The sequence below is a fragment of the Leptinotarsa decemlineata genome, unplaced genomic scaffold (assembly GCF_025532065.1).
Source record: "Leptinotarsa decemlineata unplaced genomic scaffold, Ldec_3_MD MMD2_tig00026314_RagTag_RagTag, whole genome shotgun sequence".
NCBI classification, from domain to species: Eukaryota; Metazoa; Arthropoda; class Insecta; order Coleoptera; family Chrysomelidae; genus Leptinotarsa; species Leptinotarsa decemlineata.
In genome coordinates this window covers 1703355-1937636 of record NW_027412684.1, presented here as the reverse complement: position 1 = coordinate 1937636, position 234282 = coordinate 1703355, and the positions used below count along the sequence as shown (strand labels likewise).

Here is a 234282-nt window from a genome sequence, read left to right as displayed (position 1 = left end):
AGTACACACTACTTTCGTTTTCTTAAACCTTAAACAGGTGCATTATAGTAGTGCAAGAGCCATGAATTGTTTTTCCACAAATCCGGACCTTTTTTTTCAGATTACTTCACGCAAATTATCAGCGACTTCTCTGATTCTGATTCGGCCGTTGTTCAAAACAATTTTTTTCACATTTTGCACGTTTTCATCGATGCTGAGGTATCCACAGCATTCTTCATCTTCAACGTCTTTGGGGTCATCTTAGAAACGTTTATATCAATCGTGAACCATAGGCCTTTGTCTATTGCACACATTTTGTTATACTTTATTTGATTTTCAAGTAAAATTTTATATAAATTATTCTATACATTTGTTTTAACTAACGAAAATCGCAGAGCTCTTAAAAACATTTTCAACCTTAGCATCTACTACGGACAAAGTAAACAATGAATACAGCTGAAAATTATACTTCAAGAGTATGCATACCAACATAATAAGATAAAATTTTCACGGTCGGACTCTCCAAACCCGTGAAATTTAAATATTCCCGTTACTTTCTGAACCTCGTAGCAAATACGCCCTGTGGATTCATCTAGTATATTTTAAAAGTGATCTTAAAAATTTTAATTTTACCATGGGTTACCATCTTACCTCGTGAGAATCTCAATAGTAATTCATCTTCAAATTGATTCAAATAAACTACTTGAAAGACCTACAATTTCTCGGAATAAAATGAAATAAAACATTAAAGAGATCATAAAACATCTATTTCAAAACTGAATTTTTTATATATTTTTTCCATAAACAGAACTGTTTTACTTAAATAATAATACTGTTGAATTATAAATTGCAGAATTGGACCATTGACATTTTCGTTATAACTATTGAAAATTTATTTCAAATACATTTTGGAATGGTTATGTTAGTAGTATTGTTATTGGTGGGTTCAACGAATACCTAAATCAGGCAATCTTCAAAGTCCTCAGATAAAGCTTCGATTTTGATGACTGGTTTTACAATGTTCTGCTTTTTTAAATTATTTGAAATGAAAAAATTTTGAAGCGGGGACAGAATTATTCATATTGTTCGAACAATATGTATATTTTCATAAAGAATCCAGTGTTGCAGTTATTTTAAATTGTTTTTTATCATTGACTACAATAACGTACAATACGTAAATACTTTTGTAATAACTATGCCATCAATCATTGAAGTTGCTTTTAATGAATATAATAATGATAACATAAGCACCTGGGAGGAATCGTAGATATATATATATACGTTATTTATTTTCAGAAAACATCTGCCAACCTCATTATATATTTTTCTATTGCAAGTTAACTCTTTTAATACGTTATTTTGCTGCTTCCTTTGACAGAGGTAACTAATCGACTTGTAGTGTTTTCAGAGATATACCAAATTGACAATAATTCTGTATGACAAAACCAGCAGATATGTAATAGACAGGGATTGAACTGAATTCAATGTAAATGCCTGTGTCTTTGTAGATGAATAAAATAAGACTTTGCAAATGGTTATAAGGCATTATTTTTGAGCGGTTGAAAATATTTCTTCATAATTAAGTGATAAAGCCATCAATACCACTAAACAGATCAATATTGTCTGTCACAACAACTACATCATGGAATATACTATCTAGAGCTGATTGTACAATTGATTGATCTGCATCTCTTTCTGCTTGACTCCAATCAATATTATTTTTGGCCAGTTTTTACAGAAAAAGCTCAAACTTTTTTATTTCTGCTTTCTCCTAAAAAATTTTTTTGTTGTATCCAATGGGCATGTATTTTTCAATTAAATTATTGATTGGAGTATAACTTATATATCTACGATTTCTCAGTCTTATCATTATTATATCCATTAATAGCAATTTCAACATTGGATCCATAGTATTACATAAATATCTAATGTAAAAGCCAGGCCAAACTGATTTTTTCTGTATAAATATCAAACACATTGTTTAAACAATTTAAATAATTGTCTTTGAATTATTTCTGATTTCAAATAATTGATGAAAAAAATTTAAGGAATCGGAGTTGTTTCCGAAGACTTTTGAGGAAAAGAATTCGTTGATTCGACAATAATTGATACAAGATACAAACTATTGTAAAAAAAGGAATTATTCATGTCGTTACCTTTTAGAATTCTCTCCAAAAATTTTCATAATTGCAAAAAATTCCATGTGAAATCTTGATTTCATGTTATTTTCAATGCAAATACTGTTATAAAATTTGTGTCTGATACTAGTTTGAAAATGAATTTCATATTTCAGGAACTTTTTTTTCTAATAGAAGATATCCAAAAGGTAATCATAATGAATGAATTCGGTATATTACAGGTTTGAATACAAAGTGGACAATCTGTGGAGAAATCGTCATTGAAAATAATAAGATACTGAACTAGAGCTAATCTGAAAAAGATATTTTATAATGTTTCACATCAACACATGAACATATTCTATACACAAATTATATTTATATATGGTAACATATATTCTTAACAAATATAATTCTAGTAAATCCACATACTTTTGTAAATGCAAATCAGTTGAAGAATAGTAAATGCCTAATATTGATTCCGAAGTTCAATTTTGGTGGAACCATTCTTTTTGTGAAATGACCACCTCTTAGAAGACTAATAAATTATAAAATTTAAAAAATATAATACAGTATTTGTGGTGAAATTATTTTTTACAATACAAACAAAAACAAGTTTGGCTACCTAGTTTGGCAAATACTTCAGTTTGTTTCCTCGGAAACAATAATTGTTATTGCTGTTGAAGCACTTGACATGATTTTAAGAAATTCACACCAAACTTGTTGAGGACAATGTACACAAAAATTCTTAACATTCCCACAATAAATCTGGTAAAGAATTTAAACACAATACAACATCTATAATATATCTAGTAAAGTTAAATGACAATATAACAGTAATATAAAATATATCTTAAAAATTGTATAAATAAAATTTATAAAATATGGATAAGTAGTTTCTGGACAGTGATCTGAAAGCACATAATTTTAAAACTCAAGGACAGTTTTAGGATAAGATTCAGTGAGATCAAACGCCCTATTGTTATTAATTGAAAGTTTCAGGAAGGATTAGTAAATAGTGGGAATGTAATTGAGTAGACTAGACACATATTATATTAAAAAAAATCTTGGAAACCAAAAAAAATACTGAAGGTATACCTGATTTGTTTTTTAATATAAAATGAGAAACTATCAAATTTTGAATCATTCTGGCTCTATAAGTGAATAAATTTAATTCATTATAGCATATGAAAATGAAACCATATTTTGTTCTCTCCTGTGGATCAAAAAAAATGTTTAAGGATATTTATGATTGTCTCTTTTATATAAAAGAACAAACAGAAAGATAAAACGTTCAGTTTGAGTAGAGCCATGAAGAAGATCGAAAGCACTTACATATAATAATTAGAAGTTATTAAAGCTTCAAACCTTTTTTGTAAACAAGTATTAATATTAAAACATTGAAAATAAATGAAAACTGCTTAGTGAAAATCTCACAAAGTGTTTCATAAATACAAAAATAAAAAGTTGATATGAATAATAAATAATTGTCACAAAGAGAAGTGTCAAACAGTTGTATGCGCCATTATTTTTGAGACTCTTCTGTCAAAAATCGGAAAAATTATTATATAACATGTTCCTAAAACTGTCCTTGATTTTGAGGCACAAGTATTGGAAGGCAATGATTATTTCTGAGGAATTTCCTCGCAAAAGTGAATTTGACAAATTTATTATCCCTGTAATGAAAAATATAAGAGAATAAATATTTTTTAAGGTTACAATAAAGCTAATAAACACATTTAAATTCCACTTTCTCTGGAACAGAACCTTTTGTTCAAAGTATCTTCCAGGTCGAATATTAACACTTTTTCATATTTTTGGACATAGGTCAATTCAAAAAATTATTTAATTATTTTCAATGTGAAATACACAAGAATTTGTACATTTAAGTAAAGAAAAAAACTACTATAAAGTAGAAAATTTTATTGTTTGATAGAGATAGCCATAAGATTTTTTTTATATTTTATGCTTTGTACAAATTCAGTGTGATCTGTATTCAGAATTCATTAATAAATTTATGCCTAGGAAATCCTCAAGTATGATCCTGATCAAAAATGAACAAATTCCTTAATATTGACATGGATTCACAATAGTTACATATAGTGTGGTTGAATATGCAGGAAAGACGGAGCTGTTGAAGAGAAAATTACCTGTTACTCTCAAAGAAAATCTCTCCACAAATGAAAGGTAAAACTGGCACCTCTGGAATGCCCGTCGAGAAGAGAGTTGCATTTCTAGTGTTTGGAAGCAGTGGTTGTTTTGAACGTTATAAAGCATTATCATAAAAATTGTTTATGTTATCGAGAGGAGGGTAATATCAACTGCAGTTCAGGAACTTTTTTGTAGAAAATTTCATGATGAACAATAAATGTAACTTATAGAAGTTGTGTTAGTTTCCAGGATATTTCAATTTCTATATAAAAAGCGTCAATCAAGTAGTAGTAAAATATGATAATAGGATTAATAAAAATAGGATAATAAAAAATCTGCTATTATAAATAGACAAACTACTCCTAGTTTTTAGTTTTGTTTCAATAGCATGGACTCCTAAGACGATTAACCATAATTATCAAATATTAAAGATTTTTTGCTTGTGATAGTTCAGTAAAGCTCACGTGTCTATATTTTGTTACCAACTTCCATTTTTGTAGTAAAAGTTTTTATTGCACACTTGGTTTTTTGTGGTATTCTAAACATCTCTTCTGTTTAAAAATCTGTTTAAAATCTGTTTTTCCGTCAGCTGTCGCCCCCATACGAAGGACACAGAAGTTGAGAAACTTGTGCGAGCTAAGGACTAACGAGGTCTTACCTTTTAACATGTGATTCCACGGTTGCAAAATCATCCCAGCTTCAACCAGATAAATTATCTCAAGAAAAATATCTGGTCTCACGGTCTTCCGATCGTGAGTCGGGCACACTATCTCTTAATTCCAAAAAATAAATTTTGAATCAAACATGTTTCAGAAGACCGATACAAGATTAATTCAGAAAAAACTAAATATTTTCGTGGCTTCATAATTGATTTTAAGGAAATTTGGGGTGTTCATTAAGATGATCTGAAAAACAACCCTTTGCCTTTGAATTTTACTGAGAATTTCATATCAATTAAAGTATTTTTCGAATTGGCTTCTATTCAAAAAATAACGAAGGCAGTGTTATTCAACCTGAGACACTACATGTTAAGTACAGATTCTGGAATTTATTATTTAAAAAAAAAGATAAAACACAATGAATACAAAAAATATTGTATCATTTTGAGCACCAAGATCATCAATACCTATACTGTTTACTTCCCAGATTCCATAAAAAACTATGAATAATTAATGATCGTAATGATTTGTGAAATTCTTTAAAGATTTTTTTCTAATTTCATCAGAGACATTGTAAGATTTTCTTAAAATACAAATATAAAAAAATTGTACACTAGTTTGAATTTTTAAAAATCGGAGGCAATTGAAAAACCCTGTTATATTCCTCTTAATTCACTTAAATTGGTTAATAGTTATTTATAAATGAAAACATTTTTGCAAAAACAAAAATAACAATATGAAGTATTCAGGATTTATGATGTTGATGCTCAAACAATGACACTGCAGTAAAATGCACATTTTTTTTATTTTATTCATTATCTGATAAAATTTTGGTATATTCGCAATCAATAGTTTATTTGTTGAAAAATACCTACATTTCTACTCAAATTATGAGTATTTGTATTGTTTCAAGTAAATCTGAGCATATGAAAGTTTTACTTTTGCTTTCAATTAAATATTTAATCAAAGGGCATGATTGAAATGGACTATTTAAAAAAGTTCTTAACACAACTTTTCAAGTCCAAAGTGAAGTAGGCATCATCCCTTCAACTGAACTTACTGCTGGGGTTAATATTTCCTTCGACAGGAAATGTAATGGTAGGAGAACCAGATGGCCCTGTAAAAATGATAAAAACATGGTCACAAATGAATAAAGAGAAAACATCTAGATCAGACCAAAGATCAGTTTAACCTACAAACATATCTGAACCAGTGAATATGGTAGTGTTATTAGTGAATAGGGGAGTGTTATAACATTCGTAAAGTTGATCATATGTTTGAGGAATCAAAATACAACAAAAACTGGTAAAAAAATCTTTGGCTTTCTACTTCTTCGTCTTCATACATTTTTTTATATAAAGATGGAGAAGTAGAAAGCCGAAACCTTTCTATCCCAAAAAATAATCTCCCAAAAATATAAATAAAAAAAAATACTACATATGTCGTGTCTAATCAAAATAAACTCAGCTAGTTACCTTATATACATAAAGGGTCAGATATACATATTTGCAAAACAAGATTCAGCTTTAGGTAAACAGTACCGATACATAAGAGTGCAGTATTTCAAAAATCATTTTTATACAGTGTGTCTCACTTCTCATGGAAACACCCCCGTATCTTCCGTAATATTCGAGGTAGAACGATGAAACTCTCAGGACTGATGGAAATACTCAAAATGCACCTACCACCTGAATGGGGTTGGCCAAAGTGATATACACTGTCCGCCACTCGCGATGGAACACCTTTTTTTTACGGTAAAACATATTAGGGGGCAAAATAGGCTCAAAATTCCTTCAGATTCGTGATCAGGACTACCAACTTACTAAGATTACACATTTTACCTGAAAAAAAAAATATCAGTCCTGAAAAATCGGAATTTGTTTCACTTCTCATGGAAACACCCCCGTATCTTCCGTAATAATTGAAGTAGATTTTTTTTTGGTTTTGACATCAAAACATGAACGAAATTATTTAAGAGAAACTCGACTTTTGTTTTCACATAAACAATTTATTTTTTATTTTGTTGTCAGGAAAGTTATTCCTTCTCAATAAGAGAGAAAATGGTAATTTTGTAAGAGGAAAGGAAACATGTAATCAGTGAGGTTTTAGGATGGTTAATGTTAGTTCATATTCTCATTTTCCCATTATTTAAAAAAAAACAAGGATATTTTGTAGCGAAAAATGTTATATAGTTCAAAATTCTTTCGAAGTACTACTTTCAAAATCACATTTTCAATTAAAAAACAAAACAATCAATTTTCAGGAAAAAAGTGTATTCGTAATAAGTTGGTAGTCCTAATCACGAATCTGAAGGAATTTTGCCCCCTAATATGTTTTACCGTACAAATGGGGTGTTCCATCGCGAGTGGCGGACAGTGTATATCACTTTGGCCAACCCCATTCAAGTGGTAGGTGCATTTTGAGCATTTCCATCAGTCCTGTGAGTTTCATCGTTCCACCTCGAATATTACGGAAGATACGGGGGTGTTTCCATAATAGTGAGACAAATTCGGATTTTTCAGGACTGAAATTTTTTCAGAAAAAAAGGGTATTCGTGGTTAGTTGGTAGTCCTGATCACGAATCTGAAGGAATTTTGAACCTATTTTGCCCCTTAAAATATTTTACCGTAAAAATGGGGTGTTCCATCGCGAGTGGCGGACAGTGTATATCACTTTGGCCAACCCCATTCAGGTGGTAGGTGCATTTTGAGCATTTACATCAGTCCTGAGAGTTTCATCATTCTACCTCGATTACGGAAGATACGGGGGTGTTTCCATGAGAAGTGAGACACACTGTATAATACTGCTGATAATAATAAAAGTCTTCCTTATTCAATTGAAAGCGCTCAGTCAATCCACTCGTCAAATCCACAGTCAATACTCGTCAAATTCCATCTATGTGGACCGCGAACTTTGAAGTGATTCTCGTTTTTATTTTCAATTTCTTTTGTAACTTTGTGCTGCGTAACTTTTACATTTGAGTTGTTTTTTTAATGAATAGCCGTTAATGCAACGAAAGACAGAGGGCGAATCTCATCGGCAGTCAATGTCAAAGCTTGGTTTCAACTGACCGCTTGGGGGAGCTTTGTTTATCTTTGATATCCGAGCAGTTATCTGTCGATCCCATAGATGGCGTCATCGCCATCTATGGAATGTGTTGTACACTGAGGAGTTATGGGTTCCTTCCGATGTTGATTTATTGTTCTTGAAAAATGAAGACACGTTATTGTTATCATTTTATATTCTATAATGTTTATATCATCATATTGGAATCAAAAGAAAACTCAAAATCCACTCATCTTAGGTGAATGTTATAGTTACGTTCAAAATTGGGGTATACAATTCATGAATACATTTTAAAACGAAGTGATAAAACTATGATACAAAAGACAAATGACAACACATAATAATAAAGCACACAAAAATATGTTCATTGGAAACACACAAACTACAACAAGCTCTAATAGATAACTTTAAAATCTATCACAAAACAAACAACTTATGATCAAATAATCATATATCATATATATTTTCAAGTACTAGAATTATATTATCTCCATTGCTAATAATTCAATAGATTGATAATACTTTGAGAAGAAGAAAAAGATACACGAAAGTCCTAACGGAAGTCTGCTTTGTCAATCAGAAATCGCTTTCTGTCTTCCTGTGCAGTTTTCACCGCAATTGAAAAACTGTACCCTCATTGAAAAAAAAAAATCATTTTGTTTATAGAACTACATTTAGATATCAAATTTGCACTTTTCTGTTGAAGGCCGAAATTCTATCTCACAATATTGTTGAAACATTAAGAGCAGCAAATGAACATTCATGTACAATGTGGCACCAAATTACAAAAATTAATTTGTACTTTCAAAGATCACAAGTTAAATCTTTAGCACACATAGAAAGAGGGATTTTTTTCACCTACCTGTATACTATCTAACATTTTCTCTGCTCTGGAGAACTCATCAACCCAAAGAGGTTTTTCATCATGGTTTTTCCTTAAGTCTGCAAATGTCTGTACACTGTCTGTTGGTAAACAATGAAATACTTTTTCATAGAATTCAGTATTCAAGCTTGCTGTTTTGTACCAAATATCTCTGTAGAAATAATTGGAAATCGGATCTGTAATATCAAAGTTGAAAGCGTCATTTTGTTGATCAAGAGTACCCAAGTGTTCTTTGAAAAGGTATTTTCTAAGACTACCAGCGAATTTTCCAGAAGGAAAGGCTTTGCCGTCCATTAGGCCATCCTCGAAAGTTTCATCCTGGATAGAATAATAATAATAATAATAATAATTCTTTATTGCCACAAAGTACAGTGCAAGCAAGATCATGAAGTAAAAATAACAGTTCTTTCTGATTGAGAATATACTTCTGAATGATAGTTTCGCGAAATAGCAGGAGAACCAAAAAAAATCGAACTGATATTCCGTGAAAAATAAAATAGTACCATTATCTTTTCTAATGGCGGTAAAGGTTTTCAATGGTCCAAAACTGGTTAATCTACAAATTCTCCTAGTCTTGATATTTAATAAATTTCATTACTTTCAAGTTTCAATATCGTTTGTATCAAAATTTTCCAAAATATATTTGTGAAACTCTATAATTCATAGTTTTAAAGTTATTATGGTTTTTTTAATTCATAAAAAAAAATTGAAGTGAAAAATTTTATTTTCCATTTCAAGTAGGTAGATAAAACTTTCTTACTAAGGTTTAAAATTTATGTTAATTGAATGTGGAGAAAATCAGAAAACACTGAAATTTGTCTGCTGCTATTAAAATAATTCATCAAAACGTTGAATAATTAATTAAGAGTCATTTTTGCAATGATGTTTTCGAAAACTGAATCAATTATATTCTGAAGGTTTTTTGTTATATGTTTGTGTATTTGATGTGTGTAATAATATTTTTCTATACTTCATAATATTGTTCTGTCAAAAAAAAATATTCTTTGAAGGAAAAAGTACATTTTGAATAGAACCTATAAACAGAAATTCAGTTACCTCAATCAGAACCGCAACTTCAGAATCCCTCTTGCCGATCATGGATCTGTCATTAATGTTGGCAGAACCACAAATTACAATTTTGTCATCAACAATCATTAGTTTAGAGTGAACATAAATCAATTCGGTGATGGGTTCTGAATTCATTGTAGAATGATTTCTCAAACCATAAAACGTGATATATTCTGAAGGGTCTTCAATGCCTGCTTCTTTCAACCTATTCAAAATGGCGTCCTTGCCTCTGAAAATATAAATGAGGTCAAAAAAACTAATGCAAAAGTAATATAAGGGGAATAAAAGAGGAATATCAATTGTGTAGATAGAGATTTATTATAGTTAGAAATGAATATATCTGTCCAAACAACTTACTGGGATATTGAAACATAATTCCAGTGAGTGATGGCATGTAAAGATGTTCCTGAGGCACCCCCAACTTCTCCTTCGAACCCTGGTAGAAGTGGCATGATTACAAATACTCGAAAGACTGCTTTGGCTCTATTATATCATAGAAAAAATTATTTCCTGAATAGCAGTTATTTGTACATAATACAATTATTAAAATTTATACAGGATCAAGATAAGAGATTTTTGGCCTTTATATCACTAAAAACTACTAAAAACCCTGTATAGTTGTATAATGAAAGATAATCTGACTACAAAAAGGTACATTCAGATGATTTTTTACACTTTTTTGTATTCATAATGAACCTAAACATCAAAACTTTTTTTTGCTATAGTTGAATCACGAATAGCATTTGAATTTGGTGGTCATTTTGTTGTAAATAATTTTGTTCCATGTATCATTCATTTAAACAAAGTTTATAAATTTTGTAGAAGTAATTTGAAAAAAAAATAACTCTCAAACAAAATTTCATATCCAAAACAAGCATTTTTCCCCATCACATTTCATATATAACATGATATACACATCTAAGATATCGAGCGGAAATTTTTTCGTGAAGGAACACAGGTTGCTTGGAATGGGACCCTTGTCACTGTTTATAGCTCTCATGCAACACTTCGCTATTTCCATATTTTGGAAAGCATCGAAAAATCTAGTGTACATGTACTCAACAATTTCAGACATTTTTCATTTATTCTACAACTGTTCTTCTAGGCGTTTTAAGTGACACTAGATTTATCTGGTCATTGAAATGGGATATGCGCTGGGTGTTCTTTGAAACGAGTTTTGATGGCTCGCTTAGTTCGACCTATTAATTTTTTGTCACAGTCCTCACAGTTTATTTCATATATCTCCAACTTTTCATTTTTTAACATCTTTTCTTTAGGATAACCTGACATTTGTTGAAGTAACCCCTTAGAGACCGGCCATAGAATGAATGAAAGCTGCCTGAAATTGTTGAGATCGGTACATGACACTAGATTTTTGGATGCTTTTGAAAGTCTGGAAATACCTAAGTGTAGCATGAGGACTATGAACACTGACATAGGTCTCATTACAAGTCCATTCTATTCCTTTTTATGAATAACTTTATTAAAATTTGAGGAAACTTTCACGAGAAAATTCACTCACACTCTGTTGAAATTTGTGGGAACTTTTACTATAAAATTTACGGCTGATCTCCACCCGAAATCATTGGTTTGTATCGGAAAGTGAAAGTGTTTTATTAGAGTTCAGAATTAGTCTTTTTCATCTCCTGAAGACGCCAACTTGTTAAATTGTTTGGGGTGAAACGCGCGCCAAGAAGAGTATTGCATTTCTGGTGATTGGGAAAAGTGCTTGTTTTGGATTTTTCTACAATAGAGATTCCAGTTTTACCTTTCATTAAAGTTTTATAGAGAAAAAGTGACATATGAAGCAGGTTGCTCAGTTGTCATCTCTAGGGCGTATTGGCGCACAAAGATTTAAATTATTCAAACTACTGAAATGACGATTTTTCAAAAACCGAAAATTTCGAAAGGCCTAAATTCCCGGTTGTAACAGAACCTCGCCTCCGCATAAAATGAATCTCCGCATCTGCCTCAGCAAGTTATTTAACGGAGTTTTAATGGAGTTATATTTATGAAAAACCTGCAAAACTGTTGTTTCTAAATTACAATTCACCTTTGAGGTTGCCAATGCTTCTTGATATTTTTTGGTTTTTTAACCTTCTAAAATATGAAAAATGAATAAATCTATATCAATTTAAGAGAAACACGACGTGTTTCTCTTAAATTTAAACAAATGGAATATATCAGAGAAAGTTTGAGGTCAGCTGAGAACCCCATAAAATATTTAGCAACATCCGGGGAATACCAGATTCTCTATAGCTGCGGGTTGGAATCACGAAAATAAGTATAGATATCCGTCTCTCTGAACACAAGAGAAATTGACTCTTCGGACAAACTGACGAATCAGTTGTTGCCGAACATGGTTTAAGCTTTCTACTTCTCCATCATGATACAAAACAATGTGGGAATCTTCCAAAGAAGGGTAGAAAGCAATTTTAAAATAAACTCTACTGAGATGTGTTGATCATGCAAAGAAGTAACTTTCAGACTAAAATCCTTTCTTTCCCAAAAATGTATCTTTCAGCATACTGAGTACTCACTACCTTTGAACAAAGTTTCAGCTTGTTTGGACAAAAATCGTGTTTCTATAAGAGATGTGTTGCATCCTTCGTATAATTTAATTATCAGACAACAATTTTAAAAAGTTATGGAGGAGTTATTCTCAGATGATACAGAAAAAAACTTGTCCTCAAACTGAGAATACATAATATCTCATTCAGCTCTTCAATTCAATAAATACTTTGATAAATTATTATTGATAACTGAATTCAATTACCACAATCTCTTTTTCAAAGGCATTATTTGATTTTAAGAGTCTGGCCTTCACTTCTTCACTTCAATGAGGTATTGGGATTTCATATCCCAGCTGTTACTTTTCAGTAATAACAATTGGGTTTTCATCTGTTTCACTAGAAACATTGAATATAAAAATATTGAATGACAAAAATGTACCTTTGTAGTCAGACTTTTTCGACTTTGATGAAAAGTATTTAAAAAAATCAATAAATTAAAATAATTATTATGAATATTTTTATAAAGAAATAAGTACCAAAGAGTATATTGAAAAATATACTTACTTATAGGCTCTCACTATTCTCTTATACAAAGCCTCGCCTATTTGATTTTTGGTGAAAGGATTGTTACAGGAGAGAGAAATGAAAAACTGGTTTTCGATGTAAATATAGTGTTGAGCTCTGGTTATTGCATCAATATAAGCTTCGTGAATACTTTGTTCAACAGTATCTGGTTCAAAAAATCCACATGACCAACAACTTACACTTCGAAGTACCTGCAAAAATTATGCAAATCAATTGTTGCTACGATGCAGGATTGCTTGAACAGTATTTGAGTAGATAAATAATATAAGTATAATAAGTTGACAAGTTAACGATGAACCAGCTGAAGAATATAAAATCCAGTGATCTAGAACAGTAAAGGTTATCAAATATGTGATTCCAACAATAACTGAAGTTCTAGACTTGTAAATCAGTCTGTATTGGAGAGTCTTTCCTGAAGTTTTTAAAACTTTCAAGATCGTACCCATTCATAAAAAGAGTTCACATGATGATACTAAAAATTATCGACAGATTACATTACAAACTTATGGAAAAAATTGTATTAACTAGAATCACTGATTATAAAAATGTAAGATTCATCAACAATATTTTAGAGAATCTAGATCAACTGAAACAGCTACAGCCAGTTTGAGTTTATCTACAAAGAAATTGATAAGTTCAAAGATGTAGTATCAATTTTATTTGACCTGGCTAAAACATTTAATTCTGTGAGTAATGATATAATGGTTGGTAATTATATATTGTTGGCATTAGAGGATTTTTCCTTGTTTGGATTCAACCATTTATGTCTGATAGGAAGATGACAGGTACTCAGATGATACTACCATAACAGTTTCCGGTTAGAGTTGGAAGATAACATTATTTCGGCCGTGGGTGATACGAGCAAAACAGTCGTTGAGAAAGGCATTGAAACTATAACATTCAACTATATGTTGATCATGTTTGAAAAAAACTCGATCAAGCGATATTTGCAGTGCATCAGATTAAAACAGTACTTAGCTTAGATGGTGTTAAAGCTGTGTACAGCTTGTCAAAACTAGGAAAAAACTTGAGAATTATAAGTCTCTCTCTCGCAGTCTCCTTCTCTGGAAAATGTCGATTCATCTAAATAATTTTATTAAAAAAATGGATCTTCTTGAATGTGTATCAACATTTCACATAATTCAACTCTCTGTTGAGGGTCTTGAGGCTTCATTGCTTGAATTTTGGTGAATTTATTATCATACATTTTGTCTTCGCAAGATTCTTTGAACCGATGAATACTTTATACCCAAATATTCTTCAGTACTTCTTATAGATGACCCAGGAAATGCGTGAGAACATGCTAAGACATTAATCTGGTTGTCTTCAGAAGTTACGGGTCGAGGCAAGTTTTTTGATCCTTTTAAAGACGATCCAAATGCATAGAAATTGTTCTGAATTCGTATAAATTTCTTGAGGTTCATTTGCGGTAGATTCGGATACCTTTCATTGAACTTTCTACATATCCTTCTGATAATTTTATCACACTGTCCAAAAATAATAAACACAGTCATGAGAACTTTGTTTGAATAGTTTTGTTCCATCGTTTTGAAACTTCTGAAGTGACGGAAATATCAATGATATTAGTAGAATGTCACAACGTTACTGTCAAATAGTAATCATGGCCTGTTTACAAAATACCGAGTGGGAATACCGTTCTGAAGGGACAGTTTCCCAAATGAATGCTCGCATAAGTTCGAAACTTGACTAGTTAGGTATACACATTTCAAATAATCAACTTTCAGTCACATTTTCAAATTAACGAAAACACACTGTATTGAAGGTAATGAAAAATAAAAATATCTTGATAAAACTTAGTTTCCATTAAAACTTCAACAACACTTGATTGGTCCTCAATTTCAGTACATCGATGTATTCGGGATTGATTTCCCTTCAAAATGATGTATCACAAATATAGTAGTGCCATTGAAACTTCTGAAGTAAGGGGTGCTGAGGATGAGAGGGTTGACAAGAAAATAATAATGTATTTGGTTAGTGTTACCCCTTGAAATAAAAATCGACGGGTCTGAGAGTTTTTCAATTTTTTTCGCGAGTTCACAGATTAGGGGAGTGACAAGTTTTAGCTGGGACACATTGTATACACTGTGTCCAAGATAAGAATGAACAGCATGGGGATATCGGAAACAGTAAGTGATACGGGGTCGATTGAATTAGAGAAAAGTAGCGCATTTATGTGTCTAATAATAAGCCTTTTAGAAAGTTTCAATATTCCGAGTAGTTTTGGAGATATCCGAGAAAAACCGAAATTTGTGAATTTCGTTTTGTCTTTTAGAAAACATCTACTTTTTATTTTTATATGGGCCGAAACTAAAGTATACCCTGTATACCACTCCATTTTTCATTGTGAATACAACAATGTTCCACACAATATAATTTCATAACCATTTCTCACGCAAAATAAAAAGTGATTACTTAACATGCTTTTCTGCATATTTTGATACATAAAGCAAATTGATTAGTCTCATTTATAATGAATTTTAACTTACCACTTGCCGGAATTTTTGCGTTGTTGAATACAAAGATGAGTCGCAATATCAAAATTTCAGTTTTTCTTTTCTCTAATTCAATCGTCCCCGTATCACTTACCGTTTCTGATATCCCCATGCTGTTCATTCTTATCTTGGACACAGGTATATACTGAACCTTAGACAGGAATCACTTGATCACAATTATGCAATAAGAAGCAGGAAATGATTTGTTTTACCATTTTACCAATTTAGGTATTAGGCATCGCAGTTTTTCTATGATATAGGAAATGTGATGGTCCTATTTCGAATACTTATCTACCATTACACCTATATATTTGATACTCGTTTTCAAAAGTTATTATTTCACTATTAGTTTTTTTTCGTTTCTTTCATTTCTCTTTCGTGATATAAAGATTTTTTGAATTATGATAGTTTATAGAAGCTCAAGTGTTAATTTTTTGGCAATTAAGTATAGATTGATTTTGAAACAAGTTCATCATAACAATTTATATTAATTGAGATAATATCTTAATTTGCCTTCAGATCACTGCAAAATAGAAACTCACCTGACAGGTAACTTTATGTGTCTTATTTGGAAAATTGATAGGAAGAGTCTTATACCCTCCATAACTCTTGGGTAACAAATATGGAATCTGATCGTTATTTTTGGCTTTATCCACCTTGGTGGCATTCCACCTCTGAATGAAATGTCGAGACACATCACGGGCTGCATCACCCAGTACACATGTGGCGATATCATGCCAAGGCATCCGTGGAGTGGTAACCCTGTAAAAAATATATGAACTTCAAACAATGTAAAGCTTGTCAAAACTAGGAAGAGACTTGAGAATTCCATCCCTCTTTATCTGTCTCACACAGCCTCCTAACGCACGTGCATCTCAGGGGAGGTCCTAAGCCGAGACTTTGAAGTCGCTTCATAGATTTGACAAGCTTTATGTGTTCAGTAAAACGTTCCTGTACAAGTTAATGAGTTTTTCCGACTCCCAATTATATATCTTTAATGTGTTATTCATATGTATATATTTAATATGATTAACATTTCATTTTTATTGCAATTTTTTTCAAGCACTGTGACCTACCATAAATGTATTTATACTGAACATGGTTAATTAAATAGAATTCTTCTCTATTCTACTCGTCTATACGTTGCCTTCCTTATTTTCAGATAGTTGCAGTGCTGTCACTTTTCTCATTAAATATTACTAATATTACAGTTTTCAAATATAAGTCAATATTTGAATAAATTTGTCGAAATTGAAAAAATACAAAACAAGCATATCTCTCAATCAACAGAACTGCAATACTCTTCTTGATGCGCGTTCCACCAACTAAGTTCGCTGGGAGGTATGTGATGGAAATGGTTGATAACTTATTCAATTAACACTTTATTGTGAGATTTCCCCTAGACAGTTTAAAAAACTGTAACACGTGTTTTGCCACACGATAGCTTTATCAAGCATTTTCATAGAAACTAAATTCTACTTAATCTATGCTTCAAGTAATAACAATGACCTTCTACCTAGATAATGACTAACAATTTAACCTCTGGCCTGGAGGGCAATGAGTCTGCTGACTCCCTTGCAAAGGAGGATGCTGCAAGCAGCTTCATCGGACCAGAACCTGTCATTGGATCCGCTTTAGGCTTTGCCAAACAAAGATTGAACACCTGGATGGCAAGAAGAATTATGGATTTCTGGCAGAATCTTCCAGGACTGGCTCACTCCAAGGCGTTTATTCACCCTTCGAAGCTTGATACCAAACAGTTGTTGGACTACAGTAGGGTAGAACTACGATGTCTAACAGGCCTTCTTACAGGTCACTATCATTTAAATCATAATATGCAGAGACTCGGACTGTCGGAAGATAGTGTGTCGCCTCTGTTTGGAAAATGATGAAATAGCAGAGCACATACTTTGTGCCTGCTCTGCTGGGAATCGAATCAGGTTTTTAGAGTTTGGCAGAGCCGTAGTCTTACCATATGACCTGAAATACCACTCATCATACAAACTAATCGGTTTCGTTAAGAAGCTGAGTTAATTTGAACGAGTGTAGGTGTGGGCCACAATGAACCCTAGCGGGTTGCGGTGGAAGATCGAATAGACCCACTCACTTTGGACCTAACCTAACAACTTAACCTGCGTTTAGAAAAAAACTAATTGAAATTTTTTAAACTCATAACAAAAAATTATTCCAACTCATTCAAGAGACATGTACAATAAGATAACAATTTGAATATGGCTACTTAATTACTAATAATAACTGATAATGACTAATAATAAATGTGAAGACCGACTCCACATTTGGAAACCATCTTTTGACAGAGGAGCATGAGTTCAACCACGACTATGAAGTACATATTACATTTGGAAGAGAAAAGTTTGAAACTCAATCTTTTGAAGTACTTAGAAATTAATAGATTTGAGAAATGCACTGAATGACCAAACAGAATCGAACCCGTCTCCTCTTCTGAATTTGTTTTCTAATGTGGAAATTGTTAGTTAGTTTTTTACATGTTCATTTGAATTTTCAATCAGTTTTTACCCAAACTCAGGTTTAGGTCTGTCTACCCAAAGATGTTGCAGGTCATGTATTTCCAGTTAAATTACTCAACAAGAATGCACTCGATGGACACAAGTAGTGACTGGTTACTTCTTTAGAAAAAGATATTTCCAAATTATCAGACTAAATTGCTTTACAGCTAGAAATTCACGAAAGAAACTTTAGAAAAATTCATAAATCAAAACAATGAATTCGCAAAATAATTACTTTTATAAAATCCAACCTCAGTGTCAGTAACTTAACACTTGCTGTCACTATATGACAGAGTTTTGATAATTTCTTCAATTTAACCAGATATTCAGGTTGAGTCAACAACTGTTGAATTTTATTTCTATAGACATCGATTTAGATTTTCTTTTGAAATCATTATTTTAGATAATGGGTGAATAGGATAAGCGTATCCAACCAAAGTTATGATTTTTTGAATATTACACCCATTATATAAATACACCATTCGTTTCCACACTTTTTAAGCTTTCTGGGGATTTTTTATTTTTGAATGTCCGTTGCGGCATTCCAAAAAAAAATTGCAGACTATTCAAAAAAAAAAACTCCCGTACACCTACAGCAATTCGGCGAAAACTTTTGAAAATATTTAGTCAGAATCAATATCACCATTGCTGGTATCTTGAGTTTTGTAAACGATATATGGGTTACTTGATAAAACCTCTCGTTTTAAGCTTTTCCAACATAATAATAATAATTCATCCTTTTGAACAAAATACTTGTCTTATCATCTCATATAATTATGAAGTGCTGTTATTATAGTTATTCTAATTCTTCTTTTCTTTAGAAATTTTCCTATTTCAATTTAAATGACAACCCTGATTTTATCTTTGAACTACCCAGTTTTGACATATTTTATGACAAATAATAAATTGATTTTTTCAAGTCAACTTCATACACATTTTGAATTTTTTTCTTGAGATACTGAATTTACGAAATTCTGGAACGTTTCTCCAAGAATATTATATATTTTTTTCTCAACAGGGATGATGTAACATTTTCACAAAAAAAAAAACGATCGGATACTACATTTTTGATCTCTTTATGATGTTTTGTTGAGAAAAAGTATTCTTCGATGATTTCAGTGAAAAAATTGTGATTGTTTTAATGCTTTCAGGGTGTTTTGAAGATTTCCTGGAAGCTTCAGCATGGCCAAATGGAAGCCAGTTGGTTAGCGAATGAATGTTGGTTCGATCCCAACTCTGGGATGATGGCAGTTCCCTTGCTAAGAATCGAATGTTAATGTTAATCATCAACTAACACAAGTATTTTTTACATTTATCACATACCCCATCATACTTCAAATTTTTGTCATATTAAAAATTATCGTAATGCTTAGAAAAATTTAATTATTTTTAGACTTTTTATAGATTTAACTTTAATGATACAATTCCGACAAACAAAGCAGAGAAAACAAGATTTTTTAAGATAAGAGTTAGTTTAACCTTTTTATTTTCATATTTCATAAAAATATGCCTTTTTGTTGAAATCACTGCTTTTCATCGATTACTAATTACACTTTTAAACAAATATCGAAACCATATCAGTTAAAAAACGAAGTTAAACTTTTTTTTTTTTTTTTTTAATATACTTTATTGTCTGAAGAATAAATTCTTATTGACAAAGCCTTGTGCGAAATATAAATAACATATACATGAAATCACAAAAGTAAAATCACTAAAAGTAGGTTATAACATGAACTGAAAAGAGACATGTAAATAATAACAAACGTTCAGGATATAAGAACATGGTCAACAAAATGTAAATAAATCAATTTAAACTAAATTGAATGAAATGAAATCAATAAAATACCGTAGATATTACAGTTAGCCTTCTCAATTAAAATTATCATCATAGAATTCTGCTAAGCTATAATAAGGTCTCCCAGAGAGCAAGTCTTTCAACTCTTTCTTAAGAGCTCTAAGGTCATTTATGGTTCTTATAGCTTGAGGAAGGTGATTGAACATTTTAAGACCGTTGTAAATAATGGAATCTTTAACTAACGACGAAGAAGAAACAATTAGAATACCTGTCAATAAAATCGTCAAACGGGGAATCCAGATTGGTGAAATCCTTAACGATAAAGTTGACATAATCCTTACCGATCCATAATTTGGCCGACCCATCAAGGCTTTCTATAATCTGATCAGGAGTTTGCAAATCCTGTTGCTTGATTTCCTCTTCAGGGGTTTGATTTTCGACAGCATCTACCTATTGATGAATTCTTTTGTAGTAATAATATAAATGAGCATATAATTTGACCATTAGAACTCAAAGGATCTTTCATTACAATTAATGTTAACAATATAATAGTATTTTACCTAGATAAACATCTAAATTCACAATATCAAGTTATGTTAGCCCAACAGCACAGAATTTTGAACTTGAATTAGACAATACTTCTTAGAATAACAATTGACACATTTACTTTGATTTCAATGATTATTCAAACGATTTTTAGAGTTTCTTCTAACCATTAAACATGATTTTAATGATGAATAAGTTCAAACAAAACCTTCAATCATTTTTTAAACGTGTGCTCGCCTGAATATAGTTAAAGGTGAATTTATTGATATGTTACATGGATGTCAGGGAGTTAATAACACAGGTTAATGATCATAGTTTTCGATGCCGAAGACACCGAAAAATTTTCATATTACTTTCATCAACTATTTTTTTAATAATTTTTGATGAACATGTATTTCCAAAACAAAACATGGACACATGGTTTATTTTTTTGACGTACTTCACTCAATATTCAGATATGACCCTGACAGACTTTTGAACAAAAAGACATTTGCCAACCAGCAATAATCAAAATAAAATTAGGTCAAAATTAAAGCAGTGTTAGGTTGTATTGCAAAACTTTTCAGATAGCTTCTGAGATGAAAATGTTCTGAAAGTTCGTTTCCTTCTGAACTCTTTCACTTTCTTTTGTTTTACCTCTAAGATTTTTTTTTCATACATTTTTGAAAGGTATGTGTCATACAGGAATAACACCTAGACATTAGTCCTTCAGACTAGGATCTGACTATTAGGGATTGACTCAACTGGCAACTAATGAACCCCTTTAATTTTTTTTTCAATTTTTTGTTTATATTCCTCAACTCCTATGTTCATTTTCAGGAAAGTAGCTCAATAATATCCGAAAAATGTAAGAAACTAACATTGTTTCAGTCATTTTGGCACCAAGAACTCCGGTAGAGTTATTCAAGCTGCCTCTCTTTCAATTTCAACAGACTGGTGCCTGATGTCACACAGGACTAGTACGAATTTAATTCATTTCCTCGTTTGTTGAATAAAATAAACTAAAGGTAAACACCGAAACAAATGAACAAATCATAAGTCATATAATAATATGTGTGATTAATAACTTGTTTACTTTATGGTAATTCATGATCACTTAAATGAAATTAATAAAAACGCTTTTTGTCTAAGTACCACTAGTAAATTTTATTTATACGACCGGTTTCGGGTTTGACCCCATTATCAAGTATAAAACTGAAATCTGAATTTTGAAATATCGATTTCATTAGAATTTTCAGGTTTGCTGCAAGGACAGGTATTTGAGAGACAGGTTGCAAACTTAAAATACCACCCTGAAAATTTTAGGGGTTATTAAACTCATAAATTCAAGAGAGGAGACCTACATATATCAGGTTGCTCGTTTAGGGGTATATGTTTCTGGTTTTTAATTGATTTGTTAATTTCCATGGCCTCCAATAGATTCATTTTTCTCCCTTTATTACATATATGTAGGATTTTGAGGTTATCTTCATTTATCTTGTGGTTTGATTCTGCAATGTACGAACATCTTCAAGAATCATACCACAAGATAAATGAAGATAACCTCAAAATCCTACATATATTTAATAAAGGCAGAAAAATGAATCTGTTGGAGGCCATGGAAATTAACAAATCAATTAAAAACCAAAAACATATACCCCTAAACGAACAACTTGATTTATGTATGTCTCCTCTCTTGAATTTATGAGTTTAACAACCCCTAGAATTTTCAGGGTGGTATTTTAAGTTGGCATCCTGTCTCTCAAATACCTGTCCTTGCAGCATACCTGAAAATTCTAATAAAATCGATGTTTCAAAATTCAGATTTCAGTTTTATACTTAATAATGGAGTCAAACCCGGAACCGGTCGTGTAAAATTTACCAGTGATATTTAGACAAAAAGTGTTTTTATTCATTTGATTTAAATAAGTCATATAGATTTTTTCTTACTGTTATTTCTATTACTAACAGTTGTTAATTATTGAGTAGACTTTGAGACATCTGGCGTTAAATAAATATATTAACACTCTTTCCTCATCAGAACAAAAATACTGTCTCTCAGACACGAGTTTTGCTAACGAAGTCAACCTAATTAGGAGATGAATAAGTCATCTTAGTCTTTTTTCGATGATGCTATCGTCATTAGCGACACACCCATCAAGATACAGCCAGAACAAAAATACTTTCTCGGTGTTTTAGTCATATTAGTGAGGGAAAAGTGTTTTCAATAGTCCATAATTATTATATAGAACTATCAACCTTACAAATTTTATGAAAATTTTACAGTTGTCAATGAGTACCTCGTCTTCATGAGGATTATAAACCAGATTCATCAATTCCTTTCCCTTGTTCTTGATAGTATCGAAAATCAAGTGTTTCCTTTCTGTTTCTGGAGTATTTAATTTAGCTTTTCCCCGTTTGCAAGGCATAAGTAAATGATCCCCTGGTTCTAGTTGTGGCAATGGATCACAATTCACGGTCTCAACTGGTTCTGGTTCTTGTATACTTGGCTTTGGAGTTTTTTTATAGTAGGGTATTGGAATTGGATATATTGCATCACCAGCTGGTACACTAGATGTCTTCTTTCTAAGTGTTGACGTATCTATATTTGGAGTTATACTTCCTAGATCCGTTAATCTACAAAAGGTAATGATGCAGTAATAGTTGTGAATTTGTCCATGATAATAAATAAACAATTCTACAGGCGTTTAGCTAACAAGGTAGCTTCATCTGTAGTAATACATAATATATACATATAGCAATACTTAATATATACAACAGTAAGTTACCTCACTTAATTAGTTAATAGTAAATGAGCAAGTAAATGAACATTTACTATTAACCAATCAAGTGAGATAACTTACTGCAGTATATATGAATTGTAGTCCAGTGTGTACTATTTATTACTACATTCATCATCACAAACTTTCACATTTGTATTATTATAGATTAGTTTTTGAGAAACAAACTTTTTGGTTTTCTACTTCTCCATCTTTAATTACAAAATGTGGAAAACTTCTGAAAGAAGAAAGATAACAATTAAATTCAAAATAAACTCTTCATGAACATATGTAGATCACGTGTAAAAGTTACTTTCAGAAGTTTCTCACATTTTTTGTATGACAATGGATTCAAGAAACACTTTACTGTGAAATTTTCACAAAACAGTTTTACAAAAACGCAACACGTGTTTCGCTATGCAATAGCTTCTTTAGTCATGTCAATACATACAGTATAGACACGCCTGAAAAAAAAAATCTGTTTAAAATCTGTTTTTCCGTTAACCAGCTGTCGCACCCCTACGAACGACAACCCTCAGAAGTCGAAACTTGTGCGAGCTGAGGATTAACGAGGTCTTAGCTTTTAACGTGTGATTCCTAACACAGGTTGGACGGTAGCAAGTGAAGATCGATCGTTCAGACTAGGGCTTGAACCACCGACCAACACGGCAGTCAATTCGAGTGAGTGAACAAAGCACCCACGCCGAACCGCTTGGCTACCGACTGACCAAGAAACTATTGTTGCGTTTTTGTAAAACTGTTTAGTGAAAATATCACAATGAAGTGTTTCTTATATTCTTTATGGGTTCTCATCAAGTATCGGCCGATTGAATCACATATAAGAAGATGAAGTAGTAGGTATTTGATAAACTATCTTAATTAATTGATGGATGTAGCCGTTACTACGTGGTAGGAAATCATAATGAAGAAAAGAGAAATGAAACTTTCTATGTTTTTTAGCACTTTTATTTGTATAAGTTTATTGTATAAGTTTGAAAATGTCCGTATAGGACAGTGTTTCTCAAAGTGTGCGCCGCGGCGCCCTGGGGCGCCGTAGGCCACGGTACAACGTTTTACAACATAGATAACTGAGAGTAAAGGTAATACGTCGGTACCTATTAATAAAAATCCTCTGATAATATCGGTAATTGCAAAATGCAACCCGTTCAGACAGCCACCTATCTACTTTTATTAATTAAATATCTAATAGGAATCACACGTTAAAAGGTAAGACCTCGTTAGTCCTTAGCTCGCACAAGTTTCTCAACTTCTGAGAGTTGTCGTTCGTATGGGGGCGGCAGCTGATTAACGGAAAAACAGAAAACAGACAGAACAGATTTTAAACAGAATATAGTCTTTACGTTCGGGGCGCCGCGATAACCTTCAAAAAACATAAGGGAGCCGTGAATTCGAAAAGTTTGAGAAACTGCAGTAACGTTAATTACAAATAAAAGTGGTAAAAAACATAGAAAGTTTCATTTCTCTTTTCTTCATTAAACTATCTTAATTTCAATATTCAAAATTGTGCTTGAATCATATGTATTTTAAATTTACTATGTTTATGTTTACTACATAGCACTTTCTGACTTGTAAGTAGACACAAAAGTGTGTAGCATCAATAAATTTATTTTCTTCCTTTGTCCTGGAAATTAATATGTTTTGTTTCATTGTTAAACATGTAGTGTAAGGTGCTATCAGATTACTTTCTCTCAGAACACATTAATCAAAGTTTTACTTATATTCAACTTCAATTCAATTTATTCATTGGTTTTACAGATTACAGTGAAAGTAATATAAAACAAGTCACAAATTACATATAGGTAGACATTTCACATTTGAAACTGACAATTTTAAAAATAGAGTAAGTAAATTAAAATATATTATTGAATGAAAGTATCCAATTAGCTGGAATATAATTCTTCAATATTATAAAACATTTTCGACGACAGAAAAGTTTTGAGATGCTTTCTGAATTTGAAGTCAGTAGTTTCCTTTTTAATTGATTCCGGGAACTTATTGTAAATTCTTACACCATCTCGGAGATAGGTCCCCTGAGAGTTACATTCAAATTATTTCGAGGTGTTTTCAGATGGTGGTTAAATCTAGTTGAATAACTGTGATCATTACTATGAGTGCTAATTCTTTTTTTATTTTTGAAAATGTAGCAAGATATTTCTAGAATATACAAGCAAGAGAGAGAAAGTATTTTCAGATATACAAATAATGGTCTGCATGATTCTCTCTGATTTTTATTCAATATAGTTCTAAGGCATTTTTTCTGGGGTATAAATAATTTCTGAGCTGCTGATGATGAACCCTATAATAAGATTCCATATGTGAGTCGTGACTGAATTTCAGCATAATACAAATTTTTTAGTACGGACAAGTTGATAACTCTTCGTAGGCATTTCAGTTGGTATATTTTGCTATTTATTTTGGATATTGTTTCTCTGATATGGAATTCCCAATCTAACGTGTCATTCAGAATTATACCTTAAAATTTTATGTTTTTGCATGTTTTAGTTTTACTTCTCCCATTTTAATTTCTATGTTTTCAATCTTCTTTTGTCTAGAGTGGAATATTGAGAAATTTGTTTTACCAAAATTGACATATAATTTTTTTGTTGAGAACCAAAGTATAATTCTTGTCATTAAATTATTGCAGTTTTGTTGGATGGCTTCTCAGGAGTCCTCTGCTACTAGGATTGACAGATCATCTGACTAAAGTGTTAGTTTGTATTCATCCAGGTATTTAACAATAGGTTTGTTCTAGCAGTGATTTCAAACGATACGGAATCGTACGAAGCATGCGCATACGAATATAGGCGTTCTAGCAAAGCAAATCCAGGATTCGAACTAATAGTCGCATGTTCTAGCAAAGACGAAATCCAGTTTGCAAACCGTATGAGAACTGTCGAAGTAGTCCAGAGGAATTCGTAAGGATTTTCAGTTTGTGACATGCGCAAATATTCGGAGTGATCGAGTGATCCGATATCACGTTTGTTATGATTTTGGAATATGGATTTGTTGGTTATGTTATGTACTAAAGAAATGAGAAACCAAAATAGAAATATTTAGTGGCCTGATAATTGGTTTAAAAATTTTGTTTTTTATAGAACGGCAATCCTCAAAACTGTAAATTTTTTCATATTTGCGTTTGGAAATTCAGGTGAGTAAAATGATTTTATGTTTTTGAATGAAAATCAAGCAAGAATTTGGTGATTTTCAACTATGCATCAACTATTCAACTCCATTATTACAGGTAGGATTAGCCGAAATGTCATCAGAGTCATCAAGCTCTGAATCAAATTGGGGAAATAATTCTGAATCATCCAATGATGAGGAACTTGTCGAAATGCTGTTTCATCACCATGAGGAAGAGGATGAAGATAATCACATCAATAGAGATGCTGCAGACCACAGAAATTTTGTAGCTTGACAAGTTTTAAGATAGCAATAAAATTGTAATATTTCTATTTGTTGATGTTCATTTCATTGTTTGGCATAAGTTAAATAAACATCCATTCAGGTAAAATAAGAATGATTTTTAAAACAGTATAAAAATATAATTTGCTCAAGGGTGGGTACTTTACGACCGGATTAAGAGTCAATTAAAGTAATCGGTGCTGAGAATGACACCACATCCTGTCATTTGCTAGAGAGACAGCACAGCCCTAGCACTGATTATTTTAACGGGCTGTTAATCAGGTCGTAAAGTACTCGTCCTAACACATAAACTAATAACTTTTTTCTATATAATATCACATAACAGGAACCCTATGTATGACATAAGATATCAAACTAAATCCCTCATACTAACATTGAATTCAGAATATTCATCAACATCTGAATTCTTATTTTTGCTCATTTGTCTGAGCAAATTATTTCTTGTTTCTAATAATTCATTTCTCTTCTTTCTTATTTATAACTTTTCTTTTTCCAATTTCAACATTTCTTCTATTTTGAATTTTTCCATTTTGACCAAGCCGATGACTATTCAAGCCAATTCAATATGTTCATTTTTATCGGTTTTCACCTTCACTTTTCGCTGCAAAAAATATAAATTTCAAATTTCCAACTAATAAGTCAGTTTGAATGACAATTGACATTTATCAACACAAATAAGCGTTCTAGCAGGACATGAATCCCAAACTATTTGCAACCAGTCTCACGGCATACATGCGCAGTTGGCCAGTCCATAACACCAGCTTCAAACCATCCGAAATTTCTTGCTAGAACAAACCTAATATCTGCTATATACAGGCCTATTCAAATTCGTTTCTGTACATGGGGATCTCGTAAACGATAAGAGATAGAGTGTCGGTTAAATTGTGGCAAAGTTGCGTATTTTAGAGACCTATTCAATGATGAGAAAAAATCGAATATAGCTCTTTTGGTTCTGGAGATATACAGGAAAAATCAAAAAATCCCAAATTATTTTTTTGCCTGTATCTTCTTTATTCCCAGACATATTGAAAATCTATCCATATTTTGCTATTGGCACTTGATGTGGGCTACCAGAATATGTCCATGAATCTTTTTTACAGGGTGTCATCTGACTTGGGCCACCCCCATCTTTGAATTTTCAAATACGGACCTATATTTTTTGTTATAGTTTTTGGATTGTCGACGTTCACTTGATACTAAGAAATTGAATTTTATTTTATATTTCGGGATGTTTCGGTAATATTTTATTATAATTGGGTGAATTATTCCCTTTTAAACTACGGCCCTGGAAATTGGTTGACTAAGTTAAATAAAAACAGCAACTTTCACGTCTCCATATGAACCGTAGAGTTTTTTCATTTTTAGGTACCTACCTATTCATATTTTTTCACATTTTCATCGCTCTGACCGTTTCCTAGAATGAACTTCGAATAAGAAAACCTTTTATGATCATCTGAAACATATCTACAACAAAAATATATTATATATGTTTTATTAAGCAGAAAAGGAAATGGTAGCAATAATAAAATCCGAAACGAACACTATAATTGTAATGAAAATTGAAATGAAGTAATTTATATACACAAAAAAAAATGGCACAATAAATGTTCGAATTGGAGTCCTTCCATTTCGAAAAATTTTTGAACTCGTTTTTTCATATAATTTATTTCCCTCAATACACTTTTTTGCTGCATTGTTGCGAAAGCATTCAAAATCCTCAATTTGAAGTCTTCCACATTTTCACACTCTGCCAGCATAAATCCTATTTTTCAATGTCCCCCATAGCAAATAATGGACCAATAAGATGGTTTGCAAGATCACCAGATCTTAATATTATTGATTATTTTCTATGGGTGACATTGAAAAATAGGATTTACGCTGGAAGAGAGATATCAAATATGAAAGACTTAAGAAACAGGATTTTGAATGCTTTCGCAACAATGCAACAAAGAAGTGTATTGAGGGTAATAAATAATATGAAAAACGAGTTCAAAAATGTCTCGAAATGGAAGGACACCAATTCGAACATTTATTGCGCCATTAATTTTTTTTTGTGTATATAAATTACCTCATTTCAATTTTCATTACAATTATATAATCTATTTATTGTAGATATGTTTCAGATAATCATAAAAAGTATTCTTATTCGAAGTTCATTGTAGAAAACGGTCAGAGCAATGAAAATGTGAAAAAATATGAATAGGTACCTGAAGATGAAAAAAAAAACTCTACGGTACATGAGGGAGACGTGAAACTTGCTATTGTATTTTTATTCAACTCAGTCAACCAATTTCCAGGGCCGTAATTTAAAAGGGAATAATTCACCCAAATATAATAAAATAATACGGAAACATCCCGAAATATAAAATTCAATTTCTCAGTATGAAGTGAACGTCGACAATCCAAAAACTACAGGTCCGTATTTAAAAATTCAAAGATGGGGGTGGCCCAACTCAGATGACATCCTATATAACAGATTCATGGACATATTTTGATAGCCCACATCAAGTGCCAATAGCAAAATGTGGACATATTTTCAATATATCTGCGAATAAAGAAGATACAGGCAAAAAATAATTTGGGATTTTTTGGTTTTTCCTGTATATCCCCAGAACCAAAAGAGTTATATTCGATTTTTTTATAATTGAATAGGTCTCTGAAATACGTAACTTTGTCACAATTTAACCGACACTCTATCTCTTATCGTTTACGAGATCCCCATATACAGAAACGAATTTGAATAGCCCTGTATAAAAGAGCAAGGACACTTCCCTGCGGTACCCCTACACTTTTAGGAGAGTTTGGGTTGAAAATGTTCAAGAAATGATCTAAGAAATGTACAAACTTTTCACACAACCATCTGTCACTAATTATACTTCTCATGAGTACCAAGACATGTAAACAGATGTCATTCAGAAGTTGACGTATTTGGAACATTACAGTAATTTAAAGATTGATTGTTTGAATTGGAATAATCCAGAACATAATATGACTACGACTACAAATTATAAAATGTAACAACCCTAGAAATTAAGTTCTTGCCACGGGGTGTCATTCTAGAATGCTGCCAGAAAGTAAGTTTTCACTTTTTTCATTGATGGCACACGGTCCTATTTTCCCAATATTACATATTTTTTTTTAAATGTCATTTCTTTCAATTGGTTTTCACCCAAAAACATCAACAAAATTTATTGAAAACTTATAGAGCAAGTATTTTAGAATCGCTTATTACACTGGATTGGCGTAAGATAGGAGGCTATTTAACTAGGGCAATACTAAGAAACCACAGAAACTTACCTGTGTTTATCATCATCCCACCGACCATAGCACAAATCAATCCCTCCCACAAATGCATAGGTCTGATCAATAACGACAATCTTTTCATGATGCGCCCAAAGAAATACTCCCGCTTTAGCGTGATCGGGGTGCCTGAGGACCTTGATATTTTTCGAGGACTCCACTAATTTTTGCTTACTATAATAGCTGTTCAAGCCAAGAGCCATTTCCACCTCTTTGTAAAGTAACACATAGATTTTTACACCACTATTCTGAAACGAAATACAAATATGAAAAATGCATCTTAAACAAAAATAAGTTTTGAGCCCCACATCAAATTTGAATTTATTTTTTGATGGTTTAAAAAACAGTGTTTGTGGAAAAAGGAGTATTTTCAGAAGAGATAATTTTTTTGTCTTTCTACTTCTTTAATTAACTAATTTCAGAAACCTGTGTGAATTTTTTTCATACACTGATATTTCCACTGTGAAAGGAGTTTTCAAAGACCAACAAACATTCAGTATATCTGAATTTTGAAATGACACCAAATGGGGAATATATTGATAATTTAAAAAAATAAACAGGCCAAAAATAATATTTCAAAACCTAAAAGAAAAATCCTCTCAGGTATCTCAAAGGTGCATGGTTTCCTTCTTTTCATGAAACGTCTCCACTCAAAGGCGTATGAATCATTGTATTCGTGTCACGTGCCGGTGTAGGGATGTCTGCAGTATGTTGTGTAATGTTCGCTGTTAGTAGACCCAATATGATTCGAAAGTGCATATAGATTATAACGACAACGAGTCGTATTGTCTGCGACATAATTGTTCATATCTATTCCATCTAGAGGAAATTAGATGGCAACATTCAACTCGCCTCTAAATATTTCCGTTAGAGATAATCTTTAAAAATAAATTAATAAAATACGGGGAAACTTATGGATTGGTAAAGACTTATATCTGAATCGAGGAGGTGATGGTTTTCGGAAAAAAACAAAAATCTGTAGTTTTCGGTTCAAGGTTACTATTCATTTGTTTTACATTTTTACTTTCATTATATTTACATATCATTATACTGTCGAATATTATTATTATTATTATTGTCTCAAAATTGGAAACTTATAGTGAATTGAAGTGTTCCCCCAAAATCGAAAAAAAAAAAAACAAAAATTTTTCGCTAGATTTTTTTACCACAGACATCAAAATATAGGTATACAGCATACAGAAAAAGTGTCAGGTGAGGTGTCACCCGTGGAGGTAGGAATGCTCCAAATGACGTATGTGTTCGTGTCGAATGAATATATGACTTTGAGCCCACTCAGAATCACTAACTGAACCTTCGAGATACTGGGCCCCCCTGAAAAAAGTGTTGTCACAGTAATGCGGGGCTCTGCCACCATGCACCTTCTTTATCTTGCTACTCGCGAGACTCCTTATGGTCCATGAAGTAACCATAAACCCGAACCTGAGTCTATAGATAAGACAGACGACAACTAAACGACTCCAACTGTCCTCCCTATAACAAACGATTAAGAGAAAAAGCTTCTCAGTCCCTCGGCTTTTCATCTAGGTTTACAGAGTTGATTGAGGTTGATCAAATGATATCAACTGTCATCCCCGTAACATCGGATCAATAGCAGGAGCTCCTCAGTTCTCCAACACTTGCACCAATCTATGAGACTATGTGGTTGGAGACAAGAAGTGACTTATCGCCTTCTCAAGGGTAGGATATTTTATGAATCTGCTTTTCACCAAATTTTTGAGCAGCAGAAGCAGATTCCGCATCGAGAGGAGATGAAATAGTCTGAGCTGGTCCTGCAAATAACCTGGGACAAACGAGGAGATGGCAGTCGATTAAACGAACCCAACTATTCTACCTGTAACAAAACAAAAGGGTCAAGAGAAAGGGCTTCTCAATTCTCCAGCTATTGAACTGAGTCCACAGAGGAGATGGAGATTGATCAGGTGACCCTAACTGTCATCCCTGTCGAGAACAGGAGCTTCTCAGTTCTTCAACAAACCTAGGAGACTAGGTGGTGCAGCCAGGAAGCAATTAACCGCCTTCTCAAGAGCATAAAATAATGTCTATAGAGGAAGTGGATGTCGACTAAACAACCCCAACTGTCATCCCTGTAACAAAATGTCAAAAACGAGAGTTTTTCAGGTTTCTAGCTTTCAGACTGAGTTTCCAGAGGAGATGAAGGTTAATTAAACGACCCCAACTGTTTTTTCTGTATCTTCAAAACAAAAGTGGAAGCTTCTCAGTTCTCCAGCTTTCGAACAAATCTAGGAGGTTCTAACTAGAGAAAAATGTACCAAAGACTTCACTAGGAAATTCAAGCCATGGTAGCAGATCAAGTAATATGTGCCTGCCTCGCCGCGAAACGGATCAGGTGTTCAGGTGGCAGAGTCCCAATCTTGCTAGCTGACCTGAAAAATCACTCACCAAATAAACTAAACGGCTTCATTAGGAAGCCGGATTTATTTGGACGAGTTTGAATAGATATGAACCAAAATGAACCCTAGCGAATAACAGTGGACTGTCGAATAATCCCTCTCAAATAGAAAAAATAAAGGAAAACCCATCTGAAATAACAACTTTTCATTATGAACATCACTTTCTCTTTCTTACTTTATACACCAAATCACAGAGTAGAGAAATACACAGAAGACTGAATAAAGAGAAAAAAATTAGGTAGTGATGAATTCATACATCAATTTAAATCCCACTAGATGCACAATTGCACACTTATTGGCTGATTGAATCTAATCGAGGTTGCAACTTTATTACTTTCATACTAGTTCTACTAGTGTTACTTTCCCAAATGAAAGAAAAAATCTAAAACAAGTACTTTCATGAAGACTAAACTGCACAAAACTAATTTTTTTCCCGCAATTTGTACACCATTGATATTTTTTAAAAAGCCAAAAAGTTTTTTGAGAGCTGTGCTGATTTGATTAGTACAAAATCATATAAATATGTAAATATACTAATGTGATTTCAAACATTCGCAAGATATTCATAAATACTACAAAAACATCAACCCATGAAAAATATTTTAAAGGTGAAGATCTCAAAAACTTAATTCATATGTGGAATAGATTGTTATCATATAGTGAGTACTCATAAATTCTCTTAATTAATATATTGAACCCGTAAAACTCATTCAGAATTCCAATTCTATTGTTGTTATGTAACTGAACTTACCGCTTTTCTCTGCAACAATTTATTTAGTTGCCAGTAGTCCCCAACAAGAGCTGGTCTTTTCAAATAAATTTCGGGGCTCAACCACCAATCTGTGATGAAGATTTCCTCTTTTGCATTATCTATCGCATCAGCTACAGTCGACATATATGACGCACCATCGACAAACCATGAAGCAGTGATGTTTATTCTTATTGGAGCAAATGAGTGGTTTTTATTTGGTTGAACAAATTCTCTAGCTAAAATGACAAAATCCAATTTATAGGCACGATCATCTTGTGGAAACTTGTTTTGAGAACAATAAGTAAAAATGAACAAAAAATTATTCCGTTGATTAATAATTATCTAAGCAAGACATAACCTGTTGTAGCGGCAACTTCCTTCAGCATTCCTGTCCACTCTTTGTTCTTTCTTCTGGTCCAACATTTGAAACTCATTTGTCTACTCAACGTTTGAATTTGAAACCCTTTTTTTAAACCAATTGAATACATTCCAGCTGCTACTTCAAAACCCTGATCAAACAATATAACAGACCTTATTTGACCATTGTCAGGGTTCATGTAACCAAAGAAGGTATCTTTTATGAAAAACCATCGTTTTACCCACCTCGAACAAATTATGTCGTTACATATGTGTTGGCATCTAAAAACATTAAAATTTTAGAAAAACCTACAATTATTCATAAGGAATTCAATATAAATATTATAAACAAATATTATAACTTGATAAATATTATAAGTTATTATATATATATATATATATATATATATATAATTATATATATATATATATATATATATATATATATATATATATATAATTATATAAGAAAATAGCTCAAATGGGTTCAAATCTCTCACTAACTCAACTTCTACGCTCTTATTTGGATCAGAGAACCAATGTTGTTTTTTTATAATGGATTTGCGTCTGCACCATAATTATCACCATAAGGTGTGCCACAAGGCTCCAATCTGGGACCTCTGCTTTTCCTCATCTTCATAAATGATCTCACCTCCGAGCTTTTGTGTGGCAACTTACTTTTTGCAGACGAATTGAAGATGTTTTCATCTATCACAAGTTTAGAGAGCTGATCTTATCTCCAGTCTCAATTAGACCTGATAGATAACTGGTGACAAATCAATAAATTGGCAACGAATTTTAAAAAGTGCAATGTTTGCTCCTTTACATGTGATGCCAATATTATAGAGTATTTTTATACTTTCGAAGATGAAATACGAAGAAGCTGTCAAAGATCTAGCGGTGACGTTCAACAGCAGGTTGACATTTGTTGGCCACACCAATACTGTCGCGGCATCGGCTAGAAAAATTGCTTGGCTTTGTTATGCACAACTGTAAATCATTTACCAATATTAACGCCTTAACCATCTCTAGTTCGCTCTAAGTTAGAGTAAGCTACTTTGATTTGGAGCAACGTAGAGTTTCATGAAGTATTGTTATGTTATAAAAATTTTTGCATTGTTGCACCCTCGTTACTAGAACAAATCAACTTCAAAGTACCTCAACCTACTACACCTAGACAGATCACTTTCTATACCCCTTTTACTAGATCCATCCTTGGAAAAATGTCTCCTATAAATTTGAAGTGTGATAATTATAACACCCACTGCAGTCAATGAGATATTATTTTCGATCCACTGAAGACCATATTAACCAAAATTGAAGAAACATCATCTAGCTTACTGTCTTTTTTTTTTTAATTCGATCATATATGTGAATTTATTTCTTAATTTGTCAAATCTTCTGTTATATATTTAGTTTAAGTAGTTTTTATTTATACTGTATTATTAAATCATATATTGTCCTGTGAATGGATTCATCTGTTGGGCAATAAATTTTGTTTTTCTTTTCTTTTTCATAAGTGGAGAGAAGAACAAAAACACGGTTCTAGCTCAAGTGACCTTCTTAATATCAATCACAAAAATATGTTCCTGTCGTAACAAACTGTTTTAAACTGTCAACCACAAAAATTCATTTATAGCCCAGCCAATTGTCTCAAATTGTCAACCACAAGAATACAATCCTGACTCAGGCTATCTCAAATTTATAACCACAAAAATAAGAATCAGAAAAAAAAATCTCAGTTAACAACTCTGACTTTTCGAGAAATCAAGATTTTTTTTTCAACGGGAGTTTATTCTTCGAGTTTTCAGTAATTGAGTAATTTTCAAATTCATATTCGATACTAAGAAAAAATATTTAATGTGGCGATGTTTACATGGCTATTTTCGGCTTCAAATTAAAAATAAATGGAGATAGAATTTCGGAATTTTGGACTTTTTCCTATTTTTACACGATATTTTTTCCACATTTTTGATAGTTATTGAGTTTTTAACGAAAATTGAATGCCTTTTTCTCCAAACACCAGAACTGTAACACTCTCCTCAACACGCGTTTCACCTACCAAGGTAAGTAGACTACATCTTCTCAGACGCCATCTTGGATGGTGAAATGCGCATCTAGAGGAATGTTCCAGTTCTGGTGTTTGGTGTCGTCTTGAGAAAACCAATTAATAAAAATAAATTTTCTCAATTTTAAAGTTTATTCAGAGGCAAAGTTTATAAATAAGACAAGTTACAAACTAATTAGACATTACAAAAGTAATTCCTCAGTTTGTCCTTTATTTCACTTGTTTTTTGGGTTAGAAACCTATTATTGAAACCATACAAGCAGGATCTAATTGTTGTACTTCCAGTTTCGCAACTAATGACCTGTGGGCAATTTATATTCAAGGTAAATGAATTTTATATCGTAATTATGTTCCGCATATTGAAATAACAAAATTGCCAGATATAGAAATTGAAAAATGAATTATGAAACATTTCTAATTGTCCCAAAATTGTAATATGGGGTTTTTACTATTAGTGAATTTAAGAAATGAAAGCGATTCTTCATTAAAGGTTAGGCTGTTTCAACTTCCTTCTGGAATTCAATCAATAATTTTCTAGTTGGAAAAACCAAACTCTACCAAATACTCCAAACTACATTTGCTGAACTCTCAAATGTAAAAGTCTGGCTGAAATATCACTTGACTGATATATTTGGAGGTGAGATGAAATAGTGTTGACTCAACGCTAATAAGTTTCAAACTTTAATTTTTTTTTCTTACCAAACGCACATTGACATCAAAAGGTATCACAAGATCTTGATTAAACGGTGTTAATAACTTCAAGAGTTTACTTAATGAGCCACCAATTTGTAGATTATTGAGCTATTCAGTTTGTGAAAACCCCAGTATCCTTGATAATAATTATAAAATTTTCACAATACATTTTATTCAAAACGTGTTTTGCTTTACCATAGCTTCATCAGTTACTGGTACATGAAACTATTTTACAATATCTTTTATATAACAATAGATAATGACAAAAATTATTGGATAAATGATCAAATCTGGTGAATTAGGCAGATTATAAAAAAAACAATTAGGTACAATACAATATTACTTTTAAGAAAACAGGTAAAATATTGGCAATCTATGTCAAAACTTAATTAGATCAATGATGAATTCTTGCAAAACAGGTAGATTAAGAAAGCAAAATTAATACAATATTATTTCTAGGAAAACAGTAAATATGTTAGTTATTGATGACATTTTATGAGAAGAAGTGAATGAGTAACTCCCTGTTGGTCGTTTAAAGGAGATTGGAATATTTGCGTTTATCAATTTCCAGAGATTCTAGAAGGTTTAATTTTTGCCCTTCAATTTATGTATGTTATATGTCTTGGTCCATGTTGAAATCGTGGTTATTTTCTAAAAGGTGGCTAGCATAGGTGGAATCAGTTTTCTTCAGCTTAAATCTTCTTTTAAGAAAAAATACTAACTCCACCGATGCTTTCCACCTTTTAGAGAATAACCACTAGCACTTCCCAAAAGCGAAAGCCCACCAAAAAAGACCATGGTTACTGGATGGTGGTCAGCGGCTGGTGTGTTTCACTATAACTTTCTGCAACCGGGCAAAACCATCATAGCAGAGGCCTACTGTGAAAAAATCGACAAAATATACCAAAAATTGCGTCAGTAACAGACGGCACTGGTCAACAGAAGAGGCCCGATCCTGCTTCATTACAACGCCCGTCTGTACGTTTCACAAATCACGGTCTGAAAAGTAAACAAACTAAGTGTCGAAGTTCTGCCTCATCCATCATACTCCCCAGACCGCTCGCAGGACCAGGCAAAACGGTCTTAGCCGACTTCATCGAGTCCCGATCACTCAATTTTTATGCTGTTATTAATTGACTTGTGTTACGTTGGCAAAAGTGCAAATAGCGCTTGTTTTGATTAAATTGAATAAGTATTCACTGAGATATTACAGTTTGAAGTAGACTCTTAATAAATATAGTTTATATAACTAAAAAGTTAAAAATAATTTTTTTTTAAATAAGCTTAAAACAATAACGCTGATAAAAGCGTGATAAATAATTAAAACGAACAAAACTATTTAAACAACCTAATACTTTGCACGCTGTTCATGACTTTTGAGCTGTCTTTACAACAACAGAAGTATTTTAACGTGACAGATATGGGTATTTCTTTTTTTTTACCTGACACAACAAAAACAATGTAATAATCCAAAACAAGTGCATCCTGACTGACCATAATGAGTACTTCCAGTTTTTTTCCTGATCATTCCTTCTTTTCCTTTGAATCCAAGTCCTTCTATGAATGATAAATGAGATACTTCCAAAAATTCTATCTAAAACAAGTGTAACTAATAAGTCCTTCACTATTAAACAAATTTTGACAAGAATAATGATGAAAAAAACCATGTGATGAAAATCATACAAAATAACTCGAAATATAATTCATCATCTACCCCACAAATCAAGGAATATAAACTTTCACGGTCGGAGATAACTGTGTGAAAGCTATTTTCCGTTTTTTTTGGCCTGAGCTCTCTGAACACAAGAGAAACTGTAGACTCGGATAAACCGACAAAACAGCTGTAGCCAAACATGCTCTCAACAAAGAAGGCACATTATCTCATTCGGAGATATAGTAGTACTCGATAAAACTCGAAATTAATTTCTAAGAATATATACAGAGGCAATAGAAATTCAAAAACACAGAGATAATTTCAATAGAAAATAAGAAACATTAACTATCAATCAACTCTGGCTACCTGTTCTTAGAAGTACACAAATAAGATCAGGTAATGCAATTAAGAGAAGTCATGCCACGACCAATAATAATAATAATATAAAACCAGAGTCAAATACCAGCATCGTTGTGAATGCATTTGAACCAACGGGAGCACCCACTTGGACACTGCAACCGTTACCACATCGCCTTTGATAATGTCTACCTCAGTAATAGAGGAAACTTCAGGCATAAAATCCTGTAGACCATGGCCAACAAACCCGTAAAATAGTTCTCACAGAGTTACCCCACAAATATTCATCACGCCTGAAATAATCAGATGAAAGGTTTTGTTTTATCATCAGCAGTAAATAAATAGATACATTTACAATGAAATCACTGTTGATCATGAGTTTCATTGAGTGTACCAATTTTCAAATGAAATTAAATCAATTTGATTTTATAATGGGCACTAAATAAATACATTTATTCACCAAACCGAAGTCTATTATTTTCATTTTGAGTTTTTTTAAAGCGGTACCTTCCAACGACAATATTTGATTCTTATAGGTTTTTCTTCCAGTTTGTGTCTGAAAGTTACTTCTTTGCATGATCTACACATCTTCCTATAGAGTTCATTTTTTGAAATTAATTCCTTCCGTCCTTTCTTTTTTGTATCAAGATGAAGGAGTAGAAAGCCAAAACCTTTCCCGAAAATTCATTCCATCATTTCAAATGTCTAATCTAAGCTCGGTGTGGAATACTGTGGTTATGTGTTGTGACCGTAATTACATGGCAACGTTATTTTTGCAGCTACAAAATTGTTTAAAATAGAAAACTACTATCGGTTTCTACAGTCATTAAGTAGTACAATGCAAAACATATTTTTCATCAGGAAAATTAGTCATGGCAAATGGAAATTTTTAGGTTATGTCAAAAAATAAATACAAAAGTTGTAGTTTTTTTCATTTTCTACAACTCTTACGCGCAATTTTTATTAATAAAATGCATAAATTTGCCGAAATAAATAACAAATTATTTTTTATGCTTTACACCCCTAAAACTTAACACTCTATATCCCCTTTAATAATAGGTAGTCTATGTTTTCCAAATTACATACAATATTTTCTACCCTTTCTGACTGTTTCTAAATAATTTCCTATTATTTATGCATTTTGAGGAAGTATCTGCCTCGCCCTATAAGATACAATAAACAAAAAACAAGTAGTACCATTTTGACTTTTTTCTAATGAGGAACCATTTATGTAACATTTTTTTTATTGATGAAACACGATATGACAATTGTATGTATACGATATTTTTTTATTTAAAATAAGAGAGTTAGGTGGAGTGAATGAAAGGGAAACATTAACTGTATTTTTTGTAACAAAATGGCTGATGTTTTCCCTGTAGACGTTCAAAAACGGCTCTCCATTCATCAATTCACTTTTGAACAACTTCAAAGGATGTAGCTGAACACCATAAAAATAGTTTTTTTTTGCTGATAAACATACTCACTGTGGCAGGATGATTTCGATAAATTGTTATAGAGAGCAAATTATTGAGAAAATTTTCTAATTGCTTCATTCTATTTCCTAACTTATCATAAGAAACCAAGACTTCTGGTTTGCTTGGAAACCTGAAACAAAATAATGCATACAATATTTTCAAATACTTCAGTTCGTGTATATGTTGAAAAAATCTGTTGAAATCAGTTTTCCCGTTAACCATCTGTCATCCTTCCGCGAGCTAAGGATTAACGAGGTCTTACCTTTTAACGTGGATTTCTAACACGGTTCTTGTTATGAATCAATTTATTTTCATTTTGTGATTGTGAAGTGTAATTTCAAAACAAAATTATGAAATTTTGTTTCTAAAAAAAGAACTCTGTTTTATGAACATTCATCTGCAAGATTTATAACCCCTCAAGAAAGGCACACTTAAAATATCTCCATATATTTATGAATCAACTAAAAGATTACAAGGCTTTCCTAGAAAGTATACCTCTCCTTGTGAGCTCTAAATATACATAGGCAGATAGATAATTTATTTGTTCGATATAATGAAGTAAAAATGAACTTGCCAGCATAGAGCAAAATATATATATATATATATATATATATATATATATATATATATATATATATATATATATATATATATATATATATATATATATATATATAACATTTCTCAATGACACTGGACACGTCCAGTGAATATTTCTTGCAGATTTGAGAATCCAATAGCTTTTGTCAATAAGAACTATATTCCTTAGACAACTGACGGATATTGATACACAGACAGATGTATATAACCATACCTTTAGAATAGTATATGTTTTTGCAGCACTCTATCTCTGCAAAAGACAATATAAAAGATAGATGAAACGACTAATACCTGAAATAGAGCGTTAGTGGTGGAATATAACTGCACCTACTACATTGGATCTTTTTGTGATAATATTGTTAATTTATACTGTGCAATATAGTTTTTATAACATAATATTCTTATTGTAACGAATTAAAGAATTAACTATCTTAAACAAATTTATTTTTAACAATATTTCACAATCACAACTAATTTATATTCCACACTTAGCAACTAACGCTTAATTTATCTTCACTGTTCGAACTCTTTATTTAAACGCACGATTCGCTTTCTGAATACAGACTGCTGCTCGGGACGGAAATCGGCCTTTTCATATCGGCAACGATCTCTCTAGAGGTTTCGGCACTCATCTATACCTTTCGCGATGAGTCATGTGTTTGCTGGCTGAGATATCGGTCAGGGCCGGCTTCAGATTCGCTACATTGCCCCCTTCTTAAAGACGTTTCGCCCCGAAATGTCATCCTTGGCGTGTGTCGATACCTGCAGGACTCCCCATATCTGCACTGTGAATTTCGATGGAAGTAACACTCCACAGTCTTCATGCTAGGTCGTGGAAGATGGTTACCGCACACCAAAATATGGATGCCGCTGGATCTGAAGATCGTTTCCAACATGCTTCTCACAATTCGCCAGTCCAGCCTGTCGAGCCCTGGACTAATTTCAGGATTGCCAAGTCCACGAAATTCTGGTCGAGCATCGTGTCCTTCAGTCTAGTAAGACTCCTCCAGACATCTTCATAGGACGGTTTGTCTCGAGAATGCTTTTTGGTCACCAAGTTTCTCTGACCCTTCTTCAACTGTAGCACTCCTCCGACTTCTGGATTCTGTTCTCGTAATGTTTGGAGCTGACCGAATTTCTTGTTGAATACCACAGCGATACCCTTGGACATTTGAAGATCCTCTGCCACGCAGTGAGCTAGTGCGTAATCATCTGGAACCATGAAAAGGTCATGTGGCCCTTCTCGAGTTACCCCGTGTACGACCTTCTGTCCGTTCAAGTATAACGTCTGGAACTGGAACGTCAACTGGAACGTCATTTCATCCTCTGGTGGTTTGAGGGCACGAACTTGGTCGTGATTTCCAGCATAAGGAGCCAATCTATTGAAATGGACGACCCTAGGCTTTCCTCGAGGTGGCTTATGGATTCGGTAGACAATGTCATTAATCTTTTTCATGATTTTGTACGGACTCTCCCACGAGTTCCGTAACTTCGGTGATAAACCACGGCGTCGCTTAGGATTGTACAGCCAAACTAGGTCACCGGTTTCGAATCCTCCAGCATTCGCCTTGATGTCATAGGCCTTCTTCATCCTATCGCTGGCACTTCGACGTTAGATGTTCAGACGGACTAGTTCATGGATGTCGTCCATTCTCTACCGAAGCTTGCTGACATAGTCTTCCCCCGCAGTGTCTTGTTTTGGCGGCGTCCCAAATTTCAGGTCGTAAGGAAGCCGCAGCTCTCGGCCCATTATAATACTGGCAGGGGTTTGGCAGGTTGACTCGTGTACTGCCGAAAGATAAGCCAGCAGGAACAGGTGGAGGTATTGGTCCCAGTCTCTTTGATGGTTATGGACTACCTTGGACAAGTGGCGGTTTATGGTCTTATTCATTCGTTCCACCATTCCATCAGACTGTGGATGTGAGGCTGTGGTTCTGGTCTTTCGAATGTCCAACAGTAAACATATTTTTTGGAACAGGTTGGACTCGAAATTTCTGCCCTAGTCCAAATGCAGCTCCAATGGGACACCGAATCGACATATCCATTCCTTTACCAGGACGTCAGCGACGGTAAAGACTTCTTGGTTGCGCAGGGCATAGGCTTCCGCCCACTTACTGAAGTAGTCCATGGCTACTAGGATGTATTTGTTCCCATGGTCGGACTCTGGGAACGGGCCGGCGATGTCGATGGCGATTCTCTCAAAAGGACTGCCCACGTTATACTGGCGCATTGGAGCTTTCGGTCGTATCCGAGGTCCGTTACTGGCAACAAATCCCATGTTGCTGGCGTCCGTATCTAAAATGAACGTTCCGTCAGGTAGGGGATAGCTCAAAACAGGAGCGTTGATCAAAGCTCTATTCAACTTCTTGAATGAGTCTTGGCATTCCTCAGATCACAGGAACTGAATCTGCCCTTCTGTGAGTCGGGTCAATGGTTTGGCGATGTTGGCAAACCCCAGCACGTACCTGTAGCAGTAGGTGGATAAACCAAGGAAGCTCCGAAGCTGATGTATGTCTTTTGAAATGGGCAAATCCTTAACTGCTTTGATCTTTTGTTCGTTCACTGCCACTCCTTCCCCAGAGACAACGTGGCCAAGGTAACGAACTTTTTTCTGGAACAGATGGCATTTCTTGGGACTAAGTTTCAATCCAGAACTCCTCAGGTGCATGAATACCTCCTCCAGATTTTTTAAGTGATCGTCGAACGATTTTCCGACCAGGATTATATCGTCGGGATATCATCCTAGACACGTCTTCCATGAGAGCCCCTTGAGAACCGTCTCCATCAATCTCTCGAAGGTCGCTGGAGCATTACAAACCCCGAATGGCATAACCGTGAACTGCCAAAATCCTGAGCCGATGGTGAAAGCAGTCTTTTCTCGATCTTCTGGGGCCAATTTAACTTGCCAATATCCACTCTTCAAATCCAAAGTCGAGAAAATTGTGGAGCCGGCTAGCGTGTCTAGGGTGTCGTCGATTCTTGGAAGAGGGTAGCTGTCACGTGATTTAGTTGGCGATAATCCACGCAGAACCTTGTCGAGCCGTCCTTCTTCTTCACTAATACGACTGGGGAAGACCGGGGGCTGTTAGAAGGTTCGATGACTCCTTCTTTTCCCATATCGCTGACTATCTTGTCTGCCTCTTCTCTCTTGGCAAGAGGGAGTCTTCTAGCTGATTGCCGGATTGTTCGGGCATTCCCAGTGTCGATTCTGTGCTGAACCTCATTCGTTCTGCCGCCTTTTCCTTCTCCAATATCGATGATTTCCTGGTGCTTCTTGACTAACTTCCTCAATTTTGATCAGTGAGTTAATGGTATGTCAATCAACTTCTACAACTCTTTAGGCAAGTTGTTAGTTTGGCTAACCAAACTGCGTACCCTCCGTATCACAAAGAAATAGACGAACAGTGCCCCAGCATTGTTCCTTTCTTCAAGGTCACGGGAAAGTAGTTGACATTCATGACCCTGACCGGCACAACTTTATCAACACGCAACAGGGTCTTCCCCAGTGCGATTCCTCATCCAATTTTCTCATCGTGTATCTTGGGCTCGAACATTACCACCTTGCCGCTGCTCGCACTTCCGCCCAAGCGAGCCTCCAGGATGGTTTCAGCCCTTTCAGGTACGCACACGTCTTCAGTCAACAGGACCCTGATCGTCTCTTCGTTTCTTCCATGAAGCACCAGCTCTTCTCCGCCGACACGTAGGACGCCGTCTTGAAAATTCAGCTTGAACCCTCTGGAATTCATTATGTCCATTCCAATGATCGCATCGTCCTCGATGTCCGCCGCCAATGTTTGATGGTGAAATTTAGTGCTGCCCAACGTCAATTCGATTGATAGTTCTCCAAGTACAGTGGCTGGCTCCCCTGTTGCGTTGCGTAGCTTCCAGCTTGACGGTTCAATTCTTGCCGGTGTTTTGGCAAAGGTTGGCCCAAGAATGGTTCTCGTCGCACCTGTATCTAGCAGCATGGTGCACGGCTCGTTGTTGATGAGGCCGTCTACGAAAACACCTTTGTCTTGTCGTTGGAGAACGGCAACATATGCGTTTTTTACGGGGGCTTGCTGGGTACAGGCCGACGATTGCCCCTTCTCATCGACCCCCTCTAGTTTTCCTGATTTGGTGTCGATTCTTTGAAAGCTGCACAGTTCCACAGTTCCAGCATCTTATTTGTTTTTTCTCAGGCAACACTTCTTTCATTACTTTTCTGATGGTGGCCTCAATATCAGCAGGCACTTGTCCATCTTCCTTGATAGCTCGAACTTTGCTCTGTCTCTTCCAGGATTGTTTTGCAGCCTCAAACTCCAGAGCGCTTGCCAGTGCATACACGAGATGTTTGGGAAGAGCTAGCGTCAAGTCCTGCCTCGTTTCTTGGTCGCGAAGTCCATCTAAGAATGCCTGAACTGCTAACCGCTCCATTACATTTTCCGGTGTAACAGAATATGTTAGACGAACCAATCAAGCTATGTCGGCTTCAAACTTCTGTAGGGATTCTCCTGATTTCTGGCAGCGGTTCTTCAGCTGTGAATGGTAAAGGTGCTCTAGGTGGGCCTGTCCATACCGCAGCTCAAGATGCTTTACAAGTTGGTCATAGTCTTCCTGTTCCTGGGCCGTGGGGGTTTGCAAAATATTTGTTGCAACGCCAATGTTAATGCTACCGCTTTTTCTCCTGCATTCCATCCATTCGATCTGGCCGCAGCTTCAAATTGTCGGCGGTAATTTGCCCAAGGAGTTTTTCCGTCGAACTGGGGCGGCTTCATGGAGAGCTTTCCTGGTTCATAACTGACTTTGACATCTTTCAGTTCCGGAATTGAGTTTTCGGTAACCGTTTCTGTGGGGTGGGCAGAATTAACGATTTGGTTTTGCAACTTGCTAATTGTTTCTTTTATCTCGCTGATTTCTGCCTGAACTCCGCCTTTGATTTCCTTTACTTCTGTGTTCATTTCCTTCCTGATTTTGTCTATCTCTATCTCGATGGTTTCTATCCTTTCTTCGAGTAGGCTCGCCACACTACAAAGCTCTTTCTTCAAGCCTTCTGCATTTTTTAGAAGTTCTTCCTTCAAACTATTCGAATTCTCTAGAAATTTATCTTCCAAAATTTTCGAATTTTCCAGAAGCTTGTCTTCCAAACATTTCGAATTTTGCAGATGCTTCTCCTCCAGACACTTCGAATTTTGATGAAGTTCATCTTTTAAACTCTTGGAATTTTCCAGAAGTTTCTCCTCCATACTTACCGAATTTTGTTGAAGTTCATCTTTCAGCGATTTGGTATTCTCATCGAGTTTGCTCATTATTGAACCCAAATCACCCCCAGAAACTTCGAATAAATATGTTTCGGGATCTTCTCCTGATTCCGTCAAGTTATCCCACAGTCTCTTCTGGAGTACTGATTTCTTTCCAGAACAATCTAGCTCTCTCTCCTCCAATTCTTGCTTCAATTCGGCGACTTTCAAGTCCACTAGGCGCACTTTCCTCGAACACATTTTGTCTCTTATTGTCTATTTTCCACAAAACTGAATACGTCCACTTATTTTAATCGAGTCCGAAACACTTATTTATTTTCACAAATCTATTTTTCGCGAGAAAGGTCTATCAGTTTATGTTTCCGTAGTCCGATACTGTCTACTTCGCGAAACACAACCAGCGAAAGTTTTATAGTCAATTTCACCGTAAACCAAGATTTTCCACCAAGCGTTCAAAAATTCATTTTAAAAATCCACCAAAATCCATCTGATCACCAATTGTAACGAATTAAAGAATTAACTGTCTTAAACAAATTTATTTTTATTTTACACAACTAATATATATTCCACACTTAGCAACTAACGCTTAATTTATCTTCACTGTTCGAACTCTTTATTTAAACGCACGATTCGCTTTCTGAATACAGACTGCTGCTTGGGATGGAAAGCGCCCTTTTTATATCGGCAACGATCGCTCCAGATCTCTCTAGGGGTTTCGGCACTCATCTATACCTTTCGCGGTGGTTCGCGATGAGTCATGTTCAGATAAACTTCATCTAATAACTATTTGTATATTAGGATGTTCCTATTGGAAATTAATAAATGATTGTCCCAGGCATTATTCAAGTAAGAACATGTTCGTAGGTATATAATTCCAAAAGAGCTAAATGTTCTGATTGTCCATACAGGCAATGCCGATTATAATAAAGAGACCCGCTTTTTCTATTCAAAAGAAGGAATTCGTATTATCACTTGCAACAAATAATATGGTAGGAAATCCGTATATTGTAAAGAACAACAGCAAAAAATTATATTAAATATATAACTATTATTTTTAGACTCTGTCGACAGGTTTATGTGGTGTTTGATAAATATACTTTGAGATAATTAATTTTACCAATTAAGTTCAAGTCACCTTACCTGGGCAAAGCACTTTTTCGCTTTCCTTTGGGCACTTTTCCTGCATTTTCTTTGAAAGTTCTCCTTTTATTTTTGTGGGTCTTACTGGGAAAAGGAATATTTAAACTTGTTCTGAACAGAACCAGTTGTTGATGTAAATGTTGGATCTGTTTATACCTTTTCTTTATCTGCCATGAATAACTGCCGTGTACCAAAGAAATTGTATACCTGAAAATACAGTTACTTCTCAGCAGAAATACACGGGTTTAAAAACCATGAAAACAAAGTTTTTTAATGCAACTAACTCAATATACAAAATTTCTAAACTATTTCATAAACACAATTGAATTATTTTTATACACCCAATAACAAATATCCTTTTTAGGACACAAATCTACATTCGAATATAAGAGCTATTCGAACATAATGATTATAGTAATTCCGAGAGGAAAAATCTGAGGGACTTGCATATCACCATGTAGCCTATTATTTAAGTCATCTATAATGGTCAATTTCAGGTCAAGTATTGATACAAAGTTATGATGTGAAATTTTCAGTGAGATTAGGTAAAAATCGAAAATATAAGTATGAATAGTTTTATTAGCTATGTTATATGTTCAATATGTAATGACGTGGGTATATTTCTATATAAGTGGAGTGCCTCGTATCAGGATTATTGGCCGTGGTCGGCAGGTTTTTGCCTGATGTCTCGTCTACGACTGGAGTAGACATTATCAAAGGCGACTAGACAACAGACGAAGTATTCCGGTTGTACTACAGTACAATTGTTGGTTTGGGTCACTTGGGTTACCAAGGCATCTCCACATGAGTTTATAAATAGAAAAGTTTTCCTTCCCTATGTGAAGATTGTTATGGACCGGATCGAGAAAGTTCTCGAAAAACACAATTAGAAATTGATATTCAAAGTAACTAAAACCATCAGAGAGAGCCTAAGATCAGTTAAGGTCTCCAGAGGGCTTTTAGCAACACTGAGGGAAACCGGATACTTTGTAGCTGTGTTACCGAATCCCTTGTAGCGTTAGAATCACAAAGAGAAGTTTACGTTCCCGGCTCTCTGACCACAAATAAATCAGTAACTGTAGTTTATTGTCTAAGAAATATATCTTACTGACAAAGCACAAAATAAAATTACATATAGAAATAAAATGAAAATCATTAATGTCAATGTAAAATAAAAATAAAATTATGAAAATGAACATTCAAGTGGAAATATGTTGATGGAATTGCAAAGGATGCTTCTCAAAAGCTTGGGACACTGTTCTGAACCAGAAAACCTCAGCAACTTTTGATGCTTTATGAAGCTCAGATCAGTCCTTCTTTGGAAAGAGCCATTTGCCTAATTGAAGAAGCGAACATCACTTGCAAACTTGCTAGTCTGGAACATCGAAGAAAGGTTGGAGATTTGTCTACTTTCACGGGAAGTGTTCAAGTGACTGCGCACAGTTGCACCAAAAGCTGTACATATCAGAAATACGCAACGGACTGTGGCTAATCAAATCAAATCAAAATATGCTTTATTACCCAAGATATGAACATCTTATTGACAAAGTCTAGTAAAGTAAAACATCTATATGGGACAATTAACAAATATAAACTATAAAATAATGCTTAGAGACAAGAGCAGAGTATATGGACAGAACAGGCTACTCATTGCTTTGAGGTTCAACTCAGGGCACCTCAAACTGTTGAGAACTCTTAATGTGGAATAAACTTCTTGAAAACGTATTTTCAAGTGGATTTGATCTCCAGTGATTCAAATCCAATGTGTATCGCTACTTTCGCACAGACACCGCTCTTAGAGCGCCTTAAGGATTTTTCTGTTGTGTGTGGTTTGTCCTTAAAATCTGATACAGAAGCATATTTCAAAACCTGACCACAAAATATTCTGCCAGGCTGTGATAATTTTTTAGTATAAAAGATCTTTTACACGTCAGAAATGTTTTACAAAATGCCTATACTTGTAAATGTAAATGATTTAAAAATTTTCGACTTTCAAATAACACAGAATATATCCTGAATTTTACGTGTGAAGGTAGTATTTTCATGTCTGCAGAGTTATATTCCTTTGAATATGTTAGATTTAGATAGGTTGTTGCCTGGAAACAGGGAGTTAGAGCTGTTGTCAATAGAAATGAGAGATGAGATCGTGGCAGAGTGTATGTTATTAATCATACATAGTAAAGTGTTTTTCTGGAGCTTCAAAATTTCTTGTGAGCAGAAGCTAAGAAATATAACTATGTAATATGATAAAATTAGAAATTTATTCTGAACAAATGGGTTAGTAATTTATTAAAAGCAGAAGCAGAATATGCATGTTGGAATGTCAACATACTGTGAAAAAAAGTTTAGATAATTGTCATTGCACAATGCACTTAAAGAAGGTACACAAATAATCGGGGTTGAAGAGACCCAAATGATTGATACTATCCAAAACTACATAGGGAGGCGATAGAAATTCAGAATCGCCGTTAAGGAGCTTACCGCATACCTAAACATGTCAGTTTCCAGAGTATTTTTGATGATGAACATTGTAGCAAATGCTACATTGTGCCTTCGTGACTTCTTGTGTCAAGATCGTGTGCAGTTTGGTGGGCGAGTAAACGAAAAAATGAATGAAATCACAAGGTCTGTACTGGTTTTCAGTTTTTACTATTTCCGATCTTACAAAATTAGTAAGTTAACTACAGAGACATATTTTCACGAGACCAAGGATTGGTAATAAGAGGCAAGCCGTGAGGTCACTTAATTGAGTCATCTGACCAACCAATACACTTGAACCTGAACCGATTGCTTTCCAGTGGAGCTCACGAACAGTACTGAAGAAATAAGTAATAACCAATATTGGGATTGTTCTTGAATAAATTTTAACCAACAGATACGAATTTCTCATAATTTATTTTCTGACAGCTCACTCAACTATAGTCACCAAGAAACCCTAGAACCTAGACCATGTTGATGGCTATAAGTTTCCTTCAATTCCTAAACTATAGTAAACCAAACACATTCGCTGTTACCTGTCTATATTTCCTTTCTCGAGAGAACTCAACTTCTGTACAAGAGTTCGCATAAAGTACTGCCAAAGACGAAACCAGTTAGCATTCCACTTGGTGGACTTGTGCAGCTAAATGTCTCTTTGATCCTTTCAGATGGGTCTGGGATCTATTCCTTATAAGTATCTTTGAAAGATTACTGTGGTATTCATCGAACCCAGAGACTTTTTAAACATAGGTTCTTGGTATAAATATAAAATCTCTTCATTAATCAATTGCATTGAAAATAGAAGGAAATAATCAAATTTGATACTTCGAATCAACTCGTCTAATGACGATCACTGTATTAGACATATAGAGGATATTTCACTTGGAAAAATTAAAATAAACATTGACGAAAGATCAGTATGTTTATAATAAAATTGTGCAAAAACTACCTATATATTAATAAGTAAATCAATATCTGATGACATACAAAAGTGTACTTTTTCATTAAATTTGTTTTAATTTTATATATCGAATGTCATTCCACTGAAAAATTTTATTGTGTCAACTATTACATGTTTTATAGTTTTTATTTGATTTTATGACGATAAAATCTGCTGGTATGTAAAATTTGAAGAGATTAAAAGTAGGAATTTCACAGTATATAAATAAATTTTTGTTTGGAAGGTACAAGCAATCATGTTGTTGTACCTACCATACAGTCCAGATTTTTCCTTCACAACTTCAGTTCATTCTAGTAAAAAGTGTATTAGACCAAGAAGACTCAAAAAAGATCATTTATATTTCATTTGGAAAAATAAATGACTATTTTTTCTGTGAAGCGTTACTATTTGAGCAGCCCTTATATGATCCATATGTTTCCAAAGCAGCCCTTGAAAAATATACTCACAAGTTTGGATTCAGCATGTGTGATGTCAAATTTCTCTCGTAATCTGTGATAGCAGCTGTAATATCCACTCCAGGTATGAAAACATCACGATTGTATGACGTGAATTTTTTATAATTATGGATAGTACTGTAGGATAATCCATCGACCTGATCATCTAAATAAGAAAAGCAATTAAAAAAATATTTGAAATCATACTATTGAAAAATTTGTAAACAGAAAAAAAAATATGGGACCGATAAACTCGGTTCGAATTGTGAAGGAAAATATTGATATAAAAAAAATTAAAAACCAAATAGCAAAGCTATTTTGTTGATAAAACAGATGATTTGTCAAAGTTTATAAATTACTGATGAACTGATGAATGTACACTAAAATGAAAATAAAATTAATTATGAAACTGAATCTGTAATCTCTATTGAGAAGTTCGAATTATGAGTTTGATATCGATAGTATCCAAAAAATAAAAATGTGGCCCTTCTACAACTGAAATTTCATAATAAAAAAACTATACCATAAAAAACGTATTCAAAGAACACTTTTTTGTGAGATTTTCAGTAAACAGTTTTACAAAAACATAACAAATGTTTCGCCATACAATGGCTTTTTTGTAAAATTGTTCAAGTATTTATTCTTGTAAAATTGTTCAAGTATATACCATAAAAATACTCGATTTTTTTATTTCAAGGTTTTATGGATGTAGTAGAGCTGACCTACAAATTTTAATTCATATTTTAATTTAATTTTAAACACATTACCAAAAATTTTGAAAAAAAATGGTTTTAGAAATATATTTATATATTATTTTAAATAAGTCGACACAAAAAAACCAAAACCCTACAAGTCTAAGCGATTGCATATTTTAAAAAGCAGCATATTTGAAAGAGAAATTATTTCACTTTAATAATAACTAATTGATTTACATGTACTAACATAAGTAAGTTACTTTTATCAATTTTTACTAAAAAAAACAGATGTACACTTTACACCATAATTTAAAATGTTGAAGTAGGTTAGCAGACGATCTTTTACTTATGATACTTTTATTAAGTACTACATCCCCCCATGGTCTGAAGAAGCGATGAAATGTAAAACCAACCATGTTAACGAACTCAGAAGATGACCCAATATCTTTTTAATCATCTGCTAGTAATGGTAGTTGTGGTTGGTAAAATGAGAGATGCCCCAGTGTTCACACCGTTCATTCTCCGTCTGTCCCTCCTGTCTCTCACATTCCAGTGTTTCTATATATACAAACATAGATAGTTTTTTTAAATACTTGAATCAAATGAATGGTTTCTCGGGATTATTGATTCATGTTGTCCAGATTAGTGCTAAAGAGGCAATGAAGCAAGTGCCTTATTCCAAAACATCGGAAGTCCACCAATGAGGACGACAATGTTCCATGTAAGAGAAATTTCACCTCTTTCATAAACTATATTGTGTTGCAATCATGTGAATGATATTCTGACTCAATTATAAAACAAATGGAATACAAATTGAATAGAAAAAAGTGTTTTTTGTATAATTCAATGTTCATATGAGATTAGTTATTTCAAAAGTATTTTTCTTTTGTGTAATTCAATGTTTATATAAGAGTAATTGTTTTGAGAGGGCTTTTTATTTCAGTTGGTATCTGGAAGTTACTTCTTTGCATGATCTACACATCTTTCTATAGAGTTCTGAATATGTTTTTCCGTTAACCAGTTGTTAACCAAATGGATTGCTTTCTTCCTTTCTTTGGAAGATTCCCACATTTTTTTGTATAAAGATGGAGAAGTAGAAAGCCAAAACCTTTCTTTCCCAAAAAGAAAATGTGTTTTTGTTGTGTTCAATACTTAGGCAAACTTACGGAAAGCAACATTTCGCCTAGAGATCTCCAGGCTACTTCAAGGTATTCATAAGTGATAATTACAAAAAAATACACACCATCAAACACATTTTTGGAAATTATTAATACGATGATACAAAAAAAATTACAAGTAATAATGATAAAAATGAGCAGAAGGGGACGGTTTTCCCATATTTTCTTCTTCCAAAACATAATGCATCCATGACAGTTGGCTCTGCCGTTTCAAGCTACCCCCAACCGCTGCGACATGGCAGCCCAGGTCTCAGGTTATACCAGCGAGATATACTGGGAAGTCGTCATGTTTGGTTATCAGCTGGATGTCCTTCCAAGTCAAAGTTATTGTCTCATACCTAAGTCCGTCCTGTATCTCATTTCCTTTGCTACTCTTCCCTGATTCTTTTTTATTCCTCATTTATTATCTTAAGACCCTTCATATCCCAGATAATTTCATCTCTAACCTTTTCTTTCCTGCAATTCTCATGTGCCTTTTTTTCGTCTTCCCACCGGCTCGGAGACTTTCCCACTAATTACCTTCTTTTCACCCATGTAGTATTCACCTCTAGTATTCTCATGAGCTTCATACATCTTCCAGTTTCAAGGAGACAGTAGATTTGTACTGGACTATCAAAGCAGTTTTAAATACTTGTGCAAGGATTAAGTTTTGAGGGAAAAATGAAGAAAATGGTATTATAATCAGTCAGTCTTTATTTTATTATCTTTAAATCAACGTTATAAAGTCTTCAACATTTTTACTTATTGAAAATCAACAAATCAACATAACAACCCCTTGTGATGCACTGTTTGGAACCTTTGGTGTAGTAATGAATATTACTGGAGTTTTTTCCCAACACCAAACCGTTATTTTAACACCTCGACACGTGTTTCGATCACCAATAATAATTGCACCTTAAAAATACTTAAAATAGGTGAGGTGTTTATTTGAGTAGGTGTTGATTTTTCTTTTGAATATCATTAATGGTTTTTCAAATATATTAAACATAAAATTACTTATTTAAGTTGTTATCTTATCTATATCACAATAGGTACTTAATATTTATGTAATGAACAAAGTAAATCACAAAGTAAGTCACGATATGATTAGGCACGTGGATGCGGTAAAATTTATTCATCGCTTGTATTAAATTCAGCGCGCCGAACATGACCGATCACAGCACGAGAACTCCCGAATGCAGTTTCGGTTTCGGTCGCAGTTTCGGAAGGTTTACCGCTGAAACCGAAACTAAACTGAAATCAGTTTTTTTGCCGAAACTCGACCGAAACCGAATTTTGAATGGAAACTCATGCAAAGATTTGAGTCTGATGAATATTTTGAAATATCTAATATTATTATTAATACTGAACATGTCAATAGTATCAGTTAACTGTTTAGTGAAAATCTCACATAAAATATCATCAATACCAACATATCTTCGTAGAGTGAAAAAAGTGTGCTATTCAATCATATGTTTTCAGCAGAAAAATTATCGTAATGTTGGAAAGCACACATTCTAATTAACTTGCCTTGAAAAAGTTTGGACATAAATGTTGGACAGGTTCAAACTATTATTTGTATATAAAAGGAAATGGTGAATATTTGAGAGACTATTCATCAGAATGACTGATAGATGGCAGGCGGTTAAAATTATGTATTAATAGATGTTTAAATGTTGCAGGAGGTATTAGCAAAAAAAGTAATGACACTCCTACTGTATACGAAGTGTAATAAGTGTTTATTTAAGCTAGTCCTTCAACTTTTTTTAATGTCGTGCCTTTGAAAATACAACACATAAAATTTATTATTTTTTTTTATAGGTACTTAATTTCAGTAAAGTGTAATTCAAATGGTTGCATTTGGAACACTGGAATTTGGCTGATGATAAATGAGATAATTGACTTACTTAACCATGATTCATACCTTAAAAATTTGATTGGAGAAGATAAGCAAAGTCAGTAATACATCGTGTTTACTTGAAAAGTGCACTTTTTAAAAAATTATTTAAAATACGGAGGAATTTTATTTCAAAGGCGAACTTTTTTTGCTAAATGTTTTTATTATTTTTAGCTGCTCAGTTCTGTAGACAAAATACAAACATGGTGGCATTGCCATTAGATAGATAGATACTTTATCAATCTTTCTTTATCAAGATAAAATACATGGAATGAAATATATTAAAAGCTATTTAAAAGTTAATTACTCATATTAAAAGCTAATTACATAATAGTAAGATTAGCCAGAGTTATTGATATAATCACCTAAGGAATAAAATGCTCCTCTGATCAAGCTATTTTTTCTGTGAAAATTTCTGAGTACTGAATTTTGTGATATATTTTCACAATATTTGAATACTTTTATTAAAAGTGTATACAGAACTTGTATAGAGGATGCCCATGGATTTTTAACAATTGAAATGTATGGAAATAAACATCAGTTATTACACAACAGTCTGAACATACTTCGTACTTCTGAGATTATATGTTAATAGAGCATGTGAATGAATTAATTTCAAAATACAAGTTTTACTAACTTTCCAGCTCCTCATCAGAATTTTCTATTGCCACTGGTCCATCGCCCATGTCAACAACTTTTATTGACTCAGGGATCCCCAATTCATCATCATAATCTCCATCTGAGCCCAAACTTGGTCTTGTCATAGATACTTCATTATAGTCACCACTTTCTTCGGTATCAGTGTAACCAGCATTGTTTGCTTCCTCATTTTCCATATTGCTTAGCGAATATAGCTGAAAAAAAAACAAAATGTTTATCTGTTTGACTGTTTATCCACTCATCTATGCGCTTTAGAAATTCTTCTAGACCTTCCCCTCTCCACACATTCCTAGTGAGAGACAGGCTAGATGGACAGCATACAGAATCGTGCATATTGCCAATTGCATAAAACAGGCTTATGAGGAGTCTAGCAGACTACTTGTTGGCAATGCAAGTGACAGCATTCTGGGAAAGACATCCAACTGTCAACTACGAACTGTCTTATTGCATTGAACAGCAACAGCTAGAAAACATAACTCCATACGGTTTGGTTTGCGAAAACTCTTTCGAACATAATCCCTCATTTTTTTTTCATCTTGAATACCCGTTTTGATCTAATTGCTTTTGTTTTTCTTGAGAGCTTAAAACTCATCTGCAATGGCTTCTTTCCACTTCTCTGATTCAGGGCGGTGCATACCTTTTTATAGGTATTCAGAATATCGGTTTCTATCAGATGAAGTTCAAAATCATTATATCTTGACAGTAGATGAATATGTTTTGTGATCATACATAATGTCATACAGCATTGTACGATCATTCAGTTTCAGTAAATGTTCACATTTATTTATTGTATCATTCTGGGAATAAAGACGTATTATTATTATTATTATTATTATTATTATCATTATTCAGTTTGTAATCAAGTTTTGAGATTTCTGCTGCTGTACTCCGTTTTCGATATACATCAATGATTTCAAGTAACAATTTGCGGGAAATCTTCTCGTGAAAGTTCCCGCATTCAAAAGCATTGAAAACCTGGTTTTATGTACCAATCTTGACAATTTCAGAGAGTGTTCATTTATTCTATGGCCGTTCTCCAAAGCGTGGTGAACGACAATAGATTTTTTTTGGTCTTCAAAGCCTAATATGTGCTGCGTTTTCTTTGAAACAAGTTTTAATGACTCACTTAGTCTGACCGATATATTGTTGTCGTAGTCCTCACAGCTTATCTAGGATTAAGTTCTCTGTCAAACCCATAGATGGCGTCTTCATAAGGAGATATGTCATCACTCTTACTTAGAATAAGCAATTCAATATTTGGGACTATAACTCGTTCAGTTGACTTCCAATTAAAAAAAAGTTACTATTATTGGAATTTCATACTTAATGAATGATTTACATGAGTCGCAAGTTGTTGCCCACACATGTAGGTACCGATTTGCCTCTTTTTATAGGATTAGAGTGGCCTACATGTGTATTTAGAGTTTTTGAGTCAAATAAAAAATACATTAGTTGGTCAAGACACAACATACATATTGAAGTATTTGAATTTGAATGATTTTAAATTTCTATTGTGGCATTTTTATAAACTTGTTTTTCTGAAGATCAATACACAGTGTTAGTATGACATCCCAGAAATTGAAGAGAATTCCTCAAGAATGGTTCCATATAAGACAAAAATGAATAATCTTTCCATGAAAAATTACCCCAAAAATAAGAAAACTCAAAGCTTGTTAGTACATTGAAACCAACTATTAATCTTTTCAATCTCTCATCAAATCATCACCTAAACAAAACATTGCAGATGGTGGTATGAATCATTATTTCAAAATTCAGAGAAAAATTAATAATGGCAAATTCTTAAAATATATTGAATGCATTTCAAAAAAAGCGTACCTACCTTATATGCATTTATTGACAGTCACGTTTGTGTTATTGCACCAAAAACAAGAAATAACAGAAAAAATCAAAGTAAAACTAAAAAGTGGTTACTAAAATAATATCAGCCAATACTATTAATACCACCACCACAACTACACTACTCCTGATTTATTGACATTGACTACTGTCAAAAAACGGAAAGTCAAAACAAATAAACATCACAAAGGGAGACAGGGGACCACAGAACTTTAACTAACTTAACTAAGTTATAGTTCTGTGCAGGGAACCACCGACATCAGATAATTTTCATCACGTGTGAAGTTAGCTGCTAAAGATCGTTTCTAAAAAGTCATTGGCGTTATTATTTCAATTTTTAAAAGGTATTTCTTAACTATATACTTGTTTGAAGATCACCAGAATCTTAAAAATCATTTTTTTGAATTACCTCTACGAGAATACTTTCTATTTACCATCAAAACAGTCTCTACACCCTTGTATTTTATGAAACAAAATTTTGAACTAAAGTTGGAGGAGATTGATCACTTTTTTCTCAAAGTACACATATTACCTATATATAATCTGAAAAACAAAATTGCTTACATAAGTAAATTTATGAAACCTCGAAACTCCCAAAAATTTACACTCCCTAATACAAGAGCTAAGAATGTCTTTTGAATTGTTTAAAAAATGTATATTTTTATTGAAAAACAGACAAATACATAACACTGGAAAATTTTCAGTTAGATGTGAAATGATAAAATGTATTTAAATACTTTTTTTTTGTTAATCAGCTGTCGCCCTTATTATTATTACAAACCAAAACCCTCATAAGTCGAAACTTATGCCAACTGAGGAATAACGAGATCTTATACGAAACGCAATGAAATAATTTTATTGAAAAATCTCAATCTTCACTGCATTCTTCGTGATTTTATTTCTAAAAATTAAAACAATTCTGTAGAGTGTAGCAGTATTCGAAAGATACTTATGATACTAATTCGTTTGTGGAACCATTTCAAAAGATCGATTTCAGTAAATCGACAGTGTGTACTGTAAAATATTGAATACAATTATCTGCCGCCCTTCAGATGTGACCGACAAACTTCGTATCACCTATGTATATTTATATAAACCTTTGTTGATACCTTTGTGAATTTATATACAAAGGTATCACCTTAAAATGAAGGCAATCACGAGAATTCTTGCCGCGAGAGGGCGGTGTATGGAAACCAGTATTTTTTTTATTATGCGACGAAAAGTTGAGAAATATTTCAAAGAAGATCAACGATACTAGCTATGTATATAGACTAACCTAGTAGAATAATCTTATGAAAATTATATTTGACAGAAAAGGAGACTGTTACTAGATGGCGTTACTGAAAAAGGAGACTCGCGTTTGAATTTCATCTCCCCGCCATCAATAGAGTCGAAAATTGCTTGTCATGAAGATTTTTACCTAGAACATCCTAGGCAGATCCGTATTAGGGTCATTGTGTACGAGTTTACAATATTTATGTAGCATTGTATAAAGAAGGGATCAGGTAGATTACTGGTATGTACCGGATGTACTGAATTAACAACTAGATAATATCCTTTGTGTTCAATTATAATTAGAGAATTAGAATAATTGAGAATTTGGTAATAGTGGCATTTGCTATCAATATTTCATTTGTGTCAATATTTCATTTGTGTACTGTGTGATTTTTTGGAGAGGCTAAACCCGTTTGTATTTGGGATACATTTGTAAATAGTAAGTATTCTGCCAGTTTCAACTAAAGTTAAACTTATTTTTTTAAAACATCGGAAACATCTTATTAAAAAAAGAGTTAAATGATTTTTTTCAGTTGAAATTTGCAATATCAACAGTTATTGTTATTTTTTTAGATGTCTGGAAATAAGTTTCAATTTTATAAAGGTGGTCAAACCGCCAGGACTGACAAATCTTTGAGGTTCTATAGATTTCCAGTGAAGGACCCTGAAAGGTGCAAACAATGGATATTGCATTCTGGTAAGTTTTTAGCTACAGGGTATAAAATAGGTTATAAATATAATTTCAAAATGTGATTTATTGTCATATTTTGTTAGTATGAAGGCTTGTGAAAAGCCTTGTTGTATCAATATGTAGTTTTACTCTCATTTTGTAGTAGGTAACAAAATAGATACATTTTATAATTGAAAACGTTGAGTTCTCAAATAATAAGTTAGATTAGATGTGCACAATTTCAGAAATGCTCCTGCACGGACTCGGAAATTTGAAACTCTGGATGTTATGGTCAATGACTTCAGGTTTTGCAAGCGTTTTAGTAGGATTTTTAAAAGGAACAGTTGTTTTGCACAGTAAACATCAAAAATTATGTTTTACAAAAAAGAAATGTCTAGTGAAAAATAGAATACCTACAGATTGCTCATTGAAAATTATGCATTATCAGTTATACATTAGAACTTGAATAGATATACTACATTTCACTAATGAATTGTTCATTAGAGATTCACAAATTGAGTATACATACAACATATAACGAAAAATCTCTGTTTTTTTGTACCATTACAAAATGTGACCGAAGTTGGAAAATAAAAAAAGTTCAGGGTATGACGAAATTTCGGTATATCCTCGCCATTGGGATCTCAGTAACTATATGAGAGATACGAAAATAGTTGAATGGCGACACAAGTTTAAATACATTCCCGATGTCCTAACACTGTTTTTATCGTATTTGTAATACATTTGCATCATATCTCTTTTTTCTTCATTCGTGAAAGCCATTTTTCGCCAAAAATTCAATGACTGTCTCATCATTAATGCTCCACTCAAAACTGTAGTTTTCCCTTCAAATCTCAAAGTTGCAGTAATACAACCATGTTATAAAAAAGGAAACCCCGAATCATTCGAAAACTACAAACCAATCAGCCTTCTCAGCTCATGTTCAAAATTTGTTCAATTACGAGTATGTGTAGGACAATTTTTTTTTTAACGTTTTATAGGTTAAAAGGGGCATAATTAATATAAATGTTGAAGTTCTGAGAAATGTATTTTGTAGTGGGTGACCAAACACAATATTCTAAAATTGGTTGAACCAGAGAATGCTATCAAAAATCTTTTTCCTTGTGTGTTGAAAGTTAGGAAAAACATTTTTTCTTGAACATGCCTACCTTTGTAGTGAAATAAATGAATATATTTTGTACAATGACGCTTCAATGTGTAAATGGCACCTCTATTTTTCAACTTCATATCTCCCGTAACCCTTTGTATCTGTTTGGAGGTGGCTACAGTGTCACTTTATAACGTCAACATTTTTGAGGTTTCGAGAAAAAATATGTTCAGTCTTATATTTTTATGCAGGGTGTTCCCTAACTACGGTACGAAATTTCAAAGGGTGATTCGTTAGGTCGTTTTGAGGAAAACATTTCTTATGAACATATGTCCGGAGTTGCTTCGTTTCTGAGATACCTATACAAGGCTTATATATATATATATATACATAAGGCGCTCACATAACTATATATATATATATACATATATATATATATATATATATATATATATATATATATATATATATATATATATATATATATATATATATATATATATATATTTAAATACATACTTCAATACCCTGTATCCCAGAAACGAAGCAACTCCGGACATATGTTCATAGGTAAGAACTTTTTTTTAAACGACCCTTTGAAGTTTCTTACCGCAGTTAAGAAACACCCTGTATATTTACATTATATGAAAACAACAATTTCTTGTAAGTAAAACCTTTTAATTGTTATTATAGGTAATGGCAGATTGGCAGATTTTAGTCCAAAGGCTTTGCGGAAGAATTTTTTATGCAGTAACCATTTTTCTGCTGATCAAGTGGCTGCAAGAACCTTGCTAGTAGATGCTGTTCCGGAAAAGTTTGTTTCAGACAGTAGCTGTGTGGAAAATAGCCCGCCTTCATTAGATGTGGCTTGGTGTTCAAAATGTTATGTAGGCATTAACAGAAGACTTTTTGAAGACAATATCATTGAGAGTAGCTCTAGTAGCAGTGATTTCCAAGGATTTCAAATGCTCCAACAAATTTATCCAAAACATTATTGAATATGCAACTGAGACATATCCTTATATTATAAGAGTCCTTCAGCATACAACTATATATGAGACAAAAAGGCATAATCCTTCCAGCAATTTTCACAATAAAAAAATGGTTGGGAAATTTCAGATGTGAACCAGGATTCAACAGAAATGTTTTCACACAATTGTCTTTGAAAGCTGGAACTATGAAACCGTCAGAACAAGTATGTTTGCTAATTTTTGACGAAATGGCTCTAAAAATGAAAGTAGATTACAATGAGAAAACAGATTTAATCGAAGGACTGGTAGATTTAGGAAATGAACTGGGAAGAAGACCTGTACCGGCAAATCTCGCTCTAGTTATCATGATTCGTGGAATTTATTCAAATTGGAAAATGTCCCTTGCATATTTTGTAACTGATGATGGAGTAAATGCAAGAGATCTCCAGGCAATAATCTCAACTTGCTTGAATAAACTCGTATGCGCAAAACATATTTTACATTTCACGATACCCCACATTTGTTAAAGTGCTTGAGAAATAATTTTTTGAATAATTATTTCATTTTTGAAGATAAATGAATATATAACATTTTCTGATGTCACGAAGGTTTACGAAATCGATAAAAGTAGCAAAACTGATAGATGCCTTTTGAAACTAACTGATAAACATTTTTCTCCAAATGCATTCGAGAAGATGAATGTTAGATTGGCTGCTCAACTTTTGAGTCATAGCGTCAGCTGCCATCAAAGTAGCAGTGAGAAGTGGGGAACTTGTTTCCTCAACTGCAGAAAACACAGCATTTTTCATAAATACTATTTGTTTAATGCACTGAATAGTACTCATTTTAAAAGTGCTAATCCATATAATCGTGTTATGTGTGAGAAAAATCCTCAAGTAATGGAAGCACTCAATGCTGGTTGTTTTATTGCAAAAATTATACAAAATTAATAAAAAAAATCAAATATGTAGGCCACCTTCTTTTGATGGATTTTTACAAACCATCAATGTAGTAAAAATGTTTTCGAAAAACAAAAAAGTATAGGATTCACATTATTGTTTACAGGCAGGTTGATACAGGATCCTCTTGAAAATCAATTTTCAATTTATAGACAGAAAGGTGGTTATAATAGAAATCCCACAGTGAAAACATTTCGGGCAGGATACAAAATGAGCATTGTGACTAATTTAATAAGGCCCTCACAAGTACCAATTGTGGATCAAATATTGATCATGATCGAAACATTCTTGATAATTAAAACTTAATAGATTCTGTTGATTCCACAACTGAAGAAAATACTCTTGAGACAATAGACTCAGATGATTCATTATGTGAAAGTTCAAATGGAAATCAATCTAAACAATATTCTGCTTTCTTTGAAGAATTTAATTTAGAAAATTGTTCAATAGTATAATATTTTGCGGGATACATGGTGACAAAATGTATGAAAAAATTTAACTGTCATTATTGTCAAGATGAAGGAGATGAAGACGTTGATAATGTTGACGAGTTATTAATTTTTTATAAAAATTATAATTTACAATAAGAAAATTCACTCAAGACACCAACAAATTTGGTGCAAACCTTTGCTATAATTTGTATGACAGTCTTCAGTGAAACTATCAGAAATTTTTAATCGACAAAAATCATTCAAAATCTATCATTTATGATAGTTTGAAACAAAAACATTTGGGAATGGACCCAAATTCAATTGATACAATAATTCTTGTGCAGACATTCAATGCGGTTACATGATTTTTTCAAAAAATGTCAAACAGCCGAATTATTTCTAAAATCACCAGTTGGAATACAATGGTTCAATCAACTGGAATATGAAGGAGAAATTGTCCAGCAATCAACTTTTTGGTATAAACTTTATGATCTACCTCTCTTAAAATAAATGTGATTTTGTATATTACTAATTAACCTTTCATTTGAGTTGTTTGTTCTTTATTATATGAATTGACGTTCTCCTTGCAATTTATAATGAACTCTTTTTCAACATGAATGTATTTTTTTATATAGGTATACATAGGTAAGTTCTATCCAAACATCAACTTACTTTTGTTACTCCAATCTTTTTATTCTTTATTAGTAATACGTTCACAGGGTAGCTGGTGATTATTATATAAGAAAAATACTAAAAATACAAATTGTTCACTTTAAAACATTTATTTGTGTCTCCAAATTATTATTTTATTGTTCCTTCTTTTTTTTGAATTTTTTTCTGAGATTTGAAATTCCTATTTATATATTTTAATGTATAAAATAATCTTACTCTACTATATAACTTAAAAAAGTGAGATATTGGTAAATTTTTACATATATGGTTAAAATTGAATTGTTCAAACAATGATACAAATCCTGCAATTTGTTCCTACAATAAGATTATTAAAATTGTTTTGGAAGTTTACTTCCAAGGAGGAAATAAAATGAACAAATTCATTTTTGGGCATTCTTAAGTTACCGAATGTGTCAAGAGTTCAATTTTGAAATGCTCTGAAATAACAGTAAGAGATTCATTATTTAATTCACAATTTGTTTTGGAATAACTCACACAAATGTTACAACTATGAATTTTCAGTAATTTATTTATCAAGTGGTCCTTCGGAAACATGAAAAAACTTATTTTGGATTTTGAACTGTTACTTTTACAACTATTTACAGCACAAACGTGTCCACCACCTATTAGTTTTTCCATTAAGTTAAAATTCACGATACGCACATAACACATGTAACATATACGTCTTAACATGAGCAAAACCAAAAGCAGAATGAGAAACGTGGCTGTTTTGTGATGAGAAAGTCTGTCCCGGACTCATCAACGCGACAGATATGCGCGAACTTCTCCCACCAAGCGAAGTGACATTGCTGATTGTTACCAATGCCACAGTATACTTATATATATATATATATATATATATATATATATATATATATATATATATATATACAGAGTGACCCATTTGAAAGCGGGCCACCTCTCTAAAACTGTTATTTATTATCCGATTCAGAAGTTTTTTTTTTCAATAGATAGAGCGTCAATAGTTCTATTAGAGTGCTGTGAAGTCGAAATATAAATAAAATTTTCAAGGCCTACTTCGAATTTTTTTCAAGGTCAAAAATCCAAAAAACATACTAGCGATTTTTTTATATGAAATTTGACGACGCCACTGGATTTGTGATGCTTTCAAATGGTTGTGACTGAAATTTCAAGATGAAATATGTTTTTTTAACAGAAATATAGCATAAGTAAAATTTTTATCACTTTATCTAAATATTTCGAATTGTCGTCATATTAAATCACAATATTATTAATAATATCGTTTAAAATGCTCTTTCACGTCGTTAGCAGTCGAGCTTGTAAACAGCAGTTATTCAAAATGGTGTCAAATTATGTTTCTTTCAAACAGAACTCCATAAAGTATAGAAGATAGTTATGTCCATCAAAACACTGCAGTTTTTTTGTCATCAGAGAAATGAAATATACATCTTTACATCAAATAGTAATCAATATTCAATAATCAATAATAACCAATACTGATGAAATAAATGAACTACAACAAAAAAATGGATTGAGATGAGAGTGCCCAGACATTAATTTCCGTACTTTGTAACTAATTTCCGATTTAATTCGATACGTTTATTCTACCATTTTCTAATGCTAACTAATCATAAGATTCGATCAAAATTCGATCATTGGTTTGGGGTAACATTTATGCAAGCCTGGTCTTATTCTTTCACGCAGTTCCTCTTTGGTGGTTGTCAGTTATTCCGAATATCTACATATCTTGGTTTCATTCAAACATGTTTGGGATGCCACATTTCGAAAATATTATTTTTATTAGAAGGCTTTGAAAGTTAAGTTGCCGTGGAGATGACAAGTCATTAAAATAAAAGACGAAAAGACACAAATTTGTCAGTATTAATAGTGAAGTTTATAACTCTTCAAGTACCTACACTAATAAAGAAGTATGGCAGATAATTTGACTTTGCAGGAGAAAATTGAAATAGTAAAACTTCGTGGTAACAACGACAGATCCGAAAGGGAAGTATGTAGAATTTTCAATAACATGCATCCGGAGCGTCGAAATATTAGCAGAGCTACAGTTGGAAGAGTAAACAAAATTTTCAATCAGTATGGAGCTGTTAGTAAACATATCCTGAAGAATATTAATACTGTACAAAGGCAGAGACGAAATAATTCTGAACGAATTCGAAATTATTTTAATAATAATCCGAAAACAAGTGTGAGAATTGCAAGTTTGGACATCAACTTACCGCGTGAAACAATAAGGAGAAATCTTAGGAAATATAATAATATGAAGCCCTTTAAACCAAAGTTTCTTCACACCTTAGAAGAAGGCGATAATGAAAAGAGGATGGAGTATAGTTTATGGGCTCAAGGAGAATATCTAAATAACAGGAATTTTCTGAAAAAAATTTTGTTCAGTGACGAGGCAACATTCACAACCAATGGAACAGTTAATTCTCAAAATTCAAGGTACTGGACGGAAGAAAATCCACATTGGATAATAAATTGCAGAAGACAGTACTCCCAAAAAATAAATGTTTGGTGCGGAATATTACATACCAGAATAATTGGCCCCTTTTTTTTTGAAAACAATTTGAATGGTCAAATTTTTTTGAATTTTTTGAAAAACGAGTTTTCCAACGCTATGGATGAACTTCCACTAGCAGAAGAGGCCCATATTCTATTTCAATTAGATGGCTGTTCCATCCACAATAGCAGGATTGTTAGAGATTGGCTGGAAGAAAATTTTCCTAATCGGTGGATAGGGCGAAATAGTTCACTGATTGAGTTTCCCCCCAGATCCCCGGACTTGACTCCACTTGATTTTTTTTTATGGGGCACCGTTAAGGAAAAAGTATACAAAACTCGCCCAACGAGCAAAGAGGAACTGCGTGAAAGAATAAGACAGGCTTGCAGAGATATCACCCCAAATCAATTATTGAATGTTTTGGTTAACATTAGAAAACGATATGATAAATGTATCGAATTGAATGGAGATTTGGTGGAACAGTCCAAAATTTAATGTGTGGGCATTGTCATGTTAATACATTCTTTTGTAGTGGTTCATTTATGGTTTTAATATTGATAATTATATTATGATATAAAGATGTGTATTTCTATTCTTTGACAACAAACTGCAGTGTGCTAATAAAGATAACTATATCGCACATAAAGTTGTTATGTTCTGAAGAAGTATTTCAAACCATATTATTTACAAAATTGTTATTTAATATACAACTATTTGAATTATTTTGACAGTGATTGGTATATTTTACTTATGCCATATTTCTGTTAAAAAACATTATTTTATCTTGAAATTTCAGTCACAACCATTTGAAAGCATCACAAATCCAGTGGCGTCGTCAAATTTCATATAAAAAAATCGCTAGTATGTTTTTTGGATTTTTGACCTTGAAAAAAATTCGAAGTAGGCCTTGAAAATTTTATTTATATTTCGACTTCACAGCACTCTAATAGAACTATTGACGCTCTATCTATTGAAAAAAAAACTTCTGAATCGGATAATAAATAACAGTTTTAGAGAGGTGGCCCGCTTTCAAATGGGTCACTCTGTATATATATATATATATATATATATATATATATATATATATATATATATATATATATATATATATATATATATATATATATATATATATATATATATATATATATATATATATATATACAGGGTGTCCCTGTATATATATATATATATATATATATATATATATATATATATATATATATATATATATATATATATATATATATATATATATATATATATACAGGGTGTCCCTGTATATATATATATAGGTACTGTACTTTTTGTTTACGACTTCATTTTAGCATACTTTGTATTATTCCTGTTATAAATGTTGTTGAATTAACGTTATCATTATTATTTCTGCTTTGATAATTATTCATTTCAAATAATGGTGGACGAGCGGGTTTGATGTCGTCGAGTAGAACTACATTTTTATCAAGACTCGTTGCTTCGATCGACTTTCCACACGAGTACTTTTATTCATAAAATTGTCCAAGTAACCTTATTTTGTTGAAAAATATCTGTCATTTCAAAGTTTTGGGGTGTGGACCATCGGGGTAGTCCATTCCTGACTTTGTAGCAAAACAACTGACTCCTGCATGAAAGCTCATCGAAGGAATTCATTTGTTTAGTCTATTACCAAAATTTGGATGATTTTGAATATCACTTGAAAAGTTATCAAAGAAAAACATTTTTCATTTTGTAGCTTCGAGGGCCCGTTATTTGGTAACGAAGGATTTTAGGAAAAAAAGTTATATGAAGTACTGGTGATATTTTGACCCCATCTATACATTCCCGAGAGGAAAAGAGGAAGTCCAGGGACACCCTGTATATAGTATACTGTGCCTATGCTGTGATACCGTTCTTCAAATACCGATCCATCTCTATCGTCAACCACATTCAGCGGTAACCAGTAAAGTAGCTTTAACTACTGGAAGCTGATGGACGCAAGCATTTTGTTTCTAGTTTTAACACAATTTACTGTAGTTTTGACATTTCCAATTATTAGTTACTTATGCCACAGATTGCAGTTTTGTATTATACTTGAAACACATTTGACAGTTTTATCCGAGAATACCTACCGCAGAGAAGCGACAAAGACGGCCATTTTGTGTTCCTTTTTCGTAGACGCTTGCGTCGACTTGGTTGTCCACGTCATTCTCGGGATTAGTTGTCTCCATTAGTCTGTGAGCACTGAGCAAACATAATGAGGTAGGTAGTTAATTACAAAAGGTACCTACCTAGCTCTGTATACATTAAAATTATGCTATTTAAGGCAGAGTTTTCAGGAGATAATTAGTTTTGAAGAATCCATCGTGAGAGAAACAGTAGTTGTGTGTTTTTGAATCGACACTAGTGACAATCTTCGAGTGAGATTCTACGAGTTAAACTAATATCAACATAAAACTAGATTTTGTATGTATTTATAAGAAGTGAAAATCGAAATGCCTGGTTACTATTGTGTTTTCCGCGGTTGTTCAGCTAGAACCGGTAAAGGAACGAGTATTTTCAGATTTCCCCAAGACTGTGAAAGGTAAATATTTTTATACATCTTGGGAAATATATTTGGGAAATGTATATCTGAACTGATAGTAATGAGAAATAATTAAATTTGCTATATTTTGAAAGTAAATTACTGACTATTTTCAAAGTTCGATTTTCGAAATATGTGACGATGAATGGGAATCTTGAATATACTTTCAATTAAATAAAAAAATCTTTCCTTTCTCCAGTATTCAAAAGTGGAAACAGAAATGACATTCAGAATTACAGGGGTATCTCGAAAATTTCTTGTATTCCCAAAGTATTTGAATCTTTAATTACGGATGAAATATTCAATAATTTCAAACACGTCATAATAGATGAACAACATGGATTCTACAAAGGAAGGTCTACTGCCACCAATTTGGCTGTCTATCAAAACTTCATCACAAATAAGCTTGAGCAAGGGTTCCAAGTTGATGTTATCTGCACGGACCTTGCATTAATTACTACTATTAATTTTAAAACTTAATAATCTTGGAATAACGGGCAGATACTTGAAATTTATTGAATCCTACCTTTCCGGTAGATCGCAGAATGTGAGGATAGCTGACAGTGTGTCAGAAACAATTCATGTAACTTCAGGAGTTCCGCAAGGTTCGCACATTGGTCCTATATTATTTCTACTCTTTATTAATGATGTTAAATCAGTGTTTAAACACTGTAATATCTCTCTGTATGCGGACGACCTTAAATTTTTCAAAACAGTGCAATCTACCAATGATATTGAATGTATACAGAATGACCTAGATAGCTTTTGTACCTACTGTAATACTAATTGTCTAAAAGTTAACATTAAGAAATGTAATGTGTTGAGATTTTATAGAATGAGACATCCTATCATTGGAAACTACTCCATTAATGATGCAACTCTTCAAACTATCAAAAGCTTATGCGATTTGGGAATTACTTTCGATAAAGATCTAAGCTTTATTGATCATATCAATAATATCTGTAATAAAGCATTCAGAATGCTCGGATTCATCAAAAGGAATACCCGGCATATTACAGAATATGATGCTATAAAGACATTATACTTTTCACTGGTTCGGAGTATTTTGGAATATAATAGTGTAATTTGGTGTCCTCTTTATTCTTGTCACAAAGAGAGGCTTGAAAAAGTGCAAAATCGCTTTTCTAAATATATAATTTGGAAACTTGGCCTACCCTACTATGGATTTACCTCGCAAATGAGGCTGTCGGTATTAGATTTATTATCACTTGAGGACAGACGTAAACTTGCAATGGTTCTATTCCTTCATAAAATAATAAACTTCCACTACAATTGTTCAGCTATTTTAGATGACCTTTGCCTTTCTGTTAACTCAAGATCTTTAAGAAGCAATCGCATTTTTTCATTTGGGTTGCGATTTCACAGGACTAACTATGGCTCAATGGCAATAAGTTGTAGGCTTCAAAAAAATTTCAATACATACTTTTCAGAACTTGATCTTTTTCATTTGTCATATTTAAAATTCAAAAAAATGGCAATTAGACGACTTCATCAAGAGATTGTTTATTAAACTTCTGAATATTCGTTTATTATTTCTTTTAATAATCATAACTTATTCTAGTATTCGTACATGTCTTTTTTTTGAATTTGAACTTAATGCACTATTTGACAAATGAAAATGCATACCTTTATTTAATATGAAGTAATAACTTGACTCTAGGGTTTGTTTGCACATTGATGTAATATTTGGGACTTTGTTACAATTCTGTAATGTACTTGACATAGTTACGTTTTAGTTTTATAATTAAATTATTCATTAGTGTTGAATGTCTTTAAGCTTATTTTTGTCTTTTTAATATTTTTTTTTATGTTCCATTTGGTATTTTATTAATAGTTTGTGGTGTATAGGACTGATAAAAAATAGATAGGTTTATTTATTTTTAAGCAATTATAATAGTTATATTATGGATTTTACTTGTTGGGTTCATAACTGAACTCTAATGCTTGACTGGTTTCAACAATTGAAACTTTCTTGACGTACCATTTGGGATTTTATAATAATTCTGTAGTGTACTTGACCGATAAATAAATAAATAAATAATTAAAATTAAATAGATATGTTTATAAATGAAAAATACAAAAAAACAACTTCAATACTGATATATTATTTCTTCCTACAGGGCAAAAGTTTGGTTGGAAGCTTGCAGAAGGCACGATTTACTACCAAAAATCGATTCACTTCACAAAAACTACAGAATTTGTGAGCGTCATTTTGAAAGTAGGTACATATCAAAGGGAACTGTGAAAAATACATTATACCTGTAGCAGTACCGACAATATTTCCACCCATTTTAAAAACCGGAAAAGACCAATCTCAAGTACCTAATGGATTTATTATGGAAATTGAGACTTAATCCTTTTTTCAGATATCACAATTGTTCCACCCTCAAAGTGTTCTTTTGTGAAAAACGCAAATGATGAAATGCCTTCATTCTACTTGACCGTAGATGGTAAGTTTATTTTTAATTTTAGTAAGTGGTTACACCATTTGAATTTCATATTTTTAGATATTATGTAAATTACACCTTGTAATGAGCACTCTCTTATTCAGGTTTCTTTCTTGACCAAAAATTCGATTTTTCTGAGTAGATAAGCAGATTTTTTTTTTGTTAAAGGTCCAAGTACTTTTCGAGAAGTTGGTTTGCAGAATGTTTCAACCTGCAGTGTAAATGTGGAATGAGAAGAAAGAATTTCACCACCTCTACTTTCGCCATCTACTTTCACTCAAACTGAGTTGAAATTAAGCAGCAATACTCCACGAAAACGAAGATTGCGAAGTAAATTGAAAATTTTACGGTGGGAGAAAATCAAAAAGGAATCTAAGGCGACAACCGGTTTATCAGTGAATACGTTTTTAAAAGGGTGTGATGCGTTTCTTGAGAATCCTTTATCGGAAGTGATAAAATCGCATGTTGTACAAAAGAACAAGAAACCTATATCTCACAGATGTTCTTCAGAAGTGAAGCAGTTTGCTTTGATCAACTACTTTTCAAGTTCTAGGAATTATAGACATCTTAGCAAGTTATTGACTCTTCCAACAAAACGATGTTTGCAAAGGATGACCCAAAAAATATCAAGTAGGCCGGGCTTGCAAAATTCAGCAATATTCAAGGCACTTGAAATTAAAATTAAAACAATGCTCGAATAGGATAAGCGATGTATGATATCTATAGATGAGATGGCTTTAAAATCCAATCTTTTTTTTGATACAGGATGTAATGAAATTATTGGTTTCGAAGATATTGGAGAGGCAAATAAGAGGAATTTCATATGTAGAAATGTTCTCGTTATTATGGCTAGAGGACTTTATTCTCCCTGGAAGCAACTGATTGCTTTTTTTTTCATTGAATCACAGCTACCAGCAAAAAATCTACGTGATATTTTGGATAAGTGCATTTCTAAATTATTCAATATAGGTCGTGAGTGACATAGGCTCTAACTTTTATGAATTGTCAAAGTTATTCGGGGTCACTTTAGAAGAATCTAAATTTGAGCTCGGTGGTAAAAAACTTGTTTATATTTTTGATCCAAGTCATTTGATAAAAGCCACCAGAAACAATTTTTTGAAACATTCATTTCATTATGAAGGTGAAAGTACATCTTAGTTTTTTGTGCGCTCTTTTTATGAGCAAGACATAGGGCAATTTTATAGATTTGCACCAAATCTTACCAAATCACATATCACTCCAAACAATTTTGAAAAAATGAAAGTGAGTCTAGCAACACAAGTTCTAAGCCGTACAGTTGCCAGTGAAATGAATGCATTCTTGGCAATGAACTTACTTCCTGCTTCTTCTTTTGGTACAATTCAAGTAATAGAGACATTCAATAATCTTTTTGATTTGTTGAATTCCTGTTCTTTACGACATCCCTATAAATACAAAAACGTTTTTGAAGCTGCGAAATTCCAATTAGATTTTTTTGAAGAGGCTCTAACGTTTTTGAAAAATCTTGAAATTTTCAATTCAGAGGACAAAAATGTCACAAATCGAGTCAAATTTAGAAAATGCTGGATTATTTCCATTAATAGTGTAATTAAAAACGAGACGACTTAATTCAGATTGTCTTGAACATTTTTTTTAGTGCTGTAAGACAACAATGCAGAAATAATGTTAATCCGACCCCCATACAATAACAAAGGGCATTCCGGAAGTTGTTTTGCCAAAAATATTTTCATTCCAATCATATGAATTGTAAGAATGATTTAGATGATTTATTAATCAGTATACAATCCACAAACGTAAATGATATATTTATATTAGATGAGAATCACTTTTCTCCAGCCCTTGCCCTTCCGGATTAAAATTATAAAAATGAAGATGTATGTACTCAGAATTCATTATTTACGTTTGTGGATACATTTAAAAAAAAGCTCTTCAAGTTCATACATGTTATGTGTGTCACTCTTTCAGCACAAAGTGCAGGACTTTGGATGTAAATCGTCTGTTAAGCTATTTTCAAGCTTATACTACGGAAAAAAACATGTTTGGAAATTTACACTCACCAGCAGATTAATTCATTAATTTTATATATCAGATGGAATGTTTATTTAACAATCGATTTACAGAAATTTATACTGGGGGAGCAGTTTCGAATATATTATTCAACCTAATGAAGGATGTAGATTTTCTTCATCTCTGTGAAAATTTTTCAAAAATATACATAATTAGGCTATTCATAAGAATTAAAATTTTTTATAGTATCAAATATACTAATAGAGATATTAATAATACCAAAGGTAAAACTGTAAAAAGAAAACTTAAGATTCTGTCAGGTTTTTAAATTAAAAGGTTTTGATAAAATATCTTGTTTCATTATTTTTTCATTTGGAACCTTACTTAATTAGAACCCTCAGATTGTATTGATGTTGTTAATGAAAGTTTAAGTTAAGATTATATGAAATAACAAAAGTCACTTCTATTAATTTCATCCTTAGTGGACTTATTTATTTCAGAGGATATAAAATGATTATACAATATAAGCATTATTCTATTATCGTAACTTTATTTTAATTTTCTATCTAATGAATTGGATTTACAAAATAAAGTAATTTAATTTATTTCTTAAAAGCCAATTCATCATAAATAATAATAAATTGGTCACATAGTTGAATATTCTCTATTATTACTGCGAAAGTTGTTCAATTGGCAATAAATTGAATGGAGTAAGATGCCCTTCACACTAAAATTTTATATTTCACAGTGAGCCCACGTACTATACTAGAACTTAAGAGTATGTATTTTTATTAGTGTATATCGCTGAGAGGTCATTTTTCTCGGTGAACCAGGTTGTCTATCACTCAAAATCTTCGGTTCGGAGTTGGGACACCAAACATCAAAGGATCCGACGTTAATGTCGCTTCTCTGTGGTAGGTATTCTCGGGTTTTATTTTCATTCTCAAAACAAAATGGTGGTGTAGTTAGAAAGCTAAAACTCCCGCGTTCTGTATAGATTTATTGAATATCTCAATTGTTACTTCCAAAATAGGAATACAAATGGTAAAATGGAATTGGTGAAAGGATTGTGTTTTTTGTGTAATGATAAAAAACTGATTTTGAATCGTTCTTCTGAAAGAATTCAGAAAATATTCCAGAATCTCTACACAGAAACAGTATTAAATATTCAGGAAGTAAGTCTATCATTACACTTTTAATTTATTCCTCTAAAATTATACCAACATTTTGTATTTCAGCTCCAGAGTATCACTCCTTCACTGAAATTTTGCCCGGTCTGTCACCATAAACTGATTTTATTGGAAGAAATTCTCAAACATATACAATCAAATCAAAATGAGAATGATGAGAATTGCACCTTGTGTAAAAAAGGCGAATTTATATTCAAAATTACAAAATGGAGTTATTTCAAAGTTATATCTGATGATTTTCCTGTCCTATCTGACAAAAATAAATATAATGTATGCTCACAGTGTTGCTTCTATTTGGATAGTCGATACAATCTAAAAAAAAGATTATTTTTAAAATATGTAAGTATTCTACAATATTTTGTTGATGTCCATTAATAATATAGTGTAAAAATTTGAATATGGAAAGTAATGGCAATCAGAATGTGGATAGGTATTGACTGAAAAAAAATCCAAGTAGTCCTTACAAATTTCATAAAACCTGTAATTACACAGGTCTATAACGTAAAGAAAAGTTCTAACTATTGGCAGTTACAATGTTTCACATGTAACATATTGGATTATGGGTAGGCAAAAAGTCTCATCCCTCCAATCTTTTGAATGGAACAAGATATAAACGTCAAACAAAACTACATAAAAATACATTAATTTTAGTACTTTTCAATAAGAAAAATAATAGTACAAAACAGTTTTATATTCTTTTTGAAAATCTGCAAATGAATTTCAATAAACAAAATTATTGAATACTCACTTCTTTATCCTAATAAATGTTCACCATTTGCTTCCTGACAATAATGAAGCCTGTTTACAAATTCACCCATCAAAATATTTTTATTAGACTAATTAGTTTTTGATTGAAGGTAAATAAGGAATACAAAGGAAAGTAATGAAAGAATCAACATTTTATTTTGTTGTTTCAGGACAATAATAGAATTTGACCAACCCCAACTTTGTGGAGTTATGACTTATTGTTAGCATCAGTAATATATTTTTACTTTTTTACAGATAATGCTACTCGAAATTAAAACATTATTCAAAGCTCTGGGATTGCAATGAATATTAATTTACAAAACAATAGTTCTTGAATTTTCATGTCTTGTAAAACTCCGATCTCTTTGAAAAGTAGGTGAAACCATTTCTGGCATCTTTCAATTGAAACATTGAAGCAAGACATATATTTTCAATCAGGGTTTGCAAATGATACTAAAATGAAATTATATTGAAATTGATGTGGTTGACAATTATAATAATTTTCGAATAATAGTCTCCATGATATATTTTGAGTTTGCAGTAGTAGATTGAAGTTATGAGGTGTCAACATAAGTTGTTAAGATGTACTTCATGATGTGTTTTTTATGTGTAGGTACATTAATAATGTTCACATACATATTTGTTAATTATTTTTAATCAAAATAAGTCTGTATTGAAAAAACTTTTCCCTCACTAGAACAAAAATACTGTCTCTCAACATGCGTTTCGCTAACCAAATTAACATTGTCAGGAGATGATTGAGGATACTACTTCTTATGACTATACTAATCATCATTTTATATAAAGAGGGGGTCATCAAATTAACAGAGGTCTGTTAGGAATAGAGTATTTGTCATAGTTCATAGAATTCATTCCCATTTTACGATTTATAAACTTCTTTGGCCGTTCTCTGTGGCACGTTGGGCTACACTGGACTTCATGTCTATGAAACCGAATATGTGAAACATATTTCTTGTAGCATAGTTTGACCAACATACTTTTTATCGATATTGAGTAAAATGTTATTAGGGAAATAGCTAAAAGCAATGGGTATTCTTTAGATATGGAAGATAAGTTAATTAGGAAATGTAAATTCAGGTAGAATCTTTGTAAATTGATTTTTCAAAAAGACATGGATTAGAATTTTAATGGCCTTCCATATGAACCAAGATACGCTGACGGATTAGATCATATTTTTGAAAAGTTTAGTTTAAAAGTAGTGAAACTTCTTGCACACTTCAACAAATGTTAGGTAACTCTAAAGAAAAGATGTTAGAAAATGAAAAATATATGAAATAAGCTGCCTTTTGTTCAAAGAACAAAAGGCAGCACATATTATTTTAGAGACCAGAAATGAACGACCATAGAGTGAATGAAAACTGTCTGAAATTGTTGAGATCGGTACATGACACTTGACTTTTGGCTGCTTTCAAAAGTCTGGAAATAGCAAAATTAAGCATGAGAACTATGAACAGTGACAAAAGGTCCCATTCCAAACAGCCCATTGTTTACCTTTTTATGGCATTTACATTGCAGTAATATGTGCAAGTAGTGTTTGTATTATTACTTATTACTTCATTATTTTCAGCCTCAACTCAGAATTGTACCAAAATTGAAACTGAAGTTTGGATCAGAAATCATCTCGCATTCAACACCTTTCAAAACCCAAAAAGATCGTTCACTAAGGCATAGGATATGTTCCACTGAAGTCGTATATATTTCAGACACTGAAGAGTCCCCAAAAGATGTAAAAAGTTTGGATTTATCATCAATCAAGTCATTCAAAGCACTGAGGCATAACAAATCACTAAGAAGATCAAAAATGGTTAGTGAAGACCCAAAACTATTGAACCAAATTCTTTACGTCAAAGTGACCAAAAATAACTTATCATTTGATAAACAAATTCTGCCAAGTACGGATGATCAAGTAGAAAAGGACCTGGAAAGGTTGGCACAAATTGTTTCTAAAAAATCTTCGTTGAAAAGGAAAAATTCTGATGATCTATCAGATAGAAGTTCTTGTGAAAAGGTTGAGGTATCTGATTCAAATGAAAATAAGGAAGCACTTGAAGGTTTAACTTATTCTAAAAATGATACTGATAGGTCACATGTGAAAAAGTCAGCATATTTCAAAATTAAATTGAAAAAACCAACTTCAAAATCAAAGAAAATAGTTACGGAACATCATGATGACAAAAAACATATTGCAATGGCAACTGACTTCAGGAAAAGTTTAGTGATTAACTTGGAAAGAGGGGCCATACCACTTGGAACTATCGATCCAAAAAGTGAAAAACATATAGAAAACGGTAAAGATGTTAGCATAGAAGTTATCGAGTCTGAAGAGCGAAGCCAAACAATTACAGACAGTTTGAGAATGGAAGTCGATACTCCAGATGAATCAAAAATTGGTAATCCGACTGAAGAACAAATTTCACCCATGATAACAGAAGATCAGGAGAATAGGGAAAAAGTATTGGAAAGTAAAGAAAAATCCTCCATTTCTGATAGTGAAGAGGGGGATCGTGAGAGTACTGAAGAGAATGAAAATAGCAAAAACACAGTACCAAACAGTCCTTCAAATATAAGTGAACAAGAAAGCCATGAACCTGCCAACCATAATGTTGAAAAAGTGAATTTGGATGGAGAAGAGTCAAGTGAAGATCCTGAAGTCAGAGAAGAACCGTCAGTGGAAAATATAACAACCAAAATGAAATCAACATGCCATAATAACGAAGAGAAAAGGTACCAAGCTTCTGATGATGAATCGCCAACATCTGGAGCACCAGAAAATGAAGAGGAAAGTTGCAATAGAAAATCTGACCAAGACCAGGAAGACACCGATCATAAGCCAAAGGCAGACAGTGTCCCAGAAAAAATAATGGGTGATGAAGAATTGTCCAGTAAGAAAGAAGGAAGAGATGAAAAAGAAATAGAAACAGGGGAAAAATCTGGAAATGAAGAAGCTGGAGAAGAAGAAACAACAAACAAAGATAGAAGTGATGTCATTAAAAATGATGATGAAAAAGATAATGATGACAAAAATGAAAACAGTGATAAAGAAATTGAAATCAATGATGAGGACAGAAAAAACATTGATTTAATTCTAACTGGGTTAGAAACTGATCCTTCCAAGTCGAGTCAGGAAGATTCTGAGGAAAAAGAATTATCAGAAAATAATATAAAAGATACTGATGAAGAAAGTGAAAAATCAGCAGGTTGCAAACGCAAACGTGCTGACAGCCCCGATTTGAGTAACTGCCCTGAAAAAAAGAAAAAAAAAGTCACTTTTAGTGAGGATGTTTTAGACGCTGGTGAATAGACAATGCCAGTGGAGGAAATATGGAACTCGAAATAAAAACAATTTTGTAAAATTATTCGATTGATTTTAAGATGCGACAGTAAAATTGAGTGTTACTTATTATTTATTTCAATTTTAATACTTTTTGGGGTAGTAATAAAAGTTTTTTATGACGTGTATAACTGTGACAAATTAAATTTATTGACCACTTTTTTCATAAACTGAACGTTGAATAACAAATCTATCATCATTCTTATGTTCACTTGCTATATGAAATAAAATCCGAAAGATTGTTCTTCAGTTAATTTATTATGGGTTTCTCAAAGATGCTGTTCCCATAATATTGTAATGTTAACTTATTCTCCAAGGTCAAGTGGTTTAAGGTATATCCAGATCAATGTTTTGAAATTGTTTTGAATGCCATTTCTAGAGAAATATGTTGGTTCTATCCCAAATATTAGGTACTTCTAGAGAAATGTGTTCTTTTCCAAATATTACATATTATACTGTTTTCTAATAGTAGAGAGTGAAAAATGATCATTATAAATGCAAAATGCTAACAGAGTGAACAAACAAAATTTTGTGATTTCGTTTATGATATGTCACAGCTGATACAGACGGCTCTTTTATACCTAAACAAGATCCACTCTATCTTTGTATCCCAAATAGGTCACAAACAAAAGATTTTATGAACCTTCAAGTCGTTTTATACCTGCAGTGGCGTGCATTTGGGTATTTAATCAAAAATACTTGTTGAAACTATGTTTTTTATTTATGTATGATTTATATTGTTATAGCACTTGAATTTGAAATATTTACATAATAAATAGTTATAAGAAAAAATTACGGTGCGTTATCATCAGATAAATCCAATGAATCTTCGTTGAATGTTATGATTGAAGGTTCTAAAATTTCCTCAACTAAATGGTTTTATTATTACAGGTTGTTTTCTTCTTTTATAACATGTTTGAAATATTTTTGCGTTTTTTGGAATCAACATTTTTTTAAGGACTCCTTGAGGAGTATTTTGACATTTTTTATTTTGAATGTCGTGTTTCTTCTTGTATTGAAACCCTTTACTTGAGCCCAATGGGATTAAGCTTGCAATAATAAGAGGGCAGATGCAGAACAATATTATTTCATTTCTGTGCCATATTGGAACAATAGTACTTTTTTAACCATACTTCCATTGAATGGTATTTTTTTTTTTTGTCGAAGCCACTCATTGATATCCTGCTTTTCACTATGCAATAGTTTGTATTCTTGAAACTTTTTTGGAATGATAACTTGCATTATCCATCACAATCACAGAGTTAGATTAGCTTCAAACACATGGCCATTCATGTTTTCATGGAATCGCCAGAATGCTTTGACTCAAACATCAATAAACCACCCTCGACAAAACATTCAACACTTACGATTTGGGTTATAATCAGTCACTTTCCGTTTCCAGAAAGTGACTTTAATCTGGTAGATTGTAGGCACAGTTTTTATACATAAAGATGGTTTTTGTTGATTCCACAGTTTCATTTTTTATCTCATTCTTGAATTTATATATCGATGATTTTGAAACTCCTGTCATTCGCGACACATTTCCACCAGAGTTCAACGGTAAAGAAAGGATTTTGGTGTATGAGGGCGTCATATACATTAGGAATAATAATATTTGAGGAATTGAATAGAAACAATATCTGTTTTTTTTCCAACGACATCCTATTGGCAAAACAAAACTTTTTGCGCCCATCATAACACAGTTGGTACCTTGCCAAGTTTCCAATCATAAATTTCAATTTGGTTTGTGTGTTTTACCCATAGTATTATTTTTGATAATATGCTTTCAAAAAGAGCTAATATTTATATGATTTCTATAAGCTATAATTTCATCGAGATTCGATGAAGGGCGTTTTTGCCGGATCATGATTGGTGAAGGTTCTACCGGTGAGAAATTTATCGAAGTGATTGAAAAAATTATACTCTGTTGGCGAGAGGTCAGGGGTGTATGGTGGGTGATGCAGAAAGTCGACGCTCAATTCGTTTGTGATGGGTTAGTTTCCACCATGATCCCCAAATCCTTGTCCTGGATGTGAGTCGAGGCTCACCTTCGAGCCTAAAATCTGGACGTAATTTCGAAAATCAGCGTAGAACAGAGCGTTCATTAACACTATCATTGCCAAATGCCTGGTTGATTTTTCGGTCTTATTGCAGCGCTTTGGTTCAGTTTGAATTTGTAGAGAAAAACTTGGCCTTTAATCACTTGATGACATCATATAGTAATAAGCTGAAAAGAGTCACCGATGATGTTTGCCGCAATAGCAGACTAAAAATTTGGTACTACAAGTTTAATTTGACTGGCTTACCAGTCCGGATTCTGTTACATCTAACCATGACTCCGGTCGCAAAAGCTTATGTTCTTATTTGGTATCGTTTATAGTACTCTTTTGTAAGAAAGTTCTGCATCATTTGACACTAAAAGGGCGCTATCAGTCTTTTTTCTCAAATAAATTGAAAAATGTTCAATATCTCATTTAATAGGTATTTCAATTCATTATCCAATTGATATTTTCTCGTTGGAAATCGGGTTAGCCATAACTTCAGAAAAAAGTAATGAAAACTATTCACGTCATCCCGATAAATATTCAAAATGTTCTTCATTTAGAAAGTTTAAAGAAGTATTTTTTTACATTGAATGTTTCTGAGGTTACGAGCAGCACCTCTTATTCTATCCATGATCTCCGGACTAGACTAGTTATTCAATGTATACTTAAGATTTCACGAATGCCCACAAAAATCTAAGGGCGCGTAATCAGGTAATTTAGCGGACTATTCTTAGGGATCATAGCTAATATTTGTATTTTTGTTTCCAATAGTGTATAATGACGGTTTTAGTATTTGGTTCAGTGTAGGGGGTGCACAGAAATTTGGTTTTTCCTAACTTAAGGAACTTTCAAAAACAAGCAGAAACAAGGAACTATTTTTGATATGTGAACTGTATGTTTAAAGCCCAATAGTAAAACAGTGCCGCACTAGACATATTTTCTAGAAATATTTTTTGATCTGTTATACAGTGTCATCCCCAAAGTATGCACCATATGAGAAACTTATTTATTAAGGGTTTTTCGACAAAAAGTTATTCCTGATAAAAGTTTGTGCATCCCCAAAACTAAACATGCACCAACCAAATACAGTAAAACACACGTAATATACGAGGAGCCTTCAAATATTTGATTTTGAGACAATAGTAATGTACTCTTATTTTGAAAAATCTCGGGAAATGTTATTTAGAAAAGTTGTTCAGTATTAAAAAATACATCTAGATTTAAAGTCATGGCCACCTAAGTGAAGTGAAGTTTAATTTTTTTTACCAATTTTTTTTAAATGGGGACTACGAAAAGAAAAATTTGCTAAAACGATAAATAGACAGCATCCTGTATACGACGTTTCATTTTAAAAGCCTGTAATATTACGAATTACACAACTATGGTGTTAACCACGGTCAATTTTTTTGAAGAGTATACCTATATAATAATTTTCAAAGTTTTTGGTGCAAAGTTATTTTTATTTTTTGTTAACACCAAAAATTACTCAAAATTATACAGTACTGTAACAAGAACTTAATATTCAATAATATCAAATCACAAAACATCAAAATAAAATAGGTATTTTGGAACAAACTTCTCTCCAGAAAATCAATGAGTTTATTCTAAAATACCTATTTTATTTTGATGTTTTGATATTATTGAATATTAAGTTCTTGAACCAATTCTGTATCTGATCTGTAAAATACACCATACATAGAAAATTGCTGATTTGCATAGTTTGTTTATTCATGAATTAGCAAAAATTTCCTGCAAGGATCAAAATCGTTTTAATTTATTTCTTTCACTATCCAAATCTTATACGGATGGAACTTTTTTAAATATCCTTCCAGCACTTATACGACTTTCGCCCGTCACTATGACCAATTTTTTTGGTAATCGAAGTATCCATTGCAATTTACCTCAATACTGCTACTTCTATAGCTTATTGTATTGTTGATGCGCGCAAAGCCAATAGAATACGGAAAGAAAGGCGCTGAAGAATCTAAATGACGACAAACATAGAGCTACCGGACTGAGTCATGACCGGTGGGAGAAATCGTACATAAATCTATACTTATTATATTGAGGGAGGGGTTTCTTACCGGCCATGACTCAGTGCGGCAGCTGTACACTAATCTTGCCTGCTGATAAAGGAAACGTCACTGATGAACACCAGGGAATACAAAGAGAAAATCTGAACCTTACTTGATCCAGGGACGTATAGAAAAAACTGAATTGAGATTCCGACTACCGGTATTTTGAGTAGAACCAATCGTTCAAGAAGTAAATTGATGAATGTAGTCATTACTACGTGGTAGACATTCACGTTTATGAGGTCTTGACGGTAATACGAAAAGATGAGAGATATGAGGTTAGGTTCCGGAGACACTAGAAAAAATACGAACAATATGCTTCAGAGCGAAAGCTCTTTGAAGCTTTATTGGGAGGTGGAACCATATTGTTGGCTGCTTTACGTTGAAGATACGTTCATGGTATGGCGACCTGTGAAGAGCAACCAAACGAATTTCTTTTGCATCTGAACTTCCTCAACCCAAAAATTCTATTCACAATGAAACGGGAAACTCAAGGTATCATCCATTCTTGGATATACTAGTGAACAGGGACATTTGAGTCATAACGCGTACAGAAAACCAACGCACACATATTAAACAAGAACTCCAAACACGAGCGAACCATGGCAAAGAAGGAAGGCAATTAAAACTTTAGTTGGCAGGATCCGAGGCATCTATGAATTTGAGAGAAGGAACTTCATTTGAAAAATGCTTTCAAAGGAAACGGGTATCGCAAAGTCAATTTCAGGCGGCAATGCGATCCAGAAGATAGAGTGCCATTCCACGAAAGGAAGTGTACGTATCCGGCTCTCTGAACACAATAGAAATTGTCGCCTAGGGCATATCGACAAATCAGAAGTAGCGGAACATGCACCAGAAGAAGGTATCCACTTTATTGTGTTTGGAGGCACCTGAGAATCACTATTCAAGCCTATATATAGGGGCGTTAGAAATTTATAAACACAATTTCCACAGGAAAGAAGATGGAAAATAACATGAAATTTGGCTAGTTGAGCTCTGCTATCAGAACCAATATTAACGAAATCTCGCCCACTTCTCATCGAGTCAATCGCAAGACTTGAAACATTTCTATAGAATCTGCCTTGAGGACAACCAGAACACTTTGTTCGTTGCTTCATTCAAGTTCGTTGCTTTAGTAATTTTAAAAACCTGCAGACTGATTTGAACAAACCCGGAAAATAGCTTTGACGCAATTTTGATTAGATTTTTGCAAAACGATTTTCTTTCAGCACTTTGTATTGATTGATATACTCATTGACACTAAATAATATTTTTATTTACATATTACAATTGTGAGGCCACCTAGGAAATGGGATTACATCTTTTATATTTTTCAGTCCAGTAATAAATAACAAATATCTTTCAAATCCTAGACCGTAGCCACCTGTAGGAACTCCTCCATATTTTCTTAAATCAAAATACCAATCCAATTGAGAATTGTTGTGGGTTAAAGAATCTCTGATTTTTTCACAGTCAGTTTCACGCAAACTTCCACCAACTATTTCACCAATTCCTGGAACCAATAGGTCTACTGCTTGTACCTGAAAGAATCATGGTCAAGAAATTGTTTGAGTAACTGGTGCATATAGTCATTAAACGTGCCATAAGGGTGAAAGGGCCAAATAACTGTTTCTTGGTTTTGTATCTCAAACCAAAAAGCAATAAATTCTTGGAAAGGTAGATTTTTATATTTTAATTGTCATTCAGGCATATCATTTTTAACCTTTCTTTACCCTTAACGGCTTTAAAATTGGTATCTATATCTAACAGGCTACACTTTCACTTTCCATCGATGATTTCGAAAGTATACAAAAAATCTAGTGTCATTTACCGATTTCAATAATTTCAAACAGTTTTGATTCATTCTAGGCCGTTCATCAAGGCTTGTTATGCTACAATAGATTTCTCTGGTATCTTAAATATAGTGCGTGTTTTTTGAGATGAGTTATAAAGGCTCACTTTGTCTGACCGATATATTTTTTGTCACAGTCTCCACAGTTCATTTCGTATATCCCCAACTTTTCAGTTTCTAACATCTTGTCTTCAGGGTTACCCAACATATGTTGAAGTGCGCAGGAAGTTTTGTAGGCTACATTTATGTTCACCTGTTTAAAACTTCGATCTAACCTGTTAGTATATCTTTAATTATACATATACATGTCTTTTTGAAAAGTCGAATAATTTCAAATATCATCTCGGAATTTACCTTTCTTTAGTAACTTATCTGCTATATTCAAAGAATTGCTATTGCTTTCAGATATGTCCCTGATACCATTTTTCTCAATAACGTATATTTTTTTACTCAAGGGTAATCTAACGGCCTATGAACAAGAATGTTCAAATCTGCCATTTCGGGTTGTGGACACTGGTCTGAGCTATCAGGAATATATTTAAAAGTACTGGTACTCTTCCCATAAACACCAATGTCAAGACCCTGGATACTTATAATCACTAAGATTAATTAGTCACAAAACACATGGTGATTTTGTTTGACCCAAGATCGGTTAACTGGGTTTTCACTGTACCTACATTACGAAAATATGTCAAAACTATTTTCGGGGATTTTGGGCAGTGGTCTGTAGGTTTTTATGCCTGGCATTTCGTCTACTAGTGCGGTAGATTGTATCAAACAGTCATAGTTCTCGAGTTGTTCTCAAAGCAGAATGTTGGAATTTGTCTCCGGTTTTATATCATCATTAGTAGGTGTGGTTTTGTTTGTCTTTATTGGATTGAATGACCTTATTTGTGTACAATTAAGGACAGTTAATCAGATTTTACTAATGTTCATTGCCTCTTCCTTTCTATTGAAATTATCCCTGTTTCTGAATTTCTATTGCCTCTCTATATATTCTTGGTTAGTAATCGAGGTTATTCGAGTATTTGTGTGACTTCGAATGAGATAATGTGATTTCCTTATTTAAGAGTATGTACGAATACAGCTGATTTGTCGGTTTGTCCGAGGCGAAAATTTCTCTTGTGTTCAGAGAAACGGGCACCTATATTTATTTTCGTGGTTCCAATGTAGATAGATCCGCAGCTACAAGGGATCCAGTATACCCCGGGTATTGCTAAAAGCTGATATTTTTTGTAGGCCTGAATATTAGTTCATGTTGTCTTTCTCTAAAATTGTCCCAATCCGGTCTGTAATCTTTTTAACATAGAAGAAGAAAACTTTTCCCCTAACGGGCCTAGCTGGGGTTACCTGGCATTCTCCTTCTTGAGTCATATAGCCCTCTCGAATTCTATTTCGATGTACCCATTCTATTTGAACATATTTTTCAGGTGATTGAATTCCTCAGGGAGATTCTCAGGTTCACAGATGTGTTGGGCCCTCACAACCAACGTAATAATTACCTCTCTCTTTTGTCATGGCTGTTGGTTAGAGTTTTTATTCAGGTACCTGTTGGTGTGTATTGGTTTCCTGTACACTCTATGGCCCAATGTCCCATTTTCACGTCTGTTCAAAAGAAAAACCAAGAACTATTCTCTTGTGTTTTTCGTTACATTGTGAATTAGATTTTTGGGTTGGGAGAGTTTGGAAAATCATTCATTGCCTCTTCACATCTTGCCATACCACGAAAGTATCATCAACATAACACAGCCAACAATATGCCATTTGTTCCAAGTTTTCCATGTAAAAGTTTGCCACCACCGGACTTACTGGTCTGCCCATTGTGTTACCATCTGTATATTTGTAAAAAACCTTCCCACTGGAAATATGTGGATTACAAACAATCCTTAATTGTACACAAACAAGGTCATGTAATCCAATTAAGAGAAATAAAGCCACACCCAGCAATGATGATATAAAACCAGAGGCCTTTTAGTTTCTGCTTTAAGAAAAACTCAAGCACTTCAACTGTTACCACATCGCCTATGACAATGTCTACCACAGTAGTAGACAAAACATCAGATATAAAAACCCAGAAAATAGCTTCAATACAGTAATCTCCAGGTGCTAAAGGTCACTATCTTTGACTACAAAATGTTAGCAAAATAGAGTAATTGATCATGCTTGTTTCTACAAAAGACTAGAATATTTTACATCAAACATGTTTGATGGCAACACCATCTTTACTTCAGAGTCCAAAGCAAAATGTTCTGTTACCTTGGTTCTATCATCCTGGCATTCTCTCATGTAAAAGGGTTTGATGTTTTTAGGCCAATTTATAATGAATACTGGAACATTTCCACAATGTTTCACTAAAAATAATTCATGCTCTTTTGAAATACCTTCTTCTGGCTTATATCCCTCTGAAAATACTGGTTGGTTATCCTTCAAAATATTGACAGACTCGTCATAAGTCAATATAGGAAAATTTTTGTTCAGCCAATTGAAGTCAGGCTTTTCTTCTTGACAAGAATTTATATCATTTTCACATCTATCCAACATTAATTTAGTCACATTTTTCAACAAATTTTCGATGACAGATAATAATTTTTGCATATCTTCTAGAAAAGCAACTTCGGCTTCAAGCATATAAAACTCTGCTAGGTGAAGTCTACTCCTAGAGTTTTCTGCTCTGAAGGTGGGGCCAAAACTGTACACTTTGTTTAAACCATGAGCAGCTGCTTCAAGATGTAATTGTCCTGACACAGTCAAAAATGTCTTTGTATTGAAAAAGGCTTCATCAATTGATTCTCCTTCCTTGACCATTGATTTAAGTAGATCTTTACTTTCTGGAATTACTCTGAAAATTTCTCCTGCACCTTCACAGTCATTAGAGGTTAAAATAGGAGTGTGGACATTTATGTATCCTTCAGATTGTAAATACTCATGTATAACAAAAGTTGCGGTGCTCCTTGTTCTCATCAAGGATGCAAATCTGTTGATCCTTGGTCTCAAATGGAGATACTGTCTTATATATTCTGGTGCATACCACTTCTTCGGAGAAAACGGATAACCATCCGCAATTACACATTCTCCATATATTTTGATTTCATTGGCATTTAATTCAATTTGTCCCTTCGGTGATGATTTCAATAAGCCACTAGCACTTATAGAAGCACCTGGACTTACATTTTTGGGAAATAAATTTTGAGGTATAATAACTTGTAACTTTTGTCCAGTTGACCCATCGTTGAGGTCTATGAAGACATTTTCCTTTTGTTTCCTCAACGATTTAACCCATCCCTAGACGATAAAAAAGTTCAGTTTTAAGAAATATAAAGAATACAATAGAAATACTTTGGAACCTTTATATTAACTTCATCACCAACGGCTGAATTTTTCAAGACATTTAAAATACTTTCTGGAACTTCTCGACAATAATTTCGTTTTCGAGAGGAGTTAAAAAAAGAAGGGAATCGTTTCAAACTACAGGAATACATATTTGTTTACTTTATGAGAAGAGGTTAGTTCACAGAAATTATTCTGTGGTTAAGTGTTGTTTCTGTCTATTTTGGATGGTCGTTGCTTCCTATCTTCAGGCGCATACATCGGTGTCGGTGGGCGCATATGACCAATATGCTCCTCCTGTTACGTAGCTGACTATCACGAAAGCTTCGTCAGGGGACACTTGCAGCTTGCAAGCCTGTGTCCGAAGGATGTATACAGATGTATTGGTGTTAGGCTATGTTCCGTTTTCCAATTTGGTTAACCGAGCAGTTCATTATTAAAATGAGTAAAAAAAAATATGTTAAACGGTTTCATTAAAAAAAAAAGATAATAATGTAGATAATGTACTGAAAGATAAAAAAGAATTCGGAAGGTCCTAGATATTAGTCATCATACCACTTTGCTGAGCAATCTACGGTATTGATCAGATAAAAAAATAATAAAATCGTTGGGAGTAGTATTTACCTACATATTTATTCAGGTTACGCTACGCCCAACGATTTTTTGTATCAATACCGTAGATTGCTGAGAAGAGTGGTGTGATTACTGCTACACCTAGGACCTTCCGAATCCTTTTTTAGTACATTATCTATATCATTACAATTTTTTTTCAATAAAACCGTTCAATTTATTTTTTTTACTTATTGAATTTTTAATTTTGTTACTCAATCTTCTCATTCTGTTTGGTTCATTTAGTGCCTCAGTATTATAAGGTGTAGTACCTAACAATTTGTTGCAATCTAACCCCTCAATACATTTTGTAGCTGTGGTCATCTTGAATTTGCATCTTTTTCATAGTGTACTAACTAGGCGAGCCCTTTTATTTGATACCCATATTGGTGTAGTTGTGAAAAAATATCTAATCCACCATTTTGTAGCTGCGGTCATCTTGTATTTACAATTATACAAAATTTATTAAATTGTATTGTCATCAAAACTAAATTCGTATACCAAATATCAGATCAATCTGTTAACAGGAAGGGAGTTAACTTCAATTACTAAATTTGACCCAAACAAATAGGGGAAGGTAAATAAAATTGTTTTTTCACTACTAACCTGAAAAATTGCTAATATTTACTCCATTCCCATAACGAGAATTAATATTTCTTACCCTTGGTAAATAATGATAATAAAAAACACCTAGGTGAATAATGAGAACAATTCTATAATTTTAACTTAAGGCGGGGTACACATCATCTCTAAATCATTGTTACTTGAATTTTCACCCATTTTTCAATTAATTATATTGACGTTTTACTTATATAGATCTTTTAATTTCTTCAAAATGACATCTAAATTTGAATTAAAACCGCATTTGGCAAACTGACAGCAATAATAATCATTGTACAGTGTTTGGTTATCATGTAAACGCCGGCAAACGTTTTCATGGCCTAAGAAGATGTTGCGCGCTTATTATCGACATCGCGTACTCAACATGGAAACTGTACCGTTTCAATTTGACATGCAACAATTCATAGATGCCTTGGGTTATCATATAACCAAGGAAATTTTTCTCTCACTATAATGCAGAATTGAGAAATTCTAAGTTCTGAACATACAGAAGCGATGAGAGAAGTGGAACATTGAAATATATCAAAAATGCAATGAGATATTTCCTAGATTCATATCAAAATTTGACACATGCCAAATTTTTACATAAATAAAGCTAATCTGATTAGAAACACGCTCCACTCTACTTGATATTCCGGTATATTCAACACATTTTCATATAATATAACATAAATCTCACATAACTAATTCATTATAACATTAAAAACAACAGTACAAAAATAACATTTCCAAACGCTCAAAGGTACGAACTTGTTTCCTCGTTTTCATAAAAGAGGATGTATACATCTCCACTCACAAGCGATTTTGGTGAAAATGGTGACACGTGTGAATCATTGTATTCGTGCCACGTGCCAGTATAAGGATGTCTGCGGAATGCTGTATAATGTCCGCTGTAGGTAGATCCACTGTGATTCGAAAGTGCATATAGATTATAACGACAAGGAGTCACATTTTCTGCTGCATAATTGTTCATGTCTAATCCATCTAGAGGAAATTCGATAGCAACATTTAACTTGCCTCTAAATCTTTCTGTTTGAGAAAATCTTTTAAAGTGAATGACTAGAATACGGGGAAACTTATGGATCGATAGAGACTTTGTGCATTTTCTCCTTTCCTTGCAACTTGAACACGTCGGTTTTTCACGTCCATCCAAAGTTTCCTCTTTTGTGAAAAAATCCAAGCAGTGTGATAAATTCAATTGGTCAGTTCTTTGTGGTATTGGGAGTGACAAATCCCAGAAAGGATCGAAGGTTACAGATGAGTCTCCGCAAATGTGTGCACTTCATCGTGGATTTTAATTGACCAACGAAATTATCTACAATCTTAGAGTTATCAAATTGTTAGAAAATTACTAATGCCAAAATTAAAATTGTTAATATATCAATGTTAGTAGTGAAAAAAATTCTATATATACCTCGGCTGAGAAAGCTATTATTTACCTCGCACATTATATGCCTCGGCGCTACGCGCCTCAGGATATAAAAATGCTCGGTAAACGATAGCTCACTTCTCACCCTAGGTATATAATATACTATTAATATGCGCCTCAATGGAAGCAACATCCATTAACATAAAGAGAGAGAAAAAAATAGAGGAGTTCGGTTGACAGATGCGCTTGAAAATTCGATTAATATACAGATCAACTGACAGAAGTGGCAAATCTTGCTATCTTAAATTTGAAACCTAATTCAAATAATAACAATTTCTAGAATGCCGTCTGCATATAATGGTAATGATATTAATTAATAAGTGTAGGTATGTTAATATTTACCATATGGAAAATTTGTATTATAAAAATTGGTAAAAACCAGACTTCAGTGGCTACATCTCTGACCAGAATAACTTGACAGCAAATTGTGAAGGAAGCATGGTCTTAGAGACACTGGTCTTAGTGAGGCTGTAGCAGGGTTCCTATATCCAAAAGCCAGACATCACCAGAAGATGGCAAATGAGACTTTGCCGAAACGTCGTGAAAATGATCCTTGTGAGGATTGAAAACACAGAACACGAAATGAAACCCGAAAAAGCACCCATCATATAAATATATATATATTCAAATTTAGCGCTATTTTCCTTCAGTGTCATTACTAAAGTGGCGGCTAAAATCTGTATCATTCTGTGCCATGATTGTAAACAAATAAATTTGTTGGAAAAATATATTAGTTTACGTGTTCACTAATCAGTTCCATGAATCATCAATTTGCAAAGCTCTACGTGTCAAGTTTCCATTCAATATCTCCATAAAGTTTGTTGAAAATGCCCTCTGCTAAAAAAATTATGTGCCTGTTCGATGTGGATGGCACTTTAACCAAACCAAGGATAGCGATTGAAGATGATTTTTACAATTTTTTGTTGAACAAAGTTAAACCCTTGTGTACACTTGGTCTTGTAGGCGGCTCGGACTTCAAAAAAATCGCTGAACAGATGAAAGGCGAAGATGTGGTGAACAAATTCGAATATGTTTTTGCTGAGAATGGGTTGGTTCAATTCAAGCAAGGAAAAGAAATTGGAAGGCAGAGCATCCAAAACTTTTTAGGGGAAGAAGCTTTGCAAACATTCATCAACTTTGTTCTGAAGTATTTGTCAACAATAAAGTTGCCTGTTAAGAGAGGAAATTTTGTGGAATTCAGGAGTGGAATGTTGAATATTTCTCCAGTTGGCAGGTCCTGCTCTCAAGAAGAGAGGGAGGCTTTTTTGAAATATGATAACGAACATAACATCCGAAAAACTATGATTGAAAGTTTGAAGAAAGAATTTCCTGATATGGGTGTGACATATAGTATTGGTGGTCAAATCAGTTTTGATGTGTTTCCAAGCGGGTGGGATAAAACGTTCTGTTTACGTCATTTGGAAAATGAGGGTTTTGACGAGATACATTTCTTTGGTGACAAAACTGATCAAGGAGGAAACGATTATGAAATATTCAATGACAAACGGGTGATTGGTCACAAAGTTGTGGATCCTTCAGATACCAAAAAACAATTACAAAACATATTTAAATTATAATATTATTTAAATTTGTATATCAAGTATTGAGGATAGAAATGATCAAGATAAATAATAAAAAGGGCAAAATAATTGAAAAATGAAGGAATTAAGATTTTGAAGTGAGCTATATCATGAGGTTTTGATTGTTTTTTTCCAAATAATACAATCAGGATAACTGCAAAAAAATAAAATATTTCAAACAGAATTGCTTTAGGACATTTCGATGGTGGATACTAACAATCGAAATGTCGTAAGGTAACTTGGTTGAAATCTTTAATTTTTCATTGTTTCCACATTTTTATTATTTGTTGATTACTTTATTTTTCATTCCATTTTAGTTTGTTTATATTTGACATTGTGGATACTAATAATAGAGATTTCATGAAGTAACTTGGTTTGAAATTTTAAATTTAACTTTTTTGCATTTTTTTGTTATTTATTTTGGTTTTTGAACATATATTTGACATTTTGTATATTGTTGAGCCATAATTCAATATCATATTTGATCACAATAATTTGTTTACTTCAAAAATTATATTATAGTGGTTTTCATTTTTTTAAAATTTTTATACTCGTTGATTATTCTTTTTTGTTAAAATATTTTATATCTATTATTTCTGTTTCAACTAACTCATCTGAATACTTTGGTCCAATAATTTTAATTTATTCGTTCTTTCGTAGATTTCAAATCTGCTAACGTCCTTTTAGACAATGGAAGTTGGAATTTTCATCAAGCAACATTGTCAACCATTTTGAAACGATAAAAACATTACTTGCATGTAAGAACCAACCTTAAAAGTACACTCCCTTCTCAACCACTTTAACAAAGTAAATATTTCAAAGTTGATGTGCGAAAATATTTCATGAATTTTTGAATAGATAATTTCGTGAGTTGAGAATTTTAACTTAAAATGCTATCAAAATGGATACCTAGCAATTTTATAGCAGAACTTTGTTCTAGTTGCTTACCATGTTTATATGGTTTTTGATAATTATGTAATGATGATTAGTGTATAGCTAGCATAATGTTTATACTGAATTTACATTATGGCACTAGCGATTTTCAAGGTTTTTTTTCAGTGCATCTTAGCACCAAATGATAAGGTCTTTAGCCTTCTGTTCTGGGTAGGTATGTTAACAATTCTTCGAGGCGCCTATGGTGTATCATGGTTATTAACAGTTGACCTAACTTCAACTAGATGAATTCTCACAAATATCTGTATTGGTATTTTAACACGGTTATAGTTTGCTTCGTAGGAACACATTGACAATTACTCATTATTTCGAAACATCAACTCTATTCATGAAAAAAAAATCACAATAGAACTAGAAACCAATAAATCGATACACTTTTAGACCTCATAATTGCAAAAATCATCATCATTTCGCAATTTACCAAGAACTAACTCATACAGACACAACTATCAATAACCATTCTAATCAACCTCATCAACATGAATTATCAGCTTGATCCACAGACTCATGACTTTCTCAATGTTCACCGATAATTTTAATAAGGAATTTAATTTGATGAAACAAATTGAGATGATAACTTCAACACGAACACGAGATTCATCATATTTTTGTCAAAAACTTTGCTAACAGGCCAATAACCAAGTATACCTTGACATTAAAAATATCACTAACACCTACAAAACACACATCTACAGGAAAATCACCAGATTATATAAAAATGACTACCGACATCAACATAGCATATAAGACTGGTAACTCTTTAGCTAGGCATATAAATAACAAGTCAAAGATAAATCGATGGTCTTCACACTAGCATGTGGATTCAAGAAATTTCAAACTGAAGAAAAACGAATTCCACTTATGCTAGTCATCTGTTAGAAAACTGCTATAATTTCAACATAAACTATTACATACAAAAAATAAAGGACAAAAATAAAACCCGTTAGAATCTCTGAAAATCAATAAAAACAAACGCCCAACATGTCTTCATAAAATGTCCATAATTAAAATATTCATAAATTACCTGTTTTTTTAGAAGTAATATTGTACCTAGTGTTAAATGAAAGACACTAAGAATAGTTTGATGTACTAGTCCAAATGATGAAGTCAGCATGTAGCAAAACACTTCTTGAATGAAAATTGTATAATTATCATGGAATTTTCATAAAAATGTTTTCCAATATTTAAATAAAAAATCCTCAAGACAATGAAGATTGATTATTTATTTCTAAAATAATCAGAAGTCTAAATGATGTCCCATCTATTACAGACAACAATTTGAAAATTTGAGTGATCCAATAAATATTAAACAATAATTAGTTTCACCAACTTCATGAAATCTATCAATTACATCGTCAACCTTCTGATACAATGGGCAGTGAGAAAAAAATGAAAACCATCATCCTTCTTTAATATCAGAATGCTTACAAATATTTATGTATATAAACCAATAAATAAAATATATAAAGAACTGATTCCATACTACATACAACTAGTTGGTAAAAATGTGAAAAAATTGTTGATCTACAAAAGCTGTTTCTAATTTTAGTTTATACTTCCTCCATAGTTTCATTTTATTCAGAAATATTACTTTATATAGCTACATCTAAAGTTATCACATATATCCTTTAAACTGCACCTACTTGCAGTACTGGTACCAAAAGCTGAAAGGCATCTTGTATGTAAGAGGTACTATTAGCGGCCTGTGAAAATATCCAATGTCAAAAAAGGGGAGATATAAAATAAAATTTGAAATAAGTTACCTCAAAAAACACATTGGTAATCAATTCATTGATGTTTGCTACGTTTTCATGTCCTGCTGCCTTCTCATTCAATTTATCAGAAAATTTTCCTGCTACAACTCCAATAACAGAAGTCAGTGCTACAGTTATTCTGAAATAAAAAGTATATTGTATCACTCAAAGGTATATTCGATTTTTAAAACTTTTCTGGAAATAAAATTGAGTTCCATTTTCAATTGGAACACTTTTGAGCCATTTATTGCAAAATTATTAGTATATTGTAGAAAGATACAAAAAAGCAAAAAGTCAATTTAATGAGAAAAAAAAAGTTTACTGTCCATTGAATCCAAAATATTGTTCTTCCACCAACTGAATAGCATCACTGAAAGACTGGCCAGATCTATGATTATGCTATTTTGTGAGATATATCATAACATTTTCTTGTATCCAAAAAAATTCTATTCAATATCCGAATTTTTCAAAATTTCCTCCACTAGGCTCACCAATTATGACCAATTCAGAATAAAAACAAAGGCATATATACTACAAAACTGTTTCTATTATATAGATGAGTTTCTTTCAAAGAAATTTAAGCACTGAATCATTTTACCAAGAAAATAATTCATTTTTGAACAACTGTCAAAAAAACTTTTTGCATCTCAATAGAGATTCTCTATTGATGCGTAAATGTTTCTTTTTTTTCACGGTCATAATAATTCAGAAAAAACGTAGGATGTCTTATAATCTTGATTTTTCCTCAAAACGGCATATAAGCACATTTTCAGAAACCTTTTTTTTTTACATGTTTCTTGACGCACTTGCCTTTGCCTGCTCAGATATATCTAATGAGGTATCACTACCACTATTATAATCAACATCCATCTTTTTGAAAATAACTTGAAATTGAAGCAACTACGAGCAAACATAGTGAAGCACGTGGCGTGCCAACAAATCTTTCTATAGTAATGATACAGAAAGACCACTGGATGCTGTGAAATTATATTAGAAGTATCGATAACATCGAGGATGGAATGTGTGGAAAAGAGAAGTATTATTTAGCTACAGCTGGTTAAGGGAAAAACAGATTTATGGGCAAGCCCCTTTTAAAGCATAAATTACAATGTTAAATTATAATTGAAAAAAAAGTTGTACAAATAATATTGTTTTTATTTCGTGTATAAATTCGTGTTTTCATGGCATATTCAAGAGAATTTTAACACTCTCATGTGCCATTAAAAACACTCATTTTACACACTTAATACAAAAATAACTATTTACGTTGCAACCTTGCTTGGTCAGTCGGTAGCCAAGCGGTTCGGTGTGGGTGCTTTGTTCACTCACTCGAATTGACTGCCGTGCTGGTCGGTGGTTCAAGCCCTAGTCTGAACGATCGATCTTCACTTGCTACCGACAACCCGTGTTAGGAATCACACGTTAAAAGGTAAGACCTCGTTAATCCTTGGCTCGCACAAGTTTCGACTTCTGAGGGTTGTCGTTCGTAGGGGTGCGACAGCTGGTTAACGGAAAAACAGATTTTTTTTTTGTTTTTTTTTTATCAATGCCATTGACTGCAATATCAGTAGCCTTGTGCTCTGGGTAGGCAATATTTTTATCTCTCCAAGCCACCTAGGGAGCATCATAGCTATTCCCAGTTCGTCAGTGATGTAAAGTTTCAGAATCATCCTAACTTCTACTAGATAAATTATCTTAATGCCTATACTGCAAAGAGTCCTATGTAATATATTATTTTTATTTTATGTGTTTTTTCTGTATGTTATTGCAATGTATGTTATCAAGTTTAAATTTTAGATATTTTTTGTCCATATTCAGAAAATCGTATCCTCTGGAATACCATCAAACTTTTTTCAAATACTGATCTGGATATTTCATTATAACTTGCTAAATATACTGGAAGAAAAATATTTGATTTATTACCCATAACATTATGAATGTATTTCAACCATGAATTCTAACTAAACTGAAATTAACGTTACTAAAAAGTTCCAGAAATTTGCAAAATATGTTATGGTGATTGATAACATTTTTCATTTATAATTTGGTAATGTCTTGCCTCATATGACAATTGGTTATTGACTTTAATTTCCTATTTGAAATATGCATTTTTGTTTTATATTAGATGTACTGCCGATACATAAATAATTGAAGAAATCTCGCCTGAAGGAGTACAAAATTATGGATAAAAAAAGGTATCTTACTGTACTAGACTGTCTGCCTCATCTGCTGTACTGCGATGTTCCTTAATCAACAACAATTCCCCTGCTTTATGAAACTGTTCAACAGCCAGAGCTGTTAATCGTGCCAAAGACTGTAAAGCCTCTTGGTGTATTTCTGTTTCATCACAAAAATTTAATTTCAAATTATTCAACCAGCCTTCTGTTTCCTTCCAAGTACAGAATAATTTGTCATACGAAATTTTTATGTCGATTTCTTGCACAGCAGAACATATCCTTTCTTCTATGTCTCCTAAACTTGGTTGGTCCTCATCATCTTCATCTGGCAACTCACACAACTCTTTTATTTGGTCTAAAGTCTCCAATATATCTGTTAACTCATTTCCTGTACAACCGTCCTTCAAAGTTTGCAACTTGATGTCACACTGTTTTGAGAGCATTTCGAGAGCTTCCAAGTGCACCAAGCCATGATAGTCGTCAAATAAACTTTCATAGTTCAGTTTTTTGGCGATATTTTTTTGTTGAAGAACTTTATTCTCCTGTTCAGCCTTCTCTTTGGCTTCCCTCAGAACCTGTGAGAGGACAGGCTTATCTTTGTCTAACTTTAAGAAAGCTCTTTTATTTTTTAAACCTGGGTCACCTTCTTGCAGAACTTCCATTGTTTTTTTACCTAAAAAACAAGAATTACCTACTTCATCATTTCTCTTCATTAGTTCAGGTTTATATAAGTTGATTGAATTTTCACAACTTAGCATTAATGCAAGCATGCTCAAGACAAGGCATTGATTTTATTTATTGAAGAGGTACTACCACAATATGAAGAATATGGTTGTAAAAATATGTATAAATAACTTGAAATTTGAAGCAGCATTCTGTAAATCTATCTGTGATACTTATTGTTTGCTTGCTTTCATTTTATATGTGTGAACATTTTTTTTAGTGAATGTTAATTGTGACAGCTTCTGCATTAACATATTTCATTAGCAAAATAAGTTAATATAAAGGTGGTGTTCTGAATAACATCTAATAATATAAATGTCTGCAATAAAAAATCCTCAAGAATGAGATACTACATTGTAGTAAACTATTTAAGAGGAACGGTAGGAGAACATCAGTCAAGTCATGCTTTTTTACATAGATGCCACCGAGTCGTCACACGCTTTTCACAATTGCCCATAAAATCAATTTGAAAAAATTTCAGATTGTCATCAGGCATTGGCATCAATATCTCGAGTTTATGGTACACCTGGCCTTGTATTTTGAATATAATTTCAAAATTATGTCCATTAGATGCGAGATCGCAAGTTTTAGTTGCCCCAAATCACGTCATTTGGAAGCAATAATTAAATTTGCGTATCTTATACGCAAAAATTATTTTGAATCATCTGAATCGCCAGCAAGAAGGGATAATAAAGGTTCCGGCGGATGCGCAGCACATGCCGGCTATTTCATTCCTTAATTTCAATGCCTGACAATAGAGAGAGAGAGAGAGAACTTTATTTATTTAAGACATGTCCTAATATAAAAATAAAAAATAGCTATATAAACATGTTCCTAGACTAATAGTTATATAATAAAAAGAAAATAAAATAATGCACTCAAAGTATATAAATAAATTCGTGTGAACAAGATTGATTATATTGTAATACATTCTGGTGATTTATAGTGACTGGATATGTTTACTGATCCTCATTTTAAATACATAAATGGTATTAGATTGCTTGATGTCTTGTGGTAGCTTATTGAACTCATCGAGTCCCTTATAGAATAGCGATTTCATTGAGTTTGCCATTTTCCAATTAGGGAGATGAAACATATTATTTCCTCTAGTAGTATTGTTATATTGATTTGTTCATCTTTTTATTAGTTTGCCTTATTTATTGAAAATACGACCCCGAAAAAAAAAAAAAACTACGAAATCGGTTTATTGTGGAAAACCGATAATATACAGCTACCTGAAAGTAAATTCATGGCACTCCAAAGACTAAAATGTGTCGAAAGAAAATGTCGTCTGAACGAAAAATTTGGAAAGGATTATTGCAAGAAAATTATGGAATATGAAGAGAAAGGATATATAAAGAAGTTGACCTTAGAGGAAGAGAAAATTGACAATCCTCATCTTTGGTATCTACCTCATTTCGCTGTAGAAAATCCCAACAAACCGAATAAAATCAGGCTAGTCTTTGATGCTGCAGCAAAATCAAGAGGTATGAGCTTGAATGATGCTCTACTCTCTGGTCCAGATTTGTTGCAGTCATTGGTTGCAATTTTATGGAAATTTCGACAAAGGCGATTCGGTTTTTGTGGAGATATTCGAGAGATGTTCCATAGAGTAGGAATACAAGAACGAGATAGATGTGCTCAACGATTCCTTTGGCGAAATTTGGAAAGCGACAGACCTCCTGATATTTATGAAATGTTGGTCATGACTTTTGGAGCAACCTGTTCGCCCGTATGTGCTCAATTCGTAAAAAACCCGAATGCTGAAGAATTTTCTACGAATCCAGACATCCGAACAGCTATTATCAAAAAATTCTATGTAGATGACTATTTGGATTCAAAAGACACTGAAGAAGAAGCGCTAGAAACGATAATAGAAGTATGCAAAGTCCAGAAGGTTGCGGGATTTGAAGTAGTCAACTGGATGACAAACTCCCAACTGATTCGAGATAAGCTATCTGATGATATGTTACTGGCGGCTACAAAAAATATCGATGACACTTCCTTACATCGAATATTAGGCTTATGGTGGGATCCCAGAAACGACGAGTTTTCCTTCAGACTGACTTCAGAAAACTTAGTGGCGGAACAACCTACGAAGAGGAAGGTTTTGCAAGCTTTGATGTCGGTATACGACCCGCTAGGTTTGATCTCTACTTTCACGGTGAGAGGTAAAATTCTGATGCAAGATATTTGGCGAGTAGGAATCGATTGGGATGATTTGTTACCTGAAGAACCTCTCATCGCTTGGAAAGATTGGTTAAGTGACATGGAGAAAATTGTACTGATCAAAATTCCAAGATGCTATAGTCTATTGATTCCATCAACATTACGAATCGAAATTCACACATTTTGTGATAGTAGTGAGAAAGCATTCTCAGCAGTTAGCTTTCTTCGCGTCATTGGAGAAAACAGAACTGATGTTTGTCTTATCTCGGCGAAAACGAGAGTTTCTCCTCTGAAACCTCTTTCCATCCCTAGGCTTGAACTCCAGGCGGCAGTGATGGCCAGTCGGCTGGCTCAAGTGATAAGGAATGAACTCGAGTTCCCCATAGATGAAATGTTTTATTGGTCCGACTCATCATGTGTCTTGAATTGGATACGAGGAGACGGAAGAAACTACAAACCGTTCGTATCACATCGAATCGGTGAAATTCAAGAATTGACACGTATAGCGGAATGGCGATGGGTCCCAACTGAACTTAATATCGCGGATGAAGCTACACGCAGGAAAAAAATCAACGGAGTAATTTCAAATGAATGGTTTTCTGGTCCTTATTTTCTCAAAAATTCAGAAGAATCATGGCCAATCGAAAATAAAAGATCTTCCTATTTGAATGAAAATGACGTAGAGCTGAGAAATCAGAAAATTAAAACATGTTTTGTCATTTTTCAAAAATATGAAGAATGCCTCCCAGACATACGACGATTTTCGAAGTGGAATAGACTGATCAGGACTACCGGATGGTGTTTGAGATTTTTTGAAATTGTAAGGAACAAAGAAAAATTTCCTCCAAACCTAACAGTAGAGGAAATCCTGAAAGCTGAGAAGATATGGCTGAAACATGTTCAACAGGAGTGTTTTCCAGAAGAAATAGAAAAACTCAAAACTGGGAAATCTCTGAGTGGTCAAAGCAAACTAGCCTGTTTATTCCCAGAAATGAAAGATGGAATTATGGTACTGAGTGGACGAACGAATTTTACAGAATTTATGGCGGAGAGCACACGACAACCCATCATTCTGAGTCCAAAACATGAATTCACCAAATTGTTGATACAAAATTATCACGAAAAATTTCATCATAGAGTAGTAGAATTAGTCATAAATGAAATCAGACAGAAATACTGGGTGATAAACTGTCGAGCTGCAGTCAAATCAGCATTCTCAAGCTGTTTGAAATGTAGGATTGAGAAAAGCAAACCTTCACCACCTCTAATGGGTCAACTACCTGAAGCACGATTAAAGAGAGGTGTTAGAGCTTTTATTAACACTGGAATGGACTATTTCGGCCCAATTATGGTGAAGATTGGTAGGAGATGCGAAAAAAGATGGGGTGTGCTATTCACATGCTTGGCAGTTAGAGCTATCCATCTAGAAATTGCACATAGTCTGAGTAGCGATTCCACGATTCAAGCCATACTAAGAATGTCGGCTAGAAGAGGACAACCTCAGGTCATATTTTGCGACAATGGAACAAATCTGAGAGGTGCTGCACACGAAATTCGCCAAGCCATGGAAGAAATAGATCGAACAGCGATTATTGATTCTTTGTCGTCAAGAGGTATTAGCTTTCAATTCATTCCACCGTCTGCTCCCCACATGGGAGGAATATGGGAGAGGTTAATAGGTTCAGTGAAAAGTGTCATCGGCAAAGTACTCTACGACTCATCCCTGAAAGAAGAAACTTTACAAACCTTTTTTGCGGAAGCGGAGAAAATCGTTAATTCCCGACCATTGACAAAAGTTTCAGTGGATTCAGCTGACGCAGAAGCACTCACTCCTAATCATTTTTTGATTGGCTCTTCCAACGGAGAAGGTGATTTGGTACCAATCAATCCAGATGCGAATACTCTGAGAAGAGAATGGAAAATTTCTCGAGTGCTAATTAATTCGTTTTGGACTCGCTGGACAAAAGAATATCTGCCAACCTTGTCGAAGCGAAGTAAATGGACTAATGACTGCAAACCAATAGCACTCAATGACATGGTCATCCTGGTCGACGATCAAGCACCACGCTATAAGTGGAAATTTGGTAGAATAACGGCTGTTCATCCAGGAGTAGATGGCAGAATTCGAGTCGTCGACGTAAAAACCTCAACTTCGGAATATAGGCGCCCAGTCACGAAAATTTGCAGATTGGAGCTAGAGGAAAAGTAATTCCTCCAGCGGGGGGAGAATGTTATATTGATTTGTTCATCTTTTTATTAGTTTGCCTTATTTATTGAAAATACGACCCTGTAGATAAAAAAACAAAATGTTTTAGATAGTTACTGATAATTTGTCAAAGGAAAAGTCATTAAAAGTTTATCCCGACTAAAAGTAGGATTTATTGGGCATTTCCAAGTTTGATAGTTATCAAGGAAACAACACTAGGGATAATCATATTTTTATTGCTATATTTTTTATCACAACCACCTTTATATATATATTATATATATATTATATGTTATATTGATTTGTTCATCTTTTTATTAGTTTGCCTTATTTATTGAAAATACGACCCTGTAGATAAAAAAACAAAATGTTTTAGATAGTTACTGATAATTTGTCAAAGGAAAAGTCATTAAAAGTTTATCCCGACTAAAAGTAGGATTTATTGGGCATTTCCAAGTTTGATAGTTATCAAGGAAACAACATTTGGTGACCCCGACGTGATCACGATATGGAGAAACGTACGTCCAAGCGAGAAGGTGCAGGTCTGAATCAAAGTCTGTCATCGGACTACGTATGGCCAAACGGATTTGGAAGTCGTGAGAAACCAGAATCCAGTCTAGACAAACTACCTGAAAAAGTCGTTGAAGATAAATCCGGCGAGTCAACTTCCTTGATACATGAGGTTCACTCAAAGCAGTCTGTTCATTCGAGAGCCTCAAGGGATACCGGATTATCTCGGCGAAGTAGTTTGGATTTGAAAAAGAAAAGAATAGCTCTAAAAATAGAAAGACAAAGACGGGAGCTACAAAGAAAATCCAGAGAGCTAGAACTGGAAGAACAACAACTAGAAGAAAAGAACCGTAGAGAGTTGAAGAAGAAGGAAATAGCTGATAGTTTACACCTTCTTCAACTCGAAGAAGAATTGCATGAAGCCGAGATAGATGCCCAAGAAGAAGGCAGCAGTTACGTTCAATCAGAAGCAAGAAGCGAAAATATCAGGAGAGAATTAATTGAAGAACAAGAACAAAGAAACAGAGTGTCTCAATGGGTAGATTACACATCTGAACAATTTCATTACGATAGACAAGAAAATCTGTCACGTATTCCTGAAAAAACTGAGAAACCCAATGATGACATACCCAAGGTCGAAGGACAATTTTCCGAAGAGAAACCAGGAAATATCACATCACAAGACATACAACAGCTTTGCGGAACTGTTGCAAACGTTCTCAGAACGTTTTCTCTCCCAGCTTCAACAACTCAAAACCCAACGTCACTTGAAGTAATGAATCCAGATAAATTTCACATGCGAAAAATGTTAGAGAAGGATTTTCCACAGTTTGATGGCAGTCCCCAAGATTGGCCCCTGTTCCATAAGTCTTTCAAGAATCTTCGCAAGTTTTGTGACTACAGCAATGAAGAGATCATGCTAAAGCTGCAGAGATTTCTGAAAGGGGAAGCAAAGACAACAGTTGCAGGAATGATGTTAACTGCCGATAACGTAGATCTTGTGATTGAAACTTTAGAGAAACGATTCGGAAGACCTGAATACATCATAGATATTTTGATGAACAGAATCAGCATCCTTCCTTCCATAAGAGAAAATAACTTTGAAAAGCTGATTCATTATTCTGCAGAGGTGAGCAACATGGTTTCGATCATGAAGAGTCTAGGAAGTAAACGTTATCTCGAAAATACTCAATTTATTCGTGAATTACTGACGAAAATTCCGGATTCAATGAAATTATCCTGGGGTGAAAAGTTGGAAATGAAAAAGGGTGATATCAATTTGGAAGATTTCTCTTTGTGGTTGAACGAGAAAGCAAGCTTTGCGTGTAATGTAAGTACCCCACGCAATGAAACATTCTCACAGAAATTCACAAATCAAATGAAGAGAAATGAAAGAGTATACAATATTCACACCCAAAACACTCACAAGACATGTGGTTACTGTGACAAAATACATCAAGAAAGCATTTGTCCGCAGATGAATCATGATGACCTGAATAAGAGATGGGAAACGGTAACCGGAAAAAAACTATGTTTCAGTTGCCTTCAAAAGAATCATCAAAAATTCAAATGTAAAAAGAGGAAGATTTGTGGAAAGAACGGCTGTAAACTTCATCATCATCCTCTATTACACAAAGAATTAGAAGTCAATAGCAATCAGGCAGCGATAGGAAGATATACTAATGATGATAATCGAGGAAGAGTATGCTCTGTCAACAAACCTTTCACTACGATTCTTCTGAGAGTGATTCGTATAAAATTATACGGTCCACGAGGTGTTGTCCCTATTCTTGCTCTTTGTGATGAGGCGTCTACGGTGACATTATTAGATGCAGAAGTAGCAGAGACACTTGGGCTAACTGGAACGAAGGAATCACTTTGTCTACAATGGACAAACGAAAATGTCATGGTTGAGGAAAATTCCGTTCGTTTAGACGTGACTGTTTCCAAAATTAATGACAGCAGAATGTTCACTATGAAAAGAGTCCGAACTGTCACTCATATGTCGTTACCAGAACAACACATCAACATATCCGATTGGAAAAAGTTTTCACATCTAAAAGGTGTTCCAATAAAAGATATCGATCACGAAAAACCTTCACTGCTTATTGGACAAGATAACATACATCTGATACTTGCGAGACAGATAAGAACCGGCCCAGAAAATCTTCCTGTAGCCAGTAAATGTAAGTTAGGTTGGGCTGTACACGGACCAAGTCCAAATAGCGGGGAAAACTCTTTCAAAGCCCATACTTTACACATTTGTGAAAAAGAGACGACTGATGAAGAACTGCAGAAGATGGTAGAGAAATCTTATCTGACCGAAACATTTGGTACTTTGATCGCAGCCGACCAACCATCTTGTGAAAGTTCACGAGCATTAGAACTGATGAGAAACACCTTAAAGTATACCGGAGAAAATCGTTAATTTCCGACCATTGACAAAAGTTTCAGTGGATTCAGCTGACGCAGAAGCACTCACTCCTAATCATTTTTTGATTGGCTCTTCCAACGGAGAAGGTGATTTGGTACCAATCAATCCAGATGCGAATACTCTGAGAAGAGAATGGAAAATTTCTCGAGTGCTAATTAATTCGTTTTGGACTCGCTGGACAAAAGAATATCTGCCAACCTTGTCGAAGCGAAGTAAATGGACTAATGACTGCAAACCAATAGCACTCAATGACATGGTCATCCTGGTCGACGATCAAGCACCACGCTATAAGTGGAAATTTGGTAGAATAACGGCTGTTCATCCAGGAGTAGATGGCAGAATTCGAGTCGTCGACGTAAAAACCTCAACTTCGGAATATAGGCGCCCAGTCACGAAAATTTGCAGATTGGAGCTAGAGGAAAAGTAATTCCTCCAGCGGGGGGAGAATGTTATATTGATTTGTTCATCTTTTTATTAGTTTGCCTTATTTATTGAAAATACGACCCTGTAGATAAAAAAACAAAATGTTTTAGATAGTTACTGATAATTTGTCAAAGGAAAAGTCATTAAAAGTTTATCCCGACTAAAAGTAGGATTTATTGGGCATTTCCAAGTTTGATAGTTATCAAGGAAACAACAAGTATAGTTATGTATTTGGTAGTTAATCATAGTAAATTCACTTAGATTGAGTTGGTTTAAGTTGACGTTTTTGTATTTAAAGGGTGTGATTAGGATTATTGCCTCACATTTTTCACATTAAGTTTCATTTTGTTAATATTGAAATATACTTGTAGTTTTGATAGGGAATCGTTCATCTTGTTGATAGTACCATACAGATCATTGCCAGAGATTGACAGTAACGTGTCATCTGCGAATAAATTAAGAAAATCACAGTCATGATAGTATTGTATATCATTGATATAGCATAGGAATAATAAAGGACCCAAGACACTTCCCTGTGGTACACCGAAGTTATTGGTGATGGGAGTCGAGAATACATTTTCCACTTTGGTGATCTGTTTGCGATCTGTTAGGTAGTCCCTGATCCAGTTCAATACAGTACCTTGTATGCCTATAGCTTTCAACTTATCAATCAGTATTTGGTGATCAATCGTTTCAAAAGCTCCCTTCAAGTCCAAGAAAACTGCAACTACATAATCACCACTATCAATTGATTTTTTCCATTTTGTTATGGTTAACTGTAGTGATGCTTCACATGAATGATTCTGTCTAAAGCCTGATTGATAAGTCATTAACAAATTATTTTGATTCAGATAATCAAGTAGTTGTTGGTAAACAACTATCTCCAGCACTTTTTCTATACCAGGTAATGTATTGACTGGTCTGAACTCCCATGCTTTGTTAGTGTTTGCCACCTTCTGAATAGGGGTTAAAATACTTGTTTTCAGCTGACTTGGAAATGTGCCATAAAATAGTGAGATATTGATAAAGTGTAATAATATATGACTCCAAAGGTCTGTTTTATGAATTTAATGTCAATGATTTCACTAGCAGTCTTATTCTCCAGGTCATGTATAATTGTGGAAAGCTCGGGTAATCGAATTTGTTTGAATTCAGAAAAGTGACTGTTAACAGTATTAAGGCTATTCCATAGCATAACAGTAGTAAGAAGCCTTTTCAATTGAGTTCAATGTTTCTGCAATACTTTTAACGAAATACGTATTGAATAACTCAACAATTTCCTGTGCTCGTACTATTTTTACCACACCATGGCACTCAACTTGTATTCCACTATCAAAACAAGGGACTTTAGTTTTTGTATCAGCCATTTCACCCATAGCAATTTTTGAATGCGCAGAGTAGTTAATATCAGGTGCATATTCAAAAGCAAGACGAACAAATGATGTACGTGTTAATGAGAGGTTGGTCTGCTGTCGTTCTTGTACTCGTGCTGTAGCTATGTTTCGCTCTCGTGCCGCTCTTGTTCTCGTAATAGTCTGTCGCAGACGTTCATCACGCTGTTCTTGAGATTCTTGTTCACGACTTTCTACTGTCCTGATTCTTTGAGCTGTATTTCTTGTTGCGATTTGTTCTGCCGACTGATGAGCTCTTTCTACACGTTTGCGTCGTGCCTCTCTGCTCCTCGCGTTGTTGAGGTTAGATTTTTTTGGTGGCATTTGACTGAAAATAATAATTTAAACGTTCAAATCTTAGAAAAAAAAACTGAAAAACATGCTACTATAGCACATTGAAATGAGAAGTGCAAAATAATTTTTAATAGAGGTTAAATAAAAATAAAAAAAAAAAAATTGTACAATTATTGCAAAAGTGTGGGGAGCTTTGTACCATTTTCTCATAGATATGTTAATTGACTTTTATAACTATGTGATAATACTTACATGTATATATTTTCATTAAAGAGTTTTGAACAATGAAGCTCAAATAATTAAAAAGCAGGAATAATTTCACTGTATTACCTTCACTATAATATGAATTTAATTTACACTTCAGTCTAAGCAACGCGTGGCCGGCTATGCTAACACAAAAAATTTAAAAAGTAAAAACAACTGAATTTCACGGTATTTCGTTTACTACAAAATAAATTAAACTTATACTTTAACCTCAACAAAACACGTGGTGGTTATGTTATTGAATTGTAGCTTGTATGACACGTATTTAGGTTTTACATAGCAGCGCCATCTATTGATTACTTACTCAATCCAGTCAACAGATATCGCCATCTGTTAAAATCGTTTGGAGCTAACAGATATAATTGTGAATGTCAAATAATAGACAAATAATTTGCAATAAAATAATATTGCGACTATAAATTAATATGTAAGCCATCCTATCTTTCAAGTTGGATCAAACTGCATATGCAAATTGGATTGAAATCGGTTAAGTAGTAGGAGTCCATCGCGGACAAACAACGTGACACATAATTTATATATATTATAAGAAAAATTAAACCCAATTGTGTGAAATAATCACAGAATTATTTCAATTTTTTTACTAAATAGTATCGACAAAATTATTTTTTAAAAGGTAAACATTTCCTTGACTACCTACAAAATTTCAATAATATCGGTGACAACACAAATAAATTTCGTCATATATCACTAGAGAATTATTAGGTCGTTTCAAAAGTTTTGTTTGTTTTTATGAGTCTACTTCAAACTCTAATATCTCAGTGAATACTTATTCAATTTAATCAAAATAAACGCCATTTGAATCAGTGCACTTTTGTCAACATAACACAAATAGTTCAATTCCGTTGGCATAAAAATTGTGTACTTGAGATTCGATGAAGTTGACAAAGGCCGTTTTTGCCTGGTCCTGATTGACGAAGCTTCTACCGGTGAGAAAGTTATTGAAGTGCTTGAAAAAATAGTAGTCGGTTGGCAAGAGATCTGGAAAGTATGGTTGATGAGGCAGAATTTCGCTCAATTCGTTTAATTTTAGGGCTTTGTCGTGGACCAGGGCCGGACCTCCTCTGCTGCTGACGCAATTTCCGGTACATTTCGTCGATTTCCTCACAATAGAACTCTACTGTGTGTGGTGGTTTGCCCCGGTTGTAAAAGATTACAGAGAATCACACCAGCTGCTGACCACCATACAGTAACAATGTTTTGTTTGGTGGCTTTTCGCCTTTGGGAAATATCTGGGTGGCTCATCGGTGTCCACCCATTGTCCTGAACGTCTTATGTCGTCTTAGAGGATCTACTTTTCATCATACGTGACGATCCGATCCAAAAAAGGATCGTTTTGGTTGCGCAAAAACAAAGAAGATGAGACCTCAAAAGGTGACAATTGCTGTTGATCGTTCAAATTGTGGGACACACACTTTTTGAGCTTCCTGACCTTTCCCATACGTTTTAAACCATTGAAATCTGTACGGGAACTGACGTTCCACCAGGGTCCTCAAATCCTCGTCCTGGATCACTCTACGTCGACCATTTCGGCGCTGATTTTCGAGGCTGAAATCACCAGGACGAAATTTTGCAAACCAACGTTGAACAGAGAGTTCATTTACACTACATTGCCAAATGCCTGGTTACTTTTTGGGCTGTTTCAGTAGTGCTTTTGTACAATTTGAGTTCGTAGAGAATAATTGTCTGAAAATCGCTCAACGACATCATATAGTAGAAACGGTAGAATACATATTTATTGAGATATGGAACTACAAAAACACATGACATTAAAATGGACAAAACTTTCGAAACGACCTAATACCTTCTAGTATTGTACCATTGTCAATTTATTTTGTTAGAATAATAAGTTCCATAAGATAATAATAGAATGAGTGACCCCAATGTAGAAATCGGTAATTTTTTCATCACATGTCCATCAAATGAGTTGGTTACATTTCTTTCAATTATTAGTTCATCTCCTGAAGACGCCAACTTGGTTGGTGAAACATGCATCGAGCAGAGTATTGCAGTCCTGGTGTTTGGGAAAAGTACTTATTTTGGATTTATTCTAAGCCAGAGGTTGCAGTTTATTATTTTATTGTCTGTTTCTACAGACAGCTATTGGGAGAGGAAATGAGAAACCAAATTTTTTCTTTTGTGATTAATCTGTTCATGAACAGATTTGAGCAAGAGATTCATAGATTAATTTTCTTGGACTTGATCCAACATGCATATGATATGTTTGCTATTGCTATCTCAAGGAAAAGTAAGTTAGAAAAATTTGAGTAGATATTTAATGACTTGTGTATCCAAATATTAGATTTAATGTTTAATAGGTTTTATTCACTATCTAATTACATTTTACTGTAAAGAGATATATTCATTAAACCCTCATACACTGGAAAGTCAAATAAACCCACTCACTTTGGACATACCTCCTTAGAAATTAATATATTACAATTTATATATTATGTAGAAGAAAGATACTTAACGATTTTTATTTATATCAATTCATTGTACTCTCCAACCATTTTTCAATCAACTGAAAATTTGTTTAGGTCATGAGTGTCATATTATCCCAACTGCCTGTTGTATAAGCTATCACCTTGTCATCAGTGAAACTGAGAACTGTTCCTCTTATATTAATTGATAATAAACTGATTAATACTGGTACTAACACATTACTATCATCTCTTCATTGTTTGGTGGAAACAAATATATTGTGTAATTCAAAATAGAAATTCTGTTGTGAACAATATTCACTATAATTAAAACTTCTAACAATAGTCTTACCAATAGTTTCCAAGGTGTCCAAACCTCCAGTGATAACTTTCGTTCCAGTGTGTTCCACAAATTTGGTTAAATTAGACACTCCAGAAACTAAATTAGACAAGTTTCCGAAACCGAAAGTAGAAAAATTTTGACCAGAAGTTTCCGGTCCTACTGACCCGGACTTCTGCTCCACAGATTCAGATTTTAGTTCCAAACTTTCTTCCTCTTTGTGTAATTTTGCAAGCTCTTCAGCATCTGGGATACCCATACTAGTTTCCAAAACTGTAGAAAATCCTTGGGACACTTGATTTGTTAAAGTGGAAACGCTTTGAGAGGCTGTGTTGAGTATTGAGGAAACCCCCAATTACCCCAACTGCCCCAGCTCTGATTTTCTTGGTTAGAGGTTTTATCGGTGTTAGGCTGACATTTTTCCCTTCCTACCTCCACAGTCTCCCATTTGTCATTTTCCCACATATCCTCATCATTATCCTGACTTCCAGTATTTTCATGTAGTTTAATAATTTCACCATTGTCAGTATCTAACACAGGTTCCCAATCATCGTTGTCCCACATGTTTTCATCTGATGAATCAACTAATACCTCTTTAGATTCTGACCTTATATTTCTCTTATCAAATTCTTCTACTAAATTATCAACAAGTGTTAAGACATTCGGTCTGTCTTCACTCCAAAGGGCTATATTCTCAGAAATATTGGTTTTTGTTGAAACAGTGTCTGGCTTAGCAACCTCTTCTTCCTCTATATTTTGTGGTAAAATGTTTTCTTCATTTACATCATCATTTTGATTGTCATTGTTTTTTTTGCAACTTGTAATTTTAGATTGTTCACAATCACAGACTATACCAGAGTCAACATTTGGTATTATTTGACTTAGGACTTTATTCTTCTCTTCATCATGATCATCATCTAAATATTCCTTCAAATTCAATTTTTTTAGGCCAACCTCCACTTTCAACGTATCAACAGATTTATATTCAGAAACAGATTTAATGGACTGTTTTTCATTCTCATTATCAGAATGAAGATCTTCATCTGCACTTTCAAAGTGCTCGCTATCAGAAGTATCCATTACTACCTTCACCAGTTCATCTAGAATTAACTCTTTTGCTTTAATCTTGAATCTCTCTCTCTCTCTCTTCTTTATTGGCCGTTTAATCTTGAATCTTATATTCTAAATAATGACAATTTCTCCGTATTGCTTTCAAAATACAGAGATAGTAGTGGCATAGAGTGACACAAACCACTTTGGCACAAAATACTATTCTATATACAACGCAATTATATTATTCTGTGCTAGTTGTAGTGTCACTTTCAGGAAGTCGACATCTTTCGGAAATATTAGAACTAAACAAAGCAGGTTTGACGTTTTCACAAATCTTTGTAGTTTCTTGTGCTGCCCGTTAGCGAAAATAATTTATTCCACGTAATAAGGAGTCTCATGTCTATAATAATCGTACCAAAAACATTACTCCCACAACTTCACAATAAAACAACTCAAAACAATTATCACATTTTGATCAGCCGTTTATCGTTTTGAATAGCGCCATCATCGGTGAAATTATTTCCTTCATGGAGTTGACGCTGCGAGTCAGATAATGGTGTGTTCAGTTTTATAAATTAGGAGCCGAGCGAGGATAAAGGTAGCGAAAACGGTAACCTTCAGGATCTTCATGAAACTTGCACAGATGATTCAAAACAGGAAAAAAATACTGTAGCAAGCGAAATTTTTTTGTGGAAAATAAAACTGGAAAATATGCTCTTTTTTAGTTGAAAAAAAAAGGTTTTAGGAAATGTCACTCTAGCAATCTGTACAACACTATAAACTCTCTTTTTTGTAGCCAACACACCGACTGCATCTTTATCCACCTATTTAGTGCTGTTTTTTGCAAAATTCATAAAATCACAGATATTTTTATTATAAACCCATAGGTATGTTATGTGGTTTTTTCTAATATAACAAGAATATGAACAAATGTCAAAGTTGTCAAACTTTAACCACTCGCACAGTGTTGCCAGTTGATTAGGCAAATTTGACAGATCATTTCAGGTGGTCATTTATTCACCAATTTATCGCTATTTTTTTCCATATTGGCTCGTCAGTTTCGAAATAACGTTGTTCTGCATATATTCATCAGTTTTTTCAAATATTTCCATTTTTAACGTATTTTCCTGCTCTGCCAACCCAATAAAAAAAATACAGGAAGGGTAAAGAGATTTCGAAACTGTGGAGTTGGCCATATCCTTAAATTGCAAATCTAAATGATTGAGAAAAACAATTGCTATTCAGTTTTGATAGTTCGTTGCATTCGTACTGATAATAGGAATATTGTCAAAATTTATAAAATTTGTGATAATAAGCATGATTTACTTTCATGATGCACTTGAGAAACTGGCAGCTAATACGGAAAGAAGGTGAATATTTATGTTTCAAATGTGATGGACCTTCCAGCCTCATTGACAAAGTATCAAGGCGAGATATTCTTTAGTTTTTTTTGTGGAGGCTTCAGGTCCGTGGCGGGCTTCACGTACATTTCATTCACAGTCTCATTTACAGCGACCATCATTCATACCTAACTCTACATCAACAGTCATTGTTTGCAATCCGATTTAGTAATGAACACAAGTTTGTTTTAAACTTTCGATAGGTTCTGAATTTTCCAAAGCAATACAGCAATTATAATATATGGGAAGCTTTGCAAAAACTTACTTAAAAAGCAAGTCTACGACTATTTTAAGTATGCGCGGCTTATAATTATTCTAAGGTGAAGCCGGAATTACATTATTATGTTGTGGTGTGTTGTGATGCTCTCTGACGTGACGGCGAGTGTACAGGCTATTCTGTCATGTCGGGTCGGGCTCTTAAGTTATTTCGACCCAATACAGTGGTGGCCTATGGAGTAAACGCATGCGAGCATCTACAGTGCTTTCCTCCGATTCGGATTCCGGAAAACCTTGCGTGCCTGCTAATGTAGAATTTACTTAAAAAGAAAAGCAAAAGGAGAAAATATTGGGTTCATCCAGTAAATGATCTGAGAGGTAGTCGAAGCGAATATCATTTACTAGTGATGAAAAAAGATTTCATCAATATTTCAGGATGTCAAAAAATCAATTTGAGTAGAGTATGATAGAAAATGATATTAAAAACATGCATACCCGTATTTTCTTACAAGTTCAATAAGTTCGTCCGACATATTGTGCACAAATAAATGCAAATGACTATTCTCTAGCTAGTTAACGAGTCAAATAGAAATATACTAGTGCGTGGAGTGTTCTGACGCGTCAGATCCCCATCCCCACCATCGTTCTGACGCCGATTGGGAATCGACCGATCGCTGTCACGACAGATCGCGTCATCGCGTCCCGACACACTGGACTTCAGTAATATAATTGTAAACATACTAAATGTATGGATACGATATACTTGTGGCGCGTCACGACACACCACGACACAATAATATAATTCCGGCTTAAGGCGTTTTCTGATGCTCATGTATTCGAAACGTATTCGTATGTTATTCAAATATATTTGTTCTGCCGTTGAAACGATGACGTCACATCAACTATGATTTGAAACGTATTCATTATGATTCAAAACTAGCGTGAGGTTGGTTTTGAAACGGAATTTGACGTTATGTTACGTCAGTTGTCAGTTTCTGCTTCGTTAGGTTGGGTCTTGGGTCGAGTTAGGTTAGGTTAGATCAGGTTAAGTTAGATTCAGGTCAGGTTAGTTCAGGTTGGGATAGGTCAGATCAGGTTAGGTTCGGTCAATTTGGGTTAGATAAATTCAACAAATGACTTCAGATGAATTTCCTCTTTTTTTAACCATTTACTCACCAACTGCTATTTTTTCCATATTGGGACATCAGTTTCGAAATAACGTTGTTCTGCATACATTCATCAGTTTTTTTCAAATATTTCCATTTCTAAAGTATTTTCCTTCTCTGTATCGAACTATGACAAAGGCGGCTTTTTTAATCATTGGTTCCTTGCGTTTTGTTTGCTCTGTTTTTTTTTCTGGAACTACTGAAAGAGTTTCCCATTCTATACAAATGTAGAAGAGGTCCGGTTAGGTTAGGTTAGGTCAGGTCAGGTCATTATAGGTTAGGTCAGATTGGGTTAGCTCTTGTCAAATTGGGTCAGGTTAGGTTAGTTTGGGTCGGGATAGGTTAGGTTTGGTCGGGTAAGGTTAGGTTGGGTCAGGTTAGGTTATGTTAGGATGGGTCAGGTTAGATTAGGTTGTGTTTGATCAGGTCAGGTCAGGTTAGATTAGGTCAGGTCAGGTTAGGTTAAGTCAGGTCAGTAACAAATTGGATGCTGGAAAACCTGCTGGAAATAGCCCCTCAAAAAACTAAAGCAGTGCTACTGACAAGCAAAAGGAAAATATCCCCCATCCATTTCGATGTCGAAAACGTGTCGATAACAACGAGTAGGGCTGTAAAGTATTTAGGAATATGGGCAGACACAAAACTCACTTTTGCGGAACATGTTAAAAAAACCATAGAGAAAGCGGAAAAAACAATGACTGCCCTCTCTTGTCTCCTACCAAATGTGGGGGGACACCGAAGAGGAAACTATATGCACGTGTAGTTCACTCAATGCTGCTATACGGCGCGGCGCTCCAGTGTGGGAAAGAGTCGTTGAAAATAAAAAGCTGACACAAAAACTAGCAAGAATCCAACGAACAACTTTAATCAAGGTCTGTAGTGCCTACCGGACGATATCCAAAGATGGTGTTACTGTAATAACAGGGTTTCCCCCGATAGAATTGCTAGTAAGAGAAAGAAACCTTGGAGCCCGCGGTGCTATGAAGGTTTCCCCTCCAAGCCAAATGCCAGCTATCCCTGAAGCAATGTCTAACGACGGTACCAGGGAATAGCACAGGAAGCGGCTAAGGAAAAAAAAGGTCAGGTTAGGTTATGTGGGGTCAAGTCAGGTTAGGTCAGACTAGGTTTGGTTAGGTCAAGTTAGGTCAGGTCAGGTTGAGCTGTGTCATCTCAAGTCAGATTGGGTTAGGCCAGGTTAGGTCAAGTCAGATTAGCATTGGTCAGGTAAGGTTAGGTTAGGTGGGGTTAGGTCAGGTTATGTTAGGTTAGGTCAGGTTAGGTTAGATTAGGTCAGGTTAGGTTAGGTCTGATTGGGTCAGGTCAGATGGTGGGAGATGGGTGTGCACCAATATGGTATCTGTTCGAAAACAGAAAAAACGCAAATGATCATATGCATGAGAATTTCGACATGGAACATTTTTTTCCAAATCCTAATTAACCATTTTTCAAATATTGGGATTTGTCAATCTTTAGGTGTCGAATGAAAATTTGACATCAATAATGGAGCAATTGGAAATTTACAACTCTGCTGCTGTGGATTTGAAGGGAAGTGGTTTTTGATGCGTTTTTCACCAAACTAGAAAAACTAGGAGGTCCCGGTATCATTGTGGAAATTGATGAGAATAAATTTGGAAAACGCAAGTATCATCGAGGCCATAGAGTTGAAGAACAATGGGTTTCCGTCGGTTTTGAGCATGGTACGGAAAGAGTGTTCATAGTAGCAGTCGAAAGGCGAGACACAAATAGCCTTCCACCGGCAATAAAGAACTGGCTTGAGAAAGGTTCAATGATCCATTCGAATTGTTGGAAAACATATGATTGCCTCTCTCGTGAAGGCTACAACAACTTGAAAGTGAACCAATCAATAACTTTCAAGGACCCTGAAACGGGTGTACAACCAATGCCGTCGAGTCTTCTTGGAGGCATGCAAAGGCGGTCGTCACAATTTGGAATGGACGTAAAAGAGCGCACATTTCTGGAAATCTTGCTCGCTATATGTTTCATAAAAGATGTGCTTAACTCAACTTAAACAGAACAGGAATTTTTCAGATTGGCAGGAAAACTTTACACCGCTAAAAATTCCTCTGAAGAGTCGAATGACGTTCATGTTACTGAAGAAGATGAATATTCCGACTCAGAAACCGGCTCATAAATTTCACAAATCTCTATTATACCTACAGATGTGCCATTTCATTTAAAAATGTGCAATTTCCAAAAAGATGCGAATAGTCATTGCAAATGGCAACAGAATAAGGATCAAAACCCGAAAAAACAGTTCATCATAATTTATCCGTGAGAAGCTTAGAGTTGTCAATATAAATCTTTACGGGAAGAAAAGGTCAAACGGGAAGAAGAAACTCAGGTGAACATTTACAACCATACCAATCTAGTAAGAACTAGATTCGAGTAAGGTCAGACTGATTCCGAACACCATAGGAACATCACCAGTGAAAGGCAAATGAGACTTTGCCAAAACGTCGTGAAACAAATATTTAAATTCAAAAGGTGAAGTTATTTGGAAAAGCATTCAAGAAAAAATGTTGGCAAACCGCGAACACGTGTTAATGGCTATTGACCTCATCAGCGCGGTGTAGCCAAGTGCACAGATGAGCAACACCGAAATAAACGGGAAGACAGCTCAAACGAACGGAGTCACGTGTCAGCGGTTTGCCATCAATTTTTCTTGAGTGTTTTTTCAAATAATCTTCACCTTTTAAATTTAATCATAGACACTCAATAACTCCCCTATTTTAGATTTATATCCTGAACTCGGAAGTCACGCAGGTAGCTGTAGTTGCCTTCGTGGTAATGTTAGGATATCCTAGGAATTCTAGGTCTCCTAACTAAAATCACAAATGTGCGGCAGCCCCTGTTATTGTTATCGTTTGTGATATCTTCCCGTTTTCGGCAACCAAGTGTTGCTCATCTTCAGTGGCGACTCGTCAGAGGAGGCAAGGGAGGCTTAGCCTCCCGATAAAATTTGAGGCTATTTATCACAATAAATTAAAAATATTGACAAATAATTATGATTATTTTTTTAGAAAAATGCTTGGGTATCATTACTTTACCATTAATTTTTAATATAAATACATAATATGCCCGACAAAACACTATCACTCACTACGTAGTACGTACCACACTGTATCCTGCATCAACAAAATCAAACGCTCCGCCCATGAACGAATAACGAATAAACTATCAACCAGAAATAATAAATGCCATACTTTGCAAGGGAGCCAAGCCTCCGACCGCTTTAAAAAACACAGGCTCCACGAGACAGATCCAACCAGCGACATACGTCCTGATTTGTAATATCAGTTGCAGAAATTAGGTTGCCTGGCTTGCCTCCAGTTGATCTCCGTTAGTGCATGAATGCCTTTGTTTTTTATTTAATTATTAAAACGGGATACCGTGACGGACCGGGACTAAAAAATATTCCGGTAAATCGTTCGTGTTTCTTGATAATATTTGTTATTTGTGCAGTATTATATTACACCAGTGCTTTTTGGTAATATTTTTAATGTGTTTTTAAAGTGTTTTCTTTCAATTTCAAGGTGTTTTCAGGTTTTCTCTTTTTGGTACGTTTTTTTTTTCATTTATTATGGATAAGTTGGATGAAATTGAAAAATCTGACGATATAGTCGATTCGTCGATTGGTTGCTGACAAATTTAAAGTTTTTATCTTATGATAATAAATTTTACATTATTAAAACTCTGGGAAGGCCCCAACCAAATTTGATTTCAATTAAATCGTCAGATAATCGACAAATCGAGAATTTAATATTAGTTGGTACGATAAATGCGATTGGTTAACCGGCTCCATTAAACGAGAAAAACTTTTTTGTTGGCCCTGTGTTTTATTTTCCATACAAATCGAATACCAAACGTGGTCTAAAATAGGATACTCCGATTTAAAAAATTCACCTCGTGTTATGGGGCAAATATGATTCACAATTTGGCACTTTTTCAAACGGTAGCGTTTTTTCAGGCACCTCAAAAACCATCCAAAATGAGCTTATTATAGATAGTGTGGCATACATTATTAAGGAAAATATAAGCAAGGAGATTGAAAGCGTTTCTTTTTTGCATGGGAAATTGATGAAACTACATACCTGTACATCACAACTTTGAATCGTTTTTAGATATGTCAAAGATGGTAATGTGGTAGAACGTTTTATGGGTTTTCATGTTTCATCTGGGAGCACAGCTGACGATTTGTTTAATTTTTTAATTCGTACGTGTGACACCTATAATTTTAGACAAAAGTTAATTGCGCAAACCTATGATGGGGCTGCGGTCATGGCCAGCCATTTAAATGGTTTACAAACTAAAATAATGTCCATAGCTCCTCATGAACTTTTTACACATTGTCATGCCCATGTCCTAACTTTAGTATTAAGCAAAGCGTGCAACAACATAAACATTTTCGCGCCTCCGGCGGGCTTTTCTGTGTGTATATAGTCTATATGACTTAAGCCTCCCCTGTTCTCCAATGCACGAGCCGTCACTGCTCATGTTTACATTTGGCTACACTAAGCTGATGAAGCCAATAACCATCAATTTTTCTTGAGTGCTTTCCCGAATAATGACAGTCGCGTTTTCAAAATATTTCATGAAATGATATTTTTTTAAATAGAACACTCTATATTTTACCATGCAATTCGATTCGTAAAAATATTATCAACACAAGCCTCATATCACCTGTCTTCCTAAAGTTTGAAAATGAGCGACTTATGTGGAAATATTTATTTATTTCACTGGTATAAAAAAATCTTTGTTTTGGCAAATAAAATTTCATCCAATTTTGGTACTTAAACGAATGACAATATTTTGTTACTAACAGCAAAAAGAAAAATTGCGCTGGGATTTGAACTCGTGAAACCTGTGATCATCATGTCGTTCCACTCACTTGACGCCACTGAACTATTTGGTATTAATTCAAAAAATGGATAATTTCCATCTCAAAGCCATTTCACTATATTTATTTTGTGAATCAAAATATGTCTGCTATAATGATAACATTCAAGCTTGGTTTTTAAAAAGTAAATATGATCATCTCTTATGCTGAATTCTGAGAGTATCACAACTTTTCATCTGTGTATTGAAACTGATAATGTTTCTGCAAATAATATTATGATCAGATTAAGTAGTTATTATAAAATTTAATATGTAAATTTAAGAGTTCATTTCTTGAATTAATGCTAAAGTATAAGAAATAAACAAATCTTATAAGATTATTAAGAACACTTCAAAATTTTCTCAAAGACAAATATTTATTCGACAGTTGCATAATTCTTAGTGAAAATAAAAAAAAGTGTTGCGTGAATATTGAGAATATGAGAGTTAACCACATCGTCCTATTGCACCTCCGAAAAAATGTTTTCAGAAGGTGTACAACAATTAACTTTTCGAGTTGAGTATTGCTGACTGTTGAATTAGTATCCAATTCATCTCAGTTATAGTGAACAAGACCAAGTAATGTGTTCATTAATGGCCCAAATACACCGGCCTTCTTTTTTCCTTGAACGCCTCCAAGCCCTCTGTCCTATCTTTCGTAGGAATCAGCTGTGAATAACAAGCTTCCTCGATAGCTAGTCCCGTGGAAAAGTCCACTTCAACTCCTTTGTTAATCGCCTGTTTAGCCATCTTGATCCCCAAAGGTCCGTTCGGAAGAATTTCCTCGGCGATTTCCAGTGACTTCAGGTAAGCGGCATCACCATTTTTGTTTTGCTCGACCACGTGATTGACCAAACCAAGCTCTTTCGCCTGCTTTCCATTAAGGATTTTCGCAGTAAATATTAGTTCTTTTGCCACGGAGGGATTGAGTAGTCTTGGTAGAAGTTGGGTGCCACCAGCGCCGGGCATTATGGCTAATTTCGTTTCCACTAGTCCCAATTTGGTATTAGTTGTAGCGACCCTGATGTCGGTAGCTAAAGCGATTTCTAAACCACCTCCTGAAAGTATGAGAAACTTTGTGAGTTTCGTGTGAAAAATGTACGCTATAACCAGTACCAGATTTTAAAAAATGGTGTATGATATACAGTGAATTGGTTTGAAGTTGCTCTTTCCCAAAATTTCAAAACGAATCAAGTGGTAATTATTATACTGTGACGCCCGTCACGTCACACAACATCGGATGTCCTGTAAAAATTAAATTTATGTCCAATTTATGTTGTACCTAATATTTCTGGATTTGAAATAGAACTCCCTAGATGGATATTCTCAATGGAATTTGAATCGATATTCTCTAAAATATATTCTATGGACATCTATAAGTCCATTCACACATGTTAAGTTACTGTATGGAGTTGGCTGAATACTATAATTACTCTGGGATACTTATGTTACATACAATTGAACATTCTTGTGCGCACGACAACACAACATTCCTTTGGAACTGGACGTACCTATATCTAGAAAAAAAAAGTCCAGAAGGCTTTTTCTTGAAATGATCCAAATCAATAAAAACCCAAATATAGTATCAACAAATTTCACAAACTTCACCTAACGATTCACAAACTTTATTTTCGAAAAATATAGGTATCACATGTTTCACATTAGCTGTTTCGTAGTGAAGTTAAGTTAATTGTATTATATACTCTATTTTTATACAGGGTGTAACTAAATAAGTGTAAAACATTGAAGGAGGTGATTCCTTATAGAAAAAAAGATAGGATCTTTCATATAAAGAAATTTCATTGGAGCATCCCTTGTTAAGATACAGCCCCTTAAAGGGGGTACATAAAATTTGTATAACATTTTTTTTCACAAACACTAAAAAAGTTACAATGTTGAAATACACCTGACGTTTTGTACTACCAAAAAACACTTAGCCAGAAATTTATTTGGTTTACCCCATGGTTGTAAGGGGTGGAAAACGCAACCCCTAAAATTAATTTCCAATTTAACTTTTTGTGTTATCATTTGCTTACCATTTAAAAATTTATTTTCGATAGCATGTTTCTTTATAAACAAAAAATGTCTCTTGGGTTTTTTTACCCTAAATAAACCAGTTCGCAGCAAAAAATTATTTTATGAACAACTACAGAGATACATCGTCATAAAAGCGAAAACACGAAACTAATCTATCTAGTAGGTCGCTATTAGCGATACTGACAATTAAATTGGTATTACGCTATCAGTTGGTGAATTTTCAAAATTGAATTAATACTAATTGTGTGTTGTTCTGTTCTTAATTTGTTTCTTTAATAATTCACTTGTTATCAAAATGGCATACGCAAATGAGGAAATAGCTGATATGCATTACGTTTGCGGTCTGTCGCAGGGAAATGGGTTAGAAGCTTCTAGAAGATATGCTGGAATGTATCCTCGACGGCAGCATCCTTCACATAGAATATTTGCTCGACTTCATCAACGATTACGAGAATATGGTTCATTCGACAAAAGAACGCAGGATTGTGGTCGCCATTGAGAAGTACGAACACCACAGCTTGAGAAAGCAGTACTTAATTTGATTGAAGAACAACCTACTACCAGTACTAGAAAGATTGATTTATAGCTGAATGTTGATCATATGACAGTAGGTATTTCGAATTTTAAAGGAACAACTCTTATACCCTCACCATCTGCAACTGTTACCGCGAGACTTTCCAATTGGATGTTGGAAATGATTTAAAGAAATTGTGACTTTCTGAAGACGATAGAACTCACAGACGAATGTAGTTTTTGTCGGGACAAGATTATTAATTTTCATAATTACCACATATGGGCTGATGAAAACCCTCACGCTATTGTCGAAATTACCCATCAAGAACAGTTTTCACTGTTCACACGTTCACTTGACGTGTGGCTCGGAGTCATTGGGGATGATTTAATTGGGCCCCATTTTCTACCTCCTCGATTAAATGGTGAGGCATACGTTCAATTTTTAAGAGAAGTGCATCCAGTACTGCTGGAGGAAGTTCCTTTGGGCGTCAGAAGAGATATGTTTTTTATGCATGATGGGGCTCCCGCCCATTTTAGTCAAGTAGCACGTCAGTATTTAACTGAAACATATGCAAATCAGTGGATAGGTCGAGGAGGACCACATAACTGGCCCGCTCGATCCCCGAATCTCAATCCTCTCGATTTCTCTATAACAATAAATCCAGTTCGCATTTATGACGATGTATCTCTGTAGTTGTTCGTAAAATAATTTTTTGCTGCGAACTGGTTTATTTTGGGCAAAAAACCCAAGAGACATATATTTTTAAATGGTAAACAAATAATAAGATAAAAAGCTACATTGGAAATAAATTTTAGGGGTTGCGTTTTCCACCCCTTACAACCATGGGGTAAATCAAATAAATTATTGGCTAAGTGTCTTTTTGGTAGTACAAAACGTCAGGTTAATTTCAATATTGTAACTTTTTCAGTACTTGTGAAAAAAATTGTTATACAAATTTTATGTACCCCCTTTAAGGGGCTGTATCTTAACAAAGGATGATCCAATGAAGTTTCTTTATATGAAATATCCTATGTTTTTTCGATGAGGAATCACCTCCTTAAATGTTTTACACTTATTCAGTTACACCCTGTATACCCGACGTAATCATAAGTGAGAGATACCTACTTAGGTACTTCTTCGATCATAATTACCTAAAGCACCTAATCAACTTTTATACCTAAAGTACATCCTCCAATTATGATTACCTGTGTATATTATATCAATGAAACAATGTCGTTTCTAAGAAAACAAGTTCAGTAATGGTGATCTATTGAAATCCAATTGGTCATTCAGTAGAATGTTTGAATTTTTAAGTTTATTAATTTTCATTGATTCCAAATAATTAAGCTTCAAACCTTTATTTTCTGTGTAAAATTTCAAAATCGCCATTAAAGATGATTTGAGTATGTTGAAAATAGCTCATGTGATGCTCTAGGATGCGATTCCTAAATGTTATGCCAGTTTGAGGTAATTATGATCGAAAAAGTACCTAAGAAGGTATCTCTCAATTATGATTCCGTGGGGTGTATACGAACTAGAGTAGATATATAATAGACATGGTAAATTGAATAAAATTGAATACTTATTAAGATATGGAGCTACAAGAAACATGGTATTGAAACGGACAAATCTTTCGAGACCATCTAATATAGATAGATATTTACTTTCTTCATAACTGAGTTTAAAATAATGTATACGCTGTATAAATGATTCATTAGATGATTAATGAAAAGGAATATTTTTTACTATCAATGTCACTTCTGTCATTACAGATAACTTTGAACATGACATTATATACTAATGACTAATGTAAGATATTCTGAAAGCTGGATACCATGACCATCAATGTTTAAATTTTTTAAATTCTCCACATGATTCTTCTACAGGCTTTCTACATAGAAACTATCGAGTAAATTTCGTTGTGTGACTTCAGTTTCCACCAGGAACTGAACAAATGCCTGAAATTCTTCTCTAATGAAGTTTTTCTTTGAAGTGATTGAATAATTGGAAAAAAATGCCAAATTGTCAATGCACAATCTTTGAAAATAAGGATCGGTCTTGAAACGCCTCTTGTTAATCTTCAGTAGTTCATACAGAGTAGGCTTGTTGTGGTGTGATGTCAACGATAATCTCTCCTCATCTGAGAAGTGAAGTTAATTTTTCTTCATTGCGTAGAATACCTTCCTTTCTATTGATCTGTTGGGATTTCGTATGATATTCTACTGAAGATTCTCACGGCTGATATTGGCTCAGAATTAAATGTTGAAATTCAAAGTCTGCTAGTAGAATTATTCTGGCATCTAACGTACTAATTTAGAATATTTTGAAAATGAATAATAGTCCTAACCTAATGCAACCCCATCCAAAGCTGTTAACACAGGAAAAGGGACATTGACCATTTTATTCACAAAACTTCTGATGTTTCTCACAGCATTTTGAACTTCTTTGGGAGTCATTACCGCCCTTTCTTTCAAATCAGCTCCTGAAAAAATTATATAGCATATTACTACAAAACTGCAATGAACCTACAGCAAGTCAAATTTAGAAACATCAAAGTGAAAGCGTATTATGATAAGAATATTTTTTCAGTATCTCCAATTTTTTGAAAAAGAATGATAACTTATGATACATTATTGAAAAGGTAAAATATGGTTCTGTTCAAAACAGAAAGAACCCAATAAAAAAAATAAAGTTGGTGATGGTGGCCGGAAGACGAAACGTCGGATAGCAAATCTGAAAACACCATTATGTAGCAGGGAAAAAGTGGCAACGTGAATGTGCAATTTATTTTCGAATCATTCGAAAAATAAAGCCAGAAAAAAATGAAAACCATTTTTGGAAATTTCTGTTTTTTTTTCGGATATCTACGGATATACTGTATAATTTAAACTTGATATACTATTGCGTATGCGAAAAGTGGGCAGATGCGTTCCTATCCATCGACGGAGAGCATGTTACCTATTGGGCTGGAATCAAAAATAAGATTTTTCCTTATGAATGACAACACTTAGTAGTTAAAACTTGTGCGAACAGACGATTAACGAGGTCTTATCTTTTGACATGCGATTTCTGGCACGGGACAGACGAAACGAAGTTAACGGCCATTGTGTCAGTGTATGAATTGAACATTCATAATAGTTGTGGTTTTATGAATGGAAATCCCAAACAATTAGTTAACGAAAGTCATCAAATCAAATGCGATAGCGTAAGCAAGGGAAAGCGAAGAAAACTAATGAAATAATTGTAGTAGTCACTTATTGAAGTGATTTGAAATATAGTTGTTGTTAAGTTATATATTTGTATTGTTGAATATAGTCATTGTTTCGTTAGAGTGATTGAGAGCGTGTGAGTGACCATGTGGCAATTTTAGTAAGCTAATAGGTATCCAGAAAAAAGTAAGATGCAGAAAATAACAGAAAGTATACGAAGGAAAATGCAAAGAAACAGGTAAAACCAGAAAAAAACCAATAAAAAACAGAAAGAAAATGATGAAAGACAAGAGATAAAAAAAAAGATGTCAAGAGCTGTTGCAAAAATAATTCGAACAAAAAACAAACAAAAAAAGAATAATTGGAAAAACGAAACCGAACAAGAAAAAATGAGTTGCTAAAACTTCTATCGCAGCAAGAGGCACAAAGGTGCGACCAAGAGGAATAATAGAAACGATTATACCTGGCAACTGAACGAAATTAGCCAATCCCTTCGGAGGAAAATTACAGAAAAACTGAAATGGATACGAGATGAATTATTCAATGTTCAAGGTTCGTAGTCAGGAATCTTACGGCCGGCATTCATCAGTGCAGTAAGATGTGTACCAAAACGAGTTAGGCAAGATCAGCTAACAGGTAGTGAAAAAAATTAAAGAAATGAACAAGAAAATGAATGAATAGGTAACAAACTCAAAGACCAATTTGAGTAAAGTCGATATCAATTTGGTTACGAAACGCGCGTTGAGAAACAGAAATTTTGTTCTGGCGAGGGAAAAGGTTCATTTCACGCCAGAGGTTCCAAATTCTACTTTTCAACTCAGTTTAGCTTAACAATATACAAAATTTATCATTTGAACTTTAGTGTACTATCTATTTTCAGTAAGAATGATTATTTCAACTAATTTTTCACTGTGTTTTTGAACATTCTACCTATAGCTCTCAATATATTATTTTTCCACGTTCTATAAGCAAGTGTTGATATCAGTACTCATTTAAAACTAATTTTTGGTTCGAAGTATTTGATAGTTTTACGTTTGTTTGAAAGTGGTTGACAATGTTTCATGGTAAATTTTACTAGTTCAGACTTCTATTGTGTGATAGTATTTGAAATCTATAAAAGAACAAATAAAATTGAAATGAATAGTTGAAGTATCAATATTAAGCAAAAAAAAAAACGTGAATTACAATAAAACAAATAAAGTAGTCAACTTAAAAGATGAAAAATGACCACATAGTAAAAAGAAATAAAAATAAGCAAAAAAATTAAAATGATTGTTAGTACCTAAAATCGTCTTCGAGTGATGACTGGACTAAATATCAAATGATCTTCATTTGAATCAGGTACTATAATAATCAAGCGTCTTCAGTTCATTTAGGTTGGAGCCCAGCTCCCTTACCCTTATAGCTGATTTTAGTCAGAAAGACAAATGGGTTCATGACTAAGGAAATGTTGGCTGTATGAAAAGTCCTCAGACATCGGTACTGTAACGAATTGAAGAATTACCTGTCAAACAAATTTATTTTCAACAATATTTCACTATCACAACTAATTTATATACAACACTAAGCAACTAACCCTCAATTTATCTTCACGGTTAGAATTCTTTCTTTAAACGCACGATTCACTTTCTAGGTACAGACTGCCCTCTCGGGATGAGAAGCCGGCTTATATATTGGCAACGACCGTGCTAGATTTCTCTTTCGGTAGTGGCCTAGACTGTTCGCGGCGACTTGTCAAGATCATTCCTTTCGCGATGAGTTATATGTTTGGTGTCTGAAATAATGGTCAGGACCGGATTCAGATTCATTACAGTACCGCCCTTCACGGGGTACCCCTACTGGCTGGGGTGGGATGGATGAAAAATTTGTTCATCCTTTAACGGGGGACATGAGGGCCGCCTCATTCGACAGAGTGTCGGTGCCTTCTATACCGGTAGGAGTCGTCTACAGCATAATCTGTAGCTTCCCTAACTAAGATTTTCGTGAGTTTTCGCACTATCAAAAACTCGCCGATTCCTCGACTGAATGGACTGCTGAATGGAAGACGGCTGCAAATCTCTGCGGATGGCTTCATTCCGCACGAACCAGGGAGCATTCAAAATCATCCGTATCAACTTATTTTGTAATTTCTCCAGAATGGAGATGTTAGACAGAGCCGCTTGTCCCCAGACGCCATCGTGTTGTAGGTGGTAATTTTGTTTTTAAGACTCATTTTTGGTTTCCTGTTGATCAGAGGGTACAGACTAACTATCCGACCCTCGATCTTTGATTTAACGCACATATACCAGGTACCATTCCTCCGAGAGATGACTATAGGTAATTCGAACGCTGTCACCTATCCCCTCTTCCCTCTCTCCGCTTCACCGGTTTAGCGGGAGTTGACAGTTTTTCCGCTTGATTACAGGTTTCTATATGTTGCGTTTCTCTACCCTAGCTTGTCAGAATGCGTCGCTAGGCAACATATATGCAGCTCCTTTTGAACTTCCTCTTGAATCAGTGTTCTTCCCTGTGGATGATCTCAGCTTGGGACCACTTGATGTTATGTTGAAGAGTCCAAACATGCTCTGCTATTCCCGATTTGGTTTCTCCTCGCTGTGTGTTTCTCTTGTGATCGGCAATGCGGACTTTCAATGGCCTCTTTGTTTAACCGATATAGGATTTGCCACACTCACAGGGTATCCAGTAAAACAATTCTTAGAATCGCAGTCTGCGTTACAAAAGTCTGTTTAAAATCTGTTTTTCCGTTAACGACAACTCTCAAAAGCCAAAACTTGTGCGAGATAAGGACTAACGAGGCCTCATTTTTTAACGTGTGATTCCTAGCACGGGTTGGAACAGGAAGTGAAAATCGATCGTTCGGCCTTGCGGTTCAAACCACCGGTTCACACAGAGGTCGATTGAGTGAGTAAAGCAAACCACCTACGTCAACCCAACCGGCTACCGTCCCAGGCTACTGTTTGTTGGCCTGGTTTCCATGAGGCTACTACAGATGGTATTTCCGGATCTGAAGCAGGTTCTGATGTTATACTTGATCCAATTTTTCTTATCCTTTTCGAAAATTCTCTGACGTAGGGAAGGGTAAGAAATAGTTGTGACAGCTTCTCTTCCTCATGAGGCTCTTGCTGTCTTTTAGCCGAAGTCTGTTCCACCATCACTTCAGAGTAAGCACTCCGTTGAAGTTTTTTTAAGACGCCTAGTTCCTTCTCGAGACCCTCTTTCGTATTACAAAGCCCGATAGCACGATCATCAAGACTCTAGTCTCTAGTGGCTCGTGCTTTCGGGCGCTGTAATACGGAGGAAGGTCTCGAGAAGGAACTAGGCATCATCAACAATTATCTTCAACGGGATGGTTATACCAAAGTGATGGTGGATTATACTTTAGCTAGAAGACAGCAAGAGCCTCACAAGGAAGAGGTGCTGTGACAACCCGTGCCTGCCCTTTCCTATTGTCGGAAATGATAGAAAGAATGGGATCAAGTACATCAGAACCTGCTTGAGAACCGGAAACAACATCCGTAGTAGCCTCACAAAAACCAGGCCACCAAACGCTGACTGTGATTCTAAGAATTGAATTTACCGGACAAATTGTGAGTGTGGCAAATCCTATATTGGTGAAACTAAGAGGCTATTGAAAATCCGCATTGCCGAGCACAAGACAAACACACACATAACAATGACAACGGAAAATAAGGGAAGTGTTTCATCTCGTACTGTCATTTATACCTATCCTATTATTCTTCTTCTTTATTCTACATTGCTAACACTTCATTCACACCACATGTTAACTACAAAACTGTCGACATCTACCAATCATACGCATAAACTAAAATACGAGAAAATCATTGCATTCAATTAATTTATCTCAACAGTATTCAGGAGAACCTGTCGTGTCGTTTGTACTAAACCTGAAAACGGCATTTTGGAATGTAGTCGATTATTTTCTTTTGTGATATTTAATCAGCCACCAAATTTCATTTTCAGTCATATTATTACTTGAAATTCATAACAGTTTTCCTCATTGAATTGAAATTCGACCATTTGTTATTATTTTTAAATCACGATTTCGCAACACATCTGCTCATTTTTTTGCCATTCAAATTTTCTTTCAAATTAGTTTCCAAATAATGAAAATTGACATAAAAAACTAACCCGTTTACGAAGAATTCTAAATGAATAATAAATTTTTTTTTAAATAATTGAAAAAACTTGTGCTAACTTGATAAAATTTGGTAGAGGGTCATAAAATTGCAACGGAAACAACTTTTTCAAATGACTTTTTTCCAAATTCAATTTCATGAGTGATCACGAAAGAAAAAATAGAAAACGTCATGTCCTATTTGCCATCATTTAGAGAAGAAATTTGTATATGACATTCTATATTAGATTCTCAACATGAAAGCAAACTATACTCAATACTCACCTGCACAGAAAGATCCAGGAACGAAACTCCGTAGAACTAATACGCGAGCTACATTTTCAAAAATTAATTTATCAACTGCTTTATTGAGGTCTTCTAGCAATCGAATGCTAAGAGCGTTTTTCTGTTCGGGCCGATTCATTCCAATGACTGCAATCCCGACATGATCACCTTTCAAATATTCCACAACTAATTCGTAATCTTTTGCATTTTGCGAATACCTCCTGGCCAGTTTACCCAACAAATTCAATGTTGGCCTGTTCAACATTTTGGTAGAAACAGTTGACGAATATGTAATAGTTTTGTGTTAAAAATAATGAACGAACTGCTAGCATACAACGAACAGATCAAAGGTTACGTTTAATATGTGATACGAAGATGGCGATAAGGTATGTAATAAATAATAATGAATTTATGTCAGTAGAAGTTATATCAGTAAAGCTACAGCGTTGCCGTTCAGACAATTTTTAGTAATTTTTCTGGGTTTCAGGTGGACCTATGAAGAGGGAAAATTGGTTTATTGTTATGATGATATTGTCATGAACATGAAACTAGTACTTTGTAGTAAGTCGTCATGTTTTCTCAGGGCCAGCTCTATCGTGATTTACTCGTCGGTCGATATTCATCTCCCGTATCTTGAAGGGTTTTGTGAAACGCCATAAAATCTATTATACTACAAGAGAAAAATGAGAAAAAATGTTCTGCTATGTTTGTGTCGAGTTGCAAAAATGGGATTAAAAGAATTATTGCTGGCGCTGACCCTACAAGCGTCAGCATAATTTCTTTACTCGGAGATTCGATTGAAAGCTGTGGAGGACACATGGTCGTCGTCAGTGACTTCTGCAAGTGGTCAGAGTCCTTCTATCTACCATCAATTTACATGGAAATAGAGCTTGGCAACTGCAGTTACTACTGGACTCAATAACAATTTCAAATCGATTTTGGCAACATCAGGTTTGTTAATGCCAATAACAAATGCAAATTGAGAATAGAAGAGATGGAAAACTACCCAATAAGATTTTTGCCAGTCCATAATTCCATCACTCACACTCGAATAATACATTAGTAGTGAAACCCATATGAAAACCAAATTTACTTGGGACCAATTTGCAACCTACTCCACAACTGACTTTCGAACAAACACCAACTGTTTCCACAGTACAATCCGCCCTTCCGAGAAATTCTTTTTCGAAAGCGTATAATTGAACGGATTTTATAATCAACATAAAGAAAACTTCTAATTCTGATGAAATACTTGTCATGATACTTTAAAAAGCTAAGCTTCTGTTGAAGAAATCACTTGACATCAACCCGGACTCAAAAGAAACAGAAGAATATTCCAAATAACTATATCCCTGTTACACAATTAATTCGAAACTCATGGAGAAAGAGGTAAATCGTTATATGTATGACAACCAGCTATCGCACCTTACGAACTAAAACCATTAGAAGTCGAAACTTGTGCGAGCTAAGGACCAAAGAGATATTAACGTGTGATTCCTAGCATACACAAGGAAAATCGAAAATCCCCCAGTTGACATCGAATCAACGTTTACACAGCCGTTGATTGGATGAGTAGAGCGAACCATTCACGCTAGTCAGTTATCATCCCACCATATTCCTAAATATTAAGGTGTATGGACCATAAGCAAAAATCAACAGGTGCCACCCATCTTTGAAGTTATATACTTTGATGTTACATCGATGGTTCTTTTTCGAATATCGAATATCTTCATCGTTAAGACTGGTACTCCCGTGTGATCCGTAATGTCTCCAATCCTCTTTCTATTGCACATTAACGGGTCCAAGGAAGATCCAGAAATCCAATACATTACTTCCATGATATCAGCACACTTTTTTCGTCTTACCACATCTTCATCTTCAACAAGAATTTATATCTTAATAAAGACATATAAAAAAATATAGCTTGTGGTGACAGTAACCATATAGAAGTCAAAAAAGAGCTATATGTCAGTTTTCTCCATATAGGGGAATTCGTCAGGAGATATGATTTCATAATTCCTATAAGATAATTATTTTAAAACAGTTGACCGATATTCATTTCAAATGCTAGGTACTCATCCATATTTCAAGTCGTTACATTGTCAGTACCAACTGATAGAAAATGATGTTTAAAGTCAGGAGTAGATACGGTTCAATAAACAAAAATGTGGATTTTGGTGGTCAATATCTGCGACACTTCATGACCTCTTCGAAAATAGGTATTTTTGATATAGCATTCATCGCAACGTCTAGATTTTAGTAAAGAGCTAGGATACCGGCTAGTGATTAGATAACGAATTGTTCAATAAGGACTTTTTATGGAATGGTCTGGATACAGTGTCATCCCCAAAGTATGGACCATATGGGAAACTTATTTATTAAGGGTTTTTCGACAAAAAGTTATTCTTGATGAAAGTTTGTGCATCCGCTAAAACCAAACATGCACCAACAAAATACAGTAAAACACACGTAATATACGAGGAACCTTCAAATATTTGATTTTGTGACAAAAGTAAAGTACTCTTATTTTGAAAAATCTCGGCAAATGTTACTTAAAAAAGTTGTTCAGTATTGAAAAATACATCTGGATTAAAAGTCATGGCCATCTAAGTGAAGTTTTATTTTTTACCCATTTTTTCAAATGGGGACTGCGACGGTTAATTTTAAAAGCCTGTAATATTACAAATTACACAACTATGGTGTTAACCACGGGCAATTGTTTTGAAAAGTAAATCAATTTTCAAAGTTTTTGGTGCAAAGTTATTTTTATTTTTTGTCATCACCGAAAATTACTCAAAATTATATATTATTGTAACAAATATTTAATATTCAATAATATCAAATCACAAAACATCAAAATAAAATAGGTATTTCGCAACAAACTCATTGATTTTCTGGAGATTCAACTTAAAACACTTATTTTGGACAAGAAAATCTCTAGGAAATCAATGAATTTGTTCAAAAATACCTATTTTATTTTGATGTTTTGTGATTTGATATTATTGAATATTGAATTTTTGTTACGATACTGTATAATTTTGAGTGATAACATGATAACAAAAAATAAAAATAACTTTGCACCAAGAACTTTAAATTAATTCACTTTTCGAAAAAATTGACCATGGTTAACACAACAGTTGTGTAATTTGTAATCTTACAGGCTTTCAAAATGAACTATCGTTTACAGAATGCTGTCTATTTATCGTTTTAGCAAAAATGTTTTTCAAAGTCTCCATTAAAAAAATTGGTAAAAAAATTAAACTTCATTTAGATGGCCATGACTTCAAATCTAGATGTATTTTTCAATGCTAAACAACTTTTCTAAATAACATTTCCCGAGATTTTTCGAAATAAGAGTACTTTACTCTTGTTACAAAATCAAATACTTGAAGACTCCTCGTATATTACGTGTGTTGTACTGTATTTTGTTGGTGCATATTTAGTTTTAGGGGGTGCACAAACTTTTATCAAGAATAACTTTTTGTCGAAAAACTCTTAATAAATAAGTTTCCCGTGTGGTGCATACTTTGGGGATGTCACTGTATAAACATATGGCTGGAGTAGCAAAGACGGCTTCTTAGAAACATTGAACACTATTTCGAACTAGGAAGTTGTACACACCTTAGCAATTTATAATGCGTTATATTTATCAATCTGCCCTATCGGTGATCTGAACACTCGCCATCTCCATTGACAGGTTGAGGATTTGTCTCTCTTTCGTCTATTCTCTCAGATGTAAGCATTGAACTACAATTGCCTATCGCTTCGATGATTAACTCAATTGTTACACATCGAACTACACTTTTAAAACGGTTTTATTTAGTTTGCCATGTTTGTTTGTTTGAGTCAAATTTAGTAATTGAAGTTTAACCCCTTTGACAGATTGCTTTTAAATTTGCTACACGCATTTAGTTTTGAAGACAATAAAATTGAATAAGTTTTGTATCATTGTAAATCCAAGATGGCCTCAGCTACAAAATGGCGGATAACATATTGATTCACAACTACCTCAATACGGATATCAAATGACAGGGCTTGACTGGTAGAATAGTAGTACACTTCAAAAAATATGCAAATTCAAGAAAGCCGCAGCTACGAAATGGCGGATTACATATTTTTCCACAACTTCCCTAAAATGGATATCAAATGACAAGATTTGGCTAGTTGAATGATGCTACACTTTGGAAAAGATGCAAATTCAAGATGGCCGCAGCGAGAAAATGGCGGATTACATATTATCTTGAAATACTGAGGCACTAAATGAACTAAACATAACGAGAAGAATTGAGTGAGTAACAATATTAGAAACTAGAAAATAAAATGAGTAAAAAATATATTGAACGGTTTAGTTGAAAAAAAAAAGATAATAATGGTGTAGATACCTAATGTACTAAAAACTGAAAAATAATTCGGAAGGTCCTAGGTAGCAGTCATCACACCACTCTCCTCAGCAATCTACGGTATCTATCAGATAAAAAAGTAATAAAATCGTTCGGTGTACTATTGCCATATTTACTCATGTTAAACAACGCCCAACGATTTTAATTTTTTTATCTGATCGATACCATAGATTTCTGAGGAGGGTGGTGTGATGACTGTTACCTAGGATCATCCGAATTATTTTTTCAGTCATTATTTTTTTACATCATTATTATTATTTTTTTAATAAAACCGTTTGAGATATTTTTTTTACTTATTTTATTTTAAAATGCTTTCATTTAGAGGTTTCCTTTTGGAAAGGGCACCAAGGGCAACTATTCTTATAAAATGTTCGTTTTCACTTTTTTATCCCAGTAAAGTAAAAGAGATTAAGAAGTACCTACTTGTGAAAAAAATAGTAGAACAATAAATCAAACCCAAGTAGCCCCACACCAATAATTCTTATGAAACACAGTAATTTAATTATCATGTACACCTCGTATATGCACTTTGAATTCAAATCACCATTTATAAACAGGTCGAAAACTTACTCTCAAGCTCATATGATTTGTAAGTTATCTCAATCTTTTGTCCTCTCACTTTGTTTTCTGCTCATCTCCATTGTTTTGAACTATTTGGCTATAGAAGTGCATTCTGATTATACGCATCAAAGTTTTAGATTAACGATAACTGTGAATCTCTTTAAGTCAGTACGATATAGCCGCATTCTTTCCTCGAGGCTGAACGCACTCCATTGGTAGAATTTCATGACGTTACTATCGCGAGCGTGAATGCGGCGTTGACAAGTCGACAAGAAATTTTTGAATTCAAAAATTTCGGAAGTCTGAAACGTTTGGACGATGTACAAGCGCTACTTACTTACTTACCATAGTTTTCGACATCGTTAATACAATGACTGAGTAGGTATTTGAAAAACTAAATTATTGTCTCGTCTGATATGGAGAAAATGCCAAGTAACTATCAAAAAATCTTCTGCTTGAACTATTTTCAGTTGAAGTACTTTGATATTACCGGGTTATATGCCGATTAATTATTGCACAATGACAGTTTCAGTTTGACAGTTTGAAGCGGGAGTACAATGATGTCAAACTGAAATGATTGGTTATTTTGAAGAACGTTTGAGGTATATAATCTAGTGAATGTCGACGTACGCATTGTCTTCGATAAGAGTGGATATGACGATATTTAGGTTCCAGGTTTCCAAAGCCAAATTCATAAAAGATACTGCTGTATTAGAATTTGTTCGATTTCATCCCCTATTCTCAAGCGGAAAGTACATGGAAGTTCAGTGACCGGACCGTTCTCCAGATATGAATCCTTCACAATATAATGTAAGGGAAAATGTAGGGTTCAGGCTTCTCAGTTGATCCTAAGTTTTTCTGGAGATAACATCTTCGTTTTTTCATCTCTGTTAAATGTGTGGTAATGGCCTGAATCCACAGAGGTGCCAATGTGGAATATAACCGCGTATGGCGTAGCAGTAGTAGGGAACTTGCATAAAAATTTATTCACGAAAATCACATTAGAATCAAAATATATCATTGTAATGAAGCCTTTATTACCAAAAAAAAACTATTTTTTAAATGCTAATCGTTTGGTCACCTGACCAAAAACGCCCAGCCATTGGATGTGACGTCATACTGTATTTCGCCAGTCGCCATTCCATTTATGTTTAACTGTTTGCGTTTGCTGGTTCGAAGTTTTTGTTGTTTATTGTGATATTTTTGTTCAAATCTGTGGTTTTTACCACGGATTTACGAAAGATCGATCCGATAATCTGCCATCAGTTGTTGATATATTTATGGTAGCGAAATTCATTAAAGAAGCTGTACATGTTTCTCTTGGTGAAGTAGGCGGAGTTGAATAGACAAGTAAGTACAATTATTATTTGTTGTAAGTTTAATCACCACGTATGAATTCTATATTTTAACAAACTGATCCTCACATTCAAAATGGTCTTCACATATATGAAGAGCATTGCTCTTATGTGAAATATCATTTTTATTCCTTCTGCATGCATTTAACCATTTTGTTCGACGATTACGATCATCTTCAGGTACTCTTATGAATATTTTATTGGGTGATTTAATGGAAGTATTTGTGCACAAAGGCACAATGCAATATTTGTAATATTGTTTGTGTTCCATTGCCTGTGAAATTGAAAGTCCTTGTTAGATTTATACATTCAACAACACACAAACAAAGCGTTTCGCTGCAGCTGCTTAAATAAATAGGTTTGAATGGCAGTCACAGTCTGCGCAGCGCCATATGCGTGCGTCCGGATTGATACAGTATGACGTCATGACAGTTGGCGCCTTTAAACGCTTGTTTCAATTGGTTTTTCAACGCAAGAAACTCATAATATTTCTTATAAAGTGACTATTGATATTTCACTGTTCATATTATGTAATAGTTAATAGTTATCATAGCAGAACACATTTACGATGTAAAACAATCTGCAAGGTCCCTATTGTCTGCGATGAATGTTCGTTCAATGTTGCAAAAGTCTTCGAAGGATGCTGCATGTTCTACTGGAAACACTTCAAGGTATTCAGTATTTGTCGCAATGTTGGCCCTGTTGCATTCTCCAGTTGAGGAGGTGATTCAAAAGAGTTTGAAGGCGTAATTAGTTAACGAAATTGACAAGGGTATATTTTTAGGAGAGTTCAGTTTTTTTGGGAAAGAAGAACTGGAAGGATGAATCAACCAAACGATTATTTAAAAATATTGCGAAGAGACCAAACTTATTATTTTCCACGCAGGAGAAGACATCAAGGAATTATCATTCAGAAATGAATTCTGAAAATCATGGTAAATGGTTACAAGAAAAGTTGATCCCAAATTTATCTGTGAACTCGGTAGTAGTGACCGATAATACTCCATATCATAATATCCAAATTAATCCAGCTCCCAACGCAAATTCTAGGAAGGCTGACATGGTGAAGTGATTGTACGAAAAAAGCATTATGTTTACCCTACCATGTTCAAACCCGAATTATACGACTTGATTAAGGTAAATAAAAAGCATCATAATTAGATACAAATTTGATTAGGGTATGCTTGAACACGGACATAACGTTTTGCGACTTCCACCCTACCATCCGGATTTGAATCCCATTGAATTCGTTTGGGCTACTGTCAAAAACAATGTATCCCAAAAGAATGTAACTCTCAAGTTGGAAGATGTGAGGAAACTGGCGGAGCATGAGTTTGATCAAATCACTTCCGAGAAATGACAAAATCGTTGCCGACATGTAGTAAATATATGTAGAGCGGAAACATTGAGAAAATGAAACATTCACAAGCGTTCAAACAGGGGTAAATCCAGTGATTATAAATTTAAATGACGATAGCAGCACAAGCAGCAGTGAAGATGAAGAAAATTTGTATTCAGATAGTGACTGATTAAATTTTTTGATGACTGTATCATTATATAACATTTTAATGAACTATCTATAGTATTAAATAAACTATGAAAAGAAATTACAAAGAAGTCATGTTCCATTTGTTACCCTAATTAAAACTAATTATAGGTATGATACTGGCCGGCAAAGGGCTTATCGTAATCAATTGTAATTTAGTTGGGAGAGTCTATACCTGCGCGACCCCTCGCGATCACGTTTGGCGCTTGTTGTACCAAATTGTCTTTTGGTTAGAGTTTGTAAACGTAGTGTAGTAGAAAGCAAAGCCTCTTAAGTTTTAACGGCATTATTTTAATCCCTGTTGAATATCTATCTGCTGGTTTCATCGGTAATGATCAATTCGGTATATATCTGAAAACACAGGAAGTCAATTATCTATTGATCATTTTCATACAGTATCTTAAAGGATTTATTACAATTGATGTCACTGATACCAATGTTAATGTCTGGACAAACAACAGTTTCATTGAAGGTGATGACATCTTCTACTACGAAGACGCCATCTATGGGACCGACAAAAGACTCAATCCTCGAATATCCAAAATAAACGAGGCTCCGAAGGCGATTATTTGCAAAGCCAAGCTTTGACATCGACCGCCGAACGAGATTCGTCTTCTGTCTCCAACTGCAGCTTGACTTTGTAATACTGTAAAAGTATTTATGTTGATCAATTGGACAAGATCAACTGTACCTGCGAGTTTTCCAGGGAGATTGAAGTAGTAGAAATATTTTCCAGGCCCTCTGAGGGAATGAAAACGGGATATGAATTACAAAAAATCGTATCATGAAAAGTTAAATTCGTACAATATTGAGATATGTTATTCATGGTTATCGATTCAACAAGATAAACATTACTTTTGTGATGGTCATCTAAGGGAGTGGAAATTGAGTGAGTTGAATTTGTACAGCTACAAAATTGCATATATTTGAAGCAAATTTCATCTTATTCAATTTATCAACAGGAAACATTTATCTGAATCTCGTGGTCAATTTTTTGTGTTACGATTTTTTTTCTCAGTGTACTTTGTGGATAAGGCTAACTACACACTCGTCTTTAATATACTTAAGGTCTTTTAATAGGCGCTTTCCATCTCTAAATTTGAATAGAACAAAGTGTGTGTGACATTTGAAAGACCTATTGACCTATTGACGCCGTTATGTGTGGAATATAACATCGTTTAAATATCCGCCACGCTTCTCTTGGTAGAGCGCATCCGAAACGTCCAATTTTCCATGACTTTGGCGCATAAATCATGCTGAATTTGACCGATGGCATGGGTTATGGTGGCTCTGAGAACCGCTGTGGTTTGTGGATTTCCGACAGCCATCTTTGTTTAATCAGGTTGGAGCCTGGCTCCCTTACCCTTTCGACTGGTGTTCGTCAGAAGGACAAACGGGTCATAACTGATCATGGGATGGCGGCATGAATGTCCTCAGACATCAGTACCGCCCTTTACAGTGGACCCCTGCCTGGCTGGGGTGAATGGATGAGGAAATTGTTCATCTGTTAACGGGGGACATGAGTGCTTCATTCGACAGAGTGTCGGGGCCTTCTATATCGGGAGGGGTCGTCTACAGCATAGTCTATAGCTTCCCTAAGGGATTATCGTGAGTTTCCACATAATCGAGAACTCGCTGATTCCTCGACTGAATGGATTGCTGAATAGAAGGCAGCTGCAAATCTCTGCGGATGGCTTCGTTCTGCACGAACCACGGAACATTCACAATCATTCTTATTAACTTATTTTTTAGTCTCTCTGGAATGGAGATATTAGCCGCTTGTCCCCAGACACCTGAAGCATACATGATGACAGGCTTGAACATCATGTTATAGATCGTAATTTTATTCTTAAGGCTCAATTTGGATCGTTTGTTGATTAGAGGGTAAATACTTTTGATCCGACCCTCGATCTTTGCCTTCACGGTTATGATGTCCGGGTTCCAGGTGAGCCTACGGTCTATTAGAAGACCGAATTACTTTACCCGCGCTTGCCAGTCGATTTCCCTTCCAGAGATCCTCACTTTTCTGGCTGGAGAAGATATCGTTCTTCCCATGGTCATCGCCTGAGTCCATGGTGATTTGGCAAAACAGACTGAATGAATGACAACAAATTTGACAGATGTAGCTTCAACAAGATGACCGTTATCAATTGTCATAGTTTGGAAGTCCCTGTTGGAAGACCCTATATAAGGGATAATGTTAACTGTGAAAGGTGTCGATGGTTGTTGAGGGTATTGTTCACTACTGTGAACTTATCCCGCCCCTAAGAAAGCATAAGCTTATAACAGGGGCGCCACGAACAAAACTACTAAAAACATGAACTTTGTCACGGCGTTGACACGCCTGAAGAACCCATTGTATGGCGAAACACGTTGCGATTTTGTAAAACTGTAGTGAAATTCTAACAATATAGTGTTTTTTGAATATGTTATGGATTTTCGTCAATTATCGGCCGATTCCATCAAATATCTTTGTCACAAAATCAATCAATAAATGAAAAATGAGAAATGAAACTTTCTGTTTTTACCACTTTCATTTGTAACTATCGTTAAATAAAAATGGTAGTAATGGCTACATCAATCAATTTAATAATCCTTAAAGTTTCCCATTCAATCATTGATATTTTTCTGTTAGCTTCAGATATTTCTTATCTGAATTAGCCTTAAAAATAACAATAGGCAATATTAGGTTGTTTTAAAAGGTTTTACATTTTTATGTCATGTGTTTTTTTGCAGCTCCATATATAATAATAATTAATTCCACCATGTCGTGGTGATACAAAGAATTTCGTACTCTATACCAGTGGTTCCCAAACTATGGGAAGCAGTTTGGGTGGGTCGCGGAAACAGATTAAAATACTTAATACTTTTGAATTGTTTTTTTCATTTTATATAAAGGCTAGGGGAGAGTATCCAGTTCTTTCTAACATAGCCTTAAAAAAGCTGATGGGGTTTTCAACCACATATTTGTGTGAAAGGGCATTCTCCGCTTTGGTATATTTGAAAAATAAATATAAAAATAGGCTTTGTGTGGAAAGTGACCTTCGTTTAAAGCTTTCAACTTTTAACCCAGATATAGAATCTCTTGTAAATCGTAAGCACTAGCTCCACAAGTCACATCAATCACATAAGTCACATTCTTTGTAAGTGTTCAGTTTTAAGATTCTAAATTGAAATTTTTTTTTCGTCCTGTATTTTATCTTCAATTATATCATCTTCACCATTTTCTTTTAGAGGTGTATTCCTCAATATTGAATTTTCACGATAATAATAATAAAAATATTATTAGTAATAATTATTATTTAATATGTGGGTCGCGAAAAAAATGAAGGTGGGTCCCCAGGCAAAAAATTTTGGGAAACGCTGCTCTATACATTGATGCTGTTAATTTTTTTTCCAAATTTAATTTTTTTTTTTTTACAGCTTATTATTATATGATGTTAAGCGATTTTTGGCCAAATTACTCCTTGCAAGTCTTTCACCTCTGACTGACATTTTTGTAACTTGTAACAGCACTATAGATATTTCTAAATATTTTAAACTGCGAGTTTTTTTGAAACCTCAATCAGATAGTTACTAGTGCCAAAAAATCCGGGGTACTAAAGAAGTCACAAATTCAGTTATGTATCTACAAAGGTAAGAATTTCAAAATTGATACATTTTTAAATTTATTATTCAAGTGAAAAAACACTTTTTTAGGTAGTTTTAATTTTTGGCATAGCGGAAGCATGTAGGAGTGATGAACTATACCTATATACCGAATGGAAAAAGATCAAATTGGAGATATGAGAAAAATTATTCTTTGCTCATTCTGGCACGAAAATAAAATATTGTGTTCATTTATTGTAGTGGAACATTTAAACTTCTACAGAAAATATTAAGATTGTAGACCATCAAGTTGGGTTATCTATTATATGAAAATACACTGATGATAAGGCATACAAACAATGGCTTAGTATCTATAAATTTGGAAAAATACCTGAAGAAATTGCGAAATTTTTAAAATCGCCAAAGTCAAAAAAGGCATGGGGGTTGGAGATTATCAACAATATATGTTCAAATACATAAATTGTATGATAAAATATCATGTTATCAAAGTAATCACCTTATTTTACCATACAATTTGTGTATGTGGACATATGTTTTTAACCAATTTTATTTTTGACATTAAAAATATGGGGATCCTCTTCGTTATATTTCTGCTAACTTCATTTTCTTGAGTAGTAACATGTTCTTTGCACCATTTTTTAAAAGTACATTAATAATTGTAGAGTTTCCGACGAAGAAACGATAAAAGCCTTGAGACCTCGAACAGAAAAAAGAGTGCATTTCATTTGTTCGGACTTCCATTGTCTAATATGATAAACATTGATTTCAAATTTCTCGTAGAATCTGTGAAAAATGAAAAAGATCAGCTAAAAATAACAATTATATTAAGCAAAAAAACTGAAATTACAATAAAATAAAATAAAAGCATCAACCAAGAAATAAAAAAAAGAACTCTCAATACTAGATGAAATTTAAAAAATTATCATCAAGAAATGAAAATTAAAAGATTCCAAACCAAGTTACTTCAAGACGTTTCGATTGTTAGTATCCACAATCGTCTTCGGGTGATAACTATGGAATTATTCTTCCGAGATCTGACTTCCTTATTTTATTCCTACATATATTAACATATATTTTAATGACTTCTCATGTGCCCTAAGCAAGTGCAGTGACAGCCAAGAATGACAGCCTTCTGCATTTGTCCGGCTAAAATTTTGGCCTGCTAAAATTTTGTCCTTACTGCGCCAAGCCGGCATGCTCTTGAGATTCGCTAATAGAGAGGGAATTATTCCACCAAGGACTCTAATAGTCAAAGAAAACTATTATTTTCATTATTATTACTTGTTCTTGTAACTAACTTTTCGTCCTATAAGGACATTTTGAAAGTAATACAAAAAACGTTACAAACGTTACAAATACAAATGGCAAACAAAATAGTACTGCAATAAAGTGCTTACTGCAGTTTCATCCTATAAAGGTATTTTCAAACTTATACAATAAACGTTACAAACATTAGTTACAAATACAAGTCTTAAAAACATGAGAGAAGTTTTAATTCTCATTTTTTCATGATGATCTCCTACCATGTTACGGCTATATTCATTAATCAATTTATTATTGACAATATTTCCGAAAAATTCATTTTCGCTTTTAAGTAGAATAGATACTACAACCCGCATATTTTTCGCAGTTTAAGTCCAGAAATTAAATCCCTTGGCGCTAATGCATGATCACACTGTATGGAGTTTCACATTTATTCAAGTACACCTTGTTTTTACTGATAAGTCAACAGAAACTCATATATAATTAATATTGATGCTTCTCATTTACCCGTATGAAAACTACACTATATTCTGGCACCCACACTCGGGACATGGGTACGGTAACCCCGCTAATTTCTGTTTACTAAATTCGAAAAGTGAAAACGACTCCAAGAATTTCTTCTCTAGGAATTTCGTAAGCCACAGTCTGGCAACGCTGTCCCAGTTGATAATGTGGTATTCAACATGGCCGTGTAGTTAGTGTTGTGTGTGCTAGTTCTTACAGACTGAATGGATTAATTCGTGAAATATGCCCAGAAAACGAAACGGTGAGATCCCACTGCCCGAAGGATGGGATTTCGGTCGGGACTACGATGGAAAAGTGTATTTTATAGACCATATTACGAAAAAAACGACGTGGATTGACCCGAGAGACAGGTAGGACTAAGCGCATTCCTCACTATCTCTTTGCTATTAAAAAGTTGAATGACATCTTTCGAACTGAATTTCCAAAGGAATTTGATTGAACGGTCCTTATTTCCATTTAGGGTTAGATTTTGTCCTCCTCCCGTGTATGGTTTTATTAAAAAATTTGATGACACGAATGTTTACTGGTACTATTTAATTGTCAATTAACATTCCATTCTTATCTAGGTATTGCTCCTCGCATGTTAAAGGCCTATTTATGACCGTATTACGGAAACTGGCATTAATAAGTTATTTCTCAACAGTGAACAATTTGCCCTTAACCTAGAGTGACCTGATTGACTTCTTATCAGCATCAAACATTCCTCAGTACCACTGAAAACATAGAAATATCTTACCCAAGAAATTTTAGATTCAAAAACACGAGCGGTAGTGCTGCCACCGTTATGAAAATATGCGCAAATTGAAAGATAAATATTAGATTGTTGAATTGTTGTGTCTAAAAATATTTACAATCTTTCCGTGAATACGTTTTACGTCACCCAATGAAATGCAAATTGAGAATCTTGTGAAATTTTCAGACTCGGTACGTTTTATGTCCTAAATGGAATGAATACATTGATTCCACATTCCATTGGTTTAGGCGGAACCTACCTCCTCTCTATCCGATATTTATTCATCACACCCTTATCAGGAATTTTATTTGTTACATGTCTACGGTGGAATCTGCGGAATGTGGCATTCCACAGTAACTGACGATTCAGCAATATGTTTAATATTAAATATTAACATGTTTATTAATTTATGCGGTTATTTTGGCCTCAACATTCTATCAAATGCATCATTTGAGACGGTAATATACAGGGTAACCTCCGATTGAGTTCCAAAATGGGTTTTGTTATTTGTTTATTTACGCTCGTATTTACGTTTGTCGATTGGTAGCAGGTGGCTTGTGAGTTCTGCACATAAAATCACTGCTATGTTGGACATAGGTTCGATCCCTGCTTATTTCCTAAGATTTTAAAATGGTTGGAGTTTGGGATTCGATAGGTGAATTATAACATCCTTATGAGTACACCAAGTTTAATCAATTGAAATGTGTGCAAATAAATAATTTTCGAAATTTTGCTAAGCATATGACCGATTATATTATAATTTGATGAAATCCCGAGACCGTATACAAGTTCACAGTGCCATTTCTCCCATTTACAATTTGAGCCTAGTTGGGCTAACAAATACTTAGTTTGAAAAATATAAACAATTAAATTGAAAATCAGGATGGGTGGGTTTTCGACGAATATCTTGCAAACTCTTACAGATATTCCAAATTTGAAAAAAGACTCTCAAAAAGGGAAAGTATTTCTCAAAAAAGGTTATACTTTCGATAGTTGTAACACTATTATTTATAATTTCAGTTGAGCGTTAAACACACGGGTACAAAAGGTGATTCTGACGCTTCAACAAAAAAATATTTATAATCACTTTTGAATTTTTCTATTTTTGTATTTTATTAATGAGTTTTATTAATGAGTAGTAATGAGTTTTTTGCAGTTGTTAACTGGGTCTAGTATACCTCCATCTGAGGATACTTGACCCAACCCGTGAGGTATTTGACGCCAGAAATTTCGTTTCGGACCTGTATTGTAATACATAGCTGAATTTATTATTACATTGGCTACAGAAAACGATGAAAAACTAAAGGTGTGTATTTGAAAAAATGAAGTTGATAACTAGTTTTCTCTTTCAGCTAAGGCATCTTAAGCTACTTGTTTAGAGTCTACCCAAATTCAAGATGCGATAATGTCAGTTATAGGATATTGTCATATTTGGGTGAACTAACCAATAATATTGCCCGTTTTTTGAAGAAAGAATGCGTTAACGTAGCTTACAGAACGATTAATAGTCTAAGTAAATTTATTAAAAACAATAAAGACAAAACTTCGGTGTCGGATAGATCAGGAGTATATAAGCTGACGTGTGGCTCTTGCCCAAAACTGTAACAGGAAGAACATTTTCCCAAAGAATTAAAGAGCATAGTAGTAGTTTTGTAAGTAGAAAGACCAATTCCACTTTTGCAAACCACCTTTTAGCAGAAGGATATAAGTTCAATCATGAATACTATGTGTTACATTTAGAAGAGAAGAGTTTGAAACTCAATCTTCTGGAATGTGTAGAAATAAATAGATTCAGGAATTCGGGTAATTTACTGAATGATCAATTGTAATTGAATAACTCCCCGTTACTGAATATTTTTTCAAATGTGGAAATTGACATAAGCTCAGGTTATTTAATTCATAACAAGCTCAGGTGAAAATCAGGTACTTGAAATAGAGGTACTTCAAATTATGAAATAAGGTATATTAAGCAATGCATATGTAGAATTAGTTAGTAAAGACACGCCCGAAGAAGCCATTGTATGGCGACACACGTGTTGCGTTTTTGTAAAATCGTTTAGTGAAAGTCTCACAATGAAGTGTTTTTTGAATATGTTAGTTACGGATTTTCATCAGGTATCGGCCAATTCCATCATATATTAGAGTTTTTTGAGCAATGACCTTGATGCATTTCTGAACAGTTGTAACATCTTTCTCATCAAATAATTGTCTTGTCAGCACAATATTCAAATTCTGCATCTTGAAACTTGTAGCTCGAGAAAAGCTTGTTGCTTCTGGCATACCAAGGGACAATTACGAATGCTATTTCAAGAAACCTCTCAACCAGTACCAAGCAGTGTATTTATTTTTCATTTTTGAGTCCCATAACGGCAAATCTAGGTTCAACAAAGATTGCGACAACAGCCATAGAAAAAGCAAGTCTACTAGCTGAACAATTTGCGTCCCACTCCACAGTCGATTTTCTGGGAAAGGCACTATTCCCACACTAGAATCCATAATGCCGAAATTACTTTTCGACAGCGTCTAGTCAGGCGAATTTTGAAACAGCTCAATATCAACAAGGCGTCTGGTCCAGATTAAGTGCCCGCCATAGTACTTGAAAAGTGCGCAAATGAACTCGCACCAGTATTTTGCAGACTTTTCAAACTGTCTCACAAGAAAGGGTTTTTTTCTTTTTGTTGGAAGATTGATTGCTCGCATTCAGCCTATTTCCAAAAAGGGCAAGAAACATCTTTCAAATGACTATAGACCGTCTTGAGCGATTGTTAATGTGGTTTTCGGAAACAAAGATCAACAGGCGACCTTCTATCGTGTCACCCATATTTGTAAAAATGCAATCGAGAAACATGGAGGGTCAAGAGCTGTTGCGCTTGATATTTGTAAAGGCCTTTGACCGTGTGTGGCATGAGAGTTTGCTAGCCAAACTTTGATGTTATGGCTTGTCGGTTCATTTTTGTGTATGGCGATCCAGCTTCCTGAATGAACGTTCCCTGCAAGTGGCCGTCGATGGATATCTCTCGAATACTTTTACCATCAAGGCTGGTGTTTCCTAGGAATCTATATTGTCTCTAACCCTCTTATTAAAAAAAACAATCCAATATATTGTTCTGCTGACGGACAGCACAGTTGTCTCGTCATTCCATTTGGATTCCAGGACATCAGCTGCGGATGCACATCTTCACCGGCAGCAGTAGGTTCATAATACAGGGTGTAACTAAATAAGTATAAAACTTTTAAGAAGGTGATTCCTCATCGAAAAAAAGATAGGATCTTTCATATAAAGAAATTTCATTAGAGCATCCCTTGTTAAGATACAGCCCCTTAAAGGGGGTTCATAAAATTTGTATAACAATTTTTTTCACAAGCACTAAAAAAGTTACAATATTGAAATTAACCTGACGTTTTGTACTACCAAAAAGACACTTAGCCAGAAATTTATTTGGTTTACCCATTGTTGTAAGGAGTGGAAAACGCAACCCCTAAAATGTATTTCCAATGAAACTTTTTGTCTTATTATTTGTTTACCATTTGAATATTTATTTCCGATAGCCTGTTTCATTCTAAACAAAAAATGTCTCTTGGGTTTTTTGTCCAAAATAAACCACTTCGCAGCAAAAAATTATTTTAGGAACAACTACAGAGATACATCGTCATAAATGCGAAAATACGAAACTAATCTATCTAGTATGTTGCTATTAGCGATAGTGACAATTAAATTGGTATGACGATGTCAGTTTGTGAATTTTCGAAATTGAATTAATACTAACTGTGTGTTGTTGTTCTGTTCTTAATTTGTTTCTTTAATAATTCACTTGTTATTAAAATGGCATACACAAATGAGGAAATAGCTGATATGCATTACGTTTACGGTCTGTCGCAGGGGAATGGGTTAGAAGCTTCTAGAAGATATGCTGAAATGTATCCTCAACGGCAGCATCCCTCACATAGAATATTTGCTCGACTTCATCAACGATTACGAGAATATGATTCATTCTACAAAAGAACGCAGGATTCGCCATCGAGAAGTACGAACACCACAGCTTGAGGAAGCAGTACTTAATTTGATTGAAGAACAACCTACTACTAGTACTAGAAAGATTGCTTTCCAGCTAAATGTTGATCATATGACGGTATTTCGAATTTTAAAGGAACAACTCTTATACCCTTACCATCTGCAACGAGTACAGGCACTGTTACCGCGAGACTTTCCGAAACATCTTGAATTTTGCAATTGAATGCTGGAAATGATTAGAAGAAATTGTGACTTTCTGAAGACGATAGAATTCACAGACGAAGGTAGTTTTTCTGCGAATTGATTTATTTTGGGCAAAAAACCCAAGAGACATTTTTTGTTTAGAATGAAACGGGCTATCGGAAATAAATGGTAAACAAATAATAAGACAAAAAGTCACATTGAAAATAAATTTTAGGGGTTGCGTTTTCCACCCCATACAACCATGGGGTAAACCAAATAAATTACTGGCTAAGTGTCTTTTTGGTAGTACAAAACGTCAGGTTAATTTCAATATTGTAACTTTTTCAGTGCTTGTGAAAAAAATTTTAAGTACCCCCTTTAAGGGACTGTATCTTAACAAGGGATGCTCCAATGAAGTTTCTTTATATGAAAAATCCTTTTTTTCGATGAGGAATCACCTCCTTAAATGTTTTACACTTATTCAGTTACACCCTTTATAATGATGTCAGGACAGACAATCCTCTTTCTGCTTCGATTAGTTTGTTGGTGGTGAAAATGAACACCAATCTTGGCAGAATCATGTCGCTGAAATTGCAAAGGTTTCTTCTCAAAAGCTTGAAACGCTGTTCTGAACTAGAAAACTTTCAGATCAGGCCTTCTTTGGAGTATTGTTCTCATGTATGGTGCTCCACCCCTAAGCATACCCTGAAGCTGCTGGATTTCATCCAGAAAACAGTCATCCACCTGATTGGAGACGCAAACATCACTTGTAACCTTGACAGTCTGGAACATCGAAGAAAGGCTGGAGATTTATCTCTCTTCTATGGATACTTTCACGGGCAGTGTTTAAGTGACTTGGCACATTTGATTCCACCAGAAACTGTACATATCAGAATTACGCGACGGACTGTGGCTGATCATCGTTTTGAGGTTCAACTCAGTACACCCCGAACTTCACTGTTCAAGAACTCTTTCATTTGGAGAACTGCACTCAAGTGGAATAGATTTCCTGAGAACGTTTTTCCAAATGGATTTAATCTCCAACGATTCAAATCCAATATGAATCGCCACTTTCGCACAGGCTCTGCTCTTAGAGTGTCTTAAGGATTTTCCAGTACTGCTTGTGTTTTGTCCTTGAAAAAAAAGGTAAGTATCCTCAGTTTTCACTACTGGATAGTTGAATGGACAAATAATCCACTGACTAAAAAAATGTCGCAATTTTCCTCTTGAGTAATTGAGTATGTTTTCAATAATTATCTACAATTGGAGAGTTTCTTTTGAAAGCTTTAGAAAATATTCTCACGGGAAAATATTGATTTTCCATTTTTTCATGAACAATCAAAGACCATTGATTTTTTTTTCAAATATTTTGATTTTGTTTTCTATTTGAAGAAGTTACATGAATATGGGAAAGAAAGGTTTTCCACTTGTATAGAAAAAATGTGGGAATCTTTCAAAAAAAGGAAGGAAGCAATCAATTTCAAAAAATTAACTATACAAAGCTATACAAAGCTCTATAAACAGCTATTTTAATAAACATTGAATTACACGAAAGGAAAATACTTCCGAAACAAATATTTATATATGATAATAAATAATTTGTCTCCTTCTTATTTCATGAATATGGTCAACTACAATTATGAAATACATGAACACTATACTCGCAATAACTGCAATCTACATATTGTCAGAACAAATTTTAAAAGTAGTATGAATTCAGTATTTTTTAAAGGCTTCATTAAATTTAATGACCTACCAACTGACGTAAAAGACTGTTTATCAATAAATGTCTTCAAAAGACATTTGTTAAAATATATAAAAGAAACATAACTTACATTTGGATAAAGTTGTAAATCTATGTTTTATATGTTAGTTTTGATTGTGAAATATTTGAATTGTTTCGGTATAAATCTTCTAATGTTACCTATATAACTAGTATTAATAAGTAGAAATAATGAATATTATTTGTAAAATAATAGCACAGAGCGATAGAACTATTTATTGTTACTTGTAATAGTTTTAAAATTACTGAATAGCATATATTAGTTACTTTTTCTGTTCTATCTTTTCCTATTTTTTTTATTGTATATTAGGGAAATCTATTTCTGAAATAAAGAAAAAAATATTATTATGAACACTAGATTTGAATCAGATGTTATTCACAGGATTGCTACATAATATACACTGTCATCCTCACTGGTGGACATCCGATGTTTCGTCGTAAGACAATTGTCTTATCGCCTCTTCAGCACCAAATATGTATAACGTTATACGAAGAAACACTCAATTTATTCATAAAATTACGACTTTATGTTGTCACGATGACAGAACGTAATGACATTCATTCGCATATTTGATAAGTCCCAGCCAAATGAATCTTGTTTAAATTGAGAGGGGTATATGTTTAGAAGAGATTATTTTTTGGTTAACTAGTTTAGTGATCCAATAATGTTTCTGAAAAAACAGGGGTTTGTTGGGTAATAGGATCAATTTTTTCTTAAAAAAACAATTGTATTCTTGCCGACGTTTCGAATTTCATTAAATTCTTCTTCAGGGCTCGAAAAGTAGTTTTTTCGTGTTGATGATATTACTATTTTAAAAATCATCAGACACATTAGATACGTATTTGAAAAATAAAAAACAAATTGCAAACAGCAAATTTTCGAGACAACACCAACACAAAACGACATGAAACAAACGAATACGAAATAAGAAAAGTTTTGGTTTTCTACTTATCCATCTTTATACAAAAAAATGTGGAGCTTTTCTTTTAGTTTGTGTCTGAAAGTTAATTCTTTGCATGATCTTTCCCAAATATTTATCTCTCTTAAAAATATACACCTTTCAATTCTACATGAATATTTTTTTTTCAATTATTAATTCTTATTGTTTACAAAATTGTTATAAAAATTAATAAACTGCTTGAAAACGCATTTTTTAATCATTATTTTTACTGCTTTTTCGTATTGCGGAAAAATATCATTTTTCACTTGTTTATTCAATAAACAATTTGTGATAAACAGATAATATTTTGTCGTAAGTTTTTTGAATGCTCAAGACATGAATAAAAATAACCTTATAAGTAATATTATCTGCAATAGGGTTTGAGACATTCGCAGAAAACGAACACTTTTTCAAATTTGCCTCAAATAGTAAATTACTTGTGGTAAAATTACCAATCGAATAATAACTCAAATCATGATTTTTTGTGAAGGCAAACGTTAGATTAGTAGTTCGAGGGATTTCATCTTGAATTTTTATGTACAAAATCGTTTACTGAATTTTTTTTTAGAAAATTGCGGGATGCATGCATTTTGGGCATGTGAGCTTGGTATAAAAGAGATATATGATTATTTCCAGAAAAATAAAATGAAGATATGAACTCAAAAAATAATCTAAATGTCAAGCTTTCAGTATGTGATATCTATCAACATTATTAAGTCCAGAAAATGATAATTATCTGTTAGAAATATTGATGATCGTAAAAATTGTTTTCTTCATATAGTATATTCAAACACATGAGGTGTATAAAATGTACAGTGAGTTTCAAAATGTTACCTAAAAATGAAAAAAAAATTGTGAGGCGATTTGCCAGAAAATTTTATTTTTTAGAAAAAGTTCTACATTATCTGAAACCAAATTCCAAAAAAAAACTTTCACCATACACTGGATTAAAAAATTTGCAATTGATGCAGGAATAAATTAACCAATAAATTACCTTCAAATTTCGAGTTGAGTACAGAAACATGTTGGTTCAATGAATTTTCAACATTTGTGTAAAAACTTTGGGTAATCGACGATATTTTTCGTATAGTAGGAAAATTTGTGATAGTGGATTACGGTTAATGTAACAAAAGATTTTCATGGAAATACTCAATGTGTTATTTCCCTATCGACCTAACAATATTTCATCATCGCGTTCACGGTTTATAGAAAAAAATCTCTGAAAGTCTGAAGTAGATGAAGGTGTGAATGAAGGTCCACAGTATGTCTTTGATTTTTCTTTAGTGTTCTGAATGACCCCCTGACACAACTGTTTTGAATATTCATATGTGCAAATCAAATTTTTACCTCAGATTCGTGATCAGCGGACAAAAATACTAGGATAAAAGAGAAGAGAATGCGATGTTGCCAACTGATATCATAAAATCATATATTTTATTATCTGAACCCCGCATAAATAAATTAGCTTTCACTTTTACCGTATGTGTATTTTACGAATTTCATTCCACTTATATGGAATTTCAAGTCAAAACTCATCTGTGATATACCATTCGAGATATCAAAAATGAACAGTATTATTATTTTTATGGCTTTACTTCGTTCGTTCATTTTCTATTTCTGCAGGAATTTATGATGAGATAATTTAAATGAAGATCCTCTCAATCACTCTTCAATTATGATAAGGAATTTAATAAAGAAAATGTTTCAGGAATCGCTGGAGATTAAATCCACATACACGCATTTCTCCAAATGAAAGAGTTCTTAAACAGTGAAGTTGATGTAAAAATTATTTCTATTACTATTTAAATACTGTCAATTATGTGACCGTTTCTTGTTGGATAATGGCAAAACGAACCGTATTTGTGATGTGGTATTTTTGAAAATTCCGCCATTTGATAACAAAATGAGAATAATTAGGAAACTTTAATAGCTTAATGTCATACTGATTTGTGAGATGCTTCTTGAAGTAGTTTAGAACGCTTGACTTGAATGCCAGTGGCCTGATTTCAACTTACATGTACGGTAGTTTTTTTTTTACCACTCATTATTCAAACTATTCTAAATTGAATGAAATAACAAAGATGGAAATATTTTTGTATGCTTTTTTTAAGTTACTTCTTGTTGTTTAATTATATGTCTCTCGTTCTGGATATCTTTCACTAATGAATCTTATTTTAAAATATTTTTTAAATGATTTACGACTTCATTCTCTCGTGTAGTTGCCATATTTCTCACTCGTTGAATATTAAGTATACTTTTTCAGAATTACAACTTTTGGAAACCTATATACTATTTTTATGTGCTAACAAATAAGGTTATTTCCCACACCGTAATATCAACCCATTTTTGGATGAGATGGCTATTGCAATGACCTGAGGAAGAGAAAGTCAGAGTTCAGTTACCACAAAAAATCGGATAGTTCTTCAATAGTTCGGATTTATTGAATACTTAACTAACACCGTGGCTTTTTTTATATGACTTAATAGTTCATGGTTCCTTGCCGCTCAGGGAGGTGTCTTTCATCCTCATATCCATCCATTTGGAAGTGTGGAAGAATTAATAGATATTTGATATGATTTATTCAGTTGAAGGTAGATTGAGGGAGTCATTAACATAACCTACTCAAAATACGAGGCTAATGATAGTAACCTATGCTGTTGACACCGAAGAAAGAAGAGTCAGTTGTCTAATTTTCTAGAATTTATTAGTTAGCCCCAAAACTTTTCGATACAGTTCCAGAAATGATCCGAATGTGCACCAATTACTGGCAATTGGTTATAAAACACGGGGAAGGGGAAACTGCCCAAGAAAAACTAATATTGTTTTTGAGTTTTTTTTAATGACATATGTTAAATGCATCTTGGGGTTTTGATGATGTGAAGTGATATTTCGCATTCAGAAATTTTCGGAGTGTTCTGAGAATACATATTTTATTTTCATAGCGACTCTTTCTTAAAGCTTTATGCTTATGAGTTGACTGGGGGAGTGGGGCCTCCTATATCTCTCATGGCCTCCTATACAGTGCCCAGTCGTCATCTTGAAAGTTTCATATGTCAATTTCATTTCAAAAGAAAGTATTCATGCATTAATTTCATTATCCCACATTTCAATTTTTTGACTTGACTTGTCAAAAGATGACATTAAAGAAATGCACTGTATACGCCAGAGATGGAAAAGAAAAACTATCCTTGGAGGGTACAATTCGCGTTCAAAAATCTTTAAATTTTTTTTCTGATCATCGGATATTATCTACACGTTCAGACTGCATGGCGTCGAATTGTGCGATTCGCGTTCTTTTGTCAGACGGTGACTATATCGTTTTATTTATACGTGGCCAGCTGCTATTTCTGGCACATTATATGCATAAATGTGTTTCTCTGTATCGCAACTTAAAAATAAAAAATCGATGTACATTCCGGAGAGTGTACAACATTTCAGTTTCAGTAATCGAACATCTGTTCGGAAAATTACTACAGGTCGATGGTGTCATGGACTCGAAAAAGATTGTTCAAGTGACTCGTTTTCCGAAGAGCAAATTTATTTTTTTATAAATTGGTCGGTGTTATCATGAATCGCAACAGGTCAAGGTTATCTAGAGGACGAAATTGATTTCATGTCCTGGATGTGATCAAGTTACTGCTTGTCAAATATAGGAAGATAGTTGACAATTCTCACAACCTATGCGTTCCTTGGAACATATTGAAATTGAACAAAACTCTTCATACATTTTTGATGAGCTGTATAAGAAAATAAACTATTTGTACAGTTTGTCAAAATTGAGAAGATTTTTTTAAATTTCAATATGAACCAGGTAACCTTTTGGTTATGAGAATACACAAGTCTATTCGTAGATTTTACAAGCTATGTCTTTGTGTAATTTGAAATTTAGGGTAAAAACCCAGAGCTCATAAAATAATTTTTCCACGCACCAAAACTATATTTTTCGCGTTCATATAATCTCCTAATGCCGCCAATTCGGTTGGTCAAAAATGTGTTGAGAAAATGTCACAGTTTTGTTTCAGGCATAGGACATGCCTGACAGTCTCATCTTCCTGTTCACACATCCTGCATAAAGGTGTGTTCACTAGCCCCACAGTATGGAGGTATATCCTTAATTGACAGTGGCCAATCAGAAATCCTACTCTTAAGCGTAGATTTTTCCTGGTCATCGCCAGATATTTCTTAGGCGACAGCTTCCCAGGGTTGCCCAGTGTGATCCTGGCAAGATTGCATCCTTTGATTCCATCCTGTCTTTAGGGATTGAGCATGGGTGTAATATTTGGCTAGTTCCAATTGAAGAAGTCACCAATTGTCGAAGTCACCAGGCCGTAGGTGCCACTGGGTCCTTAAATTCTTAGACCGGCCGTTTCCTTGGCTAAAGAGTCGGCAATGCGATTACCTTTACTCCTGTCGTGCCCTTTAACCCACCTCAGGATAATGTTATTATCTACCGAGGCTTAGGCTAAATCATGGTGGCACTCTAGTACTAGCCCTGAGGTAACACGTTGTCTGTTCAATACTAATAGGGCTTGTCTGCTGTCAGTACGATTGTTATGTTTTTGCCAGAAATTCCTTTTCTGGTTATTTCTTTTGTGGCGATTGAGATACCAACCATTTCTGTTTGGACCACGCTGGTATTTTTTCCCATTCCCCACTACATATCCTGAGCCTTCTTTGGTTTTTGAGCTGTCTGTATACAATATGCGTGTTACATTTGTAGCATCTGACTTTGTGTTCTGCTTTTATTTGTATTTTGTAGGATTTATTTTTAAGAGTTGAAATACATCATTGTTAATAAACCCTACAAAATACATTGATGTATTTTAACTTTTAGTATTTCAGATGCTTGGGTATATATTTATAATGCTTTATTTATTTATTATCTGTAATGGTTTATATATTGTTTTATTTATGTGTATTTGTATATGTACATTTTTTAATCCCATAATGATTGTTCATTTTATATAATAATAATAATAGCGTTTATTGTGCATAAAAAATACATTTATACATCAATTATACAGTGAGTGTAAGAAAATAATTATAAAAATACTTACTCACTATTATAACAATGATAGAGAAGAGAAAAAAAATAGATCATATAGTTGCTAATTACTCTTAATATTCTTAACATTATTTTGGTCAATTTAACAATTTCATTACACTACCATACATAGAATTTTAAATTAGCACTGAACAGTAAGCATCTGTGATTTTATTTATTTCTTAAATTGACGAATATTATGATTTAAACGGGGTAAAATTTCATTCAGATAAGAAGGGGCTATATAAGAAAAACAACCTTGAAATTTGGTAGTATGGTACCAAGTTAGGTATGTTGAATGAGTTAATTCTCAAATTGACCATATGTATGTCAGAATGCCTGCTTAATAAACTATATAAATAACTAGGTGTTTTAGTTTGAAGCAACTTAAACAAAAAAATTTTTATCAAATATTGGACCCTGTACCTCAGATTCAGCTCATTCATTTTTAACAAAAATGGTGTGACATGTTCACCATTTGGTATACAGCATACGAATCGCATGCAAGCATTTTGTATATTGCGGCAAAAAATTATAATGCACCGAATAACAGTATCATAATTTAATTATTTTTTTATAAACTTCAACACTGTTGACTTCATAAAATGTCACTAGCTTTGTCAATAAGAATTTCTTGGACAATAAAGCATGATTGATTGACTGTATAATTTGGTGGTGCACATCTTGTTGAAGGCATATCATAAAAACTAGGATTAAGGTCATTTGAGATGGAAATAAAAAAATTCTGTAGAAAATTCTTCGAGAAATTCAAGTAGACATTCATTATGTCGCGAACAGTGTAATATGCGAGTATTTGATGCATGAGTCTATGAAAAATAACTCATTATTAGAGAAAAGGTTTATAGTGGAAGTTTTCACATTGTAATCAAAATCATAGAATTTTTGTCTTCTCTTAACTTTTTAAAATCAATAATCAAATTTAATAAGGATTCTTGTATGCTGGATATTGATTACTGCAGATGTCCTGAATAAAGTCGAGTTTTCAAATCAAAGAAAATATAGGTATGAAAATAGAACGCATTTAAATTACACATTTTTATTCAATAACAAACTATTTCGACTCTATTCACTTGAAATATTTTTTATTACTGAGGTGTATTACTTTCAAACACAAATTACCTTTTAAAAAACAGGTAATTCATGAAGTTATCTTGATGCTCAAAAACTAATAAAGTTTGCATCACCTTTGATGCAATTTTGAAAAAGTCTTAATCAGCTGAGATTTTGCATACTACGGACTAAACTAAAAAAAATGTTAATTACCTGTTTTGAGTTTTTTCTTTTAAGAAAAAATTTGACAGATGACTACATTTTATTTTTTTTTTCATCTCGATCGAAGTAGGAATTGATGCTAAGTCAATTTTCGAAAAAAAAAACAATTATATTTAAAAAAATTCCATATGATGCGGACTTTCCTGGTTACACTGTATTAATTGGGGGGCTCGTTCGAAGGTTTATTCAACTGAAGGGTTATAAAAGGGCTTGTCTTGAATTTGTATAGTTCCCTTGAGAAAGTATACAAGATGTCTCTTTGAAAAATTTCCGCTCTTAATATCTTCCTTCTAGTAAATAATATGAGAAATTGTAAAAACAGGTCAATTTCATAGTTAAGGGGGACACTTTCAAAGACTTTTTGCAGCCCTGGATGTTCAACCCCCTAGGAGGGTAGATGTTACCCTTAGAATCCTTAATGAGAAGGGGTGTCAAGTGGCACATCATTTTGATTGGCGTTCAATTCTGCTTCAAATGATACCCTTATGTTTTATTTTTTGACGAGCAGTTCCCGAAAAATAGCGATCTCAACTTACACGTGTTATAATAATTTGCCTGTTCTGAGATGCATTATTGAATTGACTCCTTTAAATGAATTACGCGTGGATTTTTTTTATTTGTTGGTTATTGTCTTATATTATAAACTATTCGAAATGTCGTCCATTTTGCTCCAAACAGTAATAAAGTCTGTTTCGAACTCCCCTCTTACATTACGGAAAACTTCACTAGGAATTGACTGGCATGCTTCTCTAATTCGTCTTTTCAGTTCTTTAATATCAAAAAGTTGTGTTTTATAAATAACGGATTTAGGATGCCCCCAAAGAAAGACATCTCAGGGTGTTAAATCCGGTGATCTCGGAGGCCATTCAACTGATCCCCTTTTGCAAATCTGTGGGTTTTGGTCACTCCAATAGCGATAATTTTGTCTATTAACATTGCCACTCAGAAAAAATGAACGCTCATCGCTGAAACAGATGTTTCATAGAAAATCACGGAGGGTATTGACTCGATGAGACATGATTTCCCAAAACTCTCTTTTTCTATCATAATCATCCTTGTGGAGCTCTTGAAGAATCTGCATTTTGTAATGATGAAATATATGCATTTTCGATGCGTTTCTTACAGTCTCGCGTGACACTCCCGTCTGTTCAGATACTGATCGGTAAGGATTGCTCTGCAGCAAATGTTCTTAAAACTTCAAAATTGGGTTATAATCAAGCACATACTTTTTACAGATGATAATTAAAAAATCAGCATTTACTAAACACTTTACTACCATCTATGTTGTACTATTAGACTACTTTTTGATGTAAATTATTTGGAGCTAATGGCTAATGTTACCCCAAATAAAGGGTTGGAACGGCACCACCCTATATTCTTACCAGTTTTGTTCAAACCATGCATCCCAGTATAGGCGTACTAATAATTAATTTTGTTAGTTTAGAACGATATTTTTCAGAAAATGCTCATAAAAAAATAATAAAGTCAGGGTACCATTGGGAGCAGAATTGAACGCCAATCAAAACGATGTGCCACTTGATCCCCTTCCCATTTAAAATTCTAAGGGTAACATGTACCCCTCTTAGGGGCTTGAACCGCGAGGGCTACGAATAGTCCTTGAAAGTGTCGCCCTTGACAATAAAATCGTCCTGTTTTTCGATTCCTTATATTGTTTACTGGAAGGAAGATATTAACGGTGGGAAGTTTTCAAATTGACACCCTGTATTATTAATTAATAAGTCTTCTGAACGACCAGCTTGGCATATTTTTTTAATGCAAATTATTGAAATGCCTCATAAAATCTTTAGAGTTTTCAAAATGACTTGGGAACTGAGTTTGTTTTCAGATATTCAGTTTTGTTGAAAATTTATCTTTGTCTTGGTCGAACGTAAATTTTTAATTTTTCATAGTAAATTTTTTCTTCAACGGTTTCAGTGAATAGTTCAACTAGGAATCAGTTCTTCACAAACTTTTTAAAATTAACGGGAAACTATGAATTACTTTTACTTATTCAATTTAGTTAAAAATTTAACTTTTTCTTGACCCTACGCATATTTCTCAATATGCATTGATGCTAGGAAGCTGATTCTAGAACAATTTCTAAGTATCACGTTATAGAAAAAGGAATTAAAATCTACCAAATACGGCAAAAAATTCTATAAAAACACATCAAAATGATAACCAAAAAACTAAAAATTCATCACATTTTGACGTCATGAATTGGACCACCTACTATAAATTCACCTTCAATTTCCAGAATTGGATCTTTTTTTTTCGCATCAAAAGTATGAGGGATAGTATCGAGAATTATTTATTGAATATATTTCAAACTGAAATTACGAACAATTTCAAAAATGTTAATCGTTTATTAGATATCCAAAACATACATTAACAATCAGCGTGTGGGTCATATATGACCCTCATTATTGTTTGAAAACTGATAGGACCCTCAGTTGAAAGCAGATTGTAAAGAAACACTTTGTTAACATTTACAATGTTTATTAACTGCAAGTAATTTCTTCCTTTTGAAAATAATTTTATATGTTCAATCCGTTTTACTAGATAATGCTAGTGGAATTTGAATTCGAGCGTTGAAAACTTGAGAAAAAATAAATAAAGATTAAACAAATGTACGACCTTCGGTTTGTTAGGTTATGACAATTGTCATGATACGTGCAAATACAATAGAGGGTGTGCCGTTTGTGATTGTGCGAGTATGAGAAATTAATAGAGTCAAACAAAGCCAGCAATATCGATCAGAGTGGTATTTACAATACGGCGAATGAGAAGATCGAATCTTGAACAAGGCAGCATCAATAGAGATGCATAAATGTCATTTTTTTTTGACAGTTGTACAAAGATATATTTTATAAGTACTGTTTTTTGTATCATTCTGCTTTTTTCTCTAACACATAACCGCTCTTGGTGGAATCAAATGTGCCAAGTCACTTGAACACTCCCCGTGAAAGTATCTATAGAAGAGATACACATCTCCAACCTTTCTTCGATGTTCCAGGCTATCAAGGTGATTTTCGCGTCTCCATTCAGGCGGATGACTCTTTTCTGGATGGAATCCAACAAATTCAGGGTATGTTTGGGGGCAGAGCTCCATACATGAGAACAATACTTCAAAAAAGATCTGATCTGAGCTTTATAAAGCATCAAAAGTTACTGAGGTGTGTACAGTTTCTGGTTCGGAACAGTGTTTCAAGCTTTTGAGAAACAGCCTTTGCAATTCCAGCGACATGATTGTGACAAGCAAGACAGTTTGGTGTCTATTTTAACCTCCAACAAATATATCGAAGCAGAAAGCGGAATTGTCTGACCTGACATTATTATATCCGGTTCGGAAACATTTATCTTCTTGGAGAAAACCGATGCCTGGGTACTTTCACCCCAATTCGAAATCACTTCTGGATCCTCATTAAGATACAACCTCCTGCTGCTAGTGACGATGTGTCTCCGTATCCGATGTCCTGGAATCCAAATGGAATGACAAGACAAGTGTCATCAGCAAAGCTATAAGTATAGCTTTGCTGATGTATATTGGTTTCTTGGTTAGCAGTCATACGGATGCCTTTAGATGTGAAGTTTGCTGGGGGGAATATTTCACCTTAAACATCCGACAATTTCAATATCCACCAATCAACTGGAAAATCTAGTATGTCATAGAGGATATTCTACAGATGCAATTCGAGAGCTGCACGTTCTGTTCTGGATGGCTATAGGTTACTTGAAAGGATGACTGGTGTAGCTAGTATCTTGTGAGGGCTTCTCCCTGAAATACGTCATAGGAGACTCACTACACAAGCCACACATTTGTGTTGCATATGTTCTCGAAGTCGATAATTATTGCCAAGAATATTTGGGCGTTGGTAGCAGAGCAAATACTGTTTAGCATACTCTGTTCCCACTTTTGTCGGCTAACCTGAAAGATTACTCACTAAATAAAAGTGGTCGAGATTGAACCGTCACGTGTATTAATATATGTTGATTTCTGCAAACCTGCCTTTTGTTAGCATTCCTTTTTGTACAGTAAATCTGAGATCAGCTGTCAGTGTGGGATATATGAAGTCTGACAGATGACAAGTAGTTTTTTGTTTTTTTTTCTTTTATCATTTTATTTCGTAACAGCGTTTTGCAGCGTAGGGTCTAGTAGACCAAGTTTGGAACTACCTACTCCGAAAATAATGATTATGAAAAATTATTAGCACACTGAGTCTGACAGTTCAAAACAGTTGATATATGTTGCACCGGGCTTCCTCACGCTCGTATCACTATTGGTAAAATTTGACAAATGACATTTTTCAACCAGTGAATTAGATTTGTAGGGACAGTAAACACCCTCTCAAAAGGAAGGTATTTTTGGAGGTTTGGAGATACATATCCATGGTTGCCAGATTCCACAAACATTCTTTAGCTTTAAATGTGGATAAGAGATTCTCTAAATCTTTCCAAGTTTCTTAAGCAATGATTTCTTTTTGAAGCAGTTATTTATAGAAGATACTTGTGAATGATGTGAAACTACTGGTTAATATTTTCCATTTTCGTGTCATATTAGAACGTTTTTTAAAAAATATTTAAAAAATGTGACGAGACAGTTTTTGTGTTTTTGAAGTCTTGGAGAATGACAACATTGAGAAAACATTCAGAAAGAGGAAAATATCGATTTCTGATATTTTGGTTATGGCAATAGGAAAATATATCTACGTAGTGGTTACCTGCATCTCGCGATGATAAAAAGCTGGTTTAAAAATATCCCAAGACATTGAAGACTCAACATCATTATCTTTTAAAAATAATACACGATAATTACGAGCAGCATGCAAGTTCATTCCTCTTCTATTGCCAGGCTCGCAACCAGTTCTGTGACGAGGCTCGCGTGTAATTGTATCGTTTTTATTCATGAACGGCCCGAGGGGTAGCGCTGATGGTCGATTTGCCTCCCGACTTTTCTTACTTTTTTCCAATGAGGCGCCTCTGATATCTCCGCGCAGGATGTATACCGGCTGTCCTCCAGAACGGAAACATTGTAACTTTCATACTTCAATCTTTACTTCCCTAAAAAAAAATTAAAAAGAAAAAGTTTGAAGGTCAGATTATGTAATTTGTCCAGAAGTGTTACTGCGTTTGAATGAAATTCAAATAGCGATTTAACAAGGTGAAATACCTTTTGACTTCCTGTTTTTTCATTTTCATGGTAGTGAAGTTGAAGTAACATGTTTCGTTCCACAGTTCTGTTTTGCTATTGCCTTTTCCCCCATGAACCATTATCGAGCATAGCGATCCGACATCTGTATCGTGAAATCACATTATCACTATAGCAAAGTGTCAGAGAAAAAGAAGAGTTCGAAGAATTTTACGTGGTTGTCTGCAGTTGTCTGCAAAGGTAGTTTTTTTTGTTTATGTGCCTGTGCTCTGAAATGTCGAAATAATAACATTTTTGGTTTTACCACGCGGCGCTGATAATTTTTTTTTTGAATTGTTCAGTAACTGGATTTATAATTACGAAAATGTTGTTATCGGTATTTCGTTTCAGAATTGACGTTTTCATTTCGTTTTATTATTATTTGAACATAAGGGTTTCCCACTAAGAATAAATAGCTTTTCCACTTAGAATGAATGGCTTTTCCGGCAAAACTGCCGGAAAACTACTGGAAAAGCCATCAACAAAACATAACAAAAAATTGGAATCATGATCAATATATTTTTTATTCATCATCTTATAAACATGTCAAATTTGAAGAAAAATCACTTTGCAACGAATTATTCGAACCGTATATACGAAGGCGTCGTATTGTTGAGATTGTCTGATTGATTCGACCGTTACTTGATGAAGATCCATATTAATTTCATAAACTATACCTTACGATTTGATCTCTACAAACTTTATTTGGGAAATATATCACGACATGTTTCGCTAACACAGTAGCTTCTTCAACAATGATTTGAATACTACAAGTTGCTTCTTTTTGAATTCCTAAGTTTAATAACTTCCATTGCTTCCAAATGATTCAGTTTCAAACCTTTATTTTTTATGTGTAAAATTTCTTCTAAAAGATGATTTCAATATGTTAAACCTGTTTTCTTATTTACATAACTCATATTATGTTCCTGGATTCGATTCCTAAATGTTCTGCCAGTTTGACCAATATATACTTTAGGACACGTACCACACTTTAATTTATATACCCCTGATTTCTCGAATTCGAGAATGGAAATTAATAAACTTAAAAATTCAAACATTCTAATGAATGACTAATTGGATTTGAATAGATCACCATTATTGAACTTGGTTTCTTAAAAGACCGAGAAAGTATTATTATTGATGTAGAACTGAGGTAATATGCTTCAGGTAATCATAATTGAGAATGGGGAATGTTCCTCAATTTGGGTTATTACCGGAAATGCAAGTTTGAACAAAATGAAGTTGAGTTTAATTCATGAGTTTTTTTAATTCACTTCGAAAAGTATTCAAATTGATGTTTCAAATGTTGGGTTTTAATTTTTAAAGGGATTTGGTTCTAATTCACATATTGGCAACAGCGCCTATATCAAGTTGAATAATTTATACGTACCTAGATGTTCTACTTTAAAAAAGGGAAATTATCTTTATAACTCAACAATAAAGGCAAAATATAAATTATAGTTCAATACCACCTCCACAAGCCACATAAACAACAGTTGTTTTGTTATTTATTTATATAGAGGAAGATAGGTTAGGTTCACAAACTGTCATATGTCACAGAATGTTTCGGAACTCGGAACATAAGTAAACAGAACATATTCAGAGGCGTGCTCTGAAATATGTCATCTTTGTTTGTCTCATACAGGTAACAGATTCATTGTCCTTTATTAGCTATAACCGATGTTGCCAAATGGTGAAATAGAAACGAATCCCTTTAAATGTTGAATGCATTATTTCATTCCTCTTTTTTAAGTATTTAAATGTTTTTTAAAGAAAAAGGTTGAAATAATGAGTTTAAAATGCGTTGTTTTAAAGCTCTTTTATGAAAACTACTTGATTTTCGTCAGGAGGAACATTCCCCATTGTAAAGGTTTAGGTAATTTGATGGAGGTAGTCCCAATTGTAGTTACCTGTGGTATATAAATATTAGCTTAAGAATCTACTTGTAGTATTCAAATCACTGTTGAAGAAGCTACTGTGTTAGCGAAACATGTCGTGATATATTTTTCAAATAAAGTTGGTGGACATCAAATTGTGAGGTATAGTTTATAAAATTGTTGAGATTGGTTCGAAGATTAGTATCAAGAGTAAACAAGTGAAAAAGGAAATACATTCAAATTGTGATTTCAATTGAGTTATTGTTGAGGCTCACTATTTCTCATTAAAAAGGGTAGCTACATAGAATCATCAATACATAACGTTTATTAATTTTTCGTAGATATTTTTAGATTTCCATTGAATCATTCAAAGAGTATCTTTTATATAATGTTTATAACTGTTCAAAACTGCTCATACAAATTGAATTTCGTTCCACTTTGAACAGAATGATGGATTTATCAAAAAACATTTGCAAAAGGTTTTTTCTCAAATATTAAAAGTTGAAAATTGTCAGTTGAAAATCTGAATATTATGATCAGAAGGATAATGAAGTTACTGTGTATTCAAGATATTAGACTACTATAATCATTTTCATGCATTACGTTGTGTAGCGTTCTTATGAATGATATCTGTTTCAATTGCATAACAAGTACAAACTGAATGAAAAAAAGTGATTTTCGTGTGATTCTATGTTCATATGAAAGTATAGTTTCTTCGATTTTTTCTTTTCGTGTAATTCAATGTTAATGTGGAAGTAGTTATTTCGATAGGGTTTTTTGTTTTTTCATTTTGTGCCTGAAAGAAAATTTTGTGCATGATCTACACATCTTTGATTGTTTCTTGTAGTTATTCTCTATCTTCCTTTCTTTTGAAGTTTCCCACATTTTTTGATGGAGAAGTAGAAAGCCAGAAAACTGTTTTCCTTAAAATATTCCATTTTCAATTTCAATTTAGATGCCACATAAACGGCTAGAGAGTGTCATCAGTCCAAAATATTTTTTCCAGAAATTATCAGTCATATTCGGTTAATTTATAATTTGAAACACAAATCTGATATCTAGCAGTAGAAATAATTTTTTTCAAAACTATAAATTATTTCTCACTGCAACCAAAGTAACCAATGTTTTTTTTTCTCGGGCGGACATCCTGAATATCATGGATTGCATATAACGTAATAATCCTTCGTGCACCGGGATTCAGCTTCGAAGCGGTTTTGTCATCCTACATCATTCATTGAACGACTAGAAGTAGTAATTATAGAGACAGACAGACGTCAGACTCCGGTAGATGTGAGCAAGACTCTGAAACACAGATGTAAACGACCTCATAATTTTTGTATAAAACTGCATGTATATACATGCAAACTCATTCCATTTGGAACATTGAGATCTTGAAAGCGATAAAATACTAATTTCTCAGCAATGTTCGCTTAAAACAATTTATATTTTGAAATGTTTTTTCTTTTACAAAATCGGGGATTAATTAATAGAGGATTCTAATATCAAACACCGATTTTGTTTGTATTTTCTATGAATACTATATGAGAATAATTTTAGTTGAAAACGGAATTTTTATAGTAGACGTTAGTTTTCGGTAATACAAATATACGACCTTCTACTTTTCATCGACATATTTGGAATTTTCAAAGGAAGGAGGAAAAAATTAAATATGTTAATGAACATTTTTCACATAAGCAGCATTTTTGTCGATATATTTGAAAGATGGTCCTAATTGGCGAAGGTTCTACCAGTAAAAACGTGTTTGAAAAGATGGTAGTCGGTTAGCGAGAGGTCTGGGGAGTATGGTGGATGAGGCAGAACTTCGATGCTTGATGTGTTTAATTTTCGGACGTTAATTTGTGAAATGTGCTGACTGGCGTTATCGTGGAGCAGCATCGGGTCTCTTCTGTTGACCAGTGCCGGTTGCTGCTGACGCAAGTTTTGGTACATTTCGTCGATTTATTCACAATAGGTTACTGCAATAGAACCAATAGTTAAAACTTTATTAATGTTTTATCATTCATTATTTTTCAATATTTTGTCCTATGGAATCATAGCCTGGGGTGGTGCATATGAAAATTCATTAAAATATGTTGATATATTCATAACTATGCAATAAAAATAATTTTCCATCAAAAATTTTATTCAGAAAATACTTCATTTTTATCTTTTAGACAAACATTCTACAAAATCACTACCATTTATACAGGGCTATTCAAATTCGTTTCTGTACATGGGGATCTCCTAAATGATAAGAGATAGAGTGTCGGTTGAATTATGGCAAAGTTGCGTATTTTAGATACCTATTCAATGATGTAAAGGAATCGAATATAGCTCTTTTGGTTCTGGAGATATACAGGAAAAACAAAAAAATCACAAATTATTTGTTTGCCTATATCTTCTTTATTCGCAGACATATTGAAAATCTATCCATATTTTGCTATTGGCACTTGATGTGGGCTATCAGAATATGTCCATGAATCTTTTATATAGGGTGTCATCTGACTTGGGTCACCCCCATATTTGAATTTTTAAATACGGACCTGTATTTTTTATTGAAGTTTTTGGATCGTAGACGTTCACTTCATACTGAGATATTGAATTAAATTTTATATTTCGGGAATTTTCTGTGATATTTGATTATAATTATGTGAATTATTCCCTTTTAAATTACGGTCCTGGAAATTGGTTGACTGAGTTGAATAAAATCACAATAGCAACTTTCACGTCTCCCTATGTACCGTAGAGTTTTTCGAGAGTTTTTTTTTCATTTTTAGGTACCTATTCATATTTTTTCCATTGCTCTGAGCGTTTTCTACAATGAACTTCGAATAAGAAAACCTTTTATGATTATCTGAAACATATCTACAACAAAAATATATTATATGTGTTTTGATGAGCAGAAAAAAAATGGTAGCAATAATAACATCCGAAACGAACACTATAATTATAATGAAAATTGAAATGAAGTGAGTAATTTATATACACAAAAAAATTATTCTGCAATAAATGTTGGAATTGGAGTCCTTCCATTTCGAAACAAATAATGGGACAATAAGATGGTCTGCAAGATCACCAGATCTTACTATTTTGGACTATTTTCTATGGGGGATATTGAAAAATAGGATTTACGCTGGCAGAGAGATAGAAAATGTGGAAGAATCGAGATTGAGGATTTTGAATGATTTCGCAACAATGCAGCAAATAAGAGTATTAAGGACAATAAATAATATGAAAAACCGAGTTTAAAAATGTCTCGAAATGGAAGGACTCCAATTCGAACATTTATTGCGCCAATAATTTTTTTGAGTGCCTATATAAATTACTTCATTTCAATTTTCATTACAATTATAGTGTTCGTTTCGGATGTTATTATTGCTAGCTTTCTTTTTCTGCTTATTAAAACACATATAATATATTTTTGATGTAGATATGTTTCAAATAATCATAAAAGGTTTTCTTATTCGAAGTTCATTGTAGAAAACGCTCAGACCAATGGAAAAAATATGAATAGGTACCTAAAAATTAAAAAAAAACTCTCGAAAAACTCTACGATACATAGGGAGACGTGAAAGTTATATTATGTTTTTATTCAACTCAGTCAACCAATTTCCAGGGCCGTAATTTAAAAGGGAATCATTCACACAATTATAATCGAAAATTACCGAAACATCTCGAAATATAAAATTGAATTTAACTTCTCAGTTTGAAGTGAATGTCTACGATCCAAAAACTACAACAGAAAATACAGGTCCGTATTTAAAAATTCAAAGATGGGGGTGGCCCAAGTCAGATGACACCCTGTACGAAAGATTCATGGATATATCTGGGAGCCCACATCAAGTGTCAATAGCAAACTGTGGACAGATTTTCAATATGTCTGCGAATAAAGAAGATATAGGCAAAAAAATTATTTGGGTTTTTTTGGTTTTTCCTGTATATCTCTAGAACCAAAAGAGCGATTTTTTCACATCATTTAATAGGTCTCTAAAATACACAACTTTGCCACAATTTAACCGACACTCTATCTCTTATAGTTTACGAGATCCCCATGTATAGAAACGAATTTGAATAGCCCTGAGCCAATGACCCTCTTTCAATAGATAATTTCAATAAAAAACTTGATATCATCAAGCAAATTGCAGTAAACAATTGGTTTAAAACCGAATTAATAAAAAAAAATACTTTCCAGAAAAGTCTACGCAAAAGCGATTCGAGACGTTTTTCCTATTTATAATTTAAATAAAATCAAAATTATAGAGTTTTAACGTATTTTGAGGAAACGAAATATTGAAATTGCATATAGAGCAAGTAATAACGTTGGGAAAGTTAGTTAAAAATAATTAAGACAAACCATCCAAATTCGACAAATCAGGAGTATATAAATTAAAGTGTGGATCGTGCTAAGGTATATATTGGTCAAACGGGCAGAACATTCAGGTATCGAATCTAGGATCATCATATGAGCTATGTAAATAAGAAAACAAGTTCAACATATTCAAATCATCTTTTAGAATAAATTTTACATATAGAAAATAAAGGTTTGAAATTAAATCATTTGGAAGCAATGGAAATTGATAAACTTAAAAATTTAAACATTCTAATGAATGACCAGCTGGATTTGAATAGATCACCATTATTGAACTTGTTTTCTTGAAAAACTGAGGAAGTATTATTATTGATGTAGAGGTGAGGTAATATGCTTCAGATAATCATAATTGAAGAGGTACGTCAGGTATATAAAAATTGTAGACGTTTGGGTAATTTGATGATGGTAGTCCCAATTGTAGTTACCTGTCTAGAAACGGCCGAATCAGTCAGAAAAACAAGTGTTTACACTTAGCAGACTGTGTTAAAATATTATGCATGTAACTACTAACAATTTTTTTCATATTTATAGACACTCATTTGATATTGTACATTTGTTAATAAATTTGAATTTGTTATCAAGAACCCACGCAGAAGTTATTAGGTTTATATTTATTGATAATTTGGTTCGATTTTGAATAACAATAACGATATTTTATATTGAAAATCACCCAGAATTATGATTTAAATGGTCTCAATCCTGTTTCAATCTATAATTTCTAATTTCAGATATACGAAACCTCAAACGTTTGCCGATTGCATAGGAAACGAATTACCTTTAGGCTGGGAGGAGGCGTTTGACGGACAAATAGGACCTTATTACATAGACCACGTTAACCGTAAGTAACATTGGAGATAAATTAAACATGCGCCACTCAAGACAGAATAATACTTCCAACGTCCGGCGCCAATGGAATGTAAAATCATATGTCGCGTCTCAGTTAATTATATGAAGTTCTGTTATATCGTAGAAAATATGAAGAAATGCTATTTCAAACGGCATACCTACCTTCTTCACCTGTAGAGTTTCATAAATTCTCGCGTATTAAAGATATAAGAGGAATCCAATAATGATAGAAAAGTTCGAATTCTTGTTTTTCATATTTACACGAAGTGAACAATACTCTGCATTTTTCAAAAAAACAACTTTTTGATCAATAAGTTTGCTCTTGCATTTCATCATAGTATAGATATCAAGCAAATTATATATTTGGAACTGACGTTATCATGTGAATTTTTAACAAGTTCTGACGACAGCAATCTGCTCTTGATGTGGAGAATAAATTTGAGTCCACTGGTTCAGTAAACGATCTACCAACACTCGTACTTTGACGGAACGCAAGATCTGACGAAAACATCGCCGCTGTCTGTGAGAGTGTGCAGACCTCAACTTGACGAATTTTACGACGTGACTTGGACTTGTACCGATTCAAAATTCAACTGACCCAGGAACTAGAGTGAACGACCACACACAACGACGTGTGCTCGCTGAATGGGCTCTGAATCAGTTGGCAAGTGACCCTAATTTTCCTCGAAAAATCATCTTTAGTGATGAAGCCCATTTCTAAATGAATGGGTTCGAGAACAAACAAAATTGTCGAAATTGGAACAATACCAATTCACATATGATCCAAGAAAGTCCAATGCATCCCGAAAAGTCACTGTTTGTTGTGGATTTTGGGCTGGTGACATCATCGGTCCACATTTCTTTGAGAACTATGTTGGCCAGGCCATCACTGTCAACGGCGAGCACTATAGGTCCATGATTACCAACTTTTTTTGGCCTGAATTGGATGATCTGGACACCAGACATGTGGTTTCAACAAGACGGCGCTATGTTCCACACATTTCTTGCTACATTGGATATTCTGCACGAGCGATTTGAGGGCATGACCATCTTACGTGGAGGTGATGTGGACTTTTTCTTGTGGGGTGTTCTCAAGTCGCAGGGGTTTGGGAATAAGTCACAAACCCCAGCGGTCCTCAAAGCCAACATAACTCACACTGTGGGTCAAATTCAGCTTGATTTATGCGCCAGAGTCATGGAAAATTGGACGTTTCGGACGTTTAGCTAAACCTTCACATAAGTTATTCAATCACTCTCTGAAAACACCAATTCATAAATAAATATGTTAAAAGGAGTATTTGCAATTGATCAGAGTTGCTTGTCCAATATGTTGGATTGTCTTATATTTTTTAATATAGTTCAGTCGATGAGTGTACTGCAGTATGATCTGAATCAATTTTGAGTAATGTAAATTCAGTTCATTACACCTACATTATCAGATAAATGTCAGATAGGTAATCATTTTCTGGAGTATCAAGAATGTACCTGATTTTCCATCTCCTGAAAACACTTTTCCCTCACCAGAACAAATATATTGTCCCTCGACGCTCGTTTCGCTTAATAAGTTAGCATAATCAGACTTCTACTGATTTTTTTTCCAAAACTAATGGAAAAACATTTGCAGAAATTGGTAACATCGAAGATCTGGGGGTTAACTTTGACTCAAGAATCTTGAGTTTCGTTCTTATATTAATCCTGATCCTGATTGGCTTTTTGATCCCCTGAAATAAAAAAAGTTTCAAAATAAATCAAATGAGAAAGGAAAAATTACGAATTTTGCCCAAAATTGTTACTGCGTTCGAATAAAATTCAGATAGTGGTTTATCAAACTTGTCAAAAATACTAATTGATTATTACCAATTTTGTCTATACTTAAAAAACGAAAATACAGTGAGAAAGTAAATACCCCCCTCAAATTTTGAACGGAACAAAATATCAAGGTCGGACGAAATTTATGTTATCATTTTTTGTAGTAGTACTTTTTGATGAGAAAAACAATAGCGTTGTTTCACTCATCGCCGAGAGGGGACTGGTAATAATTCGTTCTATAGTATTTCAGTTCTCTATCCAATATTTCTTTCATTTTTGATTAGCCTTTCCTGAGTAATTGGCAGTTTTATATTATATAGTTTCAAGGAATTAGAAACAACCGATAAATACCATAATAAAAAAAAGTATTCTGAACTCATTTCAGTTCATTCCAGTTAGTAAATTATTGAATTGGTCACAATTAATTTTCTGCCAATGATGAGTTTTGCTCACAAATTCATTACGGAATGTTCCTGATTTAATTTCGTTAGGAGCACCTCTCATTCTGATCATGAGTTCTGGAATAGACTGTGGTTGTGCAACTTAAACTTTAGATTTCACCAATCCTCATACAAATTTAAGGGTTTCATATCAGGTAGTGCAGCGGGTCAGTGTAAGGGACCACGTTCACCTATTAACTGTTTTGTATAATCATTATCTAGCCACTTTCAAGCCAGTTCGTCGTAATAAAGAGGTATGTTATGCTACTGACCGCTAATGGCAAATGTGATCCCTCAGAAGAGCCTAGTTGATTACCTGATATGACGCCTCCAGATGTTTTTGAGGGAACACATGACATCTGAAGTGTACGACACACACAACCGCAATTCATTTCAGAACTCGTAGATAGAAAAAGAGGTGCTTGCAACATTACCTCAGGAACATTTCATGATGTAGGAAGAAATGTGAATAGACTTCATTAGTCATTATTGAAATTCTTTATTACTCGGGAACGGCTAATTAGATTCCTAACAATAAAAAATTATTGGATTGAAATACCTATCAAACGTGTTATCACAAGATAACACGTTTAAAAATTTGAAAATTGGTAGAAAAACCTTGGTAGCGCACTATCGTCGACGAGTGATGCAACACTATTTGTGTTCCTCATCTAAAAATACTTAAAAAATTTAATCTTTCTCTTGAAGATTATCACTTGGTGATTGAAACACGGGTTGTGAATTTACGTAAATTCACTATTTACTATTTAAGTTCGCACTGTATATGAATATTTAATTGAAATTTTTTTCCTTTGGATGATGTCTAGAGTTTCACTTTTTATCCCACTCTTGAATATTCATAGAAAACACCTTGGAATTGCATACAATTGTGTAAACATCAATTCAAGTTTTCTCAAGCAAGCAACGAAGAAATATCAACAATCCATTATGCGGGTATTTCGAGAGAAGCCGAATCTCACAAAAGTTGATAGTTTTATTACCTTGAAAATCCATGATTGATATCTCGAAACCATGTTTTTGAGATATCAATTCCAGTGGAAAAACTGTTTCGAGAATTGATTTCGACACATGCAAAAGTGAATGGATCTCGAGAATTATTGTTTTGAAAAACAACAGTCTTTTTCAAAAACATGTTTTTCTACTTTTGAGAAATGCAGAAAATTATCCTCGGATACTCTCGTTTGGGAGAGGTACAATTTTGTAAAAAAATATTTACTTTCAGAATCAACTCAGTTGGAGGACCCTAGGCAAGAATGGCGGGCCATTCAAGAAGCTATGCTACGAGAATACCTCATAACCGCTCAAGATGTTCTAGAAGTGAGTTACTTTTCTATATTTGATTTTAAATGTGTAGCAAACAATGTTCTTTTCAAAGATGGTTTCGTAATCTGTTGTGAACCACAACCAATAAAATTGTATAGCAAATTGTGTTGAAGGGAAATTGTATTTGTATTGAACCTTATCGAAAAAATCCAGGGATGTAAGATCTGGAAACCTTTTAGGTTAATTCATCAATCCTCGTCTACCAATCCATCTAGTACGAACGAAATTGTTGTTTGAAAACTCGCCAATATTACGTGTAGCTATAGTACGGGGGTGTATAATCTTCCTTCAACTAGATAGTTTTCTTCGATGAGTTAGGATTGTAAAAATATTGACAAAGACGTTCAAGTATAGTTCATTTCACCAAAAATTACAGGTGTTAATGGTCTCCTGTGAAATATGTTTCAAAGAAACAAAGACCAGTGATTCTGTGTCAGTATTCTAGTGAAAATCATCCTTGTGTTTGACAAATGGGTTTAAAGTATCTGCAAATTGAACATTTAGTCGTGAGTTTCGGGTAACTCAATGTTAATATGAAAGGACATTTTCCTTTCTTGTAATTCGATGTTCAGTTTGTATCTGAAGGAAACTTCTGTGCATGATCTAAAAAACTTTCCTCTTTCTTTCTTTCTTTCTTCGGAGCTTTCCACCATTTTTTGTTCAATGACGGAGAAATAGAAAGGCCAAAAAGCTTTTTATAGTGTGTTTGAGAAGCAAGAAGTTGGGCAATACTAACACGACGGGGGTTGCCAGGTCATGATCATTCTTAGCAGTAGATTTGGTGTCAGAAAAACAGTACAATGATATGAAAAACAGTAGAACATATATTTCATAGATACATATGGATATATGGTCATTTCCACTATTTACAGTTTCAGTCAACATCAGATTTTTAACTCTTAAAACAGTAGTTCAGTAGCTCGAGACCTAAAACAGAAGATCTGCTGTAGAAACAGTAGAACTGGCAATGGCGCCCTACTTGTGCGATTTCTTCTTCATCTGTAGTGAATTGAATCACACTATTTCCTAGTCTAACTGCATAATAAAAGAATCGATCTTTTCTCTAGCGGCATTGGATGGATGAGACTCTGTAATGAATATTATTGACTTCGCGCATCTATTATGACAAAATTATTTTTCATGTTTGCACGATTACAAATGTTATAAACTCATTTTTCTTTGTGCGCACCATGACAACAAACCGAACGTTATCACTTTGTTCGATCTTAATTTTTTTTCTCAATTTATCAAATGGTTCAATACTTATTTTGCTATTTCGAACGGAGAAAAATTCAACAAATCAAAAATTATGAAAATCGTTCCAGCCGTTTTCCAGCCATAAACACGATTTTGCAACTTTTGCTCTATACTCGTATTAATTTTTTGAATTATGACGATGTTATCCACCCATTGAAAGCGCGGTGATGCTACCGTTACGACCTTTTGTTGAATACGATAACACTTTGAGATTAAACAGTGAATATTGTTCTTTTTTGTACACGCTTTATATCAGTTTCACCTGTATGTATGTATGTTTGTTTGTAATTCTCCTTTTCATTTCATATCGAGATCTGTATCTTACAGAATTATCGACATTATTGTTTGATTTATTCGCGGGAAGATGGCGCTGTACGTAACTTCCTTGATATATTGACACTATTCGCGGGCAGATGGCGCTGTACGTAACCTCCTTGATATAATTCGAACTCACTTTACATGCATTTCTAAAAAGTATTTTTTTTATTAACACGCGCGCCTGCTGCCTTATTTGTAACCTTCCTTTGCACGCCTGCTGCCTTGGGCTTGGTAGATGATTTTCAGGCTGCCTCTCCGGAATCGGAAAATATCAATGGATATTTTTCTAAACAAAGTTTAGATGAGACTAAAACTTAAAAAACTAAAAAACACGCTTTAATAGCATACGAAACTAAAAAATGAAAAATAAGATTAAAACAATAACGAACGAAAAATACTAATATTATTGTGAAAAAAGCATGGGCGCTTTGTGCCATATTTTTTGTATATCAAGCGCCCGTCGCTTTTTTCACAATAATACTAGTATGTTTTTCAAACTATATTTATTGTAGATCTAAAAAAGATCGCGATGACATATGTCTATCTTTTGAGAATAGCTTACTATACCAATTTTAATGTTCAAAATAACGATCACATATAATGCGGTAACTGGAAAGTCATTTTAGACGGATGCGATATTAATCCTCATCAAGTGAATTAGTCCTTTACATCTACAATTCAAATATATATATCAGAAGTTATTGAAACATTAAAACTAGTGCTTGAGAAAAATTAAACCCATGCGGCAGGATACACCGATGCGTCACGTGTGATGTAAAAATGTTTCAATCATTTTTTACGTAGTGGTTTTGAAGGTTGAGTTCACTTGGTTTCGTGTTGTTTTTGGATAGATAGGTACCTACCTATTTTAAACTTATCGAAGTCATCATTATTAGTTACTAACTGAAGTACCTGGCTTTGCTCAAGGAGTTGACATGAGATTGTGTGGTCGACGGATCTTGCTTAAAATACTGCCAATTGCTAGCTCCACCCATACAAAGAAAGCTTCGAATTATCCCATAATGTTCCTGAACATTCCACAATATTTCAGAATATTCCGGGTTGGAATATTGTATACTGAATGTACTGAACTGTTTTACAACTCTTCGAGGGCTTATGTTTTCAAAAGCAGGCTCTCCAGATAAAAATGAGAATATTCTTCATGGATCGGGGATACGGAGCTCTCATACCATATAAGTCCCTTGATTATTCCACAAAGATCTGGGAAGTTCTAGATTATTTACGATCATTCCAGATTATTTCCGATCATCCTATAATTCCTCAGAATGTTCCAGGATGTTGTGGAATATTTTGGAGTGGTTTCGAATACGCTCGAATGTTTTTGACTATTCCATACCTTTCTAGAGTGCGAAATTTCCAGCTCTCATATATTCAAGAGCGTTCTAGTCTCGATTGTTTTCAATCAATTTCAATTCTAGAGAGTGAAACTTCCAGCCACCTACATATACAAAAGACCGCTTTTCAGATGGAAATGATGAAATCTGCTTCATGGATGAGGGGATATGGAGCTCCAAAACCATTTAACTTTCCTAATCATCTCAGGAATGTCAAAGATCTTCCAGGATTTTCCCGAACATTCCAGTCTATTCCTGAACATTTCAGAATGTTGCAGGATGTTATGGAACGTTGTGTAATGCTTCCGAATACTCTCGAATGTTTTGTTTTATAACTTTCTAAAGGGAGAAACTTTGAGCTCCTTTATCTTCAAAATTACACCCTCTTCATAGACAAGCTGATGTCACAGAAACCAAAATAAAAGCATATTTTGTTTGCTATCTGTGCGAAGCCGGGTCTGCTCTCGTGATCGAAAAAAATATACATTTGTTTTGGATCGAATAATCGAACCTAATGACGTATCGGACGTCGAGATGTGGTGTGAATAGACACAGGCACTCCAAAAAAGGGTAACAAATTATCTAAAAGGCCAGACAAATACTTGTCATGTAGCGGCGAAAAAAAGGAAAACAAAAAAGAGCAGTTTTATTTTACATCGCAACCTCGACATTCCTCAGCCGTGGCTCGTGCCCACTGCCCGCATCGACGACAGTCAACACTGACCTCAGCCTTGTTGCCAGCGTTGCGCGGATTCGTTTTCAGGTAGTTTGAGTAAACTCAAAAGTGAGTTCGGATATTACCTCCAGTAACTCTTTTTTTTATTTACCGTTCAGATTTTAGAAACGGAGTAAAAGGAGTGCAACTTGATGCGTTCGGTAATTCCAGGAGTGGGGTGAAAAGGGTTACTCCTTCGTTATGGTGTTGTTATTTAAAAATTTTCAGGTATGCCCAAACTAGAGTGAAAATACGGAGTTTCGTAATTCTACTATCCACTTTTATTATTTTCGTAATAAATCTATTATAGTCCATTCAGTACTAACTGAGAGTGAAAGAATTTCAAGAATGCAAACATACCGAACATCAAGGAAAGCAGCTTAGTCGTCTCAAGCAAGTGGAAATGCAAATAATTCACAGAGTCACTGAGATATTTCTACCCGCTATGCTCTTCGAGGACGCCGCTAAGGAGTCATTAAAATAGTGACTTGCCACAAAGAACATCAAAAGAGGCGGCCGACCGTTTTTCTCATATTGCGTTTAATATAGTATTAATAGACGTCGGACTAGGGGTATTAATATAAATTTTCCAATGCGAGGATAATTGAAATATCGTGAAAATTAATTTTGTTCAAATATATTATTTTGTCGTTTTATATATGAAATAGTTTTTTATTTAGGATTGTTACATTCCACAGATCTGTAAAATTATCAAAATATTAAATTCAAAAATAAATACAAATGTAGTGTAAAAATCCAATTTTTCAGTAACTTGAATTTATAAAATTTTGCATACAAAAATAAATATGTATCATGTGGTGACGTTTCAAAGACTATCCAATTTTTTTTATCTAACCTATTTAAATCAAAACATTATAATTAATAGTTGAAATTCGTTTTTTGATTTAGGTCAATTTGATATCATTATTGACACTGATAATATGAAATTGATCGTAGGTTTGATAATTAAACGTCACCAGATAAGTATATAAATTGAATAGGTTTCGGCGGTTACAAATTTGAACATCTGAATTTCGGGTTGAACCGCGCTCAAGTTTTGCATTGTTCGACGTTTCGGCTTCTCCGGTTTTGGTGTTCTGATCTTGCCAAACCTTCGAGACGGTATGACTCTCATTGAGCCATGTTTCATCCGAATAAAAAATAAATTTACCCAGTGTTCTGGATATCTTCATTTCTTTTAAAAAGTTTCTTCTCCATTCTACAATCTCTGATGTTTCTCAATATGCTCTTTCTATCTTGTTTTCCAAAAGTGAAGTTCAGCTTTTGTAATATTTTCCATAATCTAGTACTTCTTATATCAGGAAAAAAAACTTTTTTCACGAATAACTGATAAAACTTCATTGAATGTAGGTATTTTTCATCGATAATCAAACGAGTTCTGCCAGTGGATACTTTCGGCTCCAAAAAGCTGTTGTTTTCCTCAAGTTCCTCAAGAATTGTCGATCTATTGACACTGGTTATACTCGAGCATTTTTGCACTACGTCCTCCTTACTTTTTATTTTGGGCGGAGATAGTATTCTTAAATAATCATAAACATTTTTAACAATTGTTTTTTCATTTATTTAATGCTGACAGTTTCGAACGCTTCACGGTTCCCGAACAACTAGCTTCCATTATGTATAGCTTTTTATTCCCGAACAACTAGCTTTTATGTTGTATAGCTTATTATTAAACGCGCTCTTGAAGTAAACTAAAGAATATTATCGACAATTAGACTATAAATAACCCCTCTAGCATTTCCTTTAAACTCCCAACAGAAAATAATGTAATGTTCTCCCTTGGTTACTACTGGACATATTTTCACATTTGTCGTATATAGATGATTTGTTATTTTGTTTGTTATGAATGATATTTTTCAAGAATAAATTCTGTATATTTATTAATTCAATTCGTTGAGAGTAAATGATTTGAATGCAGTACGCCTATGGCACTATTATATTTATAGATATACTGCTGTAGTTTCTCCCATTTCTGGATAAACTATACTATAGGATATTTTCACCAGGATGTTACGCTGAACCACAATCTATTTCAAATTGAAGGGGGTATTAGGAGTGTTTAATTTTTGTATCAAAAAGGAGTAGTAGAATCCCAAAAACTTTCTTTCCCATTTCGATAATTCGATTATTCTGATTATTTTGCTGGTGTTTAATCTTGTCAAAGTCAGAAGTTCCAAGATACATAGAAACTCTCGAGACAAGAAGTGAGATTGACCCAACTTTGTACACGTGTTGATAGATGGTGCAAGAATCGAAATGCGTATTTTTTCAGATCTTCATTCCCAAATGTAAACAACATTGAAAATTGATGTGCCAACTTGGCATTGTGAAGTAGTCACTTGAGCAGTACTAAGCACCTCTGTGAATGGATTGCTGAAATTTATTGGATCTCTTTAAAATTTATTTATCACGAATGCAGTGTTTTTGAACGAAAGTTTTTAACAAAATATTTTACATGGGAAACGAGTGCGAGTTATGAAACCAGTAGTATTCTATTCATCTTGCATCTTGAGTGGAACCAATTGGACTCTGAGCAGAAACTTCTCAGGATGTAGCAACTTCCTGGAGTCAATGGTTCAGCTGTTGATGATGATGTCGATATATGCGGATCATTATCGGCTATTTTTCAAGTCCTTACAAGGAATCTATGAAATACATTGAGTATTGTTTTGAATGTATGGCAGAATTCATTCCACTACTCACTTTTGTCCAGCAAATCTGAAATAGATTTTCCAAGACAAGATTTTCATCAAGTGTCTGGCCTATTCCATCATTGAAAATTTTCATTTCATGAACTTGGAAACTAACTATATTTCAACTACTAAATGTGAGAGCTAGTTCTGATGTACGAACATCATTAATATCCTTCTAGGAGAATGATTAATTTTGTTTTGGACAAAGGAAGTAACACCTCATTCAGTGAATATCTTCCTATTTGTGAGTAATATATCTATGGTTCAAAGTTTGCATCGCTTATTACCGAGAAACTTATTTAAAATGTCTTAGTCAGCGTCTTTGTTTCTAGTATAACCGCATGTTTATCAGTTTATTTACATTTTTTCACTTATGACATTGAATATCTCGACTCGCATGATATAACTGAATAACAGTATATCGTAAATCATAAATGAATCTCAAGAATGTACCGGGTGAGACGACAGAGTGATATCCGAAACGGTCGAGCGACTGTCGAGAATTGTTATTCTAGTAATGTTGTAAACCCAATCTGGATGGCTCAAGAAATAAGTTTTTCAACTCATTTCAAATTAGTTGGACACGCAAACATCCAATTCCGAAAATAGATATTGATATTAATTGATTCATTATCATTGTTACGTTTATGCGTGGATTCTTAATAAATAACAAGTGTTGCGCTTAATGAAACTCAACAACTTTATTCAGTAACTCAAATTACAACTAACTGCTTATTACTATAATACAATTTATTCGTCTCTTTTTTTTTGTTGCTTGCCTTCTGGATATAGTTTTCGAACTAACCTCAGAAAGGCTTTGGCATAGGTTATAATGAAGCGATTGATTTTAAAATAAACTCTACACAAAGATTTGCAGGTCGTGAATAGAAGTTACTTTCATATAAACATTGAATTACTAAAAAAAGTACTTTTATATGAGCATTGAATTATACAAACACACTTTTTTCTATTCAATTTGTACTGTTGAATGGAATTGAATCAGATATTATTCACAGGATTGCAATATATTATTTGAAAGATTCAAAATTGTACTGATATAGAATACTGTCATCCTCAATGGCGGACATCGATGTTTCGGAATAAGACACTTATTCTTCTTATTCAGCACCAATCTGGATAACATAACAAGATAGTACTCAATTCATTTGGAGTACAAACTGAATAGGAAAAAGGAAAGAAATGTATAAATCAATGTTTAAATGAAAGTAGTTGTTTCAAAAGGGCTTTTTCTTCCAATTTGTGTCTTGAAGGTTCTTATTTGCATGATCTACACATTCCGAAATCAATTGCTTTCTTCCTTCCTTTGAAATATTCCCACATTATTTATATGAAGGTGGAGAAGTAGAAAGCCGAAACATTTTTTCCCAAAAATTATTCTCTTCTAAAATTATACCCCTTTCCATAATAATAATAATCTGATAATACTGATAACTATCCTAGATATTATTGAAAATAAAGGACGAAGTTTATTTTTGTTAAGTGTTAGACACCATCAAAAATATTCTCAGAAATAACCTTAGAACTAATCTGATCCGTTGAAATTTATATTTATGAATGAAAGAAATATAATATTGTTTTGAATATCGCTGAGTTTCGGAAAAACTACTGAAACCAGTCGAACGAAACGTATGTTTTATCAGATTGTCTCCATTTGTTATAATTATTTTGTATATGTGATATCATTGGTAATTTTTTTATTAAAAAAGTGGTTCGTGCGATAATTAATTTCAAAGTTTTTTAATTATCAACAGTGTGGTCGATTTGGTGATTAACAGTTTTTTTTTAAATTCTTTGCATGATTAATAACCAGATGATCAATGTAGAATGACTTATAGTCAAATAACAGATCAAAAATCATTAAACTCATTTCAAGAATAACTTCACTGAAAGAACAATACAATGTTCTCTTGGTCATGTTATGTAATTACCTTTTTTGAAGTTACTTTCATTTTTTTTTCAATATTCTGATTAAATATTATTCAAAGTAGCCTCAGTCAAGTCACTTGGAATAATTTTTCTCAAATTGACGGGTGTTTCGAGGCGTATTTGTAAAAGGGACTGATATACCTAACCATGTTTATAACAACGAAATTTAGAAAAACCTAAAATTTCGCTAATTAGTCTCTCAACTTGGAAAATCCAAAAAAAACTTTTTACTGAATGGAAGTATAAAATTTTAATTTCTTATTTTTATTGTTTTGTTGATTGATATAGTTCTAGGTATGTTTGGATATGTTTGTTCATCATAAATATAAACTTGTGAGAGCTAAGAATTGACGAGGTCTTACCTTTTGACGTTCGATTCCTAGTACGGCTAGGATATAGATGTAGTTATATTGGAAAACGTGAAAAGAAACGATTTCTCCAATTTTTAAAAATAAACGAATGTTGAATATTGTAGAATATCGAATGAGATCTCACAAAGCCCTTTTTGCAAAGTTAATATCGCCTCCTGCGCCACTCGCCACTCGAGTGAAGTTTCACAAATATTTTTCATTTGAAAAGTACCAACAATGAAGTGAAAGACTTTTTATGACTTCACTGTATAAGCTCGAAGCTGAACCGTTTCAAGTTTCATAATTATGAAACAAACAACTGACTCATCATACATTCCTGATGTCTCTTTTCGACGTCAACAATACAATCAGTTCGCAATTTGGATTTTAGTTTACCTGTTAACATATGGATGAATTTCATAATTGAAAATTCATTGAGAGCAACACTAAGCAGAAAAGATGTTATTAAAAGCATACTCCTGTTATTTTTATATTTATTTTTGGCTAATTTTGTACACTGGTCCAGAATTTTTTGATGAATTGATGGATGTAGCCGTTACTACGTTGTAGGAGATAATCATGAAACATGAGAAATAAAACTTTCTATGTTTTTTTTACCACTTGTATTTGTGATTAACGTTACTGAAGTTTCGTCGTATAAGAATATTTTCAAATGAATACGAACATCCTTATAGGACGAAACTGCAATAACATTGGTTACAAATACAAGTGGTAAAAAACATAGAAAGTTTTATTATTGTCATATTGTGCTGCTAGCTTATGTTAAGCAAATCACAGAAGAGACATTTTCTTGAATCAGACTACGTCATAATTTCAAAAAAAAAATGGATGAGAGAATCTTCCAAAGAAAGGAAGGATTAATTAATTAATCCTGATTAAAAAATTAATCGTGATACAAAAAAAAATGCATGAGAGAATCTTCCAAAGAAAGGAAGGATTAATTAATTAATCCTTCCTTTCTTTGGAAGATTCTCTCATCCATTTTTTTTTTGTATCAGATGGAGTAGTAGAAAGCCAAAAACTTTCTTTCCCAAATAACTATTTGGGGTAATTACCTCAGACGCCTGAGATAAGAGCTGGAAATATTTTTCGAAAATATTTTTAACAATGTGTGACAGAATAAAATTGAGAATTTTGTGCTCATTTTATGTTCCTATGACCCCTCATCGCTGAATTTCGATGTGTGGTTAAAAAAAAGGAGTTCTGCTAACTTTACCGTTAAGCTGCCAAAACCAAATCGGAATCCTTAACTTTTTTTTAAATTTTAACTTGCGATAATTTCAGGCTCAGTTTAGGTTTTTTCATTACGGTATTGATCATTTTTTGCCCCTCGTTTGAATTAAATATTTGGGTGATTACGTGAAAAAATCGGATATAATTATTCAAAAAGATTTTTCAGCTATGGGTGAGAAATACATTTATTAAGGATTCATTCAAACACGGCTATAGGGATCATAGGAGCCTAAAGTTCTCAATATATTTCTTTTCAAAAAGTTATTTTCAGCTTTTATCGAGTGTGTTTGGGGTGATTACACAAGTATTTAATTTAAACGAGAGGTAATGAAGGAGCCCAAAATTTTACAAAAAGTGAAAGATCTCGATTTGAATCTGTCAGCTTAACGGTAAAGTTAGCAGATTAAAACATAACGTTTAGTAAATCGGCGATAGGAGGCAATAGGAGCCTAAAATTATGAAGTAGTCTCATTCAAGAAAATGCTTATGACCGTTAAATGGAGAGCAAATAATTCTGGAATAGAATACAAATTTAGTCAAAAATTTTGGCCTAAAAATAAATATGAAAATTCAAACTCGTTCCTAAGCAAAATCCGATAAGATCCACTATATCTCCAACGCAGTTTAGATTACTGAGAATCCAGTAGTTTGAGATAAGATCATTCAAGAAATCTACTTGATTTGAAAGGGCATATATTTTTAGGAGAGATTAGTTTCTGAGAAAAAGTTTCGAAATTTTTCTGAACCAAGATGGAGAAGTAGAAAAACAAATTTCCCAGAAATCTACTTGTTAATTGCAGTGATATCCTTGAAAAGTGATGATGGTTGATAAGTTAATTTTGATACAAAGGGCTTCAATGCCATAAAAAACCCAGGCTTCGGTTTTCTCCAAAAAGATAAATGTCTAAACCGGATGATATAATGTCAGGACAGACAATTCCGTTTTCTGCTTCGATGAGTTTGTTGGGGGTCAAAATGGACACCAAAATGTCTTTGCACAATCATGTCGCTGGAATTGCAACAAAGGCTGGTTCGCAAAAGTTTGAAACACTATTCCGAACCAGAAAACTGTACTCACCTCAGCAACTTTTGATGCTTTGTAAAGTTCAGATCAGATCATCTTTAAAGAATTGTTCTCATGTATGGAGCTCCGCCCCTAAGCATAACCTGAAGCTGTTGAATTCCATCCAGAAAAGAGCCACCCGCTTGATTGGAGACGCAAACATCACTTGCAACCTTGATAGCCTAAAACATCGAAGAAGGGTTGTGGAGTTGTCTCTTCTATAGATACTTTCACGGTAAGTGTTCAAGTGACTTGGCACATTTGATTCCACCAAGAGCGGTACATATCAGAAATACGCGACGGACTGTGGCTGCTCATTGTTTTGAGGTTAAACTCAATGCACGTCGAACTTTACTGTTGTGGAATAAACTTTCTGAGAACGTTTTTCCAAATGGAGTCAATCTCCAGCGATTCAAATCCAATGTGAATCGCTTCTTTCGTATAGGCACCGCTCTTAGAGTGCCTTAAGGATTTTCCTGTAGTGCTTATGTTTTGTCTTAAAAAAAAACTAAGTTATACTTATATTTTAGATGGGGGCTGACAAAATTTTTGCTTCTCGGATTTCAATGGAGTTCATCCTCAGTTTCCTCAGGGCTCTACCATGTGAAAAAATTACCTTATAGCTACCACTGTATATTGAATTTTTTTCGAAAGTTAAGAAGTATTTTGACATTTTATGGATCCAAATGGTTATACTTGAACTATAAAATGAGTTTCGCAAAGTATTATATTTATCATTCTTTTGAAAACATCGTTCTGATATTCACAAACACAAGGTACTAACTATACGAAACAAATTTAGGGGGTAAGATCTTATACTGATAGTGAAACATATGATAGAGAATTATCCTCCAACTTCAACTGGAATTTCAGAAACTATCCGGATTATAAATTATAATTCCTCCAAGCGACTTCCAAGACATTTGTTGCAGCGATCTCTTACAACCATAGGATATTTGGAGGTATCCATTCCACGAATTAACATGAGTTCTACTTCAAAATTTATTATTTTCTGTTGCACTGAAATGGTAATTGAGTTATACCTACTGGCTGACCACGGGTTTGTAGGGTATCGTCTTATCCTATTTAGATGAAATCATTTTGAATAAAAAAATGTTTTTCAATTTCAGAAAATTTGGTTTTGGTTGTTTTGAAATGACTGAATTAATAATTGATTATTGAATATCTTGTTTGAAAAATCTAAAATATTGTATAATGATCTTTTCCCCATCGAAACCGCATCATTGCTTGGGATGGATAGAACGTATTGATCGAAAATTTTCATGAAATTATTAATATCTTCAAAATAGCTAATCGATACGGAACATCCTGGATAAACTTCCAAACAGGCTATTCCATTCGATAAAAAAAATTGTTGTCAAAATTAGCATAAATTAATAGTTGATCATCAATTACTTCCTGATCTAAATTTTCAGATTTCAAATCGATGTTTTTTGGGTCCCTTTTCATGACTCACCCCGTTTCAATAATATTATTGTTGTCGCTTCATTATTATTTGGTAAATATGTCACTCGGTACGCTTTTAAAGACCGTATCAAAGCCAACCATCATCATCTTCTGAATTCCTTCGCCGAGGAATGTTAAAATTCATAATATAATCTTCTTAGACATTCGGCTTGATTCGAATTCTTGGGCGATATCGAATGCTAATGTCCTAGGCCGAGTCTCTTTCGAACGGTACAGTTTTATTGCTCTTATAGTATAGTCCACAAGTTCCATTTCGCAAAATTTGAGTTTGCTGTCACGGAAAATTTTGATTGAGGTGTAATTCAATTCGTCATTCCGCAAAGAATGATTAACGACAGAATGGTTAGGGCTTTCGCGGTCGAGGTTTTCAGTGCCACTATTTTCCGGGTTTGAAGGCCGTGAACGGTATGCGATAAACCCCTGCTGCTGATAGAGGGTCCTATTTGACTTTAGCCGATCTGAGACTTTGTTGTTTTTAGGTTCCTTTTGTCTTAAGCCGACCTGAGGCCGACTCGAAATTCAACAAAGCCTCAGATCGGCTATATACAAAAAGGACCTACTATCAATAGCAGAGGTTTATCGCATATCATGGGAAGGTATACATAGGAATCACCAAAAGATCCTTGGGAACAAGACCGAAGGAGCATGAAAGAAACTGCAGAATCGACCAAACGGAGAAGTCAGCTGTGGCAGAACACGCACTCAGTGAAGGAAACCTCAGGAGTCTGTTTGAAAACGCGGAACTCATTGCCCCCGACCAGGAGTTTAAGAATAGCATACAGTATGACGTCAAGTAGAAAAGGGTTAACAACGTCATTGACAATTTACCAAATCCAGCTACAGGTATTATCACACCAAACTACCTGAATCAACATAAACACGCTTTACGTAATTTACCTAAGACAGGTACAGGTATGAGCACACCAAACTACCTGAGGAGGCCACAAAAATACGCGTTACGCAGCCGTAATATCCAGTCGTCGGATGTATTAACTCAGGATGTATAAACATCTAAGGAAGCTTGCTACTCTTGCCAGCGAAACGTCAGGAACAAGTTCCAAAAATCCAAGGCCTATAAACTCGGAAAATAGTGACACTGAATAATATACAATTTGAGCCAAGTTGCACTAACAAATAGTTCAGAAGTAATGAACAATTTAATGAAAAATGCTCAAAGTTCGAAGATAAAATATCAAAGAACAAAAAAATTAACCGAAGAAAAGTCCTACCTTAAAGAACGGTAGTATCAACATTTATAGTTTTGATCGAATGGTGGAAATACCAGTAAAAACGGATGGTCCGGCTCACGCATGTGCCGCTCTTTCGGTTGTTTGAAAAAACTTAACCATCAAATGAAAGGGAACGAAAAATATGTTCTCGCTGGCAAAAAATTTTCTTCTCAATGTTACAGGTTTACATTAAACCTTGATGACTTTTGAAATTGGAGCTCGCAGTTTTTCCTTTTTTGGAGCTCTTCGTTAAAGGCTTTGAGAAAAGATTCTACCTGGATTTTTTTTGAAAAATTTGATTGTGATTTTTTTATCAACAATTTCCAAAAAAAACAAAGCGTACATTTTTTCCCCAATATTCCTATTGTTTTGTTTTTAATTGTTTTTGAAATTTTACATTCTTATCGTTTGAAAAATTGTTATAAACAGATGCATTGTTTTATGCGATTTTTTTCCTTAATTTTTATTGTTGAAAATTGTTTCTTAGAAATGTTTTCTCATTGCACAAAATCGCATTTGTTGATTAACTATATATTTTTGCTACTATATACTAATATTTAAGGAACACGTTTTAAAAAATCATTACTGAAAATACATTTAAAAAATAATTATTGGAATCTTCAAATAATGGCTAGAAAATGATGAACAAATTCTAGGCTTCGATTTTAATAGTTATTAAAGTTTTTATGTAAACCGGGTGATTGATTAACAAGTGCATAATTGATAGGAAAATTGCTGTGAAAGTGTTTTTACCTGTGTATTATTGTTTATTTAAATATCCAGCAAGTACCTAGTTCTGTTTATTTCAAATCACATTAGAATCATATTAGACAACGGAAGTCCGAACTAATAATTTGTTTATAAATCAATTGTAAACTATTGGTTTGCTGATCTTGGCCCAAATCGTATATTAGTCTGGGTAATATTACGAATCAAATGACACCTCAATCATAATCTTCGAATAAGTGAAGTTGCAAAATTACGCTTGTTGAACTAGGCTATTATGTCAGATTTCCTCCTGAATTATTTGATTGTTATTCGTACACGTCCCAACGTGAAAAGGCTGATGCCGACGGCGACATAGGAATGTATGGAATGTGAATTTATTTACTTCGCATCTCTTTCACTAATTCACCGGTATAGGAAATATTTGGGATTCAACCTGAGGTAAGTATAAGGGTGACGAAAACGATCAATGTGCCAATCCTGGCATTCTCCTAAAAAAGTGGAGCGTGTTTTTTGAATCGGTTTTGCAAATGTAGGGGTTGTGTAGAGGTGCTTTTATATACTCTTGAACATTGAGTGATTAGTAACGAGAAATGAATTCGAAGCATCATTTGAATGCAATGTAGGCCAATGCAAATAATATCAGAAAAGAAAGAATAATATTTTTTTGGTAATTTAGAGTTCAAGCTTTCACATCTGGAGTCACGAACAGAGAGGACAAAATCCGGGCTTGTTGGTCGTGGTCGAATGGAACTTGTACTATCAAACGTTTCGTCTGCTACTTTGTATATAATCAGTTCTATATGCGTTGACTACGAGGACGACGGTTATATCTTGAAGTTAACGCATATACCATTGAAGATGTCAGCCGCAGTAGCAGACGAAAGGTTGGGTAGTACAAGTTTTATTCGACCACGGTCTATCAAACCATATTTTTTTCTGTTTTTTAAATTTTTTATCGAAAAATTGAAAAAAAAAATCACTTATTTTGCATTTTATTTAGATTTGAAACATTATGAAAGACCTTACCTATTTGTAACAGAAAATATACATGAAATATATTTTTTTTAATTATCTATTTGTGGATGGTGTAATAAATTAATATTACCATGCGAAGATGTACAAAAAATCAAAAACCGAATGAAAGTATTTCAAAACAAACTTATTCGAAATGATTGTTGGTCTTTGATCTTCAGTTAGAATCCTTGAAAAATATAAAATAGAAAGTTTTACATTATCAAATGAAGTAATTGCAAATGTTGAAATATGAGATATTGGAAAAAAAAATAAAAATAATTTGTATTTTGAATATTGAATAATAGGTTTCAAATGGTTTTGGCTACTATTTTTCGATATGTAAAATACTAGCGAACCGCCCCGGCTTCGCACGGGTGCAATGCTGATACTAACTATACATATAAACGCGTGCGATCGCTGCTAATTATAAAAAGTTATAATACAAAACGCGGCTTCGACGCGATATATATAGGCAGGTGCTGCCAGCCCCCCGGCCGGTACCGCCGCAACCGCAATGTCCCTGCATTTTAAATCTGTAATATCTTTGAAAATATTCGTTTAAATAACATGCTGTAAAGGGCCATATGGATCTATATTAAATGCACAATGTATTTAAGGTACTTAATCGGATAACGATTAATGCTGTATTGCTTAAAATCGCTTCGTAAATAAGCCATTATTTCTCGAGGATACATATATCATCGCGGATTTTTTATAGACCATTTTAAAATGTAAATTATTTTGATCTATCTCGTAGCTAGTGTTTACAATGTAAGCGTAAAAAATATGTTTGTCTACTATATTATGCATACAGGGTGTTTTAAATTCGATCCTCACCATTGGGATCTCGGAAACTATGAGAGATACGAAGATGGTCAAATTGGGGCAAAATTGTGCATTTACCTGACTAACAATATGCCGTTGAAAAAGTTTTGAAATTCCGAGTATATCTGGAGATATCCGGAAAAAACAGAAGTTTCGGAAAATGGTTCCCAATGGTGAGGATCGAATTTGAAACACCCTGTATATACATTCCTCTTGAATCACTCTATCTATTAAAAAATCCGCATAAAAATTTGTTGCCTAGTTTTGAAGATCTAAGCATACATAGGGATAGCGGGAAGCGACTTTGTTTTCTACTAGTAGTGGTTGGAGATTGATCATATTTCGATAATATTTATACACGTTTTTTCACAAAAAAAAAAAAATTATTGATTATCATTCTAACAATATTTTAATTTACAATATGCATTGAAGTTGTTAAAAATACACCCAATGATCCATTACTTTCTGTCTATTTGATGATTAGGATGTTGGGTTTTCATCGTCGGCATAAAACTTCTGATTCTGATGAATATTTCAGAATCCAATTGTTTGTCCTAGCATTCATCTGACACCTTTTTTCTTAATCATTTCTTAGTTTTTTTAACAACAATTAATTAGCATTACAGCATTTTTCAAAAACAGGAGCCATGTTTCGCCATGTTTCTACAGTCGTATTTTTTACTGTTACATCGGATTGTTTACAACAGAAGCAAAACATTTTGCTAATTTTTTTTTTCAAAAAATCTTCTTCAGTGGTGCTTCTCTCAATTCTTCCTAGAATGTTAATAGACCTTTTAATCACTGTGGATGGTTTCAATGCTACATGCATCTTAATACAGTTTGCTGGGTGAAGGCTTTGTACTTTCTATTCCAAAACAATTCGACTCATAACTGCATTTTGTGAAATTTTTGTTTCAGAAGAAGAAATATCGTATGATATATTTTTGGAAATCAATATTTGTTTTTTCATTCGTAACTCGTGGGTGAACCAAAATAAATTAAAAAGTAAATTTTCAAATTAGAATGTTGTATTTCCAAAATGGTCGATCTATTCACAATTTTTTTGATGCAAAGTAAAATTATTTCATAATAATATTGAAAATATCTATTGGTTGTTTCAAAAGTTTTGTACGTTTTTATGAGTCTACTTTAAGCTGTAATAGGTATCTGTTTAAAAAAATCTTTTGAAATCTGCTTTTCCGTTGATCGATTTATTCGTAACACATCGTAACACAAGTCGAATAATTCCGTCAGCATATAAATGACGTGCTTGGGATTGGATGAAGTCGACGAAGGTAGTTTTTTGCCTGGTCCTGATTGGCGAAGTTGATACCGGTGAGAAAGTTATGGAAGTGCTTGAAGAAATGGTAGTCAGTTGGCGAGAGGTCTGGAGAGTATGGTGAGTGAGGCAGAACTTCGTTTAATTTTCGGACGGTGATTTGTGAAACGTGCAGATGGGCATTGTCATGTAGCAGGATCGGACCTCTTCTGTTGACCACTGCCGGCTGCTGCTGACGCAATTTTTGGTACGTTTCGTCTATTTCCTCACAAAAGAACTAACTCTTACTTGATGGTTTGGCCCGAATGCAGAAAGTGATAGTGAATCAAGTAAAGCCGCTCAACGCTTTCATCAACACTATCATTGCCAAATGCCCGGTTATAATAGGGGAGCCCAAGCGGGGATTTCAGGATTTACTAAAGCGCGGCAGATTGATATACAGGGGGATACCTTGTACCCGGTTAAGTACCTCCTACAAATATGAGCCCCATATATGAGGCCGCCCGTGAAGGATAAAGGATCAGATTAGTAAAAAAAAATTCTCGAGCGCGTCAGATTAAGGTAGGGTCAGTTAATTACATGCTAGAAAGTGTATATTCCAGTAATTTGACAGTTTGAGAGTGACGTTAAGAAAGGGAAATTACCTACGCTCGACATTCTCGAGCGTAGGTAATTTTTTTTATTTTGAAGGAAATAATTCAAGGATACCGAAAAATATATGATCTGACGATTTCCGCAAGCCGAAATAACAAAAATTCGTCGATAAACTTTAATGTGTGCAGCTGTGTGATACCTATATTTCCCTCTTCGAGTTCGTGATGAAGATAATGATTAATTAATCAATTGATTATGAAAAATTAAAATTTTTGAGCATTTTTAAAAATTATTTTCTTATAAATACAAGTATTCTACTTAAAAACATACACTTATTTATTTGCATGCTATTTCCTGAGCTTTTCAATTAATTAAGCTCAATGATTTAAAAAAAAATAAAAAAATAAAAAAAATATATTTTTTTGTCAGAATCCCTCAAAATAATCGTCAAAGTATGAGACAGCACGTCTAGAACATAAATATAGTAATCTGACGCGCTTGAGTATTTCAAAATGGCGAATTTTTTTTTCACATTATAATAATGGCCGCAAGTTTGCGTCAGATCGAAATCGTCAGATTATTGAATGAAAGCTTTTTTTTTTTGTTGCACTTAACAACCTCTTGAAAAATTTGACGCGCTCGATTATTTTTTTTTCTTTTCACTTTTAACCCTTACGTACAACCACCCGCATCATGCAAACGATCAGATTAACATACGAACATTATTAAAAATACGTAGGACATTGATGCTATCAATATCTGACGCGCTCGAGTATGTCCACTCAACAGTATTTTTTTATGTAGTTAAAAATCTATAGCCGCTTCCCCACCGAAGAAAAGGTATATATTATATAACATTTTTTTCTTCGTATCATCTAAGCTTTGCAACCTAATATCTCTATGACGCTCGAGTAAATCTCCATTTTGAATCGTGGGTTCCCCTACTATTAATTTTTCGGGCTGTTTCGCTTTGGTTTAATTTGAATTCGTAGAGGTGAAAATCGCCATATAATAATATGGAAAAACAGCATCAATGTATATAGTACCAAATTCTCTATTGATCAGAATACATATACCACCACGCAGTAGAGTAAATATATATTGAGATATGGAGCTACGAAAACACATGGCATTACAACGAAAAAAACTTTTCAAGCAACCTAATATTAGCTATATCTACTAGTATCCTTTGTCTTGAGGTGACTCTATAAAGGTCCATCAAGGAGTTCATACGGTGACATTATCGACTATTTCACAGTACTTATTCATCAATTAGGAAACAGGTGTCCATATACTGACGAATATTTTTAACATAATGACACCCATATATACATGGCCGATTCTTTTGGCTCAAACGTTTACTTCGCCCTTTGCATACCTGCTTTGTCAATAACGTGTCCATTCAAATATCTTCATCCGAATAAATTTGGTCTTGATTGAGGGCACCCAACATTTTTTCCAAAATTCAAGACGCGACGGTTTAAATAATTTGTCATAGGCTCATGTGTCTTTTGTAATGAAACATCAACATTCTTAAAAGTGGATGGTGTATACTTTAGAAATGTGGCAAATCGAACAAAGATAGACATATTTTTTATTTAATTTTTTTCCGGTTAAAATTTCCACACTGTATGTTGGAAAAATGTGTTCAATTTGCATTTTAATTATGTCCGCAATTGCGAGAAACCTGTTAAGCAATAAACGAATATTATCATCGAATAAAATAAAATCAAACAAACTACATTTGCCAACTACAGCCGTTATTGAAATTAACTTTGTCCATAATATTTTACGTTCATTAGAGCAAAACAGGAAACCACTCCATAAAATCAATAAGCAGTTTATGTTTTTAGAAAGCATCTCACGATTTCGAAACACAAAAGTATTTATTATATTACAGAAATCACCTATAAAAGGATTATTCCGTAAATTTAATGATATCTAAAAATGAATTTCAAGAGGAAAAATGCAATTCAACTCTATCTGATCTGTTTGATTTTCTATTCAATAACTGGTTGATTCATTGTTCATTATTTTTTGTGTTATTTGGGAAGCTGATGTAACCACATATTGAATTAATTTGAAAAAAGTCCCCTGGCCTAGTTGAATGAAAAATTAAAGCTTCAATTTTCATATGACTCTATCATGGAATAGCTAGCTCTATCTTTTCAATTATTCTGCTTTCATTGCCCAATTGAATGTTGGTAAACTATATACATTGTTGTCGAGACCACCAGTGCTCTTTTAACATCATTTTAGAATATGCCAAGAATATACCAATTGAATTAAAACATATACGAAATATGTTATTAATGTTCCATTATGTAACCTTAGACAATATGACTTGAAAGGAATGTGGACCAACTAGTCTTGAGAATCAAGAAGGGGGATGAATTCAAAAGAATGTTCCGTTGAAACAAAATGGAATCTAAACAGTGAGTTAACACCAGAATTCAAAATTTTAATAGATCCATTGAATTAGTCTACAGTTGCTCAGAAGAGAAAGAAAATTCCTTACTATTGAGTTCAAAAGAATCAATAAAATTCCTTCTGTAATGAAAATACTCATGGGGGACTGCAATAGAAAGAGATGCCAAGCTGGGACATGCCTAGTTATACTTACAGATTGAAAAAAGTACTGGTTCGCTGGATAATAATATTGAATATGAATCATGTCCATATCTTTATGTCATCAATTCAGTTGCCGAAACGTAAATGGTTTATCCGAACTATGCCAAAGACAATATTTGAGTTGAATAATTATCCAAAATTATCCCTATACATATTACAAATAGTTGGACCTGGGTAGAAATGATCTGCAGAAGTAGTTGCTTCAAATACAAAAGAAAAAGGCAAGTCTCTCTTACCAGTCTGCTATGGGGTAACTAGCCAAAGCCTCTCTTGCAGACATCAAAACAACCCAACAGCACAAACTCAAAAGAAAATTCTTGCGTGGAAATACTTTTTTGACAATTGTTGTTCATAATTTAACTTTCTCTTTTTCTTTATTTTCCTTTCGACAATAATTATAAAATTGTATACAAATCGTCTGATCTTTCAGCATCTTTAATATAAACAGATAATCTAAATTTCAAATGGAAAACAGTTTCTAATCGAATATCCCTCAACCACAAAAACTCTTCATATTCCATGACAGATTCATCAAGAAATTGTATCAGTTTTTATACTGTAAGAAATAGCAGAATATCAATTAGGTATTTAGACATTCGGGTCATGTCCATATGTAAAGATTCAGTTCTGACAGGGAAAGAAATAGTTCTCCGCCCTTCAGTCTCTTGGAATGCAGGAAAAATTCATTTTTGTGGAAGAATTTATATCCGAGTCACACGCGCCATGTGGCAGGCACCATGTGGCAAATATCATCCAAGATATTCCAATTAAACAGGCATGCCTTTTAACGTTCCAGAGTTTTTACTGAATAACAAAGGAAAGTAAGGATTGTTCAGATTTTTGTTTCCTAAAAGACATTCTTTTACAGTTTTATGAATTTGTTTATTTTACAAATATTAGTTATTTTTGTATTGAGTGCGTGAAATTAGTGTTTTTTTAATAGCACATGAGAGTGTTAATTCTCTCGAATGAGCCATGAAAACACGAATTTTATACACGAAATACGACTGTGAATGTGAATTTACATCGTCTGAAATATATTAAAAATAAATACTTCTAATACATCTTGACGTGGTTTTTGTCCCGATAAGTTATCGCTTTTAAACGAGTGTTATCTTGAAAATGTTATTAAATTTTTTAGTGAAATCGTATTAAAAAAAATTAAATGTCTAAAAAAAGAAAGTCGAAAATAACTACATAATACTTCTATTTTCCATACATTTAATCCTTGATATTATCAATAAAAAATCTGTTTAAAATATGTTTTTCCGTTAACCAGTTGTCGTACCCCTGCGAACGACAACTCTCAGAAGTCTAAACTTGTGCGAGCTAAGGATTAACAAGATATTTCCTTTTAACGTGTGATTCCTAACACGATTCGTGTCACTGGAGTTTTTTCCCAACACCAAATCGTTATTTTAACATCTCGACACGTTTTTCGATCTTCAAGAAGAAGATCCAACTAAACACACTTACAAAGTTATTCTTATTTATACCATAGATACCTTTTCTAGGTCTATCAAATTTTGGGAAATTATTTTTACGCCTGATGCTTTGTTTCAATTTTCCCAAAATCAAGTCGATAGGATTGATAACAGAAAAATAAAGGAAAAGTCTCAGTATGGTGTGTCCATACTTTTCAGCAATACTCTCAAGGGCATACACTTTTTCCAAAGTTTTTGTCTGTAAAACTTCAAGTAGTTGGTTTTTTGGTATAGATATCTTCAAAATACAAATTGTTATCTATTTAAAAACTTTTTATTTCATCTTTCCTTGAATTTTCATTCGGTACTTTGATGAGTTGTCGCGAATGATATATACGATCTATAAAAACTATTGAGATAGAACATTGAAAGAGGAGTAAAAAACTCCGAGAAAAAATGACAGGCAGAATAACCACAATCACCCTAGAGTGTCATTCCTAGCAACACCAAATCAGAATTTCTTTTGAAAATTCGTGTATTTTTAGTGTGGTGACTGGGACCAACAAAATATAGATCAGAAGAACAAAACCTGTTAGTGACCCATTCATCGTGTCAATCATCAATTAATCAGGAAAAGGATTGAATTCTAATCATGAATATTTATATTTCCTTTCAAATAGGAAATTAAAATCCCAACTAAAAGTTTCACGAGACAGAATTTCTACAATTCTTCTTGAATATCTTTGAAAGTCCATTTTGAAATTGGAAGGGGTTTTTGATGGCTCTTTATTTCTGAAATTTGAATATTTTATGTTAAATATAAATATTGCAAGAATCAAATTCAACGGATTTGTAGCTCAAGAATTGTTCGTTATCAAATACTCAAATAACAATAGATATTCCGAGGCATAGTTCAGACAAATTTTATCCAAATTATCCACAATAGTACAGGAAATAGTGACGAATGTATGAAACTCTGATTTTATTTGGGATGTATTCGTTAGTGTTTGATAATTAATAAGAAATAAGTTTCATCTGATGAACAGATGTGCGAAGATGGAATGCCTCTTTTCGGATCCTGTACTATAATGAAGAGAAATTTTACTGAAAATGAATCCCAATCTGCATTTTATAATACATTTTGAAGGGATTTCTACATGCAATAAACGCCTGTAGAAACAACATAGTGCATTTTTTTAATGTACTATGTTAATCTTCTTTCCCCTTCCCGGGATCCGCCAATGGTGAGTTGTGCATCGAAGCCATCTACGTATACATCATGATGAATTGAATGAATACCAAAGGAACGATTGGAATGCGGTGCGTTCGCGCTCCTCCGCCCCTCCTCGTTCTCCGTCGGTGGAATGTGGTGCCCTGCTGGGATCGTGCGGTGTAACACAGGTAGCCGCTGCAACACGCGGCTGTTACCCTCTCCCTCTCCTCGCGTCCCCCGAATAACGTCCACCCTAGTGACTCCGTTCGAATATTTACTCGGGGAGTGAAATTAGGAACGTCATCTGTTTACAAATTGTAACTCTTCCGTTGGTATTCAGATTAAAAATTAAAGTCTGCTCACTTCTGGTAACACTTACTTTTTTTGATTGCATGCTGTGATGATTCACTTGCCGAATTGTTATTCAAATTGAAAGGATATTTTCTTGGGAGAGATTAGTTTTGGGAAAAACAACTTTTTGATTCTTAACAAAATCTTACTCTTAAATAAATTACAGCATATATGTAAGTCTGGTGATGTGGTAGACAAGATGAAAAACAGGTCAGAAATTTAATTTTTCAAATGAAATTTATTCTTTATACAAATTTTCGTTTACTAGAAAATACATTCGGCGATGCAAATAATTGTATACAAAATATCTTGGAAAAGTTTGAAAATTCAATTTTTTCACAAGAACCCTTATTGAAAGGTTTATCAAAATGCTATTTGAGGAAATTGTTTCAAATCCTTATTGGACTTGAGTTTGAGTAACAATAATTTGTTTGCTTTCAATTTACATTTTACTGTACCGTGGGTCATCTTTGATTAGGTACGGTTGCCAGTAACTTTAGAAGATTTTATTAGTTTATAATGTAAATAATGCAACAATAAATGAATAATTATGCATTTTAAATCACTTCAAAATATAACAAAATGTGATGAACTCAATTAAAACGTATTTCTACCCTGATAGGTGGGATTGGAACCTCTGGCGTAAAAAAAACACTTCCCACATCAGAACAAAAATACTGTCTTTTGACGCGCGTTTCGCTAACCAATTAGCATCCCTAACTGAATTTTCAGTTAGAATTACGTTACCTTGACCTTCGATTAGGTCGGCGACCTTTCAGGAAGAAAACATGTTTACGTTTATATTTACCTCAAATATTTTTATTTACATAGCTGGTTATGTGGTTTTATTTTTTCAATATAACATAGCTAAAATACAAATTATGAAATTATAAAATAACGACAAAAATTAATTGGCTCTCCGGGGCGACTTCATTGATTCCAGTGGCGCATTTGCTTTTTCATTTGCAGGAAAACCCGGAAAAACCTGTAGCACCACATTATCTGAAGATCTTGATCTGCCAATGTTCTCTCTCTCATAAAACAAAATGTAGGGTGTCTCCAGAGACTCCAATGAATTCAATACATCGCTAGAACACTTAGTGACACGACTATCGTCAAACTTAAACCAGTCCGTTTCGTCTTTAACCACGGCGTAATAATGACCAGGTTCAATGCCAGAACCACAGTGAACAATGACTGCATGAAGATTATAATAGTGGTCTGCTAGATTGTTGTGTTTATCTATTTCGAACCGTCGTAAGAGTTTGGTGCTTCCGTCAGAGGTTGAGTCATGTTTGAAGATCATCAATGTTATTATTAAATTGACTGCTGCCTCAGCTATACTTGTTTTCTTGTAAGTCAGTTAGTTTGGCGCATTTTTTGCAATACAGTCGATCATCAGCTCTTGAAAGTTCCAAAGTTCCCTCAACAATAAGCTTTGCACAGACTGGTTATTAGTCATATTAGGAAACGCTAGTTGAAGTTTCAGAAATTTACATACGTTTTTGCTATTTCTTGAACATTTACTACAAAGTAAACATGTGAGGATTTTTCCAGCAAAAGATTTACAAACGCAAGACGGGATAGACTGTATGTATGGAATAATACAATCCAGAGCGGTCAGGAGTATTGATTCTGCTATTGTTTTGCTCACGAAGAGTATTCAACAAGGACACCAAGAATTCGGAACAAACCTCTTGTCCTAACGACTATCTAGTGGATTTCACTCCAGGAAATAAGTAGGAAACATTCTCGTTCTCGTTCATCATTAAAATTATTCGTCATGAACAACACTTGCAAAATGCTATTCATGTAGTAAGTGTTTCCCAAATTATCTAATCCAATTTTCTTCTCAAGATTTTCAGGACAACTCTACCTCATATTCACCAATGCGGGGAAAAATTCGAAGTGTATCAGACGTCGAAAATTAGAATATTAGGATAACTTAACACTAGTTTGAGGGTATAAGTGTCATAGCCATGATATTGATCTGAAATTAGCAAAAATCAAGTGATTCGGCACCTTCTAGATACACTTGGATACAACAACTTGGATACTATTTGGAATTACAAAGCTGGTGTGATTTCCTGTTAAACTGGAAATGCTATTAAAATGATTTCGAGGACCACCAAAATTTCAAGTTGGTACCAGGGGAGATAAAACATACTAGTACGTTTACTTACACATACATACATTTTTGTATTTTTGTGAAAATATTGGTTTGGCTTTTCTGAAAAAACCGTGAATTTGATACACGGTTTCCTTGATTTTCTTCAAGGTCATGTAGATGTCGAGAGTGTCAGTAAATTGGACTCTTCCAAATTTTCAAGCGACTTCCTTAGCTAGTATTCGAACATTTAGTTGCTCAGCTGAAAGTATAACATTTTATACGGTCCTCAACCACGGTCTCTGGTCGCCAGCCACTATGGCAGATGCGGATGTCAAGAGTTTGGTATGCTAGCGGGTTCTCTCGTCTTCGTATCGAACCGATCGAGGACTTTCAGAGCGGTAGATGGAACGATGCACATTCGGCTCTCGTTGGCAGTGTTGCAAATAGAGCACAAAATACCCAAAATCTGCGATTTCTGGTTTTTGCGGATTTTCCGATTAATTTACGCCCTGAGGCCCAAATAGATTGACCAAAAATCGATTTATGACCTGATGATATTATTTTGTTGAATTTTTTGAATTCATTAGCAAATAAAAAAATTACTCTATGTATTGCTACTGTCCCTCTTGGTGGGGGGAGAATGAGGAAGGAGTTTGGGATCAGGTATGAATGACAAGTGGGAAGATTGAAATGCGGAGCCCAGAGACGTCCCAGATAGACATCAGACAGCCCCTAGGAGGTAGTGGAAGGCTCTGTCGCAGATGGTAATGAATATAGCTCTCCCCTTAGTAGAATCTCAGTTTGAGCCTCACTTCTATGACGCCTCGCTTTCTGCCGTAGTTTTCGCGAAGGTTCTTCTGAGGTTGAGTTGACTCATTCAGGAAGCACCTTGTTTTTCAGTGTTGGGTTTGATGTGAAACCTTCTGGGACATGCTGATGAAAAAACCAGGTAAGAGTTTTTATGCCTGACGTTTCGTCTGTAACTTTGGTACACATTATCAAAGGAAGTATCCACCCATTTTTCCATTAGTTTATGTTTCACTCTTTTCGATCGGATTTTTCATATCAATCTCCGGAAAAACAAGTTCACTGGTTTGGCAACTCTGCTCGATGGATTTGTGTTTTGTCCGCTGAGTTTATGTGTAGGTACGCGAATCGCACTCGAATGTAACGTTGATAGAAGGTATGAGTAATGTAGCAGCTGGAGGGGATGCCATGTGCGATATAAGATGGATGGTATTACTACGGTGTCCAGGGGGTCAGCATTTAAAACGCCAAGCAAATGACGTAATTGCTGGTGGAATGCGATTGGGTTTAATCAAGTGTTGTTTCTCTTGATACCTACTATGCTGCCTGCACGACTTTCCCGCATTAACCAGCACTACTTTCGGGTGTGAGGTATATCCGACTGTTACTGAATACATTCAACCTCGCAAGATGGGCTTTTGTAGAACATTTGTACTGTTTTATAATTTTATTTTACTTAATTGAAGTAGGTACGTTTCGGTGTGTTTGAATTCACATTTTAAAAACGCGAGTGTTTTGAAGTTACCTTAGCAATATAAACAACTCGTGAAACATGCTGGACACATGTCAACTTTGCAGTTAATGATCTGACAATTGCCGGGCTCAAATTTTAGGCCTGGCTGAATTGGATATAGTTTTATTTCAATTCAGTGGGAATATAGAGCAATTCTCAAATACTTGAATGAACAAACCTTTACCCTAGCGTAGTTCAATACTTCATAGAGAAAGGTCATAGAATAAAGGATTACTGCTTGAAATTACTGAGACTGGTAGGTATAGTTCAAGTAAACGGTATAGTGTAACCTACTTTCCAACAGCTCCCCTTTAATAATGTAGAAATAACAGGGTGATAATTGAAAATATTTCTGAATACCACTTACTCACATATGTAAACAATCGATCGCTTTAAAAACACTTCACTAACTTTCTTCGAAAGCTTCTGATAATTCCTCTTCCATATTCTCTGTTTCACTATCACTGTCATTTAAATCAATAATTTATTTCTACCATTAATATGAAAGTGTCCAATCTATAGTCTTTTTCAACTAAAATTACTTTTTTAATCCTTTTCTGCTAGTCTTCGGTAATATTAGATACTTCTTCTTTAACTAGGTCTATCACCTTCTTATCAAATTTTGGAAAATTATTTTCACGCCTGATGAATTCCCCAAATCAACTCGATGGGATTGAAAACACAAAAATAGGGGGGAAGTCTCACTATGGTGAGTCCATACTTTTCAGCAATACTCTCAGGGGTATACACTTTTTCAAATGTTTTTGTATGTGAAATTTTAAGTAGTCGATTTTTTGTATAGTAATCTTCAAAATACAAATTGACATCCATTAAAAAACTTTGTATTTCATCTTTCCTCGAATTTTTATTCGGTACTTTGATGAGCTTTCGCGAATGAGGAAGCGTTGTCAAGAATTATTACACTATTCGCATCCAAATTTGGGATCAATGTGTTTTCAACTCATTCCTCGAAAATATTAGCTTCCATTTTATTATAATAGCCAACATTGCAGTCCTCAAGTTTTTTCTCACATAATTTCAAAGAATTCGGAACCCATCGTTTACTTCCTCCGCAATGCACAATGATTGTTTGCAGGCATGTTAGGCGTACACATTCTCGAATCATCAGAAAATTTGCCATTGTTCTTGTCTATATTTAGTTATTTGTTCTAAGTATTTGTTACGCAATTTCACTATTCTTCTGCGTTCCATAACTGCTTGACGTTTGTTTATTATATTAAATATAAATCCTAGTTTCTTTATGCAATTCTGATGAGTTTTGTCACAGCATCTCACGTTATGGCCAGAAGTATTCAATTTATTTCTGATGATTTCAGTTGTAGGAATCTCATTGCTTTTTTAACAGTCATATATATTGTTTTTTTCAAAGATTTTATTAGATGAACATCTAAAGGTTTTGGTAATCCCGTATCACATCGCGTCTTGCGTTCATAAGGTTTGTTTTCGACTTTTTTACGTACAGTTGAAAAAGTAATTTCGGTCAAATCTGATGTTGCTTGTAATAGTTTGTTTCCTTCGAAACCAAACTTGAGATGTAGATTCTTATAAACGTTTAAACATACGCTATGTTTCAATATTCAAATGCATCCGAAACTTATTAACTTTTTCGCATTGTTCACCATCGCTATTGGAATCACTACACAGGAAAGTCTGCGTTTGTTATCTATCACACTCGTTATTATTACTTCGGCTCGCATTCTATTCGTCGCCGTAACATGACTTCAAATTTAATTATATGACTCTTCAGCCAATCATAAACCTGGATTAGTAAAAATCATCCAATACGAACCGCCAATTCTTCAGTCCACGTGGACTAATTGGCAGCGGCTTTATTTTTTGTATTGGTTTTTTGGCCTTTGAGGGCGCATGAGGGCATGCACAATACCGGTTACTTCGACTATACGTGTGACACTTAACTCTGGAATACTTTTGAAAGTCTGGAAATATCAGTGTAGCTGCGACCAACATCCCAATCCAAACAGTCCACTGCGATTTACTTCTTTTCCACCTTCCCCTTTAAATTATCAAAAATTTCCCAAAATTTCACTAGAAGTGAATGAAGGGTTCACTTCTATTGGATATAAATAGACTATAGAAACTTTGAAGTACTATTATTTTTTTATTCACACTACCCAAAGATTGAATACGATTTGACTTTTTCATCGCTCCCTCTGTCATCCACCGTGATGTTTAAAATATGTGGAAACTCTTGAGACGTTTCTACATATTCAGAGAAACGAAAAACAGTATGTTCTAAAACATCGATATCAGACTCTAATCGAAAGCGTGAGTACCAGGAAATCATGCGAGATGTTATGCTGTTAGTTTCTTATGTTAGTTCGATGCCACAAGCGAAATAGTATGAATTGAAGAGTTTTTTAGAATATATTAGTTTTTGAGATAAAACTCCTTTGATTTTTTTACAAAAAATAATGAATATTTTATCGCAAAGGGTTATACAAAAAATAATGATGACACTTGTATAATTGTAAAGAAGTAGAAAGCCAAGCTCTTTCCCAGAAATAATCTCTCCTGAAAAATATTACTATTATCTCCAAAGGCCACCTACAGTCGTAATTTTATGCAAGAAATGAGTGTTTCATCTGTTAAAGTTATCCAAAAAAGTGCTGATGAGTAGTTGTGCATTTTCGCCCAAAACTTCGAAAAATATCTACCTGGGGATTGATAGTTTTCCATGTTAGTGAAAGTTTATAATATTACTGTTTCATATATACTTGTACCTTGCGTAGTCCTGTGAATATCTGTTTCAATTGAATCACGAATGATTGAATTATAGGAACTTAATGAGAAAAAGTGATTTCCGTATGATACAGTGTACATATTTGTAATGCACTGTTTGGAAGTTTTGGTGTAGTAATGAATATAATTGTTGTTGGGAAAAAACTCCAGTAATATTCAGTGTACATATATTTGAAATATGGTTGTTTAGGATGGATTTTTTCTGTCCTTTTGCATCTGAAAAATCTATTGAGTATGATCCACACATCTTAGTGAAGCAAAAAAAAAATCGAATAGTGTACTTCACGTTGGGATCATGTCGAAAAAAATCATGACACGATAAATTCTTTCTCGCGTTTCGATATATGATGGCAATACGACCGTAAAAAACGAGTCGAGAGTAGGTACGCTCGAATTAGGTTGTGGTTGTATAGATATGTTATTCACTTATTTCGTTGCATGGTATGCTGCTCACGATCCTATCTCGAACCAACCAGATACTTGAATCTTGGACCTCGGCTATGCCAGGAATGTCCTCGGCATCGTAAATTGGACTGGTCGGTTCGGTTCGAACGGCTTCTGGCTAGGAAGAGGTTTCGACTAGAATATAGTCAACTCATGGTGTACCTGGGGTTGGTAGTCAGGGGGTTGCGGAATGCCAACATTTTCGATTGACACTTTGTTATCATCATGTTTGAAAATTAATCGTAAACAGTAGGTGAATAATATACTCGGAAATGTGAAAAGTAACGGGAAATACTCAAATATACATATTTGAGAAAACTGGAATTCATTCATTCATCAAAGTATTAAAACTTATGTCAGTGTAGGCACGGAACGAAAATTACATGACACATAGGTGTTTGTCTTCAAGAGAGACTAAATTATAGTAAAATAAAGATAGTTTCTATTAAAAAATTTGTTCTTACATAAAACATAATGATAATTAATTCTAGTAGGCAACTTTGTGTAAGTGTGGCAACTTTGGTAAAGAGATATTTAGTGCAGATACTGTTTCGAATGGAATTGGAGATTATGATATAGCCTGAATTATGAAATGTTCAATTGTACATTTCATAACTAATATGTTACGATTGAAATATATGGAAAAATGCAGCAACACCAAGAAGATTTCCTGTTGAGAAAAAATAAGGAAAATATGAATAACTTTTTGTAAGCAAAAACTATGTATAGACTATGAATGACTCTTTATCTCCGGAAGAAAACTAAACAAAGGTATATTTTGAACACGATGGATTATTCTTTGAAAAACTTATGCTTTTACAGAATCCTACTCCTACTGATATCCTACTATCCTAAGCTTAGGTTGGGTCCAAAGTGAGGGTGTATATTTGACCCTCCACTCGACCAAATGAACCCAGCTTCTTAACGAGGCCGATAAGTTTGTGTGGTGAGTGGTCTTTCAGATCAGATGGTAAGAGTACGGCTCTCCCGAGCTCTAAAAACTTGATTAGGTCCCCAGCTTTGGTATCAAGCTTCGATGGGTGAATAAACGCCTTGAAGTGAGCCAATCCTGGAAGATTATGCCACAAGTCCATAAACCTTCTTGCCATCCAGGTGGGCAATCTTTGTTCGGCAAAGCCTAAAGGGGTGCCAATGACAGGTTCTGCTCAGATGAAGCTGCTTGCAGCACCCTCCTATGCAAGGGAGTCAGCAGCCTCATTGCCTTCCAAGCCAGTATGGCCTTGAAGCCACTTACTTTGTTGATTCTATAAATAATATACAAATTGTAAAGAAGAGTACTAAGTAAATAATTCGATGTCGTTCACCAAAAGGTATGCTCGCTTCCCAGCTATAGAGAACATTTTGGAGCAACATTTTATCGTGAGTTTTTCACTGAAAATGAAAATTTTCATGAAATATCAGCAAATTCTACCACATAACTCCACATCAATAACTACAACAGGTCTTTTCATTAAAATACACCACTTCAAACTCTTTTGATGTATTTATATCTAACGCGTCTCCAGTGGTATCCTCTTTAATTTTTGTAAATCCATCAGCCAAGTTAACAACACAAAATTATTCTAGTTCGGACTCATTGTCTGATATGATTAAAATTGTAATTTCATTTGTTCTTTGAGAGATTTCAAGTTATAATAGACAATGGGAGTCTGAACTGGAAAAATTGGCCGTGAAACATTGCCAACCACTTTCAAACAAACAAAATTATTAGTTGTGTTTTTTAATAATAATAAAAATATTGATAATAATAATGGGTCTTCATTCCCAGAATTATACAATAAATATGTGTGAACATTTACTAAAACGGCTAAGACTGAAAATCAGTTGGTTGTATCAAAAATGCAATCTCAGTTTTTCATCTCAGGCCGCTTTCACCTCAAATTTCAATGTGCTGGACAAACAGGGTGACATGAAACCGAATCATTTTTATATTTTTTCCCTAAAAAATATGTTCCAGAAAAACCTTTTGCATTTAGGTCTCTTTTTAGGTTAATTATTTTAACTTCACTATGAGATATTTGAAGAGCCGTGTTTTTCAGTAGTCGAAATGAATGACTTTAGGACGAACAGTCTTATTGTCATATTTCATTTTTTTTTAATTCTTCATCATCACTTTCAAAATAATTACTGTTTTTTAGACTATTTAATAGGCCTTGTGCTAAAGGGATCCCAGAGTAACACTCTGATTTTAGTATCTGAATTGAGAAAATATTATAAGTCGTTGGACTACACTGCAGTTTAAAGATCATTGATGCCCATGAACAGCGGAAGTGGTACTTTTTTGTAATCAGAGGTGTGACAAATGTTTTGAAAATAACATTGTTGGTAATTATAAATGAAAACAAATTCAGTGCCATCACGAGTTTAACAAGAGATAAGATCATTTACCTGCATGTCGTTAAATTTAGCCTAGGAGTTTATTTATATTCGAATAAACAAAAACAAACTTGAGCATCACTTCAACAGATAATAAACTGTTTTCTTTTCTCATGAGTATTTTATGTTGTCTTTCTCAACGAAATTGAAAAGTTGAATTATTTACCAATTAAGGTAATAATTTGAACGATTGAAATTCATTGAAATTACTTGAATTCCACTTTTTCTCTCTAGATGTAAATTTTTTCATATTATTGGTACTACTTCGTGATTACTCAACGAAAAGGAGTCACCATTTTATAAAAATCTGCAGACATTTATGAACCAATTGGAATAACACCTAAACTGTCATAATTCTGATATCAAATATTATCTTGATTTATTGTAAAACTCGTCGTTTTCAAAAAATTTCGCCTTAAGTTAATAATGTAGATATACTTCATGACAGATGTCAAGTACTAGAGCCGATATTTTTTTCAGTCGAGTTTCATCTACTCTTCTAGATAACAAAGTTACTAATTGTCGTTTACATCTTCTTCAATTGAACCTGAACTCACCATGGACGAATATAGCATTCAACAATACGTGCAAATAATACAATTGTTTTATCAAAATGGGTGTTCAGTTCGGGCAACGCACGATTCGTCCATTTTACGATCATCAAAATCGTTCTACCGAGGGGACTATTCTCAATGAGGTGGCTGAGTTTGAGTCCACTGGTTCAGTAAAAAATCGACCAACACCTGTACGTCGACGAAACGCAAGATCTGCCAAAAACATCGCCGCTATATGTGAGAGTGTGCTGGAGAATCCGAGGCAGTCGAATTCGCGTCACTTGTAAGAACTCGGCCTTTCGCAGATCACAACTTGGAGAATTTTGCTTCACGATTCGGGCCTACACTCGTACAAAATTCAACTGACCCAGGAACTGAAGGTAAACGACCATAGACAATGACGTGTGCTAACTGAATGGGCTTTGGGAGCAGTTGGCGTATGACCCTATTTTTCATCGAAAAATCATCTTCAGCGATGAGGCCCATTTCTGGATGGGCCAAATTCGACCAATACGTTTGAGATTCAAGAGCGTCCCGAAAAAGTCACTGTTTGTTGTGGATTTTGGGCTGGCGGCGTCATTGGTCCATATTTCTCAGAGAACGACGTTGGTCAGGCCATCACTGTCAATGGCGAGCACTATAGGTCTATGATTATCAACTTCTTTTGGCCTGAATTGGATGATCTGGACACCAACGACATGTGGTTTCAACAAGACGGCGATGTGTGCGTCACAGCTCATGCCACATTGCATATTTTGCAGAAGCGATTTGTGGACATGGTCGTTTCACGTGGAAGTGATGTGAATTGGCCACCGAGATCGTGTGATTTGACACCGGTATACTTTTTCTTGTGGGGTTTTCCCAACTCGCAGTGTGAGGACCACAGTGGTCCTCAAAAATAACCCATGCCATCGGTCAAATTCAGCCTGATTTATGCGCCAGAGTCATGGAAAATTGGACGTTTCAGATGCGCTCCATCCAGAGACGCTGTGGCGGACATTTGAACGATGTTATATTCCATACATAAAGGCATCAATGGTCTTTCAAATGAATACAAAATTTCGATGATATCTTAACACACTTTGCATCATTTAAATTCGAAGATAGAGAGCGCTTAATGAAAGTCCCTCTACATCTGGACGACTCATTGCTGCTTAATAAATGGGATAAGATAGGACCTCGCTGCCAACCTAACTCACTGAGAAGAAGTCTAGCGGTGGATGAAATTAGGTTGATCAAATATTTTAATGCTGTAGAACCTGAGTAAAAAATCGCTACTTGAAAATTACTAAACATATGCCAATTCATTTCCGAACATTTGAATGTAAGTTTGCAATCGATATAGAAATGTTAAGTTTAGTTTAGGATCTAAGTTAAGAACCGTCAACTGTCAGTTGATGCGTTAATTGTTAGTTTTCGTAATGTAACAGAAATGGGTATAACCGTAACTTGGTAATTTTAAATATCAAAAAGTAACATTTTGTTTCCAAAATAACGCCAGTAACAACACTGAATATGATCTACGGACGACATCCAAAAGAAGATGGACCATGGGCAATTTACGATCGCCGCCTCGGTCTTCAGCAGAAGAAGCATCCGAAGCGGGCTGAAACAATGCGAGAGCCTCCGGGCTACGAACTCGCCGCTGTCGGTCGGTCGGTCGTCCCGCATGACCTGTGGAATGCATACGGAAATTATAGTGGCCCGGGTAGGGTGCGAAGGACGACGGTCCAAGGCCCAAGGCCGAACTCTTGTCTTCAGTCGGCAGTGGCCCAGTCCAGTCGCAATGTGGCCCTTGTGCTATATACCCGCGCCGCCCGTTTCTGCGTCGCCGCTGCCTCTTCAGGCGTACACGCTGCCCTCTTCGTATCTGGCATCGGCCCGCCACCGCGCCTATCCCGTCCAACCGACCTTCCAGACGCTGCCCGCCTCCTACGTCATCAACAATCGGGAGTATTACGGTGACGTCAGGATCAGAGTCGGAGCAGTCCCGACCAGAGGCCCTGTGGTATACCGGGATAGGGGCCCTTTGGTGTACCGGGATGGCCGTTTCGATGTTTTCGTAAGTGTGTTTGATGCTGCTGTGTAGGATTTTTTTTCGAAGTGGAGGTGTGATGTGTATTAGTTTCTCGATTGTGTTGAGAAGACCCAACGCCAATCTGCGTTTTAGTGAAAATTCCTCGAATTTTATCTAGGTTTTTATATGTTTTAACACGGAGGATGCCAATAAGCACAAGTTTAAAACGACATCCATGAAAAAAATTATACATACAGACTGTAAGGTACCTTAACGTATTCAACTCGAACCTGAGGTTTTTCGAAAAATAGACGAATTAACAACAATTTTTTGTATCGAACAGAAACTGAAATATAATTTGGACAAATATTTTTGATTAACGAAAAACTCTTAAACTCACCTGAATGTCGGTAAAAAGTTGGTATAATCGAAGATATTTTCTGTTCATTAGATTTTGAGTGTTGAATGAAAAAATATTGCTTTATTATTTTCCCGTTGATATATATCGAGGAACTTTGAAAATGAATTGAACCAAAGAAAAACTGCGAATTGATTTTTTCAAATCTGAGGACGGAGGCAGATTTTGGCGTCTGAAACATTAAGATAGTTATCTGAGCAATTATCGTCTCTTTTTTTACAAGTTACTGATGAACACCCTATTTTCCTGTGTTGAAAATACATTGTATTTACGCAGTAACTTATCGGGAAGAACTAAAAAGTTTGCCCTTCCTACAGTTGTATAAATTTCACCCTTACAGTTTTTATTTTTTAATATTGTGGAAAACTGTTTTCCTACACAAAACATAAATTTTTTTTGTCGATAACAATTTTCAATAAATTTGATACAGTTACAGTTGATACAGTTAAATTTACAGTACACATTTCAAATTGAACTTATTAGTAGGTACACTTCGAATCATACTTTTTTTTAATATCGAATATTACTAAATCTAAATATTTTTAATTATTTCTATATTTGCAAATTTCTTATTGTGGACACTTCACATCTGACATTTGTCATTTTCATTTTATTTTATGTATAGTTTTATAGCGAGTCACACTTATTTTATTATTTGTACCTTTGGGAGTAGTATAACTACAACCTCAACTTCTTTGACGAGTTGTACCCCTAGTTCAAAAAATTTTTTTTGTTATCTGCATTTCTGTTGTGAGCATTGAATTTAGGACGATAGTGATCGAACGGAAAGAGATATCGCCTTGAAATTTCGTGTTTAACTCTAACCAGAACATGAGAAAAATCGAAATTCGCTTATAATTAAGAATCTTCTAAACTACAATTTATCGTGCTGTTGCCAAACAGCACCAAATGTTCATGAAAATTAGGTTTTATTCATCCTGCACTACAATGTTGACCCTGTACCGGGTTTTTTAACACTGGTAACGGATTCACTCATTCTCATTCAGATTTTTCGCGAATATCGAAATCACTATCAGTGAAAATGTAGCTTATAAAAAACAAAAAAATGGCGGGTTTATGGTCCACAAACCCAATACAAACATAGCGATAGCTTGTTGAAAGTTGGCTGTTCTTGTTCGTCAAATGCTAAAATTACCACTTTAATTGAAAGTAATCGTTACCACTTTACAATTCACTTCATTTATGTACTTGTGATATGTTGTAGAATTTTGATAGGATCAAAATGCTTAGTATTGAAAATAGTAACTCTTAAAGTGAAGACAACATTTTTGTTATTTTGCATTAAATTTCTTCAAAATAACTCAAAAACTTTCAATGGTAGGTACAGCATAGGTACAGTGTGTATTCATCAATGCTCTACTCAACAGGGTATCACTACGTTTGTATTTGGTATACAGACACCATAAATCCATCAATCTTTTCATTTTTTTATAAGCTACGTTTTTACTAAGAATGATTTTTTTTTCGATAAAATAACTTAATTTTTGCGTTTATTTAAATGTGGTTGACAATGTTTCGTGTTGGGATTTCCATTGTCTAATATGACATAAATTGATTTGAAATCCGTGAAAATATCTATAAAAAATAAAAAAGATTAGTTGAAAAAATAACAATTATATTAAACAAATAACTGAAATTACAATGAAATAAAATACAAGCAACAACCAAAAAATCAAATAAATTGAACTGTTAACACGAGAAGAAAATTAAAAAAAAATCAACAAGAAATGATAATTGAACATTTGAAGATTCCAAGTCAAGTTACTTCACTGGTGTTAATAGTTCGATTTTTTGTATTGTTGCTTGTATTTTATTTCATTGTTATTTCAGTTTTTTTGCTTAATATAATTGTCATTTTTCAGCTAATCTTTTTAATTTTTATAGATTTTTTTGGGGATTTCAAATCAATTTATATCATATTAAACAATGGAAGTCCGAACTACTTATTGAGTAAGTATAGGGTATTTCATTAAGCGCTTCCTTTATTTAAATTCAAATAAAACAAAGTGTGTTTGAGATATCATCGAATTTTTTTATTCGTTTGGAAAACCTAGTGACATATGACTGAATGTTATTTGTACATTTCCGACGGTCCTTTCAAGTTGTATGCCTTTGCTGGTTTGTGCACTATTTCGTTAATCGAAAATAGGTATTTTATAAAATATAATAAATACACAAGTATCAGTGATTGTTGAGATTGTGTAAAATATCCACAAATATTACTTTCAGATACAAACGGAGTGTCTCTGAAACAACTTCTACCTTCTACGAATATTGAGTTACACAAGCATTCGTTCATTTCTCAATTTCATTCATTATGGAAACTAAAACAGATTCCATTCACGAGAAACGTTACCTAACGTAAATAAAAGAAAGAATATTGATATGAACGCCATTTACAATAATCGCTATTCCCCTCAAAACGCTATCACCCACGACATATATTTTTTTCTGTGTACTACATGTTCATAATAACTTTTGATGATTTCATTATTGATATTATATTTTTTCTTCTTTTTGTTCACAATAACTTTTAATGAACTCAGTAGTGTATATTTTCTGTTCTTTTTTGAAAGGGACTTTCAGAGACGATTTAGGTGATGTATATCGTAATATATGAAACTCCTCAACTATAATAACAAATTTTGAATCGTCATTAAATATTATTAGAAACATTTATTCACGTACTTTTTTGTGTACAGACAGAATCATTGTCACCTTGTCATAATTTGATTTTATTGATTATCATTTGAACAATTCAACAGTGAAAAAAACTGTTTTAATAATTCTCTCAACCAATTACCATCCTTCAGAAAATACTGAATTCAAAATGTCTACAGCTTTTTTGTTATTTTTTTGTAACGAGTGAACAAATGTTAATTGATACGTTTTGTTTCAGGCAAAGAAGGATATTTATCAAATAAAATCACAAAGGCTGATTTTAGCCCAGGATGAGTATGATCATCTCAACAATGCACTCGCGACTCTAACTACATCGAGAACGAGTTGTAAGTATATTAACTTTTTCTTTGAAAATGTAGCTACGATAGTTGTTGAAATTAAATCCTTATTGCAAAATATGTTATAAAATTGTTTTTGAATCCAGGTTTGATGGGAATGAACTGTTATTCAGCAGTAGAATCAGTTTTCTAATTTTTGACGTTAGAAAACTAAAATAGAATTGCTGAACTTGTATCCAATTTTAGCCCTTCAGCAATTCAATACTTTCAAATTCAATTTTTAATTTATTTATTATGTAAACGCTGACTTTGTTTATAAATCGACAAACTCCAAAACCTTTTTTTCCCAATTTTCTCATTTTTTACTTATTTTTTTGAATTGTCCAAAGTGTATTCAACGCCATTTATTTGTTTTCAGTATGTTCGTCCAATAGTAATGTTAGCACAAAATACGATCCTGATCTTCTCAAATCGGATGTCGCTTTGGCGAAAAATAGGGTTTCGAGGCTTAAGAGCGAATTGGAACAAATACGGAACGAGATGACTTATACTCAAAGAGGAGTTGAAACCTTAACGAAGTAAGTTGAATGACAATATAGTATTTGTAAATCCAAATCTCTTTTAAAATTGCCTTTTGTCAAGTTTGAGTGGCAATTTTCTATTGATTTTTCCGCTGATTTTGAGGAACGACTCTTTACATTTCAATTGGGTAGTGTCTCAGTAACTTTCCTCATAATGTCAGATTGAAGTCATCATTTGAAGCGAATGAAATGGCATGTTTCTTATCATTTTTGTTTGCATTCTCAACTGAAGAGGTAATTATTTTCTAAACATCTAAACCTGAGAAAAAAATCATACATTTATATTACCAACTTTCTGTTCATTTTTCGATTACTTATTATGTTTTTAATTCTCAACTAATCCTCCACTACAAATGCTATGTGAAAGGTGTCACCTGATAGCAACAAGCCATTGATCCTTACCATAGATTTACCTAGAAAGAAGCAATATGAAGAAGCATATGTAAAAACACATCTGAATTATAGAGATATCAACTTTGAAATAATTAGACACGTGGAACCTCCAGACCTTATATTGAATGGTCGAAAATATGATTAAAGAATTCAATTATACTTTATCTATCTTAGACGTGTATGTGGCTTTTCCATGAAGAATCTCTGGCAGTGGATTTTTTGATACTTATATGTTGATATCATGTGCCATTATTTACTAGCAAGCAGAGTAATCTGCTGCATAGAACACAACATACTCAGGAATTTGATAAATCTGATCATTTTTTGAAGTCAACTTATAAAACTTGAAATTGATTAGTTACGATACCCAGTGGATATTAATCTCCTCAAATAATGAGCTAATTTCTGACTAATCATTTGTGCAAACAATATCAACCCAGTTCTGTCTCTTTTGTCAATTAATAAAACCTCTGAATCATATTATTAACTTCCTACCACTTACTGGCATGCCTACCGTGCCCTTTTATAGGAAATTTTCTCTCATGCACTTGCCTTTTAATCTAATCAATTTGTCAGATATTAATCAAACAAGGCAAGTATATTTACCACCCATTTTGTAAATACCTAATCTATTGGATTTTGAACGTTATAACCTTTACCATCATCTGATCTCACGAAGTACAATACATACTTATTGAAAAAGAAGATTTGAACATACCTTCAGAAAACGATTTGTATCCAATAAAATATTCTATGAATACTTCGTGTGAAGATTGAGTGACCTCTTTTACGCTTTCCTTTTCTTATTGACTTTTACTTAGTTTTCAAGTTTTACTGTCATTTTCATTGTAATTGTTCCATATTTATATTTTCAATTTCATTTGTATAGACACTTTGGTTTGACATAACATTTTCATTATAATTTTCCAGCGTGGAACAAAAACTCAGCATGCACCAAGGCACATGCTACAACATATCAGAGGCTCAAGCGATCATGGCTGAACTGAGAAACATACAAAAATCACTATCATCCGGCGAAAAGGAAAAAGCAGATCTGATGCAATCTTTAGCAAAACTCAAAGATGATCTCACCAGGTTGCAGCTATCAGAGAGCTCCCCCGATATATCGACATTGAGTTTGCCCCAAGAAAAACTGAGCACCGCCTCACAGACAGACCTTTCCTGTGAATTGGTTCCTATCGGAACGAGGCTAGCAGAAATGGCAAAAATGAGGTTGGAATATGACGAAGCAAGGAAACGAGTACAACACATCCAGCAAAAACTAGCAGATCTGGAGGAAAAAGTGCATCCAGGTCAAGTGGAATCCGATAAGGATAGGTTGCTGCTATTCCAGGAAAAGGAACAGCTGCTAAGGGAGTTGAGGAGCATCGCTCCTCGAATGCGGTCCAAAGAGGAGATGAACGGGATTCAATTAGAATGCAAGAGGCTGGAAGAAGATCTGAACAAGGCATTGGAGATGTCGAATAGGGCCATCGCCGACCGATTGAGACTTCATGAAGAAAAGCAGTTTTTGCTGCAGCAGTTGAAGGACGGTCTAAGGCAAATGACACAATTAGAGTCGCAGTTGAAGACGCTTTCTGCTAGCACTCTCTCTGTGAGCAGCAGTTCAAGCCTCGGTTCATTGTCCACTACGAGCAGTAAGGGATCTCTAAGCTCAGGTTTGAGCTTCACAGATATCTACGGAGGTCCTCAATGTATCGGATCGTCTAATTTGGAGAAACCTATAGATATGGCGGATTTACATAAGAGGGTCGAGAGGCTGTTGATGAATAGCGACAGCATAACGCATACTTCGTCTCCCAACAGATCGCAACCATCATTGTCACCTAGAAGTTCGTTGTCCTCAGTTTCACCCCCAGTGTCGCCCATGTATGAGAATCTTCCAGGTCTGATACCACCTCCTACCTACGAACAAGTAAAAAGAGAAAGGCGGTTACAGTGTGATCAAAAACAGATTGATGAAAGGCTTGTTGAGCTCAGGCTTTCCAATACGTCCAGTACCGAATACCTTCATAATTATGTGTCGCAACGTGGCTCTATCCCGAGCATATCTCCGCTGACGGATCTGCTAGAGGCGCAAACGAGTAACATGTCCCAAGGTTCAGGACTGGGCAGGCCCTGCAGGTACTCTTACGAGAGCTCAGGAGATCCACCACTCTCGCCCATATCCGAGACTTCGCCTGCTATCTATCACGATGAGATGTTGCAAGGAGTTGCTCTGTCCAGGACGTCTTCCTCCGGTACTAATACGAGATCTGTTTCTGCCGCCGTTAGCGACGAGTCCGTCGCTGGAGATTCGGGTGTGTTCGAGGCGTCTCACAGAAAAAGAGCTTCCGCAGCATTTGCTTCTGACATAGATGCCGAAACCGCGCAAGTACAAATTAAGATTAAATATATCACGACTGAAAGTATGCTCAACATTACGATAGAAAAGGCGAGGAACTTGAGTGCTTTGATGATACCGGAAGACTCGGAAGTGTGAGTATATCTGTTAATCACTAACAATTTTCTCTGCATAACTGAAAAGATGTATATAGGACTCAAAATATTGATGGTGCCGTTAAATTATTTTCTGATTCAGTAAAACTTAAAATTAAAATTTCAAAAAATTTGTGTTATGAAATTTCGTTAAATTCCGACATCGACCTCAAAATTTTATTAAATTCTGAACAGTTTGGCAAAATTGCAACATATGTTTAACAATACATAATATTTTGTGACGCTTGAAGATGCTGTTGTACAGCAAAATACGTGTCACAGTTTTCTAAACTTTCAAGTGGAAATCTCACATCAAAGCGAGTTTCTGAATACGTTATAATGGATTTCCATCAAGTATCGTCAGTTCTATCACACTTTAGGATATCTTGATATCCAGATGTGCTGAAGTACTTCTGAGAATTGACTCAGACTGAGTGAGCCTATAAGAATATATCATGTGATCTCTGATTCTGAAAGATTTAGCCCGTTATCCTGTCTATAGTGAAATTCATTACTTGAAAATGATATATTTCTTGTTTTTTATTAGTATCGAACATTTAGCATTCTGAATTGAGTAAAACATGTACAAGTGGCACAGTTTAAATGTTCTGTTTTCTTCAGATATGTGAAAACGGCACTGTTACCCGCAAAACCCACCCCTCCTTTGGTATTTTCCACGAAAAGTGTTAGAGATTTGAAGAAGGCCACGTTTGCAGAAGTTTATAATGTATCTGTTCCCGCCAACAAGATTTTTGCCAAGACACTTCAAGTTAATGTCTGGAATAAACTGGCAGACCTGCAAGAAAAATGTGTGGTGAGTTGAATTTCTGTTTTATAGATTTTCCAAAGATTATTTTTAGTGGTTTCGTGAATTGACATACACGGCCCCATTACTTGTGGACACATTTTTTTCAATAAGGTGTTGGAAAAGCTCAATTACAAATGATCGAACTATAACTTTGATTATCCAGATATTTTGAATATGTATTTGAAATAAAATTTTGATGTCATTGTGATCCAAGGAACTCAAGACCTTCACTGTTAGCCATTAGTGAAAAACAGCAAAATATAAGTAAACATGCTGGATTACTCTCGAATAGAAATAGAATATATTTTTTAAACTAATGAAATGTTGAAAATCTTTGAAAATACTGAAAACAACTGGACAAAAATATCTGGGTTGAATAGTTGAATGAAAAAACGAAAGCCAAAAAAACCAAAAATAAAAATAAATTTCAAACAAGGTTACTTCACAACATTAACTTTCGGTCTTCGGTTCAGTGCACCAGAGAGTGATTACCCTCATGAGAAGAGGTTTCCATATATTACTACCTCCACACTAATCTGGCTGAATGCATCAATGGTCAACATGTGAGCATCTTCCTCGAAACTCCTCTTGAACCAGTGAATCTTCCTGTAGAAGATTTCAGCTTAGGAACAATTGATGTGATGTTGATGAGTCACTGTTTTTTTTGTGTTCACCGATGTGAACTAAGATTCAAGTCTCTTGGTTTCACAGATATACGATTTTCCTTACTCACAAATCATCCGGTACATGCAATTCTTAGAGTCGAGGTTTGCGTTTGGTGCTTGGTTTTTGTGAGACTGTTACGAATGCCGTTTCCGGATTTACCTTTCATTTTTGAGAGTTTATTGTTAGCTGAAGTCTGTTCCACCAGCTTTTTGTAGTGACTATTCTGCTGAAGATATTTTCTGATGTGGGCTAGTTTCTTGTCGAGACTTTTTTTTTGTGTCACAAAGCCCGAATGCACGATCATATAGAATCCTCTCTTCATAATGTTATACCAAATATACTCATGTGAAGAAGACGTCTATCTGAGAATCATTGCAGGCCACATATCCATTTCAAAATTAGAATATTGCTATTATCCTATGAACTTCAAACATATGTGAGTAACAAGTAACAAATAAATGCTGTGCACCACGAATTACCTGTTAAAAAAAAAAAGATACAAAGTATTTTAAATAAGTAACAAGACCAATAAAACCTCCGTTTCGGAAATCGTGGAAAGCACCTTCTTCTGAAGTATGTAAATTTTTTGACGTTTGTCTGAAACATTGGCCATTTTGTTTTAAAAAGCCAAGCATTGAAATTTAAGTTGGCTGGGATCAAATCAAATAGGTGAATGAATGTCATTACGATGTCATCGATGACATAAGCAGATCAAGCTTATTCCGTGACATTCAAAATCGTAATTCATGAATGAAGTGTGTGTATTTTCTATAATGTTATCCAATTTGGTACTGAAGAGCCTTAGGGCAAGTGTCTTAAGGCGAAACATCGGTGTATACCAGTGAGGGTGACAGTGTTCCATGTGAGTGCAATTTATTACCATTCATTCAAAGTAGAACTCATGTGAATGATATCTGATTCTTATTCCACAACAAATGTTTGAAATACAAACTGAGTAGAGAAAAGTATCTTCTGTATAATTCAGTGTTCATATAGAAGTATTTGTTTCGAAAGAATTATTTTCTTTCGTGTAATTCAATGTTTATATGAAAGTAGCTGTTTCAGGAGGACTTTCTTTCAGTTTGTGTCTGAAAGTTACTTCTTTGCATGATCTACACATTCATGTATAGAGTTTCAAATTGATTACTTCCTTCCTTTCTTTGGAAGATTCTCTCATCCCTTTTTTTTTGTATCAGATGGAGTAGTAGAAAGCCAAAAACTTTCTTTCCCAAAAAATTAATCACTTCTAAAAATATAACCCCTTCAATTCAAGTTGTTCTATTATTTATTTTATATGTGGATAGGTTACTGCTTTATTAGACTTTCGAAAAGTTTATATTAGGCGGTTATTTTTCGGGGTGAATTTTCAGTTTATGTTATATTTATTGAATTTTCTGGCTGTGGAAGGTTATATATCCAGGAATTTATATACCCATAGAATTAACCTGGATTATCTAAAAAATTGAGAATCATTTCTTCAAAAATGTATTCATCTTTCAATATTTATTAAAACTAGGTTCTTACATTGAAGGGGTTATATTTTTAGGGGTGATTAATTTTTAGGAAAGACAGTTTTTGGCTTTCTACTACTCTATTTTGATACAATAAATGTGGGTATATATTCCAAAAAAAGGAAGGACACAATCAATTTTAAAAATTAACTCTATATAATGAAGGGTAGATCATGCAAAGGAGTAACTTTCAGATACAAACTGTAAAAAAAATCCTCTCAAAACAGCTATTTTCATATAAATATAGAAATACATGAAAAAAAAACTTTCGAAACAAATACTTTTATATGAACGCTGAGTTATACGAAAAACACTTCTCTATTCCGTTTGTATTCCAAACCCAGGATTTCTACGCAATATAATAAACAAAAGAAGTCAAATTTCACTTACATGGAATACTGTCATCCTCACTAGTAGACATCTGATGTTTCGCCGTAAGACACTTACCTTATCAGCTCTTTGGTAGCAAATAAGGATAACATTAACATTATAAGAAAACACACAATTACGTTGTAATTTTTGAATAATTTTGTTTCTCGTCATAATTTCAAAGTGACAGATGGCAGGTGATGTGTTTCTCAAAATTCTCAAAAGATTTTGTAGAGTAAATATTACAGTATGATCATTATCGATTTTGATTATTGGATAGTAGAAAACAAAATAGTTTTTCTATATTGTGTTTAGGTAATACTTTTCGTTTTACAATTCAGTAATAACTTTTTTTGCGGTTTCAGGGTTGTGCACAAGTGAGCTTAGCAGATTTCAACATCCACAATGTTTCTCAGAAATGGTACAACATCCTTTCACTACAAGGTGACCTACCCTCAAATACGGCCTATCTAAAGCAAGAAGTTGTTTCTCCCCTTCGGGAGAAATCTGAAAACGATTCATCTTACAAACAAATGGGAAAAGAAGAAAGTTCTGATGATTCCACTATCATATCATCTCAAACTTCAACTTTAACAAGAAACCAAGAGACCGTTTTCCCACCAACCATCAATCTTAATTTCGATGAGTTGTATAATTGTTTCAAGGATTCTGAAGAGTATGCCAGTGATGATTCTGATGAAGATTTGGAAGATGGCGAGGATTGCAATGAAGAAGGAATCACGGTTGAGTTTAGGTGAGTCATTATTATCTCTTGTTTTCGAAATACATACATTTGGAAATATTTGTCATCATATTCATATTTTACTTCCATATCGTCTACAGTTCTTTAAGTGAGTTCATCACGGGAACATGCTCCTGCTATTCTCATAATCAAAACAACTAATCCATAAATTATTTTTTCGGCTGCATTTATCAAGAAGTTAATTGATTATTCTCTCACATAAAGTTGCAATTTTTTTAGCTTGTAGTCGATAGACTGGAGTAATGAAGCAATAGTCACTGCATCTGTTGCATTCATGATCTACATAACTGTTAATTATTTTAGAAATCAACGAGAATTTTAAATTAATTCAGACAAATTGTCAAATTAATAACACTGTTTGTAATCTTGATAACCAGCCTTATTTGTATATGTTTGGAAAGAAGAAAAGGTAACGGAAATTTATATTCAAAACGAAGTAGATCGCAAATAACTAAATTGTGAGACATGGTTTTTAGGTTTGTTTAATCACATTTGTAGCAGTATTATTTACTAAACTTTATATTTTCTGCATTCTGAAGCCTACAAATTATGGTTCTTAAATCATATATAATATAAAAGCTTTCCTGATAAAGATTATCCTGATTTCAGACCTGTAACCTAAAATAACACTAAAAGGTGATTTGATAGGACAACCACATCTCTTGTAAACTTTCCTTATAGAAAGTGTGAAATTCGTTTCATGGCCACTTTAAAAATGTTTATCTGAAAAATCTTTAACTTTATTGTCACAAAACATAGGCGTCATCAATATAATAACCAATAAAACACATAATTCTATATTGAATCATTTTCTACTATAATAAAGGAATATGATGAAACAGTTAACTTTAGCTTTCGATCAACTAGAATTCATGTTTGGATGATGACTTGCGCTCAGTTCACCAAAGAAAGATAGCTATACAAACGTGAGTCTTCGTTGATTTCTTAGATTTTTTGAAATTGACTCAAAATCGTTACATCTGTTTTCACTATAAGTGAATTTTAAAAAGTAATTCTTCATTTAAAAGTTAGTTTAATTAGATTGGTACACATCAATTTTTTTTTCATTACTTTCTTGTCTTATATCAGATGTTCAAATTGATGACACATGTATACTATTTTATAGTTCCAACTGTAACTATTATTGAATGTTTATGTAGGATCTAGTTTCGTTAAAGGTGATTGACAACTTCCCACGAGAATAATGTGCAAAAACTATAGTGAATATCTGAGACATTTCACAAAAAGTACAGACTACTTTCATTATCAAGATAAAACCTCTGCATTGAATCAAAAACGAAAAAATCTGACGTCTTGATGCCGAACGCCATATCAACATTTTTCTTGTTTTCTTTCCCTGCAAAAACAAAAATAATTTTGTACCCTTAAACGCAGAATATCATTATCAGACAAGTGCCTGAAGTATGTAGCTATGTAGCTTTTTGAAACACTTATGTTCTAAATGAAAGAATTAAACCTTTCGCAAATTTAAAAAGGAAAACTGCTCAGCTTTTATGTAGCATTGAACTATATTCTCTAATAAAATATTTAAGAATTGTGGTTTTCTTTCATGAATTGCTTTCAGTCTTATTCAAAATGAAACCCTACATAAAACAAAAATAATTTTGTACCCTTAAACGCAGAATATCATTATCAGAAAATTACCTGAAGTATGTAGCTATCTAGCTTTTTGAAACACTTCTTATCTAAATGAAAGAATCAAACCTTTCGCAAATTTTAAAAGGAAAACTACTCAGCTTTTATGTAGCGTTGAACTATATTCTCTAAAAAAATATTTGAGAATTGTGGTTGAAAATGATGATACTTGATATTTAAAATATATCAGTGGTCAGTAGAGTTCTGTTCCCTGTAGTTTGGAATTTACTTGTAACTAACAGGCAACCTTTCTTGGGAAAAGTTTAAATAAATCTACATTTTTTTTTTTAGGTCGAACGAAAGATTGGATGTAGTTTTGGAGCACTGTGATGACATGGAACCAGAATATACCGACAAACAAACCAATACGGAATGTGCTTTCCATCCTGAACAAGCCAAACAAATGAAACTTCAAGCGGCTCGATGTGGTAATGCCGTCGATGACTCCGGTCCCATAAAGAGATCGCAGACGTTCTCCCCTAGCGCGCACGTTTCCAAAAATCAGTACATCTGTAAGTTGAATAGGAGCGACAGCGACAGTGCCATGCCATTGTACAGGAGGGGCAACAAACCTTTCGAGAGGCACGCGGTCGAGAGGAGATCTTTGCGCTTCCGGAGACAGTCTGGTTCGATGGCCGCGTTGTCGACGAGCAAGTCTCAGAGCCATCTGCCTACCACCGCGAGGACTTCCATAGATTTGGAGTTGGACCTCCAAGCGCAGCATACAAGGTTGGACAAACTGAACTCGGAGCTGTTGAGGTTGAGGGAGTTGAAGCAGAGGCTGGAGACTGCTAAAGAGCAAGGTAATTATGTTTTAAAAACTGCTTTGTAAGGAATATATTTTGAATGGGATATGAGTTTCGTAACACATTTGATTTTTAACATTGATAAAAAAACTATAAAAACATGAATATATTAGGAAAGTGCAAAAAATAGATAAAAAACATGATGCAAGATAATAATTTTAAAGACAATATTTTCGAAGTTAACTCATGAAATTCAATGTTCATATGGAAGTAGTTGTTTCGAAAGGGTTTTTTCTTCCAGCTTGTATCTGAAAAAAAGTTTTTTTTCACTTATTGAATGATATAAAAATCAAAGTACCTGAATTTTATTTTTATTGTCTTTACAGGTGATTCAGAACTTGCTTCATACCTGCTGGAAGATCAGCAATTCCAGAACTTGATAGCGCAGGCAGAAAGTTCAAAAACGACTAGGACTCCAGAAGAAAGGAAGTTAGAGAAAATGCTAAGGAAAGTTTCCAAGGAGATCTACAAACTGAGGAAGTCGAAGGTTGGAAATGGAAAACCGGACCTTATTTCTTTCAAGTGAGTTTGGTTCTCATGTTGTCATCAATCCCTGATATAGAAATTTATATTACATTTTCACTGGACAGTTTACAAAACCGCAACACTTGTTTCGCTATACAATAGCTTCCTCAAGCTTGTTCATATTGAATAAATTCTACCTGATTTGTATTTTATATAAAACAACCTGCTTCATGACTAATAATTTTTCTAAAGTTTAGGCCTGAACTGATTGAAAATTCAAACACTGCAAAAAAAATTTACCAACTTATTAAATGGAAATCAATTCAACTGTTAAGACCAATTCAATTCTACTGGGTCATTCAGTAAATTTTTCAGAATTCTTTGATGTATTACTTTCTAAGCACTCTGAAATTGAGTTTCAAACCTTACTCTTCCAAATATAACACGTCATATTCATGGCTGAACTCATGCCCCTCTGCCAAAAAATGGTTCGCAAATGTGGAATTGGTCTCTACATTTAAGAAACTAGTTCTACGGTCTGTTATTCTTTGGGAAAGTGTTCTCCCTGTATGGCCTATATAAAGTTTAGGGTAAGAACTACAAGTTTACTTATATACTCCTGATCTATCCGACAGAAGTTTTGTCTTTATTATCTTTAATAAGTTTGCCCTAACTATTTGTTCTATAAACCATGTTCAAGTCTTCATTTTTCAAATAACGAGAACTATTGGTGGTTTCACCGAAGTATGTCCATATCATATGACGCTTATTGATTTGATGTGATTGAACTTTATAATTCTGTTTTCATTTGAATTTCTGTTGATATCTTCCTTGCAGGTTTTCCTCAAATTGTTTTGTTTTTTTCAGAGAAAAAATGGCCTTTTTCACTCGGACAGACACGAATGTACCTTTCCTGCCATCTGACGAGTGCCATTCTGAGAACAATACTTTGAAACGTTTGAGTGAAGAAAAGCCTCAGTTGACGAACGGCGAGGTTAGAGCCAACGGTCTTGAAGATGGGGAAGGAAATGCAGGCCGATATGATTACGTCGTAGACAGAGTACTAGGAGTTGAGGTTTAATATTTATTGAGTCGCTAGATAATTGAGAGCTCTTGTATATAGTTTGTAAAGTTGTACATTTGTTGATAGTTTTCCAACTTCAGAGTGCCACTGTAGTATTGCTTTTGACTGGCATCTCCTCAACGTGTTCTTGTTTTGCTGGACAACCATTTTTGTTTCTCTTCTAGCAGACGGTCTGGATTTAGGAAAAATGAGATGGGAATTGGTGGGAACTGTTTAAATTGGTTTTTCGGTAGCACATTTCACGAATTTCTGTTTTTTTTTTTATTTTCAGTATTAAAGTATGATTTGAAGCAAAAAGTAAAAAATCCTCATTGAGATTATAAATTATGATATTATCTTTGATAATCGAATGAAATTATAATTACAGGACGTATACAAAGATTCTGTGAAGATTAATGATAGTGGGAGTCTGGTATACATTTTATTGAATAATGGACTGTGACGTACTTTTTTCTGTGTTGTTATTGAATTTTTTCATCTGTCAAGAATCGAACAAAAAATTGGAGAAGGGTCATTTTGTTTCACTAACGCTGTCATATAGTTTATAGACTTTCGTGTTTTTAAGGTATCAATTACTTCTATGGATTCCTACAAACCAATGATTCCAAGTTCAAACTTTATCAAGAATTATTACATATTATAATTCACTAGTCGTTTTTTATTCTTTGATACATTCAAAGTAATTATATATAATGTAATCGTACATAACGCTCTTAAAATCTGTTGATCAATTTTCTTAGAATTTGTCAATTACTTTTTAATCAAACAGCTTGCATTTTCAATTTTTCTTTTGGTCATTTTGAACTGTTTCTTCACTTAATCTTTCAAATCAAGCAGTAGTCTGTTTTGAAATTTGCCAGTTGAAACACAATTTGCCAATGTGCACTTTCAATATGTTAATTGATCTTTTTCAAACTATCTTTTGATATTTATAATTTTTTCACATCTCTCGTGAGACTCAGTTGGAATCTAATCTTGATTTATTAAAGGGCACTTTCAATCAGTTAATTGCCTATTTTTGAACTGTTGTAACTCTTCGTCAATCTTAAACAAGTGAGCTTTTCATTTAATTGATAGCGTCAGTGGTAATAAATACTACAGTTCACCTGACGCATCAAAACATTGATGAAAGAGGTAAACTGTAAGTTGAACATAACCACTATCGAAAAATTTTTTGTCTTGTTAAAGTCTGGGGCCCCCAAACTGAGTATAGCACTCACCATTGTCCGTCCCATCCCTCTGAGGAGCTCGCAATTTTCAGAAGTTTGGAGTAGTAGCCAAACTGGCATGTAGGAATCCATGTAACACTGTTCGACGTATGTACACTGGTAATCATTTGACTACAGATTAACTACCAAAAAAAAAGTTTGTTGTTACACTTGAATCACCAAAACATCCAATTTCAGGAATTTTTTCCATCTACCTTATTTTTTGAGCATCGACCAGTCTATAGTCCGTCGCTCTCACAACTGCCTTTTTGATTCTCTTCACCTTCCAATGTGTTATCCAGACAAAATTTTCACATGTTGCGCGAGTCGCTCCCTACTTAACTTTCAATATTCCATTATCTGCAATTGACAATTCTCAATTTAATGTGTTGAAGCCTTAATATAATACTTAATCTGTTATCTTTTTTTTTCTTATTGATTTGGCTGTTACTTGATGAAGATCCATAGTAATTTCATAAACTACACCTCATGATTTGGTCTCCACAAACTTTGTGGAGAAGTTTGTTGAGGTCAAATCGTGAGGTGTAGCTTATGAAATTAATCTGTTATCTGTTGAAATCTGTTTTTCCATTAACCAGCTGTTGCCCCCCTGCGAACGACAACCCTAAGAAATTGAAACTTGTGCGAGCCAGGTATTAACGAGGCTACACATTTTAACGTGCGATTTTGTAGGGATTTATATTACATGTATTATTATATTTCCTTGAGTGATCTCGTCTTGGTTAATTCACATGCGAATTATTGACAGAAATTATTTGAGAAAAGTTTTTCTTCGGAAGCGCTTTCTCCATTTTTTGTTTCATTTTTGACTTAGTATATTTACATATTGCCTATTTATATACATTTTATCATTCAAACTCTGTGATGTAGTGCCTTCAGAAACTTCTGACCATATGATTATTTATACTCAGAAAATTTATCATATATGTTAATATTGTATGAAAGCATTGAAAGGTCATCGAGTATTTTTTATAACTGACAGTTTTTCAATAGTTGATTCTCAATTAATCACTCTTGACATATTAAATAATCAATTAGCTTTAATCGACAGTTTGAACAGTTGATTAGCGATAAACGTCAGTTTGAACTGTTGATTATAGTTAATGGTCAAATTGAACTGTCACTCATAGATAGTTGACAGTTGAACTGTCATTCACTAAAATCAGCAGCTTGAAGTGTTGAATTGCCAATCAGCCATAAATGTCATTTCGAAACATTAATCGAGATTAATCGACGGATTGAACTGTTAGTGATGAATAATTGACAATTTGAATGTTCTTATCCAAAATTTGAACTGTCGATTATTGAAGAAAATATTCTGTGGCTCTTCAGTTTCTTCTTAATATTGCGAAAACGTTGAACAGCTTTGTTCATCTTTTTTTGTGTATATCATTTTTGATACATATTATTTAGTACAATGGTTTTCAACTCTGTTACCATATCTTTTTTAAAATAAGGTTTAAAGTTATCCTCGCGCTTTTTATCCTTTCTCGCTCTTGAACTGGGTGGTTGAAACTAAGACGTGACAATTTTTTTTAAACGCCCTTTTTTATATTATAGGAATGCTCTCGCTTAGAGTTATAAGCCAGTCGTTTAGGCGAATTAAGAGGGATTATTTTTACACCTAAGATTTAGTGGTGCATTTCGGACTGGGGAATGCACCGTTTCATGAAAAACTAATTGATGACTATAGTTTTAATTTTTGTTTGTGTAGTGACTGGCCATTCTCAAAATTTTTGTATATAGAATTCAGAGCCATCCAAAAGGTACCTAAAAATCTCTAAGGTTATGGTTACAATAACTATTTCGCCTCAACTATATTAGTTGGGAATTTACTTGAATAGATATCATAATTTTTTTACTTGTACTATATGTAAATAATTGATCTATAATATATCTAGTAATATTATTGTAAAATAATATATTATGTTTGAAAAAACATGAGTATAAATCATATAAATACATTCTAATTAAAGTATATGGTTCTAATATTGAAATATCTAATAAAATGTTTTTAAGATTTTCCTGTTTTATTTCTATTCTGATTTTTTGGGTGATGGTGAAATTTTCATTGCTTGTGTGACCCTTTCGAAGTTTCAATCAGATAAATTATTCCTTATGGGCCAATGCAAATGATTTCTGAAGGAAAAAAAATAACAGAAATAAAAATTTATACAAAAAAATGCTCATTACAGGAAAAATGAATTTAAGTCTATCCCAAATACAAAGTATGAAAAGGGGTGGATTTTAGGAGTGGAAAATGGTTTTTCATGATGTCCACCTGCTACTGAGAAAAAGTTGAAAAAAGTTGTAGGAAACATAGATATTTACAACTGTTGTATGAACAATTATCACATATAATCTATAATTTTGTGAGAAAAATTGAAAAAACTTTTTTTTGTTTGATTTTTTCTCTTACAGGTCTATGTACACCCACAGAACAATTATATTAAAATGAGATATTTTTTGTTCAGTAAGTTGTTTAGTGGAACACCTAAGATGCATAGAAATACCATGGTGTAATCACTAACTGTAGTATGGTTGATCTGATTGCAATAATACTGATAGTCGATGTGTTTATCAACTGTAATAATAAACGTCACATAACATTATAAATGTCAACGGAAAATTAAAACTGTAAACAACTGGAGTCACTGTATGAACACGAATAATGTTGAATTCAAAACCTATGAAACATGATACTTCATTTTTCCCTACCAAAACAAAACAAGGACTGATTGTCTTACTCAGTCACGATAATGAGCTGGCAGTTTTCGGTTTCGTGACGGGTTTCTTCTAGGTTCCAATCGCCTGCTTTTCTTGCATAATGTGTTCATTGGCTTATATCTTCATGTTCTCAGGTTGTGTCATGCTTTCTTTGGTAGAATCTTCATTTTGCAATGCAATAGGAACACTTGTATGACAGGTTTCTCAGAATTCTTGGCATCTTCTTGTTTTTGTTCCGCATGGTTGGGTTGATTTTAACAAGGTCTCAACTAGTCTCCATGCTTTTTTTTGGCGTTCCATTTACCTCAACGATATATGAATGAGGTCCAGTTCGATCCATTACTGTTCCTGGTGTGGATCCTTACCTAGTGGATTATTCATTCGGACTGCCTGATTAGGATGGAAGGCCGAGTCCTTTGAACCACGATCAAGAATTCGTTTCTGATCAAGTTCAGCCTTATTCATGTTTCGGAATAAGTTATGTTTCAATTGGTAGAACAGAGTACATAAATGTCGCTTTGTCGCTTTGAGCCCTGCTTGTCGAACGTTATATTACGATAAGTCAGCAACTTTGCAAACGTTTATCTTGATTATTCTCTTATCCACTAGCTGACATGCGATCTTCTAAAGTCTTCACTGCTATTTCTGCGAGTCCATTCGTCTTGGGGTGATACGGTGTTGATCGAATATATGTGATACCCTAAGACTTGCAAAATAATCCGAACTCTTTAGCGGTTAACTGAGGACCATTAACGGACACAATTATTTTCGGGTAACCTTATCTCGAAATAACTTCTCGAAGCACGTTTATTGTTGATAACGTGGTGATGTTCTTCATCGGAAAGATTTTGAGCCAGCATGTATCTACTGTGATAAGCCACATTTTTCCTTCGAAAGGTCCGGCAAACTCTATACAGGGTGTTAATTATAAATAGACATAAATTCAACAGACGATTCTTTAGGTAATTATAAGTCGAAATGTTCATATAAACATGGGTCCGCAAATCCTTCGTTCTCAAGATACAGGGTGTTAAAATAAAAATTAAAAAAAAGTTATTCGTAAATATCTTAAATATCCTTTACCTAATTTTGTTGTAATTTGGCAATGGTATTTATAACATTAATGAGCTAATTTAGCCTGAACGTAATTCAATTTTTCAAGTCCAGTGGCGTCTCGAGCGGGATTTGAACGAATATTTTTGACTTAAAAATGTACGCCACTGACTTTTGTGCAATTTTTATTATTTCTTTGGATTGAGAAATTAGAAATACAACTTTTTTGTTTCTTGAATTTTTTTCGTATTTTGCTTAGTTTTTAAGAAAAAAAAGTCGATCTAACTGCATATCCTTGGACCTCACAAGGAATAATATGGGGAATTAAATGTTTATTTTGAAAATTATTATTTTTACAATTTTTCATTACTAATTATGTAACAATAACAACAAATATTAAATAACATTAACATCTAGACCAACGAATTGCACTAAATTAAGTGTTGGAAATGGCCTCCTTCGGCTTCAATACAACCGTCTAGCCGCCGCATCATTAAATTTCGCACTCTTCTGAAAATACCATAAATAATAATCAAGGATTGCATTGGAAAACGATTGCAGCATTTAATAAATAACTTGACAGTTGTCAACTTTATAAGCTTTTAATTTATAATTGTTATAAAAAGTGTGGTTAATTGTTTTTTTTAACCATTTTTGTAAAACATGGTTTAATTTACTAACAGTGAAATGACAGATATGCATTTCTGTTATGGAATGGCTTGCGAAAACTCGAATGCTGCAAGACGCATTTACCATGAAAGATTTCCTCAGCGTGTAGTGCCTAATAGAAGAAGTTTTGTACGTCTCCATGCACGACTTTCTGAAACAGGCAGCTTTAAAAGATCGATGGTTGTCATTGGGAGGCCTGCAACGGTACGAACAGTTCAAATTGAAGAATCTGTTTTAAATGAGGTTGAAGTGAATCCTCATACCAGTACTCGGAAAATAGCTGAAGAACTGAATATTACCCATGTCACAGTGTGGCAGATTTTAAAAACCTAGCAGCTATATCCCAATCACATACAACATGTGCAAGCTCTATTGCCCAGAGATTTGCCTGTAAGACTAGCTTTTTCTGATTGGTTACGCGGTAAAATAAGAAAAAATCCAGGTTTCCTATGTCGAATATTGTTTATAGATGAAGCTTGTTTTTCTCGCAATTCAGTTATTAACTTCCACAACAATTAAATTTGGGCCGAAAACAATCCACACGCCTTGATAGAAAATACTTTTCAAGAACAGTTTTCTCTTAATATTTGGGTTGGAATTTCGGTGACCATCTCATTGGGCCTCACTTCCTTCCACCGAGACTTAATGGAGAAGAATACCGAAGGTTTTTAGAATTTGTTTTACCTGGACTGTTAGAAGAAATTCCAGTCATGGAAAGATTCCGTATGTGGTACATGCACGATGGTGCTCCACCACACTTTAGTGTAGTGGCACGGCAACTTTTGGATGAAAATTACCATAATCGCAGGATTGGGAGAGCAGGCCCACACCCATGGCCACCTCGCTCGCCCGAAATGAATCCCTTAGATTATTTTCTCTGGGGACACCTTAAAGCGTTGGTATACAACTGCTATTCAAAGTGAAGATAACTTATGGAATAAAATCATGCAATTCGTTAGTCTAGATGTTAATGTTATTTAATATTTCTTGTTATTGTTACATAATTAGTAATGAAAAATTGTAAAAATAATAATTTCCAAAAGAAATTAGGTCGGCTTTTTTTTCTTAAAAACTAGGCAAGATACAAAAAAATCAGGAGACAAAAAAGTTGTATTTCTAATTGCTTAATCCAAAGAAATAATAAAAATTGCACAAAAGTCAGTGACGTACATTTTTAAGTCAAACATATTCGTTCAAATCCCGCTCGAGACGCCACTGGACTTGATAAATTGAATCACGTTCGGGTTAAATTAGCTCCTTAATGTTATAAATACAATTGCCAAATTACAACAAAAGCAGGTAAAGGATATTTAAGATATTTACGAATAACTTTTTTTTATTTTTATTTTAACACCCTGTATCTTGAAAACGAAGGATTTGCGGACCCATGTTTATATGAACATTTCGTTTTAAAATTACCTAAATAATCGTCTGTTGAATTTATGGTACATATTTAATTAACACCCTGTATGTACTCGCGATCATGGTTTCGAAGGAGCACTCCATGTATACAAAGGAAGTTTCTGATCATTTTGTGAAATGAGGGGTGTATAGTTTTCTGGCATGGAACACTGAACTTTTGAGAAGCAGCCTTTGCAATTCCAGCGACATGATTGTGCCAAGACATATTGGAGTCCATTTTAACCCCCAACAAACTTATCGAAACAGAAAGCAGAATTTTCTGACCTGACATTATAATATCCGGTTCGGAGACATTTATCTTCTTGGAGAAAACCGATGCTTCGATTTTTGTGGCTTTGAATTGAACCTGGTTACTTTCATCCCAATTCGAAATCACTTCTAGGTCTTCATTAAGATATACATCCTGCTGCCGGTGAAGATGTGCCTTCGTAGCCGATGTCCTGGAATCAGAATGGAATAACAAGACAAGTGTGCTATCCTCAGCAAAGCAATATATTGGATTCTTATTTTTTTCCCAATAAGTCGTTGATATACAATAAAAGAGGGGTTGGAAACAATATGGATCTGGAGAACACCAGCGTTGATTGTGAAAGTATTCGAGAGATATCCTTCGACAACCACTTGCAGGAAACGTTCTTTCAGGAAGCGGACACACAAAAATGATCCGACAAGCCATAGCATCGAAGTTTGGCCAGCAAACCCTCATGTTACACACGGTCAAATGCCTTAGAACTATCAAGGGCAACAGCTCTTGATTCTCCATGTCTCTAGATTGCGTTGTTCCAAATATGGGTGACGTACGATAGAAGGTGGCCTGTTGATCTTTGTTTCCGAAAGCCATATTGAAGATCGCTCAAGATGTTGAGCCTTCCAAAAAATATTTGAGGATATGGTGGTTAACGACTTTCTCCATGATTTTTGATATCATTGATAGCAAAGCGAATGGTCTATAATCATATATGATGAAATTGGCCGATACTTGATGAAAATCTATAACTAACGTATTCAAAAAACACTTTATTGTGTTTTTTGAATACGTTGGTCTATACTATTTGGAAGTTTTTTTTGCCTTTTTTTGGGAATAGGCTGAACGCGAGCAATCTTCCAACAAGAAGGGAAAACCCATTTCTTATAAAACAGGTTGAAAAGAAACGGTCTCGACGCGACAGTGGCAGATTTCGAATTGTCTGTGAACAACGCTTTCCGCGCAGCCACAACCAGGACAGAGTGTTCTCTGTGGAGCTGCAATGAGTTTCCTTCCAGGATAAAGAACCTTATCCGGGAGAGAAATCGACTCAGACGAGTTTATCAGCGGACTCTCTACCCTGGAGACAAGGCTGCGGCTAGCAGAATGGCCAACCAGGTTAAACAGGCCATCACTGACTATGGAAACGAGAGGTGGAGCGAGTGTTTGGAATCGCTCGAACCTGGGGATGATGAGCTCTGGCGAGTCATCCGCAGGCTCGAGAAGAGGAAAACCGATCCCTCCCCTTTTCACGGACAGCGCGGCATCTGCTACTCCCCCGCCGAGAAGGCGTTGGCTTTTGCAGACACAATGGAGAGTCAGTTTCAATATCATCCGGATGATGATATTGACCGTGATATCTGGCTGGAACACCGGGTTTGGCGCATCCTTAGGGAAAATGATGACGACGTGATCCGTCCAGTTTCAGAGGAAGAACTGAAGGGGTACATTAGGGCCTCCAAACCCAAGAAGGCTCCGGGAATTGATTCATTCAACAACAGGTTGTTGAAGCAGCTCCCGGAGAACTTCATCAGATACCTGCTGGACATTATCAACAGCTCAATCACTCTCAGATACTTTCCTCGAAGATGGAAGCATGCCGTAATTGTCAATGATTCCGAAACAGGGCCAGAACCTGCTGTTTCCCCAGAATCATCGTCCGATTAGTCTGCTTTGCTCAACGGCTAAGTTGGCTGAACGTGTTGTGCTGCAAAGGCTAACAGAAGAACTTGAAGATCGAAATATTCTGCCTGACGAACAATTCGGCTTCAGGAGGGCACACTCCTCCGAGCTGCAGGTCCTGAGACCGGTCGAAAATTCCATCTCAGAGCTGAACAATAGGAAGACAGTCCATCTCGTCCTCCTGGATATTTTGAAAGCCTTCGACCGAGTCTGGCACAAAGGCCTGCTACACAAAATGCTCGATTTCGATCTGCCTCGGGGTCTGGTCCGGTGGATTAGGTCCTTTCTGAAAGGCAGAACATGTCAGGTCCGAGTTGAAGGAACCCTATCTCCCGTCAGGGAAATTGAAGCTGGAGTGCCTCAGGGAGCTGTGCTGTCTCCACTACTGTACAGCCTTCATGTGAGCGACCTTCCGAGGTTCGATCACGTGAAGGTTTCCCTTTACGCCGATGATACGGCTCTCCTCGCTTCTTCCATTGGTCGGGCGTTGGCGGTCGTCTACATGCAACGTGCATTCGACGACCTCGAACACTGGTACCTTGACTGGAAGATTCGGGTGAATCCAGAAAAAACTCAGGCGATAGACTTGGGGAGACGTAAAGTTTCTCCAGACACAAGGGTCACGATTTCAGGTAGGGAGATCGAATGGCAAACGCGAGTCAAGTACCTAGGTCTTTGGGTAGATCGCCGACTCACCTGGGCAAATCACATTGATTATATCAAGAGCAAAGTGCAGATGAGAATAGCTAAACTCTATCCTCTGGTCAATAGAAATTCAAAACTCAATCTTAAAAATAAGATTTTACTATACAACACGATGTTCAAGCCTGTCATCATGTATGCTTCAGATGCTTGTGGACAACCGGCCCGTCAGACCTCTCCATTTTGGAAAGGTTGCAAAATAAACTTCTCAGGATGCTGGTGAATTCTCCATGGTTCGTGCGGAATGAAGCCATCCGCAGAGATTTGAAGCTGTTAACTATACGGCAGTCCATTCAGTCGAGGAATCAGAGAGTTTTGAGTCAGCAGAAACTCATGATAACCTATTAGTTAGGGAAGCTGTATGTTATACTATAGACGACCCCATTCGATTCAGAAAGCCCCGTCGCTCGGTTGAGTGAAGGCCCCACGACGTCTGTTAAAATGAACAGTTTGTTCATCAGATACCCCAGTCAGGAAGGGGTACACAAGGCCAGAGCGGCATAGAGGTCATTGACCTTTATGTCGCCACCAAAACCCCTTACGTTATGAACCATTCGTCCTCCTGACGAATCTCAGTTGAAAGGGCAAGGGAAAAAATTTCCAACCTGATGAAAATGAAGATGACTATGATGAGGTTGAAAAGATATAACAAAACATTTGCTACGTTAGTTAACTTGAACACTTCTTGCACTACTGTACAGATCAATAGGTCTAGGTTTATTTTTCACATACTGTCGTACACTGCATCTTCCTGTGAATGAAATCATTTGCTCATCGATTGAGAAACAATTATTTTCCTTACGCGTTATTTCCCGACACCGATTTCTGACAAAATCGATCATTGGCTGTACTTTCCATAATTTATTTTTCTTCCATTGTTCCTCTGTGAAACCTAATGAATCGATAACATGGAAACGGACCCTTAGCAAATAGAACTTATCCCTTGTCATAGCATTAGCAATCATTGAAAATTTGAACTTAGTACTCTAGTACATGTGTAACCTTGGAAATTTGATGCAACCCATCAGTGCATGCATTCCAAAGAATATTTTTATTTCTTCGAGGTGACCATTGGCTTTAGTTCTCTGTTGTGTTGTTGTAAATAGTAAAGAGCAGTACTGAAAGCCCCAATTTCATAAAATTCTTCTGGCAAATATTTTTCCAAATACCCCATAGGCGATAAAATGTTAACAGTGTAATCTTCTTCTATTTTATCATCTGGAAATGATTTTGAGAGGAATTGAGATTTTTGCCAGAGCAAAAAATGACTCAGAGGAATATTATCCTCATCACCGTATTCTTGATCCTCATCCGAGGATTCTTCCTCCTGTTCCACATCCATTCCTTCTGCTCGTTCATTTTGTTCATGTTCAGTTGCTTCCCACTCTTCATCTCCATTTGCATCGAATTCTAGATCAGATCCTATCTCATCCAATAAATCATAGATTTTTTCGGGATCATTTTCTAATTAGGAAATGTCGATTTTTTGAATTTTATCTGAAAAAAGAAAAATGAACGTAATGCGATTCAGTGTTCTTTTCAAATACACTCGAAAGTTCTTACACTTGTAGAAGTACACAATTGTGATGGCATACAAATATGTTTAAAAAAATCTAACCCTAAAAAACTTATTGACCCAGACACTGATAGCAACACATTGAAACATACTTTCAACTTTCAGTTCATTGAAATAGTCATTCAAAACATCATATGTAGTTGATGTAATTGACATACTTACTGCCAGGAAACATTTTTTTGCTGGAAATGTCTGCAACACCCACGTAAAAACTATGTTGACACCAACTGAAAGGGAAAATCGCGCCAAATACGGCTTAGGCGTTGTAACTGGAACACGTACAATCATAGTGGCTGGTTTTCAACCGAGTTGAATGTTATTTTGATCCTTTTAGCACATATGAATAATGCCCGTACAATTGTGAGCGAACGGAGCGTAAGGAGTATCTAAACTTTCTCGACCCAAAAATCCAATTAACAATGGAACGAGAAATTCGAGGGACTCTGGCCTTGTAGAATATTCTTATGAACAGACGTGAAGATGGTACATTGAGTAACATGAAATCTTAGAGAACACAACGTGAAACCAATATTTAGGCCAATAAAAACTATGAAATAAAGTCTAAGGTCAGCTAAGGACCCCACAGAAACTTTCGCAACACCCAGGGTATACCGGATTCCTTGTAGCTGAGGGTCTCTCAGCTACAAGGAATATATATATATATATATAATTTCAATTCCCGTGGCTTGGTTCCTGTTCCGAAACAACAAATCGAGCACCAACTCGGGCACTGCGACCGTTACCACATCATCTTTGTTAATATATACTGCAATAGTAGACGAAACGTCAGTCATAAAAATCTGAACAGATCACGGTCAAAAAACCCGGAAAATAGCTTTCACCCAATCATAACACAATTCAACGGCTGATTTCGCATAACTATGAACAAATGAATGCATTGAATTTTCTACCTCTAAAACGTTCGCCGGACTAACAAAAGGCAGGAGATCATTTCTGTGAGAAGATAGAGGGCAATTACGAAAATATTGTTTATTTGGAAAAATGTCAG

The 234282-nt window shown here is 34.0% G+C and overlaps 8 protein-coding genes and 1 long non-coding RNA gene across 10 annotated transcripts; 5 read left to right on the top strand and 4 right to left on the bottom strand.

Annotated features, from left to right (window-relative positions):
• Nucleotides 1-729: 729 nt before the first annotated feature.
• Nucleotides 730-56959, bottom strand: Pld (Phospholipase D). The gene is made up of 17 exons (XM_074181514.1): nucleotides 56799-56959; nucleotides 54936-55152; nucleotides 50562-50715; nucleotides 46677-46883; nucleotides 39706-39826; nucleotides 37653-37804; nucleotides 33451-33731; nucleotides 33093-33328; nucleotides 29907-30157; nucleotides 22683-23019; nucleotides 20126-20307; nucleotides 16077-16296; nucleotides 13001-13212; nucleotides 10281-10406; nucleotides 9912-10152; nucleotides 8835-9173; nucleotides 730-6023 (listed from the first exon to the last, which is right to left on the bottom strand). The coding sequence occupies exons 2-17, from the start codon at nucleotides 55132-55134 to the stop codon at nucleotides 5922-5924; spliced, it is 3360 nt and encodes a 1119-aa protein (XP_074037615.1). The 5' UTR covers nucleotides 55135-55152; nucleotides 56799-56959; the 3' UTR covers nucleotides 730-5921.
• A 10913-nt stretch (nucleotides 56960-67872) lies between these two features.
• On the top strand, nucleotides 67873-70922 carry LOC141485283 (52 kDa repressor of the inhibitor of the protein kinase-like). Its single transcript, XM_074181681.1, has 4 exons — nucleotides 67873-67961; nucleotides 70103-70200; nucleotides 70349-70432; nucleotides 70598-70922. The coding sequence occupies exons 1-4, from the start codon at nucleotides 67873-67875 to the stop codon at nucleotides 70660-70662; spliced, it is 336 nt and encodes a 111-aa protein (XP_074037782.1). The 3' UTR covers nucleotides 70663-70922.
• A 2441-nt stretch (nucleotides 70923-73363) lies between these two features.
• On the top strand, nucleotides 73364-77856 carry LOC111503793 (uncharacterized). 2 transcript variants are annotated; one of them, XM_023158199.2, is made up of 3 exons: nucleotides 73364-73611; nucleotides 73675-73965; nucleotides 75962-77856. In XM_023158199.2, exons 1-3 carry the CDS (start codon nucleotides 73486-73488, stop codon nucleotides 77693-77695), a joined length of 2151 nt encoding a protein of 716 aa, XP_023013967.1. In that variant the 5' UTR covers nucleotides 73364-73485; the 3' UTR covers nucleotides 77696-77856. The 2 variants fall into 2 exon arrangements, with proteins under 2 accessions (XP_023013967.1, XP_023013969.1); XM_023158201.2 differs by lacking the exons at nucleotides 73364-73611; nucleotides 73675-73965 and adding an exon at nucleotides 75802-75908.
• A 5243-nt stretch (nucleotides 77857-83099) lies between these two features.
• On the bottom strand, nucleotides 83100-87416 carry AsnRS-m (asparagine--tRNA ligase, mitochondrial). Its single transcript, XM_023158198.2, has 3 exons — nucleotides 87042-87416; nucleotides 85954-86979; nucleotides 83100-83386 (listed from the first exon to the last, which is right to left on the bottom strand). Exons 1-3 carry the CDS (start codon nucleotides 87174-87176, stop codon nucleotides 83123-83125), a joined length of 1425 nt encoding a protein of 474 aa, XP_023013966.2. The 5' UTR covers nucleotides 87177-87416; the 3' UTR covers nucleotides 83100-83122.
• A 2911-nt stretch (nucleotides 87417-90327) lies between these two features.
• Nucleotides 90328-93429, top strand: Pmm2 (phosphomannomutase). Its single transcript, XM_023158197.2, has one exon. It carries the CDS (start codon nucleotides 90511-90513, stop codon nucleotides 91258-91260), a length of 750 nt encoding a protein of 249 aa, XP_023013965.2. The 5' UTR covers nucleotides 90328-90510; the 3' UTR covers nucleotides 91261-93429.
• Nucleotides 93430-93607: 178 nt separating this feature from the next.
• On the bottom strand, nucleotides 93608-110633 carry LOC111503790 (protein FAM114A2). The gene is given in 5 exon segments (XM_023158196.2): nucleotides 93608-93920; nucleotides 93981-94110; nucleotides 96176-96821; nucleotides 109356-109695; nucleotides 109698-110633. Coding segments are annotated over 5 exon segments (1917 nt in total). The 5' UTR covers nucleotides 110424-110633; the 3' UTR covers nucleotides 93608-93845.
• Nucleotides 110634-118432: 7799 nt separating this feature from the next.
• LOC111503789 (methylglutaconyl-CoA hydratase, mitochondrial) lies at nucleotides 118433-128640 on the bottom strand. The gene is made up of 3 exons (XM_023158195.2): nucleotides 128255-128640; nucleotides 122973-123107; nucleotides 118433-119132 (listed from the first exon to the last, which is right to left on the bottom strand). The coding sequence occupies exons 1-3, from the start codon at nucleotides 128517-128519 to the stop codon at nucleotides 118666-118668; spliced, it is 867 nt and encodes a 288-aa protein (XP_023013963.2). The 5' UTR covers nucleotides 128520-128640; the 3' UTR covers nucleotides 118433-118665.
• On the top strand, nucleotides 128508-130094 carry LOC141485184 (uncharacterized). Its single transcript, XR_012467072.1, has 2 exons — nucleotides 128508-128640; nucleotides 128742-130094. It is a non-coding gene; the product is annotated as an uncharacterized lncRNA (long non-coding RNA).
• An 11542-nt stretch (nucleotides 130095-141636) lies between these two features.
• On the top strand, nucleotides 141637-225217 carry kibra (WW and C2 domain containing protein kibra). Its single transcript, XM_023158193.2, has 11 exons — nucleotides 141637-141863; nucleotides 167665-167774; nucleotides 171275-171369; nucleotides 210307-210415; nucleotides 210786-210945; nucleotides 212272-213840; nucleotides 214462-214654; nucleotides 217560-217948; nucleotides 219905-220416; nucleotides 220746-220941; nucleotides 221752-225217. Exons 1-11 carry the CDS (start codon nucleotides 141736-141738, stop codon nucleotides 221963-221965), a joined length of 3675 nt encoding a protein of 1224 aa, XP_023013961.2. The 5' UTR covers nucleotides 141637-141735; the 3' UTR covers nucleotides 221966-225217.
• The last annotated feature ends 9065 nt before the right edge of the window (nucleotides 225218-234282 follow it).

Coding starts and splice junctions, on each gene's coding strand:
- Pld (XM_074181514.1), bottom strand. CDS start 55,134: ATGGAAAATGAGGAAGCAAACAATGCTGGTTACACTGATACCGAAGAA. Junction 33,732..37,652: donor CATTGTTTTTGTTGTGTCAG/GTAAAAAAAAAG, acceptor TAATGTTTTTAG/ATGCCAACACATATGTAACG. Junction 9,174..9,911: donor AAGTTGCGGTTCTGATTGAG/GTAACTGAATTT, acceptor TATTCTATCCAG/GATGAAACTTTCGAGGATGG.
- LOC141485283 (XM_074181681.1), top strand. CDS start 67,873: ATGCCTGGTTACTATTGTGTTTTCCGCGGTTGTTCAGCTAGAACCGGT. Junction 67,962..70,102: donor TTTCCCCAAGACTGTGAAAG/GTAAATATTTTT, acceptor TTCTTCCTACAG/GGCAAAAGTTTGGTTGGAAG. Junction 70,433..70,597: donor ATTCTACTTGACCGTAGATG/GTAAGTTTATTT, acceptor TTTTTGTTAAAG/GTCCAAGTACTTTTCGAGAA.
- LOC111503793 (XM_023158199.2), top strand. CDS start 73,486: ATGGAATTGGTGAAAGGATTGTGTTTTTTGTGTAATGATAAAAAACTG. Junction 73,612..73,674: donor CAGTATTAAATATTCAGGAA/GTAAGTCTATCA, acceptor TTTGTATTTCAG/CTCCAGAGTATCACTCCTTC. Junction 73,966..75,961: donor AAAGATTATTTTTAAAATAT/GTAAGTATTCTA, acceptor CATTATTTTCAG/CCTCAACTCAGAATTGTACC.
- AsnRS-m (XM_023158198.2), bottom strand. CDS start 87,176: ATGTATTCCTGTAGTTTGAAACGATTCCCTTCTTTTTTTAACTCCTCT. Junction 86,980..87,041: donor GTGATGAAGTTAATATAAAG/GTTCCAAAGTAT, acceptor TTTATCGTCTAG/GGATGGGTTAAATCGTTGAG. Junction 83,387..85,953: donor GCCAGGATGATAGAACCAAG/GTAACAGAACAT, acceptor TGATTCTTTCAG/GTACAAGCAGTAGACCTATT.
- Pmm2 (XM_023158197.2), top strand. CDS start 90,511: ATGCCCTCTGCTAAAAAAATTATGTGCCTGTTCGATGTGGATGGCACT.
- LOC111503789 (XM_023158195.2), bottom strand. CDS start 128,519: ATGTTGAACAGGCCAACATTGAATTTGTTGGGTAAACTGGCCAGGAGG. Junction 123,108..128,254: donor TCCTGGATCTTTCTGTGCAG/GTGAGTATTGAG, acceptor TAATTTTTTCAG/GAGCTGATTTGAAAGAAAGG. Junction 119,133..122,972: donor TTTGGATGGGGTTGCATTAG/GTTAGGACTATT, acceptor TCATACTTTCAG/GAGGTGGTTTAGAAATCGCT.
- kibra (XM_023158193.2), top strand. CDS start 141,736: ATGCCCAGAAAACGAAACGGTGAGATCCCACTGCCCGAAGGATGGGAT. Junction 141,864..167,664: donor TGGATTGACCCGAGAGACAG/GTAGGACTAAGC, acceptor TTCTAATTTCAG/ATATACGAAACCTCAAACGT. Junction 220,942..221,751: donor CCGGACCTTATTTCTTTCAA/GTGAGTTTGGTT, acceptor TGTTTTTTTCAG/AGAAAAAATGGCCTTTTTCA.